At 38.3% G+C, this 288358-nt stretch overlaps 1 protein-coding gene across 1 annotated transcript; it reads right to left on the bottom strand.

The window, feature by feature from the left end:
- Positions 1–57425: 57425 nt before the first annotated feature.
- SPON1 (spondin 1) lies at positions 57426–252897 on the bottom strand (the record flags this gene model as incomplete). The annotated part of the gene is made up of 16 exons (XM_082484960.1): positions 57426–57589; positions 58444–58707; positions 60038–60202; positions 61087–61254; positions 61367–61537; positions 61871–62053; positions 62494–62569; positions 62923–63063; positions 64154–64355; positions 86598–86662; positions 181529–181677; positions 186680–186802; positions 188082–188155; positions 210869–211002; positions 245792–245898; positions 252675–252897. 16 exons carry the CDS (start codon positions 252895–252897, stop codon positions 57426–57428), a joined length of 2409 nt encoding a protein of 802 aa, XP_082341086.1.
- Positions 252898–288358: the final 35461 nt, after the last annotated feature.

Here is a 288358-nt window from a genome sequence, read left to right as displayed (position 1 = left end):
TAGAAAAACAGAGCTAACATATCAACAGTTTTGGAAAACAAAACCAGAAAGAAAATGGCATTGTTAAAGAGCAGAATAAGGGGATTGGAAGAAGCAGGTGAATCCGTGTTCAGATGGGAAATACGCAAAGGCTGATAGTCTCTGGCAGGTTAAATGCAAAAGCACAAGACGGGGGGGGAAGGGGGGGAAATAATAAAATTGAGGAACACCTTGCAGACAGAATAAAGACGAATAATGAAGCATTTTTTTCAAATACATCAGCATCAGGAAGATAGACAGTAAGGCTGATAAATGATCAAGGTGTAGAAGGAGCACTCAGAGGAAAATAAGCCCACAGCAGAAACTTAATCTTCATTTTTACTTCTGTGTTCTTCACCCAATGTAATCAGACTGTGGAAGCCTTTGCAATAAGATGACATAAATTCTGAAAGCTTACACAGCTTTCAAGAGTAGATCAAAGAAACTAATGGAAGAGGAACTTACTGAGGGCTAAATAAAAAGATGCTCTATGTCTCAAAAGTTGCTGGAGCTACACATCACAGGTTGCTGGGGGAGTGCATTGCAATGTTACATACTTTTAATACCTATTTCCCTGAGAATCCTCTTACTGCTTTGTTTTCTTCTGCATTTCCTGAGAGCACTGCAAAGCTTTACTAAGTGACTTGGCTACACCAGCATCTCAGAAGACTGGAACGGAGTCAAAAGTTGAAGTGTCAGTGATATTCAGCATGAAACAGTATACTGCACTCTTCTCACAAGCATGTCTTACAGAGCTGCTGTGGTACTGCCAGTGTGACAGCAAGTGCAGTGGATTAGAGGGATGCAACAGGAGGGTAGTAGCAACACTGGAAAGGCAGCAGTTCAGAAAAGTGGATTGGTTTCTGCCCATTTCCCCCAAAAGGATATAACATTCAGTTGTCTGTTAAGTTTGCAGAAATTTGGAAAAAAAAAAAAAAAACAGTGAATGGGTTTTGTTGGGTAAAGACCCCAGGCTGGATGGACTTCTGGTCTGGCCACGCTTATCTTCTTCTGTACCTATCAATAGGAGAGGAACAGCATTTACCTTTCACAGGTACAGTTCCCTCATTACCAGTGGGAAGAGAGGGGTTGCTAACTGCCAAGGGACTGGATCGCACATCACCAAGCCATGTATGGAAAAGCTGTGACTTCTCCTGCCATCGTCTTCGGTGCAAATTGGGTTACAGCAGTGCTGTATATGGAGCTAGAAAAAGTGATGTTAATCTATTTATTGATAAATTAGTGGAAAAATCTGGTATAAAACTTTTCCTGCAGTATTTCACATTACTTTGTCTATTAGAACTTCATATGCTTCACTCATTTTAAGACAGATTGCATATCAACTATGTGATTTCTGTTTCCAAGAATTTACCTCAATGTTAGTCATTTTGGGCTGCTGCAGAAGTTACAGAGACTGCGTAAACTGCTTTTATTCGTGACTAAAACAGTACTGCCTTTATTTCAAAAGAAGTGTTGTACTACTCAACACTAGGATTACTCTGCTTAGGATTTTTGCATACAGATCATCTGAACTAAAACTTGATACCTATTCCCTTACTCTCTGTCGCTCATTACATTTGCTTGTTACATATCTTGTGTCTTAGATGACAAGCTTTGTAGAAGGCAGGGACCAGAGCATGTTAGAGATGGTGGACACTTTTCTGCTTGTCACGTACTGTAGAGCAAAATATTTAGTGCTCTTATTTATATTTGGTAATGTACAGGGAAGAAGTGAAGACAATATTGAACTCTTAATATTGCGTTCTGTTCTCAGTCATAAACAGGCCAGGTGGTTGCTTCTTTTCATGGTCCTATAGCATCACTTGGGCTGTTCTGTGATATAATTTGAATTTTGCTTATCAGTGTGAGAGATCCTGTAAGCACCATCCTTGTGATGGGGAGACTTCAGCTTCATGATTACACAGGCATAGATACCTCAGTATGCACAGAAATTCTACCTGGATGGCAGAGGTGCTTCTGACCAGTGGATTGTCAGCAATCCCTTATAGGAAGGAAGAGATGAACACAAATAAATGAGCCAGGGAATGGAGAGGATATTTCCTTGTCTTTAGGCAGGGAAACCTTTCAGGGCAGGGATCCAAAAGCACTGTATGGACAGTTTTCTTGTGACTGGGGCTGGTTTAGCCTGAATTTTAGTTTAAGGGGTACATACTATTTTTCTATTAAGTATTATCTCCATGGAAAATGGAAAAGATATTGAGGTTGTCCTGAAAGAGATGTACAACGCTAAAGCCAAAATCTGTGGGTCAGAAGTGCAGATTTGTGACAATTATGAGAGAGACCTGAATAGGAGTTAAATGAATATCTTCAGTAACTTTCAAAATTTGCTCTAGGAAAACAAATTAACATACAAATTTTCAGAGAAACTCTTTTTGTCATCTTGTGGACTCATTTGCATTTTTCAGCTAGTTTACAGTTAATTATGGATATACTTAAATTACTATCTCAATCTGGTATTGATGGAAATCTTTTATAGGCAGAAATAAAAGACGGTTGAGGTTGATACTATGGGAGAAGCTTCATGGTTGTCCAGTTTCAACATGCATGAAGTGACTCTTAATTCACCAGCAAATCTTGCTAACCCTGGGCCATTGATTGGATGCAGAAGTTACAGGACTTTTTCTATGAAGGCTTAAACTAAGAACAAATGACTACTTTTCTTTGATAGTTAATTTTGTAGCGAGCGGTTTATGGAATTGAACTATTCAGCTTCTGGGGCATGAGGCATTTGTAGCCGATCATTTGCCACTTGTCACAGAATATTTTTAAAATTTTGAAAAATGGGAATGAAGAAAGGTGAAGGTAATACTTGATAGTTACTGAATAAGACACACTCTCCTGATCACTTTTGCCCATTGATGTAGTGATTTTTCCCCAACTTTGTGCCAGTCCAACTTAATTGATTTCAGTGGCATTGCATCAATCTTACATCAATGTAACTGCTTACAAATTTTCAAACACATTTTCAAAGGTATTCTCAATTGCCTTTTATAATTGGCTTACAATTGGGAGATAGCAATATTTAAAATGTTAATACTAAATAATTTGTTATTAGGCAGACCTTTTTTGAAGTTTATGTGTCTAGACTATCACAGGTTAAAGGCTGGGAATTGTAAGTGAAGCTCTGCTGTTGGGCATTTTTCCTGGTGTTTTCCCTGTTTGTTGTAGGAAGGGGACTAAATGAGGAAATGATACAATTTTAATTTGCTCATTTGATAGCTGCCCTCTGGTATTTGAGCTGCACAAGCAGGAGGCAACAGTTACAAGCAAACTACAGGGAATGTTTTTTTAGTTATATGCTTATACATATCTAGGACTGAAGATGAACTTTTATTACCTATTTAATTTGTTCAGGGTGTCTGACCCTATGAAATGTGTAGTGGAAATTCTTAATTCACAGCAATGTCAATGCTTAATCCAATATGAGTGTCCTGCATCACCTGCTAATGCAAAGAAATAATAATTCCCATGTTGCAAAAAGTGTATTGAAGTGCAGAAGGACCTAAGGCACAAACCCTCAAAGGTACTTAGATATCTGTGCAAGGAAGGGAATTTCCTGCATTGTATAGATCACGTCGGCCTTGGTTTGAGCTAGGACCACCGACCAGGGAGACAATAGATATTCTTCTTGCTTTGTTCAAGTTAATGCTTGAGGTTCACCGATGCACATCTGCAGCTCAATAAGTGGCTTTAGACCAGTCAATTCGTAGGTATTCACTTACTGGTAATTTCTTTCTAAAATCCTTGTCCCATATTGTCTTCTACACCTCAGTAACTGTAAATTGATACAAAAAAAAAAAAAAAAAAAGCTTGACTAAAACTATTCTTTCAACTCAGCTGTTAGTTACGGTCTCATTTGAGCTCTGGTTACTGTCTGAGTGATCATTGACAGTCCATTTCAATGCAGTGTCAAATAGATTAATATAAATCACTGCCAAAGGTGGTTGAGCCTAGCCTGCCTCAGCACAGAAATGGACTAGGGGCACTCATGAAATCAGTTCTGGTTAATGCAGTTATAGAAACTGTTCTTGCCTCTCAGCCATGAATTTCTGCAGGTCTTCCTAGTGCTTTATTCAGTCTGTAAAGATGTAAATGGGAGGGAGCTCGAGCATGTAGGATGAGGCTTCCCTCTGCCCTGGGCTCTTGGTGGCTTCCAGGCATCATCAGAGTGGCACCCTATTGACTACTAATGCGGATAGTTGCCAAATTGGTTGGCAAACTTGGGTGTAACAAAGAGTTATAAAATTAAACCTTCACTTGACTAAGTATGAATGGTGAGAAATGTCTGAGCTGGAGGTCATGAGTGACAGAACTATTCACCTATGCTAGCCGTGGATATAAATTATGCATTTTCAAATTAATATTTAATAAATGCCACTATTAAATATGAAATTCAAAACCGTAGCTAAGAAAACAGTAATTTCATCATCTTCAGGCCCATTTGAAAGTAGTACTTTGTGAATGTTTGCTGTGAAGTGAAATTAAAAAAAAAAAAAAGTTTTTCAGCAACCATAGCCTTGATACTGAATTTAAGTAGATCTAAATATCTTAGGAAGTAGTCCTCCTGTCCAGAGTGATTTATGATTCTGAAGTTCCCTGCTTGGAAGTGAGATGACTTCTGTTTTAATTATATACAGATAACTAAATAATCCTCTGTTTATTTTTATCTGTTTTGATTCTATCTTGCTTCAAATCCAATCTCAGCATTTACCTTCTTTCCATTAGCTCCTCCTTCCACACCACTGCAGAGTCCTTGTCAAGGTATGCCCATGCCACCTCAAGTGACCTGCTTTCTCCTTGGAACCCTCATCTTCTCTCCACCTGAAACTTCTCTTGGCAATTTCTCGCATGCGCTCTCAGTCTCTGCTTGGTCTTATCCCTTACCTTTACATGTTAGTTAGGCTGCTTCCAGCTCCTCTTCCTCTTGCCTAGCTATGTGGTGACTTCTGCATCAGCGCTGGGCAGGCATGAGAGAAGTTTCTGGGGAGCTTCTGCACCTACCACAGGAATCACTTCATTGCAGGCAAGGCAGGGAAAAAGCAGTGCTAACAAGTCTCCTGTAAGCTCCAGGATGACTGTATAACCCCTAGCTGCAACTTCTTCTCCCAGGGAAAAGTTGGGACCCTAGAGAATGGGGTGTCTTGCTCTGTGTAACCTGATTATGATTTAACTATATGATTGAAAGTGACAAACTGAGCATGCAGTTCTGATATGTGCAATAGCATCTGATGCTTTAATTGTTTTTGTTTGGCTTTTGTAATGTGAGGAGGGTGATCTTAAACATCTTGGAGTGCCACAGAAGTATCTTCTGTGGCTCTCTAGGTTTTCTAATGTTTTCTGGGCCGTGGGTTGTTTATGGTGGGGGAGGTCTATATAGAAGAAACTGCAGAGCATTCATTTTACTCTTAATAAGACTAATTTAATGAAGGAGAAAGGAGCTATACTTGTGACAAACACCAAAGAATTCATGTTTGATGAGAAGTTTTATCTGACAAGGGCTTTGTCAGGGGCTTTCATAAAGTTCAGGTCAGGGAAGAAAACTTTTATTTAATTGAAAGGAGGTGTACATGGAAGAACATTTAATTTTGGTGTAATTCCATCTTTTGCTAAAGTAAATCATGAAAAAGTGAAGGCAAGACATACAGTTACAGCTATATAACTGTACCAGTATGTGTCTTATTAATGAGCAACCAGAGGGACATCTTGCCTGCTGCTGAATATTTTATACTTTTAAAATGTATTATGTATTTGACTTCTTTCTCCATAAGGAATTTGACAGATGGCTGAATTTGCATCAGGGGAATACACTGATATTAAATTAGTCTAAAGATGGTACAATGACTTGGGATTTCTTTAAAGTTCCCTGTATCTCAAATGAAAAAAAAAAAAAAAAAAACACACCACCACCAATGTCTGCTGAGATGTTTGTATTTGGGTCACAAGATGTTATTCATAATCTTGCAAGTCGTTTTTCTCATTGCGCAAACCAATCTTTAGTCCTGGAGAAGTGCTACCGTGTCTGCTTTTATTGCAGTTTTGTAGGAAGAAAAGTGGCTTTTAGCAAGGGGCGTTTTCTACTTTCCTTGCCTACCAAGAACCAGCTCTGGAGACAGATTCTGGCACTTTGCTGAGCTACGATGTCCGTGCAACTTGCTGCATTGCCTTATCACTGATCTGTTTTTCAGCAGAAGCCTTATTTACTGATTCTTGACATCTACAACCACTTAAAAAAAAAGAAAAACGGATCTGAAGTAGTTAAAATCTGAGGGTGTTAACTGGAGAGAACAGTACGAAAATGACCAGAAAATGTTTCTGCTGCCTGGCTCCACTTCATTTGGGCACTCCAGTGTGTGCCCATCTCGCCTGTGAAATGTCTTACAGAAATAAGCTGTGCATTTCAAGCGCTTTGCTAGTGCAGGGCCCAAAGGGTGGCAGAGCTGAATGGATCAGCACAGGTTTGATAGCAGATGCAGAAGTCCAAAATCTAAACCCCATTTCTCAGAGCGTTTCACCCAGGTTTAAGTTAAGCTTGTGAGGAGTCGCTGACTGCTGTGAAACTGCTAGGTGTGCTTGCTGCACATAGGCTCACATTCTTCCTTTTGCATTTTAGCAAGGGCTTTATTCTGGACAATGTTTGAAAGCCAAAATGCAGGAGGTAATGCCCAGCTTTATCCCTAGGAAATGTTGTTATATGGATTTAATTTTTTCTTTATTTTTACCTTTGTGAGGAACGTAGTTACTGAAGTTGAAGAAACTAACTTTCTTGTGCTGACCTTTGTTACGGAGTTACATATACCATCCATCATGCAAATTCCAAATACATTATGCTAAGTGTTCCAGGCTAATTGACAATATTCCATTAATTTCCACTGCTGAAAGGGATCTGGAACATTTCTAATATAGTTATTTCTTCTTCCAGCTCATGCATCACAACAGCCCTCTTAGTGGTGGTTTTGGTCCATTCTCTTCCAATTTTAAGAAACATATATCACACAGTAGTAATTTATCATGTTTTTAGCTACCTGCCTAGAATGGGGAATACAGTTTAGTCTGCTCACTGCAGGATCTGGTATTGTTTCCTCCATTACCCTACACTGGTCTTTTGTCTTTCAGGTTTCTGTGTGTGATAATTATGGTAACAATGATTGTGTAATATCTGTTTATCTGAAGATACCTACCAGGTATCTGAGCATAGAGAAAATCCTCTGTAAGTAACTTCTGCTGCCTGTAAAGAGGAAAAGGAAGAATAGACTCCAAACCATTCATTCTCATTTTTGTAATTTTGAAATTTTGCTTTACCTGAAAATCACCGGCTGAGGAAAAACTGCACTGCTGAAAAGAAAATCACAGAGAAACTGCCTTGACATTTGGAAGGTAGGTCCCAAGCCTTATAAATGAGGAGGTAACTTCTCAAAAATTATGAATAGCCATAAAGGAGATCTTTGATTATTTTCTAAAATCTTTTTTTTTTTTTTTTAGTACTAATTTTTTTTTAATGCTGATTTGATGAAGACCACAAGTTAGAAATATGTGCTGGTTAAATGCATATTTTTTTTCTTCTTTGTAACAGTCCAATCAGCCACCACAATAATTGCAGATTTGTAGGTTGGTGCAATATCAGCCCTTTGAAAAAGGGTGAGAAACATTGGTTAAGATCAGATAGCATTCGGAGTAGTTAGAGAGTCTCCAAAGCAATTGAAACACGATACTATTGCTGAGAAAGTTTAAATTAATAGCAGTTTGTTAATAGAGGCCATGTGTGAGTAGTTATTGTGTAAAGTGCTGGCAGATCCCCATCAAGCAGAAAATTTGGGAAAAAATCAAAGCATATTTTCAAAGATTTCATTTTGCTAAAGCTGCTTTGTTTTGTTTTGTTTCTCTTTCTCTTTGAGATGCTAACAAAGAATACAAAATAAGTAGCAGATTCTGATTTTTTTTTTTTTTTTTTTTTTTTTTTTTTTCCCTTTCCCTAATCCTGTTGAATCGTACCTCAAGCTACAGTGGTCACGCTGAAATTAGATGAAATAATTTAAAGAATAATATACTTCTGTCAGTAAGCATGGTGAAAATGGAGTTAAGCAGTTTATTAGCAGCAGTAATAGCAGTTTGGAGTTTATTTTAGTGCATGTAACGTCTCTCTCTGAAACATCCACTATGGTAGACTGCTTGGGCCAAAGTCTATAGCTTTAATCTTAGTCCACTCTAGCACTAAACAACAAGCAAACATTGAACAGATTCTCTATTTGAATGGTGTACAAATGTCTAAATGTACCTACAGTCATCTCTATAAAGGAGGACAATTCCTTTTCTAAAAATGGACAGCCATGTTTCTCAAGGTCAAAGTAGAAGTGTTATGTTGGATAGTGCTTTCCTTGGCAGTCACAGGCCTGCCAGCAGCGTAGAGGGGAGGTACCTGAGGATGACTGTCAAGACAAATATTTTTTAATGTATTCATCATCCAAAAATTACCTATTAAGCGAAGGTGCTCGCAGGCCACTGTGAAAATGTATTTGAGTTCTGTAATGCTGCCTTCCAAAGACATTCTCATGATAAGCTTTTAGACTTTCAAAATAGTATGGAGTTTATGTAACTTCAGGTAAACAAACTGAAAACAGTATGAAGGAGACTATGGGATAACATGAAGCAAACATAATTGGCAGAGCTTTTGTGCTTTTGCTCTACAAAAGCTTTTTTTCTTTTTTTAAAAAAAAAAAAATGCTAAGGGACTGAGTCACAATCAGTAGACTAGAAAGAGAATTTAATCTCCTTTGTACTCAAGTGCATGGATCTGTTGCAATAGGTACTTCAGAAGGCTTGCGGGCTGGGGCAGAGCCAGACCCACCCGTCAGTGGCAGCAGGGGAATATCCTGGTTCCGAGAGGTCTCATCAGCGCTTCCCTTCCTCTGCAGCACTTGGGAATTCGAGTATTCCTCTCTGCTGCAAGGATTTTCTGGGGCAAAATTTCTAAATTCCTGCAGATACTTAGGTAATACTTCCTGGTCAGTGAAAATGGTAAATTCTAAGTTCAGTAGACCAGGAGTTGCTCTTAAAATCAGCAGACACCACTGGCTTAATCTCTTCAGCTGAGTACTGGTGAACTCCAGAAAGTTACCTTCCTAAGTACCAATTCTCTATAAAATAAGAATAGAATGTTAAGTGGGGAAACCCAAGATTCATCACTACGGAAAATATAATAAATACACATATATACATATATGTGTGTGTAACATAATATATGCAAAACAGAAATATGTGAAACTTTTCTCCAACAGCTAGTGCAGCAGGAGTCACCACCTGATGGTACAAACATCAAATACCCCCATAACATTCCATGATTTCTGTAGTCCATTCAGGTTGGTATCAGTCCCAGAGTATCGGGGGCACTGCTGACCTTGATGCTTCACCACAGAAGCGTGAGTGATCTTGGGCCCTAACCTGAATTACAGTAATAAAGTATCTCAGCAAGAACCTGCTGAGCCACAGTATCCGGTTCATTGCTACTTAAAAATAACTACTTTTTATCGTTTTATCGACCCTTCAGCAGGGGGGAGCCAGTGTCATATCAGAACCTGGAGCAGCATCCTCTCTTCAAGGTGTAGGTTTTGCCCCTCTTCACCTTCAATGTAGACGCACTACCTCATGGATTCAGTGTATGAGTCATCGAGTGCATCTGGCACAATTTATTTTTAGGGCAATAAAGTAACTAAAGCATCTGCTGAGCACTTTCATGACCCCTACCCAGAGCCTTTCTTGAAGGTCAGAATCTGATACTACATCGTAACTTTCAACCTCTAAACCGCCTGCGGAGTCAGGTCTTTAAAAATATGCAAATGCTGCCCAGTGTTGCTGGTAATTATTGTTGTACTTCTGGAGATGCTTGTTTCATGCCAGTGTGAGTGTATAGCCAATATTTTGAGCAAGAGTTAGCAACTGAAAGCATGTGACAAAATTTCAAATATATAATCTCCTCTCTGGAAAATGGTTCAAACTTGCAAAGCTTCGCAACACCTTTGGAATGTGGCATGTTGTCCTATTTCTGTGCTGCACTTAAGGTACCATAACCCTTTGGTGAAGCAGGAATAATAGGAGCATGTAACGCCATCTACTTTTCATTTTATTCTAAGTATAAAAGCATAAGAGTGCTTAAAACTTCTACACTAATCTCTACAGTAATTCATTCTCCTAAATGTGTTTCAGAACATGCATGCGTAAATTATTTAGGAGACTATACTCTCTTTGGCCTCAGTCTTTAAGGATAAAGCCTTAATCTTCAGATAATGTTTGTTTTATGCTTTCCTCATCAAAACCTTGTATGTTTACAAACACGCTCAAATCCACTGCGCCATTACTGTATTTGCTTGCTGTTGAGAGGCACTGTCTTCCTCTGCAGTCCTTGGGAATTCAGTCTGCCTTGTGCTCTTTGACAATGAGAAAACTCGTAAGGAAACAGCTACACCAAATCACAAACCAGCTGGTCTGCTCCCAGGGAAAGGAGGTTAAGCTCTGCTGCAGCCTTTTATAATCATGCCAGCAAAGGATGGAAGAGAGGAAACTACTTGCTACTTACTACCTCAGAGAGATTCCTAAGCCTAATATAAAGCCTCCAGGAGCAGAGCACAAACTACACCTTTTGCAAGGGGGCCAGAAAGGACTTGGTGATGTAAGCGGGGTTACAAAACCCAACATGCTTTTCTTCATATGCATTCTTCTTCTTTTACACATCTGCCTCTATCGCACAAATCCTGTAATCATTGTCATAGCCTTGCAAGCATCAGATCAAGCCATCATCCACTAAGCATTAATGTCAAAAGCAATGTAATTGTGTGCTGCCCCGTTGCCAGGCAATCCCACTACACAAACCACGATATGTGATTAGGGGCATGCGTGCTTGTTGTCCAGCTGTTATCTGGGTTTAGTAACATTTTGCAGGAGTTTTTCAGAAAAGCTTGAGATTTCACGTCAGCGGAAAGGGAATGTTAATGGTAAAAGCATTCACAGTTGTGAAAGGACAGTGTTAAAAACTGTAACCAAATAATCATACTAGGGATGTTACTATCATCAGGGCTTTCAGGGTACTGCCTCAATGGATGAAATGAATTCTCCTTCCCTTTAAGTCAGTGGCCAAATTTACTTGCTTCAGTGGGAATAGGATTAAACTCTTCGATAACAGAATTTCCCGAGGAAGGGAAGTATAGCATGGTCATGGACAAATCTAATAATTTTTCTGCTCTAATCATCTTATGCCTCAAAGAGGCACTTATACCCCAGGGGGGCTAATATTTACATAATTGTAATTTATAGGGTAAAGATTTTCCTAACGCAAAGAAACATCAAAGTGTTTGTCTTCATCAAGTTCTAGAACAATTTTGAACTTCACGTGGAAATGAAAGGTAAAGGAAAATATTTCTTTGGACCAATTAAGACAAATGGCACGCAATATTTGAGATCATGTAGGCTGTTTGAGTATTTTTAATGGAACACAATTAACATTTTGTGACGAGCACTTATCTGTGCCGTCACTGGACACAATGTACATGGCTGTGGGGGGTTTGCTTGAGTATCTGATTAAAATAATTGGTTATGTATTTGAGCAGGGTGTTTGTGCTAACTTTATAGGCAAAACAGTGCTTATGTAAAAGAGAGCTTTTCCTAGCATTTAACTTCTCTCTAAAGAATAATGTTAAGTATTGTAATTTCAGTCATTTGACCGCAGAATATATGTTCAAGTGAAATACTGATTGTTTATCAGTTACCTCCGGCTGTAATAACTCTATCTCTGCTGCTTTGTAGTATTTAAATGCAGTCTTGTTTCTCTAATGCTTTCATATGTTTTCCGTTCAAATTCTTGATCTCCTTTTAGTTAATCTCAGGTAAATTTAGTTCAAATAACCTACCAATGCAGTTCTATACTGCTTGTTGTAAAACAATCTCAAGATGCTTTAAAGACATGAATTACTTGAGCTTAAGTGATTAAGCTTCCCGCAGATGTAGGAAGTACTGTGCTTGTTCTGCAGCCACGAAAAAGCAAAAATAGAAGCTCAGGCTTAGGAAATGAAACAGGAAAGACCCTCAAATTCAAGCGCAGCGGTTTGCGTTCAGGTTTTGTTACAGCCATAGATCATGAATTTTCAAAATTTTTCAGATGTGAACAAGACCATTGAGAATGTCACAAGGACCTCGTGTTTTGTTATAATGAGGGGAAGGAAGGCTGTTGAGAACTATGTTTTATTAGGTTAGCGATGCAGTTGAAGACGGGTTAGCAGAGAGCTCATACACCACAAGCACGTGACAGGAGCGGGGAACAGCTCAAGGAGAAGTTAGGAGCGGCTTCCTTAAACACGCTCTCAGCCTGAAGTGTTTTTCCTCCTGTATGAGACTTAGGAGGTGAACTTAGCCATCCTCCAGTTTCAAGAGGAAGGCTGGGAGATTTAACACGTAAGGCTTTTTTTTTTTTTTTTTTTTTTTCCATTTGAGTAAGAGAGAGATTTGAGTGCAAGCCCCAGTTTTCTATGGATTTAATATACAATATAAAAATTGCCTAGGAGACTTGAACTTTTCATAGTGCAAATGCAAGTAGGAAAAAACCCACATACAGTGCACAATGTTTTGTTCAAATGCTTGAAATAAATTGGCTTCAACAACATTCTTACCTATTGGCGTTCCAAGTTTATCGACTATTTCAGTGTCAGAAAAGCTCATGGAAAATTATTTTTTTAGCTTGTACATTCAGATGTGACGGGTTATTTTTAAACTTGCTTTATACTGACATTTATGCTAAAGACATTACTATGGATTGATTTACACACCAACCAGGCCAAAGCCCTACCTGATCGAATCCTGAAAGGGAGAGCTTTAGTTAAAAGAGGTGCTAGACAATTTCATATTCTAAAATAATGAGAAAAATAGATAATTTTTTTCATATTTTGTGAGCAGAAAATTCTGACCCCAATTGAAGAGATTACCAGTTACAAACTGAGTCCCCAAAGCAAACCAGAACTGTCAATAAGGTGCTGTTGCCAAAAGATGACTTTTCCCAAGTTTAAGTGCCCAGCTCATTTAAGATGATAAAGTTCTGTTACTAATGGGTAATTAATGGTTAACCAGTACTGTACTCCAGGAGTTACCAGTGGGAGTAAAAAGTTCTGCACAGCGAGGGTTTTGTTATGATTTTATGTTTGTTTGTTTTTTTTCCTGTAACTCATTTAAGTTGGGTAAGTTTTATGCTGTTTGGTTGGGTTTTGTTTTTTTTTTTTACTGATTTAATCATGAGCAATTCGAAACAGATAAAAATAAAACATGAGGAATGAGAATGCAAAAATTACTAGTAAAGCTGGTGAAAGCAGCAAAGTAATGGCTCTGCTTTTACTTTGCCACTTACCCATAAAAAAGATTAGCATTTTCTAATGAGCACCTTGGACGGAAGATCATGATTCAAGGACTCGTGGTCCTTGGGACTGCATTGGATCTCCTCCCTGGGTAGATGCAGTGCCATGTGGGACCGTAAGATATCCAGATGCCAGGTTTCCTTTCTGTGGAAGAAAAGAATTTGACAAGGGTTTACAATCTGCCTCAGCTCACAAGGCTCTTTTGCTCCTGGAACCCGTAGATCCGTTGAGATTTGCTACAGAAAATTAATTGGTGTTCATGTGAAGCACTGCAGTGGTATTTCTCTTCACGTTTTAAAAGTAGCTAGGTGATCGGGATCATTTCTCAAACAGTAGATTTTTGTCTTTGTTTATTAATAGATAATAGAGAGGTGAATTTCTCTCTGCTATCTAAACATTCTGATAACGTGCTTATGCATATGTTTTGGTTTCCTTATTAATCCTCTTGGTGAAATTCCTACTTTTATCTCTTAGTAGTGGTAACAGTAATTGCCCTACCCAGTTTCATTATCTCGAAAGTTTGCAGTTAGTGGCAAGTTCTCAGTGATTCTCAATTGTGTTAGTTGAATATAATACTGTTAACGTACCTTATATATGAAACACAGAACTTGACTCTTCTTGTTGCAGTTTATTCTAGTGGAAGATTACAAATAAATACTTCTGTATTTATACAGCTATATAAAGGTTAGGCCTTTATCCATGAAGTATTGTAACCAATGGGTCTCTCTTTATTGACTAGTCAGGGTTTAAAATGACCTCTTACAATATGGCTATTTTGTTAGACATTTATTTTCACATCTTCCACTAGATTTTACTGCAACAGGAAGTTCAGGAGAATAGCATTTGGGTTTAGTGACCAAGGCTAGGGGAAAGATGATTATTTTTATGATTAAGCATGAACAGTGTGGGTATTCAGGTGCTGCTGGAGTGAGGGAGGGATCGCCTCGCTCCGATTTGTACTAGAAATACCACAGAGAGGTTTACAGGCCAGGCATGTACTGCAGTATTTCCCGTTCAGGGAGGATATTTGTAAATGTTTTGGTTGCACATACTACAGTCTCCGAGTCTAAACAAATCCTCGCGCTCGTGTTGCTCAGTCTGGCAGTCTTCTGTGGAGGCAGACTGGATTTTGCTCCTGTGCTACTCGCCACCTCTGACCCCTGCGTCGCTTTGGTACTGCTAGCTGAAACATTGACTTTTAAATAATTCCCTTCACTCTCAGAATCTTAATGTGATATTTTTGCAAAATTTTTTGTTCTTCCTCTGTATGACTGACTGAATTATGTTCAGGGGAAGTTGATAGTGGCTAGGATTAAGGAAGGAGTCCCTGGCAAAAAGCCCCTCGGATTAAGGAAGGAGTCCCTGGCAAAAAGCCCCTCGGAGATCCTCTGTTCTCCCCTGCCCTCTAGGTACACATGCTGAAATGTCCTCTCCGCTGGCTCTTAAAAATGCAATTGCCTGTATGTGAGGAGGACATAGGGGAAAAAGGCATAAAAATTATGCACAAATCACTGTTTTCTCATTGTTGAGAGAATTACTGTTTGGGGAGTTGTTTTGGTTTTGGCTTTTAGCATTTATTTTAGTAGTACGTTAATTATCACTTATAACTTTGTCTTCTGACCTATTTAACTTTCAATAATGTCTAATTAACATGCCTTTTCTAATTAAATATCGAAGTGCAACCCTTTTGACTTCAAAACCCTGTGACTGTTGTTTTTTTTTGTTTGTTTGTTTTCCTCTACCCGCTCTACTTTCTTGCTTTGTGTCCCCACATGGAGGGTGTTTTCGGCAGGCCCCCGGCGGGATGCACGGCTGCCATGGATACCAGCAACACAGGCTGTGGATGAAATTGTCAGACAGTGGAAGCAAGAGAAAGAATGGGTGAATGTCTAATCTTGTATAAGCGTAAGTTGTCATCCTGCAGCTTAGGTCAACTATGCATATATCAGCAATTAATTTTCTGCCTCTTCCAGGTGTGAGTTTGTATTTATGTGCCTTCGAATAACCTTACTTATTATTTATAGGAAGTACAATTTTGTCATGTAATGACTCCTTTTGATATTAGATTGTTTTGGAAGCTATAAAACAAGTGGTGGTTACTGAGGTTTAAGCCTGTGAATCAGCAGGAGCAGCGAGTTGGTGAATTGAAGACTTAAGGGATGACCCAGATGAACTGTGGTGTGTTTCCCTGTTCAGATGCTGAGAAATTAATTAGTAGGCATTTGAAGACATGTTTAAAATGGGAAATCAAACTCAGAGTAGTTACTTTGCTTTTAAGTGGTAACGTTGAAGTGTATGTGCTGCACATAGGAGCAGTGTGCTCCGTGGTGAAGGAACTAGCAATTCCTCAAAGCGTGAGTTGAAACAGGGGTGATAGAATTGTTGTAGAATTGTGTAATTTGCTAACTACAGCAACATGCCTAATTTCCTTTGCAAACATGCATGAGTAGGAGGGCAGCTGTGCTACAGGTGAAGGTAGCAAGAGAGAAAAGGAAGATACTTCTGAAGGAATTGTTGAGACAGGCCATTTTAGCTCTGAATGGGTTAAAATATCTTCATTGTCCTCAATCCACTTTGGAAAGAGGAAAAAAGTATTTTCAGGGTAGGGTTCATCCTATTTATTGGTGTGGTAGTCCCTTGCACACTAGGCTACTAAATAGGCTGTAATTCAGCATGCCTTTAAATGCTTTTCATTATTTCTTTCTAGGAGGTTCTGGGGTTTCAGTAGCAAGGAAGCAGATTTAATGCTGGTTTGTTGTGGGATTCAGCTTTTTCTGATGTTATGCAGGCGATTTACTTTGCATTTGTTTCAATTTATCCCTGTGTCCAGTGGGATGGACAGTATGGGGATACCCATTCATTTTTTCTATCGTGGGGTTTCGTTGCCCTTAGAAACAGGAACATGGATAAAATGTAACACGATACAATTCAGTGAATGGTTTTACCCCACTAGAAATGGTTTAACTTCCTCAGGTCCCAGTTTTTTTAAAAAGAAAGCAAGAGTGGACCTTCAATTTTCCCCTTCCCATTTTGTGCCTGAAGCAAGACTGCCAGCAAGGGGAGGCAGGGGAGAATTTGGCAGGCTCCGTACTTCTGTTCCGAGAGGGGTATGCGCCTTAGGTTTTTTGCCCATCTGGAGAACCTGTCACTAGTGAAGGTTGAAAGTGGCAGGTGCAACGCAAAGACTATGGCTCTGAGAGTCCTCAAGCACTGAAGAAATCTCTGAAGTGTGATGTAAGGTAGCTTTACGGTGTCTGTGTTGTGTCTCATTGCTCAGTGCATGTGCAGACTGAAGGATCGGGTTTTGTGAAGTATACTGTCCCATTATTCAAAAGATGTGGTTTCTAATCCTGGCTTGGCTATGAACTTTGGGTGAGCCTTTGTAACTTCATTTTTCTCTTCTGTTTCTTCTGCACAGTTAATTAGTGTGGTATGCTCCAAGGGCCAGGCACAAATTCTTGCTATCAGCACGTCCAGTGTCTAGTTCAGCGTGGCTTCGGCGCCGCGGGGGGGGGGGGGGGGGGGGGTCTCTTGGTAGAGTTGTAATGTGACTAATATTGCCAGCAGCACAGTAACGTTTTTGAAACACATTTAGCATTGTTCACGCTAGGCCCAAGTATGCATGAGAGACTTCAATAACATCTAACGTGCAATAAGGATTGCGTCACTGGAAGGTTTTTACATCTCATTGAATGGCTGCAAGGATGCTTTCAGAAGCGATAAAGCTCAGCATATGTCAGTATATTGTAAAGCAGGGGAAAAACAACGCAAGCGCTGTCTCATAGTTTTTTCATTGAATCTATTGAAATTGAGTCCAGTATCACTATAGTGACACTCTTCTGTATGCCTTCTCATCCCCTTACATACCTTTCATACAGAGATGCCTAAGGGGGAGGAAAGGAGTTTCTTTCACTTGTATGATTCTGGCACCAATTTGGTCTAAGATGCACAGGAAAAGAAGCGTGTTTTCAAAAATCTACATGGAGTAATTCTAGCTGGTAGGTGACCAAAATTGTTCAGTTTGCGCCATTTATGGCAATTAGATATACAACTGGCAAGGTAGCTGTGTGTATCATTAGCATGTGCAATTAAGCTAACCTTTGGCAATATGGTCTCCTGAGGAGGTCGCGTATGCAAGTAGCTACTTAGCAAATTAGAATATTGAACATGTGAATTAAACAGGGTGATGCTAGTCTCAAAGATTTAACTGAATCCTTTTGGTTTATTATCTTGTAACATCTATAGTGGTGTGATGTAGCGCTACACATGTATGGTGGCCTCTCAAATATCGGCAGAGAACTTATTAAAGCGCCGACTGTCACAATTTTGATACTTTTTGATAGTCTTAAGCGTTATATAAAACAGAAGATTATGTAGGGGCTATTAGTGGGGAAAAATGCATACCAGGAGGCTGTCTGAACTGGTTTACTCAACACGATTGCCTGAAATAGCAGATGATTGGACTTGATGACCCAGTTGATGTCTATGTTCAAGTAACATTAGTCCTGATGCTGTGAGCATATAAGAAATACCTGCCTACTGTCACTTACTGTTGGCAAAAAGGACCATGTTAACTACTACAGATTTTGACTTCAGTCATTTTCTGTTCACCTAGCACTTTTCTTTTTCAGGGATTGCATTGTTTGAACATCTCTGTTTTAAAATACAGAACGAGCACTTCCTGGCGGGTGTTGATTTAATATTGAGATTTTGGACTTTGCTATAAGAAATTTGTCTAAAACCTTAGAGTGGAAACCTTCACATTTGCTGGATCATGGCGAATGAACTTCATAAACTTGAGTGATGCTAGTTTGCATTGTAATTGCTGTTACACTGAAGACGACTACGTGAGTACACGCAGTTGCTTGCGTCCTGTCTTTGCCTGGCTTGTTGTTTCTCCTGTCAACCTGCATAGAAAAATAAAGACACACGCGCAACGCTTGTGGTAAATGAGATGTGCAGTCGTTTTTTGCTAGCAAACTGAAGACTGCTGGCCATATGAAAGAGCTGAAAAGCTCTTGTTTGCTGTTCAGAGCATTATCTGTGAGAAAACACACTTAGCCTCATTATATGGAAGCATTTAACAGCAGCCACAGAAAGGTAAAAGAGTTGCAGCTCGAGTCTAAGAATTTGGAAAATGTGTTGCTTGGTAAATGTGATAAATGACAAAGCTGTTTAGAAAAGGAAGAAGAATTATTCAAAGAAGATATGTCAGATCCTTGGTGATTAACTGGTAGAGCTCTAAATAACTTTTGTTTTAGAAGGGTTTCATTTTTCACGAAGGACTGTCTTATGTGAGAGTCACTATAGTATAAGGCTGAAATTGAAGGCATCGGGGGGAGGCCCTGTGTATGTTGAAGAGTTTTGCTGATGCTGAGGTGAAGAGACCATTGTAATGACATAGAAAAGAATACCTAAACACAAAAGAATACCTAAACACAATTAACAATTTGCAAAGAAATTACTGATGATACATGACAAGGCTAAACTGTGGAGCAGATCCTCACCTGATGTAAATCAGCATAGCTCCAGGAAAGTTGAAGAAGGAATACTAATTTGTGTCACAGCTGGTAGTTTATTTTGTTGAACGTGTATTTTACGTACAGGATCACATTTACTCATCTGTTCATCTCTGTACTCCAGCCAGGATTCCCTCAGTTTGATAATCCTTCATTTTTGTGTAACGTCTTAGTAACTTCTGGTGCAACGGGTTATGATGTTGTGGCTATGCAGAGGATTGTAATTTAAAGTGAGGAGCAAGCAGCTGGAACAGAAGAATTCATAGCAACGATACTGAATTTTTTACCACCTTTCATCTTAGATTCTTCATTACTTTGGTGATAGCAATAGAGAATATGGAGTGTGGGGAGTGAAGATGCTGTAATGGTGAACTGTGGTTTGTCAGTCCTCCCTCGGAATGATGCCTGCTGGCCCCATGACACCTCCTGAATGCAATGAAAGTCCAATTTCTGTATTAAGCAAAGAGTCACAGGGAATACCCATAAAATATCAACAGAATTACGCCTGAATTAATTGGTTTTGAAATCTAATGGGATTATTTCTCTTAAGACTTCTTTTTTTTTTTTTTTTTTTTTTTTTTAAATTAAATGTATTCCAAGCAAATGTCTCCAGACAGCAGTAACTGTGGGATAAAAATCTTTTTCCGTACTAACTGTTGAATAAAGAAAATGCTGTTGAAATCTCTTTAAAGGGGAGCGCTTTCAAGGTAGGCACTGGACAGGTCATAGAGATAAAATGACTGTTCTCAGACCTTTTAACACAATACAGTTAATTAGACATTTGTTCCTCTGAGGAAAACATTTTAGACAGTTCTCTGATGTCAGACTAGATTAGTAACATTTGATCTATTACAAATGTCTGAGCTCTTTTATGACTAATGCAACAATAGATGCTTCATGTCATCTTACAATGATGTTTAAAAAACAATTGACTACTAAGCAGTACTGAAAATTTAGTGGAAAGCTTTTTCTTTTTTGAGGTGATGCTACTGGGACAGGCAGAGGGCAGTACTTTAGAGCTTTTCATAGCCCAGAAGCGGACATCTCCTGGGACTACAGTTCGATCCAGAGGAGTTATTTTTGACAAATAGTTAATTAACTAAAGGATGCCTAGTTAATTAACCAAAATGATTCACAGATGTAGGTTAAATATGCAAAATTGTTCACTTTTGACATTTGCTTCATTTTTAAACTCCCAAAATCAAGTTTTGAATGTGTGAAGAGCGCTTAATTAAATGAAATGTAACTTTGGAGTCAAATCCTGCATTTCAGATGGAAAAGTGCTTTCTTTTTTGGAGAAAACAGGCATATGTTTTATTCTAGGTTGACATTTTTTTCCACATTTTGTCTTTGGCCAAAGGACTGCAAAGCATTGTTTCTGTAAAATCGTAAGTCTGGGCCTGCCTGTAATTACTCCACACCTTCTGGTTTTCGGCCACTGCGAGTCACCCCACTGCCCCACTCCCACGACCCACCGCTGCCCCACGCGCTCCCGACACCTGCCCCGCTGCTGCTCCGCTTGCCGCTTTGCTTTGCAGCTGTCGCTGCGTTTTCCACTGCTGCTGTTACGGCTGACACCGTGTCATGGGGGGAGAGGATGGTGACGGATGCAGGCGCAGCAGTGGCGACAGCGTGAGCAGCCGCTGCCACAGAGGTGATGGCAGTTTGAGTGTTTCAAATTACAGTACATAGACTGTTTCCAACGTGCTTAATCCTCTAGGTCCTTTTATTTGCTACTAGATTCTCCTGGGGGATTTTGTAAGAGCAGTAACAGTTCAAGGACTTTGTTTGCCTGTAGCGACGGGAAAACCTGTAAAACTGAACCTGAAAATACCTGCTCAGTTTATGGGCAAAGTTAACCGCTCTTTACGTGCTGAGATGAGACATTTCAGTGGCGTTCACCAGCAGCTTTCTAAGGGCAGTAATTCTGAGTGCAATGTGGTCTCTTTGGTCACATACTGAGCAATACTAAAATTAAATTTCACTTCAGAATAATGTCTGCTGCTGTTCTCCATCTTGATAAGACGGGTACAGTAAGTTCTACACAAACTGATTATCTGCCCCTCGGGCCACTCTTTTGTTTGTGCTCTGTAAGTCCTGATGCGAAGCTTTTGTTTCCCAGAGATGTTGATTGTTTTGTATTGCATCAAAAGGAGATGATGTCTGCTTCAGCTGAGATGAGGCTCAGTTTTGACATGCTTATATACAGTGTCCTCACAATAATTGCTCTTGATTTCAGGAAAAGGAAATAAAGATATATGGAGTCAGGCATCCATATGTGCAGCTGTCTGAGCATGATTCTGTAGTCTAATACTTTTTTTGGATTTTTAGTGAAAACAGATTGAACTTCTCTTTCTCATTTTGCCAGGGAAAGAAATTATGTCCTGATGAGCTTTAATTCCTTTGGGTGCTCTGGAAAGCAGTATAAAATTCTAGGTAATAGATAGCAAAGGGATACCCAGATAACACTGAGTTGTTCAAACAACTATACCACGTTACGTCACACACCCCTGGTCAGAAATTAAGTTGATGGCAGCAACGTATGGCTGAAGAGATAGAACTGACAAAATGCGCAGCAGCTTAACCAGAGGGTTATGAAAACATAATTACATACTGAATGAAGTAGTATTTTTAAAAACCATAAATGCATTTAATTCTCATTGCAAATTCCTGTATCTTCTACAACTCTTTGCCTGGCAGCACTGCGTTTGGAAAACAGCAAAAACTTGGATGGATTTTCAATCCTTGAGAATAATAACATAATTTCATTTATTGATTTGGTTTTTAAATTAAATCATGAGAAGTTGCCCGTTATGTCATCACTTGTTATGGTGTGGAGTTGGCCAGAGGATTGTCAAGCAGCCTGGTTAGAGGGTTTCTGGTGTCTGGGAGCTCGGCCAGCTGCACCGTCCCCGTCCTGCCCCTCCTGCCTGTTACTTCCAGCGTCTGGCAGAGTGAGGGGTGAGGGCAGGCTGTGCTGAATTTTCCACCAGCTGATAAACCTGGAGTAACTAGTAGCTGGTAGTCCTGCCTCATTTTGCACAAACCCTAATCCTGCTTCTCTTGAGGGAAGAATCTGCCTGTTTCTCCATTAGGAGAAATTTACATCGTTTTGTTATTAGCTTTCCTCCTCCCTTGCATTTTATGCTGAAAGGATAATAGGTTCTGTATTACGAAATCGCCTTCCATTATTTATCAAACAAACCACATCCTGGCATGACTTTGCTTTTCCCTGTAGTAAGGCTTCTGAGCCAAAACTTAATAAATATATTCTGCACAAATGCTATTACAGCCCAAGTGCTCTGTCTCACTGGAGCTCAGTGGCTGTAAAGCGTGTGCTCTGTGTGTGGACCTACATACATAACGAGTATATATAAGCTGTGTATAGGTACGCTAAGAATTTCATGAACATAACAAGTTGCTATGAATGAGTCGTGAGTGTTCAAAGGTCAGAAATACTCGGTATATGCAACTTCATGCTATAATGAGATGTGCGGCAATCCCTGCATATGACAAATACTGAATATTCATGTGGAGTGAAGAATCTGAATCATAATAAGCGCCTATTAAGCGAACACTGATATCATTGAGTGCCACTGATTTTGGCTTAAGTGAAGCATCTAAACAGTTAAGGACCTAAATATCTTGGTGGATTTGGGATTAGAAATAGAATTGCTAGGTTCTTGGATATGTTTTGAAAAAATACTTCAACATTAGGTCTAAGTATAGATAAGCTATTTTCAACTATGATGGTGGTTTTTTTTGTACTTTGAATTAAGAATTTTATATTAAAATGTCAATAATAACATGGATTAGTAACTGGCTGCAAAATGAGGTAAAATAAAAATCCAGGGTACCTTGGATTTAAGTGCTATGACGTTTAACTTTTTGACAGTGATTGTACAAGAAGGGAATCCAGAACCCAGATTCGTGACACTGACATGTAAGTCAGTCACTGCATGAACTTAAATCTCGGTGAAAGAGACACGGCAGAATAAAGTTAGGCACATCTGAAAAGCATTTTAAGATAGCAAAAGCACAGATTGGGTCTGTGGGCACCTACTTTGAATGAGCTGAGAGAGGACAGGGATAAAAATTAACTCATAGTCCTTCAATCAGAGCCACAGGAGCTCGCCTCTGTGCACTTGGAGTGTGTATTTCTGCTATCTGCTGAAGAAGGGTACCTTTGGTCTGCCTTTTAAAGAATTGGCCAGAGTGCACTCTTCTTCATAAATTGACTAAAAGTGGAGGTAGTCGAATTCCCTTTGATGTATCGGCTCGGTGGTTTGAGCTTTAGTCTAGGAAGTGAAATAGCACCAGATTCATCTGGAGATGATTCATGCCCCATCCACCACCTGCTGCAGGAGTGTGAGCAGCGAGGGATGAAGGGGGTCGGGGAAGGCCTTTTGATGCTGTGTCATTATGGCAGGCCAAATTCAAAGGATCACAAAAGGAAAAATATATCCTGTAGTATTTAGCTAAGGGCATCCCTCTGGACTGAAGAAATCCTGTGCCTCGCTGGTCTCCCGATGCCTGTTTATGTGCATCCCAAGAAATGGTCACGGGACTTCTTGGTTTCCCCAGAAGAGGGATGTGGGGAGACCACAAGTTTAGATACCTGGAGAATTTGAAATTCAAACTGGGAGTTGATTGCTGGAGGCCATTCCTTCCAGAAGCTAATGTGGGTTTCTACCGGGACCTTCACTTTCCAGCTAGATCGTGCAGCTTTATGTTGCATGATGCTTTGAAAAGCTTTAAAAGCTGATGCTGGTCTTTGAAGTTGAACCTAAAAATCTCACACTCCCAGTATGCCTTTAGAATGAAATGTTAAAGTTTCTGAGTTTGAGGCTTTATAATAAAAATGCTGTGTTGATACTTAACTAGAGTAAGGTTAAAAATGATTGCCCCTGATGACTTTTCTTTGTAGCAGGACGCACCATTAAAAGAGTGTTTGATTTCTGGCACCTTCCTCAAAATTTCTAGTAGAAAGAGACAATATGGTCAGCACTTAGTTTTCACATTAGAATCTCTTTTAAATTATTTATTGATAATTTTTTTTAATGAATCACTCCATGATTTCTTTTTTTCAGACAGGCAACTTCATAAGAGAGAAGTTTATCAATAGATTAAATTTTCTAAACCACAGTAGTGTTGCAGATTGTTGTGATATTCGGAACTATGTCTAAAGCTGAAGTCCTGCTAGTTTACTATTTCTTATTTTCTTTAAACTGATATTGTCATGTTTCTGGTTCAGGGTAGAAAAATTGAAAACATGAAACCTTAAACTGGGGATTGAATTAATTGGAACTTTTAATTCTCAATACTTTTAATTTTAGTAACACAGAAAGTACTCCAAATTCGGTCTCAGATCTTCTAATCAGAAAGGATCTATTTCTCAGTAATAGGTTGTCGAAATCTGAGTGTACTTTGGAGTACTGGGAGGATATGCACTGAAAATAATCAACTAAAATGTTTTTGGCCTTTTGAAATGTGTTTCAAAATATGTAGGGATGTTTCACGAATGTCACATATGACACTGTATGTACTGACACGTTCTGTGCTCTCTTTGCTGAGTGCTAGAACGTATATCCAGATTTCCTGCTGTAGAAGAAGAGTACCAATTGTTTGTGCCTTCGAAAGAGAGAAGGTGAGGGAAGGATAGAATCTGTCCAGTGAAAGTCAGGGTTAAATTCCAGAGTTAAGTGCAATCAGGGAGCTCAGATGTGTAGTAATATGATAATGTATAATATAATATGTGTAGTATAATAACATGTAATAATGTACACTGTTATCTTCTTCATTCTGTCATAGATTGCTTCTTTCTCTATGCTAGAGTGTCATGTCACACCTTTCCTAGATTTACTGGAAGTTTTTTTCCCCAGTAATTTGTTATTGAAGCTAATCTAACTTTAGACAACAGAATTATTCTGAAGCAAAAGGTTCTTACTTTAACATGCTGTCTCTGAGGTTCGAAGTCTCCATTTCCTGTTATTCTGGAAATAAAAATCCTCTGTCATCTGCTGAAAACAACCACCCAGTGCTACTCCATAGTGGGCACGACTTATTTCGCAGCCATGCGCAGAGCACTGTGGTGCTAGCGGGTCATGGGACTATAGGTTTGGTGGTGGTGGTGTGGTGGAGCTTGAGAGCCCTCTGGTACTGTGATTGTGACTGTGTAAAGCGTTTAGTGAGAGCAAGGATGTCCTCTGGTCAGATTAAAATCCAGTAAGCCATTTGTAGTGTAGGGGGAACCCTTGATAATGCCAAACCTGAGTTCTGGAGATAATTATTTCTGTGATGTGCCTTATTAACATTCCAATGTGTATTAAGGTCTCCTGACCACAGAGACAGGTGGGAAGAGGGAGCACACCCCTATCATGAGATGAGGCAGAAGGCAGTACTTTGATTATGGCCCAATATTTTGACAGACATTTGCTTAAAAAAAAAAAAAAAGCTTCTGCACATTTTAAAATTGGTGCTAGGCGCTGGTGAAAGGATTTCTGCACTACCTGTGGCAGAAAAGGAGGGATTGCTGGAAGATGGTGGAGGAAGGAAGTCATCTCCTGAAATTCACTGACGGTGGTGTGGGTGTCTGCTCCATCTCTTGCTGCTGCTGCTACGGCCTCATCAGGGAGGAAAGCCTTGGAATGTCCTTCTGCTTGGGAACCACAGCAGGTCAGCCCAGGGTAAATTGCAGATCCAAAGCAAGTCAGAACCTAATGCATTCAGTACCATAAAATATACTGGCGCGAATGATAATTTCAGTAAATCACTTTGTCGCTATTGATTTTTTTTCATTGGATCAATGCAGCCACATTTAATGTGAGAATGAATGAGGAGAGCTAAGAGTAATAACCTGCAGAATCTTCCAGCAGTTGAACTTGCTTTACAAGTGCCAAATTTTGATCAAAGCATATCTTTGTATGATTGGAGTGTAAGGAAGTTTTAAGATGACTTGAACAGAAGGTGATACTATTTTTGCTTGAATGTAAATACACAGTTTATTTCCTTTAAGATGAACAGAATGGTATGTTTGTGTGTGTTTTTTCTATCTCTGTGCTGGAAGACAGAATATTACATAAATGTTGGTCACAGCAAGCCTTTTTTGATCTCTGTACTGCCTTCAAATTCTGGGTGTTGGTCATGAAAATAAAAACAGCTGTAAATGTGTTAGACTTACTGCTTTGCATAGCTGTGAAGAAGACCTATCCTGAAAACCCCTCCTTGAGAAGTAATTAAAAATTGACTCACTCGCTCATCCTTTTTGAAAACATCTTTGTAGCTCATTTCCGAATTTAATGAGCCTGAGTTCAAACTGATTCAAGATTTAACAGCTACTTTTACTGCTGAGACTTGTCAGCAGCAGCCCTGGATAGACCGTTGGTCCATTCAGCAGGCAGAACTGTATAAACCCTTTCCCAGTCTGTGCAAAGGTTTCTGTTCTCTTCAAAACCATGGCAATGCAGGATGCAAGTTTGCAGCTGGACCATGCCATTGACTGTCGTTGCTGACCAGGCACATTTAGAAGCTGCTGTTTTATACTGAGTTTTGAGGTTTCCACCTTTTGCTTGCTTATGTATATCCAAGTTACTGCCTGCAATTTGTTGGAGAGCTTTCCGTGGAATTATTGCACAGGAGACAAAAAAAAAATAATAATAACAAAAAATATTAACCATTCTGCTTGTGCCTGTCTTGATAGTGTACAACCTCTTCTGGGCACTGATACTCAACGCTTTATAGATATATGAGTAGATGCATACACTTCCTAATGTTCACTCTTCCTCTCAGGTTCTCTTAGATGAAGTGATGTGTGACATGAAGCGTAAACTTCAACCACAGGGTCTTAAACTAAAAAGAAAACAGAATTCAGCAAATTGGAAAGGCAAGATTTTTCATGGTTTAGTGAAACCGATGTTGTTTTCTTTGGGGGGGGGGGAATTTCAACTTTACTGTGATATCATTGGCCTCTGTTAACATACTAAACTTTATGTAGATCAGCCCTGAGACTGATACAAGCCTAGCCTGATATGGTGATCAGCTTGTTAATTTAAGTGCCTTTGTGTCTTTAGCTGAAACACAGCCTGTAAGTAGTTGTCGACCATCATCTGAAAATTAGATTCTAGTTTGGATGCTCTTTGGATTCTGTTTTAACAACACACAGTTCACATCTCTTTGGGTTCCTGCTCTAAGCGTATGCATGGGAAGTTAGATGTGTGAAATGCAAAAAGCATCAAGTGTTATAGCCTGGGGATAATAGTCTGCAGCATCTTAAAACCAAACATGCCCCTTGTCAGTGTGGAGAAAACCCGGTTATCTTGTCATTATTTTCCTCATTGCATAGGTGAGACTGGGAAAGTATGCTGGAGACAGCAGCACAGCCTGCTTGCCTGGACATTATTCCCATTCCTGCTTACCCACCGCTGGTCGTTGCTGGAGGCAGAAGGCAGGAGTAGATGGATTTAGGATCTAATGGAGTATAGTTATTCTAATGTGCTCTTGCTCATATGATTGCAAATGTGACAGTAAACTGTAATGCCTTTTTCCTCTTCACTTCTGTATAATAAATCCTGGTTACTACTGATTTTCCCTTATAGCTCTATACTGAAATTAACTGTAAAAAAATTGAGTATATAAATCAGTATATGTAGAGCTGAAGGTTGGTAGTATTTACTCCAGTTGTCCCATTAAAAGTGTGTTTATTAGTAAAATTGTCATATTTCAAGATCTGAAATAGGCTTGAATGGGTTCTTTTTAGGTTTTTTATTTTACTTATTTTCTGCTTAATTTTAGATTTGTGGCTCAAATGGCTTAAATGCAAAGTAAAATTAGTTGATCAAAAACTAGATACGTAAAGGGGTGTGTGTGTATGTGTGTGTATATGCAATGGCCTGTGTTGTGGGTTTTCTGCTGCAGGTCTGGAAGCATCTTCACCAGTATCTTCTTAGCCTTTGCTCTGCTTCCACTCTGATGGGTGTGACTGGCGGATGTGTCTGAGGGCCTTTTGTATAAACTGGGCTGCCAGAAGCAGAGTCTGAGGGCGTTTACGGAGTCTTTTGTTCTCCTCCTTGTTCAAAGTAAACTTTGCTTGGGATCAGATTTTAATTTTATTTGTTTCAGGGGCTGAAAAATATTTTAGTTCTTTTCTTAATGAAAGAGGGTGTTTTCAAGTGTTACAGTGGTGAACGTCAAAAGCATTACAATAGCTAAACCCCAGATACTGAGACTCCATAACTTATATAGCAGTAAAACACACCGTGTGCACCAGAGTCCCTTCAGTAAACGTGTGTTTATTTTCATTCGTACCCAGCAGAACAGCCTTTCCTTGCACAGACTTAAGCAGTTCCACAGGCACCTTTGTCAAAAAATTACTGATTTTGTTTCTGACTGGAAATAAATGTTTGTCTTAAATAAATTGTAAAGTGGGTAACTGCAGGATTTCTTCCAGGCAATTGGCTTCTATTGTATATAGAAGAATCACGTGCTAATTTGTGGTTTTTATATAAACGCGTAAAGTAGGCTTGCAGCGGTCAGACAGTTTGTTTGCAATATGATTCCCACTTGCATTAAGACTCCTGCTGCTAAACTGCCAGCTGAAGGGAAAAGCTGCTGCGGTGCCTTAGGACAAGAGTCTTCAGCCAGCAGAAACAGCCTGTCTTCATTTCTTCAAAAATGCTGTTTGAAGAAAGATGGATTTATTGTTGTTGCTGGCATCGGTGTCAGACATGCATCTCACAAAATACAATTTGCACCACGCATGCGAGCAATGGCATAGGGATGAGTTAATCTCAGAAAAGAGAAGGTCGTATGATTTAAAGCTAAAAGTGAACTCACTCCATGGCCACAAGGGCTCTCTTAGCCGAAGGTGTTGCCATTGGCAGGATGAACAGGCGCTGGCGCAGCCAGATCGCCTGTTTTACTGGCAGCCTCCCCTGCCCCAGTGCATTTGTCACATCTTTCAGTCTACTGTGGGGTTTGCATTTGTGCTGCGTGCTGTGCTGATGAGGTTCCTAAAAACGCTTTGGTTAGATTCTGTAAGTTGTTTGGCAGTTTGTAATCAGGGTAACTTAAAGATTCAAATCTTTAATCAGAAGGAAAGAACCCTTCAGAAGAGGGATATTAAGTGAAGAAGAACTTTTTGGGCCATGACTTATTATCTATTTTGAGCCAAGATAATCTGACAAATTAGAACTGAAAGTTTTGGAGATTACTTCAATTTTTAGATTTTTTTTTTTTTTTTTCTTTCAGAAAGAAAATGAAACATCTGTTTTGTGCTTTGTAAGTGCACATGCAGGGTGGTCTGGGTGGTAGCAGAAAGGCTGCAAATGACATTTTCTGAGATACTATGTCTCTTGGGTGTTTTTTCCCCAGTCCAGTCCCTCATGGGTTCATTAAAAGGAGATTTCGCTGTGTGAACCTAATAGAATTTCCTGGGTCCAGTTGATACTCTGTTTATACAAATTACTCCCCCAAAATTGCGTAAATTCCAGCAAGACAATCAAGTATTTATTGTGTCTCTGCTCTCGACACCAAGTGGGCTGTTCTTAATCAAGTTTCATGTTGAATCTATTAATTTTACGATTATCTCATCAGCAAAATTTCCAATAGGCGTTGATAAAAATACTGACAATCTACATAGATCAAAGAAAAATCATATCAATGGCCTTTCTAAACTGTGTGCTGGAAAGAGCATAACTCTGTTACTGACAGATCTGATCTCCAAGCTTTACAAAATTTGCCTTATGCTGTATGAGTAATCATTTTGATTCTTTTTTTTAAATAAATGAGTCTAATAGTCACTTTTCTCCCTTAATCATCAAGGAGATTTTAGTTTAGCTTTGTTTCATGTATTATGAGCTATCGCCTTTACAAATAATGGGGAGATTTCTTCTGATTTCTGGAGCTCCTATTCCAAGGGTTCTCTTATGCTTGGTGTCCTTCTTAAATCCTGCCAAACCTCAAATGGGAAAAATGAGTATCTAAGCTATACTGAAATGGTGACCTGTTCAAGGTCAAAAAACAAACAAACAAACAAAAAAAACCCAAACCCCCAAAAAACCCCTAGGCACCATGTCACTGCTGGGTGCTCCAACCATTATTCATGATCTTCTCTTTTTCCTCAATGGAGTACAAAAAAAAAAACCCTGCTCGAACAGAAGGCAAAATCGCAAATCATCTGTTCTTCCTGAAAAATTTTTCTTGCAGTTCTCTTAGCAGAATTTGAAGAAAACTTATTTCTGAACTAAAAGCAAATTGACTGACCTGGAATGTCAATACACCTTCCAGCCACGGATGTAAATAGTGAAATTATGCAGACATTGCTCAGTATTTAGGCACTCAAATTAGTAGATGGTGGAAATGCCAGCACTAATGCCAGTTCTTGTCCTGCTTACTTTTCTGTGTTTGAAATCCTGTATAACCTTTGCCGAAACCTTTCAGAAAATTGTTTGAAGCAATCTGAGTTTAGCTTCCGCTTCCTCGGAATGCTTCATTCAGCATATATGTTTCCCTCCGCTCGTTCCAGCCTGCCGAAGCTGGTTGATTTATCACTCAGCAAGAGTCTGGAGGTATGATCCAAATCCTTTTTATTCATACGGAAGTTTCATTTCTGCTGAGCTATTAAATTGGAAGACCATTATGCAACATTTATTCATAAAGAGAAGTAATCAACCCCAAAAAGATGGCTGCTGCTTTACAGGAGTATTGCCGTTGTACTAGAGGGAACGGACTCCCTCTTTCTCCCCTTGCCCCATTAGGTGTGGGCTTAATTAAGAGTCAAGAATTCAGGATTTCTGCTCTTTGGTCATGAAGTGCCCTTTTGTAAAATGGTATTAATATTTCCCTATTCCATACGAAAAGAAGCAGACAATAGTGATCTTAAATGATCCTAAATGTATTTGCTTTTTATACTTAGTTTTGTTCCAAATCTTAGCTAGGCTAAGGTTATAATTCTTATAGCAATATATATAACTTTTATATAATATTTTTTGACAACCATTATATGATCTGATACAACATTTCAAATTTCCACAGGAAGCTTCCATTTTTTTAATTATAATATGTCCTCTGTTGCCTGGCATATGGCAGTGCAATGACATAGGGAATTTAAATGACCTGCTGGTCTACTGCTATAAAAATGAATTTTTGTGTCTGGCAGACAACTGCTTAGAGTCCCTATAACACTTAACCTTGGCTGAGGTGGTAAGGAGAGGAGCATGAAACAATACCTACACCTGGCAAGCTCTGTCTTTCTCTGTCAATCTTCTACCTCCAGTCATTGCCTTTTGCTCAGAGCTACTGCTCTTTCAGCTCCTTGGGTTTGGGGTGTTTTTGAAATCCCTTGTATCTATGACAAAAACAGCTGCTGGTTTCAGATTTCTTTCATTTCAACTGTAATGGAATGTCGTGCTGTACGGTAAGCAGTCATCCCAGAAAACCCACTGAGCCTAGGAGGTAAACTGGAATTTAAAGGTGTATTCCTGTTCCTTCAGTATATCTATAGAAAATAAAACTGCAGAATATCTGAACTGAATGTATTTCTGTTGCATGTGTATAAGGATCCAGGAACAGTGAGGACTGTAGGGATAGGTAGTTTATTGTATTATACGATCTGGTATAATTGGAAGATGTATTGAAGCAGTGGGGTTTCCTATCTTTTTGTCACATCTAAGAAAGAAAGAACAGCCTCCAAAACAAATAGACTAACGACTAGAAAGTGGGAGAAGATACTTGCACAGCAGGAGCAGGAGGCTCTAGATATTGCAATCACACCCATGCCACCTGTTATACTCTACAGTCTGCGTGCACACGTGTGTGTGCTTATGCGTAAGCAAAGTAATGCCCTCACGACAGGAGGATTATGCTCTGAGACCCTACACCTGAAAAAAAATCCTCTAAAATACCTCGAAATATGGAGAATAATGCTGCTGCGCTTTTACTGGTCTTTAAATTGAGCGTGGGTTTTTGGAAACTGTGACAATTAAGCAGATGTGTGTCCCCTGTGTATTTTTGTTATTCTAAGGCAAAGAGGTGACAGACCACCACAAGTTTAATGTGGAAGCTATCATTTTAGAGAGAATAAGATGTTTTGGCTGTCAATATATAATTTATATTTGCATCACATTTGCCAACTTTATTTCTCTTCTGTCCTTTTTGTAACATAGCTTAACAGTAATAATAAAAAGAGAACACAGGCGCATATGATACACATCTAAAAGAAGAAATTGCAACCGAAATTTAGTCTATAAAACGGACTTTATAACAGAAATTTGAGGAAAGTACAAACGTTATAGTTCTATTTTTTCACCGTAGGGCTGTCTTGTTATCGCTTTCCACAACTGCGATGAGAGTATTAGTTTTATAATAATGACCTGACTATTAGTGACATCGCCACTGAGCAACTGTATTGCCAAAGAAATAATTCCCATTATATAAAGTTGCAATAATGAATGCTTATCTTCCTTTACATTCCAAGCAGGCTGGCCTTAATTTTCCATCCCTCTTTTTTTTTTTTTAATTATGATTAATGTTGAAATATAAAATGTTTAATTGGAGAAAAAGAATATTATTAATATAATATCACCATCAGGACTAGTCATCAGATTAGGGCTAGGAGGCAAATCTGAGATGAAATCATGTTTTTATTCAAAAAAAAACTAGTGGATTTTTGAGAAACACTACTGAAAGCAGACTTTCCGTTGTACTAACTGCATGAGCTTGCTAACGTGATACGGAGGTCCCACCCTTACAAAGACAGACACATACGCACAACATCTTTCATCAGGCTGTTCTGATAACAGTCAAAGGGCAGATTATAGATCACTACAGAGGAATTAAATTTTTGTGGGGTTATAACCTTAATACTTCTTTCAGGTCTCCCAACAGCAAAGTGGGAAAAGTCTGCTTTTACATTTTATCTTCATTAGCTGGGATGTGAGCTTTGTTTTGCTAATGTTCACAGAGCAATCAAAGTCCTCAGAGATTGGTCACCTCATTAAAAACCAACCAAACAAAAAAAAAAAAAAAAAAAACAACCAACCAAACAAACAAACAACCCAACACAGCTAAAATAGCATTATTTTCTTTGTCCAGGACATGCATGGTTGCCAAAGCCTTCTCCATGTCAATGCGTACCTTTAATGTTGAGACTGATCTCGCTGGAATAGATGCAACTACCTAAGGGTTTTTCAGAGTGATTGCTAGAAAACGTTTAAAATTTTGCTAAGTCTCTTTGGCTTCAAAGTATCATAAATACTTCTGTAGGTATTTTGTAACCTTGACGTTCTTCAGGAAATATTTTAGGTCAGTGCATTTGTTCAGGTTCAAATTTTTTGTTAATGAAAAATTACTCTAATATGTTTTAATGGTACTGAGGCTATAGAAACATTAATTATTGTTTTCTGTTGAGTTAAGAAGTCTATTTAAAACTATTAACATACTTTGTATTTGTACATTTGTGCAAATATATTGCATTGCGCTGCTTTTCCCTCCAATTCTTTTCCTACCTTGTTGGTCCAGATAGTAAGATTTTAGAGAAGCGTAATTTCCTTCCAGCTATGTATTTGTGCAGTGCCTAAAGTAAAAAAAAAAAACAAAAAAAAAAAAAAAAAAAAAAAAAACAAAAAAAAACCCACACAACAAAAACAAACCCAAACAAAAAAAAAAACCCACAACCAACCTCCTGATCTTGCTTGGGGATAATATACATCATTTTTACTGAATAAAATATGAACTGGAGAGAAGGAACAACTTGGTGCTAAGCCCACAGGAGTGTGTTAAACCTAGGGAAGATGTTCAAAGAGTGCTTTTCACAGGCTTCGCAGATCTTGGTCTGCTTAGTGTGATGGGAGCCCGTTGTGTTCATCCTTTCATTTTAAGGAGGCTGATCTATGAATTGCTGCTCTCTGAAATCAGCTTCTCATTAACACCGCATGCAGACGGAGCTGCTGTTATTTACCCACTATATTGTCTTATAAACAATAATAATAAAAATTATATAGAGATTATGTAGAGATTAGATGCGGTTCCCCACAGCAATATGAATATTGACTCTGGAAAGCTCTTTCTGCCAGACCAGAAACATGCAATTTTGTTGTAGCCTCAGAGGTAAATACTGGTATTTGAACAGTGCTCAGAAGGCATAATTAAGTGGTTTAGTGGCCCTGTGCCTCACCTGGTGTAGGCTCAGCAATTACTGTTGAGTTCTGATCATGAAGAGGAAAGCTTTCTCCCCTTCAGAAAATATTTAGTGTTTAAAATGTGGGAATCCATACTGACTTATGTGATAGGTTTCCATTTGTAGGGTATTCTTTCACATAACGGAAGTTTGAGTTACAATGAAATTTTGACTGAGCTAAATTAGGTTATGTTAAATATCTGTCAAATCATGACAGGTAACGTTATGCAGGTGGAATCTAGATTTCCTAAGGTGAAAAATAAATAGTTTTCTTCTTCAAGCTAGAGGAAATGCAGAGTGGGAAGCAAAGCAGAAAGTATCAGTGAGTGAAAGGGATGTTAATGTAGGAGACAGGAGTAACATAGGAGACGGGAGTTTTATTACTGCATTACATTAAACATATGTAACAATACATTATTGTAAATGTAATTCAGTCTGGCACAGGAAAATAGAACAGACAACTTGGAAGACAGAAGAACACAAAGGTGGTCCTGATTTACATTGAAAGTTTCTGATCTTTTTGGGGTGCTTTTACCCTTCATCTGAATCCAGTTAGATACAGAAACCATGGGGGAATGAAAAGGATGGCTAAGAGAATACAGTAGAAAACGGTCAAAGGCAAGAACAGGTTAAATGTAAGAAGAGCAGGAGAGAAGATTGAGTGACGAGCTGGGCAGAGGGATTCGGGCAGGCAAACAGGCTCTTTGGTGGCTCTGTGACCTTTGGCAGATCACTTCTCTTTCCTGGGCAGCTTCAGCTACAGCTGGGGGCTTCAGACCATGAATTAACTGGCGTGGTGCAAGTCTGTTCCTCTCCTGTTATCTCAAGACTGAGGCCTGGATTTATCCCAGCTAACTTTACATACTCAATTGAGAAAAGCTAACTTAGACACCTTTTACAGAGCACTGTGCAATGAATGAGATGATCTGAATCATGCCCTGGAGCGTCCTGTCTTTCCTGGTTGAGCCTATGACTTCTGAGGTAGGAAGCTTCTGGTGCCTGGGGCTAGGTGGGATGGATGTGGGTCTGAAAGCTTTGCGCTTTCAGCAACAAGAGAGAAAATACTGGTGAGTGGAAGAGCTTTGTGCGGCCCTTATTCCCTAAGGTAGAATCAGGAATACATACATTTGGCTTGAGATGCCATGTGTACTGTGGGATCATCCTTGTGTCAAAGGTGTGTGTTTACAGCGTAGTGCCTCTGATACAGGTTCCCTTCACAGAATATGGGATCTGAAGGCAATAAATGTCCTGTTCACATGTTTGTCAGGGTATCAGCAGCTGAGGAGCATCTGAGAAAGAAGAGTTCTTTTATTTCTCTGATTGAAAGGCATGGATGTGAAAGATCTTGTACAACTACTGTATTAGCCTATCATTTTTAATCTTAAATGTCTCTGTTCTAAGCAGAGTAATAATATGCCCATATTGAGGTCAGAATCAAATTCTGACCTCATTATGCAAGATAACGTGTACGAGGAGAGAGTGATCCTAGGCAGATAATAAATACAGGAGAATTATGCTAAATAATATTGCAGAAGTGTTTTATTATTATATTATGATATATTACACATATGCTGCATAAAAAGAAAAACATTGGTTCCTCTAAGTTGTAGTGGGACCTTCTTTTGGCTGGAGCTCTGGGTGCTAGTGTGCCATGCATCTTAAAAACCAGCCCAGGAGCCATGGTGAACACTGGTTTTTGAGAGTAGGTTTTTCTCTTCAGATTAAGGGTTTCAAAAAAACAAGACTTCCTTACTCTATTGTTTCAGGGGAAAAAAATTAAAATCCTACTTTTTGTCATCTCTACTCAGCTACTCAGAAAAGTACAGAAGCTTGCATTGCTAATCTCTGTCAAACGTTATTTATTTGTAGCCCCTTCAAAAGCTTTCCAGTGGTCATTAATGCTCAGTTGTGTAGCCACATTGCATTTCAAATCGATGAGCTTTTTGTCTATGGGTGGATGGAAAAGGGTGGCTTCAGCGTGCTGCTGAAGATGTGAATGCTTTCCTTGAAGACAGTCTGACTTATTACAGGATTCGGTTAAATCCTAGTCCTAAGAGCACTCATTAGAATAAAACCACAACTTGGGCTGAGGGTGGTATTTACATTCTTTAAAAAACTTCACTTGACTGAAACTTTGCTAGATCCTAAAAAGCGTTGTGCATCCTCATGAGAGCATGATTTGCTGTAATAACTGATGCGAATACTGTTACTGCATTTAAATATTCAGTATGAAAACACTTGTGTGGGCATCGTGAAAACTTTCTGCATACATCAGACTGGTAGAAGAAACAAAATCATGTGTTTGATTTACAGAAAGAAAGAAAGAAAAACAGTTAAAAAAAAAAAAAAAAAAACCAAAAACAAAAAACCCCAAACAAAACCCCAGGCCCCAAGGCAATGATATGAGAATATTTTAACAGCCCTAGACCCTGCAGGGGATTACAACTGGGGGGCATAGTCCTTTTTTTTTCCTCCTCTGTTCAATCGCTGCTCTGCATGCATCAGTCTCCTTGTCAGATAACCTCCTTTGCAGGAAGGTAGAGCTCACTCTTCAGCCCATCTGCCTCCCAAGGTCATACACACGAAGCACCCCGAGAATCAGCTGGATAAAGGGGCTGGATGAGTGGTTGTGTGCTACAGGGGGCCATAGAGTGTGAACTGTCTTTCTCGATTTTAAAAATACCTCTGTTATATGTAATCTTGCCTGTAGTATTCGTAAGGCAAATACGTATGTATGCTGAACCCATTTGATGAGAAATGGACAGTTGTATTTCCAACAATTTTTTTTTTCCAGAACACAATATTTCCTACTGGTTTATGAGTTGAAGGATGCAGTAGCTTCCTAGTCAAGTAAAATTTTACTTCTCATGATTTTAAAATGTTGGAGAGCAGATAGAGTTATTTCTGCCTCTTATGTTTTCTATAGAAGGCATAAATTTAGCATAGTCTCAAAACCATCAGCTAGTACCTCCTGAACCTTCCTTACACAACATTACAGCATATGTTTTCAAAGCCAGTCAACCTCTGAAAATTTAGGTGACGCCAGAATTATGGATGTTCGTACCACAGCAGAGAGATTTCCACCTCCGCTTTCTCAGTTTGGCAGAAGCATTCTCTAATTTGCTTGGTGCGATGAAAGCTGCCTCATCTCTTTTTCAGTCTTCTGGAACCAATGTCTGTTAAAGACTGCAAAGCATGTTATAGGGCTTGAGATTCGGTGATGATATGGGCCTGTTCTTTTGAAATTATTTTCCATTTATGAAACTGTAATTATTGTTGTATTGGTCCGTATTTCTCTGGCACCCAGCATTTCACAAATGCTGTGACAAACAGTGATGGTGAGAGAAGCCCATTTTGGTCTTGATGAGTTCAACCTCATGAGCAGCTAGTCACATCCTGGGGGGTCTTTTAACATATAGATCATGTAATATTTGTTAGGCTGAATAAATATGGATTTATATACGTATGTATATGCATCTCAGTAGTGATAAAGGCAGCTGAAATCCCTGGCTGTTTGAAATTGCACCTTATTTCTACTAGAGATGGAGAACATAATGAAATTGTTCAGTAGATGAAGCATTAGTGAGATCTCCTTAGATAAAATGGATGGCTTTAGCTAATACTGTTCTTCTGAGATGGAAGGGAACAAGTATATCAAAAGGCACCATGTTTAATCTCATCATTTTCATGCACTAAAGGGTTTCATGAGTTAGAAGGTGAAGCTGTTTGAGTGGAAAAGATGTACATAACGGATGAATGTATCAGTCAAGTGTGTTATTTAGTTTTTTTAGAAGGCACCGTTACTGATGATCCTGACCAGAATGATGGATGCACTCAAAAGGGTTAAGCTGAAGCCACTATTATATGAGTCACTTACCAAAATCAAATTGCACTGGAAACAGGGGAAATGAGTAGAATGTGAGAATTACTGTGCACTTGAAAATATGAAAATAATCTTGCAAGCATGGTTTTCTGTAGTGCTAGAAGAGCCATTTCAGTGTTAGAGAGAAAATATAACTTCCTTTGAACAGTTGGTAAAACAAAACAAGAGTACTTGGGTGGGTTTTTTTGAAAGCTACAAAATCCACTTTTTGGATTTAGCAAATGTGAAACTTCTGCCATTATTTTTGCACCAAATTTGGCAAGTCAGTGCATCAGTCTAGCACTGCCTGCATCTGTCTTTCCCGTCGGTGATAAATATGAGGTGTCGACTAGAGGCAAAAGAGAATAAATGTGAGCCAAATAGGAGGGCAGTATGAACATGGCCACAGCTGAGCTCAGTGTATGTAACTGTGGCAGTGTACACAAACCCTGTCTGTGTGGTGATGGATGCAGATTATTAAAGCAAGCCATTAGTACTAGCTGCCACGTTTGATTAATTTAATAACACACTGAACAAAACATATGGGAGCGTATGTGAGGATACGTACTTTGGCAGAGGCTGTGTATAGATACTATGGCTCTGACAATCCGAAATCTATTAACACATTGATAGATTAAAATTATCTGTGGAGCAGGAGGAGGAATACATCAGGACCGCTCTTATAGGAGAAACAGCACCAGAATATGTATAAAGAAGCTGTGATTCAGTTTCTGTTATTTTCCAATGTTTTTCATATGCTCTTATATTGATATGAAAATAAAATCTTTGTAGGTTCATGTATTCTTTTTAGCGTAATCCTCCCTTTCTTTTCCCCTGCCTTTGCAGCATCTGACTTCTTTGCAACAGTAGACAATTTTGCTATGAGCAATGGAAAGCAAAGTAGAGGGATCCAATTCTGCCTGAATATGCCAGAAGTCATAGGTATAGAACCAGATTTTATCTAGGATTTAAGACATCAGAAGAATTACCTGCCACGCCTGATCATGTCATTTTATTGGAGAGAACTGAACTTTTTCTTCAGTGCTTCCCCACTATCTTCTTTAGGATTATACTCTCTCCATGGTGATACTGTTCTGTGAAAACAATTCTCCCTTCTGCCAACTCTTTCTAGAGAAGCATAAGCTGTGGTTCTGTTTTTAAGACACTTAAGCTTTGCACTTAAACTTCTGTTGCATTTGAAGAGTACAAGATTTATTCTTTCCTCCTTTAAAGCCCTTTCTCCTCTGATCACGTCACTGGGTGGGGTAAAAGCTCTTGTCCTGTATAAAAACTAACTTTGTTTCATTGATGACGACAAGCATTGTATTTACAGTGGTTGATTATCGCATGACATTGCTCTAGGACAGCTTAAAAATATTGCCTAATGTAAGAGTAGGCTGATGTTAGACATGCCAGGCCCGACCTGAGGAGCGGGCAGCATGCCTGAAACGCTGCCTTTTTGTTGTGGTTCCGTCGTCTAAAAGCAGAACATCTCCTCCACCTCCTTCTGCAGACTCTCACCTCTCCAGTGCTTCCTATGATGGATGAGTTTCTTCTTTCCACCTCACATTTTCTTTGGAACGATTGATTTTGTAGCATTTTACCATTAAATTATTCATATTTGTGCACAGTTTAACATGATTGTAATATATGCAGGGCCAAAATATAGACTGAACAGAGCTGGCAAAAGACAGAAATGGATGGGGTGTCTCTGTTATATAGTTCTTAGTATCAGCTAAGATGAAGTAGTGGGTTTGTTGTGAGGGAAAAGCAGAATATTGTTGCAGAGATTTCCTGTTTATTTTTTATGAAGAAGATGCAGGTTTTGCCGTGCACTTTGTAGCTCTGGGAAGTGGGACAAGGATAAACAGTTTAACCAGAGAAGAAGAAAAAATATTTCTGTTGCCTCGGAGTGACCCAAATGAAAATAGGATTTCTGAAATCACAGGGAAAAAAAGCTGTACTTGATCCACCTAGGAATTAGAGCTTGTATCAGGGTTCATAAGGTTTTACATGATTCCTCCTTTTATAATCTGGTTATGTGGTGGGTTTTTTTGTGTGTGTGAGAAAGAGTTTGATTTACAACTCATGAAAAAGCTATGTGATATTTTAATAACTTTTTTTTTTTTTTTTTTTTAAGAACACTGTAGAGCAGATGGATACTTGTGGTTTTTCCACTGGAGTCAGTGGAACTATGCCATGAATAAACTGAGACCAAAACTTTCTTTTAAGTCATTGGGATGTTAAAGCTAAGGGGCCTTTAACCTATCAAAAAAAAAAAAAAAATCAAGACTGCAACATTGACAATAAAATGTCCTGTGGGGAAAAAAAAAGTATACATATGAGAAAAGTGATATGCTCCCTTGGTCTACCTTCCATCCAAAAAAAAAAAAAAAAATCAAAATAAATAATCCTTTCCCCCCCAGAAGAAAACTGTATCTACAAATTTAAGGGTATATTATGAATACTCTTATTACTATTAGCTGTTTATTCAATTAACTGGATTAGAATCTGAATATCAATTTAAAGACTTAATTGCAAACCTCTTAAACTTTATTGCCAACTCTTGTAGGACCAGGTTTAATTCTGGAAACCTCCAGAGGCAAACAGGTGGAAGGGGGCAAACAGCAATAGGTGGGATTTTTGGCTTGACCCAGTTGCATGAATAGGAGTGGAGGCACATGAATCCAATTCAGAAAAACAGGTAATTAAGTCAACAGAGGCAATTTCTACCAGTGCTAGCTACAGAAAGATATGGGTCTGGTCTTCGTGGCTTGTATGACTATGATTTCTTAAAGTTGGTGGCCTACATGGGAGATGAAATTAAATGTGTACAAAAGGCATTGTCCAACGTCCTAAAAGCAGATGCTGCTGAGGTGGAAAGCCATCTAAGTGGAGCATTTCAAGGTATTCATCGTTCCTGAAGGCACTGATATAAGGGTAAAATACTGTATAGATGCAGCTGGATCCGTATCTCATGGAAAAAAGCAGAGGGCCCAATTCAACAAATACTTACTGTATAAGTATAATGGTTATTGATCTGAGGGGGTTCCTGTGAACCTGCCTGCTGTAGGGACAGAGCTAGTGCTAAACATCGTAAGACTGTTAGTTTTTCAGCTGTTACATAAAGTAATGGGCCATGGAAAGACTGAGAGCATTAATAATACCTGCAAAAATAATAATGACCCCTTGGGGTAGAAAGAGGAATAGAATAACCCTTCTTGTGTTTGCATGGAATGTTACTGGTGTTTGTTCTAACCGTTGGTTGTTGAAGGGTTTTCCGAATGCATATTGGCAGCATTGTTGCAGTAACTGAGAAGCAGCATTTAAACTAAGACTTGAATGGGACCTCATTTTTTCCCCCGATTTCTCTTTTGTAGCCACTAAAACTACTCATGGTATAGAAGCAGATTATGGAAAAACATATTGTTGCCTTTAAAGCTGTTAGCCCTCTGAGATCGGCAAGTCTCGGCACTTTTGTTTTTCTGTTTGTTTGTAAAATAAAACCATCGCTGTATGAAGTGTGTACCCAACATAACAAAACAAAGGATGTCTAGAAAAATGAAATCAAGTGAGGTTTGTGAGTAACAGCTCAGTTTTTGAAAACTTGAAAAATATCTGAGTCATCTTTGGTTTTGCCTGTCAAATTACTGGCACATGGAGATGTTAACGATTATATTTATTATGTGTTTGCTCTATTTTCTCCAGCCGTTTAATTTGTTTTGTCACTTCTTTGGCTTTTGTTACACTTTATCTCTTTTGTTGTTTCTTTCCAACTTTATGGCCAACTAAAACATTAGATTGTTACTGTGGAGATGTAGCACAGATGGTTCAAATCCTGGGCTCAGCGCATGGCTGGAAGGCATGTCGAGAGGGCTGAGATGAGGAAGACTCGCTCTCAGGTGACGGAGCATTTGCTAAGCTGCTCCATGGAAGCTTCTTCCTCCATCAGGCTGCATGTGGTCCCAGACCTTTTCCTCAGTCCTGGGGAGAGCAGGATGGGAAGCCGAGCCTCTTTGGCTGTGTCTTCCCCTTCTTGGATATGCTGCCTTTTCGCTTATGCCAGTACAATGTGCGATGTCTTTCCCATCCATCTACAAGAGAACTTCCTCGGTTCTCATGAGAAGAACCTCTTAATGTGAGGGGAAGGGATGGGGACTGTATTTCTGTACGGTTTACTGTCAAATGCTTGTGAATAAAGCTTGCAGGTTCAGCCCTCTGGCAGAGAAAGGTACCTGTACTTTTAGCAGATGCAAGACAAGGTCCATTCAAGGCTGCGAGGAGAACTTCACATGGGGCACTTGTGCTTCATAAAAAAAAAAAAAAAAACAAAACAACCCACATTTGTGTTCCATGATGTGGATTTAAAATAACCCAAGCAAACCCCTCACATACCTTACTTTAAAATCACGAGATTCATATTGCTTTTTGTACTGGGAAGGCTGTGTATTTTGTGAAGCAAGCTGCTGAAAGAGTCCTGTTGAGGAGGGGAGGAAAGATGTTTGGGTTTTTGCAGCAATTTTGCCTGGTGTTCTCGGTTGTTATCTACAAAATTGTGAAATTCACTTAAATCATTTTAGTCATCTCTTGGCTGCAGGAAATGTGTAATTTGGAGATATAAAGAATTACAAATTTGTTGAAGAGTTTAGTATCAGTCATGTGAATGTTATGTTTTTATATATTTTCTGCTGACTTTATTGCAGCCAGAGATGCACTTGGTTTTACAGGGCTTCCAGAGAGATGGATTACTATTTCTTTAAATATTGAAAACAAAGAATGCAGGAGGGTTTCTAAAAGAGCAAAGAAGCTCCAAGAAATGCTCTTCAAACTTATTTCCACTTTGACATGCTGAAATCTTGTTGAAGTCACTGGGTGGTTTGACTTCCATAGACTCATGCAGGAAACGTAATGAACTAGCTTATGAGCATGTTCCCAATTTTGCCTGAGAAAAAAACGAAATTACCTCGACAGCATCCACCCATTATTTTTCTTGGTAAGATTTTGAAGAAGTATTTTTCCAGTTCTGAACAGTCGAGGCCTTTATTTTAAAAGGGTGTTTTGGAGGGTGGGGTAGGCGTAGGCTTTTCTGCTCACTGCACGGCTGACCTAGCTGCAGTTATAAAATGCCAATACGTGGCACCAGCTTTTGCCAGTAAGCTGTTTGGAAAAAATTAACAGGAAATAGTCTCAAAACGCAGCTGTGCATAGCATTATAATGCCTCAGAATTTAAATACGAGATCAAAACCCTGCTCCTGTCTTTGCATTGTTCAAATGCTATTGTTATTACAGATGATGGAGTGGGTGAAGGAAACAGCTATGGGTGTTACTGTGTAAGTTCTATTTGGCATTTATGTAACTCTTATTCTGTATGTTGGGTGCTCTCTACTGTGTGTCTGTTGAAGCCATAACAAAGAGTCCTGCGATAATCTCGGTTTAAGTCTATTTGTACCGTCCGCAGTTTGTCTCTGTCCCAGTGCAGTAGCGTGTGGCCCCTCAGTTCTTGCTTTTGTTTTAAGCCAGGGTTGGTCCCCGAGCACAGTTCAATCCCACAAATAGTTGCACCGGCACAACTGGTTAGTCAAAAACAAGCAGTGGAAAAGGTACATTTCACTTTTTTTAGGCCGTTGAGCCTTTTTAGCTACCCAATGTTTCATGGTATGAAACAACAACCTGAGGGAACTATCTCATAATTATGTTAATCATTAATGATTTTCACAGTTGCATTTAATCCAAAATGAAGTCCACGCTGTGTATAAATCCTGCGTGAAGGGCAGACAGAGATCTTGAACAGCTAAGAGCTTTCTTCTGGCCTCCTATATGTAGAAGAACTGCAGCACTGGCAGTAGCCAAAAGAGATGGTTCACATACAGCAGTAAATCAATCAACAATTAGTCAGTCAATAAACTTTTGAGAAAAACACTATGGGACAAAAATATGTAGTTTCAGTAAATGGCATCACACAAATATGCACTATCCATACATTACGTGGGCTTACCAGCCAGTACTTGGTGGACTGCAGCTTAATTCAGTCTGAGCTGTAGACAATACATTCTGGACTTTTGGTGGGTTGGATAATAACACAATGGGAAAAACCTCCTTTAACAGTAAGCATATGTTCAGAGTTGTACATGTAAAAAGTATTGTGTATATCTGGAAAGCATTAAATCAGAAGCAGTCTGAAAGTGTATGATTGTCAGAGTGAGTCTGAAATGTGAACTTCCAGCAACTTTTCCTTTAAATACTGAGAGCCTTTCTCCTCTTTTTTTTTTTTTTTTCCTTTCCCTTTTAGTGATTTTTAATGCTTTCATGAATTTCAGATGAAGTCTGCTTAAGTGGTGGACAGGTGTAACTTATCAGCAGACAAATGGGGAATAGCACAATCATTAATCACAAAGCAGAAGCCCTGGGCATGGAGTCAAAGTGCATTGTCTGCCAAACAGATTTCTACAGATTACTCGATAACGATATTAAGATTGATCACACAGTACTGATCTTTTAGGTGATGTGAGCTGACCTACTTTTAAAGGGGGTTAATTTGCAATTTCACTGTAGCAAACACAGATGTTGGCTTGTGTAATGTAATTTACTAATAGGATTCAAAACATGCACAACCTTAACCCTATTTTGGGAAGAAAGTATGTGATCAATTCACTTTGTCAGTCCTCTTTTTCTACAGGGAGGAATCGTTTTTGCAGAGATCAGGTTTTCAGACATTATTATTACTACACTGAAGAAAATCATAGTAAACAAAAAAGATGTAAAGACGCATTACACTAAACAACATACCATAGAATAATGCCTGCTCCGACCTGCTCCCCAACCTAAAAAAGCAAAACAGTGGGAAGAGAAATTGCATGAAGAGCTGGTCCCACAGTTCAGCTGTGCAGCCCAACTTTTGTCTCTTGTCTGTCCTACCAGAACGCGTGGGGAGAGCTGGGCATCAAAGCACTGTAGTTTGAGGTAAACAAATCTGTGGACACCACCATGCATGCAGATAACTGCGTGGTGGCATTGTGCTTCTCTGCTGACCTGTCTGCTGTGTGTCACACCAGCCCACCTGCAGCTGTGCTGCTTTCCACAGTTGTGCTGCTTTGTAGTCATTGTGTGCTCCGGGTACAACGTTTTCTGAGTTACAGCTGAGCTGCCCAAACAAGAAGGGCAGAGCGGGTGCAGTGACAGCAGCAAGGGTCAGCCACAGGTCCAGATCACCAGACAAACATGTTGCCACAAAGCAGCTCCCAGACCAGAATGGTGCAAGAGCAGCCACAGCAAAGCTCAGGCAAGGACCCGGGGGCAAGGGCTGAGCTTGTGTGGAGCTCCCCAGCCAGCGAACCCTCGGGTACATGGAGGCCGCAGGGGAGGTTCCTCATGGCAATTAGAGCCTGTTGGTGTACATTGAGGTTCATTATAAACCCTGTTGATCCATATGTGATTCTTTGTGAAGACAGAAAGATGAGTGTCTTCCTCTCACCAACAATAAGAGAATATCCTCCCGGCCAAATCTGAAGTTTCTGCTACAGTGCGTGGTGGGTTGTAAAAATTAATCATGGGCAAAGCAGTAAAAGTTCTCTTGAACGAATTATTGAAATATCTTAACAATTCTAGCATACTTTAAATCAGAAACATGATATTGAAAACTTTAAGATTGAAGATATTTTATGTGATTAAAAACTAGATTTTTAAGAAGGAAAGTGTTAAGGAGAAGATGTTGATGTTAATTTTTAGTAGTCATAGCAAACTAGTTCTTGCTTTTGTAACATTCCACATTTTTAGAATTTGAGGGGAGGGAAGAGAGGACAGGTTTTGTTGTTTCACAAGCAAAGTTTGCTCAGCTAAGGTTTTGCTTTGTTCTAGCTTTTCTGTAGTCATATGACCAAGCACGCAGTTACTTTAACACAGTCAGTCCACGCCAGCAGGAGAAGCCCAGGGTGGACAATAGACCTAAAGGAGCAGTTTGAAAATTGGGGGTTGAGCGATCAGTTCCTTGCTGTCGTTTATGGGATCAGTTCCAAAGGGTCTGGCTTTTCCAAAACATGCAGTGAGAGATTTCAGATGCCTAAATTGTGGTTGTAGGTATGTTCTGTGGGCCGTGTGGCTAAAGTATAAGTATTACAATGCTGATGATTTTGACAGTTAAAGTTCTTTTTTGGATCTACACCAAAGGAATTTTGCTCCAAAGTACTGTCTTAATTAAAAAAAAAATCTCTCTCAAGAGATGGTGATTTTTTTTTTATTTTTTTTTAGAGCGCATGAAGAGTCTTGTGAATTGTAGCTATGTTCAGTAAGTGCCTGAAGAACTTCCCTGACTTCTCAGAGCCCCACCAGATTGCAGCCGCCCATCATCTCTTACAGGCACTGTCCGACCCGCTCGCTGTTATCTGTTGGTGCTTGAGGGGTCTGGATTTGTGCGGGTGAGCCTGATAGCATTTCATAGCTCTCTTAAAGTCAAAAACGCTGTGATGATTTATGGGAAGTTCTGCTTGCTCCTGTCCATCACCCTGCCCAGCTGTGCGCCGAGCCGCTTGCTGGAGCTTGGGTGGCTTGGGAAGAGCAAAGCCACCGTGTCTAAACCTGCTGGCATTGCTGCTGCCTGCAGCCGGGGCGGAGGAGTCTCGGACGGGGGCTCCATGCTGGTCTGCGTGCAGAGGTTACGGGTTTTCTTTCTGCACCTTTCTTTCTTTTGGAAATGGCTTCAAGAAATTAATTTCCATTAATCCCTTGAGTTCCTTCAATTCATTTTCCTGGAATTAATGAAACAAAAATAAACACCCTCTGTTTCAATTAGAGGTGTGTTCTCTCTGATCAGCTCTGTTTTCTTCTTGTGTGATTTTTCTTTTTAATTATAAATAGAAAACAAAAAGATTATTGCAGCAGGAGGAAAATAACCAAGCTGTCCCCAGTTAGAGAAGCTAGTTTTGGTCACCATAGAAATGAAAAGCTCTAAAAAAAAAAAAAAAAAAAAAAAAAAAGCATCTGCAAGCAAATTAGTTAAGGAAGGCAAACTATTAATTGTGAATGTATTTAAACATATTAAATGGACATATAGAAGATAGACATACCAAGCTCCAGATGTGTTTTTGTTTACTACTTTAGAATAAATGGTGCACTTCAGCTTCTAGCAAAACTGAAAAGGGTAAATCTATTCCCTATGTGTCCTGTGAGTCCTGTGGGCAGAGAAGAGTGCATGGAAATACAGCTCTGCTCACGAATTACTCCTTCAACAACTTTTCCCTTCTAGGAATGTTGCAGGCAGGATGCTCTGGGAGCCAGCACATACCATAAATTTTCACCTAATTGTCCATGTACAAACTGAAAAGAGACACCTCAGGGAGAAATCAAGTATTTTAAAGGAATATTAAGTTGGCTGGCAGTTATGTTTTACATTTTAAATTTTAAAATGATTAAATAGGTTTTTTTGTAGTTCATAAAATAAAAATGTTAGGAGTATTCTTTGCATATTGTGTATTCTAATCACCAATGTAAAATTCTTACGACCAACGTAAAATTCTTACCTTAATTAGTAGAGCAGCACCTACTGGACATGAGAATTACTTTGGTAACTGTTACTTGGAATAATATGCATTACTGTTGTTTGTATTGATAATTTTTTTTTCTAATTGGCAAAAATAGAAAAAAATCATAACTTCTTTGATAAAGAATTTGAAATGCTCCGTGTTGTTAGGTGACTCCCACTAAAGCATGTTTTTTCCAAAATACATCAAAATAGATAAGGCCACTGTTTTTTTGACTCCTCAGGCTGTTTTAATTTTAGAATGTACTTTAATGTGAAAAAGGAGAAAAAGCTGTTTTAAAGTAGTTAGCTCATGTGAAATTGAACAATGCATTTAAAATATTTAATTTCAGCTGCAGTGAAAATGTTCCTAAATTGGTACTTGTGTATGAAGTTTTTAAAGTTCTGTTTTACCCTCAAAAGATTAATTTTTCAGAGTTGTTTTCCCTTTTCTGATGCAGAGCCAAAAACCCCTCTATGTAATATACCCAACCACTGGCATAAGCTAATGTTTTCATTTGTTTTTCCAAGAAAAACTTAAAGGATTTTGAACCTAGGCCTCCTTGCTCTTGAAACCCATCGAACCCAAAACCTTAAAGGTGTTCTTCTGGCATCGATCTCTTTTAGGTGACGCAGCGTACAGCTTTACTGCTGCAGGTCGGGCTTATGGGAGGACAGGGAGGGGTGATGCCTGGCAGCATGATGCTGGACATGGGTTTGGATACGACTTAGAACTCGTACAAAATAAGTATTACCGATTTTCCTTTTTTTTTTTCCCCCCAATATTTATATTAAATGCTAAAAAGTACTTTGCCATTTGTTAATGACGTGTGGATCATTGCACATGACACAGTAATTCTTCTTGGATGGCTTTTTGCAAAGACAATGCTTTCTAAATGCTTTTCAAGAAGAGAAAAGCTGTCCAGTCCTGTAAGCTATGCTTTATATGAGCACAGAAGAGATTTTATGTAGGTCGGAGTACTGCGTGGCGTAGCTGCCCATTGCGCTCCAATCAACCAGGTGAAGGCTGGGGCTGCTTTTCTGTGCACAGGCTGTAATACATCATTTGGATTTCTTAACAGTTTAAAACCATTCTCACCCCAAAAGCACTTATCTTTACAGAATAGTGGTGAAGAGAATAATGCCACCACAACAGGTGCTTTACTGTCTTGAGTACAGAAAAACTTACCCGGGAAGAAAGTAGGCACCAAAGTGACTTTTGAGTCACACCGATCTCAAAACCCCATGTGTGGTTCTAACCGTGGCTTCGGCCAACACGTTTCCCTCATTGCCAGCCCTCGGGGACTCGGGGAGCCCGGCTACGGCCCCAGGCTCAGCTCGGTCACCGGCCCCCGCGCCCCAGCACGGGGGAGGCTGGCTTGAAACCTCATCTCCTTTGCCCTCCCTTGCCAGAGCAGTTGAAGCCCTAGGCTTCCGGCCTCCTGCCTCCTAGCCCCGTGATTTATTGCCTGGTCTGTAGGGTTTCTGCAACGTAGCTGCTTCTGAACACTCGTAAAAATGCTTTTTCTCTTGGGGAAGGTATGGATGCCTCGCTGGGAGAGCAGCCCGCAGGGGTCTGCGGTTTCATGGGTGGAAAAAACCTCGTTAGCTCATTCCACTACCTCCCCCTCACCCACTTCCCATCTCATTTGTTCAGTAGCGTTTCTACAGCTAATTAAGAAAGGTAGGGACAATATTAATGCGTCCTTGTGAGGTACCTGGTGTGTCTGCAGTGTGAGACTCTTGGTGTCAGCAGCCATGAGCTGGCAGACAGAGAGCAAAATGCTGACTTACACCCTGTGCAGACCCTCGCAATCAGTGATACTGTGCATAGACACTGCTGCTTAGTTGGGAGGTTATTATTATTTTTTCTAAACCCGCAGCGCTCTGTTGGCTTCCAGTGCCATCTAGTGGGCTGTGATTTTATTGCCGTAGTAGGTAGGGTTCCAGTAAAGGCATTTCAAGCCTGTACGTGTGCATTGACAGTAATATTCCTTTCTGTACACGTCTGTGTCCCTCGGGAATGATCCATTTACAGATGTTGATGCTCATTTCCAATATTTAAGGTAGAGATAAACTAGAAGTTGAAACATGTAATAAAAAGTAAACAGAACTATAAGTTTGCAAGTAGATTGTATGACAAATGCTTGTCTTTTTGTTTAATGGAGACTTCTGAGCCAGAACAAATGTTTTTCTAAATAGTATAGCTGCTTGTTTGCACTTGAAAGTACTGTTTATGTATTTGCACATCTTCTCTGTGTATCTATTTAGGTAAGTGGTATAAAAATTGTATTCCCCATTCATAACACTTTATGCATTTTGAACTTGCGAAGTAGACCACTTCCACGCTTTAAAATTATCATCTAGACCCCTTCTTTTCTTTTCTATGCACTGGTTTGGTTTCCTCACTGCTTAAGCAGCCTTAAGGCTTCTGTAATTATTAACTTCTCTTTTTTTGTGGGTTTGTTTTGTTTTTGTTTTTTTTTTTTTTTTTGTGGTTGTTTATTTTGGTTGGTTTTTTTACTTCTGACATATGTTGATAAAGTATTGTGGGAAAACAATATGTAATACCTCAAGGTTTACGGGTGAAGTGTGGGATCTGTTATCTAAATTTATTTTCAGCTGTTGGCCCAACTCCCTTGACTCTGTGCTTATACTGATACAACAAAAGTATAAACTCTAACTTCATTAGTCCTCTCTGGGGGTGTTGCTTAAGGAGGCTTTGTGGATGCACCACCGGCTACTCTTATGTATCATCCTCGCTGTACCTCCCCAGGAGCTGGGTGATGCTGCTGGGACCCCTTGTCCTGCTGGCCCGAGCACTAAGCTGTTCAGATGTAGGGATGAGCTCTGGTGCTCATCACCTCCCCAAAGCTGGATGGTCCTGCAAGAAAGTCAGCTCTGGGATGTTTCTATTCTGCTAACCCTGACCCTGACACTGGTCCTGCCCAGGGCAGTTTTACGGGGAGTATTGGCCAAGGAACTGTGGTTGAGGTACTGGTGCTTTCTGTATAGACTCCATGATAACACCTTCTCTGTGCCAGCCCCAGCCACTCCAGCCACAGGGAGGGGATGGCTTTTTGCAGCATCGTCCAGGTCTTTAGGTGGGAGAACATTGCTTAGAAAGATTCTGTGATTTAGTTATGCGTCCTGTTTGCTCTCTTTTTCTTTATATGCATGTGCATTCTCTCTTTTCAGGTAAAAGGCAGTTTAGGTAAAGCTACTTTGGTGTACATCATGCTGCTTTGGAGTCTTTTCAGCATCTGGGCCTCGGGTACGTGAGTGTTTAAGGCACTTGGTTACTTCCAGTGTGAATGGGTGAGCGTCAAGAGTGTGATTCTTCACCACATCTGAGGATTCACAGTTCTGCCTGTTATGCCTAAACCCAGAACTTCTGATACGCCCTAAAAGGCAGGTGTTGTACTGTGCTCTTGACCTTTCACTGTAGAGCATTGTCTCCTCGGTATGTCCAAGCTTCATGGAGAGGCTCTTGAATTGGCACTGTGATGGCTGTGGTGATTGGGATAGCATTGGGGCTGAGCCCACAAAGCGCACTAAGGCGGTAGCTGGCACAGGGGAGGGGACGTGCAGGGTGTTTGGGCCTTTCAAAGGCAGCGGGCGGTTTCCCAAATGCCACCATACACTCCTGATGGAGTCCCTAAGAGAAGTCTGTCTGACCTGCGCTTAGGCCTGTGCCTGCAATGCCAGCCCTGGCTCAAACGCTGCGGTGAGAGGGGTGGTGAGAAATGCTTGCTGTGTTGGAAACAACCTTTCGTCTTTGAAACTTGTATCAGATATATACTTTTAAAGGCCTGTTTCAAAATACCCTGCCATTTGCTTATGAAACAGAAGCCCATTGGGAGTTATGAGAGGCTTCATTTTCTCTTCTGATGCAGTTGTGGTAAGCAGAAAGGGAGGACTTGCTGGTCTCAGTGTTTGCAAGTTTATTACTGATGGAGGAGTAAACAATGTCCCCTAGGACTTTTATGAAGAAGATGAGAAGAATGCAGAGCTACAAGCGTTAGCATTTTAGATGCATTAAGCTATCTAGACCACATGTGAAAAATGTCATTGCCTACCGAGCAGTTAATGTGCCCATCAGTTATGGCACAAAGTGTTCTGGCTCTTGGCAACCGGAGGAGACAGAACTCAATATCATTCAGGTGGCCTGTAATTGCTTTGTTTTACGCAACACTGCATGAAGTGACTGAGTCCCAAAGTTGAAAGTGTTGCAATAAAGATCTTAAATGGATTTGCATGTGGAGCAAAGAACACTAAGTGCCTGAAACTTGGTCTCAAGAGATTTTTTTAAGCACATTTCAATTTACTGGCAAAGGTTTTTTTCCCCCTAGTAGTTAGTATACTGCTTCCTAAGTGGGAAAAAAAACAACAACCTCCATGAAAAAATTGTATACGTATACACTGGATACCATATATATAATTTTTACACACGCACTCTATAGTTTGCTTTGCAGTTAAGGCCATAGCCATGTGACAGTATGTTGTGGCATTAATAACTATATCAGAAATGGAAATGATAGTTGTCACACAGTCTGCAATGACTCGGCTTTGGATTTTTAGCTGAGCTGTGCATAATTTCAGGGGTTTGCTAGGTGGTGGTGTGTTTTTCTTTTCCCCTCACCCCAGAAATTTAGTATCTGTGGCCCTGAGAATGGTGGATACCTCTAGAAGGAGAGTTAATTGATTTACTTATATTATGACTCATGGTTGAGGAGCTGCTCTACCCATCATCTTTATGCCATGCTGGTTACGGCTTAGGTGTGTTGGCCATACAAAGAAGAGCATCCTAAGTTAGGGCAGGCATACTATCAAGCAGGTCCCAAGCAGTACTGGGATGGCTAGCATTTAAAGAGGCCATATGTTCACTGCGCTGACTTACAGGCTCTGTGACCCCTTCCAAGGAAAATCTATTCTGATACAGCTTAATGGGCCTTAAGATCATGATTGCTGTTCCAGCCATCTCGTCGGTTGGTATGCCAGAACATTGAATTGCTCCATAAATTCCCATAGCTTCACATTGTCAGTGGAGAAAGCGTTAGTTGCTTCACTTGGATACTGTAAATTATCCTTCAGAAAAGTCTGTCTCTGTCCGTTGATGTGAAGGTGCCCAGCTGACTTGTCCTGCTGAGCCAGACCGCTGGGACAGGCATTGCAGCGCCTGCTCGGCTCAAGCTGGGCAGGCTCGGTGCTCTTGGTCTTACTTGAAGACAAAGGGATTAGCAATTTTTGCTGAAAGGCCACTGTTCACCAACAAACTAAAGCAGGGATTACAGAAAGGTGAGTTAATCTGCCTTTGTGCTTCTAAAAGCAGCTACAAAAGCGAGTGATGTTCTGACGGAGTATCTGCAGGGTGGAGCGTGGCAGTAGGCACCGTCCCTTGGCAAGCAGCCCAGCACCACTGGAGCAGAGATGCTCGGTCAGAGAACAGCTCTTTGCAGGTGAGCAGTGCTCCTGAGGTGCCTCATGCTGCTGAGAAACCTGCCTCGAAACAACTGCTTGGACATACTGAGCATTTTTTCTAGAAAGACCAAACAGCTAAATGCTAATGGAGGTTTATTGGACCAGAGACTGCCTTCAATTATTGGTAAGCAACTCCTAGCTTGTCATCTCCAGGTGAGTACCTCTAGGTCCACCTCAGCCTTGTTGCGCTTCAGTTTTAGAATAGGGGTTTTTCATGAACACATTGGTCGCTTCTAGCTGGCTGCAACATGTTACTTACAGTCGCATTTCTACAGCATCAGCTTTGCTGAGTGGCTCCCCTAAATGCTGAACTTATCTGTATAATTACCAGTGATGTACTCACACTCGCAGCGTACGTAAATAGTCTTCTAGCAGCATAAAACATCTGCTGAAAGTTTCACAAAATCTCAGACTTTTTGAAAGGTCATCTTTAACAGTTTTTCCCTTTATGTATCACCAGGCTTTAAAATGTGTTCTTTTAAATAGTTTCTCTTTTATTAAAAAACCAGCAGCAACAAAACCAGCATGAGTAATACAGGGTTATCTGAGTAACCTTAAGTTACCCTGTGATTTCTAAGGAACAACACACTGGCAAAAACCTTAATGCAAATAATTTCCAAGTGGAAAGAATGACTGGCTCTAGTAGAATCCAGCTCACTCCAAGTATCGCATTAGCTTGAACAGGAGTAAAATGTAAATAAGAGGGTGACTTGACTCCTTATATTGATAAGTGTGTGGATTTTGTGGTGTACGTAATCATATTAGTTGAATAGAATCTCATACAAGTACAAATTTCATAGTAAAGGTGTCTTTATTCCAAAATAATAATAATAATAATAATAATAATGTGTTAGCCAGACAGCTACAAAACATCTACACAAGACTTTGGTAAGAAATATTCATGGTAGCTTTTTCATAATTCCACAGCAAACAAAAACAACGAAGGAAACCTAAAAATGCAATCAAACTAGATTTTGTTTAAATTGAATGCTGCACACACAGAGTCCTACTGTACATTTGTTAAGCCCCTAACTTTTCTTTTATATTATGGGTAAAGATTCTACAGTTTGTATGTTAGAAAAAAAAACAACATACACACAATGCTAAAATCTGATAGTTGACGTTTACAAAACTGAAGTGACATCTGTGCTTTCAGTTCAGCGGTATTATCCAGGAGATGAGATAGAGAGAACAGTTCTCACTTTTATTGACTGATAATCAGTGGCTATTACACTACTAGAAAGTTTACAGTAACAATGCAATACTTCTACATATTGTGTATCAGAGCTTTTTTTTTCTGAATAGAAAATCAACCTCTCATTTTTTCTTCATTTGTTTTTGTTTGTGTTTTCTTTTTTTACAAAATGTAACAAGCTTAAATATTTCTCTTGTATCAAGTTAGAAGACAGACAAGTGACTTGTAAAATGTTTCAACAGAAAAACAGTGTGAAAAGCTGAACCTAAGCAGGAATGATCACATATTTCTGACCCAGTGCAATCTATGTTGTCATCGCGTGTATTAACAAGGTGGGGGAAAACGTATTTCTGACATTCGTAACTTTAATGAGCCTAAGAGAAATGACTGGAAATCACGCTGAACAGCCTTCTAGGGGAAATAAAAAGTATATGGAGAATCGAGTTAGTAAGAAAGAACCACAGTGAAAGGAATGCCAGATTGTTTTAATGGACAATTTTGTGGGCGCATTCAGAAAGATGTTGGGTATTTACTACATACCTAAAAGTGTATTTGGACTATGTAACCTTTGGCAAAGGGAGTAATGAAAAGACAAAACAGCTTGATGAACTGGAACAAACAGGAAAATAACTTAACATTGGTTTTAATTGCTTATTTGCAGAAACAGGCACGGTTTTGCAAGATTAGCTTGAAGAAGTGGTAAGGTTTGATGAGATAACATATAGTCCATAAACTCATAGCATTTTTTTTTTCCAGTCAGGAGAAACTTTCTTCTTCTGCTCCCTCTACCTCAAGCTCTCGCAGATCCAAGCCTACGAGAACCACTCTGTCAGACATTTCAGAGTCAAAGGTTATTTTTTGAATGATTAGCCTCAGCCGGGATAGCCTCTGTCAGGCTCAGCAAGGGCGGCTCCCAGAGGGAGGTGGTGTGTGGGTGGTCTTGATTGCATACGTAGCTCAGCCCTGGCTGAGCACTTGGCATTAATCCCTCTGCCCTTTCTCTGCAACCATCTGTTTCTTCACCTGAAATACGCTCAGCTGGTCACTCCTCCAGTATCCATATCATTCCACTGGTTTTTGTTGGGTTGTTTGGCGGTTATTTTGGTCATAAAAGGATAATGTGCAAGGTGAGGTCATAAATGCATTACTTAGGGACAGTCTTGCTGCTACACTGTAATGGCAGTGCTATAGAGACATAACCTGCAGAATTTTTCAACAGGCATAAGGAGGCAAACTATCTGAATTAATATTATTAAGTGAGCCAAGCTGTGCAAAATGAAAAAATGTTTGGTTGTAGCATTAAACCTTGTTGTTTTTTTGTTTTTTTTTTCTCCTGGTTTGGTTCACTATGGGCTTGCACCCATTTCATTTAGCAGCGGTGGGACAGGCTTAACACTGCAGTTGGTTCCAGTATTTCCCTGGCCATCCCTTCATCCCAGGTCTAAAGGAAAGCTGTACAATACCTTGAGGGGGGTGGGATGTGACAGCTGTGGAAGTCCTGAGCAGCCCTTGCGGTGTTCGGTGGAGAAATGGTGATGAAGAGCCCTAGAGTGTAATGCAAGCAGCCGGTCTAGCCCGTTCAGGTACAGGGAGGTAATGAGAGGAGTCCCAGGGTAGAGATGGTGACGTTGAACAGCCTCGGTGGGTTGTGGTTCACATCAAAGGTGGACACTTAAAACCTGGGTGTCAGGTTCTCAGGATTGTAACCAAGTGTTAAGGAAGTGAGTGAATTACTTAAGGCTGGTTTAAAGAGACTAGAAAATAAATTTTTCTCCATTCATTTCTCTCAAGCTTGTTTTAAGAGTTAGCATCAACAGTCTTTATTTTCAGTGCATTGTTATTACTTACGTAGAGACATAGGTGTATGCCGCCTTTCCGGGACCAAAAGATAACCCATCACCTTCATCTCTCAACTTTAAGTTAAATTGTTAAACTTACACAACAGTATTATATTCCAATAGCAAGTGAAGCCCAAGGTCTCGCTGGTCCTACACCTGGTTACACATAGGGGTGAGAGCTAAACTCCGCAGGAGACGGTGCAAAATAGCAACAGCGGTGCGGAGGTATTTCCTAATCTCAGGCAGTTTGTTGATCACTCAGGAGGTTCAGGGAAAACATTTATCCTGGCTTATATATCTACAAGTGAGTAATTCTCACAAATTTAGTAATTTTTAGATCCTCTTATACTCTGAGTAAAGAACCATAAATTACACTGCTGTAAATATATTCTTGTGTCTGCTGTAGATATATTCTTTTGTCAACCTGTAATTAATGTTTTAAGAGGCTGTCATTGTTTCCTTTCAGAGGCTCCCTTCCCTTTGTTATAAGGCATGCATGAGAACCTGGCTCACCTTTTCTCTATCATCTTTATTATATTATTAACCTCTTTCTTTGCCTGTGATTAACATCGTCACAAAAATGAATCTAATTTTTTAGTGTCTCTCATGTGGAAGTCTTTCTATGACACAGCTGTTGTGACTCTCTGTGTTTGGACCAAAATCTATTAGTTCTGTATCCATTTTCAGAGGCTGTGGGTAGACCCAATATAAGACTACGACATCTAAATATATTATGACATTCACACATTTTCTTTGTGTGCTGTTTTGACTCTGACAATGTAGTGGGCAGACATCACTATTGAGCCGCACTAATTATTTCCTTTTTTAAGTTTTAAAGAAACAAAGACCATTTTGCATGGACCATAGTATCCATGTGAAGAAAAGTCCATAGGATAATTATTATAACTATCAGCTTAACCCAAGAGTGTAAAAAGATAAACATGCACCTTTAATATTATTGAACCAGCATTACTGAAGTTACTCCTTGGCATAGTTGTGTAATCACGTAGGCACTGCTTTGGATTTTTCAAAATCAAATTGAGAGAGAAATCCTCCCACATATGAAACATGTCACTTTAACTTAGTTATGTTAATATGCATGCATCCCATGTCTTTACAAGTAGTATTTCTATATGGCTATTCCATGTCCACAGATATGTCTGTATTTTAGTTAAACGACTCATAATGACTTACTATTTTTATGCATTAAGGGCTGGCTGGAGTACCAAAGGTTTACTCTCAGCATAAATCTGTGAGGAAATATTTATAAAATATATTTCTTGCACCAGCAAGACTAAAAAGCAAACCACACTGCAAAAATGAAAACTATTATACACTTTATATTTTTTTTGTTTTAAAAACCAAACCAAGGTTGACTTTCCATTTAGCTCAGAGCGCATCGCTCGGAAGCCTTGCGTTTTGTTAACAAGGATGAACGTTACATGCTCTCAGCTCCTTTTTGTCTTTGCAACTAGTAAACTGAGTACTTTTGGACCTCTTCTTTACCATCATGTAACGTTCTTGAATTCCACCTCCACAGAGTGTAGAACATTCTGTCCAAGCAGTCCATGGTTTCAGCCTACAAACTGAAAAAATAAGTCATTTGATTAAGTTTTTAGTATTTCAGCCTAACCTACATCTCTCAATATATGTACCAGTCTGCATGTGTGCACACTTATAGCTGTTGAATCTAAGACAGCATATTGCCTGGTTTATTACAGTAGGAATTAGGAAATCCCAGTTAAGTATAATCAAGGTGCATTTGTCAAGCACTGAGAAAATGTACTAAAAAAGAAATTTACTGTCTACATTATAAAACACAGATAAAATTAAGAAACTGTTAAATGTCAGACAAGGGTGCACCACAACTTAGCAGTAATTCATATCCAGATAATATAAACTATACCACAAGAGATTGTTTTATTGATTTGAAGCATCAGTGCTTGATAATACTGTCCCTTATTGAAAAGCAGTCCGAGCAGATCTTTCAGAGCAGTCTAAGTCTGAATCAGATTATTGAGGTGGAAATCAATTAAGTTTTGAAATGCAGCATTTGGATCCAGGAACAAAGACTTTCAAAGGTAGCCAGATGCAAAGATGATCCCCCAGGTCTGCAGAAATTGCAATCGGTCCTTTGCCAGGTCTAAATTCTAGATTTTTTTTTCACATTCCACACTTTGTAGTGAAGCAGCTAAGATATTTTCAGTGATAGGACATGAACAGATACGAGTCTTTCTCCATTGTGCCCTAAACTTAGGTCACACGTTTTTGGTGACAGGCAGACAGTGAAAGTGGCTATGCGTTACTTTATTGCAAAAACTTTCCCTAGACAGAAATGCTGAAAATGTTCTCGCAGCACGAAGTGGAGCCGCTCATAAGCTCCTGTTATGCAGAAAAGGCAAACAGACATGAGCGTACTAAATAATGGTTTCACACTCACCTGGATATTGCTCACTATCTATATTTTTTTTCGCTTGTTCACTTCTCCTTTTTTCCCGGGCCTCTTTCCAGCGCCTCTTTTCCATACCTGGGCCTCTCAGGCATTTCCTTACTCGACATTTTGTACGTTGGACGGTTTCTGGGCATGCTGTTCCTCCAAACTGTGGTTCTATTTTAATCATTCTTGTCCTGATCATATGGCCCTTTCCACATGAAGTATTGCATTCGGACCACTGGGACCACTCTGTCAGTTCACAGTCGATGGCTGCAAAGAATGAGAAATAGTACACGAAAGTCGTGAGATCTAAACATGAGGTCAGTAAGAAACACACAGATGTGCCGAATGAGTTTTTACATCCTAAATACATGAATGCAACTTAAGCTTCCAGTTTTTTCAGCAAATTTTGTGAGGCTACATGACAAAATCTTCCGAGTCCATATCTAGCAGAACTATTATTTGACACCTTCCTCAATTTGTTTTCCAAGAGTGGTGCTGGCAGATCACTAAAATTGTGAAGAACGTATAAATAATTCTCCTTTGCCTTCTTCAATTTTCCATTCTGTACACCCATATGTCTGTTTTATAATGAAAAGCTGTTAAAGATTGAGTTACATTTACAAAGAATCTGATACCTCTGAGATCTAAGCCTTGCTTTACTGGTGGTGTTATGCAAAAAGCAAGATTCACTAATACCATTATGTCTTAAAAGTTTTCATCTTGCAGCACTGCTTAAAAATTGCAGCCCCAGTGAATAATAATCAAAATGATATTTCACTTTATTTAAGAAAAGCTGAATTAGCAAATTACAGTGCAAAAGCCTTTTTAACCAATACTTTCTGTGAAAAATAAGGTAATTAGTTATAAAAGCTCATAAACCAGCTGGCAACAGGACACTAAAAGCAATCATATCTTACTCATTCTGCAGTGCCTTAGGCTATCACGCTTCACAAAGACTGCAAAGCAACTAGAAATTTGCACCACCCAAGAAGGGGGGGATTTTAGTGGAGTAAGGTAAAAAAATCAATGCAGCTGTCTCCACGCCATCCACGGGCTCATATGATACTCCAGGTTGCAAAGGGGTGTAGATCAGTAAAAAGGCTACAATAGAGTTCAGAGATGTATCAAAGATGGAGCGAGCCTCTTTTGTGCTCTTTCTGTGAGCTAAAAGAATTACACAGGTGATTTTAATCCTTCTTTCCTTCCTTCCTTCCTAGCACACATTCTGCATTTGAGTAAAAATCAGGCTTTATAATTCTGACTGATATACTATGGGGAAGTGCACAAACTGTTGCCTGAAGTTGTAGTGTGTTAAATATGCATAAACTGTATACCCAAAGCAATATTGGTTATCAGCGAAGGGTTAAGTAAGGCAAGCTGAAAATAAGACATGGTTGTATTCCAGCTCTCAATAGCTGAAAGTGAATGATAATAATACTACTCCTCCAAAAATTAAAAAAAAAAATAAAAAAAATCCACAGTTGATGACAGTCCTATCTGAGAAGTGATGCTAAAAATTGGTAATAGAGTTTTGACCCATAAACCTATGGGACACACATAATCAGCCTCCTCTTTCCGGAGTGTTTCCCACACTTACGGCATTCGGGCAGCATGCATTTTTCTGCTTGTTCCAGCTCCTCGTTGCAGTCTCCAAGCTCAGCAGCGGATTTCAGCATCCTTTGCCGGGTTCGCATTCCTTTCCCACATGTTACACTGCAGTCACTCCATTCAGACCAAGGAGAGAGTAGACAGGGGATGGTATCTAACATGAAAACAAAAAAGTAATGAATTCTTGTTATACATAAATTACGAAGGTATACATTTTGAAAATAATACAGGTGGAAAATGTGCTATGTTTTATCTGTCATCAACCAATTATACTTTGTTGTCACTTTGGACAAAATTGATCCCAAGCTGAACGATGTTGCTGAAGAAGCTCAGAAAACAGTATATTAAATTGAAAGGTTTGCTTGGTTGTAATACCTTTTCTTTGCTATCTTTTTCTGTATCTTATTCATATCTGCAAAGTCCCAGTACTTCTGGGGAATAAATAGTTTAAGAAGGTATCTTTCAATCATAACTCCTGTAAAAAAAAACCCCTGGATTTTTGCAGTGGACAGAACTGGAGGTCAAATTAATACAGTCTAAAATGTGATACTTCCACATTTTATCTACCAAAAATCTTTTTAAACTCAATTCTTTCAATCTTTGATGAAAATCTTAACACTTCTTAAGAAATTAAAAACTATATTAATGGTCACAGTAAGGGTGAGAGTGGCTTACTGCACAAAAGGAGCACCTCAATTTCTGAACTAAAAGGAGAGGGCACTGTTTTATTCTAGCCTTATGATTAAATATACCTCATATTCCATAAATTAGAGGTGCTTAGGTATGACTTGCTAATACACACATCACCATATGGCTAATATAGTCATATAATACCACTGAATAATTTTTATTGATACTCTCATCCTGATGGTGAATGTGGTATTTAATGCCCATTCCCTAAGGGATCTAATTTTAAGGAGAACGAGAAAAAGCAACATTGCTTCTGGTTTAGCTATATTTTTTGTGTGATGGAGAAATGTGTCAGAAATGATGCCTCTCTTTGTAGCAGAGGAGATAAACTCATGGATGGACACTTACGGCATTCCGGCATCATGCATTTCTCTGCCTCTGTAGTTTCTGCCTTGCACATGGATCCATCAGCGGGAGTCATCTTGATCATTCTGTGTCGTCTCTTCATGCCCGTGCCACAGCTAGCACTGCATTCATCCCACTCTCCCCATTCAGTGACAAGGCAGCTGCTAGGGGCTATTCAAAACGGACAGAGAAAATCGTTCACTAGTAGAGCTCATACCAAAAAATGGTTTAGGCGGTGCCTCTGCTATCAGCTGGATTTTACAAAGCTAAATAAAATACTTACAACATTCCTCATTTACGATACATTTCTCAGTCTCTTCAGTAGGCACTTTGCACATAGAGCCATCTTCAGGGAATTGTTTTACATATCTCTCTCTAGATCTCGTTCCCATTCCACAGGAAACACTACAGGGGGACCATGTAATCCAGTCAGACATCATGCAAGTGGAACCATCTAAAATACAGAGAACCATTTCAATTGCTAATATTAGCAGAATTGCTGATAAATCTATAGCTGCCCATTTGTGTGCAGTATCACTTTTATGCTGCCTTTCACGTTTCACTCTATTGCTTACTTTACTCCTTTCCTTTATACTTCTGCGTACTGCATGCACCGACTCAAATGAACTGCAGAATTGACCAGAGACAGCTTCAATTTGTATTCTTCAGCAATTATTCCTCTGTTCGCCATAATCCAAGTCATACAACAACCAACAGCTTTAAGAACTTTAAAGCAGAAGTAGACACTACAAGGTGTTCTTCTCTTCCACCCTGTCCTCTTGATTACCTTCATCGCTGCAGCCTGGACCCATGCATGGCTGAAAGTCCTGGGTATCTGGGCAGGGCACACTGAGGTCCAGCTGAGCTTTAAGCATTCTCTGCCTCATCCTCTTGCCCTTTTCACAGGTAGAAGAGCTGCAGGCTGACCATGGGGACCAGTTTGAATATATGCAGGTCTCCGGGGTATCATCTAAAAAGTAAGAAAAGGCAGTGAACATTAAAAATAGATTGTCCTCCATGTGCTTCTCTTTACTTGGTTGGCGATGCTTTAGATGCTAATAGGATACAGCCTTTCCTCCTGCACTCTATCTTCTCCATTTTTAACCCAGAGGAAAAAAAAAATGACTACCTGCCAACTTTCATTTTAAAAACAAAACAAAACAAAACAACCTTTTTATTTGAACCCCCAAAGGTTTCTCTTATTGTTTTTATTGTTATTGTCATCTTCCAGGTACACATCCAATTCATTTGCTGTATAAGGGAAGGCTAATAGTAGAAAATACCAGAAAAAGTGAAAACCTAAATCACTTTTTGGCTTCTGCTCCTAAGTCAGTTTTGTACTTTATCTAGAAATGACAGTGGAGGAAACAAAATATAAATTAGTACAGTACAAACTAATTTAAAATGTACCTTCTTCTTTTTCCTCTGGTGCTAGATCTGCCACAATATCATCTATGTTATCAGGTACGATATTGCATTGCTCCCCCTGCAAAGAAATTATTGTGGAGATTGGATACAGGAAACTCGTGTACACAGTGAGAGGGGCTAAAACAGTATAATGTGAGGCACTGCTGCATCTATAGCACTTTTTTCTCTTCTCGCTCCTATGTATAATTAAGAAAAAATCTCAAATTAAGCAGATGCAGTAATTATCAGAAGTAGGAGAAATAATACCTTAGGACAGTTTTAGTTCTTTTCTGCCATTGTCTTTGTTGTGGGTAGGTTGAGGAGGGTAGATTTGGGGGGAGAGGAAGGATTGTTTTTTTGGTTTACAAAGTGGATTTTTTTGCTTGCTTGAGTAATGTTATATATATATATATATATATATATATAAAATACCTTGCGTGCAATTCTCTCAATGACAACTCTGGCTACCAGCTTGATAGATCCTCCTTCTGGATCATAAAATGGACTTTGAGGATGATCTAAGCTTGTAAGTGGTCTGATTTTCTCTTGAGGCACTGTAGGTTTGTTAGGAGACTGCAATCAAAAAGAAAAAAAAAAAGTTAAAAAAGAAACTAGTAATTATTATTAATAGTACAATTCATCTCCAGAAACTAAAACTTCTCTGAAATGCTATATTGGGAAATTCCAATATGAGATGAACTTGGTACAGTTATACTTAATGGTATGGGGTTGTGGGTTGTTTCTTTCTGCTAGGCAGCACTTCCCTAACACTTTGGGATTCAACCCTGAAGCTGGGTTCACTGTAAGATGTATGCCTTGTTGTGTGGTTAGGTAACTACAGTAGTAAAAAGTTGTATTCAATATGCCTCCAGAGCTGCATTATAACTGGAGAAATTCCTTAGCTTCTAAAGAGACAAGGTCTGAATGAAAAGAACAACCAACTTCTACCATCTAAAAATACGTGTGGTATATGGAATGTGTGGAATATGTGTGGTATTTGAGGATGTGACTTACCTAATTTCAGCTGTCTATAACGGTCTGTATAGACACATAGTGTAGGTGCACTCGTCACCTGTGGAGACCTAACCAGTTCAGTAATTTGACATAACTCATTTGGTCAAAACCAGGACTTTACCTGAGGGTGATGTGAATCTCTTCCTAGACTGAAAGAGTGATGGAGACAGAGAAAATGGATGATTTGAGAGTCTCGTAGTGATGAGAAGTCCAGAATTTCAGTCCCTGCTGTAAGGAATAGTTAAGTTTTCTGTGCCAAGCAGAATAGTTGGCATTGGATTGAAACAGTAGAAAACTCAAGTTGATGTGGCTGCTGATGGCACACAGGTTTGCACCAAAGGACTTGGACACCTGAACGTTTAGTTTTGAGCAAACCAAGTCCTCCATTTAGTCAATAGGTGAATATAATAATTTTCCATGTCAGTGCAATATTATTCCATTAATAATAATGCTCAGGGAATTCAGACACAATGACTGACAGTGGCTGTAGCTAGCATCTGTCTAAAAGACTTTTAATTCAATATAAGAAAAATTTTTACTAGAGTAGTATAAATGCATATATAGCATTACCATGGATCCAATAGCTTTCATTTTTTACTGCTTTAAGGTAAAAGTGGTGTTTTGAATATATTCCAAATAGTCCACATACCTCATAGCTAACGCCACTGTCTGTGCCAGCATCCCAGGGTATTAAATCCTGAACGACTTTCTGAACCCAGCCACAGTCCTTGGTACAGAGGTCTTCGGCGGACAGGCCCACGTTCCAGTCAGGGCTGGGGCCGAGCATGGTCAGGAAGGACATCAGGTGCCGGTGACGATCAACAGAAAACTCAGCAGAGGGAGCAGCTCTCCTGCAAACGGGCCATAGGAAGACTATTAACAACTGAATTCAAATTTGCTGTTAGAGGGCAGTGAAACTGGTCCTTCAAACTGTGAAATGCTGAACGCTGGCGTGACACTGTGTCTGGTACCTGGCGATGGAGAAGCAGGACAAGGAGAGGACTCCTGCTCAGCACTCGGTATTTTTAGTCTCCGTATACCATCTGAGAAACTCCTTTGACATTGTTCAAGGAGATTTACAGTTTAATGGGTGAGAGAGATGAAGTAATTTAGAGCTGCAGCAGCATGCTTATGTCTTAGTCATATAATAATAATAATAATTAAAAAAAATCTGTCATGATACTTATAAAAATTTGAAGTAAACCAGCAGAGAAATACCCTGAGGTTTTGATTGCTGGGGTACTTTTGACACCCCCTCACCCCCCACCAATGCAAATTCCAGTGCCAAAAGAGCTTGTGTGTGTGTGTGAGAAAGCACTCATTAATGGAGTTCTAGTGCTCACGTAAGCGAGAGATGAATGGCCACTGCCTGCCCTAGACAGTTCAGCCAAGACTTTTGCAGGTGTCTGCCAGTGTATGTGAAAACACATCTATTCATGCGGCCTTTGTCTGCCCTTCCTCGGAAGAAATCATGCTGAATCACGCAGTGCTCTGTGATGCTTATGAGCAACTATCGCATTCCTATGCGAATGGGAAATAAAATCAGGCCCGAACTGGAGGTTTCTCTTCACAGATGAAAAGCTGGACCTCTTCATGGAATCATTCTCATGAGCAACAAACCAAATGTGGAGTTATTTAAGACATGATTTTGGCAATTTTGCTCTACTAATTACTGATGTCAACCCAAGCTTTCTTCAGTTACAGGACTTGGATACAGAGTGAAGTTCATTTTTTTCCCTATTTTATGCCAAAACACACTGCTTTATAAGCATCTAAACACCATGCTTATTTTTAATGTAAGGGTTTGTTTTTTTTACAGTGTTAGTCATCATCCTTTTTTGGGTTAAGTAGCTCTGTATACACAATGCACATACACTTTTCTTCTCTAGTCACGAGGAGTTTATTCTTCCTGTAAAAGTTTGCATCCCTGTGAAAATGTGGCATTTCATTTGTGTGATTTTTCTGGCTCATAGCACTCTCAGCACATTCGAAAAAACAGAACAGTCCAAAGACAATGACTTTGAGTAGTTATCATGCAGTTTCAAATGTAAGAAGTCTGAGTAACTAACTAACATTCAGAGTCCTTCTTGAGTTGCTGTAATTAAGGAAATGGGCTGATCTAAGGCATAGTCGATAACTACTACCTAGGCATAGGCATAGGCACTGATTGGGCTTAGACAATACACATCTTTGGTATTTGGGTGGGGTTTTTTTAAGTAAAATGACAAATTTCAAATGTTTCCAGTATACACTTAAGCTGGCAGGAACCTAAGCCCTTCAACAACACATCTGGCTCAAGGGTTCTAAGATTGGCCTACGGATCTCCCCGAAGGAAACTAAGTGTGAAAATGTACCCGAGCGCACCCCAAACCCGACCTTTTTCATTTCTGTATTGTTAACACACCTGATAAAATAGGAATGTAGATCATCTTTATCTCTGCATTCAATACAAGTACATATTGCCATTTTAAGGCTTTTAAATTTTAAGAAAGTGTTCCTCTGCGACGGGTTGAGCTGTTTGGTAATGCTCACAGGAAAAGCCTGAAGTTTGTAACTGATGTGAATTTCCTGTAGGAGACAAAAATGTCCCTTTTCCATCCCCTACACGTGTACATGCATAAGAACAGTGGTGAACAGGCGCTGTAAAGCAAATCCTAAACATTAGGTAAGGTATAGGTGACAACCTTAAGAGCCCCACACAGCTGGGATAGCCTGCTGAAGCAGACAGAACTTTTCCACTGTGAGCCTGATCGGGCTGCTGACAATTCCTGTCACATAGTACAGAGTGAAGCAAGGTACTAGATACTGTCTTGCATCCTAACGTTTTCAATTTTCTTTATTTTTTATTTTATTTTCTTTTGTCAGCATGATTTGGATCTCTAGCTATGGGCGTGCCATATACTGAGCAGCATAAGAAAACAGCATAAGAAAATGCTCTTTTTTTCCCCGTGCTGTTTTGTTTTGTTCTGGTTTTGCGTTTTTTAATGTTAAAAGAGCACAAACATGATTTTGCTTTACAAGTTTTTTCCCTATGTGACAATCTAGTTGCTATCACTGCTGGGAGTTGGGAGGGTGGGGGGTTAAGAAAGCCTTTGACAAGCCAACAGCAAACTCAACTTGCTGCAAGATATATTTTTGAGTGTTGAATCAATACTGTTGTGTTCTACTGGTACCTCCATAAAAGGTAATAGGGCACACGTAAGTAAGGTGGTTGTGGAGAGTTACTGGATAGAAATAGTATTGCAGAATAAAACTTGGAGGTTACTTTTGGCTTAATATTCGATTAGTATACAAGTAAAAGCAGTAGAAAAAGGCAGCCTGAACATGTACTCTTTGTCTCTACGATACTAACTAGCTCAACAAATACAACCATTGATAGGGTTGAGTTTGTATGGTTGGAATCAATGTGAATTTTACTACTGGATGCTATGTGCGCTATATTCATATAAGAAAGCTGTTGGCCTCACCCACGCAGAAAGAATTTTCCAGCAACACAAAAGCCTATTATATGAGGATAGATTTGACTGGGAAGAGCATCTATTTTTTTCACTGCAAAGTGCAGTGCAGAGAATCTCTTGCTAGCTGTTCAACTCACCAGGTTGGCTACCAAAAGTGATTCTAGCTGTGGCAGCACAAACGCAAATTATTTTTTTTCAAATAAATGAAAACAATGTATTAGATGCTTGTTATGCAGCAGCGGAGGAAAAGCGAAGAGCCTGAAACATCTTCAGAAATACTGAATTTGTGCAGTGCTTCACAGTTATCCCTGTTCTGACTTCAGTTGTGGGTAACAAATAATGTTGTGATTAAGTGGGCATATTAGAGAGAACAGAAGAACATAAAATACTAATTGTTACAATAGCTGTTCGAAATAAAATTCTAGCTCAGGTAGTCTTATATATTTTATGAGGGGAAAAAGGTCTGATAGATTTCATGGGTTATGTAACTATATGGAGTGTATGGGAGTTTGAAATAGCTTATACCTCTCCAGGTTTCTTCACAGAGCTGCATTAAGGTATAATTGTCCTAAGCCTGTTATTAGAGTCTGGCTACTAGATTCGTTTGAGTATCATAGAATCATAGAATGGTTTAGGTTGGAAAGGACCTTGAAGATCAACGAGTTCCAACTCCCTGCCATAGGCAGGGACACCTCCCACTAGACCAGGTTGCCCAAGGCCACGTCCAGCCTGGCCTTGAACACCTCCAGGGACGGGGCCTCCATGACTTCCCTGGGCAACCTGTGCCAGTGCCTTACCACCCTCAAAGTGAAAAACTTCTTCCTGATATTTAATCTAAACCTGCCCTCTTCCAGTTTAAAGCCATTCTCCCTCGTCCTATCGCTAAATGCCCGTGTAAAAAGTCCTTCCCCAGCTCTCCTTTAGGCCCCCTTTACGTACTGGAAGGCCGCAATAAGAGCATACCAGGATCTGATCTCGTTTGTGCTACGAATAATGTAGGAGCCTTTTCGGATAGGAAGGAAAAAGGCAAGAGAAGCCAGTCCACGTCTGATGACTGCTGGAGGAGGTAGGTCGTTGAGAGCACAGTGGGCCACATTGCCACTTGTTTACTGTCAGTTCTAGATGGTGCTGATGACATGAAAACACATCTTTTTAAGCTAAGAATTTAGAAAATTGTATAGATCACAAACCCTGTGATTTTTAGGGAAACAGTAAATCAATTGCCTATTATACCTCTAGTGAGCAAAAGTGACATCCTTCTTTCTTAAAGGCTTACACTACATCACATATAGACTGTTCAGGATGAACAATCTATTTATTCATCTTTACAATTTTTTGCTGTTGATACAAATAACATTGTGAGCATGGAAACATATTTCACACCTTTGAACTTCCAACTCTGCACCTCCTGCCTACCAGTGGCACCTACACAACATCTGCTTTAGTGAATAACTTTAAAATCTTAACATCCTGAAAAGTGCGCTAGCTTCAAAGAAAAGAAATGAAGAAAATGAATCTCTAAAACGGAATGGAAAATACTACTCTCCTAGAAGTCTGCAACTAACAGAACAAATTAGACGCATATTTAAATGACGTATTATTAAGAAAACCATTTAGGAAGTGATGCAAAAGAGTCAGGACCATTACATGGACAACAAAGTTTTATGAGCAGATATCAACACCTGAACATAAAAACAGAATTTCGGAGTTGCACAGAAGGAGGGGGTGAATCCTTCTGCAGTTCTGCTTAAATGCAAGGCAGGCAAGCATTTAACCTAATGAATAATTTAAACATGTGCGTGTCCCAAAAAAGCCAGGGAAAAGAAAACTACAATAAAATGTACACTGAGTCAATGAAATTTGACTGACATCCAAACAAAAGTTGAAAAGCACTTTAATGCCAAGCTCTGTGTGTCTCTGAGCACAAAATTAGAGGAGGTGACGGTTAAAGTTTGGCTATTTTGTTTCATGATGAAAGAAAAAAGAAAGCCACAACAAATTTTATCTGTTTACTTTTGGGGCTACAAAAAGGCCTGCATAACAACCTCTTACTTTGCTGTATGTATTAAAATGAGAATGTTGCCTATAACCAGCTAAGAGAGATGGATATTTAATTGCTTACACAACTAAGGCATTACATCATTACCACTGACATTAAAACCACTAATCAGAACAAATGCTGTTCTAAAATATCATTAATCTGGGTACTTTTAAAAAGCATTACAAAAGGAAGGGACTTTGTGCAGCTCATCTTTCAGACATTTTCATATTGTCATCTAATCATACCTGGATTGCTACTTCAGATAATAATATTCCTTAATATACCAGCTATACGATTTAATACCTTCAGAATGGGTATACCTTAATGATATGATTAACAAATGTGAATAGGCTTTTCTCACTGAAAAAAATTCTCAGATATCTCAAGTTAGGATTGCAGTTTCTGAAAACTGCAGATTTTTGTGTGTGTTCTTTGCAGGTTGTCACAAACCAGTTCGGTGTGGTTATCCTGCATGGTGCTGGCAACATCTGCTCCTGTTCAGAATAAATTCATGCCGCTTGTTAGACCACTCCCTGTGCATTCACAATCAAACCGTGTTTCAGGAATCATTTTGCAATATATGGCATTACTGCGTTTTTATCCAGGCCAGGCTGACTACAAAGCCAAAGGACTAACTGTACGAATTCAGGAAACCTCTCTCTTCTTCATTTCCCAGCAGCTTTGGGGCTACAAATTGTCTGCCCAGAGCAATTACAGCAATGTTTACAAAGGAGATCCTGTGGCATGTTGTAAGAGCGCTGTTGCTTTATATCTCCTTTTCACCTGGCTAATCTACAAAGCGCTGACCGTGCCCTGTTTGTCCTGAGAAAGAGTGATGAGAGATCAGCTCTTCAGCCCAGCATAAGAGCCATCGCAGCCAGATTTCTCATCCTTTCCGCTCCCGTTAACAACATCAGGTAAAAAGCACAGAATTATTTATGAGACTGTTTCAGCGATGAACGCTGGTTTGCTATCAATTTAATTTATTTGGAATGTTAGATTACAGCAAATATCTCCTTTTAACAAAAATGACTACGAGGCTATTTATTAGAATACCTAAAAAATGTAGATACTCCAAATTCCTTTCAAAGTTTTTATAATAGTATTGTTATGCATTTTAAAACCATTTATTCTGCAAGCATCAAAAGCTCGGAATGGCATTTTACATTTCCCCGGTCCCAGTGTAATAATCTCTGAAGATGTCCAACATCTCACCACCTTTATTAATATGATACACGTTCCTTTTCATTCAGCATCTATATCCATCTTAAATTACATAGGCCTTTTGGTGTCTGGGGATGTGAATTAGAGCAAATGTTTAATTATCATTACATTCATAACAATGCAAGGAGATAACAATTGGAAGTTTGAAACTCTGCATATAGATTTCTGTTCACTAGAAATTTAAATGGCAAATTGTTCCAGTTACTCAGTGAGTATTTACACAAGAATGAGGAGTTAGGATTAGTAAGTAGATATATAATTGCGTAAAAATAATGCATACATGATTACTCATGAAATTATAAAGGGAAATTATTTTGGCTCAAGGAAAGACAACAGATGGTTGGGAAATAATCATAAAACAGTAACTACCAATGGGAAGAACATGTAAAGAAAACAAAAGCAAGAGTAGAATTGGATGAGTAAGTTTGATTTAATTGGATGGCCGCTAATTTCCACGAACAATTAGCATAAAGTTCTTGCAGTGATTGTTCTTAGTTAAATCTTCTCTATGTTTTAATACTCAACTTTTTTCCTTGCCTAGTGACATTTGAATCTTAAATAGAAAGTAAATGGTAAGTGATAGAAAATGGAACTGCCATATGTGCTTGCTCTGACAAAAAAAAGATCGATACAATTTTTTTTTCTTTTCCAACAAACACATATGTTCTTCCTTACTTTTTTGAGATTGAATGATGAATTTCTTAATGTGGGTGTCAGACCATCTGCCAAACAATGAAGTTTCCCTAAGTCTCAATAATACACGTAACGCTTAATATGTTAATTCTTTTTATAAGCATGATGTAGTTTTCTGATTAGGTTTTTTTAGTCAACACTTCATAAATTTATATAACTATAAATGCAAAGACTCAGGTAAACACAATACTTTACAATAGCATGTGACTTCCTGCTAGGAGAGGTAGAAATTTGCAGCCTCGTGCTGCTCGTACACAGCCCAGCGTTACTGGGTCCTGTTTGCTGTGAAAAATAAGGGACTAAATTCTTGTCTCATTTACTTGGAGCTCTGTAGAGTCACTAAAATAGAGTTATCAAGTTGCGAGGGCAGCATATGGTGTTGGGTTTATGCATTCTTGTTAAGTTCCTAAAATATTAATAAAATGGAAATTCATATGATTAAAGGTTTTATCTTACATTAACTATCCAAATATATACACATGTATTTTAAGCTCAATCACACCCAATGTCAAATTCAGATGAATTATAAAAAATAGCAAAAATAGCAATTATTTTATATATATATTAAAATGTGTTTTGTCTGAGATTTACTTCAACTAGTTTTGGTGAAACAAATATTTCTGCTTTTTGGATAAAATTTAGAATTTATATGAAAAAAAAATCTAAAGCTCTAGGAAGATTTTCCATTTTCAATGTGAAACCATGAATTTACCACTTAGATCCAATTTTTATGTGAAAGCTTTCATTTTGAAGTCAAAGATTTTTAACAAAAGTGTTTTGATTAGCTCTGCTGATGCATAAACTGCTCATTCAACATAAATTACTCCTGCATACGGCTGTCAGGAGTTTACTGACACTTCTATGAAACTTCCGAAGTACTCCAAGTCATACCAGCAGGGATTGCCTCCTGGGTTAGGGAAAATGGTGGTCCTTAAGACAGCACATCAACAGTGTGGCGGAACGATATACCACAGGAAGGAAGGATATACCACAGGAAGTTTTCTGACTAAGACAGTTTAACCATTAGCCAAATGCGAAGCCGGAGCACTCAGAATTGGTTCGCAGCTCCAGAGAGATTTATGTATTTGCCTTCACGTTATCAAAAGTGACAACTGACTTTTTCCCTGTATATATTTTTTTTGTATATCAGATGCATTTATGCATTACTATGTCTGATTAGACTGAGGGTTAGAATTCTTCTATTTTTGACAATATTAAACTGCACTAGATTAATCCCAGCTATCTATAAAATCATAAAAGGAGAAAATAGCTGAGCTAGACACATTGTGTTGCCATAGAAACAAGCAACTCTGTCTGGCCTTCTCATTCCTCTCATTTTGTACACAAAATTTGCAAACTTTGAAAATGTTTCCTAGCACTATACTGTCCTTTTGTGGAAGGAAACTTCATTTACATCTGGATTGGCAGATATTGGCTTTTAGCCCATTTTAGGGTAGACAGCACAATGTGACAGCAGGAGATAACAGGAGAGATAAGTATTTCTGGGGAAAAAAGCACCAGAGATTTACAGAAATAAAAAGCAGAGACACATGTTCTGTAATATCACTATCAAAATAAAATGTTGTCATGCAAGAATAAAATGTATACTTTATAGAACGCTATATTTCGGGGCAGAGGGAAGGAACAGAAACCTTTGCAGGCTACCATCATGCTCTATTCCTGGGATGCACGTCATTGGACTACTTAAGTTAATCTGATGTTTAACTATAAGGCTGAAATGGTACATCCATGCTAGTAAAAGATTACACCTGAAAAGCATAGAGCCACCAGATCACGGTATTTTCATTTTTTTTATGGCTATATATCTTGGCAGGAATAGATACCATAGAATGCCGAGAAAGTTCTGCAAGAATTTATTGTTACTACCACAGCTTATAACTAAATGGATTTTATTTTTTAAAAGTCTAAACCCAGAAATATTAATTATTAAAATTACACTCCTGTTCCCTTGTGAGCAGTTGACCATGAAACCTACTTTTTTTAAAGACAAAGCATTTTCATCATCACCACATAACAAATACTCTGTGAGAAAGCATTTTTATCCATATAGGACTATGACAAGAGATCTCATCCAAAAAATTGAGTCCATAAATCTGAACAAGATATTTACTTTAATTGATGTGCTGGGGCTTCTTCTACAGATAATGTATTTTTCCTCTGACAACGGGCTTCTTTTTGCCTTTGCTATATTTCCTTTGAAAGCTTTTACTTTAAAGGAGTTAGTTGCTAAGAAAATAGGTTGGAATTTGACTATTTCTTAGTTTTAGGAATTCAACATAGTTTTTTTACTTGTAATTAATGTAAGAAAAATATCACTTATTGTGGAACCACTAAAGAATGAGTGTTTCACATCTACATCTCTCTATTTGTTATTTAAACTCGGGTCCTGATTACTTCTTGCAAGAGTGATACTGTTGGCCATGATACAGTGTGCAAACGCCAATTCATATGTACTGCTTTCCTCCACTTCTTCCTGCAGTTTCACAAAAATATCTCACTTTTAACTATTACAAATTGTTTTGCATTCCCAAAGGCTTCACTCTGAAAACCTTTTCCCCATCCGTCTGACTTCTGCATTCTAGTTTTGTTCTCACTGCATTTCACTGGCTTCCACTACGGCTTTTGCCAAAATTTTGTTCATCCGTTTATGCTTTACATGGCGTCTCAAATAAGGTCAGTTTCTGAAGAAATAAAGAGCTACCAGATGTTAACAAGTGTTCCTAGGAATGCTGAGATCGCTGTACATTCATTAAACTTGGTCAGATGTGGATGAATTTTTCAACTCATTGATTATCAAGTCGTTTTTCCAGAAGAAGGCAATACAAGACCTTCATAGTTAAACAGTTATTATAACATTTTAAACCTTTATAACATTTAAACCTCCAACTTAGCATGAAAATTTCAGTCTGAATACTTAACATGCAGTGAAATTAAACCAGTGGAAAACAAGGTATTGTAATCAGTATCCTACAAGGTGAACTATAATTGATACGTAACATTTCCCACATTTTGCACTTGTTAAAAAAAAATTAATCCATTGGTCAAAGTCACTCAGACAAGAAAATGATTGAGCATGCTATTTTTCGCTCTTCAGGCAAATCCCGAAATCACTTTCTACTATTCTGTGCCAGCACTGAAATCTAACGTGTGTAATGACACTGCGCAGCATCCCATACGAGCACAAAGGGACAAGCATATGGGTGTTTTGGTCGAGTTCAGAGGTGCACTTTTGAGGTGAATTTCCCACTGTGCTGTGGTTCATGTCCCGGTGCAATCTTCGAGCGCGGACCTGATTTCTTTCCGATCAATCTAGCCTGAAGCTCCTACCCTGTGCTTCCGCTGCTGGCAGGCAGCCACGCTCCAAGCAACCAGCACGGCAGCCACCCAAAGCCATCTCCTGTCCCCAAAATGTGTCACTTCCGCAGCACTGTTTCACTCTGCGGGTCTGCTCCTGTTGCAGTGTTTCCTACAGCTGTAGATAGCTGAGGTAGCTATTCGTTATGATGACTCTTCATGGTTATTAATACATAGACTATAGAGACTGTAATGCTTTCACCATAGAATTAAAGTAGGGGTTTAAGTTTAGACAAGACGTACCTCACACAAAATCTTTTTAAAATATTCCCAGAGCACCTACTTAAGGCAGAATATGGGCCATACAATACAACATTACAACTTTTATTCTTATAAAAGCATATCTGTATTTGGAGAGCCACTTAGGGATTTAAAAAATACTTTCAAGCATCTCAAAATTTAAATCAACTCATCTGTCAAGAGAAAAGCACATCATAATTCTTCAGCAAAAAAACTCATGTATTTTCTTTTAGGATAACAGAGATTCAGTGAGATGTCAAATATAACCACATTTCACTCATCCCACTTCATTACAGTGGCAAGCTGTGAGAATAAATTTGTAACTCAGACAGTTCACCAGCCTATTCCTTGTTTCAATTCTTCATGCTTTAGCTACCAGCAATTTTATACCCTTTTGTTTTCAGTTGTTCATGATGACTTGTTATCAATGAGACAGGCTTGTACAAATTTAATTATTTCTTTTCTGGAAGTTTTATTTTCCTGGATTCAGCTGTTACTGATTGAAAATCATGTTGATGTGAATTTGGTGCACGAGGGGTACAGTAATGGTGCTGTTATAATGGCAATGACTGGCTTGGTTTCTATGGCCGACTTCCCAACCCTGTGTTAGCCAAGTAATGTTCACACCACTGCGGTCAAAGAGCCGTTGATATTATAAACTATTATCTGCAGTTAACACCATAAGCTATTTTTCCTCCCAAGAATCCCTAAAATGGTCATTAATGTTTGCTTCAGGCAGCAATTTGACACTGTCTTAGCATGATAGTTATTTAAGTTTCATTTTTAATCAGTTATTCTTTTTGAACAGTTTGTGCTATCCGCTTTACTGTATGGACAGAGACTGTACTCTCACAAATCACATTTACATAACTACTCACATGAGGAAAGTGGAATGTATGAAATTGTCCCACATGCTAAAGGAATGGTTACACATCGATGAAATTATTTGCACCTTACCTAACTAACATTAACGGCATTACCATGCACACTGTCAGAAGAATTTATCTGTAGTATAGATATTGAAATTTTTTTTAGACAATAATCTAAAATTGAAGGAATATTAAAGTTTGTGAGTAAAGATCGTGTCCCCATGGAGCCTTACAGTACTATTTTGCTTCGCTGCACTAGTACTGCTATTAATTTTATAGTGCATTCTATATAATGATCAAATATGTAATATATTCTGCAAGGGCCATACTATTCACAATTCTGCTACTGTATTAAAGGACAGAAAATGCCTTTCAAAAATCTATTGTAACATCGAAACACGACTGGTGTCCAAAATAGCATGGGTTTTTTTTAGAATGGAACTGTGAGCTCCTCTGTGCGCTCCTTTCACACCCCAGCTCCCTAAACGCAGAGCCACCGTAGTTCCAGGATATCACAAACGCTCTGAAGTCACCCAGTTACACCCACAGTGTGACAAATAGTGGCCCATGTGACCTACATTATTTTCTCTTAATTAAAATGATATCCCAGCCCTTCATATGTCTTCACTCTTTCCTCACCAAAAGATGTAACAGCTGCTTGGCTTGATAGTACGCTGTTCTCTTACAACAAGAGTTATTTTTCTCTATTTAAAGAGACTTACAGGTAATGCAACCACATGCACATTGTACGGCGTTCAGTGGGTTAAATGCAGCTATGGAAGGATATATAAACTTGTAAAGCAAGAAAATATCTGAACCTTACTTTCTTAAAAGTACAGAGGGAGTGAAAGATAAATGCAGCATTCGACCAATTAGGAGAAAATGTCTAACAAGTATGCAGGAAAAATGAGCATTATAAGGACTATAAGACGTAGCAATAAATAATAAGCTCCCCTATTTCTATATAACCCTCTGCTGACTCTTAGTCACACTAGGTGACATTATACATGCATGATTTATTTTTCAAATCATTAGGTGGAACAGTGTTTATAAGCAATTTGTATAATCAAATGTTAATGATATACAGTGGATAGATGATTAAAGGACTATGATATGAGCTCTTCGTATCACTTCGGAGAAAATAAAAAATAAAATTTAAACTATGCCCATTACAGCTGGTTAATTTGCAGTTCTGTCTGTACTTTGACATTTGGAATGCCAGTTAACCCCAAATACAAGTATGCGTGTTCAAACATGTCTTTGTTTTAATTCTCAGATAGGTAGTCTGAGGACTTGGTTAATTAATCAACTGAATAATTTACTCATTTCTGATGTATATTTTTATAACTTCTGATATATGGACAGTGCATTGCACAGCAAGACAGGAAAGGCTGTCAGTATTCTCAATGGGATAGGAAAAGAGTCACATAACTGAAAGTGAGCAACTAATCTCAGAATTTGTTCACCTACGCATCACACAAAACAAAACTTTTGTGACTACGTAATATTTTAAAAGAACTAGAGGTAAAATTTCATTTCATATGAAATATTTTAAGTGGATGGATAGGAACTGGAATGACTGCAAAATTCAAAACTCCGACTCCTCTATAGAAATCGATTAAAGAAAATTAGTAGGTACTTTTCAATGAATTTTAGTTTGTATGCTGTGAGAAGTTTCTTGTGGTACTTGTGAATAATTTTATCAACCCTTAATAAGACAGTCTAGGAAGACGAATTCACAGAATTAACTTACAGACATTGTCAGACGTCTGGTTTCTAGGGCTCTGGGCAGTTCATTATCTTTTATCTAAAGCCTCTCTGTTATCAAAGCTGAAAGGTGCATTGATTTGAATCTTCCGCTCTCAATGCTGATGAATATAGATTTAGTAGAGAGCAGCATTTGGCTCTGACATTGGGATTCTGAGTGACACACAGCAAACGTCCGGCTCCAGAAGAAAAGCGTGAGGGAGGGTTTCTGTTGGGGTTCGGTGCATAGGCACATCCACGCTGAACCAGGCGGTGGCAGCAAGGGAATGAGACAGTCCTCTTGCTGGCACGGAGCATCCCCGGGATAACTAACGGCTCTGCAAACAGGTGGGCTAATTTTCTAATGCCGTGACTAAATGGACCATATTTTGGTTACGGGGATTTCCTAAACAATTAAACAAATACTATTGGCTCCTTAAGTCATGTACCTTCCGTCCCTGCAGAAATTGTAGCATCCCCTACAGAAAGTGAAAGCATTTCTGTAGGAAGGTCACTTAAGGTGCAATTATAGCACACAGGCGGTTTTATTTTGGTGTGTTCAAGCAGCAGTTGATGCAAGACTTGGCAGCAAGGGTGTCGGTGGGGGTTTGTGCCGAGGGCTCTGAACACGTGTTGGGGACTAACTGGGTTGGAAGGCTGCACAACTGCACCTCCTCTCCTCCTCTTGTTCCGACTGGCTCAGCTGGCTCCGACCCGTGCTGCTGTCACACATGATTTCAGCACATACCGACCCTATCTGAAATGCCTTAAAAAATGTAGTTGACATAAACTGCTTAATTATTTTAACCTTAATATTTATAATAATTAGCTGCAGTGAACCATCTCAAAATTAAAACATGATACAAGGGAATAAGCAAGTTGGCGACACTAGCTTGCTTTTACCAAAATCAGAGGCAACAAGTAAACAGAGAGAAACAAAAATCTTTTTTCCTGTCCAGTAAGATCACTGATCGAGGCCAGGAAACTACTCTGTGTGTCTTTTTCTTTTTCCTCCAACAGTCTCTGTGTTAAGCTCTCCAAAAGAAATTACGCCAAATGTAGGTAGCACAACAAGGTACTGATTTTCAATACTGCCTATGAATATTTTTTTAATAGAAGTCTATTTAAAGGAAAATGCCAGCTTTATTTATGGCCCATGTGCATGTACATTTTATCCACACATACGCAGTTTAGAAAGAAACAGCTAATTCACATAGATGAATAGGTAAATTACTTGCTGAAATTCTCCAGATAGGTCTAAAGATCAATTGCATAAATCCTAAAAAAGACTAGCTCTGAGAGATTTTCAGAAAAGCTTAAAAAGATTCCTCAAATGTATTTTATAGGACAACACAAAAGGAAATGTCTGCTTGAAATCTTCATTCTAAAACACGACTCCATTTATTATGAATGTAATGCAAATATATGTAATTTTCCTATATCCAGCACAGAGAAATTAAGCAAGTAATGGAAAATCAGATTCAACTAGATCTAAGCAAATTCGCATTTACTTTAAAAGTGTATTCTCGGGTGAACAGAAACATTGTTTCCTAAGTTGAAATCAGTAAATATCAGTCAAAAAACGAGACAAATCTCAGTGTTTTCTTTTCAAAAATTACCTAATTCATACATTCTATTTTAAGTAATGTGAAGGTGTTAAAAAAAAAAAGGCTAAAAACCTGGAAATAGAACAAAATATTTATGTTGGCCAGGAACAGTCTCTCTTCCAAGGAAGCCGAGGAACGGAAAAAGATATCGTCATTGCATAAGTGCCACAAAATAAAGGCAGTGTGATTTCTAATTAATGAGAACCTGCAACTGATCTGTACTAATTCCACACCTACCCCCTTCCCCATTTTACAAAGCTGATGAACTCACTGTTTACTAAACATTTTAGAGATTAATCTCCTTCAGAGACCTCTTCTGTCTCTCCTCCCTTTTCTTGAGGGGAAAATCCTAGTGATTGCTTGCTTTTTCTGGCTAATAAATATTTAATTATTCCATGCGAGGCTTGAGCTAGAAGAACATGATATGTGATAGTAAAGGGCTCTCACTGTGTAGGTTGGTGGTTTGAATTTTACATCGAGAGACAGGTGTCTCGTCAGGAGGAAAGAAGAACTAAGCCTAAATCTTCCAAGTTCCAGGAAGTCTTCTCCATATTGGGGGACACCCTTTATTTTGCTGACCACATGGGTGTGGGGCAAACGTAGAAGGTCTGCTTGAAGATTTCTGTCAGATCAGGCCATCACTGATAAAATAGGCAGGGCAACAACTAAATAATGGAAGTTAACATGATTTAATTGCAACCGATTGCCTAACAGAGGTCCCCTCAACCTTGTGAAAATGTCATTAGCTTTGGGAACGCTGAAAGTCGGTTAGATTTTTATGCATTTAGTAATGTTACTAATAGCTATTTAGGTATGTAAACACTTCAGCAACTGAAAGTTTTAGAATTAGGTGTTTACAGAAAATGATTGCTTAAATGCTTTCCAATGTTCTTTTGTAAACAAGTGTCTCTCTGTGAACCTCACAAAACTTGCAACATGTGAGAAGGTCAACAAAGGTTCAGCAACACATCATGTTTATGTGTATAATGTCTACGTTTCAGCTCTCTGCCATCTGATGGAACTGATTAGATAATATCGGTAATATTAATGTAGTCACAAATTGTTATTATTAAAGCTGTTTGCACTGCTGAAGACTTCTTTAAAATATGCAACTGTATACATAACCTTGGCTAGTTTTACTCAAGGATATTTATCAGTGAGACAAAACCACATTAAGGCCGTGTGAGTTGTAAAGGGTAGAATATCAGACACAATAAAATGAGATCTTTAACAATGAAGCATAAGATGAGGAGAGAGAGTTCTTTTATTACAGTTCAGAAGACAGTAAAGAGTTCCCTTTCTGACTTAAGTGGTTCTCCATCTACCAACATCTAAGTAATCATTCAATGACCTAAATGTGGAGGCTACTTTAAGAAAGAGAAGTTTTGTGGGCACAAGGATAGCAGAAGATTACAGTAAAATAAAAAAAGCAAAAAGTAAAAAAAAAAATTAAGTAAAAAAGAAATAAAACGAGAAACAAACGAATGCTAAAACCCCAAAGAGGTGAAACTCCCTACTCATCTGTGGTTCGGCTTTCGATTCCCAAGAGCACGTCAGCATGTTTTTCTCCAGCTAGTATGATCCATCAACTCAACCATATCTTAGATCAGAGCACTTTTCATTGCCCATCCCCTTTCTATAGAATATTCTTGGTTTGATTTCTGGAACAGTTTACTTTGTTGCCCAGTTTAGTCATGTTATCTGTCTTGATGCTGAAAACCATACTTGGGAGTATCCTTTAGCATTTTCTGATATCCTCCTTGCAAACCAGAAAAAACAGCCCTAGTATCTTTGTAGTCAAAGACACCAAGGGGATATAAAACTTAAAATGGAAGGGGATTGATGGGATAATTTGTAGGGCATCATGAGGTAACCATACTAATTTATAAACTGTTTGGAATAAATAGGTCTATCCATCTGAAGTATAAAGCAATAGGCCTCCTTTTCTGCTAAGCTTCACTGCCGAGTGCCTACTGGAGTGTTTTCAGGTAATCTCCAAATAAAAGGGGAAGAGCTGCTTAAATGGATGAGAAAAAGAGTAAGCTCTGCACACAGTCAAGTGGCAGAAGAAAACCACAGGACCATGACTACTCGGGCAAACAGCACGGGGAGATGAAATGGAAGCAGAAGAGACATAAGGAAGGAGAGAATAATTTTCCAAACTTCAAATAGTTCAGAATTGTAACAAAAAGAAAAATGCCTATCACTTTGATGTGCATTGGTTCTAACTAAAAATGGACTTTCTCCTAGCTAGGGCTGCAGACAGAAACTCTGGCAGGAAAGGAATGGGAAATAGGCAGCTAAGTTATGCAGGGAAGTGTGGTCTTCTTCGAATGTTTTAGACTGTGGCAGGTTTTACAACAGAAAGTTAAAGCTACTTTTTCATTTAATTTTTTTTTTTCAAAATCAATATTGCCTTTTTACGTATCAGGAAAAGCCAGAATGAACACATGAAAATACGTGGAAAGGCACACTGTCTGTACTGGTATTTAATAATTTATAAGGTCTGAGTGTTTAATAACGGAATACGTGACATACTGGAGAATAATTTCCATCCTATGTCTGATCCATGTTTGTATTTGTCAGTGTTAGGCTATATGTACATGAAAGTCCATATTCCAGTGTTGCATAGGGCTGAATGCATTCCTGGTTTACAGGAACTACAAAAAAGGGATTAGACACAAGAATCGCCATTCAAATACTGCTCCCTTTGCCTATATGAAGAAAGACCCGTATACATATACTGGACATATTTTTGAAGTGTCAGAAACTACCCAGAGAGATGTCTATTAATGTGTGATACCCGTCCAACTATTCGTTTTCAATTCCACTCTTTTTTTTTTCAGGGAGCTGAGAGTTATATGGTGAGAAGATATTCCTTGTTCTGATGCGGTACCTTGTCTTGGAGGTCCTGCCATTTTGGAAAAATCAGAGATCCACCTGTAGAATTTGCTTTCTTCTACTCCCCAACCATCACGACAAACATGCCATTTTATAAAAGAAAGATACAGGTATGGTAATGCCTTTCCCTGATGGTGAGGAATCACAGAGGACATAGTGAATGGGAAAAAACAGGCAGCTGTTAAAAATTGCAAGTGCCCTGACAACACTACGGGGTTGGATTTCACCATGTTAAAGACAATCCAACTCATGCCAAGATGTGGAATTGACAGATTCTTCCGTGTCCAACAACTGACTCTCCCCCACACCTCCCGAAAGGGTCCCATTTTTCTTCTTGTAACTGACTCTGTAACTCACATTGAAGAGTGGGACTTATTGATCAGGATTTGTGCTTATTTTCTTCTGGTGGATTATCCTGGGAAGCTCTTATTTAGATAAAAGTGCTTGCTGAATGAAAAAGGGGGGTGGTCTGGATTCGAAATAAAGGCATAATGAATACAGGAAAAAAAAAAAAAGATGTATTTAGGGTAAGAGAATTCACAGCAAGATTTTTAAAGGTAGTAGCTCCTGTGGAATTCGATACATACTATCTTGCCACCTTTATCCCCAAATTCTTCTGTCATGGCTTGATTATTTTACAGGTGCCAGATATGCAGATTTGGATACCAGTTGTACTGTCTGTATTTGCTGTATTTTATCCTCCGTACTGCAAAAGGCCAATGATTTGTAGCCGAATATGGAAGTAAAATTTGATTCTGCCCAAAACACAGCTGAGAGGAAGGGAGCAATGAGCTGTGCTCTTGTTTATACAAGTAAGATAAGAAAAACTGCTTTCATTTGACAGCATGCTGTATACTGATACCATTACACTCAAGGAAGAATGCATTCCCTGCGAGTACTTTAAAGTCAGAATTTCAGACACGCAACTTGGCAATACAAACATAAGCTACAGCAAACTGTTTCATTACTTGGTCTGGCACTCCTTCTCATGCTACTAATACTGCTTTCTCGGTTGGGCAACCATAAAACTAGTTCACAAAGATCACCCCAAACTGTCTCCTGCATGCACCAACTCAGGAGAGTTTTCTGCATTTCTGGATAAGAAACTGAATGGAGGATAATGAAAATGAGGGACAGGAAGAAAACAGAAAAAGAAAACAGTGACAAAGAGCAGGCATATACAGGAACCGAGAAGAGGAATGTTAAAAGACGATGAAGTATTAAGTCTATGGCAGGATAGAGGTTCAACAGTATTATATTGTACTGGGAGCTGGGAGATGACAATATGTTAAAGTGTATTAGCCTTAATTGTAATTAACAGAAAGTTATTCCATCCTTCCCTGCTTAGGGCTGGCAGCTTGTCTCAGCCCCTTTTCTAATTTCTTGCATCTGAACTCGTGTCTGAAGCCTCTCCCTGGGGAGGCACTTAGCGCCCACTGGATCTCCACTGAAAAGTCTCTATTTTCTTCTCCCTAAGCAGAACAAAAGCTCACAGTTATACTTCTGTTCTTACCTCTGGTGTCATGAACTATCAGATTTAGACACAGGCACTTCATGCCCACAGTCCATACAGAGCTTGAAACATTACTTAATGAGGTACGAGTGGCCTCAGGAGTCACAACCTCATCGACTGGTACTGGTAGAGTAGAAGAAAAGCCATTTCACTGCAATGATGATTCCAGGAGAGGAGCCTGGTCAAGACCATCCTCTCATGTGTGATTACAGGTGACCAGCTCACCAGCTGCTTAAGATGAGGGCAAGAATTAGCAGCTTGCCTTGCTACAATCTGTAAGGTGAGGAGCTGCTGCAGTCTCCCTCGGTGTTTTGGAGAGGACCCGTCAGCCCCAGGGGCAGGCGCAGTGCCCATCCTGGCTGGCTGCTGACCACCCTGCGTGGGCAGTGGGGCTGGTGCCCAGGGCTGTGCTGAGCCTCGCTGCGTACTCCCATCCGGTTTCTTTTCTCTCGGGTTTCCCCTAATAGGGATGGGTCTGATTGAGCTGGTGCCTGCCACGAGCAAATACCGAGCCTGTAAGTCTCCCCTCCATGACAGTGTCTGCCACCACCCTGCTGAATGTTCCTGCACTCCTGCCCCATTACCGGCGGGTTGTTACTCTTGGCTATTGCACTCACCTGGGCTGGCAGCCTGGTGCCCACGGTGCCTCATCCCCCTTTCGCCACAGATAGGTTGATACCCTTATCAGCCCTCTCACAAGCTTTGAAGGTAATTGTTCCCCTCCTCCCTCCAATTTTAAATGTAATTGCCGTAACTAACTTGGTATTGCAACTTGGATAGGGATAGCAATAAAAATCACTATATGGAAGCAGGAGGTAAACTTGAAGGGTAAGCAGGCTGAATTTGCCAACTTTTGACACTTTATGCCCTCGTAAATTGGCTCACTAGCATTATACATTTTATAATTGTTGTAAAACACATTCAGGAAGGCTTTTAGGCTCTGCTTATTATGACACATTGGAACACCACTTTGGCACCACTATCACACTGTATTATATATTGGATATATAACTAATGATTATGCAAAAGAAGGTTATTCATGACTTTTAGTCAATTCTTCATTAGTAAGATGGCTTTGTTATGCATAATAATAGACCAAATGGTTATCCTGAGGCATCATTATCCGTTACTTGCACAACTTGGATCTAAATTCCAAGAAGGACCATCCATAACAGCAAATGGGAAATTAACACAAGAAGTTAACGGCCATTGAAAATTTTGTCTTCTTTTGAAGCTTAGATCATATTTTTAAATGGAATCAAAATGAAGGACATCATGGCAAAATATGATAAAAAATTATTTAAAGAGCCAAAAATCTAACACTACCTGTAAAGTGAAGGAACATTTGTTAGGAGAACCCTTGCACAGCATTTGAAAGCACAAATACTAAGATTTATTCCTTTTGATGTTACTGAAAGGTGAGAAATACCGTATAGAAAAGGTAAGAATTAATTGGAAGAACATCTGGAGGATGTTGCAAAAGCATTTGCAGGCATGTCTGTGAAAGAATATGCCTAGAAAGTACCTGAAATTGTTCACTCCCAGCTTTTTTGTGAAGTTTCTCAGTGCTGTGTTGAACTAGTTATTACGACCAGGGGCAACATACTTTAATTAGCTTTGATTTTTGTTACCTAGTATATTCAGTGCATTTGAAAGATGATGGATTGAGACTCTGGAGCAGGAGATCCTCTCTCCATCTTTCTGTGAACAAAGTACAGACCTGCTCTCCTGTCAATGCCAAAGCCTTCCAAGCACCCAGAGCAGTCAATTCCTGGTAGTATTGTTCACTTTGATACAGAAACATCATACATAAATGTTGCTCTGGGAAAGTAACTGAAATTGGAAGGAAAAAAATAAATGGCTTGTATCAGTCAGAGACCTCACCATAGTAGAACAGAGACGTGGGCAAAAAATTTCCATTTTAAAGTGTTAATTTGGAGTGAATAGAAAGAAGGTAGCAAGGAAAATAATGCTATCCACAACTACTACATTGCAAACACTACCAAATCAAAATACTGAAAATTTCAGGAAATAAGACCATAAATAAAGAATGCCATTTCTGTCACCTTGACTGACCACTTGCATAACACCAGCCAAAAGCAGCCTAACTCACAATTCCTGTGCAGAGCCTACAACTCTGCGTCAGGTTAAAATGTATTCAAGTGATGGAAAATCCATCTCATGTGCAGGTAAGCTGCTCTGAAGGTTAGACGCACTGTTAAACCCTTTTCCCATACCTTTAGTGAGAATTTCCTTGTCAGGAATTTCCTTAGCTTCCATGCTACAGGGGATTTCATTGGGGTGGGGTTTTTTCTAGATTAAAAAGGGATCAGCTATCAGAAATCTTTTCACTATTTAAGCTGTGCTCACCTCCTAACCTTTTTTTTTTTTTTGCAGGCGGGGAGGGGATAAACTGAATAGCTTAAGTCCTAAGCTGCTTAAGAGTTTCTAAGCCTCTTACGGTATGGGATGTTTTCTAAACACTAAACTCTTTTGCAGTTTTTTTTCTGACTAAACTCCAAATATTCACATACTTTCTGAAATACAGATGACAAAACCAGACACAGTGTTCCACTAACTACTTCCCTTATACATTTTACAGAAGAAACAGGACTACCTGGTCCCTACAATCTTGCAGTAGACTAATTGCCCTGCTTCCCCGAGGACTTAATTTGACTCTCAGCTAATGGGGTGAGCCTTTGTACTGGGTTCTCATCTTTAGTCACTTCTAGTAAGTCTCATTGATTTGGGCCTAGATAATTAGTATGAACTCTGGGCAAAGCACAGACAAGTTATGCAGGAAACAACACCCTCCCCCCTCACCCCCCTCACCCTGACACCCACCCTCCCCCCAAAAAGACAAGTAAATTCAAGAGTATCCTGAAAGAAGACTTTTATCCTCTTTTCTGCTAAGTGCCAGAGACCCCAGAGTTAAGATTCTGGGAAGCTATTTAGCTGTCTCACTTGGATCATGATACTATCATAGTGTGTTTCAGATAAGCATTTTAAAGAATTAGCCCTTCAGGAGTTTTTTGTTGGTGGATTGCTGTATTGACAGTGTGTTGTCACAGTGTGTGACAAAAGATGCTAAAAAATACTACACGTAGAATAGTACAATATATTTTTGAGCAAGCATTGAATAAACATCATTGTTCAACGAAGGCAGAAACTCCATGGGATAATGCTTCTCCTGTAACAGCGATCCAAAGCATGTGAAAAATGAAGAGATGCTAAAAAGCAAAGAATGAGAGAGGCAATATTGTTGGCAAAAAAAAACCCAAAAAGATTAAAAACTCATCTATCAAAATATTTTTAGATTGTTTCTTTACAAGAGCAAATGATTATATGAGACAATGAGATTAGAGCCATCCATTAGCCTACGCCGAACACAAGGCTGCTGAGACATACTATTCCCTACTTACTTACACATTCAGAGGCTGCCAGGCCGGCCACTGCGCTTTTGCCTTGATGACTGTTAAAACCTCATCGCTCTGTGAAGAGACACAAAACGAGAAAGCCATTGGAACAATTTTACAGTGAGAGTAATATGATTTACAGCAAAAAGTAAGAGGTAAATTCTGACTATGAGAAACATACTGTGTCCTTTTTGTTGTCTGAGCACCTCGTGCCCTCAAGCTGCGCAGGTTCCTCAAGGGGCCTGTATGAACGCAGGAGGCCAGAGCAGCAAGCAAAGGTAGTCAGACCTTGGGCACAGTCTCTTTCCCTTCTGCAGGAACTGAAGTGCGGTTAAAACACCAGCAGCAGCTCACAGACCGTGCTGTTTTGCATCGTGAGCTGAAGGGAAAGCTTTCACAGTGGTGCAATGTGCTGGCAGGTATAAACAAGGAGAAGACCTTTGCACTGGGGAAATACCCCAAACCAATATGGCCAAACTGAGTTTGTTCTGGTAACTCTATCACAGAAAGACAACTGTGCTGTATCCCGGGCTGTTAGTCCACGTGTAGCAGTTTATTAGCAAAAAGTACATCTCGGGCTGTTGATTTTGTGACTCTGACAATCCTCGTGGCCTGAGGAACTTACCAGGCTAAAGCAAGCAAAGGCAGAAGAATTGCCCTCAATGTGTTACAGCTCCATGGGCCAAGAGGTGGGCAAAAACTAGAGGCTGCTGCTCTAGGCAATCTAACGCACCCTGTGAACATGTCTGATATATTATATATCACCATCGTATATGTAAGGATGTAAAGAGTCCATGGTGGATGCACTACAGTCTCCTCCAAGTAAAGCCATTGATAACACTTTCTCTTTGCTCTCCATTTACTCACGTAAAAATTACGGGGTGAAATATAACACCCACTGTGGAAGCCCACAGTGTGGCAAAGCATTGTACAAAGATTATTTCCTAAAGTCTGTAGGAATTCCTGCATCAGCATTTCTAAACTTTATATTGGTACAATAAACCCAGGACAAAGGCAGGAGGCCGTTAACAAGGCTCTGATGCTCAAAAGACATCTATCACTTTTTTAGAAGCGTTTTCTGCATCTCCCTTAGGAATCCACCGCAGTAATTCGCCTTAGAGGAAGACAAGTTCACAACTCACTCACATGATTTCTAATGCCTTTTAAAAATATTTCCCAATTAGACTAAGAAACCCACCTCATACATTACCAGTAATTGACACTTCCAACAGAGCTGACCTTTCAGTTTAGTGATAATAGTGCAATTTCCTGCTTGATAGCAAGAGTTCTGATGCCCCAGACCAGCTCTAGTCCATATACACCCCTGTTTAAAGAAAGCAATATTCACTGGTTGTTCCTATCACTCTCAATGTTTTCTGACTCCCTCTTTTTACCAAAGCAAGGTAATTACAGCGCTGATGGGCCCTCTCTGTAACACAAAAGGTTTTCAGTCTGAGGAATACATATGTGACATGACCTCTCCCTCAACCTGAGTGGATGGATAAGCCATTTCTTGAAAGTCCTTTTTAAGAATACAGACGCTTAGCCAAAGCCTATACTACATTAAACGTCCTGAGCTAATATCACTGGAAGTCTGACTCTATAAATGCAAGTAAGTATAAAAAGATTTAATCAAACTCCCATACTACTAATGTAGTTGGAAGAAAAAGAATTTTAGGATGAAAGGGAGCAATCAAACAGCACTCAGCAGAGCCATGCCAGCAGGCGGATTCAGCGGGGCAGGCCCTGGGTGAGGAGCAGCAGGCTGAGCCGCCAGCACAGCCCTCTGCCAGCCTCCCCGCTGGGCTGGGCGGCACCGTGCACGAGAGATGCATCACGTCCAGGTTCATCTACGGCAACCTTCTTCTTACCTCCATGCCTTCAAAAGTGGAAGAGGCGGCTTTCCCCCCAAAGTGATTTAAAAGGAAAATGATTAAATGAAGGTAAAAGTCTGAAGTTAAAAGACATTACTCGTCTTTCCCTGTCAATGGAATTTGCCCTAATTTTTAATTTTCCTTCTTTCAACATCCTGAGACTCTCCAGCTAGACTATCTTCATTTACTTGCCTTGAGAACACATTTGCATTCAAAATTATTAACTGTGTATTTTACGTCCCGAAGAAAGTCTGTTATAAGCATAGACGGTTGTGTTTATTAAAATAATACACTACTTATCTAATAGAAGCCAGTAATTATGTCAGTAACATCCAAATCACTCATGTCTGAAAGCACTTTAACACGTGCTATTCAAATTAGAAACACATACCAAGAGTGGATGAACTATGATTAATAGCTTAGTAGTAAGTGCAGAGGGAAGGAAATACGGAAGAGAGCATGGTGCATTCCAACATCCCCAAATTTTTAAGGGAGGTGAAAAATCAGATGCAAGAGCTGAATTCATGGCCACTTCCTGAACAGTAACCAAAATAAAAAGATGGAGAATCCAGTGTTCTGTTGGGCCTGGAATGAAAACACACATTTTTGGTACCTAGAGCTCCTAGACAATTACACAAGATCAAGTTGCAACTTGAATGAAATCATTGTTATTCCAGACTGATATTCTAATTGTGCAGTCATCTCCACCATGCAGATTTGTAATATTTCTAATTTTAAAAAAAATTTTTAAAATGTAACCCCTACACTGTTATTAATGCCAGTGTATATTTACTTCTACATGCACTCATAGACAGGTACCTCAGTAGACATTTTGTACACTAAAGAGTTTTCCTTGGACAAGTGTTTATGTTGAGAAGATAAAATCCTGGAAAACAATACAGCAAATTCTGCTTGCCACCTCCTTGGGTCTGTGGGGCTGTTGCCACGTGAGGTCCGGCTGCCAGGCTTTGTGCCAGCCCGGGGAGCCCAGCTCCACTCACCACTCGTGGTGCCACCAGCCTTCATCTCCCCAGCCTCCTGCAGGGAGCAGGTTTGGGGAGTTCCTCCAGAAAAGCGGCCACCTTTCCCTGCCTCCAGCCTCTCCAGCTGACCTCCGCATTTTTAAGGGAATGTGATAAACTTAAACAGCCCAGGCAAACAGATGTTATCCACCGCACAAATTCACAGCCTTGTAAACAATCTGAAGATAGAGAGCAATCTATAGAAACGATAGAGTACTTGGATTTGCTGGCCAATCACTTTAGCTATAATCATTGGCAGATGGTAGAAACTGAGAGGATATGAAATGCCTGAAGAGAAACCCATAAATTAATAATATACAACTAGTTGATATAACCCAACTGCCTTGAATAACCCAATTGCACAGACTTTACAGTAGAGGCATAAAACACCACATACTTTAATTTTGATGAATTTTAGTTGATATTTTCTTAGGGCTTGCTCTATTACATTTGTACCCGTTTTTCTCTCCTTTTCATAGTCCCAAAGTTTTGCTTTGATTTTTGAAGTAAACACACTCTCAAATTCACATCAAAATATAGTAAAAAGAACAAGGATGTTTCACTGTTGTATGTTGCAAGTTGTCTTATCATCATCATTTATGTATTTGGCTGGGAAGCAATGATTCCCAAGTATTGAAACTGTTAGATTTTGAAAAAGAAAACTAGATCATTTGCACACTGATGGAGTGTCAAAATGTTACAATGTCAGAACAAGTTAACGGGAAGGGCACCGATGCCCTTGTGTGGAGCTGCTGAAAATCCTTTAGGTAAAGTCTGATCCACACCTCTTCCAACAACAAAAGGAAAAAATAAAAGGGAAAAAAACTGTCAAGCCTATGTTATGCCTCTGTGCATGTGGAAGTTGTCAAGGAGCGAATTTGGGACTACCTGTCAGTCGTTACAGAGAGGCACAAAAGGAAAGCTGCTACCCTCTTTCCTTTTCACATTTAAGAGGGTTTCCTCCTTGAGTACAGATCACAGAAATGATACTTGGGAATCTGCAATTGAGTTCTTGCTCAGTTTCTTTTGGGCATATTGATATCACACAATGGAGTACAGGTATGAAATTCTCCCTTGAGGGTGGTAAGGGTGCGCGGCACCGTGCTGCTCCGCCGGTCAGCCCTGGCACAACGCATTCGCACGCGGCCAGCTCCTTATGGGATCAATATGCCCTACTCCTCGGCAACTTGCCTGCACTGGTGTGTCTGCCTCCATTTGTGTGAAAATGTGCTGATATTGATGCAGCACCTCTGCTACACCTAGAAGTAGGAAGTAGCGATTTAATAATTAAATTAGTATAAGCTCTCAGGAGTCTTTATCCCTCTGAAAAGAGTGGTTAGGCATAATCATTTACAAAACTTGGTATAAAATCTTTGTAGAGCCTACTGAAGCTTCATCTTCAATTTCAGTTATTAGTTCAATTATATTATTTCAGTTTCTAGTTGAATGACCCCTTCTCTACATGTTTAAAGCTTGCTCAAAATGTCCAGTGAAGCCAAAGTATTTTCTAGATTGACTTCAATATTTTTTGGATTGTGGCCTAAAGTAGAACACGCAAAAATAGCAAACAATTATCCTTTTCTCCAGATCCGCTTTCTACATTCGTGCTTCAAGCTGGGGTCAGGTATTTAAGCCAATAGCTGTTCCCTATGAAAGTACTGTCCTCCAGAAAGTCCTCCAAATAGCATGATTTTAAAAAGTTGATAATGTCGTTCTAATACAGACAGCCTTACTGACATTCTGAGGTTGGTAAAAATTAATAATTTTCTTTACATCCAGTTGTTCCTGCAAAGTACAAATGAAGCCACACAGAGAATAAAGTCATTAAATGGCAACAAATAGAACCCCTTGGTATGAAACCACTGCTAAATTAGATCGTTTCTCTGTGCACTTTACAAAAGATTAAAAACGTTTCCTCATCTTCAAGAAAAGAAAGTGGGACATAGCTGAAAAAGCAGCATTGAAGATAGAATTTGATTTGAAGTCTTTCTCAACCAAAGGGATTTAAAACAACTTGTTTAAAGGGTAACATCCATTAAAACATAATGAAAGCTTTCAGCAAAAGTTTAAAGTCTCATCTGAATACCTGTAGAATAAAAGAGAGATTAGTAGGATCTGGAAAGCCACGTAAACTATTTCCTGTGCTCCTGCGGCTTTTTGGTAACCAACGTGATTAGTATCTTTTTCGTACTGGAAGTTATTTTTATAAGTAATTTTTATTACTATTTTTTTATGTGTGCCAAATAACATTAAAAAATATTACTGTGCAGATCACTTAGCACTTCATGATAGTGATTTGATTTGGTTCAGCTAAACAAATGACAGTGTATTATCTGACATCAAAATCAGAGTCAGAGTCAACGAACTGTGGGAATGAAAAACACCTGTTTTGAACCAGAGCTTAATTTCACTCATTTCACACTGTCACTATTTGGCATTCATTCGATAGTTTTAGAACAGAGAATACTTAATTTCTTCCACAACATTCATCCTCATAATATCTGAATGCCTCTCTATCCACAGTGGACTTATTATCACAAGATTCTTAGAAAGTAGAAAAAGCAACATTATCCCAAATTCACAGATGATGAATCGAGTGTCTTCTGGAAATAAACCTACATATCCGAGTTTTAAGATAGCATCTCCACTGAAGGATCATCCTTTCCCTCAAAAAATATTTTTTTATTGAAGGAGAAAGAGATAAGGTGAGAATGAAAAAGTATAATGTGCAGTATGCTTTCTGTGGGGAATCAAATGCTATGAAAATGAGAATGATATAGCGCTTTGGAGGGATAGTCGGGTGCTCTTAAAAGCTGATCCATCTTCTATGATGAGTATAAATAGACCTTATTCCACCTCCATCCTATGTAGACACACAAAAATCATTTTAGGACGTGAAAAGCGTGCGTTCAGTATCCCTGACTTCTTCAGTTCATGCAAATAGTTTCAGGCTAACAAAAGCCTTCAAAACCCCAAATTTTGGCTCCTTGTTGCTACATACGCTGTATAGTTAGATGTCTTGTTGCAGAGTGATGTTAGAAGGAAACATTTAAGAGAAGATACAAACATCTGCTTGCATGCTGTGGGCAGCCAGGTAGTCTACAAGGAAACCCGAAGACTGAGCACCGAAGACAAGAGGCTGCTATAGTTATTCCTCTTGTGGGTTTAGGTACCTCACTCATTACTGAAAGGATGTGTTCACGTGGGGCTGTCAGCATGAAGCATGAAGAATTCAGCTGCAGCAATGGATGTGCCAGAATATACGTTAGAAGTCCAGAGTACAAGAAAAAAAAAAGTATTACTTTACCCCAATAAAAATGCACACTTTCGCTCCCGGTTGAGAGAAAAATAAAGACCAATTTTGTCTTTAAAGTGGTAACTAACACAAAATATCTGGTTATTTGATACTGAACACATTAACGGACATCCATGGATACTAGTTGAAATACGGCATGTTTTCTCCTGGGCGATAAAAACTGTAGACATCTTGCCTACCTCAGTTTTACAGATGTGTTTGAATAAAAAGGGGACACTGATGTAGGCACATTACTGAAACGTGTAAAAACTTTAAAAGAAAGAGGAAGTAGTTGCCTGCTTTGTGGCAATAAAAGATTTCTGGGATAAAAGGAGCTACATACAGCTTTATTTGCTGTGGAGTTCATCTTCATGTAAATATACACATTCGTTTTATAGCAACTGTGAACGTGATCTCCTGTAACGCACTCTGAACGGGCACGTTTTATTAACTCCATAAGCAATTGGCCTGCCTTGAGTCTGCCCAGGTTTCTGAGGATTTCTTGTTTATCTGGGGCACGTCAGATGTTTCCCACAGCGATTAGCATGGCCATTACAAAACCTTACTTGCACCGCTGCTATCGTGAGCTGGTGATACATCATGCAACTCATCTACTTTCCTGTGGGTGCAGCCAAAGAGGTTGCCGAAGTTGCCCCAAGCCTCAGAGCTGAGATGCAGTTCTTTTGAACATGCAGACACTCTTTGATGAAAGAAGGTGCAGAAGCTGTTTTCTTCCAGTTCATAAAAAAGAACGTTTTTTAAAAGGTTAAGCTTTTAGTCACAAATTACTTCGTTTGGAAGGGAAAAAAGCGCCCATAATTAAAGATAAAGACTTATCTCTACTATTTGATGACAGCTAAATTCTGTTTAATTCTATGACTGACTTAGATTCAGGCAGATTATACTTAAAGCCAGTAGCACAGATTTGGGGTTACTTTAAGCAACAGTAAAAATACTTTTCAGTCAGTGGAATTATACCAGGATTGTGTTTGCCTATTTTATTTTGACTTGTCTATGTTTATGACAGCGATTTTGTGGCAGCTGAGAAAACCATGCATATTACAAGATATGTAAATATGCCTGAATGGAATTCATTATTTGATCACAGTACATACAAATTCAATATTTCCCTGTACAAACAGTCATTTCTTTAATTAAAAAGACTTATTTATTTCCTTAAAAAAAAAAATAGTTAATGACATTTCAGAGAATAAAAAATCTGTGTTTTTCAGTTGACCAAATATGAAAGTTTGGGGGAATTTCCAGGTTTTTAATAAAATCCACTCAATTACAAAAGCACAATTTCACAGCTGAGGTAGATAAAGAAATACTGTTGGGGTGCAGCTGAAGACAAATGGAAGAAAAGATGAGGATTTAAATCCAATCCTGAATTGTTACTGTCTGAACAGGTCTCGTTTCAGGAGAGCAAGTAACGCAGTGCTTCAGACAGTCCCAGCTTAACTGCCATGCTGTACAGGAAAGCTTTCCTAAATTGGATACTTACCGATTTTTTATTCACTTTTACAAAGAAAAACCCCCCTGTTAGATAATCAGGCTGAGAATTTTCCCAAACTACGGATATTGTCCATATTTTCCAGAAAACATGGAAATATGTGTTAAAACTACAGTTTCAGGATGGTGACTGCACAGATGCTAACTGACAATGCACGTTTAAAAAAAAGCTTTTAGAAGGGAATTATAGGAATTGTAATTCCTGATTTTGTCAAAAATTACTAGGATGGGATGCAAAAAGAAGTATGTTCATTGTTACTCTTAGCATACATCCCAAAAGCCCTGATTCGCTTTGCTTTAAAAACCTTCTGCATTACTCGTCCCACAGGGTTTTCTTTCAATGAAGTGGTTGTTTCAGGAGGGGAATGTAGGCTGAAATTAATAACAGAACTGTTGCTAATGGCAACAGTGAAAATCATATGCTTTATTTTATTTCCATTAAGGTGCAGTTACATAATCTAGGGTGTCCCAATAAAGCAGTAATTCATTTTTGCATAGTATAAAGCTTAGCAGTGTGTGTTAACGAGCCCTAGGTATGCTCTGAGTATTTGAGCTCTCATTTTCTGTGGCTGAGCAGATTCTGCAGGAAAAGAGTCTCCCTTGTGAACTCACTTCTTGATCACGTGTTGATTTTCTACTGCACATTTTGCTTCATTCTACATAGAGTGCTTTGCTGTCTTTAGGACTACAGAAACATTTTGGGATCCTACATTACTTTGCCAAAAACAAGGGAAGATCTTTTTACTACACTTAGGACTGGCTATTTCTTAAAGTAGGGGATTAAACTAGATTTTGAAGCTGACAGTAAGTGGTGTAATTCCCACCCTCTGCTTAATAGGTTTATTCAATGCATATCCCTTTTGTCCTCCTTCTGTCTTAACTTTCCCAATTTCATCAATCCTTTAGACTAACCTAGCCTTTAAACCTATATCTAAGCGCTATAAACCTACTGTTATTTTAAACTTACAAATGATCTGGAAACGGTGAGCACACCAGAAAAGAAATGGGGAAAAAACCCCTCACACCGAAACCCAATCCAACACACCAAGGCATTCTGTGTATAGCAAAGCAGATGTATGCAACCAAAAGACAACCTGCAAGCAGCCAGACAAAGACTGCATTCACGAGATAATGATAAAAGTGTTTTAAAGCACTAGGTTCACTCGTCAGATTCACATTTGGGTAACTACAGCATTTTTTGCTCAGGATCCTTCAAATGGTTTCAAAACAGTCAGGGATGAAAGCATTGAGACTGGTTTGTGGGCATGCTACAAATAAGTGAGTTTCAACTGCTTAAATATCGGCAGGAAACCTCAGGAGAAGGCTGGGTCTGCTCTGAGGAACAGCACAGAACAATTCTGTCTTCTGGCAAATGCTGGCAGTAAGACTCCAGGTATCACGGTTATTCATCCTGCTGCTTCTCTCAGACATTAGCCAACGTAGTAGCTTGAATGGAGGGGAAATAATTATTCGGATAATAGGAAGTCATTTTAAATAAGACCAGCAAATCAGCTCAGGAGGTGAGCTTTCCTGACTTTTGATAGCATTTTGATAAATCAATGTCAGGTGGTTGGTTTTTTTTTCATTCAGAATATACAGTATAAATATTCTAAATGTGTTTTAACTGCTGCACAGAGGCAATCACAACAGCTTAATTTCCCATCAAGTAAAGATGTTGTTCCTAAACCTCCCTTTACCATTCCTCCCCCCCCCCCCCCAAAAAAAATAACCACCTCACCAAAAAACCCAATGAAAAACATAGCCTTTAAACAAATTAAGGAATTGAGGATGCTATCATGAATTATATTTCCTGTAATATGGAAAGGAGAATTCCTTTAGAGAAAGCAATTTCACATCTTTTTGTTCCCCCACACACTTTCAGCCATTGCCATGACAAACAGATGTCGCCCTTGTGGACCATTTCTCCGGCACTCGGTGGTCTCATGTTTTATGCTTTGACATTAACCTGTCTCAGAATTTAATGACCAAAACACACTAGTCTCAGGTTTTGGATAAAGTAATCTCTATCTCTGACAGGACTTACGAGAGCAGGATTTTAAGAAGAAAGTCAGAGATTTCTCCAAGGTGTGGAGATGTCGCCTTTTTTCCCCAGCAGGGGCTGCCTTTACTACCTCCTTTCCTTGCAACTCCCTTCCCTTTGAAAAGCAGCTCAGTCTACGACGTGTGACTGAGAGGACTATCTACGTAGTCCTCCACCGAGAGTGGCTCCGGCCAAATATCCCCGATTCTGCGTGTGTACTTTAATTGTGCTTCATCTTTGCCTCTGCACTCCTGTAAGTCAGGACAGACAGACAGAGAAGGGAACAGACAGCACTACCTGTCCTGAGGGCAGGACCAGCTTTTAGGGGAGTGGATAGCTTTTGTTTGTCTCAGACAAAGAACTCTTCTATCCTGTTCTCCATGGTGGATTTGTATACGTTTAGAAAAGTCTTGTTTAGGTAGGTGTTACACAGTGGCAAATCCAGGAACTGAGACTGACCCAAAAAAGGTTCCTTGCTACTTCGAGCTAGGTGACACTGTCTCCCATCTCTGATGGTTCCCTCTGGCTCCCCAACAGTTAGACAGCTGGGAAATCCTTTCTTTTTTTTTTTTTTTTTGTGAGCTATTTAGCACTAACTGCTCCCTCAGAACAGTGTGGGAGGTCAGATGAAGGTTATCTCCCTACCTGGTGCCCATACTACTTGTTACTTAAAGAGCTTCAGGTCTCTTTAACTCAGTTAATATGGCTATACTTTACATGTGCCATTGAGCAGAATTAGTATTAGAAGAGGAATTATGTAAGACTTATAGCTTTAAAACCAGTAGAAGCTGCTATTAGAATGACATCTGCAATTGATGTAATTAACGTACCAGGGAAGAGCTATTAATTCCACTGCAGAAAGTACTGTTTTGGTTTCTAGTTGCTTACTTAGAACAGCAAAAACAGAACAGAGAAATAAGAATTAAACCCTTTGGCCACAATGCCATATGTCATCCAACAGTAATCAGAGATAAATGGGTGATGCTGTCTCTGTAATAAGCCAGACATGAAGAAATGTGTTTGTCTTAAGAGCAGCTCTAAAGTACTCTGGAAGATCCCCTGGACATCAGATTGCTGAGTCTAGCGTTCATGTAGTTATTTTATGATCAGAACAGTTCTAAATTAAGGAACACAAAGAGAGGCTTGCACTCTAAAGGAAGGTATTCACCATATTGCACTGTACTTGCTTGCCACAATATTAATTCTAAAACTAAGAAAACAGTGAGAAACAACCACTGCAGTGAGGTCAGGATAAATATGAGTATTTTCATTTTAGCTGCAAAATGCCACTAACCGATAAAGACATACCTTAAAACTGTGTACCTAAGTGTACTGCTAGAAATGCTTATTGCGATGTACATCCCTTGCTATTTCCCATGGCTGTTTTGAAATTATATGAACACTGACCTATTTATATGCTTATCTCTAAAGCTTATGTGCTGAAGTTAGGTTTAAATTTTAGAGTTTAGCTGATAGTCATGTTATCATGAAATGACACAACGCATTATTATGCCATGAAACAGGCGTTTTGAATATTCCATGAAATGTTCTGAGCCAAAAAAAGCACACTTCTCATTCCAGTAGTAAAGCACATATTTCTGTTGTGATCATCTCATTTGTATTCCTTTAGGTATCTAATAAACTCTTTTCTAGTAACTCCGTAATCAGAATTGTACAGTGTTAGAATTGTGCTCAGTTCTTTTAAATCAGGGATACTGTGCGAAGATATTTATTTTCCTTCATCCCTTTTTCTTTTCTCCCTCGAGTCCCCTCTCATACCAGACTCCTGCTGGGGGATTTACAACAGAACACTGAACACAAACATCATTCCCTTCTTCTTTTGTACAAAAGTAGCAGGCCAGACTGGTCCCCACTGAAGCCCTAATTCCAGGTGTTAAGCCACTTTATTAAAATCATTTACTACCCCGTAAAATAAAATTAGGTTGTTTTCTTTTTGCTAATCTCTAAAGAGATTAGAACTGCTCCGTTATGGCAGGGCAAACTTCCAAAGAGGTTAGTAATCAGAGCAGCAAAGCATGGTAAATGCCACGTCTCATTACGAAGCCAGTGCTAGGACTCTATTCACTGGAGTAACTTTAAAGATACGTCACCCTTTGGCTAATCAGGATGAATGTTTTTAGCGCTCATGTTTCTAATGCAAAAGCATGCAAAATTCACAGGGTCGTTCCATCTTGTCTTCTCCTGACGCTGTACTGTATACTGAAAGAAACTGATGGAAATGTTCGCTTACAGCGGAATTGCCAAGTTTTTGCACTACAGTAACTACTGAAAGACTATTAAATATGCAATTACTGTGGCATTCTCTGAACTCTGATGAGCCAATTAATAGCACTTTGTATTTTCATGGCACCTTGCCTCAAGGAATTTCAAAATGCTTTTAAACAATAATTAAGTTCTAGAGCTCTGCTGTAAATCATTTGCAGCACTGTACAGACAGAGAAACTATGGCAAAGTTAGCAGACCAAATAAACCACTTACAGTTCAGAAAGTTTTTTTTCCCAAGCATGTTCACTGACTTCCAGCACTATGATGACACAACAACATGCCTTGCAAGAAATAAGACTGACATTCATACCGCCACTGGTCTTATCTGTCACTCTGAAAAAGGGACACCTGCTAATCCGCAAGTGAAGGTGGAGACACCACGCTTTCTCTACAATACTGAATGACTCGATCATCCACCTTCTGATAATCTAAGCAACTACATACAAACACAGCACCATCTACAATCTGGACTGTCAATTTGAATTCATGGTTAAAACATTAATTAATCCAGCAAGCATGATCAAGCTGTCTGTGAAATACATTAATTACAAAAACTTTGTATTAACTAACAAACTGATAATCTATGGCTCAAACCACACCTTTCACAAAACCAAAATCCATGTAAAACTCCCCCAAAAGGCATGCTATAAACCAGGCCCTTAGCGGGCATGCAGTTGGCTTTGAAGAAGAAATTTTTGCGTTTCCAGTATGTACCTGAGTGTCCTCGGGCTTATACCCGAGGACACTCGACTAAGGAAGAGGGATAAGAATTTTGAACAATTCCTTTCCCCCGATACCATCTACAAAGCCGGGAACTTTTTATGTCTCATCCTGTTCTGGAATCACTGCATTACAAACTATGCATGAAAAAAAGTATATCGCCCCTCAAAAAAAAATCAAATCTCTCAAATTACTAATTCAGCCTCCTTCTTCTCTACCCCAGTCAGAAAGGAAACGACCTTTTGCCACTCCACCCAGTCTTGACAACTGTAGTGTCAAAACTAAGTTTTCTGTGCACCAACAGACTTTGTACAGTGCTACGTGCTGTGCCCAAAACCAAACAGAAGTCATAACATTTCACAGGAACAATGCAAATGAAAAAAAGGAAGAAAATATATTATTATGCCCTAGAAAGAAACCACACAGTCAAGAAAAAGGGAAATCCAATCTCCAGTAAGAGATATTCTGATGGTCAGGAAAACCTACAAAACATTTTCAAAGCCTGGGAACTAAGATCCAGTACTCTCTGCTCATGAACAGTTCCTGCTGCCTCACGTGGTCTATCTCCTCCCCACCGCTGAGCTGTATAATTAATTAAACACAGTCAATGTCCAAACTTCAGGATTACCTTAAATTTTGACCATTTTCTCTTCCTGTAAGCTCTCCTCCCGTCAGACAAACATTTGTGGAAACTCTGGTAACAAACCCCAGTACCACTGAGCCAAGGTTTAATGCTCTTAACCACCCAGCTTCAATTTCTCCAAAACCTTCTGCTCATTTTATAGATGAAAACAAACCTCTTTCTGACACAAAGTTCTGAAAAGATCCCAATTGCTCACCAATTATTCATTTTCTGAGTCAGAGTTGTTCTATGCAACAGGCAAGAACATTTGCAAGTGCAGATATTCACAAACAATGTTACTTTATTCGCAAATAACTGAATCATACAAAAGTAATGACTGCTTTTGAAGGAAGGTACTATTTACATAAGCACGGCCAGGTGAATCTGAATTTAACACTTTATAAGATATGATCAGACTGCTGAACTAATTAAGATTTTTTTTTTCTTTCCATCTGTTTTACTTATAGTTCTTTGCACATTACCCAGTACAGAGATTTCTGAACTGTTCGGAATACGTCTCTCTCTTGCTGATCAGTATTACAGCCCTGATTGTATCGGCGTTTCTCAAACAGTCTTCTCTTAATCGCTACTTCCTATGGCTCCACAAAAACTTACAAAACCCCTTAAATATTCACAGTTTCTTTTTTCTGCTTTCAGGTCCACATTTCTGCTGATTTGTTCTGCACATTTCTTCCACAATAAATCATCCAGCATTATTGGTCCCATGTGGCTGCATGCCTTTCATTTTTGTGAACTGAAATCCAACCATCTTATTGACTGCAGCTGCTTTTAAATACACTTTGGTGTCAGCAGTGATTTACTTTTTAATTATATTATTTTATTTTAGATGAGTGGTCTTATTGTTTTCTTAATAGCTGCTTTAAAAGCAGTGCTCAAATAAATGAAACCTCAGCATTTGAGCAAGGAAAACAAGTTAATTCACAATTCCTTAGAAAAGAATTTCCTATGATAACACTCTTGATGAAAATATCGCCACGCTTCCCGAATCTTTTACATTTTAGCATGATGATTAAGGGGGCCATTTACTTGAAGCATGTTCTAGCTGAGCATTCTTGGGAGATTCCTGATAAAAAGACCAGCAGGGACAGTACAAAGATAAGATTATTTCTGTCTCTCTTCCAAAAACCTAAGAGACTGTTTTACCGGTTTTCTATTTCAGCTGCAGAGACAAGTTCCAAATCCAATGCTCACCAAAATTAAAGACTAGGGATTTGATCTTAGTAGAAGGTCCATTTTCATCCTCTGATATGTGTATGTAATTTCTGTTGTCTGCAGAAGCACATTTATGCTCTATCTGGGGCAAAATTGAGCGTATAGGTAAGCTGGTATTTCTCCAGGGAGAGATTATAATGAGTAAAAACAAAAACATCACAAGCCATTGCAAAAAGGTGCTCTCTGCAATGGAAGCGTTAAGCAAGAAAACATCCATGAATGTGGAAGGTGTGAGTTTGCCCATGTTCTGTTGAGTTGATTTTAACCAATATTTCTTGGAAAAATGTCCTGGGAAGGCAGGATACATATTGTTTCTTTGACACATGCATGAAGCTTAAGGTATTCAAAATATTTATGTAATCTTATCAAATATTCGACGCACTTTCATTACACTGAAATATGATGACCACAAACGATAAACATGTCCACTGGTTTCAGATAAGGTAATTGCTCTCAATTTCTACACCACTGGCCACTATTGATCCGGCCACTATTAATGTGGCTGAATGAAGCACAGGGAAGAGTACATTTTTGTAACGATAGTTTTAGATAGGATATGTGGAATTGAAAAGTGGCCAAAATCATAACCATGGTCCACAATTCCTTCTGATTCTATGCAGTTGCCAAAAAAAAAAAAACCCAAACAATGCAGTACATAGCTCACTTCAGAGTAGGGTGTGATTTTTTTTCTGTTTTTTCCAGTTACCTTTATCATTCTGAAGGTCTTTTGCTGTCCCTTTCAGAAATAATTTTCGAAAGAACAGAGAGGAGGGGGGAAGTGGAAGGAGCAGATGTTTTAGGCTAATGAGCAAATTAAAACAAAGCAGTTGCTGTGGGGGTCTTAACTTTTCTTTGAAGCTGGATTCAGTACTAGAAATACGTTTGGTTGCGGAAAAATATCACAGAATCACAGAATTATCAGAGTTGGAAGGGACCTCTAGAGATCATCTAGTCCAACTCCCCTGCTAAAGCAGGATTGCCCAGAGCACATTACTCAGGACTGCATCCAGGCGGGTCTTGAAAATCTCCAGGGAAGGGGACTCCACAACCTCCCTGGGCAGCCTGTGCCAGTGCTCTGTCACCTGAACTGTAAAGAAGTGTTTCCGTGTATTTGAACGGAACTTCCTGTGTTTTAACTTGTGCCCATTACCCCTCGTCCTGTCACTTGGAACCAATGAAAAGAGCCTGGCTCCATCCTCCTTCAACCCACCCTTTAGATACTTGTATGCCATAATAAGGTCTCCCCTCAGCCTTCTCTTCTCCAGGATAAAGAGTCCCAGCTCTTTCAGCCTTTCTTCATAAGGCAGATGCTCCAAGCCCTTAATCATCTTAGTTGCCCTAATATGTAACAATTGGTTGAGATAATTTTTCAAGGAGCAGTTTGCAACCTTTGTCCTCCTACACCACTGAACTCTAAAGGAGCAGGTCCAGGAAGAAGCCAAAGTGCTAAGCCCTGTGAGACCACCCCAAGAGAACATTAACAACCAGTGTCTCCATTTACCCATTAACCAGACACAACTCTGGTTGGAACTGAGTTGTGACAGTCATCTCCTTACTCTTCTGGAGATGTTCAAACTGCAGGTGCCCTCCTGCTCTCCCTGTAGCTGCGTTCAGAACAGCGACGATCTGGGTTTAAGTGTTTTCTGACTGCTTTCAAACAGCGCACAGCTCTGGACCCAAAGTAGAAAAAAGCCACAGATAAATGCTAAACACATAGCCAATTCAATTCTGGGTCTAAGCTCTTCCTTTTGGAGATAAATATTTATCTGCTGAAACTGAAAGCTTTACAAGCACTTCTGAGGATAGAATGTAACTTTTGTTATTAAAAACAAGAGGTGAAGCGTTTGTTCCTACTGCGATCTCTTGCTAGTATTAGGGCAGAGAGCTCTTACAGTATTCATTAGCTCTGCATGTTTTGTTTTTTTCATCTGTTTGCTTACCTAGGCAAAAAAGAGAAGATATATTTAGGAGCTCCATCATTCTGCAGCCCACAGAAGGCTTCATGAATGCACAGTGCCAGCATTTCAGAATCTATACCCTCTGCATACCACTTAATTCCATTATCTTTACTACAAGATTAGCTCTGAGGTGTCACAGAAATCTCTAGGGCGTAGAAATGACTTATGAATTAATTACCTGAAGCATAATCATTAAGAAAATAAATTTAAATATCACAATTTCACTTTCTATTTCATTAACATTCCGGAAAAAAAAAAAAACCACACCATTAAGCAAGTTTTCACGTCCATGTGCAAATTTTTTATGCCAGAACACATTGAAGGTGAAAAAAGAGCTTTGTGAGGATTTCAGAGAATACAGAAGTTCAGTCACATGGATTTATATTGAGCGCCATAACACCTGGTTCTATGGAGTGAGACGAACTCACCACCAAAACGTCATGGATTTTTGTTAGTAAAGACACAAAGTCAAAGACAGGAACCGTCTCTGTGTTTAGAAAGTACCTGGAGTATTTTGGGCTCTAAGCCTAATAAAATAAAATTGGATGTGTTCTGCAGCTCAGGGTGTTTGCAGCTTTCGGGTCTTTAGCTGGTCAGATGCCAGGTGACAGTCACTCACATATTTCAAGTGCAAAGAACGACCTGGCTAGATGCATGAAAGGTAGTTACATTTGCAATCATCATGGTTAAAAGAACTACAACAGATTCTTCAAGACTGTATCCCCTTCTCCCTTTTATTATGCTACAGATATTTCTGGAAATTTTGAGCAGCTTCTAAAACTATTTCATCTTGATTCATTTGGAGAGAAAAAGAAGGAAAAGGAAACAAGATTCAGAGAAGTGTTAAGGATATTGCTGACATCTGTTTCAGAAAATTTTAAAGGGAGGGAAACAGCAGATCCATTTATCTCAAAGTGAAACCTGTGAAATATATTGCTAAGGGTTTCCATGAGTCAAAAAGGACCATTCTAGAAAGAGATTGGAAAAAAGGCGTAATAATATTCAGCCTCACGACTGGAGAGCCAGTTGCAATGGGACATGCTGTCAGTTTCTACCAAAGAGAGAGAAATCTGTTAGTATAACTTCCAGATCTCACAGAAGACAAATAAATTCCCAGAAGAGGCATCTAATAGGAATCACTTGGAACACACAGTTATATCCATTTAGAAATGTATGTTTGCTTGTATTTTAACGTAAGGCCCCTTGGATGAATCTGCACTCTCTCAAGAAGCAAGAGGCCTATCTCGCTTGTAGACCCCCTGCTATTTAGTGTGTTTTTCCAAAAACTCGGGCTTTTATCCCAGGCTGTGAAACTGAAATGCTTTACAAGGAATTTGGCCTTGGAGAATCTAGTTCTTAAAATCACCACAAGCTATTGTTATTATTAAGGTGTGATTGAAGAAATTCCAAGACCGTTATTAGCTGGCAATGCTGGAAGATGGGATTTTCCATTTCAGTAGGAGATAGACTTCCTCAAAATAACTTAAGTGAAAATAATCAATTGCTTATTCATCTTTGAAGGATAATTTCTTCTGGAATACATTATAACTTAAGGACTTATTGTTAAACAAAATGCCTGGAATAATTCTCCTACCACATTCATTATACTGATTTCTGACTATATCACAGCAGGCAGCCGACGTCTGGGTGTCTGTAGAACAATCTCTTCTCGACGCTGTCAACTGATCAATTAGCATGAAACTGGTTAATACTTTTTCCAGTCTTTTCTTATCCACACATTTCTTCTTTAACATCTGCCTGATATGTGATCCATATTTTATCTCATGGCGCTAAAGGACTTATTCTCAGCAATGTATGTAGGATTTGAGAGAACTAAAATTCAGTAAGAGCTTATGTATCAAAATGTTTGACATTTCTAGGCTGTTTTATAAGTGAGGGTCCCAGCACAATGAAGAATATGATATTGTTATCCGGTAAAAATTATTCATTTATTCATTATACACACATATCTGTAGGCAAAGTTCTTGTCATAAAGTTCTCATTGTCTGATGAATGGAGAACTGACTCTTGAATTACAGCTAATCTTGTGCCGACTGATGTAGAATATAGTACTTCTAATACCTTGCCTTAAAAAGAAAATCACCACGCCAATAGCTTAAGAAATTATTTTAAAAGAACCAGATCTCTAATAATAGTGCTAACCATTAATAGTATTTAAAAGTTACTGTTATAATTATAATTGTAAAATTTACTGTTATAATTCTGCTACTTTATATATGAAACATAAAATCAGCTTTTCAATAATACATTTCAACCTGCAGTTGAAGTGCTGTAATTTCTTCTTTGTATTGGCTGTAATTCAGCCAATATATTATGTAACTTTTTATCACACAGCAATTCTAGCATATGAGTGATTTTATTATTTTGTTTGTATAAATAGGATTCTGAAACTCTCTGATTACACATAAATTGTAGTATTTTAAACAATAATGAATATAAAATGATTGGTTTATTTTCTACTGTACCTCCCATAAGCGTGGCATAAATGTCTTCATTCGAGTATTCGCCTGTCTTATTTAACGTAGCAAGTTTTTGTTACAAACTGAACTTCTATAAGTGATTGGTCCTTTTGCCATGGGAACATGGAAAACAAAGATTTGGACACAGCATGCATGAAAACTGGAAGACCTGGTCAACGAATGGTAGGTATGATTTTCAAAAAATAAAGATATTAGTTCAATGAGCACATTAATTTGGTGAACATCAAAATGATTCGCTACTACAAGCTCTAAAGATGCAGCTTGTGTATATACCCTTAAATCTGCCAGTCCTAATCTAGTTTCTAACACATCCTAAATCCACAGATAATCTGTGCATGAAGTACAAGTGCAAAGATATATTCAAACTAGACACAAGACTGATAACTGACGCTTGAAAAGAGAATCTTATCTCTCTTGATAGCATTTTTCTGGGATGACAGTCTAAGGCTGGGGAATGCCTCCTTCAGTGGGAACATGTCACCAGTGATTCAACCGACTGATTGTCTTGACCCATCTACGGTTGCACTTTCACGATGCTCAGGCTCAGACACCTTCCCAGTGCTCCCAGTGAAGGCCAGTGTTACTGACTGAGCTGTTAGAACATTACAAGAAAAAGGAAGACAACGAAGAAAGACTGCTAGATTCATATGCAATTACACTAACTGAATAAATGAGAAGCAAAGACTAAAATCAATATTCCAGTGCTCTAAGGCAGAGTGGGAACAGAAGTTTACAGGGTGCTCTATTGCTGATCAAAGACAATCGAAACATGGATTTCCAGGAGAAGTGGATTTGACCTGGGAGACTCGTATAAGCGTGAGAACTGTAGTGGTTATCAAAACAATAATTGTTAGCTGAAATTAACCCTGCTGAATTACACTACCTTCACCTGTGGAGCCTCATTTCAAGCAATCATATCAGCTTTGAATATGTGCTGTCATGCAGAATAAAATGTGACTTCTTGTTTTTTGTTTTAGATACTTTCAAGAACATTAAAAATGCTACGTCTGCTACCTTGTCTCAGCTAACAGATATCACAAAACACAATGAAAGCACACCAGTGTTGATTCACTAACAAGATGGTATTTGGTGGGTCTGTAGTGACCGGTTGTATGCCTGTTGCATGCCTGTCGCAAGAACAAGCAAGTCTTTTGTTAATGAACACACAGGGTTTTGTTAATGTTACCCAGGGCAGTGATGGAATCCCCATCCCTGCAGGTATTTAAGAGTCGTGTAGATATAGTGCTTAGGGACATGGTTTAGTGGTGGGCTTGTCAGTGTTAGGTTAATGATTGGACTAGATGATCTCACAGGTCTTTTCCAATCTAGAAGATTCTGTGATTCTGTGAACACTTTCACATCCTAAGCATTAAAATCACTGTTTTATCCTGTAATGCTGCAGTGATTAACATTAATTCATTTTCACACATGGTACAGGGTATGGGAGCAATAGTAATGCAACTTCATTTTCTTGTTTCGGTATTACTTCTTGTCTGCTGGTTCATGTGCAGTTTTACCTATCTTGCTGCTCCCCTTTTCTCCCCATATATTTTTAACATGCTGTTGTCTTTTGAGTTGATAGTTGCCTAGGGCCTGGTTTATCTCTGTCTTACATGCCTATAAAAACATAACACATCTATCCCTAGAGGCACTGGGCAGGTTTTTAAGGCACTGCTGCAGCAGCAAAAATCAATAACACTTGGTATAGCGGAAATGAATGAAGGTTGTTATATGTGAAACTGTTTAGGAATTAACAGCTTTGTAGGTATGGCAACAGAGTTCCTTCCCAATTCTCTTCCCCTGGCTTTGTTGATTGTCCAAAAGGATTTACACTGAAGGACAGGTGATGGTTTCTCTCTGTAGGATAAATTAGTTTGTGCAAATCTCTTTGTTGCCATAGCTAGGCTAGTTTAACGCTAGTTTGGGTAGTTCTGCACTATACTACAATTACTGAACTGTGGGGTAGACACATACAAGTACATTTCACTTCACAGTACTCATCATCGGGGGGCAGTTGGTCCCTGTCTATGTCGTTAAACTCCTGTTGGTTGGAGTCATCTCAGGTCATTGCACGCTCGCCACAGTGTGCCCGAAGCCACTATGCTTTCAGAGGAAGCATCTCTATGGGCCTTATTCCCGCACATTCCTTACAGTTACTGGTCAGCGGTACGATAGGTGGTTAGAAGGCCTTGCAGTCTATCTAATCCATCCACGCAGCTATTGTGCTGTTAAATACCAAAACTGTGACCGGCAGAAAGGATGAGTCATTTGCACAATAAACACAAGATTTTGCTGTCTCATCTAAAGCCACAGCCGCATGCTGCTGTCAGAAAAGAAACAAGTTCTTATCCCAGGATAAGAAACACGGAGAGAAACGGGGGGAGAAAGAGAAAGGAAGGGGAAGAAGAGACGGTATTTTGATTAAGGCAGTATGTTAAAGCACAACGTAAAGGCAATATGTTACATGTTATCCTTTTGTTAGGGCAACCAGTTATACCTTCTGAAGTGATATTCATTGCAGAATGAGAAGCCCGTTCGGAACTGTGCAAGCCACTACGTAAGTCAAGTGTTAATACCATTACAGCTGGATGGCAGTTTTTCAGTGAAAAAATCCTAATTTGCTGAGATAGAACGAGATTGTAAAAATACATATTTGCTGTGACGAAAACAAAGTTTGGGCAGCTTTCTGCTGGAAATAGGCTTGGTTTCCCACCTAGCAAGCTGCTCGGGAGCCTAGGATCGCATTTAATTTGCTGATGACTGGTACTTAGAAGCCTCACGAAGCCAGGAGCACACTGCGTATGTTTCTAAAGGGGACTCAGCTTTTTGCTCAAACCACGACTTCCAGGATTTTTTGGCTCCCTTCCATGGAGTTGAAATGAGGCTGATTCTCCCTGCTGCAGCTCCTCATGTCCAAGCGGCCTACTATGTGTGCTGCCTCTTGGCCGCAGCAGCTGCCCAGACGAGCGAGCTGGGGAATCGTAGGCTTCTTGCAACGCTGGGAGCCTGGCCTGAATTTAAGGCTCTTCCATTAACCTGGCCAATTTTCTGAGAGTTGAAGACAGCCAGCACTGTCTCACTTTTGGAAAACAAACACAAACAAAAAAAACCCCAACACAAAACAGCCAAACAGAACTAGAAAAAATATTCAAAGTTCATTGGAAAAGCAAATATTGCGCTACTGAAGAGCTATGAACAGCTTATGTGGCTTTCTTAGGCTGCACGTTTATTTTAGGCCACTCTCTGAGTTCCGTCACTGTTTTGATCGCCCACGGATGTTAGAGTGAGTCGGACTTTTTGGCTGGATAAACCGAAATACTTGATATGGTGGAAATGCTTCAGCCTTTTTATAAAATCATGTATAAGTACTTAGGAATGTCCTTCTTAAAAACACTACCATGTCTCTGTATTTCCATAGCCTATTACTGTTGACTAGGAGATTACAATGCAGAAAGACCTTTTGTCAAGAAGAAAAAGTAGTTCTGTTCCATCCTTAAGCAAATTAGCATCCTAAACTGGATTTCTAAGTACATTTTAAAGAGCAACAGCTGTTATTAAGCCACTAGATATTTTGGCTTAAAATGGACAAAGAAGTAGGCAATAGCCTCATTTACACAGGATGCAAGAGAGATGTGGGAGGTAGGATTATTACCTACATCATGCATGACTGAAAAGTAAGCTCCAATTCTGTCTCCTTGCACATCTAAACCCCATCCTGTGCAGAGACACCGTTAGAAAGAGGTGCGAGAAGAACGCACAAGAGTGGTCTTGGTTCGGATCCTCTGTAGGCGTTTTAAGAAGCATGTGGGTCTATCTTGCATGAAGAGTGCATCCTGCCAACAAATTCCCCAGCAAAACTTCATGTGTATATATCTAAGTGACACCAACTTACTTGAGCCAACCCAATTTCTGACTGAGGCTTTTGAGTATCTCCTGCTTGTCAAATGAAGTTCAATTGTTCTTGTCGTCTGCTGGTGTAAAATAATGCTTTCAGTACTTAAACCCACATATTTAATTTTCTTAATATAAGTTTGCACTAATAGGGAGCTCACATACATCTCAACAAAATTATTTATATAGTCAGCTTGTACATACCCATATGAAAGCCTATCTGAACATCTGGCCCTTTGAGTACGTACTAGTTAAATAAAAAGATATGTGTGCTGCACTTGGGAACGCAGATTTCCTACAAGTAAAAATCTTACTGAAAATAGTAGTTCATAATTTTCATTTTTTGAAAAGATTGTGATGCATCACTCTGCTATGAAAGAATAAGGCATTTTTATGCCATTGGCCCAAACACTATGGTTTGTCACGTTTAGGCACAAAACTATCGCAAGAGTAAAAATCAGATTGAATGCTGAATAGAAAATGAGTTACATTCATAGCTTCTAACAAATGTGTATATGCTTACAGATGTGTTTGTTGACAGTCTTTAAATATTTAATTCCCTCATTTGACTCCAAATCATTTTGCTATCTGAAGAAAGAGAAAAATCCTAGCTTGCAACTCTTTCAGTCTGAAGAAGAAAAATTGAACTCTCCAACTCAATACTCCCTTACTTTGACCTTTGTAAATCCACGGAAAATTCCATTTTTCACAGCTGGTCATTCACTGAGCAACAAAACACAACCTGCTCTTTGTTCTGCACTGTGACTTACAGTCACTGCTCATGAAAATGAACATTGATTACTGCTGTGCACTTTGCTCATGAACATGCTTTCACTGCTAAGCTTACCGTACCTATCATCCCTGTGTATACTAATTTATGATGTTTCAGATGGATTCAGTGAAGATGCGACTGTAAATGGGTAAATATGAGAGCTGTTCATACGTGGAGATATTCACAAATGAGATGCGCGTGCTTGAACTGAACTGTCAATTAAAACATCTTGGATGCTTTTCCCTTGGCAAAGAGTTATGCTCAGTAACATGTTTATAAACAGATTTACATAGCATTTAATATTCTATTTTTCCCAGATGACGCAGTAAACATTAAAATACATTAGTGATGAGCCATACATATAAACAAAATAAAACTCGCAATTAAAAAAGAAGTAGAAAAACAAACATAATAAAAAAAACAATAGAGCGGAAAAAATAAACCATCAGCCATATGCTGACTTAGAATATATCAGATTCGTTGGCAGTTTCTGTGACTTTGCAGAAGTCATCTGACCATACCGCAGCGGAGGGGCATTTAGGCCACCAGCCTGAGCCCTGGCAGATCTGAGACTGCAAGAGTGCAAATATCCTCCAAAGTCCCCTCTCCCACATTTACTCTCATTTTTGTGTTGAATGTGCTTTGTCTGCACATTCAGAACAAGCCCTAAAACAAACCACTGAAAGAGGAGGAAGGTTTTGAGGTTTGTTTAAATTTTATTCAACCTAAGATATGTTTTATGGTGGTTTTGTAGATTGTTTTAGTAATTTCTTCATTACTGGACATTTTTCATCAGAATTGCCAGTGACCTCAAAATCCAGTTATTGCTAAGTTTAAGTGCATAAGGCACTTGGCCACAATGATGATTGTTACAGTGTTTATTGTATTGTTACATTGTGCTATATTAGATTGTTATATTGCAGTCCCTTAATGCTTGTTACAGCATTTACAAAACACCATGATGAACTACAGTTCCTTTTTAACAGTAAAAGTACTGTAGGAAGATGCTGTGCATTAATAAGTAGCTATACAGGAGTGAGATACCACTTACAGACAATACTGTAAAAAACATTTAAATTGAAGTGATGGCAAAAATTCAGGTAGCCTTCGCAGAAAAGTTGACTCATGTGAGAGGTTTTTCCCTTTATTCTGTTCTGCAGGTGGCACCATGTTAAAATTTGTTAAAATTAAACCATTTGTTAAAATCTAGGGATTCCTATATTCTCATAAGCCCCCACATGGCTCTTTCCATTCCAAGGATGCCAGAGCTCTTTAAGCAGCTTCAAGAAGCGAAGAGGTTTGACAGTTTTTGCCTGAAGTTACTGCATATCTCTCAGGTTTTGGTAAGTAACAAACACTTCCACTAATCCACCTCAGAGACGCTGAATAGACGGTGTCGTTACCCTTGGGGATCCTGATGGCCTTTTTTTTTTCTCCTCAATTGTACTGACCTATAGAGTATATTCTAGCTACAACAAGATGAGCACAATATTTTCAAGGAGCAGATGGGTCAAGGCTTGTTTTTATCTCATATGATGCCATACCAGGAGAACACAAAGCTTCTATATGCTTTTGTATGCAACACAGCTATTTGCAGGTGGAGGAACTTTTTAATAGACCTCTTCTCAAATCAGCAGCTGAATGTACATTCAAAGGAAAATACCTATCTTCTCTACAGCATACTTTTGAAAGTGCCCTCCCTGGTTCCTTAAGCCAGAGAAGGACATGAGTCAGTTTGAAATAGCTCTCGTATAAATGTTAACTATGCTCATGTATGGCCACCCTCCCTCTTTCTGGGAACTAACGAGCATTTTCCTTTATAAACTGCAACCATGGTTGCGTCAAATGTCTCTCTTCTTGGAATAAGGCATAAAACAGAATATTCTCACTCTGATACTCTGGAGAGTGGGAGATGAAAGTGGGAGAATAAAATCAAACCAAAAAAATCCCTCCAAAAGTCTTCTACGAGGAAATCAAAGTCTCTCACCTGATATGCTTTCAGTCTGATAACTGCTTTCGTGTGTGTAAATACTCATATCTTCCACAGCTTTTGAGTTCTGAGGTACTAGCAACCTAAGACATTATGAAAAATAGGGCAGTCAAGACCAAAACTACGACGTTTTAGTGAAGGAAGATGTAGTTGAGAGTAAATTCTGAAACTGAGCTATAGAACTCAGTTCCGTGTCAGAAAATGACCTTGCTCAAACTATAGCAATATTTATAAAGGTATTTAGATGCTTTACTCCCATCGCAACAAGTTTCTAAAAAGTCATGATAATAATTTTCTATCTTGTAGAAGCCTTTTTTATCTAAGTAATCTAAGGATATTACATGCTTGGAAAATATAATCCTGAGAGGCGTATGAGTGAATGGCACATTCCTGCTGTCACACAGTTGGCAGGACTGGGTGGTACACCACATGAGTGTACCACCCCCCCCATTCAGAGGGACCTTGACAAGGCTGGAGAAATGGGCCAACAGGAACCTTATGAAATTCAACAAAGGGACACGCAAAGTCCTGCACCTGGGGAGAAACAACCCCATGCACCAGTACAGGCTCTGTGGGCTGACTGGCTGGGAAGTTGTTTTGCAGAAAAGGCCCTGAGGGTCATGGTGGCCACCAAGTTCACCGTGACCCAGAACCATGCACTTGTGAAAAGACAGCCAACAGCCTCCAGGGCTGCATTAGGCAGAGCGTTGCCAGCAGGTCAAGGGAGAGGATCCTTCCCATCTCCTCAGCACTGGTGAGACACTTCTGGGGTTGTGGGTCCAGTTCTGGGCTCTCCAGTGAAAGAGGGATGTGGACACAGCTGAGTAGGTCCAGTGAAGGTCACAAAGGTGACTAAGGGACTGCAGCATCTGTCATGCAAGGAGAGACTGAGAGAGCCAGCTGGGACTGTTTAGCCTGGAGAAGAGAAGGCTCAAGGGGGTCAAAGATGGAGCCAGGCTCTTCTCATGATGCCCAGTGACATATTTAAAAATATGAAAGGGTGTTCTGTGGTTTTGGGTTTGTTTTGGTTTGGTTTGGTTGGTTGAGGTTTTTTTGTTTGTTTGTTTGCTTGTTTTGGTTCCCTACAGGAGTGGTCAAACACTGGCACCACTTGCCTAGAAAGGTTGTAGAGTCTCTCTCTTTGGAGACTCTCAAAACCTGACTGGACATGTCTCTGGCAATCTGCTTTGATTAACCCTGCTTTGCGCAGGGGTTTGGGCTAGATGATCTCCAAGGTCCCTTCCAACCTCAACAATTCTGTGATTCTCCCATGACTCTCATTGAAGAGCCCTCCCTGTGCTTGTACTTCACATCCTGTAGGTGAGCTCTTTCGGTATACGGACACATAGAGAGATAATGGAAAACATTTCTCAGAAGTCTAGCAAATCTCATCCAGTTGTATTCAAAAGTTGAATATAAACTTGTTCTGATGAAAACCAGAGCACACTCGAAGGCTTTAAATTCACACTTCAGCAACACAATTAATTTTCTTGTCAGAGATGGAAAAAGTGATATCAGCCTAGCTGAAAAAAGGTTATAGACAGAGTTGTTGTCTTATGCTCATAATTAAATATTTCATTTACCGTTATTATCAAATGTTAACTAGAATATGTTTCTGTCAGCCTTCTCTAGGATTCCATTTAGTATGCAAAACATTTCATCCAAAAAATCTATCACCATTCTATTGAAGATAATATTTTGCCTCTTATATGACTGAAAAGCATTCTCCTGGTATTTTTTAACTCTAATGTTTCTAAATTTCCTTTTCCCACACCCCATGGATAGGCAGAATGAACTCAAAGCACAAGTAGCCTGATCATTATAATTTACAGTAGGGTTACAATAAGGCTTCTTTATACTTCTGTGACAGTACAAAGAGATCTTCATTTTGTTTCAATAATGATGTATTGAGGAACCTGCACACAACAATCTATTTTAACTTGGTTCACAAGTTGACAATATTTCTGACATACTGAAAATCTGTGAATGAACTTTGTACCCCTGGTTCTTCAGACTACCCAAATATAACAACTGGCTGGAAAAATCAGCCAAGTGTAAGCATTTTCTTAATTATTTTTAACCAGAATTAACTGTTGCTCTAACTACAGGGAGAGGTTTGCACAGAAAAACGTATATCTTCTTAACATGGAAACTTCAAACGCACAATGGCTCTTACAGGAATGAATTCCAGAAGCTCCAAGAATGACTAATGTCCACTGGGCTTTTATCTGATTTTATTTACATTGAGAAAACTAAAAGATCAAATATTTCTAGCCAACGAAATTAAATTATATAGAAATTTGTCATTTTGTGGCTCTATAAACTAGACATGAATTATAGGTACCCCGGAACAGCTGCTTCAATTAATCTAAATTTAACAATAAAAGATTTAGGCTTTGTTTTATAATCAGAGTTTTTGAGCTGACTTTTTATTGCAGTTACTTAAGAGATTTTATTTCAATGTCATATATATTGGGGCTTCTATAAAAATTATAAGTAGGGGAATATTAATTATGCCTAACAAATTACATCTCTAATGTGCCAGAAAACTCATCGAAATGAAACTAGAATTGAATTGACCTGAACCCAGGTAAATAAAATATTTGGAATTTTTCATTTTTCTTCAGTAAAATTTCTGTTATTACTCCAAATAAAACTCTGCTTGAATTGTAGTTTAATGTGAATAAATATCCTATATATATATCTCAGAAAAGCCTTGTCTTAGATTTCAAAATCAAAGAGCTATAAAGTACAATTCTGTACTGATATACAGTAACATAAAAAATGTACTTCCAAATGGGACCACAGCTGCAATACCAGAAAAAATGTATATATACATGAAATTCATATTCAGTTTTCATGTAGCCAGATGTGTTTAAAGGCCACGGTCAGAACGTCCTGTAAATTTAAATGTCTGTTAATAGAGTGGAGACGGTCAAAGCAACATATGCTTAAAGCCTAGCTCAGATTGTGAATCTCCACATAATGAAACATTATTTGAATCTCATTTGGGCCCATCCAAAAAAATTCTACTACTACATCCATCCTTTGGAGAATGTCCTATGTGGATGAAAATCTACAGACAATAGTAGGGCACTGAGTAGAGACATGGCGTAAGTCCCCCTCAGTGATGGGAAATCCTAAAAGAGAATCGAGACAGTTGTTTTGAGTATGTTGCCCAAAATATCTTAGCATACCTAGCAGATTTCTTCTGAGAAATGATAAATATGCTGTTAAAATTCCTATTAGGTTTTTTTCATGTACTTTTATCACTGCTACTAGAAAAGAGATAATTTTAAAAAATATAGCAAATGGGAAGACACTTGCAGCTGTTTCACCAAAGTGATACTGATAAAATTCCTAAGTATGAACATACTGTTTGTATTCATTACTCTTTGTGCCGGATGGTAGTTTTTAGGTTATTGCACAACTTAATGATTATAGAGTACCAATAGTTAATACATATTTTTACTCTAAACGTTTTTTCTTCCCCAATACGCAGCCATTTTCTCTACAGGCTTTACAATGTTTCCTTGGATAAGGTACCTAAGTATTCTCCATTCTTCCATTACAGAAGACCTGAGAACTCTACAGAAGGTATTTGGTTGTCAGAGGAATATGACAAGTTTTTACAACTGACCACTCATGCTATGATTAGCTGTTCTGGATTCTGATGACAGCTTAAAAACTTCCTCTAGAAAATGTTCGTATTGACAACTATATATAAACTACGTAAAAATCATTCTATTGACTTAAACTATGAAAGCTCAGAAATTCGTGTAATCTGTGTGGGGTTTTGTGTTGGTTCCTTTGTTTTGTCCTACTATTCTATGCTCAATTTTTACCTGCTTCTTAACAATGAAGTATTGATGCCCGTGGACCAAAAAACACAATAAATCCATGCTATCAATTTACCTGCAGACATAATAAACTTCTCACTAATATTCTGCCCGTAGGTGCCTATAAGACAACAGTAAGGAGGCAAAAAAGATCTTCTGTTAAACTTTTCTTTTGGTAGTGAACTCCATCTCCACTGTAGACTGATGGTGTCAGACACTGAGTTTTTCCAAGCCATCAACAAGCCACAGAACATGAAAAGGTGGCATCATTTTTCTAATACCCAGTACATCATCAGCCTGGACCTGGCAGCACCATTCAGAGCAAAGAAATAATTCATTCCCCAATGCCAAGGTAGTCTTTTTAGTCCCAGAAAGCAGAACAGAAAAGACAATGAGTTTTCACATTGTGCATACTTGACTGTTTAAAAATGAGGTGACATCAGCAGCTCATTTCAGCCTACCTTGTGAATAGTTACAATTCCCGATAGTTGCCCATTTGGCTTATGTTGAGTTGGGACCCATGAGCTTGAGTATTCTGAGGACATGACTAACTTCAGTAGTCTTACTTCCTCTCAGTAACTAACAATTATAAATCTTTATAGACAGCAATGGGCTTTAACTTGAAAAGAAGATATGATGAACTAGTGAGAACCTTGATCTTGGTCCTTGACTTTCCTTTTACTTTCTTGATAAAGTGTGTTTTTTCAATAAATATAAGTTCACACAGCTTTGCCTGTTTTATCTCGACACCATGCCAGGAACTGGTAAAAAGGTAAATCTCTATTGTTCATCACCCAGCATCTCCAGCTGTTCACTGGGAGCTCGTATGTAGTCTAAAGAGGGTGACATACTACTAAAATACTACATTCATGGGACAGGTCAGCAGGTCACAGCCAGGGTGGAGGCTGTTAATGGACAGGTTGATTCTATGCTTAATCTTTAGAAGTACCAAGCAGTTGCAGCTCCTGTTCAAGTCAAAGACAGACATTTTTATTCAATAATTAATGAGGCAAAAGATCAATTAATGTTGTAATTATCTCTCTCCTGCTTTCTCAGAATCTGTGTATGCGTCTTAATGATTTAACAGCAGAGACAGCACAGGTGGCCACGGGGCGGGGGGAAAGGGGTGACTGCGGCCATTACTCCAGAGAAATCAGAGTTGTGAAGAGAAAGAAATGTGTGGTTAGGAAAAAAGAGAGAGAATCTGGAAAGCCAGTGGGGCAAAAGGGATATAAAGCCTATTTCCAACTGAATTGGCAGAAAGTCAAGGCCTGTCAAAGCAATAACTGCAGTAAAACTGAAATTGTCAGGCACTGTTAGTCACTGTGTTCATATGCTAGTGCTACTGGAAGCATTTAAAGGAGGTGTCAACCACTGCTATTTAAAAAATCCTCCTCTACCCACCCCCACCCCACTCCAACCACAACATGATTTAAAAAAAAATCATGCTGCTCTGTTTGCACTTTTGTCCTGTGGCTGTCAAGCAGAGTTAGGAAAGAGATTGCTCAGGTTCTCGTTTTTGAAAGAGATGCAGAATGATGTTCCTCTGGCGGGATTAGATACACATATGAGAAGGGGATACTGAAGAAAAGTATTATTTAAAGGAATATATCCATTATTTTGTAGGTGGATACCTAAAGTATTTTTTAGATCATTCTTATTTTCTAGCCTTTCTGATACTGGATCATTTATTTCTAAGGTTTAGTATTCTTCCTAAACACCCCATGACCTCACTGATGAAGACGCTTCTGAAGTATGTATGGGAAAATAAAAAAAGTTTTGAGATGCCACCCATGCCTGAAGCTACCACTTACTGAGGATCACATCCCACAACCTCTACTTCAGTGGCAGTGCAAAACATGTACTATGTGTCGTCACTGTAATATCTATCTATGTATTAAAGTAGGGATAACGGTACTTTCCTAATAACAAGAGACCATGGCAAATCATTAAGAAATTGGTTTGAGAGATACTTGAATATTATAATGATAACCACTTTAGAAGATTATAAATAATACATAGTGGGTTTGATCACATTATTATTAAAATTAATAAATAAAAATTATGTATTCTCAAAATCAATACACAAAAGAATGTAGATTTGCCAACTCAGATAGCGTGCTGTGTTCTGCAGATTTCCTCCTTCTCCCAGAAATTCGAAAACATAACAGGAAATCATCAACCATGGAGCTGTATTTAGAGGGTACAGTAAGAACGTGTCCTCAGCACACAGCTATGTATAACCCTAGCAGTAATCTGGAAAAAAAATATATGGAGCCCTTGCTAAAAAATTTCATATGATGCAAAATCTGGCAACGTGGCAGAAAGTTAAGAATGGGTCAACTGTACTGCACAGATCACTTAGGTTTATAAATACATTTAAATATAATACCCAAAGTTTAGGAACAAAGCATATAGAACACCTAATCAAAGGAACAGGATCCTAGAAAACTAATTCTAGAAAAGGCTTAGGAAATTGTGGCTAATCAAGTAAGATGAACCATGAAGAACACGAATTCAGGCTTTTGCATATAAACAGCTAAATAACAAGTAGGAGAAGGGAAATTACAGTATTTTTTACCACACCATGTGGACAAATACTAGTACTGGCTTCCACACACACGAAAAAAATCAAAACAACAAAAACATGTGGGACAGAGAGGGAGAAAAGGTTTTTTAAAAATGCAAAAATATCCAGATATGGAAAACCAGACTTAGGACATTTGAATTATTACTTAATGTTAAGGAATGATTCCTGTCTTTTACACCTTAACTGTGAAAATACTTCAGATATTAACTAGTTCTCAAATCTGGTATGCAAAAAAACCCCAAGATCCAAATGGCTGAAGTTAAAAACCCCAAGTATTACCCTTGCCATTCCGAAACACCTCTCCACCTCTATTCTAGGTAAATAAATTAGAAAAGTAACTTTCTCACTTGCAGTCCTTTAGATTAGGAGCAGGCTTATGAATCAAACAAGGAACTTCTCCGTTAAGTTATGACAAAAAGAAATAGGATATTTTAGGGAATGCCAGAAACATTGATGAATTTAAGTCATCAATTTTTTAATTAGGCACTGAGACATGATGGTGCATGAATTATTATGACATACATCTCATTTGGGACATAGCTAGCTACGTAATAATAAAAAAGCGTGACAGAACATTTTTTGATAATGATAAACTATGAAAGATAAATATTAGCACATGGTTTACCTACAGGGTGATATCTAAAACAGCTGCGAAGAGCGAGATTGTCTCTACTGTGGTTCAGCAGAGCAAATGAAAAAAAAATCTGCGAGGAAAAGTATGAGAGAGGTCATGTAAATGTTTAAAAGTAAGGAGGTGAGAGGTCCTTTAAGGCAGTAACTTTTCCAAAGAAATGGCTATCAAAGCTGACATGGATTCAGCCTGCGTTACTACCTTTTGCCAAAAAAGTAGGCTCATTTAATCTACAGGATTTGTAACGTACTCAAAGGTAAAGCAAAATTTTCAGGAACATGAGCAATGAAACGCAAGCATCAGATTGTTAGAAGGTAGAAAGGACATAGAAAAATAGCCTTTTGAAGCTGCTGTAGGCATCTGTCAGGAGATACTTAGGTCTAAGTGGGCAGTCTGCAGGTTTCTGACCTGGCCTTTTGGTGTGTAAGGTCAATAAAACATTTGACTGGATATTTCTCACCCCCCTCCCCACCTGACCAGATGTCCTTGTGAGTCAGAGATGCCACTACCCTTTTCATAAAACCACTCTTCGGAGTTCAATACCATTTGCTATTTTAAGCACGTCAGGCATTTGAGCACGCTTCTTTTCCAAATCACTCCCTTCTTACACCCCACTGTCTACTTACATGACTAACACGAGTAAAGCTTAACGCGCAGAACTGATCTGACATGAATTTAGGCATGTTCATTAGCAGAGGAAAATAAACTAATACTCTTTAAACAGAAGCAAGTAAGTTAGGAGAATCCCACTCCAAACCATCATCCTGCAAGGCTTGCGGGAAAGATGGACATAAAGTTTTGTGGGAGCAGATTAGTGCAGCAATCATATACTAAGCCCTTTAACTGCGGTCGATGGATGGAAACCATCTTCTTTAAGAGTAAAGGGGCATAAAACAAAGTTTATGGTGTTCAGGTTCAAAACTGACAGAAAGAAGTGATGTGTCACCTGAAGGACATTTTAAACGTGTGGCTAGTGACAGAAGACATCGCAGGACCCGCTAAATTGTTCAAGGGGAGACAGGGCATGGGGATAATTAACTAATGAGAAACTATACGTAGGTTGGAAAGTTGTTGAGCTGAAAATACTTGGAGGCTGGGAGAGTATCAGAAGGAGGAATTACAGCTGTGCCCAGTCCTCCTGCAGCACTGGGGGCTATTTGTGACTGTTTCTGGCCATGCAGGCCAAGCCTATTGCTGGAGAGGGGACAGTGGGGACACTGCCACAGGTGGACTTTTGGTCTCACCCAGTGTAGCTGTCTTGATGTGCTCTGACCCCGCAGGCTGCGGTCCATCACTGCCACCACTCTCAACTCAACTTGTCCACTGTTTTGTAACCAAATGAGTCTTCCGGATGCTGAGACTCCAAGAACGGTCCTTCACCAAGCACTGCCAATCACAATCTTTTCAGTAGAAATGACGCGATGAAACATGCACACTTTGCAAGTAAACAGGGTGAGGGGTTTTCAGGGGCAGCTTTAGCACACACATTACGGCACAGGCAATACACGGACAAAAGTTTGAACACAGAAGGTTCCCAAACACCTTCTGTTAAAATGTCAGCAAACTCTACTGGGTATGTGGAAAGCAAGGCAGAATGCTTTTTAATTAGGTATCTTGCACATAATTCTCCATGCTTCATCCTAAAACTATATCTTGGAAAGGCTGAACTAAACTTTTCTTTCGCTCGAGGTTTTGTATACACATGAATGACAGCAGAACTTGTATCCTTTTTTCTTTTTAGTTATATATCTGCCCAGTGTCCAACACTTAAGCCTGATTCTTACGCACATCAGATATTCGGTAAGGTTGCAATAAGGCATGTTTTAAAAGAATTATGCATTTTGAATTTAATAGTAAAGAAATGGCTGCAGTTGCTGTTGATGGATGACGTACTTTATCTAGCAGCATCTTTGAAAGTGAAGACCATCTAATTGCTCCACTCTCTCCCTGTACCTTTATACTGTACCTTGGTTCTCCACTGGTAAAATGCAAAAATTGCCCTCTAGAATAAAACAGATATATTCTCTGATTTCAGAATCCTTTTAAAAGACAATACCTACTTGAAAAAATAATGTAACCATAAGAATACAGTGAAATGAAAGCAGCTGGCTATACTACTACACCCTTTTTTTTTCTTGGACAACCGTTCACTAAATTAATTACCTCACTGCTGAGCTAATTAGGTAATATTAGTACATAAATACCTCAATTAATTATCCTAAGCTAATAAAAAGACAACTGCCACCAAACGTGTTTGACACAACCGTATACATTGAATGTAAATTTTCCCATTTGCTTCCCAATCCAATTTTAATTAAAACATTATAAATATAAGTCATTCTCATAAATGAGTTTTATAGCATCACAAGCTAATCACTCCAGAAAAATAAATGAAGAGACAATAATCCCTTGCATAATTATGCTGCCAGTTAGAAAGAATGACTTTAATAAATAGCTCATCAATTTCAGAGTTTTAAAGTAAAATGTTCACCAACCAAATGAATGTACCTGCAGCCTAATTGCCTGAAAATGAGCCCAAAAAGATATGAAGAAAACATATTTTTTCATTAGCCTTGTAATTCCCCATCTCAGCAACTTCTTTGCTCTTTTCCCGGGAACCATTTTTATAGCATTAGTTATTAATGAAGACAAAGTTTGATTGTTGTCATCTCTTTCTGGGCTCCTTGATACTGTCTGGTATTTTGGTTTATTGTTTTATAAGTGAAGACTCAGTTTTTGAAGTATCACGTTGTTTTATCTAAGAACAGTGTGATATATAAGAGGAAAAACAACAGGTTTAGGCCAATACTAGTCAGTATTCAGGACTAAATATACCAGCAAAAAGCTTATAAAATTGGTAAGAGCTGATAACAAAAGCTTGATAAAAGCTCATAAAGTGGTTTTTTTTTTAATGCTTTGGCTTTTTCTAATGCATTTGCAAAGAAAAAGAGATCTTTTCTGACAGTCATAAGTTCACAGCCAAGGGCATTAAAAACTCCTCTTTCTTTTAGGAATATATTTTGAAAGTTTGTAAAAAAAAGCAAGATAAGTTTTCTTTTATTGAGATCCTACATGGATGGGTAAACTAATTTTTTCAGCATATCTGTGCACCCACCATTTAAAGAATTACACAAAAGAAAAAAAAACATGGAAGAATTAACAATAAATACTACATGATATTAAAAAAAGTAGGATTTAATCTTTTGCCAGTAGTGCTGTATTTTTCAACTTGTGACCTAGTGCTGCATTTCTCATGCAATCAAATCTTTAGAGAAATAATTCTGAACTATGCAACTCTACGTCACCAAAACACAAATTCCTAAATTTCAAACTCCTCTTTGACTCTAAGTTTGGCCTGAAAGTTTTATTCAGCTTTTGAAGAGCGTGGCCCTGTGATCAGATTGCAACACATCCCTTCTTCTCAGATCCCTGACTTTTAGTTTGAAACGTTACCACAATGTGCATTTTAAGCAAGTATATTATTTGCACGTTAAGGCTCTGAGGATGAGAAAATAGGCTTTTATGCCATGCTACCTTCTGTAGCAGAAGGTGAGGCAGACTACTGATGACAGCATTACCTTTAACCAAGACAGCAAGATTTAAATGTAAGACATCATGCTCACATTAGTACACCAAAAATAATAAACAAGGGAGATTACATGCGTCAGAGGTTACTCAGTTCATGTCATGCCTATTTATTGTCCTATGGAGTTAAGGAGGTGAGCTACTCACTACTTATGTACTAAACAAACCAAGTCCTACATCATCTCTTGATTAAGGCAACAATAACCCAAATTTTGGTTATATGTTGTAAAAAATTATCCACGGAGCTGACATTTGACCCAATTTTATTTGAAAAGTGTGTAAATAATAAATCTTCTCCAGAAGTACGCCTTTTTAACTACCTTCATTAATTTGACTGAAGTTTCAAAAAAGCAATTTTTTGAAAATAAATTGGAGGTAACTTCTAAGCAAACAGATGACACACAGACCAAACCCAATATGCCTCAGTTTTTGCAGTGACTATCTTTCAAATTCCAAAAATATTGTCTGACATGAAGACCTGTATTCGAGTTTTACACAGAGATGCCCAGTCAGTAATCTGGTAAGATTTTGGCACATCAGTTCTTTTCTTTTTCCAGTTATTAAAGGACTAAGAATGAAAAATTATCTCTTCCAAATTTTCCTTCCAAACATTGTTTTATCACTCTAAGTATTTTTAACTCTCTAAAGGAACTTTTGCTTCCTGTATCTCTTCAAAAGAGAGAGAGAACAAAAGGGAAAAGGAAGGAATGGAAGGAGAGGGGGAAAGAAAAGTAGTTACCCTTGTAGAAAGAGCGTCTCAAAAAGAGATAGGTGTTCTTACTTTCTAGGTCTCCAGAGAACAGAAAAAAATATGATTAAGACTTAAATGAACACCCTTACTCAAATTACTTGGTTAAGGATCGTTTGTCCTTGTAGAACAGAAGCAAAGAAAGAAGAACAAAAATCCCAAAGCCTCCTACATAGGTGGAAAGAAAACATCAGCTGCTGCCTTCAAAGACTCAGAGATCCATAACCAAGTGGCATGATCCAAGTACAGGGCTGCAGGCAGGCACGTGTGGCTGGACTCACCTGTCTCCTCTGCTTCTCAGAGATGTCTGGGGAGCAGGCAGGATGCTGTTCTACTGGAGATCACCTCTTCAAAATAATGGAACACTGAAGTCATGAGTGGCCTTCATACAGCTGGGGACAAGCACAGTTCTCCCCATCTGCACAGAAGTCAGGCATGACCTTGCTCTAAGTTACATGGATAAACATGTTCAACAAAGTCAAAATGGTTATGAATCCTGTTATGTTTTCTGCAGAAGTATTTCTTTCTAGTAACAGATTTCTTGTTATCAGGCTTTATTTCCCATAAGCTTATTCCTTTGCTGTTTTTCTACATTCACTTTCATTTCACTTTATGTAAACTTGTTTAGACTCTTAATATATAAAGCTGGACATGTGAGTGCCCTGAATACTGAACCTCATAGCAGGGGTGGGAAAATAGAAGGAATAAAAAGTATATGTTTATTTATCAGTACTTAAGCACAACCAAACGGACTGTATCACATCATTATTCTGATAATAGGATTTGCCATGGACCACTGCCACATTTCTTTATGAAACACGATAGTAACTGAGAAATATAGACTGTTTTCAAACTGTTGCAGACAGTGCATGCCTCTGATTTTATTCTGAGTTTATAGCATTAAAAAAATGTAGCAGGAGATAAAGGTCCCCAGTGTGTGGCAGTACCAGACTTAATGGCATGTCACTACCACTCACTTTCACTGTGATTATCTCAAACAGGCAGAGATAGGGAGCCAAACTGGGAATCCGTTTTCACTGAGCAGATATCAGTACAACATCTGCCCCATCATGTATTTATGAAAATCTCCCTGCTGTTCCAGAAATCACTTGAGCATGAAATAGCCGAGTTCCAATAAGTTAGAATTTCTGGCATAACTGATGCTACAGTAAAACACCTGCAGAAACTTGGTAAAGATTATTCTAGCATAGAGGAAGCGAGCAAAACGACTACCTTTTTTTTTTTTTTTTTTTGCTACTTCTAACATATCTTAAATATTCCCAGTAGTGTATCTGAGAAATTTAAAAACCATTTCTTAAATGATTTTACATTTTCTAGATACACACAAGTCCTGTACATATTTTTCTAAAAATCCTACACGTTCACTTAGGTAATTCAAAGTTTAAATCAAGACTGCTGCCTTATTTAATGACTGGCAAGAAAGAAAAGAAGCACCTAAAATACTTTTCCTTGCTAGATTGCCTTAAGGTCATACCCCTCTGAAAGTCAGTTCTGATAGTTTATATATCACCCCTATTTACCAGGCAGCGAGAATGCACTGGGCACTTCTAACTGAAGAGATTTAATCAGTAGGGACTACAAAGTGTACTTTTTGTCTTAATGCTTGCGTTTATACAACTAATACAAACTAAAATATTAGTCAGGTTTCTATACTGCTTAGTAGCACCAAGTAGAAAACATGATTTTCTCATTAGCATTCTTTTTTCTAAATACACGAGGTCTACAGGGATTCAAATTAAGCTTTCTCTTCGAGAAAGATAACTTTCCACAGAAAACTCATTTATTTATTTATTTATTTAACTAAAAATCATCTTCTGAACTTGATAACACTGGATTTAATAGTTTGATTGTCCTAATCCTCTAAGAAATTCAGATCAAATACAAGCGTGCTAAGTAGTTTTGACCTGAAAACGAAAGGAGGAGCCAAGGGTCCCACTCTCAGCTGTTTCTAGGAGCCAAATGTCCAACATGACTGCGGCCCGCTGCAGTCCTAGCAACATCCTGGCTCCTCCCTTGACCCTCCCTGGAGCATCTCGGGAATGGCTGAGATCCAGCAGCATCAAGGACCTGCTTTCCTCTCTGGCAGGGTTTTCTGCCAAGCACCAAACAAGTTGTTACCCTCCAGAAACAGACTCATTCACCTGCATGATGTCAGCCTTGAGGTCCCTCGCCCCACCAAGACACATTGTCTCTTTGACAAGCAAGATATTTGAAAAAGGATATCTGAGGAGGAAATGGAAACTATAAGCCCCTACCACCAACAGAGACAGGACTGGCAGAAGTCCTGTTCTTTCTGTAAGAAGTGTGTTTGGGCACATTTGTGGCTGTGCCAAGAAACAAATCCCATCTTTCTGGCAGAGCTGATTCCTGCCTTTATGAAAGCTCTGGTATGTCTGTTCCCAGCAGATGCTTATGCACAAAGCCTCTGGAGTCACCCTCAGGCTCTCGCCTGATTCAATGAAAGGAGCAGCACTGCAGCAGGACATTGATGGAGATCTCCTCCAATACTTAATACATCCTGACAAATGGAACAGTTTCCTCAGAAATGGAAGTGATCGGTTTAATGTTTCGGAGTGGTGCAGATAGTGGTTTGTGGACATGCAAAAAAGTCCAAAAATGTTGCTTATCCAATCTGGCAAATAAAGCCCTAAGAACATCCAATGTCTGAAACCTGAAGTGGGAGTAATCCAACTCTGAATCAAGATGCAAATTTCTACCAGGAAGGCTATTAAACATGACAATTACTTATATCTTATCTGGCAGGTTTTTTGCGACTTGAGGAATTTAGAGTGTGATTATACATAGTTCAAAAATGTATACTTAAATTGATGGTTTGGTAAAATTCTATGGGCTGTGCAGACAGGTATCAAACTAGAAAATAGTTTTGCTCCTTTCTGGTCACAGCCTGTGAATGAATATCAAATGTTGCATTATTTAGTCGAGTTATTTGACTTGGTAGAAACTGTGCTGTGAAGGGCTTCTTCTGGCGAGATAAGAACAACAGATGTGGAACTAGAGCCTCCTACTCCACTAGTAGATTATTTCAGCTGTATTTATTCCATGTATTCAGAACTCCCTTGCATCCAACCTTCTGTTGTCACCCACGTGCCAAAAAGCTCTAAGCCTTTTGCTCTACTGAGCTTTGGAAAAAACAGAGGCAGAATTTTGACTCCAAAAACTGTTCACTATGCAGATCCAATTTACTGACATTTCTATACCTAAATATAAAACACATTCATCAGCTATTATATGTTACATTCTATTCTAGTCTAGTCTATTATATATTAAATTATATTAGTTTTTTGAATGTGAAAGGTGGGGACTTTCTAGTCCTAAAGTTTGATTCTCACTGTCGCTCTCCCACCAAAATCATTCTCAGTGGATGGCCAGCTGAGCAGGAGATTCTCTGTTTCTCACGCAATCCAGCTTTTCCTTCTTAACATGTTTTAAGTAGCAGGATCACTTTTTACAAAGGAGACACTAGTACATCACCAGTATCTTTACAAACATTGGTATCCTCTCTGAGATGCTACCCCAGGCATTAGTCATAAAGCTGGGGAGATGACTTAGGAATTTGAGGATACAACATTTTTTCTCAAATAGCCATCTTCTCCCATTTGATGGTTCACCTTTTTCCAGCACTGCTGCCTTGGCTGAATTCCAGCTGGACCTATGCCTATCAGTGGCATTTTCTGTTTTATTCCAGTCTCCTGAGATATCCGTCACCCTAATAACAGGTTTGTCATTTAACTAAAGGTCACATATTGTAGTATTTTGTGTAACCTCTGTACACTTTACACATATTATTTGTATACACAGAAATAAAATTTTATGGCAAAACACATCATTATGATAATTTAATATGGACAAATCTAAAAATTCTAAATATAGGAAATAAATTTCCTTACATGATAGCTTGCAAATATTTGCATTGCCATCTCGTCACAAATAGGCAGCAAATACTTGGCATGCAGGCAGCAAATATCTACCTCATTTCCATTTCTATATTCCGCAATGACAATGGTGTTTCTCTACTTTGCAAATAACAACACAAACATGTAGAACATCTGGATGTTTAATGGGATGAGAGAGGTAGCGGTTTCAAATTGTTCACTAAGTGAACGCTATTCCATATGCCAGAAATACTGACAGGTCCCCTTGAAACATAATTTCAGTTATATATGTCTCTGCTCTCAGAAACTACACTGTAGATATTAGACAGCTTCACTCGGTGGGTCTGGTTCCCTGTGGTGCGTACAGTTCAATTTTCTGATTGCAGAATTAAGAGTGCGTTTTGCTTATAATTTCTGTTATTTCCATTAAAGTGATCTGAGGACACTTGTGTATATCTGTTTCTTATTAACAAGAACGCTTACAAATTTCTTGTTAGATATTGAGTGCACCCGAAAAGGGGTTTAGATCAATGAAATCAGAGCTGTAGTTTAGAAAAAATCAGATTGCTCAGTGTACTCTCCTTCATTGAAATTGGCCCAGCACCAGGTCATTTATAGCACATAGTTTAGGACCTAAAAATCTGAGGGAGGGGAAGGCGGGAGTTAAGCTAACTCAGCAGCCATTTCTTCCTAATCCGAAGCTTTTGCTCCTGCCTTCAAGAAAGGGCCATTTGAGTCCGAGCCCATTCACTCAGCAGTGAGGCAGGTCGCTCTGTGGTGCTTGCTACAAAATGCAATTCAGTACTCTACGTTTCTGGAATTGGGACCACACTTCCTCTTCAGTCTATCCAGAGCTACATTAAAAACGTATAATAAATTTAAGATTGCCATTGCCCCTCCAGTTACGCACAGGCATCGGGTAAAATACTATCACTTGCACCTCAGTAGCCCAAACAGGATTGGATGAATCCTGACAGGAGATTCCCAGAAGTGGCTGAAGAGGCTTCTGCTGTGCTAGTGGCTTTTTGCTGAGCTTGGGGAACAGGGACAGCACGGCAGTCGCTGCCCTTGGCTCCCCATGGGCTGTGGGGTTCGGGATCCCCGGGGCTGAGCACGCTGCTTTTCCCCACGGCTCCCTCCAGGGCCTGAGCAGAGCTCCTTCAAATGGCACTCAGCTCTCCTCTGCCTCCTCTCAGCTTATATATGGGCTGAATTAACTGCAGTTAAGGGGAGAACTTGTTTCTCTAGATCGGGAGGTGCCTGGAGACCTCAGTATTTCAACCATTTGAACTGGAAGCAAATTAAAGCTCAAAACTAAACTCCAGCTCAGGCTTTATGCATCATATAAATATACCTAATTGTGATATTACAAGCTTAAAAGAACAACTCTTGCCATCTTTACTCAGTTTTCAAATGACTCTTTAGTCCACCAAATTTTCCAGAAGTTTGCTTAATTAGGATAGGGTGGATGAGGGAACAGAGGCAGAAAGAATCCTATGTCAATCCCCTCTCTCATGACTATTTTTCTCACTAACTTTATTGGAAACATAACTTCCTTGTCTGTAACAGCTCTGAAAATTTGGTAACGCTGCAGGACGGGCAGTTCACAAAATGCCTGGAAACAAAGCTTCTTTTAGATTACATGGCTTTAGCTTACTTTTACGTGTAATAGGTAACACAAAAAGCAAAGAGAAAGTGCCTTTTGTATTGGCATCCTGAAACATCATGTATGCAAAGTTGTAGATTCCCTAAGACATGCCTGCAAACGTCAGTATGGACTATGTGCTTATGTGGATCTGATGATGTGACATGGGAACTGTGATGAGATAGACTATGCAAAGAAAAGCTTGTTTACGGAGCCACTGTGCTGAGACCATGCACTCAATTAACAGTGAGAGGGAAGAACCCATGTGGCTCTAGTAGTTCTCATACTTGTTTGTCAAGAAATAACAAGTCCCAGATTAATAAACCACAAGTATTGTTATGGCAAGTTTTGTCAGGAGCCCCTAATGGAACATTTGCAAATGGGCAGTCAATTCTGTGAATTAGTAATAGGACCATAATGCATTCTTCTGCTCAGGGATGTTACATTGGCGTATGTTTTATCTTGCTACCCGTGCATATTTGATCAAGGCGCAAATACAGGCATTTTGAGCCTACATACAAAATATCGTCATGCTCTGTAATAGCCCTAAGCACACCACCATCCTTTTGACACCTGTGAATCACTTTTTTGGTCCCCTCCCTCCACTGCACACAAGTGTTCTACCAGTGTTTCTTGGTTTTGAGCTTCCCTCACCCCTTTACTTCCTTTTGGACCACTTCTTAGCAAAGGCATCTGTTCAGTTGCTACTAAAAACTTGGAGAGGAGAACTGTCAAGGTTTCATATTCCCTCCTTCGTGGTACTATTTTTACCTTTCCTGTATGTGCAACCTGCTGGAGGGAAGCTGGGCTCTTCCCTCTGACTCTCCTTACCAGCTCCATTACAGCCCCCTCTGCCACAAAAGACAGCTTATAATTGTTTGTCATCTCTTAAGCTGCCTCACAAAGTAGAAGTGGGAAGCACCAAGGCTGCGCTGCGCACACATCGGCCATTTTTGTGGCAAAGAATGGTCATAATTATCCTCCTTCTATCATAGTCTCAAAGTTGAAGTGTTATCTCCTGCCTTCCTCCTCTATAATCAGTGCATTGTTTATGGACAGTTGAAGCCTCTTACAGGAAGTAAAAAAGTTGGGAAAAAAAATCCCAAATTTTCACACCAGCCATTTTTGATGGCTGCCTATAATTACACCCGCACATATTTTTCCATAGAAACAATACCGTAGCTGCTAAAAGAAGTCATGCAATTATAAATACAGGGGAAATGACAGGTGGGCTCGGAGACAAGTGGAAAGGGGTTCGTAAATTCAGGCAGAATGGCAGAGATAAGTCATAAAGCAGTCCATGAAATGGATAAGACTGGTTACGGATTAGCTGCTAATGGATTGCTGCAAATCTAGAGAAATTAATAAGGAAAATCTTCCCATGTAAAATGAAGAACATCTATGTAGACCAACCATTTGGGTGAGTTAATTACCAATGTAATTTTGTTAATTGGTACCAATGTACCAATTCTTTTATAGCACTGCCACAAAACCAAAATGCTATTTTTACATGTAGAGAATCTGCCAACTATCCTCTTCCTATCTGATGAAAGGCTATACATATGGCTTACTGAAAATCACTTGAAGGAATTTAAAAGCAGAACAATAACAAAACCGCTAGAGGGAAGGACAGGAGAAAGGCATCTGTAAACATGAGAATATAATGGAAAGAGAGCATAAGAAATCATGTAAAACTACTTGCACCCGGTTCTTTGAAAATCGTGCATGGCATAAAGCTAGTAATGGTAGCAACAGGAACAAAAAAATGAACCCTTTACAATCTTTCATTAAGAAAGAGAAAAAATGTTTGTTCTTCCTGCTATTACAGAAGGCTTATCTATGCATATGGAAAGCACCATTTCAAATTGCTGAACTGTAACACACAACCAAAATCTATTCACGTGATTGGTTTGTTGCCATTATCTCTCAGCTCTACAGGAACGCTCTTAGGGTTGTAACTCAGAGGCAGGTTGGTCTGTTTTAAATACCAACCTGAGTGAAACAAGAAAATTAGATATTTGAGAACAAGATTATTTTTGAGGAATTCAATAGAAATGCCAAGATAAACATTTTGCGATATTCACTAGTTACTGCATACTGATACATCGCAGTTAAACAATGCCATCGTTGAGCACAGTTGCTCCACTTCCTAACACCAAAGGGAAATGTTCAGATTCTCCATCCACTTTGCGAGTCTGTGATCTCCCAGGATCCATTCTCAGGCAAATAAGATTTCCGAGTCCAATTTTTTTCTCACATTGTCCTGTCTCTTTCAAAGACGGGTCTAAAGAGCTACTAAAGCTCAGGAGTATTTTCTTTAGAGATGTTACAGAAAATGGGGAGACGAGAAAGAATGAGTTGCTGAATTGATACTTTTCCTCCTGCACACTTTTGGGTTTGGTGTGAAAGGCTAAACAAGTTTTGACGGGGTTGGTTATTGTTCTTTCTTTCTGTTGCTACTGGAAGTGAACTTCGCTCCCATTCCCTGTCCCTCTGCCAGAAACCACCTCCTATTAGCAGGACGGTCACATGAAAACTGTCAGTCGGGTACTCGCTCGGGGCTCAGATGCGGGTATGACTGAGGTGGGGCTCTGGCCTACCACCAAGAAATAATCAGGTTCCCCAGACAGTATGAAATTATTTGGAACAAAGGGAAGATCGGAGCAGATACATTAGGAAGAAGTCAGGGAATCATACTAGACCCAGAAGTTATATATTTCCACAATTTCTGTAACTTGTTTGAATTCCCTAGCTAAATTTTATGTAATTTGGCTGCTATCTAATTAGAAATAAACGTAGACTGTACTTTAACTCTAGTAATTCCCTTACTGCCATTATCTCAAGTTCGCAGAGGTATTCAGTAATGTCTACCCTGGTGCCCTTTACATAAGGTTTATTTCTTTTCCAAGTAATAACACAGGCTGAGGATTCAAGGGGTGATTTAGTTAGAGCTAAATAAGACTGACTTGAATTAAAAGAGAGGGAAGAGGCTGCTTAATTTGCACTGTAATTTTTTTCTTCCTTTTGTGTTCTCATTGCTTTTCCATCTCTCCTTTAATAAGATTTCTCTGCCTCCTCCCTGGTATCTGTCTGCTTGCAAGGACCTTTACATCTATCTTTTTCTTGTCCTTCTATTTTTAGTGCACATCTGTTCCTGTTTTGACCTCAATTCTCTCTCATCTGGGGCTTCATTTTTCTATGTCTCCCTACTGCCAGATCTTCTCACAGCTGTCAGATCCCTTCTCTCCGGCAGATCCATAACCTTTCTGGTGGTGGTCAATGCCTGGACTCCCTCCCCTGACGTGCTGCCTGCTAGGAGAAGGCAGCTCTCCAGGAAGCCCCTGCTCAGCTGCACCACCTCCTTCACCCAACTCCTTACTTCCAAACACCCGCACCTTACTTCCAGACACCTCACACACAGTGTGGGCGAGTTACAAGGGTTGTAACTTGCTCTCTATTTTCTCCCTGCACTTCTTTTATATTTTTCTAATACCTTAAAACTTTCCCCAACAACTGTGAATGAAACTTGTTGGCCTTTACAAGCATGACAATAAATGCCACTTTTGCACATTTCATGGGCTGTATTTCCATTTTCTTTACATGAGTAATTACGAAATCTCTTTTTTTCCACTTCATTTCTTCCCTCTTTCGTCACGTCTTCCTTCACTGGTACAGTTACCATTTTCCTTATTTTCATTACTCCATTCTCTCCTTTGCTAGGTTTTCCTTTTCTCCCTTTCGGGTTTCTTTTTGTTTGCATGTGTGCCATTAACATTTTTGCTACCCCTCAGCTTCTTGACACCATTTTCTTTGGAGACCTCAGCCTGGGAGTCTCCACGTCAGATTAAATGGAGAGCATTAAACAGCTGTTGGAAGCGGCTGGCTGCTCTGGCTGACTGCTTAGCCGGCCCTGAGGCATCGGAGACGGGGATGCTTCACACAACGCCTGCATCAGATTCCACATCCAAACCCGTCCTGGCAGCAGAATTAGGATCATGGACAAGGAGACAGAAGAGGGTCTTTCCTGCTTTACTGGGCCACAGGAACATGTTTTCAGAGGAAAGTGTTTGCCCTCATCTCCTCAGGTGCATCTACTAATGCCTCTAGTGCTGCCCTAAATCACAGGAGTGCTGCGTAAGCATTGGCGGATGCTAACAGTCCACGATGCCTCCTGGCACTTGGCCCTACCAGCACGCTCCAGTGACTGTGAGTAAAGCAGACAAAACACTTTGCCTCCTCTCCTTGTCATTGCCGAGACCCCTAATGCTGTTGCCCAATTTGTAAAAAAAGACTAAAAAAGACAAGTGTAGAGGTCGTGCAAACAAGGATCAGCTAGCATAAATATTTTCCCTGTTTAGCTGATGTGCGCTGTACTTTTGTTCCAGTCAAGTATCCGTGCACTTTCAGTGTTATAAAACAGTGCTGTTGTAACAGAATACGTTAACATTTCAATGGGATAATATTTTTAAAAACTTAATTTTAAAAAATTACTCTGTACTAGATGCAATATTATCCAAAGGCCGCATACACTTTTAGTAAATCCAGATTAGACAGTGAACGTGTTAATGCTAGAAATGTCTGCTTCTAATTACATGTAATATTGTAGGAAAGAGATATGTGCACCGCAAACAGTGCTCAACTGAAACATTAAAAATTATTCTTCTGCTTTTCCTCCCTCTTAGAGCACGAAGAGAATCTCATTAACACCCTTAGTGTCTCGCCAAAATTCAATTCAAACACAAAGTATGCTATCAAAGGCTTGAACATCAGACAGAGAAGTAATTTGGGATGACTGAGCTATCTCTACAAATACATTAATTTAACTCTAATGGGTCCATATGAAAAATGATACCAAATGCAGTTAAAAGGATTTTACCTGCTTTTAAGAGAGAATAATAAAGTTATTAGGAATTTTATTTAACCTTAAAGCTGTCTTGCAATTGTTGAGTTTGATTGTGTAACTTGATAAATGCAGCAAATCACACAGTATTTTCTGAGTAGACTTGTGCGTGACATTTTTCTGTTCAGTGATCTTTTCTCAGTGAAGAAAGTTTCCTCTGTCTTACAGAGACAGAATCTTTCAGGATCTGCAATTTTTCAGGTTCTCTCATGTTTCACACAAGAGTGTAATTTATAGGCTTTGCATTCTTTTCCCTCTTTTTCTTTTTTTTTTCTTTTTTGTTAAGAAAATCCTATACATTAGATTTCAAGCTACCCTGATAGCATTTCCCACCAAAGTCTTTTCTTCGCTGCAGTATTCTGCATCTCTATCTTGCAGACTATAAACCAGGTTTCAGCATTGATTATCATATGCCCAGGGCTGGTGTGTCATTTCAGTAAATGCAGGATGGTAATCAGCTAAATCATAAAGAAGAAGAAAAGGAACATAAATAGCTGTTTCTTTCAAAACCCCTTTATGGATTGGAATAAAGCAGACCCTCCCACATTCAGCACAGTAAATGAATAGCTCACTATCACCCATCAACTTTTCTGTTTTTGTATAGATGCTCTATTCTGAGCACATTAAAGCACTGTTGATAAGAGCAAAGTGGTTTATTTTTTTTTAGTTTAGATTTCAAAGAAATGTTCTTAAGAAGGAAGGTATGTCGAAGGAGCAGTGCCTTATCACAGCACTCTTATTAGCATTTCTTCAAAGATACCTTCTACTTGGTCCCAGCTACAAAGACAAAATCTGCATTTGAATACAGATATTCAAAATGAAGTTGAAAATTGTCAGTCTTATGGAAAAGATGGACATAAGCCAGAAAACGGAATTGTAGCAAAAGGAAAAAGATAGTAAGTGTGCACAGATAAGCAGCTCTTGTGTGTTAGATATGAAATCAGAAAAAGAAAAAAAAAAACTGCCTACGTTTCAGAACCTTTATGCTGATCACAAAAAAATCAAATGCAAATTTCACCAATTACCACTAGTGCTAACACCAAAACGGTCCCTTACTTTAAAAAATATTGAGTCTTTCACTGTCTCTAAGTAATTACTGCCAAGATCACTGAAATATAGCTTTTAATATATCCAGACCTGTGTGCTGAGATCGTGTTCCTTCACAAAAATATATAACAAATCCAGAAAGGACAATTATGCGGTCTCTATGAGCCAATTTTTCTTCATAAATGCAGGCAATTAGACTTGAAGTCTCAGTGTCCTTATTTTATTCTACCCAGTTTAGTTGTGCCAAACGCGTATATAAAAATAAATATTAATCACAGCTTTTGAAAAAATGGTTTAGAATAGGACTTAGAAAGGGTCATGACAATGAACTCCACGGTCAAACTACGCATTACTTCTTATCCATTTTGTATTTTAAACCTTTTAATTTAATCTATTATTCATATATTCTGAGAAAAAAAAAATAAGTAGGCACTTTTGAATAACATTTATATACTATTCTTTATTTTACACTCCCCAGAGAAAAAGCATTTAAGAGGTAGTTAAGGCCAAGAGACCCTAACAGTAGCTGAAGGATAAAAAAGGACTATAAGAAACTAATTGCTACCAAAATAGATTGCAGAAAAAAATTAGGACATTCAATGCTCAGTGCTACAGCTAAATTTAAAAGAAACTGAAGTTTTGCCAGAGTTCTGTTTTTTCTTTTAGCCACATCAAGGTGTAACATAGTGAAGTTGACTGATTTTATTGACCTTCTTCAGGCCAAAGTACCAAGATGTTTTACTTGTTGCCTGTAGCTTGTACAGAAAGCTAACTCACTCACTCCTGAAAGACTTGTAAAACTTGTACTTTATTGATTTTTTTTCCACATTATGTGGATATGTAACTGCCTTAGATATTTTTTGAACAGACACCCAAATTAACAAAGTGAGGTTTGGTTTATATGACATTTTGATACTATATTAGTATCCATCCTACAAAATAGTAGAATGTATCTTAGTATCTTAGCCCTCTCTTTTGACTATAATTTCATCGAGCTGTATACAAGTCAAATGTTTTCTTGTGTGTTTCCTATGAATTTGAAGCCATAAAATGTTTGTCAGAAGATCAAATTTCTTCTCTTACCATTACCTCTCAGATTTTTATACAGTATGTATCATGACTTTGCCTCAAACAGAACACCTCTGACTGTGGTCTGTCTTTCTGGACCTCTCATAATGCTGATGCTTCCATGTTGTAATCATCTGAGATGGGTTTTCACTACAAAAATACAGTGTTTGCGTAAGCCCCATGACTTATTCCTAACATTGCTTGGGGGCTTTCTCACATATTACTCATTAACAGACTAACTAGTCAAATTAACAACAGAAAAAAAGGTGTTACATTATGTATAAACGTGACTATATCAGTGTTTATCTTTCAACGACAGCTCATACCATTTTGTTAGCATCCTTGTGACTTCTTTTGTAACCTTCCTCAGTTATAAATGACTACACCCAGGCATGATGACTTAGTGTAATTTAGACCTATCAATGCAGTCTAATCTCTCCAGGATATAATACTTAATATATTAAGGCTTCACTTAACATACTTGCAAAGAATACATGTCAGATAGCTATCTTCATCTGTCTGTAGCGAAAATCAATGCAGAAATTTGGTTCCCTCACTGTTTAACGTCTAGCAATATTCAGAGATTTCTTTTACAGAAACATATATTTACCTTCTTTTTCAACATGGTTTACTTTCTTGAAAAATTCCCTTTTTAGTCCCTCTAATTGGTTGCACATTTCGTTTGCCTCAGTTAATGTTTCCATGGACAGCCATTCTCTTTTATTTTTCTTTTTTTAAAGATTTCATTTTGATTCACTTAAACTCTTTCAAGAACTGCATGTCGTTAGTTAGCCAAATTTGTCTCTCTGGCTTTTCTCTTTCTTTCTGCCAGTGGTAAACTTAGTTCTTGTTAAGAGAAAACATTAGAGTTCAAACATATGTTTTCAAAATGACTTTGGAAGAAAACATTTCAGATAGAGTATGAAAAAATTAGATGTCACGACCAAATTTTCCAAATTTAATCTGTTGAAACATTAGCAGGAATTTAGTGAAGAATTCTAAATAGCTTTAAATAAAATCCACCACTGTAAGTTAAAAGCATCATTTCTGCCTGATATTGAAATAATAACTGAGCATGTTCATGACTTAGCAGGTCTGATTTACTAATACTGTCGCATCACAGTTTTTTCAGGTGTAGTTCTTTCAGGAGACTTGGACAAAACTGCTCACATTTCTAAAAGTCTACCAGTGAGTAATAACTAAAGTAACCTACCAAGAAGGGTAGTGAGTTCCCCATGTCTCCAAGTTAAGCCTGGACTTCTTTCCAGAAGATCAGACTTAGTCAAAAAGAAATTATGTTTTAGTCAAGCAGAAGATACTGATCTCAGTGTAAAAGCATGCGAAGGTAGTGACTTATCACAGAATCACTGAATGGTCAGGGTTGGAAGGGACCTCTGGAGATCATCTAGTCCAACCCCCCCATCAGAGCAGGGTCACCTACAGCAGGTTGCACAGGACAGCGTCCAGGCAGGTTTTGAATGTCTCCAGAGTGGGAGACTCCACAACCTCTCTGGGCAGCCTGTGCCAGTGCTCATGGACTGCTCCAGGGCTTATATAGTGGAAGGATCTATTGATACCACAAGACTCAACTCTACCATGAATCTATTATGGAATATGGACAGGCATTTTCCCCTTTTTGTTGGTCAGTTCTTTATAGGTGGATCCATTCTCCTTCTATGTTTGTCACTCAAAGTTGCCATGTAACTGGAAGTTTGCTCATGCAAGATTTGATAACATTGTCCTTGTTAGTAAACAGCTGCTGCAGAAGACTTACATTTCCTCAATCTTCCTATAAACAATCAAATCTTTAAAGATACCTCCCTTGGAGTCAGCCAATAAGGAATAAAGCATACCCTACCCTTTTTTTAGAAAAAGGTATGTACATATTTAACAGATGCTAGTTGCTCATTACATAAGTACCTGGTTAGTTTCTACTTACAATGCTGATAGAAGTCTTCTAGACTTAGATTGCAGAATTTAGACTGATGGACTTTTACCTTTTTACATTTTGAATGGAGCAACATAAGCCAAGAACAAATTAAAAATATCCCCCCTGGAGCAACAGAGATCAGAACATTTGAACAAATTTACGCATAGCAGGAAGTAAACTCTGTTAAACCTTTTGGAATCAGGCAGATAAAGCAGGCATTGTTTATATCCTGACATCCTAACTGTAATGTTTATGCACACGTTCACACATCATTATACACCACTCAATGTTAAAAAAAAAAAAAACAAACTCATCATAAAACTCAGCCCAATATCCGTATCAATTTAGGTTGTAGTCTGCAACAATTAAATATGAATGGGTCAGATTCACCCCGAATAGCACAGAATTGCACAGCAGTTAAGAAAACAAAAACAAGCCCAAACCAAAAATTTCATCTATCCAGAGACCAGGAATTCAATGACTGACAAATTCTGTGTTATGACTCAGGACCATTTATAAAGATATGTTGTTGTGATAATTAATTATCTTTGTCATATACAGCTTACACTTCCTTCTTTTAAACAGGTTGGGTTTGTTTCAAGAGGTCTTAATTCAAAATATGTAACCCTGAATGTGCTCATGAGGTAATAGACTTCATGACAAAAAAAAAAATGTAGTAAGGTTTTATTAAGGGGGAAGGCATGCAGGGCGTATAACCTTAAAATAAGCACGGTAAGGGAAGTGGCATCACTAGTAAAGTTCTCGGCCTCTACATAGCGCTGCATGGGCTGAACCTTTAGTCTGCTTATTTGCAAGTCATTAACATTATCTTCATATTTGTATTATTGCTTTTTATGAGCTGCAGGGATAAATGATAAAACTGCACTAATATAAAAGATTTTTCACAACAAACTAACTGTCATCAGTTCTTCATCCTTATATGCTGAGACTTGCTAACTCCATCAAACTTTGTACAATGCGCTCTACATGGTTGCAGAAAAACAAGAATAAAGAACAGAGGCAAAAGCCACAATTTATCTCATGACTTTTCCTTTTGTGGCTTAATATAATGGTTACCATGCTACCTTGTCAAGCTGGAGATAAATGGAACAGTTGGAAGCTAAAGCCTAAAACAGTTTCAGGTCTGGCTGTGTTACACATTAAGAAATGACTCGAAGCAGCCACGGCTCAAGGAGAACCAAGTGCTTTGAGAAAGGCCATTATTCCAGAAAAACAGTACATTGTCCCGCTATTCTTTCTTTCTTTTCTTTTTTTTTTTTTTTATTTCCTGTTGTTGTTGAAACGTTAGCATCAGTTGGCACCCTTCCTGCTTCCCATCTGCCACTGTTTCAGTAAAACATTGACCATTCTGACAAGAAAGGTGAAAAAAAAACATAAGGGTTTAAACAGAAAGTTGCATAAAAGTTCATGCGTGATTCCATCTCCTGCAGGGCTTTTTAGACTATAGCATAAGTCTCTAGAGCTAAAATGTAATAGAGAGGAAAAATATTGCAGGAAAATGAGTCCTGAAAGTTTAAAGACCACATTTTACTCATCATTCAGAGAGCAGTACTTAACCCGCTGCCTTCAGTATGAATAAAACCCAGATACTTTCAAAATAAGAAACAGGGAAAACTTGAGTACTATAGGAATACAAGTATTTTTAAAATGTATACTCCCTGGCAATATTATAATTTTGATGCCAAAGTTTTTAATTTCCAATATTTTATAATTCTAAATTTAGAGGAATCGAATATACATGGGTTTGTAAGAGAATAGCCCTTCAACATCACAAGCGTCACCCAGTTCGACTCTCAAACTTACGATTTTGACTGCAACACCATCAGTCCAGCCCATGCAGCAGGCAGACTTCATCTGGGCATTCCTGCAGTGTATCAAGGAATCTTTCTCCACAACAGGTCAGGAAAGACCTCTTCAGCTCAATGCAGAAGGGGCTCCAGAATGTAGCACCTCGTCCCAAACGCAAGACCCTAATAGCCTCTGTGCCATTCAGCCTTTCCCTGCCCCTCTCTTGCTGAGCAGATTGAGATAGCCCCACAGGCAGCACTGCTGCCAGAGCCTAAGAGGTGGAAAACAGGTTGTTGGAGGATGCTGAAGGGCTGAAGAACACTTTGAGGCTACGTTCCTCGTCAGAACCTGTCATAGGTTCCAAACTAGCAAAAGGATGAGTACTGCAATTAAATGGAAAATAAAATTTGCAATCTCAAGTCCTCCTTGTATGTAAACTTTAGACAAAAATCCCCAAACAAAAAAACCAACAAGTTTTAAATTGGAAAAAAAACCCGAAACCTAAAACCAGAATATTTCAGAAAAAGGAGGCATCATAATCAGAAATGACAGAAAATTGTCTGACTTTCAGTAACAATGCTGCTGAAATGCTGTCTTTAATCGGCAAGTACTTTGCAGCTCTCCCACTCAACTTCCTATGTCTACAATGCAATATATTTACAGATTTTGAATAGTTTTTAATGATTTCCAAAAAAAATGGGGCAGTATGTGTTAACATCGATCCAAAAGTTTAAATCATAAACAGGTGACAGAGGAAAGAAATGAAGAGAATTGATTTTCCTTTGTGTGGAAATTAACAGGTGGTAGGTAACTTGGAGCTGGCTAGTAAAATAATTTATCTGTCCTGTTAAGTAATAAAATACATTCACACTGCAGTATTAAATGTTTATATAGGTGTTTCCTTGTGCGTTAGGCGGCTATATACCTCCACTATGCAGAAAAGTTAAAAAAGAACATTAAAAGCTCTAAGAAACAAGTCACAATATTTTCCTTCTCAAATGACACAAGGTAATTTAATACCTTAAGAGCTTTCCTCACAGAAAAGACATAACATTCCATTTTTCATGATCGGTCTTATACTTTCTTATAAAGAAAGAAAAACATTCTAACTGTAAATTTTCTCAATCTGTCCTTCCCCCTTTAAAACACGAATTAATCCTGTAGAGACGCCTGTTATCTAATGGTATTGTACAGGGCATGAGAAACGTCTCGCCAAACTTAGGTATCTTAGCGATGAGCTTAAAATTAGGCAGAAAGAATACGGACTCAATTAGGAAAAATTTATCTATGTTCTTCAGTAATGCAGAAAACATTATCTAGCTTTGATTATGTCCTTCAGAAGTCTCAGAGTCTTTTTAAAAAAACCTCTCTCACCCTTAACATTTCCCTTCTACAGTCTGAAGAAATGCATTAAATAGACGTGATTACAAAGCCACTTTCCTGAGCTGCGCTAAGAGCATTTAAAGCTTAGTTTTCAAGTTACGTGAAATGGCTTCCTTCTCGCAGTAAAGAGTTTACAATATATTGTCTTTTTCCAAACCACCTGTTAAATGACTGGTTTTAAAACCAGAGGTTAATGCTAAACTAGCATAACACGGCTAGTCGCTATACTAGATAGCTCCACACCACTGCTGTAGTTATTTGCAGTATCAGCCCGAAATAGAGGCTGCCAATCTGGGCAAAAGGCAGCTGTTTTGAAAACTCCTCAAGGATAAGACCACTTCGGGTTTGACCAAGTTTTTTGGCTTGTGGCTTTGGAGGGAAAATTAAATACTTCACTGCACAGACAGTTACAGCTATTCTCGTGTAATGATACTTGGTTTTCCAGTTTTGACTGTAGCAAAGCAAAGCATATGTCTGCAGAGGACCTTTAAGCCTCTTTTGAGCTCCTGTTAAAATTTAAGTCAATTAAGTAAAATACTTTAAAAACTCTTAAGTTATTCCCACATAAGCATGCTTACATATGTAAGACCTGCTGCTTGCCTGAATGTATACAATCTCAGAAAAAAAGGAAGATACACAACGCTACTTGCAGTTGTATGTATAATAAGAGAAAAACAAAAAGAAAAGATACTATTTTAAAGACTCTGTGAATGACTGCCACCACCCAGGTAGCAGATTCGTTATGAAGAATTACTTTAAGCTGTCGGTATTTGATGAACAGCTTATCTCCTTAGAACAGTTGCCTGCATTTTTGAGTATCAGGGGCTGGTGCGTGGCCAGAGGTGCTCGCTCTGCTTTCAGATTGTGAACTGACTCCTGCTCCAGGAGCACGGGAAGAGTACATGCAGTTCGGGCGAAGGCACCTGGGAGAGGAAACTTCCACCCAAGCAGAGCTGCTGGACATTAACTCCTGTGGACAAGCTCCTTAGTTCTGCAAAAGAGCGGTTTTGTAGTCTTGCTTCGTTGACAGGTACTGCAGGCGCTCATGCATTTCATGCAAGACTAATTAACGGACTGCTCTCTCTGGTTCACCAGTATTTTACTTCTGTGCTGCTGAGCATCCCCCTGTTGAGAGTTTATTTCTCTGACTAATTTTAAGCACACAGACAACTTTTCCTGTAATTAGGCAAGAGACATATGGCTGTTAGACTGTACCTGTCACAAGTTGCCGTGTCGATTTTGAAAAGATATCAGATGAATTCTGCAGGGAGCATTCGCTGGATCTCCAGCAGCACTCGTGCTTATTGTGAGATTGCCACAGTACCGAGGACATGTGCACAGCGTGTCAGATGACATTAACAGACTGCGGTCTGTCCACCTCCCAGCAGAGCCATGCCCGGCTCCATCTGGGGAGAGCCAGCTGCTGCTCACTGCAGCACTTTGAGATACAGCAGTTTGGGCTGTCCCAGCCCCTGGCAGCTGGCCCTCCAGTGCGGGCGGCACAGACATTGTTCCCTACCTAAACCAAAAGCTGGGTTTAAAACCGACCACCTCCTGTTTGTGCCAGACCTGACCCTAGTTTCATCCAGTTTCAGAATGGAAAAGTTGAAACCTGAGAGATGCAAGAAGGTCTAAAATGCCCGCCCTATTCCTCCACTCCCCTTTTTCTTGTAATTCCTTGGTCCCAAGACAGAAAGGATGGCAAATTCAAAAAGACATATCCTGGGCTGCACCAAAAGAATTGTGGCCAGCAGGTCAAGGGAGGCGATTCTGCCCCTCTACTCTGCTCTCCTGAGACCCCACCTGGAGCACTGCATACAACTTTGGAGTACTCAGCACAAGAAGGACATGGACCTGTTGGAGCAGGTCCAGAGGACAGCCATGAAGATGATCAGAGGGATGGAGCACCTGTCCTATAAAGACAGGCTGAGACAGTTGGATTTGTTCAGCCTGGAGAAGAGAAGGCTCCGAGGGTACCTTATAGCAGCCTTTCAGTACCTAAAGGGGGCCTACAAGAAAGCTGGAGAGGGACTTTTTACAAGGGCATGTAGTGATAGGACGAGGAGTAATGGCTTTAACTGGAAGAGTGTAGATTGAGACTAGATATCAGGAAAAATTTTTTCACTATGAGGGTGGTGAGGTACTGGCACAGGTTGCCCAGAGAAGTTTTGGATGCCCCATCCCTGGAAGTGTTCAAGGTCAGGCTGGAGAGGGCTTTGAGCAACCTGGTCTAGTGGGAGGTGTCCCTGCCCAGGGCAGGGGGGTTGGAACTCGATGATCTTCAAGGTCCCTTCGAACCTAAACCATTCTATGATTCTATAACATTATTATTTCTGTAGATATTCTCAAATAAATCATAGTCTCTGCTACTTATCTGAGATTTGCTTGATAGATGTAATAGGATGATTTTTACTCTTAATGCGTATCTGTTTCTAGACAGGCAATTTGATTACCCAACGTTGGATTTCCACTGTAAAATTAAACTTGCTTTCCCATATGGCAGTAATTGCAGTACAGGATCTCAGTAGGCGTATAAAACAGAAAGTACAAGAAAGATATATAGTAGAAGCAAACTATGCCAATTCTGAAAACATTTTTACGCAAATTGAAAGCTAAAACTAGCATTTTTAACTAAACAGCATAAGTGTATTTTTAGGCTTGGGAATTGAAATAGATTTAGATATTTAATTTAGGTCTATAGGTATATAGACCAATTGTCTCTGCTTATTTTAAGAAGCTATATGTAACACAGGTTCAAAATAATGCAAGATTAGGCACATCTTAATAAATGTTAAAGGGAACATCCCTAACTTTGTGAAGATATTAGATATTCCAATAGTATTTTCTTTATTCCTTACCTTGAATCTTTGTCACTAATAGTGAATCAATACAGTAGGGCTCAAAGAATACTGGAAAGATTTAAACAAGCTGGGGGGGGAGGAAGGATTACTGCAGTTGATTTTCCTCTTTTGAAGCCTTTATGTCAAGAAATAGAAGAGGGGTTGAGAGAGTACTTATTGAATCTAGAATGATCAAAAAGTTAAGGTTTTACTAGGAAACACTAAGGGCTACATGAGCCAATATAACTTTTTTATGTGTAGTTATGATGAGAATTTATTTATATATATAAAAGAGGTCAATTTTTCATTTGCATTTCTATTGGGTGTGTTTAGAGAGGCATTTGTGCCATAAACTACTTTTTATTGCTTCTCCTTGCTGTTAACACTGCAAAGCTACTCTAGAAAATGAGACAGATTTTACTTTATCTCACATATCATCAATGCATTTGTTAGTAAAGTCTGCTACTGCTAATGTTTTGCACATGATGACCCCAAGTGATGATACTAACAGTCTGAATAAACCTCAATTCATTTTTGGGCGTGGTTCAAGTTTTCAAAGTTAGAAGTTTAGAAAAGCGTGTGTGTGCATGTGTTTCTAAGTGGCTGTAAATGTATTTGCTAATAAAAGAAGTCTTCCTGCTATACAACCTCCTTAGTTTTTTATCCGGTATCATTACCAGGTGTTTAATTTTTCAAAGGTAAAGACGAAATTTCAGGATTCTATTTTGATAATATTTTTCCATAGTGTCTCTCTCTATTGTAGTCCATAAATCTCTGGAAAATAATTCTGCATTCAAAATGATAGTCATAATCATAGACCATTGGAAAAAAAAAATCCACCATACAACTTTTCTCTAAATCTTCTCATATAGGACTTAAAGATTTAGTACTCCTTTAACTCGGTCTCTTGTCTACCACAGAAAGTTCTTGTTTTATTCAAAAATACTTTTATAACCTTACTAAATCACTATCAGTTTGCTCATTACAGACTGATGTTTCCTTGATCAACTGCAAAATGTTGCACTGAAAACGTGAATCAGAAAGTCTGCCAGACACATGAGATACTGCTTCTTAAATCAGTAAAACTGGCCCACAAGCAGATTCTGACTTTCAACTCATGAACATCATTTCTTAGTAAATACTGTATTAGGCTCTTTGTCCCCTTCAAGATGGTTGGGATAGAGACTTATCGCCTAAATAACATTACTTCAGTTTAAAAAAATGCTTTGTTTTAGAAGATCAGAACCTATTTTCTCTAACCTTAAAAAATAGCTGGTGGGAAAAGCATAATTTAAAGGAGAATACTTCTGAATTAGAAAGAAATAAAAGATTATTACAAATTTTCTCCTGCTTGTTTAAATCTTTCCAGTGTTGGGAAAAATGATCAGTAAAGCACTATGTTTTTAATTCTTTACAGTGTAAACTATTTCAGCTGTTCCCTCAGACTTGTTGCTAAGAGTTCTCCATCCAAACATTATATAAATACAACTTAATGCGCTATGAAGTAAGAAAGTAGTAAATCACAGTGTCTCCACTTTGTAATTAGGAAGCCATAAATTCCAAACAAACGAGAGGTTATTTGCTTCTCATATATGTATGTGCATATAGACACAGATACATTTCTACTGTGCTGTAAAAAATCTTGCAGCACACTGAAATCTGCCTCCATGGGGAAGCTACAATGGTCTGCTCGTTGTAAAGTCTGTGTTTATTTGGGAACCACAGAAATTCTTCTCTGGCTCTGGGAGTACTGTCTGGTTACAGTAAGCTCATTTTATATCGGCATTGTTAAATTCATTTATTGAAATAGCTCCAGGCTCTACATGTAGAACCTCCTTCCAGCCCCCCACAAAGATAAAAAACAAAAACTACACAACTACAAGTGCACAGCAAGAATGAGATGTACTTGAAACTAATAGCTAGCTAGGCAAGCAACTATTTAAAATATTAGCAAACCAGCATGTGGCCCTGACAAGGGAAAATATCTACATTCTCTCCCCTTCCCTTCCTCATTTTTTATTGTTCTTGCAGAGGAATGAAGTCAACTGAGTCAATCACAGCATTTCATCAGGATTAGGAAAAGCCTTAGTTTAACTGAGAGCTCAAGGAAGTCTCAAGCACAGGAGAGATCACTTACAAGTTTGGTGGCACATAAGGAAAAGCTGTATTTATCTGTCTGGCACCTTCCCGAGAACTTTTTTTTTTCTTTTTTTTTTAAAAAAGTAATAAATACAAACAACCTTGCAAAGTGAATTCTGAGATCTCAAGGAATCCCATTATGACTTGAAACATTGCTATAAAAGATACCGTATTTCCATTTTCCTAATAAGTTTATCTACAATACTTTAGGAAATGCAAACATAACGCATAAATTGTTTACAGTGTTCTGCAAAACATTTAAGGATTTACATATAGTAAAGGAGTAATATATATCAAATTAACTTGTAAAAGGCAAAGCATATATAGGACAAATGGAACAGCAGTGAAGAAAAATAAGCCTATTAGTACTGTACTCAGTAGTAATATCCCATTTAGAAGTACTTTAATTAACACCAGTCCTTGAATACTTGTGGTAACTGCAACAAAGGAACAGATTATTAAGAGGTGCCAATGTTTTTCACCCTAAATAAATCCTCACATGATTATTTATGGTGCTTTAATTATCAGTGAGGAGAAAACACTGCTTTTGTGTTTACTATGCCCTTAATTTGTTCATGCCTTTCCAAATATGATTTCAACAGCAATGCTGGTAATGGTTCATCCTTGAGAAAAAACACAACTACCAAGGCTAACTTACCAGAACTGACTGCTGCACCAGGCAGAGTAGGTGATGAACCGCAGTCAGATATGGAATAGAGCCAGGCTGCACAAAACATCCCGAGGGCAAAAGATCAGACAGAAACATTCCCTGGCTTCGTCCTTCAAGAATAATGCTTTTATTCTCTGTGTTGAAGTAATTAAGAAACTTTTTCACTAATAGCTTTTTCCATCTCTTTGTGACTGGCACTCTGCATAGTAAACTCCTAACAACATAAATTCCCCCAAATCTCTCATGGTTCTATTTCCTAAACATGTCTCTACAATCAAGTTTAGCAACAAGTTTTTCGTCGCAGTAAGTAGAAAATCTACGTTGATAAACTGAGTGTTGCACATCAGTTTAATTTTTACATTGCATGAGCAGATATTAATTTCCAACGCGTGCCCTGCATGTTACATCATGCTTCCTCCATAGTAAAGTTTACATAGATATCTACACATTTGCATCTTTCATAAGCCAAGCTCTAGCAATTGAACCAGAAAATGCATAATTCAACAGCTCCCCAAACTTCCCTGTTCACAGCTACATTACATATGTTTCTGCTTCAATTCAATACCACGAGGATCTTTGATAGACAAGTGTGTTACTCCTGCTAACTTACACATACGTACAGATCTTTTAGATATTTTCAGCGCTCACTTTTCTTAGGATGTTGGTATTTGCGTGATCTGTTCTTACCACTTTCAGTTCTGAATTCCCAGCTACCCTTACACTGAATCAACATTGAAACAATCTTCGCACCAAGCTGGTCTTTCCCCAGTACTAGAAGCTGTGTTACATGAAAGAAGGATCTGCTTGAACAACTTGATTCTCCTAGAAACGCACCCTCATTTCTATCCCTAGAGGGAAAGCTCAAAACTCAGTCTGCCATTACCAATGGTGCACCTGGAAGAAACCGGTTAGTGCACAGAAGCAGTGGAGTAGAGGCGGGCAGCAGAGGCAGCAAGCTCCTTTGAGTCCATGGCTGCCGCGACCCGTTTTTAGAATCATAGAATCATTAGTGAGGTTGGAAGGGACCTTTAAGATCATCAAGTCCAACCGTTAACCTACCCTGATAAAAACACCACCACTTCTAAACCATGTCCCTAAGCACCTCATCTACCCTTTTCTTAAACACCTCCAGGGATGGTGAATCCACCACCTCTCTGGGCAGCCTATTCCAATGTTTAATAACCCTTTCAGTGAAAAAATGCTTCCTAATATCCAATCTAAACCTGCCCTGACATAACTTGAACCCATTTCCTCTTGTCCTATGACTTGTCACCAGGGAGAAGAGGTCAGCTCCCATCTCTCTAAAACCTCCTTTCAGGTAGTTGTAGAGGGTGATAAGGTCTCCCCTCAGCCTCCTCTTCTGCAGGCTAAACAACCCCAGATCCCTCAGTCGTTCCTCATAAGGTTTGTCCTCCAGACCCTTCACCAGGTGTCTACTGTGTTTCCCCCCAAATAATACACGTAGCAGGGGAACAAGAAAGGAAAATATCCCATGACTCCCTCTAAAAGGCATCAGTGTCAATTCCAGCTCTCAACATCATCTCTGCTTCTAGTTTCTACACTCCTGGCCTTCTCCCCACCCAGTACCCTGATGTGTCTCTGTCCCCATTGCAGCCGCCGGCTCTCCAGAAGCCCGCTCTCCACAGGACACAGTGCAAGGCTGCTCCTTTTCCTCTCCGAGAGCTGCCTGGAGAGAGGACAGCATCCCAGCATTCGGTGGGCAGCACGTACATTGACTGGAGGTTCTGAGTTGGTGGATGGTGTTAAAGACACAGTAGGTAATTCTCTTAAGTTGAAAAGAGAAAATAGGAAACAAGGGAAACTCTTCTGAGTCTCAGTGAAAACAGAGGTGAGGGAAGTTTTCTTGATTCTTTCAGGTGCCCAGCTTATCAACACGCCAGAAGCAGCATGGTAACGAAATTCAAATTCCTGAACCAAGATCAGCAACTGGAACAGCAGCTCTAAGAAATGGGACCAATGCTCTGAGGATTTCCTCTGTGTTTAACAGAACTGCCACAACTACTCTTCTACATACTCACCTGCTCATTAAACACCGAGTGGAACGGTATTCAGTAGATCCAATTCTGCCAAGCCATCCAGACAAAACTCAGACTATTTCTATGAGATCACAGGTCAAGTCTATAATATTTTTCTTTTATTCTTTTCAGGAGGCAGAGATTATATAAAATCCATCTATTCTGTTAGCACTGTCAGACCTCTGCAATACACAGGTGCTTGATGTATGGTATTAGCTTTCCAGACGTTTTGATAGCCTGTCATTCCAATAAGCTATTGAGATTGAAAAGTGAATTGAGAAGAGAGGAGGAAAATGCCTCGACTCCTCTGACAGGCAAGAAGAATTTCACAAGTGCTCCATTCCCCTCAAGGTATCACCACATAAGCACGAGCTCTATTCCCACTCAGATGGCACTCGCTCTGTAATACTGCTGGCTGTCACAGGGACAAAGATGTGCTACCTTCTTGAGAACAGCACGAGAAAAGGCAACAAATCTTAAAGGGTCATCAAGAAAATCTGCATTAACCTCTGTGACTGTAAAACACTGCTTCTGTAGCTGGAGGTAAACTCCACAAGTTAGCGTGAAAAAATGGATTTGGACAGAACTATAGCAGCACACAGCACTTTCAAAGAGTTTCAGATCTGGGTGTTTGTGCTCAGTGATTATACCTAGTGGACTAGATGTCATTGGGAAACTTTGTTTCCTGGTGAAGCTGCGCTCTTTCATTTGAATGTTTTGAACTACACGGTTTGCTCATATAAAGTCGGACAGGACTGTTCCAAATGGATTGTCCTATTTAAAAAGAATGAGTGAATAGAAACTTTCAGAGCTCATTTGAAGATGGAAGCATCAATTGGTCATCTCTAACTGCAGCTACCAAGCAAGAGTTTTGGGTGGGCAGATGCATGCACAGAACCACACACAGAAGAAAGCCCAATGGGCCTCTGAGAAGAGAGAGCTCGCTGAAGTCTTCTGAAATGAGCAGACCTCAGAGAACCCATCACACAGAAACATCAGATTTTCTTTCTTTATTGTGATTCCTGGTAATTTATACCCTCAAGGTTTGGGCTTGAGTAGAAATTCATCATGACTGAATAAAACCACAAGATTTTTTCCACCCACAAGGATAAAACATAAGATTTTGCTTTAGACTTTTCTATTTTTGATGCAAGAGGAGTAGAGGAACACAGGCAGCAATAGGCAATGTACCCTAGATCCACTTTACATGGGATTTCAAGGTGGCATGTTTTAATGTATATCCACCCATTCTCCTCCACAGTTTTCAACTTCTCCATGTATGGATGAAACTCCACCTACTCGCTCATCTGCATTCCTCTGCATTCCTTGTGAGAGCTGCTACATGCTGCAATCAGAGCTCTCTTAGAATCTCCTCAAATAAAACACAAGTGGTTTTTTGTTTAAGGTAGGGAGAGGGAAATTTGGATGCTCCCTATCAGAGCTGATTTTAGAGACCAATCACCAGGAAAAACAACTCGTTGTAGAAAAGGTAGAGAAGAGTAGACAGTAACTTTAGGTTACATGAAGCTGCAAGGCAGGTCAAACCATGCATGGGCAGGATGACCCAGCACTCATACCTCTGCTCAGAGCCCTTGTGAATCAACCTTCTCCTTTTGTAAATGGTGAATTAACTTTTCTATTTAACTCTACTTATTTTTCCCTACTCCTGGTAGGTGTGAATTGGGGGCCAGGGGTTGCATCTACCCAAGCATTGACTATTTTATACCATTTTGGTCCCATTTGTCCTCTTTCCTTATGTTTCCTCTAAGGTAATCCTCACTAGGCACTTGTGCCAGATCTGCCTCTCTCCTAACCCTGAGCGGAGCATTAGCAATGTACTTGCTGAGATGCTGTAGGAAGACAGGTGGTGTGCTCAGGAGCAGATAGGAGGATTACTGGAAATGAAAATTAATTACTAAGATTTTGGGATGCCAAATTGACTGAGGTGAGAATGGACTAGGGAAGAGGTATGGGAATCTCACAGAATGAGCTATCAGGCTCTAGGCAGTGCAGAAGCCTCCAAAATGTCATACAGGGATACCATATTGTCATTATTATGCAAGGTTAAAATGTCTTTGTTCTGTCAAAATGTGTTAGGCACATTTGAGCTGCTTTATGCCACTGCTGCCATCTTTCTTCATAGAAATTCAGAAAAGCTTCCTTGGTGCACACAACAATAGGTTACAGTAGAAAAATAACCATTCAGTTAAGATACCTCTGATGGGATAAAGCTCTTCAACTAAGCTTCTTGCACTCAGGCTAAAGAAAAATCTTCTTTACCTCAAGGATTAGAGCTATCATTCGGGGAAAGGAAACTGTTGAAGAATCAGACATTGCTGAACAACTCATAAAACTCTCCCTGCTATGATGCTAAAATTTACTTTTCACCTAGTTACCAACAGACCAATTTGATCACTGGGCTGGGTTTTAGTTTTTAAAATAGGAAACCGTCCCTTTATTAAAATTGAAAGACCAGTAATTCTTTGAATAAAACATTAAAATTAATTTTTTTGTCCTTCTCTCTTTCATGCATTATACTAAGTGTGTAAATTTGCTTTGATGCATTTTTAATTATTTAAAAACTGCAATAGCATAGCAAGATGAAGTAAACTAGAATGTGAGATCTACCACTGCAAGATTTTCCTTCCTCAATCACATCCAATTTTCATTTTCCCTTTCCATTAAACTCTTCATGATATTAAAAAATATTACATTCTATTTGAAGAATACTGAAAACACGTTCTTCAGTTATTTTTGCTTCAGCCCTAAAATAATTTTTCACTAATACTAACATCATAAAACACCAGCTTTACAACATATTGCACATACAGAACCAAGCAGCTTTGCTATTAGAAATTCAGTTGCTCATTGTATTAGACACAAGGTTTTTCTTACGCTTGTAAAATTTTGTCAGGATTTCCTTCTTTACAATATATAAAGAAATCAATTTCTAGGTTGCCTAGTATTTTCCCTGACAGATGCTATAAAATTTCATCGATTCCATGTTTATTATTTGTTAATAACAGCACGGTTAAGTCACTGCATCACAAAAATGTAATTAATTCTAGTTAATCCAATGGTTTCAAATTCTTATGAATTACCACACCAAATATTTGACATCTTCAAGTTTTCCACCTAAATGTATTAATTCTTTTATCAGAAAGCCTGATCTATCAGTAGCATCCAACCATATTATTTCCCTAATAGTTAAGGATATTTTACACATAGTATGTTTTCTGATCAACAGATTCTTTAGCCCATAATAAGTATTCCAAAACCATAATCATTAGCAGCTTTTTCCTCCCAGCTCATTGCAATTAAAGCTTTATATTTCATTCAGTTGGTGAATTCTATGGACTGATCGTTTTAGAAATATAATTTGGTTAAGCCTTAATAGAGCTTTGATATTTTTTTCACAATTATTTAATTGACAAGATTGATTAATGAAAAATGAAGAAACACGAGATTACACGCAGCAAGAAACCGGGACAGAAATGACAATTTTTCATGCTACATCTGCAAAAGAAAGAAGAAATCCTATAAGAATTCCTATTACGCCCAATCTGACACTGTGACTTCTACATTGGTTTGACTATTTCTTGCCACGAAAATAAGAACTCATATGGCTGCAGTAATACCACATATGACTGCATTAAGATCTTCCATGAATAAATCTGCATGATTTCTATGGTCACCTCCATGCAGAAGGGAAACAAAAACAGGGAACCAAACTATTTGGCCACAATATAAAGTAGAGAAAGTAAACTTGGGTTTCTGACTTAGTACTGCTCTCCTACGTACTCTTCCACACCTCCAGTGTGTCAGATTCTTCTTGACTTTTTAGACCTACCATTCAGACCTGTTTGAAAGAAACTGAGAAAGAAAGGCAGGCTACAAATATTTATTTCCGTAAGTGATTTTGCAGGAAACACGGATAAAGGCGTGTAGCACAGCACTCAACAGGATGACAAGTAATTTTTGGCACTTGGATTAATCCAATTAAGGTCATTCAAATAAAAAAAAATATTAGACTAGAATACAGAAAGTGCCAATACTAAATAATTGTTTCGGAAAGGTATATATACATCTATAAACTGCAAGGCAAAGAAGCATTTAAAGGCAGTTGATAATCCTATTACACTAAGACAGTGCTCTCTCTCTTCTTGAGAAACATCATGACTCCTACCTTCATCAAAGCATTCACAGAAAACACACCTTTATTCTGGTAGGTAAGACAGCATGTATTTATATTCTTGGATAAAATGAAGCATGGTATTATTGCCATACGTGTGTGTGTATATATATCTCATGGGTTGTATGCCAAAAGAAGAATTTTGAAGAGTACTAGGCAATAGATATTTTATCAATTATTTCACAAAGAATAAAGATTCAGTATGACAGAACAAAATGGAACAATTCATATAAAACACAATAGATAAAACGAGGAACAAGATAGTTAATATTCCTAACATTGGGGTAGGTAAAAGAATGGAGAAGAAAATAATATCTGCTAAAGGACAAAATGTGAAAATGAATAGGAATGATACAGACCTTATGGATATTAAATGCTGCACTGAGTAACCCGGTGTTTGAATGCGTCATGGACTCTCTAAGGCACGACTAGGCTATGAAATGACTATTCTAAAACAAAGTTTTAAAGCCTGTACAAGGTGATGATGCTAGGAAAAGAAAATATTTTATACACATTCTCAAAGAATCTCCAATTCGAATGATGACAACAAAGACAGGAGGACAAGATTTTTGTTTCTTTGTTTGATCATAAATGAAGAGGAAAAGACCTGATACCAGAGGGACATAACTTTAGGCATACCTAGCATAAAGAATAAAAGACAGTAGTGAACCTGAGGATCTACATTAACTTTAATGACAAAAAGAAGGTAAATCAAGAAAGCTGAGAAAATGAGATTATGATACAGACATTAAAAAGGCCTAATTTAAATTACCATCAACATTTTAGATTTAACCATCAAAGCAAATCCTGGGCTGGTTTAAATCAGCATTACGTGAGTAATTCACTGGAGTTATATTTTTGCACTAACTGAAAATATGACCCTAAACTCAACCATCTAGAAGACAGCGCAATATAGCTACTGGAGGAACTTAAACCTTGACAAATAATTCTGATATATCTGAGAATTATAAGATGACCTGAACATGCTGACTAAAAAAATGGAAAGCTCCTGTGTGAAGCACAAAAAACATACTAAAATGCTGAGCCATGACATTAATGTCCAGTGTCCATAATTTTGCCATTCTGCGTTGTTGGAGATAAATAGCAACATTCCATAATTCTTCAGAAGGTGCAAGGAAAATTGGAAAACTTTTGTTGGTGTCCAAACTGATGAGTGGACAATTAATGAGATCAGATACTCACTAATCTCCTTTATCAGTTTTAAGGCAGTTGAGAAACCCATATGTCAATCTAACAGGCTATCTGCCATAAACCTGACAATGCTTGTTTAGTGATACAGTTAGTTTCTGTAAAGTGATTCAAGTGTTCTTACCCAGATAAATCTGAGACCCCGCCAGTTGAGTTGGGAGAGGAGTTTCCTTTAGCTCAGTCACACTTAGCAAAAGCACGGATTCCACAATGGGTATCCATCCTGAGCTGACAGACTTCTGACTGTTTTCCAACACAGAGTACACCACCAAGGACACGCTGCAAGGGCAGCGTTGCATCTGCTATGTTGGTGAAAGCTACAGTCAGAGACAGTCTCACAGTAAGGCACTCTTAGATGGTGGTATTCTCACAATGTTCACAGCCCGGGGCAAAGGAAGCTGCGCAGGAAGGACGGCAGTAACGCTGTTTCTGTATTTTAGCAAAGATCAAAATGAGATTCTACCTTCATTTGTACAGAAAAGCGAGAGCAGAGGAAGATGCTCACGTTGCTCGAGCTCTGCTTAGAAACGTGAGGTGAAAAAGCAGAGATCTTTCATTGGCACTTCAGGAAAGTTTTTTACATTGTTCTGGTAAGAAATATTAACATAATAAGTGTCTGAACGTGACTACAGCAAGGAGGCAAGCTTGAAGTTTGCTTAGTTGCTCTGCGCTAGGCACAGAGATCCTGAAAGGGAGCATCTGCGTCGTGCCTGCCTGCCCGCCCTTCTCTCAGAGGAAGAGATTCATCTGCATCTTTCCCTTCTAACCTCCCAACGATCTTCCCTAATTATCTTCTTCCAACACAATGATACTTATTTTCAGTTTCTACCCCTTGTTCACATTTGCTCAGTCGTTTTCAGATCTATAGCTGAGAGACGAACAGCACAATCACATAAACTTCTGTTTCTCAGGAAACCAATCTAAAAACAAGTATCTGTGCTTTTCATATATTTTAACCACAATGTTAGAGCTCAAGATCCATCTTAAATAAGCATAAAAACATATGGCTAAAAGAAAAGTAAACATTTAAGCCCTTTGAGAAGCTGAGATCTCATTTATGTTCACATGCCCTCACTTCTATAATTCATATTTACAAAACACAGTAGCATACGTGCTACGGAGAATATAAAATTCAGCAAATATAAGGAAGGGGCCACAGTGCACTGAAGAAATATATAACATTGGAGCCAGCAGCAGGCAAGCTGCTTTCTAGTCTTATTTTACCCTGAAATGCTTTGTGATGAACACAGGGATCAGTCTCGGGTTTAACAGCTGGAAAGGTAGTAGCTGGGATATATCACCACCAAAGACTAGGTCAGAGAGAAAAGAAGGATGTAAATTCCAGTTCTGGTAGCTGTAGCACAATAATTGGGAATATAAACATAACGTACTCAAAAATAAGTATATAAACCATTTACAGAAAGAAGATTCCAGTTCTTCTAAATCTCATTTTCCCAGTTCTTCTAAATCAATTTTAAAATCACTTTCATGAAACTGAGTATTTTAATCATGGTATTCGAACATCTTAGCCCAGTAATACAAAACGATCTTGTAATCCCATACGTACATTCTTAAAATTTGAAGGACAACTCTGATCTGGGTAGAAAGCACTCCAGAGAAAGACCTCATGGGGAAGCATCATTCCAGTGGCAGAGGAGCTGGATTCACAGTGCACATCATTTGCCTTTCTCTTCTGTTTTATGATGGTACACATGGACTTTCTTAGAGGGGAAGCCATCAAAAGTGCAGGACCAGCTTCACAATCACTCTTTCAGAGCAGAACAGAAACCCTGCTTTGATGTCCAGGGAATCTCCACTGTTCACAGACTTTTTATGGTTCAGACTTTTTCCTGGGAAACACGTTTGGAAAAATATTCAACAGCAATTAGGTCCACAGATATATGTATGTTTAGAAATTCCCTGCCGAGGAGAAAGACAAGGTAATTGGAGTACAGACAGGTTCTAGCAGCCAGACAGAATGGGGACGGATAAAGGCATGAATATTTGCTGAAGCCTTTTAAAATTAAGTAATTCCTCACACAGTAGTATTAAAGTCACCGCTGTTAGTCTGCATTGTCAGCAAACACCTTAATGACTCAGAAGGCTGCAGGCAAGCTACCTTAACTCTAAAAGCACCATTAAGCCTATTAAATTTCTTTCCATTTTATAGACACAATTTTGCATTTGAAAACAGGTACCAATGGAATTAATCCACTCAAATGTTATTAACATTTAAACAAAAATCTAATTTCACAGGAAGCCAAAGTTCTGCAGCTCAAGATCAGTGCTAGTATCGAGGCATATAGGCACTAATACTTTTCCACGGGAAAAAAAAAAAAAAAAACACTCTTCTGGCTGTAATGAGAGATGATACAGGTCTGAAAACAGGCTGACATGTTGTGCTTACAGCTCCATATGCTTAGATCCCTGTAGTGATCAGAGCTGTACACGCTGCGAGGCAGGAGTCAACCAAGGATATATCTGCATAACTATTATACACATTTTCCTTTGATGCCGAGAGAAGCAGGGCTCAGCACTGGCCTCACCTACTTGGTTGATAACGGGCAGCCAGAGTGGCACAGCTACAAGGTCAACACAAAAGCTAAACCAACTCAATGATGGTGGGGAAAACGCGTACAGAATATTTTACTGTGCAACAATTGCAGCTAAGCACAGTAACATTCTTTCAACCCAAGAAATTGAACCCAAAATCTAAACTATATAAATGTTGGAAGGTTTTTTTTATTTTATTGGCTTAAAATTGGCAGGGATTGTCAGGGCTGAAACATTCTCATGGGAGATTCAAACAAAAATCTATTGACATTTTCAAAGATCTTAATCTAAAATTTTGGCTGGCACCAGAGAAGTGTTTTTTCCGAAACAAAAGGAAATGTTTGACTAACTAAGTTTCACTTGTATTTACGAGACTCTTTTCACTCTGTTTTCTCCTGGGTTTCAAATTGTGATTTGGAAAGAATGTGTGCACTGGGAAAAGAAGGGAAGAACGGTTTACAAGGTAAGAGAAAAATGACCTTCTATTAGCTTTGATTTGGGAGCATCAACACTGTTGGCAGAGGCTGATCTTCCATAATTCAGGATATTTGCTTGTGAGAATCCTGCCTATCAAGACTCAAAATGAGTTCCCTCTGCAAAGATGGGAAATATACTGTTTACCGGTATAATTTTGGTTTTGATTAATGTGACGTAATTCTAGCAGTATGCTTCTTCCGCAGAAACAGACTTGTCCTTATCTGCCTTTCCTCACCTGTCAGAGGGAGCTCATCTTCCTCAATAGAGATTTTGTTCTAGTAGCTAAATTATTTTGGTTCCTCTTCTATCTCGTATTAACTCTTTGGATTCCCAGTATTGGTGGACATGACATTTTGCATTCATATTCTTTCTGTTGGTCATTTCAATGTAAGAAATAGATTTTCTGTCTCATCATGATAAAAATGTCAGTTTATCCAGAAATTAATTTAGAGAGAAAATAAGAATCGTTTTGAATCACTGAATTTCAAATTTTTTAAATAAAATTTTTATGTTCTTAATTTGAAATGCGTTTTTTTTTTGTTTGAAATCACTAATTGTATATATTACTTCCTCATACAGTAGTGATGCTACATTTTCAGATGTTCATTTGATAACCATATAATGTACAATGTAACAGCAAAACCATAAAAAAAAAAAAAACACACAAAAAAGCAACCTAATTTACCAAAATGAAATCTTCTGAATAACCTAGGAAAAATTAGTTTAAGACTTTTTCTGCGCATAAAATTGCAGAATTTTAAGATTTTGCTCAAATTTGTTAAAAAACACAGATGTTTTGTTTTGTTTTAACAAAACTGCTCACTTTGCACTGCAAACTCCACAGAAAGTACTGGAGAGAAGTTATGAAACAATATTGGCTTTGTGGATCTGAAGTCAAGAGATGAAAAAACAATACTGCAGGATGCACGCATTTCTTCAAATTAAATAGTACCATATTTTCATAACTCCAGCAGGGCAGGAATAGCTCAATTCAACTATATTATTTTAATTTTTTTCTCTCCAGAAAACATGACATTCTAAAAGAAGGAAGGAGAAAAGTGATTGACATGACTGTACAAGGAAGACAGGAAAATAAAAACAAACAAAAAAAAAGAAGTCAAAAAGAAAAAAACAACAACACAATTAGAGATTAAAAAAAAAAAAAAAAACAAAACAACAAAGGAAAATTAACTCTTTTGAAGGGTTGACTCCCTTCAAAGAAGGAAGCGAAGAGACGAATAAGGCAGAGATGGAGTTACAACTGCACAGGGTAGGAACTAAGGCCTCCAGCCAAGGACTCTGGGCTTTTACTGGCTTTTACTCTGCACATTCAAATTCTCAGAGGTAGCCTTAGACAGCAAGCAATAGAGTAATTTTCTGTTCCACCGAAGACTTCCACATGCCCCTGTGACAAACCACTTTATCCATGCCCAATTCTTCATATGTAAACCGGGGATAAGAGCATGTCCTGGCCTTCAATATGCGCCATAAAATAAAAGAGATCGTGAGCTGTGTCATCTTCAGATGACAGCAGTAGCAGTGATCATCACATAAATCCTGCAGGTAATATATGGATATTAAAAGAAACTAAGCAATTAAGGAGACAGGCTTGAATTCCTCTCTCCTGTGCCCAAGTCCTAAGTAATTACAATGAGAGCAAGTGCAGAACCATATCCAAGAGCTATGGTGTGCTGTGATGCAAATAAAACAATTAGGAATCAAGAAATTAATAAAGACTTCATTTGTGTCAGATCTGAAATATCTAACCAATATAACTGGCTTTAATTTGACATTTCTTTCTAGGGCATATGACAGAAATTTAATTAAATCAATACATTTCTTCTCAATGTTAACTATTCCTTTTTTTTTTTTCATGTCTATAGTTGCTTCTTGACCGTTATTAAACTCAGTAACTCAATTCAAGTAAATGTGAAAACTTAACGGAAATGCCGAAAAATAGCCAATTATGTACAAGGGATTTTTCTTTGTTTAAATAATGTTTTTATTTTAGAGGAGAAAGCTTTAACAACTTCAACTTCTAGAGCTATACATTAAGAAGAGAGATATTAGAGAATAAATAATTATGGAAATAATCTACAAATGGGTGACTAATTCATTGAAAGTTTTCTGAGAAATATTTTGTCTTGTTTGCAAAACTTTCAGGTACAATTTGTGAAACTATATCTAAGATGACCTGAACTGCTATCAGGCAAATGTTTTCATGGACATATTAGAAACTTTCTCTGAATTGTGGATTAGCAATTATAATCCTCCATGACTATGAAAGTGTTTATGGGAAAATGTCTCTTAAAAGAGGTGGGTTTTTTTCATAACTACACCTGAAGAGAGAAACATTTTAATTTACTGAGAGGACTAGCGTATATTTTTTTTTGGGTTTGTGGACTCAATGAACACGTACTTGTGAGTCAACACCCAAATACCCACATCCACAAAACTCACAGCAATGCACCATGGTTTTCATTCGAAGATCCTGCTCTGTATAAACTGAGTCCCCGGAAAAGGGAAAAGAAAGGGAACAACAGCTCTATATTTTACTTGGAAGAGAATGAAATAAGAGGGGGTCCTTGCTGCTGCACTAGGGGAAATGATACAATCTGCTTGGAAAGAGAAAGAAAATCTGAACTATTAGGCATCCACCCTCGCAAGTACAAAACTGAACATACTGATGCAAAAGCAGGAGTTTCCTTTCTACCAGCAACCAAAACAGCTGCAGAAAATTTATGATCAGTGCTTCAATCAGAAGCAGACTGTTGGATTAAGTTCTTGTAAGACCACTGTGTTCTTCAGTTTGCAGATATTGCTGTTCTCTAAGCATTTTATCTCTAAATTCATTTTATTTCGTCTATAACCAGCTTCTAATAAGAATCTCCTGCAGCTATTAGTCTATGCTTTAATGTGAAAAGGCTCAACTTACCTATTCCTTAGCAACCGGTTTACTCTGTGTATAAAGCAGCACTATTTCTAGCATCAAAACTGACTGCAGTCATCTGTGTCGTGCCTGATGATAACTTATGATTTTTTGTCATTTGCAAAATTATTTTTGCCAGCTTTGCATTTCTCAAGTGCAACATAAAGAATGCTTTTTTTCAGTATATTTCCACCCAGCCTGATCAACCTTTTTGCTTAAGAAGAGATTTTTTTGCATTTGCATTTGTTATTGAATCCTAAAACAAGCGTAAAAGGAACTCTTGAAAAAAAAAATAGCCTGCTGCATTCTTCACCATTTAAAGAGATCAGTTGAACAAAGCCACCTCAATAAGAACAGGATTAAGAGACTAGCCAGGCTGAATTATGCTTTTAACTTTAAAAGTAATCATTGCGTTTACCTCCAGAGAGCATTCTGAGATAAATGGCCGCTATTAAAGTGATGATCTCAGCAACACATGGTGGCCTTTCTCTTCTCATAAACTGTGAAGAAAATAGAATTATCCCACTGCTTGGAACCCATCTTATTTTCTCATGTCTCACAAACTGAGAGAAATTAAGGCAGTATCATCAAGTCTTAGCTATCGTATAGAGAACAGGTCAAATTCCTTTCATCCACACTCGCAGAAGGGCAAAATTGTTAAAAGGACTCTAATTCTTACAGAATCTCCTGTTTCTCCTCAAATGATGATCAAATGACTTGGCTTTTACCTTAGAAACGTTCAAAGGATCCAGGCCCTCCTATCCTTCACTGTCAGCCTCCTCCCGCATGGGGCTGTGGTATCAAGAATAACACCGTGAACGTTCCCTTCCTTGAAAATCAAAAGCACTTTACAATATTTTACAAGTGATTTACAAAAGCACGTACAATATTAACTGTCACAACAGATGCACGTTCTGCCTAACATTACAGTCAATTCACAGACTGTCTGTCACAGGTGTCAAAAGATAGACTGCAGTGCCCAGTATTGTGGGATGCAATAGCACTACCAGAGCCAAGGAATCCCGACTGCTAGCATTCTGCCTTAGGCAGTCATCAAGCCACTTTTCTGTGATCTAATAAAAAAAGGTATCAAAATATAATCTACATTTCCCATCCTATCTTACTTGTTAATATTCTCACTAACTCTTACACATCAAGTTCCCATGCAAATTTAGCTTTGAATATAGCTCTTTCAGCATCACCTCATAATTAAAGAGTTTAGTTTGAAGCAACCCTGAAAGTCATATACAGTCAAAATCACTATTCAAAGGCACCGGCCAAAATAAAAAAGACCCTTTGACTCAGCTTTTGTTTTAAACAGGAACACAATCTTCCACTTTCACAATTCAGTCTAGGGATAACACACAATGGAGGGACGTCAATATAAAAATACATATTGATGGAGATTATGAAGAATTTCTACATAGGAACTAGGAAAAGCTTTACAAATATATATGCCCTTAAATTGGTCCAAAAGTTAAATTCCCAGTTTAGTCACTGATTTATAACATATGCAAGGCACTTAACCACTCTACACTGATGAAACCTCTCTATCCAACCCATCTGAGTGTTAGGAAGTTTCTTATACTAAATATTTTTAAAGTGCTCTGAAACTATTAGATGAGCCTTCTGTGAATAGAGAATATTCCTGGACACCACTGTGGGAAAAAAGAATTCTTGTCTTAATGATGACATTAAGAAATTATGTCATCAGTTAACCAAAATGTATTTAAAAAAGAGCCAGTCCTTCCACTTGCATTTTTATACGTTTCACCAAGCTGTACTCATTTAATTTATTCTCCTAACACCATAATGAGAAGAGAGAGTACTAATGACCTCTTTTTTTCCAAAAGGTATCTAAGATTCAGGGGACATAAGTGACCATCCCAAGGAAAAAGCAATGTCAAGCACAGTGGCGACTCAGTCAGGTGCAAGGCTACTGCCTTATCCCAAACTGGCCATCTTTCTTGTCCCTTTAGTTTTAGCTCTTTCTTCTAAATCCTTTAAAAAAACTTAGGTAGCCACTAAGTCTAATGGAAAAATAGCAAGCTCATCTAAGAGGAAAACAGCACGCAGCAATCAGGCCTACTGTCTAGCTCATATACCCCCAAGAATTTACATTATTACATGCCAGCAACAGAGGGTTAGAAAAACAAGATGATCTTTGGCTACAGACATTCAGATGAGAAGGCTACTGCCCCTCTCAATCATCCTTACTCCTTTCCTCTTAGGTTGAAGTCTGACTGTGGGGGCCTCAAGCACAAAGGCAGCACTGTATTCGGTGGACAGGGCCCAATCTCTTGTGCTACTGAAAAATAAAATTTTACAGGATTTACACAAAGCTACCATGTTTTCTGTAAAGAGCAAGATTTTTTTTCCTGCTTTATCAAACAGATAACAGACCTATGGCATATAGATATGAAAAGAAATTCATTTAACTGTTATTTGTTGGGGATTTTTCTATTGCTATTTCTGTTTGTCTTTAAAGTCACCAACACACGGGAAAGGCTAGGGGTTTTAGTTAATATCTGGACAGTCAAAACATATTAAGAGTATATAGCAATTTGTATAATTTACTTGTAAATGTAACGTGTCACGGTATTTTTTTTTTTCAGCATACGCTGGCCAGAAAAATACTGGAATTGAAAGAAAACCTGATTTTCCTGAAACAGATGTGAAAAAGACATGAAGGCAGGAACGAAATAAAAACTGGCAAGGGACTTACAAGCTAGTTTATTGTATCTTCCACAGAAAAAAAAAAAAAAGATGGTGAAAAATTTTCTCATATAACATTATGGATGAATAAATGGCCTGCAACTGAATTCCTTCACTTAATTTGAAGCGCTATTTAAAGAAAATAATATATACTATATAAACTCTGGAAAGCCCTAAAATTAAGTACAGAAGAATTGACCAACTAATGGCATACAATCTGGGAGAGGTTGAAACATCGGTGCTCTTTAAGAGAAGCCCAGAAAACAATTTCAGGAAAAAGTTGATATATGTTTACTAAAATGCTTTTCAGTACAATTACAGGAAGATTAGAAGGAAAGGTGAGATGAAAAGTAAAGGCAAGACTGAACATGTAAGAGCTAAGTTCCTCGACTCTGCAAGTAAATACATAAGAAACGGCAGTGCTATTGCGCCCCATGTATGCTGGCAGAAAACATTTACAGATAAAAGTCAAAGGATCAAAGATCAAAATATCTTGATTATTTATTGTTAATTTAATTCCAGCCCTTGTCTCCAGTGAGCTGCACTGAGTCGCCTGGCCAAGGGTACTTGCTGCAGCTTTGTCAGAGCCTTCAGTTAGGAGGGGAGGCAGGGGCACAGCAACAGGCTTAGGTCAGGTAGATGTAATTGTCCAACGCCACCAAAGAGCCTGTCACCGATAGCGGGACCCACTCAAGGAGTCCAGCAGAGAGCGAGAAGAAGGGCTTCCAGGATACTGAAGGGGACACTGGAGGAGCACCTTCTGAGTAAACTGCGCTCTTCTAAAAATTATTCTACAACATTGCCGAGAGTGACACATATCCAATCATGCTGCTAAGTGGAGCACAAGTAATCAGCTAATTACCTGCTTTACGTAATAAGTGATGGACGTGTCAGTAAGAATGTTTTCAGCCAAGGAAAAACGATAAAAAGAAGGAATAACATTTCCTATAAGCATCACAGGGGCTGTGTTCCCAATTAAATGACAAGGCACACCAAACTTCAGAGAGATGTGTCAAAACACCGAGTCAAGTGGAAAAGAGCATCTCCTTCCCAGTCTAGGAAAAGGCAGCGGTGCTGAGATTAGATCGGCACCTGAACTGAACTGCAAGTACGGGGAGCTGCCCCAGCCCCGGAGGTGCAGGGGCGCTGACGAAGGTATCTGCAGCTGACAAAACTAAAGCACTACTGAAAGAAACCGGCGGCTTTGGCACCAAAGAATTGCTACCTTAAAGGCTAAATTTCTGACTTAAAAAAAAGGAAGCTTTAATCTAACTAACCAAACACAAGCTTGGTATTAAAATAAGGTATCTTACAACATCTGCTGACTACAATTTCAGTTTATAAAACCAAAATGACCATTTTCTCTAATCTTTCCATTAACTCTTTACTAAAAAATAGTTCTTTTAAAACAAATGAAATATCGTGTCATTTTGCTAATTCCCGTAAATAAAATCATAGCGTACCATTATAGCACACCAGACCGCTTGGGAAAAGAGATTTTTCCCTTGGAAGACCGTAAGTGTTACAGAATTTAAAAACATCACTAAAAAACCTATTAAAATAAAGATAAGCTAGAATAACCCAAAGCTTTTCATTACAATTCTGAATGATAGCCAAATCTTAAATTATTTCAGTAACATCAGGGCAGCCAGAAAAATGACCAAGAGCCAAGAACTGATGGAGAGATCTCACTATCAGTAACAATCAAAACTACTGAACGTTGATACTTCTCTGGTTGTCTATGAGCACTATGACTTTGGAGCAATGACAGCATTAATAATGAACTAATCAATAAAATAAATCTGACTGCAATTGCTCCTAATAAAATTAATCGGTCATCAATACCATATTTCTTTTGCAAAGTTTATCTAGTTTGGTGGATAGCAAGCATGACCGTTACTGGCAAGAACAGCTTTGCAGTTATGCTGTTGCATATATTTTATGTATTTAAAATCTGTTAGTACTCATTCATGGAAGTGTCCTCTGTGTTCCCTGATGCCCTTTGAAAATTACTTTCACCATCTGAAACATTCTTTTTTTCTCCTGTAGAAAAAAGGAGCAGTGGAGAACGGTAATGAAGGAATACAGCGAATAAGGGAAACACAGACCATTCTGCAAGCCTAAATATCCAAGAATAAAATTTCGGGTTTGTTTCATGATTGAATACCTCTTCGCAAATGCAAGTGATGCTTGCACACTGAAAATTGGATTATTTCATATCTTTACAAACTCATATTTTCCACTGTTATTTGAACAAGAAACGTACAGAATATGATCTTTGACATTTTAATTAAAACCTATTAAAATATCTATAGCAAGTAATAAAGAACAAATTGTCTCCCTAATTTTAACCTGTGTTGCAACTGTGTCATGAATTCAGATAACCATGGATAAAAATCTTTCACAGCTAAGAGCATGAGCTGAGCAAAAAATTCTGGGGCTGACACCTAATTAAGATATACTTCCCCCTGATGAAGAAAGTTCTTCATCTATTACCCTGTGTTACAGTGGTTCAGGGCTATATTTAAAAGGCCATTAAAAATGTACCTGAAGGCAAAGTTAATCTTTATATTTGACAGATAATAGCAGCTTTTTTGCAGTAAGTAGTGAAGTGAATATTTTATTTCTTTATGATCTAATGACCATTCTGTTTAATCTTAATGGAGTAAAGACGAACAAGAAAATATGCTTAGGGGATATACTAATACATCAATTATGGAGAGTGGGAAAGTACTTTAAAAAAGTAGCAGTAATCTATTGCAAATGAAGATCTCGATAAGCACTCCTAGCCACAGGGAGAGCTAAAAAAGATGCATTAAAAATCTATTCAGATTCTGCTCATTATAGATATGTTCTTCTCAGCTCTTAAGTAATGCAGCAACCACATAATTAACTTTTGAAAAGGGAAGCATTTAAAACAACTGTGTATCTATGGAACACAGTAGGCTTTCTCCTTCTTTTGTTCAGTGAAAATGAATTTTTCCATCTATTTTCCTTAACATTGTTGCAGAAGTGATGACACTGAGTGGCATTTCTTCTGCAGGTCTTGCAAAGGCATAAATGTGATTCCACAAACAAAATAGACACTAATTTTTGGCTATAAAGGAACAAGATAAGTAAAGACATATAAATAAACTGCTCCTGCGTAACTACAAACACACTATCGATCCCATATAAAAACAGGCACTCGTTACCCTGGGAATTTCACTCTGAAATGCAGACCTGAATTTTATGTAGGAAGGTTTTTTCTTTTTAAATAATTCTGATTTTCTTTTAGACCTCTGTCCTGCGAATTGACATGAGATGACACACCCCAAAAGATCTGTATGCCCCAAAACCACACATTAACTTCAAGAAGAAAGTTTACAGAATTTTCCTAGTGAAATCACTGGGACTACAACCAACCAGGGTCCCTGGCTGTGAAGATGTGAAGGACTGATTCAAGTCCCATTAAAGTAATGAAGAGCCCTTTAATTGAATCTAATGACCGTTGATACTATATGCAGTAATTTCAAGGAAAGATGCCTCTACTCAGGACAGAGCACTCTGGATTCTTATCTTCTCATAGATATGTCCTTGTGACTTTAAATTTGCCCACAAAAGCCCCAACGAGCTACTGCAGAACAGATCACCTATGAGGACTGTTACTCTGCGTTAGGATTCTTTTGTGCAGTTTTCTTCCTTTGGTTGCTGTCTTTCAGTGTGTCGGAACACTACTAAGCTAAAATGCAAGAAAGCCACCTCACCAGAACAACAGTTTCGACCTGGGGCGTTAACGCAGCATGAATCTTGTCTGTTAAACTCAAACCATTCTTTACACTCAAAAGCTGCCCCAGGCAGATGAGTCTCAAGCGTGCAAAGACGCACTGAGTTTCACATAGGCAGGTTTTTGACTGAATTAAGAAACACGAATATCATTGATATTATATGAATAATCAAGGAGTAACCTGCCTTTCACATTCTTAACATTATTGAACTGATGTAAAATTCAGAATGAACTGAGTATATTTGCCTTTAGACAATCATGTGCACACATACAAAATGTAAGTAGCAATCAGGAGCGTGTAGTGATAGGATGGGGGGTAATAGCTTCAAACTGGAAAAGGGTAGATTTAGATTAGATATTAGGAAGAACTTTTTCACTATGAGGGTGGTGAGGCATTGGAACAAATTGCCCAGGGAAGTTGTGAATGCCCCATCCCTGGTTCAAGGGCCAGGTTGGATGGGGCTTTGAGCAACCTGGTCTAGTGGGAGGTGTCCCTGCCCGTGGCGGGGGGGTTGGAACTCCATGATCTTTAAAGTCCCTTCCAACCTAAACCATTCTCTGATTCATAACGATTCTATGATCTGTAAAAATGTCCACTTCAAAAGGACGCCTACAAAAACTCAGGTCTTGAGTTTTCTGAACTCATTGCATTGCTTGTGTCTGATCAAAACCATTCTGAACATCATAGACAGCTTCAGGGTGACACCATTGCTACTGGCAGCAAAAGCACTAAAGCTCTGTTTGTGGCAGAACTATCTAAAACCCAGGTGGGAATACAGGGCTGGCAATGACAACAGACTGGCAAATGGCCATTAGATATTAACGCAGTGAAACATAGATCCTTCTAACACTGCAAGTTGTGTAACTTAAATCAAGTAAAGATTCTTAAATAAATACTGATAGATGATATTCTAGCATTTAACGCTTCAGTAGTAAAAATGATGAAGATTGTCTGTCCTCTCCTGACTCTCTCTTCCCCCTTCATCTATGAACATATACGAAAAAGATGGAGCAAAACAGAGGAAGGGAGAAAACGAACAGCAGAACTGTACAGGTGCACTAATTCTGCCCAAGCTTTTCTGTTAAAAAAAAAAAAAAAAAAAGGAGGAAATAGGAAATATCCAGTGGCAGTTGACAGATAATTTACTGACAGCTTTTATCTTATGAATAGGTGTCTACTGTGGGTATTTCTTTGCCTATATAATTCAAATGAAATATTTTTATTTGACTAATGACATAGCAAATTTGTAAAGCTTAATTTTAGGGGGTGGTTATTGAAGTGAATTTATATGGGATGTAGAAAAATTACATTTCCATTTCAAAATGAAAAGAAAAAGCTTCTGTAACTACATTTCTAAGATTGTCTGTGAGTGGGATTCAAAATCCTAATACTTAAAAAAAAAATCATGCATTTTCAATTTGCCATCAACACAAGCTGTTTCATGAGTGTTACGGCACAAAGTCTTGTCATATAGTTTAAATAAACAAGAGATTTCATTTATTTGCAGTATTGTAGCATTTTTAAGCCAAGGAGATATGAAGACATCGCAACAGACCTCTGTTGCAAATTATTTTTAAGAAATTCTGGATGCCTTTCTTAATCTAAAGACTAGCGGGGTGCGTGCATCTTGTGTTTTAAGAGAATGGAATGCTACTACTATTCATGGTTGCATATTAGTCAATGACAACGTAGCCCCTTGATAAAATGTCTCAAGAGGAAATGCTAGTGATGCTCAAGCAGAGTTTAGATAGTGGATATATCTTGTTACATATGTATGACCGCTAGCTACAGACTTTTTATGTAGTTTACAAGGATAAGAAAATTATTATCAACAGCCTTCTCATGTCTAAACATTAAGCTATATGTATTATATGGCCCTATATGTCTTTGTACATTTTTATACACACACATTCCCCTTTGTATATATTGCTTTAAAACTAACGATGACAAAGATCTATTTATTCCTTTGGTTTTATTTTCAAGTACAAAATTCGCATAGTGATGTTTTCAGCAGAATGCACTACAGCCAGTTACAGAAAACTACTTTTAGAGGCCCGTTCTCAGCTGCAAGAGAAATGAAAGCAAAAAATCATACATGTATCAAACTCTTTTCTGAAAATTGTCATGAGAAACTGAAGCTGCGAGGATTTTGATGTTTTGGAGTATGAATGTAAGGAACAAGAAAAAGCCCACTGAAAAGAGTCTGTAGATATTAATCAGTATTGTATTAGGTTCATATGTGACTAGATATATTTACAAAAGTTTAGCTAGAACGTACATGGCTGATGTTAGAAGTACAAGGGTTTGTCTTCAACCTCCTGCACAGCCCCAAAGCACAGCTACTTCCTCTTAGCAACTTGAACATAAATAATAAACCATCATTTTGTAGAGCCCAGCCTCCATGAATACAAAGCTGAATGAAGAGTACACTCATTATAGGTAAAAAATGAACAAAGTTGTAACTTCTTCCTCTGTGGGCAAAACCACCAACTGTCCATTTCCCCTCTCTTGGTGCCCCTGACCCTCTTATTAAGAGCCCTCTCTCAAACTAAAAGAGGTAGGTGCAGTTAATAGACATGTATGGAGGCTATTTCAAGGAGTTCTCTTTTCTCTGTTGATATTTATTCTTAAATAAGGTATTTTTAAAGCACTGAATGTATTCAAAGTATTCAAAAAGTCAGTTATAAAAGAAGGGGAGAGGGGCAAAAATCATTGCATCCTCAACATCTAAATTAGTATTACCAACTTACAGGAAATATAGCACAGATAATAATTTTAAGATGCATTCCATTTCTGTAAATAAAATAATTTATCTGGTTACTTAGGTAATATTTTTCCTTTCCCAAGACTGACTAGTATTGTATAAAACAAAATATTGTAAGAGGAATAAATGGACTTGTCCAAATTAGATGACTTACTATATAGGTAAGGTATACAGTGTTTAAGCACCTCATAGACCAGTCCAGGTACAGTGCTGGCCTCTTTTCACTCATAAGGAAGAAAATTTGAGGTACTCAGTGTTTATCCTGGCAAAGTATCAACTCACGTGTTGTTGTACAGGTTACTATCTCGCATAAATGTCCAAAGTATTATTTGAAAGAAATTTTTCTATAGAATGTTTTTAGTTATCAAGATACCTACTTTTGAGCCCAATATTTTATATCATCTGCTACAATATTGTCATCAAATACTGGTGAATGTCAATGCAGATAACAAATATTCCACTCTACTCTTGATTGTCTCCTTTCTAATAAATTCTGTTTAGCTTTTTTTCCTCAGAATGTTCTTGGAATAGCAGAATACAGCCCACGATGTAAGTACTGGCATTTATTTGAAGATATCACTGACAGAGGCAAGAATATAATGAATGAGTTGAGCCATGTTTAAAGAAGAGAGCTGACTGGCAGAGAATCCAATGACATCTTTTTAAAACAAATCTGGAGAATTTGTAACCAACATTTAATGACAATAACAGATATTTTCATTTGAGCCCTGTGTTAACTTGTGATTCTGTTTCAGGTTGCAGCATATATCACAGTTCCTAAATTCTTTTATATGCTGTTTTATGTCAATGCTTGACTGGTAAACTTCAAAGAAACATACAATCTGCAAGCATGGCATTCTTTCCTCAGCTAAATGCTAGTCAAGAGCATTAACCTTCCTACCACCAAAAATAAGTAGCCCTGCTTCTGGTTTTGGCTGACGTAAACTGCAACACATTAGAGTCCTTTCAGATTCAGACTGGAAAAGTAATCTAAGAAAACAAAGTTAAAAGTTGAAATAAAGACTGATGAATATCCTCCCTATTCAGTGGCTTGGGCCAGTTGATTCATTACATATTAATACATACGTAACATAATACCTGAATATGCCTATTCATTGCACATTAAATGCAATAAAGAGATTTTGATTCTGTGACCTAGATATTTAACTGGGAAGAGCTGCCTTAAAGAATGACACAAGCCAATTAACGTGAATATATTTGCATTCATATTTGGTTTTGGAAATACATATGATATTTGTACGTGGTATCTTTCTGAATGTGCTGCTGGAATTTAGGTGGAAATAAGCATTTGATATAATCACAGTAGCAGAGTTCTGAACTGAGGTTCATAAACAAACAAACCCTAAAAAGCTAATGCCAGAACTTGGCACTGTAGGTTTTTTCCCTTAGTTTTTGTTTAAGTTGAAAAATTATATGAATAATTAAGCATCTGCAAGTCAAACGAGCTAGTAGGACTGTTCAGCCTCGGCTGTTATATCATGCTGTTCCTTTGAACAATATTTACAATGCAACAAGAGAGAAAACAGGGGAAGATCCTGTGGTTCCTGACAAATGCTGCTAATGAGAGTTCAGGCACTTCTTCAGCATTTGCAGCACCTCCTTAATAGGCAGCTGAATGCCACTGGCTATGCAGCCACTGCATTTTAATCACAGGTTAAGCCACTGCAGATGAAAGCATTCAGAGAGAAGTCAACTCTTCCCTAATTTAATTTTTAGTGGTACTCTAACCCTTAAAAAACAGACTTTGCTAAAGTTCACAAGAGTTTAGGCAATGTCTCCAGGGGAGGAAGAGCCTAAGCATCTGCTTGACGTGCCCGTCAAACAATTTGACGTTATTGGTGATAGCTCTTCTACAGTTTGTGTTACTTAAAATTCTGCTTGTGTTGCTGTAAGACAGTTCCTGAGTGCCTCGGAGTTGCTCCTCAAATGCATCTGTTGTGCCTTGTTAGAATTTAGAGCTGCCATTCCAAACCAGAGTAGTTGCAAGTAATAAGAGTGATTTCTCAGACCAAAGTCTGGTGCTAGGAGTGCTAAACTTCAGCTGGCAGAGGGAGTTTGTCCGTCAGATTTACCAGCACAAGAAGAATCAAAGCATCTGAAATGTTCATGTTTTAAAATACTACAGTGGTAGACTGAAAGAAAATAGTGTGAAAGTGATTTCATTGCATCTTTCCACTGGATGAATCTGCTACAAGGTAATAATAATTTTGTGACAGCAAATCTATGATAAAATCCAACTGCAGGAAATGAAAAGGCAAGGTATTTTAAAAGACTTTAAAATTAGCAAATAGTGTCTAGCAATCCAATCACATTGTCTTGAACAGATAACATTTCCTAGTGACTTTTATGTCTGTGTACTGGAGAGCTAAAATTATTGCATATTGTCCAAACAAATGAATCTACCAGAGGCAGAAGCAACTGTTTCCCTCCTCTAACACTGCTTTACTGCAATCCAGGAAGCTATGAAAGACGCAGAGAAAATCTTTATAAGCTTTGATGGGCCTTTGAGCTATTAGAGACACTAAAAAAGGGTAGGAATTTTTGTTGGTCCCATTTCTGCAAGATTTAGCATCAGAATTCACTGAGGAAACACTAGTCTTTGAGTTAAACCTAATTTTTTTTCTTGAAGGGTCTGTCTTCTGGAAAAAGAATTCCACCTTATCTGAAGGTTTTTTATTCAAAGAGAACTTGATTATTGGATTTTACTGAAAAGTTAAATTTCGTCCTGTTTTATATTAGAAATGGAGGGTCTGTGATAATTGGAAGAAAATGGGAAGCAAGGTAAATTAAGGTAAACGAAAGGGAAACTAGCTGTTGAACTAACTGTTAAAACCTTAACTCATTGTTTGGTTATGCAAATTGTTTCATATCAATAAGCGAGTAATTATTCAGAGGGCAAAACTTCAAAGACTACCATACAAGTTAGAGGTGTGAAACCTCTCAAATTCATTAAGCAAGATGAGAGCTTGCAAACTGGAGTTTTAAAAATCAAGCTGCCTTATTTATTATCAAATGGTAATGGCTGTTAAAAGCAAAGATTTTTTTCCTTTTTTTTTCTCCCTCCCCAAATATCATCTCATCTATTGCCAGAACAATCAAAAGTCCTCAGCTGACAAGGAATGAGGGAAGACAGGAGACTGTCAGTAACTTCTGAGAAAAAGCGTTAAGAAAGAAGGCCTTAGCCAACAGCCTCCCGCAGCTTTTCCCAGCAGCACGTGGAGAGAAGCCCGGCTGACCTTACAACAGCCACTGACTCCTGGGAGCGCTGAGCAGAGTACCAGTGTCCCTGACACTGACAGAACACCACTCCTTAAAATTAATTGTCTCTTAGAACAGAAATGTTGGACTTGGAAGCCACTTTTGCTGGAGGGAAATTCCACATTTTTGAGCAGGCTGGAGATTGGTTCGTGGGCAGAGCACAGGCCAGGTGCCCGGCCTAGGCAGGGAGAGTGCTTTTGATGCTCCATTTGCATGACATGGCTACATGCACCGTGCACAAGTCAACAGGAGATTATTTTGGATGAATCATAGAATGGTTTGGGGTTGGAAGGGACCTTGAAGATCATCTAGTTCCAACCCCTCTGCCATGGGCAGGGACACTTCCCACTAGACCAGGTTGCTCAAAGCCCCATGCAGCCTGGCCTTCAATACTTCCAGGGATGGGGCATCCACAGCTTCCCTGGGCAATTTGTTCCAGTGCCTCACCACCCTCAGAGTAAAGAATTTCTTTCTAATATCAAGTCTAAATCTACCCTCTTGCAGTTTAAAACAGTTACCCCTCATCCTGCCACTCTACTCCCTGATAGAGTCCCTCCCCATCTTTCCTGTAGCCCCTTTAGGTACTGAAAGTGACTATAAGGTCTCCCCAGAGGCTTCTCTTCTCCAGGCTGAACAACGTCCTAACAGGAATCTGTTCGGTGCTGATGATTTCCAAAAGTATTTTCTAATTTTAAGTAGAAGAAGAAATGTCCTGCAATGCAACATACACCCCAGTATATTGAGACAGAATTTTTGAAACAGCAATAGCACACGCCTGTCATCTTCTCTATGGCATGACTGCACCAGTAACATTAAATCGCAAAAGTTGTTTCTTGCAAGGGAAATACCAGCCCCCACAGAACAAACTACAGTGGTTTAACAGTCTCTGGATCATGAGCATGAAAATTCTCTGTCTGATTTTCACATATCTTTAACAGCAGAAAGGACCTTCGTTCCTCTACGACAATAAGGTACCTGGCCTAGCTCTGCACATAACCAACACAAGTAGGTTAAAGATGTACCACAAATCCAAATAAGTAATGGTAGCCAGAATGTTTCAGTAAGGTTTACAGCTCTACTGAAAAACAGAATGAGTTTCCAGTAATTTTACAGCATCTTCCTCTTCTTGTTACTAAACTTTGCAAAAAGCAACTTGACAAAATTTGAAAAAGCAGTTTTAACCAAGCCACTATTTTGCTAAAGTTTTGACCCAAGGCTAAATACAATTTCAAAATTGTGTTTTGCCTGGTGTTCTAAACCAGGGAGATTACCACAATCATAAAAAGGGCATTTTGAACATTTTTGTGCAAAAAGAGGACATTTTTGAGATGTGTTCAATATGTGCCAGCCCTCACAATTTCCAAATAGAAGAACCATACAGAGAGCAACTGCAGCATACAGACTGTGCTTTAATGATTAAGAGCTTATCCATAGAACAACGATATTTTCAGAGTACTCAAATAAGCACAAATTTTCCTATTCATTTTTATTGGCTGACTGCATGAACTACTAAAAGTATGTTGAATCTTTCATGTTTTGGCCCAGGAAATAATACGCCACTTAATCACTCTTTTACAAAATCAAAGCTCTGACAAATAAATATTAAGTTCAATGGCTTTTAGACTAACTGAACTGGCTTTGTATTACTCAGAATTAGTAAAAATTATACTTATTTTCCAGTATTTACAGGAACTATTTTCACCAACAAAACAATAGTTTTTCTGACTGAAATGGAAGTGAAGCTTTTAGAAAAAAAAAAAAAAAAAAAAGACATCTACTTTTTTTTTTTTTACCTTCATATCTGAATGTTTCTTTTCTTTTTATTATCTCAAAGTGAACATTCCACATGTTTAGTTATTTTTAAAGCCAAAACAGTTGCACAAGCAATCAAAACTTTTGCAATGTAATTCCAGTTAGAGACTACAGTAACTATTGAAACCAAATACTAGCTTACTGATGGGAACATATAGTGACTATGTTGTTTATATAAGCCTACAGAAATAAAACTCACTGAAGAAATTTAAAGTTGGGGTTCTCCACACTTTCTTCAGAAGAATAAGCATTTGTAGAAACACAATTTATTTACTGTTGTGTTAGAAAAAAGTTGATTTTCTCTTCCTAGTTTTCCTTTTAAAGTGACCTCTAAGTATCTGCCTTACAAGTCACTAGTAAGATATAATAGGAAATTAAATATTATTTTTTTATATATATTTCAATAGTTGTCAGGAAAAAGGGCACCGTTTAAATGTGTCTTTTCAAGACGAATGCTGTACTTTGACCTACACTGGTATCATGCTCACAGCAATTAATCATACGGTCACAAAGAGCAAAATGGCACTGCGTTCAACATCAGCTTTATTTCTTATTAGAGAGGCATGTCTTTATTATTATCAAGTACTAAAAAAAGAATGCAATTGTGATGAACAGTTTTTGTTTGTTTGTTTTTTTAAACAAAGCAACACAAACTGTGAATCATCCCAATTACAGTTTCCAACAGAAGTTCATTAAAAGATGGAAGCCACTTTAGAAGAGGCGTTCTGAACCCTGTTGCGCGAGTTATTTGCTGGTAGATAAAGCTTCCCTTTATGACATAAATAGACAACAATTTCTTTTTGGCAGAAATTTAGCATAGTAAACAGGCATTTCAAAACTTCTAAATTACCATATGCCAGAGATTTTAAATTGTTATATAAGGTATATTTTCCAAAAGGAAAGGATGGAAAATCTACCACTTAACATTTTCAAAAGGTATAAAAGGTATTATAAATCACAACAGAGGTGTAGGCACAGAGCAATAGAGGAGTCTAACTGAGCAAACAAAAGTCTAAGTACAAATTTGCAATTAAGCAGCTTGATCTGTCCAGAATAAGATTAAATACCACATTAAAAGCATGCGGTCAGGCTGTAAGTAAAGTGGAAAGCATGCTGGGACAGTGTTTTACTGCCTCACTCTGTTAGACCAAGTTCAAAACCTACTGGAAATTTCTTTGGGTTTTGCACAGAAACCTAAAGGGCTTTTGGACTATCTGTAAGAACAGTGACTGTAATTTTCACGTTAGACTTTACGGCCACACTTATATTTTCTAAATATTCTTGTCTTTTCAAAAGAGAGAGGCTGGTGCCTCTGAAAAGCGGCTGGGAACTCAAATTCCCTCCCTGGGGACTGAGGAGGCACTGAAGGGCACTCTGTGGGTATGTTGACACCATTCAACGAAAGTTTGGTTAAGCAAAGGTAGAAATTCCAGTTGCCCAATTTCTTCTAGTTTCCACGAGTAACAATAGTAGCAGAAATATCGATTGTAGTACCTGGCAAAATAATCTAAGTTCCTGTATATGTTTTAATCTCCACCTGCAAAGGCGGCCAAGCCATCATGTTTTCACTAATTTTTTAGCTACTTTAAACAAGCACAGACTAAACTACTGCAGCAATCACTACTTTCAAGTGCAAAGCAGCCCTGTTCTCAAACATTGTTAGGGGTGTCATGGTATCCAAAGCTTAAGTGTTCAGGGAGAATTTTTAGCTGTTCTATCAAGCACAAGTGCAATTCAGTTGAACTCCCTGGTTGGTTAGTTCATTTTATCTTCTATAAGTACACGATAACAGATAACTCAAAAACCAAAATTTTGAGCCTGTATCAGTAAACACGATAATAATTTCCCTAGCACTATAACAAAAAGTAATCGATATACTGCAGATTCCTCTTTGTAATTCAAGTGATTTACCAGCTTCAGTCAGAAAAATCTAATGACCCCATTTTTCAAAGAACACAGTTCTGTGTTACAAAACAGACAACGAAATGGTAACTATTCAACAAAAATACTGAAATTACATTTCTTTAAAAAAAAAAATAAATCAATCAATCAGGATCAACCCAACAATGAAATTACTTTAATTTTGACTTCCTTTTCTTGTATTACGTAGATATATTTAAAAAAAAAATCCAAACCAGAACTATTTTGTAAAAATAAATGTTTGGAGAGAGTCATAAAAATTACTTATTTTATTCTGTAGAAAGTTTCAGATATTTCAGGTTTAATCTTCATTTAAGAAATTGTCTTCACACAAATTATCATGTGTCAAAAAATTTACAAGCATCTTACTGGAAAGCAGAACTTGCTCTTCTCAAAGGTCTGGAGGCATAGTCAGCTCCAATCTGAGGCCACTGAAGACAATGGAAAAAGTTATTCCACTTACTGACATTTCAGAGACCGTTAAACCAAACCTGTAAGAATGTCATCTATGCGTCCATAGGGAATAAGCAGAGAGTACAAACTGCATTTCCTGACGATAGCAGCAAGGTACACAATATTACTCATCCTGTTTTTTAAAATACCAAAAAAGATTGGTGGCAAAATGACTTAGTATGTATCCTAAAGTAATTAAACAAAACCAAATGATTTATCTTAAGGTGTGCGATGTTTAAATCAAAGAGGAATGACTATGTCTCTATTTTAATCTTGTTTCCCCTGCCTAAGATACGACATTTAGCATTACACACTATTCTTTTGGATTCACGTTTTAACCACCTTGTTTGTTTGTTTAAACAGAGCAATCACAATCTGAATGAAGAATTCCCCTTTCAAATTCTGTATTTGTTTCTGTCCAGGCAGTTTCTCAAATAGCAGGTTCTGGACAAACCAGAATTTCTGAAAACAAAGTGAAAGACTGAATATATTTCAGAGATGCATGAGGTCAGTGAACGTTCTTTTGCGATAATTCCTTTTCCATCCTGTCTTTGTTCATTTATAACCCCTGAAGTATAACGCATGAATTATCCTATTGTACACATCAGCCACTTGACAGATTGTTTTACTAAAAGTTTTATGTGCCGTGGCTTTCCTTCCAGGCTGCCAGGAAAAGTTTAACAAAAAGGCTGATTAGTCCCTTTAAGTTATCCCAGATAAACAAACTACAAAGCAAGTTTACAGGATCATCCATGCAAAAATATCACACAGGCCCTTTACAGTAATAACACAAATCAGAGCATTCGACAGTGCTCAGTCAAGAAGAAAAGCTGATGATGATTCAGCAGTCTATCAAATGGGGAGCAGAAATGTTCACGCTTGAGAGTCTTTAGTTAATGACGCATAATTGTTAGGACACTTCTTAACAAAGCTCTGTTTAAAGAAAGCCTTTTTTTCATTGTTTCATACACGGATGGTAAATTTTTAGTAATAACTCATAAAAATCATTAGGTAGATTTTGTTCTTTTCTTAATAAAACCTTAGCTCATGTCAATGACACAGACCCAGTTCCATAAATATGTGTCTACGTATTCACCTAAGAAACTGCACACAAAACACAGTAGACACACAGCAGATTTCCAAACCCAAGTCTGGCCTTGTCAGAAGGGCATTACCCGCTGTGGGCACACTGCAGGCGAGGGTACGGCCCCAGCCCTGCGCTGCTGCACAGAGGTCTGGGTCTGGGCACCAGAATTAAGCACAGAAATTGCCTTTCTTGTGTTTTCAGAAAGCTCAGAAGCTGCTTGGGAGAGTGATTTTAACAAATTGTATCCTCCCACACCCCCACAACAGCAGATGACAGATAGGGGAAACAAAGGTAGAATAAGAAACGGAAAAGGAGGGAAATGGAACCTGAGGTAGATTGGGAAGTGTGGGAAAGGAAACAATGCTACCAAATTGTAATTGATATTGCAAGGGAGAAAGTGCAATACAAAAAAAAGAAAAAGGGAAAAAAAGCGCCTGGATGCAATGTTGGCAAATTAGCTCCTGGCAATACTAGCTCTGCTGTCTTGGTTGTAGAACTTTACCTCAGTATCTCTCAAAAATAATAGCGCAGCTTAAACACATGTTAAAAAGGAACAAGAAGTCAATTAAACTCAATACAAATGTTATGGCATGTGCTGATACGCTGCATTGTTCTAGGAAATATCCAGTTATAACACTAGTTCATTGCTCGGATTAGACTGAACCAGGAGAATTGAGAACTATTGCAGGTTTGATGCAATCAGACGGGCCTGATATTGAAACGAACTGTGACATTCATTAATTTCACGTGCGATTTCAGCAGCCCCTGAAATTGTAGCCAGTTAGCTATTTTATGTACTCTAAAAGTCACAATCACCTCCGATTTGAGTATAAATACATCTCCTTTTTGAAAATACATGGCACATAATGACAAAGAACCCAAAATTGTGCAAGCAGAAAGAGTCATGATTTTCATTCTTTTCCATATTCCCTTCAAATTCACTGCCTCTTCCACCAAGGCTTGGTACAACCTTTCACAACTGCACATCTACTTGCGCTTCATGCCATATTCTCCCCGTGCCCCTGCTGCCTCCGGACCAGATTGAATCTCTGCGTAGTTACAATTCAGATGCCCCAAACTCTTATTTATAAAGTATTTGTGAACACTGTGTAAAAAAAACACTCTCTTTTTTTGTACAAAGATACTAATTGAGCTGATTTTCTTTATTTCGTGTGGACCTACTCGAGAAAATTTTGATTTCCCAAGTAAGCAGCAAAAATAACTTACATATGGTATAGGGAATACTCTGCTATAGTTTTAACCCATCTGGGTTTATATAGCATTGCTAGGATAAAATCTAGCCACTTCTCAGTAAAGACACAAAGGCAAGTTCTCTAGGATCAAGGCCTACTTTCTAGTCCCAGTATGCCAAAGGTTTATTATAGGATAAAGAGAATAACATACCCACCATCACATCTCCTCCTCCCCCCCCCCCCATTCAACTTGGTTTTCCCTTTCATATTCCTTGTGTATCCATTTAAAATACTAAATTATAATATGTTTTTATTTTATTTTTCTTAGTTATGCGAGTTTCTTGTCAAACCCACCAGCTGTTCTTATACCCTGATTGCATACACTTCAGCATCACAAAAGAGCAAATGACATTTAGTATGTAAAGCCTTTTGCTATACAGGTATTCTTGTGGGTGTCTTTGAGGTTGTTCTACACTGTGTATATAAATATAATTGAAACTTTTTTCGTATCTCTCTATATAACTCTGTATATAATCTAAGTGTTATCTAGGAGGCCTCAAAATACTCTCTTTAACACACAGCAGTTACCGAAAGTGAGTATGACTAATCAACAATGTCATCTTAAATACTGCTTTTAGTTTTGCTGACCTCATATTCAGAAGTATCAAATATAGGAAAGATCCACACAAATGTAGCAAAAATACTTGTAGGTACAAAGGGTTTCTCACATGCGTTCAAAATTAAGGAATGGATTATTTTCTCTGAAAACCAGATAATTACAGAAAGCATGCTTGTGATACATGAATAATGATTAATAGGGAGAGACATTTTTCTTCATTACTGAAATGTAAAGTACTATTTCCCATTCTCACGATTTTTATTTTTATTTTTTGTTAAAATTTGTACCTTATGAAAAGAACGGGCATTGAATGATTGAAACACAAATACTTCTATAAAACTCCAGCCATTCTGAAATCTTTAATTCTCAGTACATTTGAATACATTAGAAATACTGCATATCAATTAAATATTGGGTCCTGCCTCTCACGGCACGCTAAAGGCTGGCATAGCAAAGCAGGCATATGGAACGCCAAAACAAGGCCTTTGGTTCCCAGTCTGCCGACCCCTGCAGTGGGTCCCAGCTATCCCACCCGACTATTCAGCCTGGGACTAGGTCCCCTCCTCACCTGTATCACTTTCTCAATTTGGGGAGAAAGTCAGGAAAGCAGAACGAGACAGAGACTCCAGTAAACCAGATCTGTCTTTAACTTTTCTGCCTTTAACTTTTCTTACTGAATTGTATGTATAGCTCTGTTACATGTTATAATATTTACATCCTTCCTGTCTTATTACTTAGTTCAGTTTCCAGTGAGTCCTAAAATTTCGTCGAGGTAGATTTCCTAACAATATTCATCGTGTCCTCGTATATTTTATTTCATTGCTTGTTACTTGATGCAATAAAATGAAAATCATCTATAAACTATTTGAAAGATTGATTTCTGTTCAGCTGCATCAGTCCCCTGTAAGATGATACACTGTAAAAGCTCTTTTGCCCTTAAACCATAATCCTGATTCATCAAATTTTATTAGCGCAGTTGTGTAAAACTTTCCTGCTCAGCAACAAAAATCACCTGAGTCTCCTGTAAGAGCATTTCTAACTTGAATGAATCTTCAGAAAATTGCAAATAAGGTACCTACCAGAAAAAAAGAAAATAAACCAAACCCACAATATACTATAAACTAAAAATCACCGCTTCAAAAAGGAATAAGCATACTGCTTGCCATCTTCACGGTATTCCTTTAACAAATTCTAAGTGTCTTCATGATTAAGCCTGGAAAGATGAATTTTCCTTTTCTACCTGATTTATGCCTTGCATGACACATAGCTTTTTAAGTTCAGAATACTGCAACTTACCTGTCCTTTCACAGGTAAAACCTTTTGCCAGAGTAAGAATGAGTCTAGAAAGACAGGCAGATCTCCTAATCTGCTTAACCAAAAAATTAGACAGCAAAATGACATTCACAGACATTTTCAATGACAAATCAGTCACAGGCCAAGGTAGGATGTTTTTTTTAAAGTATGCACTAAATTGCACCTACTTGCTGTCGAATTTCTTCCTCCATCTTTACTGGAGACCCCAACTCTGCGACTTGTTTGACACCTTCACTAGCATATCCTCCATACTCCCAAAGGATGTAGTTCTTCGAGTGAGAACTACCAATGATCGCGGACCAGTGGTTGGTGCGTCCTTTCAGGGGGCAAAAAAAAACAAACAAAAACATCAACCATCGAGACAGCCTCAAAGCATAATTCCTACTCTTTTATGAAAGTGAAAGGTTTGAAGTGCCCAGACTTCACAAGTACCAAGCTTTTGCATGTGTTGCATGGTTAGTTCTCACTACATCAATACACCATCTCTTTACAGTAATGAGAAAAATAGCATAAAGCATAAATATAGCATAAAGTGTCAGTATTTATTGGATGTAATAACACAGGCAGAAATGGTGAGGAAGATTGTATTCCATATTTTTTCTTCACCAAAGATTTCATTTCTCCAAGAAGTTTAAGAATCCTTTAATTTCAGGTTTCCATGTAATATATTTTTGAGGATAAGACCTGCAAGGGAAGACTTCAGTGGTCACTCAAAGATTTAACAGCAATTCATTTCCTTACTGAAAAATACTGGTTTCTAACAGTCCACTAGACTTGTGTTTGAGTCGTGACAGCAGATTACCAGCAAAAGGTAGATATAAGCATGAATTATACTATCCTTAAATGTTACAGATTTTCCTTTATAGCTTTGTGCCCAAACATTATCAGGCACAGAGCTATAAAGGGCTCACAGCCAGAAACCTCCCCTAGCAGCTTCCTGCTGAAACAGAGGCAAAACAGTTGCTTTCTGTGGGCAAATGGTGTCCAGCACTTCTTCCAGGAAACTTTTGAAATAGTGGTAAAGAACTGCTCTTATTGGCACTGATATAGCTGGGTTTTCTGCTTCTGCATACTTAAATTTTACATGTACCCTCACCCCAGCTATTAGTAAGGGTTGCCTTTCATTTAGGACGGGAGCAAAGAAGTGAATTTTGGTGCTTCTATATTCACTGAGTTTTCTTGCTCAATTTTCTCACAGTGTAAGAGTTGTAGTGCTGGGCAAAAGGATTCCTGGTTCTTGTTTCTCGTCTTGTTGAACAGAAAAAGAAAAAAAAAAAGTAAAAGTTTAAAGAGAAAACGTTTGAGAAGTCTGATGGAATTGAAAAGAGAATCAAGCAGAAATAAGGAGTCACAGAAATCCCACAGTACTGGAAATAAAAATGAATTCACTAAAGTGTTAAATAACACTTTGCAAAGATATAGGTTTAAAGGAAAAGGATGAGAAAATGAACTGCTCACATAAACAGACAGTCTGGTAACAGTGCAAAGACTGTAGGAGATGAGGGAGACAGGACGACGGAATGAGACAACATTTACCATTTTTCTTTGCAATGGAAAAGGTAGAGAGTAGCAGTAAAAACAGCCGAAAACCAAAATAAATGAATGAAAAATGAATAATGAAGTAAAGAAAAGGAATGCAAATTTAAGATGTGAAAGGTGGGACAATAAAATTGAAAAGGCAGTGTAGAGAATTGATTAGATAAAGTCAGATGCAGGAACCTAATCGCAGGAGAACAGAAAATAGATTAGAAATAAAAAATGGACTCCAATGATAGGTGGAAAAAGCCAGAAAAGTGTAGCAAGCGTAATAGATGCGGGAGGTGGCCTAGCAACACAGCAAACAAAGCCTCCATACTTTCCCTAGTGCTAAACTTGGATCAAAATACACCTACTGAGCTCTAAATTATAGTAGGTTTGATGTTTTCAGAGTCCATTAAAACTGATCAGTAACTGAGCCACAAATGGACAGAAACCAAAATTAAACTCCCTCCCCACCCAGGTAATAGCTGAAGAGACTACAGTGTCAGAAGATGGTTTATTGATTGAAAATCTAGTTATTGTTCCTTAAATATACACTGGCACCTTGTCAAACCACAGAGAGATACTGTCATTCAGTTCCCGTGGTGGGACCACCAGTTTTGCCCATTCTTTCTTCCTAGCACACAGGTCTAACTACCTCACAAGTCACAGACAGCAGCTTTCCCTGAAACACAGTGAGTGACACTGAAACTTATTGAAAGAGAAGGTTCCACACAGTACAAAAGAAAAATGTATCACCACAGAGAGCAGAGTGCCTTTAAGTCTTTACTAAAAAGTGGATAATGAATGGTTCCACGTGCTCCAAAGCTTCCCACATTCCCTACCCTAAAAAGATCAAGAACATCTGATGTCTTTGCAACTGGAGCCCAGCCTGGAGCCCAGCCTCTTCCACTGAACACCTTTCCCCCAAAGATATTGGTTCTGTGGAGAAAGGAGCCGGCCGACCTGCTTGCCCAAATGAGCTGTTCAAAGTATACTACATCTACCCCAAACTTTTTACAAAATCCGTGCAACATTCACAAATATTTCACTCCTCACCTCAAACCTCCCATTTTTGATGAGAATGAAGAGATAATTCCATATAGTTTCTTAAGCTTTTTCTTTGAAATACCACAGAAGCTTCTCTACATGAAATAATCCGAGCAGTACAAGGCAGAGCTATTTTGTATCACCAGTCCAGTGTTACTATCCAATTATTAAAACAGCAAACAGAATACTGACAGCTTTCCAATGGTGTTATTTCACTTCCTTTTTGTATGACTAGTTTCTCAATTTACACACCTATACGTGTATTTTTGCATAAAGATCGAGGTGTAATCACAACATGAGAATGTATCCTCTGACATCTTTCATAGATGTGCCACATCAAATCATCATGAAGAGCATATATATTTCTGTTATCATATATGGGTGATAGCCAAAGACAATAAATGCTTTTAAGGCACAGGGCTTACATAAATACAAATCTTTCTGACTTGCAAAATGTGACAGTAAATTTAATAGCTGCCTTTGAGCCAGATTTAATAACAAATTAAATACTCAGCTTCCACTAGTCCTATTGTCAGCAGTTTTGGTAACTTGCAAAACTACCTGAAAAGCATGCTCCCTTTTTTTTGAGCCTTAGTTTGCAAATCAGTTGGGGTTTTGTTTTGTTTTGTTTCTCAATCTGTCTGAGGTTCATGAAAGTAAGACTGCTTTAAGAATTAGTTTTTGAATGCTTTCTACAGCTGGGGTACACCTCTCTCCATTCACTCTGCGGTTGTCACACTCCGAATAAGGTTGTGTTGCAGTGGTTTCATTCTGAGCAATGCTTTATAGAGTAGGCGCATCTCGTAACACCTAAACAGACAATAGACTTTGAAATTTAATGGAACAGAGGTATTTTAATTGCACTGGTATAATAAATGTAAATTTGTTCATAATCCATGCAATCTGTGAAAACCTCAAAATAATTCCCAGAATTAAAAGTTTTGCACTGTAACTTCCGGAAACATTTCTGTGTAATAGCAAAAGAAAATACTTCATCTGGGAAAAGCAGTTCTTTGGAGAAAAGCTATGCAACAGAATACATATTACTTAGGGATTTTTAAAGGAAATCAGAAGATAAGTTAAAGAAAAGACACAAAATATAAGTTTTACGGTCTGCTTTCTATTGCAGCCATGCTGATGGTATAAGAGTAGAGCAGAATTTTTTCTGCGATAGCTTGGCAAATAATCAGTGGTTTACCACAGTCCATCATGAATAGCATTTTATTTTAAGTAATTACTGCACAAATGCAACATTTTAAAGAATAATGTCGATGACTAGCTTCATTTTTAACATCAGTGATCTGAATGAGATCTTTTTCTCAACTTTCAGAAATTTCAATGTAAAATCTTATCAGCTGTTATTACTGGGCTTAATCATGCTAGTATGGTATGGTTATCTTTTCACTTTTCCAGTTTTTTAAGTAAAACATTAATATAATTCACCACTTCATAAATGGGGAGAGAGAGCAATCTGCAGAGTCCACTATTGTGGCAAACTATTGCAACTTGCTTATTTTCAGTCATGAACGCATACTTTTCATGTATGACTTGGATTTAAAAGAAAAGGACGTTTATCCCCAATATTACATCATTAAGTCACAGTAATTTCATAGTTTTCAATCATTTTCTCATGCCCTATTTCTAGCCACCAGCTGAATCCATACAAATAATGCATATAAAGTGTCACACTCCACAGATATATAAATCGTCCAATAGCCTGTAAGAGCATTCTTGCAATTGTTGGGTTTGGCTTATTTTCTCTCCCATGTATTACGCTGACAAATAATAGCTGAACAATGCTACATTCAACTTTAAATGTATGAGACACTCAACATAAGCAATATTGCTTAGGCTATTAAAACTATGAGCTGATTGACACACAAACAATATTTGAGTTATATGATGATATTCTGACACTGTGACAATACTAATTAAAAAAAAAAAATAATCAACATATAAAGCCTATATAGCAAACATCAGCCACAGAAAACATAACGAAGTTTAAAGACTACTAAAGGTGACTTACATTCTCAAATCATTTCCTAGCCTTTATTGCCACAGACTGTGGAGGCAGTAATGAAAGAACAAATGCATAATACACATTTTTGTAACTTTAGCTTTTTACAGTTACTTGGGTTATTGCAACAAGAATACTGATTCTGTATTTCAGAAACTGAAAAAACCCAGGCAGGCAAAAGTCAGAATGTGTATTTTATCTGTCTATTCAACCAATAAAGACAAAGAAAACAGAATATTCTAATATAGAGAGATAATTAATATCCTTAAGGCAGCAAGATTCAGGTCTCACCAAAACTAACTGGAATCTTTCAAAAGACTTTGAAGGAAAACATACTGGTTCAAATGTCATAGTTGTAAAATCAAAATGTGTGTTGCTCAATCTTTGTGGCCTTTTTCTTAAAATCTCATTTCCTAGCTGTACATTATAAGCCAGTCTAAGCTTACGCTACAAAAAAAAAAAAAAGTAACTTTTCACACCACGAATAAATCTTGAAAATGTGATCTCATACACACCTCAGTTCAAAATGTCAGGCAAATCAACAGATTTTTTTTTTGTAATATGTAGCATTCGCAGAAAGATCCATGGATTTTCAACACTGAACATTAGCAGTATTCCATATATGTCATAATTTCCACTGCTGAGTTGTAAATAAGTAATGTGTTACACAACAAGCTCCAACCCTCTTTGCAGTCCCTATACGGTACAACAATAGTAAAAGAATGATACTCACGTGGAAAATCTTTGGGATGTGTTTTTTCTGACCAGTTTCCATAAAAAGTTAGCCTGTACTTGGCAGTTCCACAGGCACAACAATCTAAAATTGGTTTGTCAGTCACACCTTCTGAGGCCGAGTCTGAAAAAGCAGCAAAGTACCCATTGAAAATGGTTACAATTCAAAATCAACAGATGACAGCAAAGTTGCCATAGCAAATACTCCAGTAAATAAATCTGAGTTAAACACATTTTTTTGTTTATTTTGAAGTCGGGCTACACTAGACTAAACTAGAACCCTGAAATACCTGCATCATATTTGTAAGTGGACGTAACGATTTATATCTACATTTTAAACAAGGTGGCACTACTATTTCAGTTGTCCTCAGATTCAAATCGGGTTTGTTTCTGGTCCTTATCTGATACGGACAAAACCTCAGCTGATCTCAAAACATAATAGGCTTGAAATTTCTGGACAGCCAAAGTAGCTAAATTTTCCTGTGGGATGCAATAACCAACTGCAATGCTTAGGTTTAGGAAAGGATGAAATACCCAGGATTCAATAAACTAAATGCCCTGGAGACAAATGGGTTTCACACGAAGACCAGGTAAAAAGTTGCAAGTATCACTTTTAGGGGAAGGCAAGGAAGATTGTATGAGGAAGAACATAATTCAAGATCTCAAATTTCATAGAATCATAGAAAGGTTTAGGTTGGAAAGGACCTTACAGATCATCTAGTTCCAACCCCCCGCCATAGGCAGAGACATCTCCCCCTAGACGAAGTTGCTCAAAGCCCCATCCAGCCTGGCCTTGAACACTTCCAGGGATGGGGCATCCACAACTTCTCTGGGCACCCTGTGCCAGTGTCTCACCACCCTCAGAGTAAAGAATTTCTTCCTAATACCTAATCTAAATCTCCCCTCTTTCACTTTAAAACCATTCTGCCTCATCCTATCATTCCACTCCCTGATTAAAAAGTCCCCCCACATCTTTCCTGTAGGCTCCCTTTAGGTACTGGAAGGGGCTATAACATCTCCTCAGAGTGTTTGCTTCCCCAGTCTCAACAATCCCAACTCTTTCAGCCTGTCTTCATAGGAGAGGTGCTCCAGCCCTCTGATCATCTTTGTGGCCCTCCTCTGGACTCATTCCAACAGATCCATGTCCTTCTTATGTTGGGGGCCCCAGAGCTGGACACAATACTCCAGGTGGGGTCTCATGAGAGCAGAGTAAAGGGGCAGAATCACCTCGCTTGACGTGCTGGCCACCCTTCTTTTGATGCAGCCCAGGATACAGTTGGCTTTGTACCTTTGAACCTGGATGAAACTGTTCAAGGCCTCAAAATTTTTGTTTGATATAATGAGCCAAAAGAAATATGTAGAACATGACAAGGAGGTCAGAAAGACATTTCACTTTACCTTACCTTGTTCACAAATTTTTTTGGTGAGAGAACCCTCATCTTGAAAATAAATTATGCGCTTCTGCACAATACTGGCTCTAGAAAGAAAAAAAGATATTTATTCCTTAAAGGAAGAAGAAAGTGCTTGGTAAAGCAGTGAAAGGACAGAACTGGACTGTTAAGACCTAGGCTTATTTGCCTCTTCTGGCAATACATATACACAATACAGGACTACAAATGGGATATTTTTATTTCAACTTACATTTTAATTTCATCATGTTTTACAGAATCTTGGAATGTTACTACCTTTAGAGAAGTGATCATATTCACATGGTGAGGATCTGTGCTCTTGAAATGTATGAGGAGTCAACAGGATATTCAATATTTCAATCAAATCGTGTATTAAAATACTGAAATTATGTTCAATTTCAGAAAAACAGCACAGCTAAAGCAAGCAGCTGTTTGTAGAAAATTACAGAGCATTCTGAAGAGATAAATACTTCTGATATATGATGGCAACTCAGTGCAAATATCATGTAAAACAGAAGTTACAAAAAGAGCTAGCATAAGCTAAAGACTTTAAGAGGAATTCAAAGGTTCCAAAAGACAAGCCACTTTAAAATTAATTAAAAAAAAAAATGATTCTAGCTCAAACAAAATGTAAGTTTATAAGCCGTAGTTTGGGGGGTGGGCGGGGGACAGGACAGGGAGGTTGAATCTGAAAATGATACAGGGAAAACCAGAGGTACTGTGCAAGTTTATTTTTTTACGGCTAGAATTGTACAGCTGAAATTTAGCTGATTTTTAGCTTCCCATCTAAGAGACCATAAATTGAATTTTTCAAAGATCTTCAAGTCAGCAAAAGCGCCAAGCCCAAGCTCTTCTTGCAGATTGTTATCATAACAATCATATATTAAATGTCAAAACCAATGATCAACTAGAAAATATGTTCGAATGGTTCAGGTGACCCCTTCCAGTCCTAAATAAACTTAACTAGCTTCTTTGACATTCAGTAACTATACAAATTTAATTTACAGGTAAATTTATCTTCTTTTCATAAGGAAACAGAATTTGGCTAAATTCAAAGACATTCTTTGGACAGAGAGTTTTCTGAGGATTACATGCTTTGCTCTGGAACTCTGGCACTCTTCTTTGTTTACCAGTAAGGAAGCACATTCTTCTAGGGACACTTTGTACCATCGCTTGTATTTAAAACTCTAAATAGCAAGGGCCAGATTCTTGTCTTACCTGAACTTTACAGTCAAATAATTACCTTGATCTCTCTAGAGTTATTCCTCACTTATACCAGTTGAAGTAAGAAGAAAAATAAGACTGTATACGGTTAGAAATGTTGTTGTAGTCGTGTAAACCTTGATTTGAAAATGTCCCACCTCATAAAATTAGCACAAATAAGATGCAACTTTACTGTGCTTTCTTTGCCAAAATACAAGGTCAGAGTAGTATAGGAAGGACTCTTTCGTTTCACATTCTAGAGCACCCAGGAAAATAACTGGGTTTTGTAAATCTCCTTAAGCTAGATCAAACTGGAAATGGTGCAGAAGCTACAGCTTGCTCTCATCCTTAATGGGGCTGGCAGCTTCTGAAGGAAGACGTGGTAAAGGACAATAAAGGCAACCAACCAAAGCTGTGAAAAACCAGCATGAAACAGAGAAGAGCAAGACTGACTGACTTTTACAAAAAGCAAGGGCATGATCTGCCAGCATTTGGTGAAGGGGAACTCCTCGGCCTCATCTTTATAAGGGAGTGTTTACACTAGGGGTAAATACAAGCCTGAAGCAAATAATGGAAAGTGAGTGAAACCTCGAGTTAGTTAAATCTGTCTTTTATTAACATGAAAACTGCCATAGAACATTTTAAATTATGCAGGAAGAGACTGACCAAGTACGCGAGAAGCAGAATGAAAGCTGAGGAATCTTTTCCAGGGTTTCTAACAAGAAACAAATGGAAAAAATAAAACAAAGAAAACCACCAAAACAACTACTAGCAAGAATATGAGCCCAATGGCCAGACTGTGACGGTGGTGTCCTACCTTCCAGCCTTCACATTGAGAAACGTTTTTCCAGCCTTCACATTGAAAACCAAAGGCAACTTTAAAGACCTTTTTGGATGCTACACTGCAATTGAGAGCCAATACTTTCACACAGACTCAATGGAACACATACAATTTTTGATACACCATCAATCACGTTCTTTCAAACACTGTACAATAAAACTGGAAAACAGTTATGTAGGATGATCAATAAAATGCAAAGTAACGGCAACCTGAGCTGAAATGTATATGCATCATCACAACTCACAAATTGTCAAGATGCTTTAATTTCTTATACACTGGCCAGTTACCAGCAGCCATTTCTTCCAGGATTGACAGCAAGGCTAATAGACAAGATGACTAGAGGAATGGAGCCCATGATGTCTGAGGTGAGGCTGAGAGAACTGGGTTCACTCACTCTAAAGAAGAAAGTGCAAAGGAAGGATCTTACTGCTTGCTGTCTTCAACTACCTATCAGAAAGGTACAGAAGAGTTAGAGCCAGATGCTTTGCAGAAGTGCATGGTGGTAGGACGCAAGGCCAAGCAGAGACAAGGAAAATCTTTCTCACCATGAGGATGGTCAAAGTGATCAAACACCAGAACAGGCTGCCTAGAGAGTTTGTGCAATCTCCACCCTGGAGGTATTAAAAACTTGTTCAGACGCGTCTCAGCAACATACTCAATCTACCTGATATAACAGCGCCTACTTCAAGCAGGCAGGTGGACTAAGAGACTTCCAGAGGTCCCTGCCAACCTAAATAATTCTATGATCCCGTGCTTTAAATAGGATTGTAAAGAACAGATTTTCCAAAGCTTACTCCCCCCCCCCCCCCCCCCCCCCGCTTTGAAAATTCAAATAAACAAAAAGATAGTTGTTTGATAAAGGAGCTCCCAAAACTGCAGATAACAAAGATATTACGGGTATTTAATTTGAGAAGCAGTTATTTTAGAAATAAAATGTAGAAAGATCGTCTGAAGCCTGAAGTGTACTTATAATATTCTTTTTGCTGCAGTTAGCTCGTCACTGTGAAATGTCAAGGGAACAGTTCCTTTTCTAACAACAAAAGCTTCACAGCTTTCTGAGTCATTGTCTCTTCATCTGTGTTTGAAATTATATATGGAGCAAATAATCTAAAATGGGAGTTTTGTTACTGATTCCAAGGGGAACAGGAATGGTACATCAGATGGCTGCATAAATACTAAAAGCAGGCATACAATCATACAAATACTCATACAAAAACAACATTAAATTAATTTAAAAATATTAATTGTTTTAATAATCAGCTTCGAGACTGAAGACAGACCAATTCACCTGATCAGTGTATTTGCCTAGTTATTACCACTACCTTTTGTTCCCTTATTGTTTATTTTTTTGACATCATTTTTATCCCTCTATGAAAGTTCTGATTTGGACTAAAGATTTTTCCTTCAGTTTTGAGGCTTACAAAAACAGCATAAAAATGGAATGGCTAATTTTACAGAGAGGTAAGAAAGCTTTTAAACATTCACACGAGCTATATATCTGCTTAGTCTCCATAAATCCTTCCCACCACTTCCAACATCCAGTGCTGTCAGAACTTTATGGGAAGGGAAAGAGCCAATTGCTTTCCCTACATATTAATATAGTTAAGCGCATCTTTAATTAACTTGTTTCTCTCTTTGACTGTCAACATACCATGGAATAAAAAAGAGAAAGGAAACAAATATGACTCCAAAAACCTGGTTTTTATTTTCCATTTTCTTCAAAGCGAGGCTTTTGGATTTGTGTTAAAGCTTTTCCATCACTAAATTGAGGAGCAAAACTGTATGTTACAGGTATATATACACTTAGAGGCATTTGGTTTTATTAAAAACAAAAAAAAACAACCTTCCTAAAAGTGTTACTTATTTCTGTTTTGTAGTTCTCTCAGCGAAATCAAGGAATATCTAGTAGCTCCTGAAATATTTGTTTTGGCAATACTGCAATACGACTTCAGAATGTCGTAGGTTTGATATAAGCATGTGAGAGTCGCTGTCCTGTCGCAGTTTGGTCAGACCACATCTGAGCACGAGGGGAGTGAGACCTGCCCTGAGAGGCTTCCCTGAATAAGAAGGTCCCTCTCCAGCACAGCTCCACGATGATTGTACCATTCCACTGTGAAAAGCTCTACCAAAGTCACATAAATTGCATTTGTGATATTAATAAACAGGAAATGTCATAAACCATGAAAATTCAGAGCAGCCTTGGGAATGCTCCAAGGCATACCAGAAACAGAGTTGGTTTGGACATTTTTCTTTCTTTCTTCCACAGAAACATCTGTAGAACATCTTCCTTACTCTTTTTGTCAAATCCTAGCACCAACAGAAATACTCTTATTTTAAATTGCCTCTGTGGGTGTAATGATGTGACAAAAGAAGTAAGGAAGAGGATCTATAAGAATTGTTCCTATGACATTTTTTAAGCTTACATCAAAACCATTAAGCACAATATTAGAGTTGCATTTTAATAAAACAGGTTTTGCCAGAGCTGGTAAGGATATCTTAAGTTTCACTCGGATATTGAGAAATAATCATAAACTACTGGATTGCAGATAAGAAGCTTTTTCTGCTCTATATTACTTATGAGTTAACCTCATCTTGACTTTCCAGCCATCAAAATGATTTTCTTTATTTATTCCATGCCTTACTGACTTAATTACATTATTGTAAGTTGTTTCCCACCCCAGAAAGCTTAACTATACTTAAAAGGATGTTAATTTTGTCTGCCTTTTTGCTTTTGTTATCTTTTGGAGAGAAAGAATGTCTAAACGTACCTTTTACCTTAGCACTAGAAAGTGAGGTGAAAACCACGTATTTACATCTACTGTAATTTTGTTGGTGCTAGTGGATTTCGTTATTCTAATGCGTTATTTAGGATGTTCTCATTTTTATTCCTTCTGTGTTATCTTAGAAAAAACCCAACCCTATCTTTCTGTCAAGTACTTACAAGGTCAGGAAACTCCCAGAAGTTTACCAACAACATTTGCTTCCCTTTCTAATATTTATGAGATTCGTATTAAAAATAAATTAATATTCCTCTGAAAGCATGTACAAACCTTTAGCCATTACATGCCCAGCAATTTTTACACTGGTTGGGTATTTGACAACTACATTCTTCAAAATAATTTTCACCCAGGAAACTGCTCAGTCTCACCAAAGAACAAGCTCCATCTACACCAGAATCTAATTTTGTCATCAGCCATCACTGACAAGAGTCAGTACTATTAAAAACTTGCATGAAATAATTTCTTTCTTGATGCCTAACTTAGGAGCTAACACAGATGGTGCATTTTTTGTTGTTGTTTTGTTGGTTTTGTTCATTTGTTTGTTTTTAAGTATGTTGCTAACACAGTTTGAGCAAACCAACCAGACTTGGTATTCGATGTTGGATAAAACACAGTAGTATTAATGTGAAGTTTATCAATGTTGCCATAATTCAACATTTACATCCCTGCACAGGATGAGTGCCTTTTCGCTAATAGATTAGTCAAATGAAAAACAATAAAAGCTGCTCAATTCTAAAAAATTTAGTGCATACATATATGCCAGAATATCCTTCTTCAGTTTTATTTCTCAACATTTCACCCATTCTGTCAGAAAACATAATTGAAAGAAAACCCACAGCAAGAGCAAAGTACTCTAAACTTGTCTTACAGATTTGCTCTAGCTTCAAAATCCTTTTGGTTGTCCTTCATATCATGCTCAGGTCTACCATCACACGCTTACATGGGAGCTCGTTGACTTCAGGACTGATTTGGCCATCATGTATAATACAACAAAAAGCTCTAAGGGAAAACACAATTATATATGCTGCTATCTTGTATTTGTCCTCAGAAAATCTCTCTGTTCTTTGCTTGAATGCCCACAGGACATAAATATTAAATCTAAAATCTTCAGGATAAAAACTCATACTGACAAAATCATTTCTGACATGTACGATACACCTATTACTTGCAAAAAGAAAAGAAAAAAAAAAAAAAAACAACCCCAAACCCACCAAAGGCAAAAAAAGATGAAAGAATGAGTTTGTCCGGGACTCTTGAGAAAATTTCACATTGCTTAAAGCCCATTCCTATTTGTGGGCTGTATCTTCACCAAGTATTTTGCTAGCCACCGTTTTTTTGTAGCAAGTACCATCTCCTTGAATTTCAAAACACAGCATTACAAATTATACTGTAAAGAAAGGTCCAAAAAGATCGGATAGAACTGTTGGAGGATATATTTATTTTTTTATTCTAAGTACTTTTTTTGTATAATAAACGGAACCAATCTGTCAGAGGTGAGAGCACAGTTTTTATCAAGTGATCAAATCATACTACCTGATGGCAATATTCGTTGAGCTAACTTGTGATAAGATCTGATGTGAAGCACTTGTGTATTAACTAACAAATCCTAAAATCAAAAAGAAAAATAAAAAACAACAACACCCCACCCACCCCACCCCCCAAAATAAAACTTATCAAGCATTGCTTTATTTCTGTTTAAATGGCCTATGCAACATGTACAACACTCACCCACTTGCGCGGGGAACCCAAAGACTTGATTCCTCTGGATGTTCAAGAGAAGCAAGAAAAGAATGAGCAGAAAACAAACCACATGTGCAGAGGTCACATTTCAAACCCTCAAACATGTGCTACTCTTCACCAGTCCTCAAGTTCCTTGCTGTCACTACTTGACCTCTGTTAATTTTGCCATTATTGCACAGCAAGTATGGACAGCTGTGACAGTAAAAGGCGTATTTGCCCTTTTAAAATATTGCTTTTAATCTTTATATCCTACACATATCCTCCCTCCCTCCCCTTATTGTATTAAAAAAGCAAAATAAGTAAAAGTTAAACATCAGCATAAATGCCCAGTAAATGAAACTTGAAAAAAAATCCCCAAAACTTCAGAAAAAATGTTCTAAATCTTTAATATTATTAGGGGATTAATGAAGGAAGTAAAAGAACTTGTAGATAAAACCAAAAATATTATCAGAGCTGTCATTCTCCAACTATTGTTGTGGAAGAGATGTCAACTAGCAATATATTGAAGTTACATCTTAATGAGTAAATTATTTGCTTGTACAGACAAAAAATGTATGTCAAGAACAACATCCTAATCAGGTACACCCACTTGTAAAATACTGATTACTGAGCATTCAGTAGCAGGAATCCAAATTGGAATAAAGTATTTGATGTTTACAAATCCAGAAAAATCTTCACCTCATTTCAGTTGACAGGAGCCTGAAGGTTAAAGCGCCACAATTAACAGAACAAATTAACACTCCCTGAAACTAAGCTAACTTGATTTGATATTAAAATGCTTAGTATCACTTCTTAAAAGACACCTTAATATTATGAATGTATTTGCCTAGGGAAGTTTAATTTTGATGCAGTACTTTTAGCAGATGATTTTAGTACTTGAGGTTAAGTCTGACACCTCAAATCCCCTGGAACTGGATCTGGAACCATCAGAAAGAGAGACTTGCCATTTCCTTAGTGCAGCTGACACACATTTCAGCTTTCCGGAGTAATGCCTGTCACAGCTAAATCTCTTTTACCTGGGTGTTTCTAAGAGCTTTCACTGACAGCTGAGACTGCAGCTTAGTGAACATTCAGACAACTAATGCCAGAAGACACTGGTTGTTTACGCCGAAAGGTACGAGCGCAGAGAAATGAAAGAAAAGAAAGGACCAATAAAGATAAAAGGGTTGAGATCTGTGACTTTTCCCCTTTCCTCATTCTGAAGGTTCAGAATATGGGAAGAAGGCACATTCAAATTGTATTTGAGAAATAGCTGAAAGACCACCCTGCTCATGCAACACATAATTATCAACAAATGATCAAATTAATCCATGAAATTATTCTACATCATTAAGGATAGTTCACACAACTGTTTTGGTTGCAAAAATTAGTTGCAGTAAGGATTTGTAGCAAATATTGTTGCAAAACTTTGGTACGTAGATTTTGGGAGAATGCAATGGCATTTTTCTGTTTTCCTGCTTCTGCCCTAAATATGCCAAATTCAATACAACCTTCTTGTGTCTGATTAGCTGCCCCACCAGTAGCATTCGTAACATTTTTGCTACAACAGATCAAAAAAGCACCCTGACCCCAGTAACCTATGAATACGTGAAAATATCAATACAAAAGCTGTGCTTTTCAGTCTTTGTTTGGCAATGCTTAGCAGCTGCTTGGACAATACAAAAATTAAATATTCACATGTACTGCCCCTATCACGATGCAAATAAGATGCCTCCTTTAAAGTATACTCTGCCAGGATCATTGACAGGAAGCCCAGAGCTTCCAATACTTCTGTTGCTCTGTGGACATTAATATCAACAAACCACAGAATAGCCTCAGAAACTCTCAGTAACCTTATCTCTTTATTGTGCCTTAATCAATATGGGAACAGAAGGTTAATGCCCAATCATTTACAAACAACGCCTACATGTGGGATTGAGGAAAATTTTGAAGGATTTCAGTAGAAAGTTACAGCACAAATCACCTTCGGTTCACCGGTGAAATTTCAAAGTATATTCATGGAAATGGTGCCCAGGGCATGCATGCCTTGAACCCAAATGGGACCACATACAAGGAACACTCTAAGCAGGTCATCCCAGCAAATAGACTACAGTAATCCCTGAAGTTTAAAGACAACAAAAGGTTGGGTCTGTTGAGACTTTACCTGATTGAGATTATTGTGTGAAGGGAACACGATATTGGATGTTTGACTAAGTTAGAAGAAGGTAAAGGCTGGGTGACAGAGCTATTTTTGAATAAGGATTGGTGCAGAAGAGATTTCTAAGCACAGGAATTGCCATGGGGATCAGTTGTGAATTGGGCATCTAAAGGCTCAAAGGAATAAGAATCAGGAAGCTGAACGGGATGATAAGGCAGCATCAGCATCTAAAGCAGCAGACAACCTGGGACAGATGAAGTAAACACTAATGGCTGTTACTAAAGCATGGCAGAAATGAAAGGACCAAGAAAGTAAATGGAGAAAGAACTGTTAAAGACACTACAGGTAAACAAGAAAGGAAATAGCAATGTTGAAAGGTACAGAAACAGGTGTTAGAAAATGGATCAAAAATTGTCCGAGATATGCATAGGAAGGGCAAGAACAAAGTCGAGTCATACCTCTCTGCTGCAGCAGCGGGTTGTCAGACTGTGGATGTGATTACGTATCAGTTATACACATCAGCTCCCCAAAACAGGCTGGGGTAATGAAACTTCTTGGAAGTGACCGATTCCTTCTGAAAGTGGTTTGAAGCCTTTTCTCTGAAACATTCTAAAGAAGCAGGGAGAGGGAAAAAACCTAACAGCATCAAAAAGCCTTTTGCCTCTGTGGGGCTCCTAAAGTCTTGTTGACCCAGATAAAGGTCATCATTTCATGGAGGAAATGATTACAACTATGCTTAAAGGATCAGGGATTAAGCAAAAGCTACACAGTCTGTATCTCCCTCAATCGTCAGAACAAAGAGCGCACATGAATAGAACTATTAAAGAAGCATTGTGAACAGTAGTAACTAGTAATGGAAAGGATTAAGATGATAAATTACCCTTCATATTAGCAGCTTTGAGAAGCAGGCATAGACTAGGAACTGGAATCTGGCCTGACCAAGTTTTATTTGGAACAAAAGTGCAGTTAATTGGATTCTTAACTTCATTAGAAACTCTGAGAGGGAGATGTTTTAACGTGGGTAATTGAGATACACCAAGTGCGATTAGAGATCCAAGAGGAAACAGAGCAAGGGATCAGACACTGTAGAGACAAGCAGTGGATGTGAATCGATAATGTTTTTGAGAGTGACAGCCAAGCCGTGCAATTTAAACTTCTCCAATAGTTGGTTTAGATTTTGAAACTGAGGCAAGGAGGAAAACAGATCTCCTGATCTTCAAGACAGAAACATACGGTATACCTATCCGACTGGTTTTATAGCAGGCAGTCACTTGCTCCCACCAAACATTTACACAGAAAGAGAGACAGAAAAAACACATGCTTAGAAAATTAAAAACATACAATTATCAGATACATTGATGTTGAGGGTGTTTTCAAAACTTAGATTTGCCCTGCAATCTTATGCTGCTGTTGATTGTGAAACGACTGACTGACCTACCGAAATCAATTACCAACTTCAGTTTCACTTAATCAGAAGAGAATCGCAGCCTGAATTTCCTTTGATGCATGAGTAGCCACTGGAAAAACAGAGAATTATAATGACAGCACTTAAAACTTCATTCTTGCTCAGCCAAGTGGCTCACTGATAAAGACAGTGCAGAAAACGCATATCTGAGTATCTGTGAAATTTGTCTCCTCTTCATGAGTTTAGCTTTATTTTATTTACTTGCCTGAACATATTTCATACTTTGTGAGTGGAACTGCGTGGCAGAAACACAGACTACTATAAAACTGGCAAGAATAAAGAGCTATTTGTGTTTCTTCACTATCTTGAAGACAATGCTTTGTCCGTGATTTATTCAGAGAAATAAGACAAATGCCTGTTCGTCAGTATTTGTTACCTACATGAACTCTGATGAAGATAACAATTTCTTTATGAACTATCATGAAATGGCGGTACCTCGATACAATACATGGAATCACCTCTGCAGTGTGGAACATTTTTCTATTTTGTATACGAGTTTCTTGTTTCATCATATATTTACTCCAGCAAACAACTGCAAGGCAACCGCAGCATGAGAGAGCACAGCGTTTTTTCTATGTACAGAACAAGCGTATATTCCTTTCTCAGAGAAATCTATGGGAAGAAACATTATGATACGTAATTTGTAGAACTTAAATGAGGTATTGGTACATATCAAGGGCACATCGCCAGGCTACATACACTGTCTGTGCAGTGACCGAGTGTCAAGTTCATTATCCTCCTAATGAACAGAGCTGATTCCTTCTCTAGACACAGGCCCCTAGGTCTGCAAGCCTATCCTTTCTGCAGCAAATGAAAACCCAGAAACCATTAAAGAAAGTGAGTGTGCTTTCTGGTGCATTGCAAGGCTTTACACTACACTCTGCCGAAGCAGTGAGCTGACTGAGCAACCAATCCATTTCTTCAGGAAAGCAGTGCAAAAAGCATTCAGACTGCTGCTGTTCAGATAGCAAAGATGCTTAATGAATATCCAATGAAGTAATAAAGATAGAAAAAGTGGTACCTAATTAATGCAAGGGAAAAAAAGGAATGGCCCACCCAATTATTGGTCAAATATAATATTTCAATCCTTTCACAAATTCCTTCAAAAAACTGTGAAACCAGATAAGTAGAAAGACATCAAGAATCAATTCAACAGTCAGTTTATACAAAGAAAAATTCCTTTTCTAGGTGTTTTTTTCCTTTCATAATTTCTAAAGAATTGCAATAATGCATGTAACTGGTGCTGTAAGGAAAGAAATCAGAATTGATTTTGTGGTACTTCATCTGAAAAAAAAGAATCAAGATAAATACCGTGATCAGGTTCTGAGACCCTCATTTATATAATACGTCACCCTTAGAAAGTCTCAAATTAACATATTTAAATCCACTTGAGAATTTAAATACTATTCAGTATAAGTAAGGATACCAGAATCTGATAGTTTGTTAAATCAGCCATTTGCCTTTCATACTGAAATATAGCTGTGCTTGAAATTTTAACTGCAAAACGTGCTATGAAGAGCTGTTCTAGATTTTTGCGGACGTGCGGACAGTTCAGCAAATACTGAACTCGCCCTGCTGGAAAAATTTTGCTAACGTAGATAATTTCATATAAAACAGCACACCCAGTATAGCTTCTTAAAATTAACTGCAGGTTTAGTTATATTCCCTCATAGAAACACATAGTCTTAAAATATCTGAACAGACTGTATTACAGAGGAGCAAGTGACCAGTAAGATGTGCCATCTTTATGACCAGTTTAAATTAGACTTTATAACATCTAAGAATTGCCAAAGTGTTTCAGGATCAAGACCATGCACTCCTAATTTCAACTCTCTTGTCTGGGTCTGTAGACATTTTGAATAACAGAGGATCTTGCCAAGACGTTCTAACAGCACATTTTATTAAAGCCTCCTAGTCACTGGGCACATACTGGATAAGGTCATTGGTTACTAAAATTAAAAATTAATCACGTTATGTTACTTAGCTTTTTCATTGTCTCAATTCATCATTACTGGACCCAATTTGCCCTTCACTTTTGCTGGTATGAAATGAGAATACTATTATACTACAGTAAACGACATTATGTTTGTGTGACAGCGGGCCCACTAGTGCCCTGGTTTTAATATAGAGATAAAAATCTCTTCAGCTGTAAACTGTAGAAATTTTGATCCATAAATAAAAAAAAATGTATTTTAAATATGTAGCATACAACATTAAAATAATGCCTTAAGTTCCTGACATAAGACAAATCACTTCCTTAACACGAGTTACCATGCATTGAGAAAGCTTAATCTCAGTTGATAGTTATAAAAAAACAAATTTAAAACATTCAGTGATAAAAAACGAAAACACTTTTGATGTCATCAGTAGTGACTCTGCTTTATGTTTTGAAAGGAAATCAAATTATGACTATTATGATTATTTCTATTCCTTTCCTCTCTTTGTTTCCCCTCAAAAACTGACAATGGCATTGAAGTCAAATTAAACATCTGTTTGTAAAATAAACTGGAGTGCTACTGACAGCTGCTGCTGAACGGCAAATGTTCTACAGCTGTTGGGCTCCTAAATTAACAATGATTTTCATTTACAAACAGCAAACAACAAGAAAATTATGGAGTCTTCTTTTTTTTTTCATCCCACTGCTTGGAATTTATGAAAATACAGACTCTACTAGAGACTTAGCCAGAAAGAAATCAGCGTTTACTGTTTTATTTCCCCACTTACTGGCAGAAAAGGTCAGACAAAATCAGATTTTGGTGCAAGATACTCCAGAGAACTTCCCTCCTTACATGTCTTAAATACTTTTGCATTTCATTTCTAGGTTGTATAAATAGATTTAATAATTCTTTGAGGATTTATCCTTCTCCGGAACAAATTTTGACAATAAAAAAGTACTATTGAATAAAAATATTTTCTTGATTTTTCATACATATTTTTAGATTTGTAAATACACAGATACATCAAAACTAACTAGCAGATTTTTTCCAAAATTTTATTTAAAATGTTTACATAGTAATTACATCAGAATTAGATGGTAGGATTCTTTAGACAGCAATGTTCATATGTTTAGAACAAATGAATTTGTGCTTTCATACACTTAGAACTCAGCTGGAACTCACTGAAGAGTTTCAGGTTCAGTGCAGTTATGCATACATCAATATTTTCATTAGTAACCTGAATGATGGAATAGAGAACAAGTTACTGACTGCAGACAGTATCAAGCTGCAGTTGCTTAAAATGCAAAATTGTTCATAAATCTGAGGAATCCTGAAAAATAATGTTAAACACAAAGTCCTAGTTTTAGATAAGAGTAATTATTTGCACGAAGACAGAAAGGAAAAATCCACCAGAGAAGTATTTGATAGCAGGATGAAGGAAGTCTAGTAGATCAGAAGTCGAACACAAGTAAATGCTACTCTCTCAGGAAAAACAGCCAATGCTACAGTGGAAGCCCTTTCTCTAAGACCATGTATAGTCACATAAAGCATCTGTAGGATTACAATGCCCGGTTTTGGGTACCACAATTCAAGGATATGGATCATCTGGAGAAAGTTCAGACAAGACTAATGAGAACAGATATCTAGAAGGGGAAAAGATTGAAGGAGATGGGGTTGAGCAGTCTAGAGAAAAGAAGACTGAAGGAAGGCATGGGTTGAAAACAGGGTTACAGCACCTGGGAACAAGGGGCATCAGAGGAATCATTTTAGCAAAACAGTAGAAATGACAGGTAAGTATTGGCACCACTTCCTTATGGGGACTGCCAAGGCTCCACCTTTAAGAAGAGGTCGACAGGGGCAAATCAATCATAGTTCATCCTATTGTCATGCTGCTGTCAGAAAGTGAAAGACTTCACCAAAAAGTCCCTTCTAACATAGTTTGCTATGGCTTCCCTATTCATCTTCAAGTTTTGGATAAGAAAGTAGAATTACTAGAAAGCACTATACCTGACTTGCTACTTCATATGATTTTTCCAAGCGCACAATTTAAACACGCAGTAAGTATCCTTAGAACTGCGTGGAGAATCTAGAAGGACCAAGAAGTTTGGCATGTATAATTGTTAAGAAATAAAAATGAAGGTTTTAAATACCCTATATATCTTTGCTGAGTACCAAATGAGAATACAGTTGACTTCTGCTCAGTTCTTTGTTTATGTCAACTGTCAACCTTACTGATTAATCTTAATTACAGAATTTCCCCGGCAAGTCTCTCAAAAACACAGTGATGATCAAAAAGAGAAGTGATATCAGCATCTTCTCATGAAGACTGTTTCTAATGCTTGCATTCCTACCCCACTGCACTTCAAAGGACACCATTTTTTATTTTTTTTACAAAAATACAACTATTTGTGAAAAATAATAACGATATGGACGAATGACAGTAATTGCACGTTACTTCCTTTTACCACAAAATGTGCCATAACACTGATTTTTTTTTTTTTAATATGAAAGTATCTTATACATTTTCAAGGTACAGTATGAAACAGTTAAAAATGCTACCTTTCATTATAAAGCCATAACTATATCCCCCTTACTACTAGATGAAAGACCATCATTTTCCCCTTACTCTTTCTTTTTTTACTCTTTCTTTTTTCCACAGTGTTTTTCTATTGCTTTGCACTCCTCAAGGAATAAACCCACCTTTCAGTAGCAAAACCACTAAAGCTTTGCAACGCTATGCCTTTGCAAACAAAACAGCATATGAATTGATCTAGCTAGTTTTTATAGGATTACTATATTAATTGTGTTGTAAAAAAGATTTAGAAGAACATGAAATTACAAGAAAACCCATTTACAACACTTTCCAAATTCATGTGCTCCCATTGTGAAGTTAAAGAAATATTAAATCTGTGAGAAAATGAAAGCGAAACGGGTTTTTGGTTTAAATGCAGATGTGTTTAGTCAGTAGATCCAGGGGGCTGTTCCTGTATATATTAAAATGCAAATATGCATTTTTACAATCTAATATTAGAGCTGCTATAAATATAGTAGCTGTATAGAAATACAGAAGGTTATTCTTCCTTCCTAATACAGGTAAACTCTCTGTGGCTGTAGCCTAAGATAAATCTAGGGCTCTAAGTCACATTGCAAAGTCCTATTTGGTTTGTAAAAAAAAAAAAAAAATACCTGGATGAAGAAAACATTTAAATGATGTTTAAGGAATTAGAATAGTGCAATACTAACATACAATCTTTTCTATCTTGCAGTGTTTTATAAAGTCACGGACCTCTAGTTGTTTTTGAGAAAACGGAGGCATTGAAAAATGAGTTGAGCTGCAAATGATAACCCAGTGTGAAAGACAGGAATGGACCCAAATCTACCCACTTCCAATCTCTGTCCCTCGCCATTAAAGCTGTGCATATTTCTGTTACATCAACTCCTAAAAGTGAAGAACCAGGAAAAATGAAAGCACGTCAAAATAATTGCGTATGGAAAATTAGTACATTTTCTATACTTCAAAGATTGTATTCGTCCTAAGGACTGTTAGGATGTATAGGGATATCTTAGCTTGATATCTTAGTTGTGTAGAAATACATAAAGCCTCTACATAAAATATTTTATTTAAGCTATGCACGAAGAGATATAAAGTTATACTGCTATTATCTCTATCAAAAATGAAGTTCAGAAGCTACTGCTGTTGTGTGGTAGTTGACTAGAAGACACGGATTTATATTTTTTTAAAATATTAATACAGGAATTTTGATCATTTCATGCAGAAGAGTCATTAATTCTACTGGGAAAAATCAATATAGTTATTTATAATACGAGAACTGTTATCTTCTATTATTTCATAAACTGCATATAATTGTTACTGAAAGCTCTTTCTAGGCAAAGAAGTCTGATTGTTCTCTATTTTTCCTTGGCCATTATATTTAGTCATAACGGAAAGCTTTCAGTAAACGTTTTATAACTGTGCTCAATTGCTCCAGTATTAGTACTCTAATAGGCAGGTAAAATTGTTGACACGTAAGTATCTGGACAATCGCATGGGAAGACCGAAAGGATAACTGGAAAAGCCTGAATAACAAGCTTAATATCCAATTCAAAGAAGTGGGGTGGTTTGCTGTTTGTTTTTACACTTTGGATATTTAAAGGCTTGAACTCCTTATAGCTCTTCAACTACATACAGTAGCTCATCTGCTACAAACTAATGCATCTGACTGATGCAGACCCTCTCTGTAGCTTATTGACAACTGGAACTCCTTTCTGGTAGGAGTAGATCTGCGCAACGTGTTTTTGTGATCGAGAATCATAATACCAACACTTTTAATAAGAGATATTAATTCTAAAATGCATTTCATTCCGACCATTTCAATTCAGTATTTCTGATAAACACTTTTCTTAATGCAGTGGTACTCGGTCATATATTAATTTACACACCCTAGAGCTGCTCTTGTGTTTTGTGGGTTTTGTTATCCAGGTACCCTGTGCTCTGTTTCTGGCCCAAGGACTCCCTGGTTGGATCTCATCATGAGTTTTGAGTGTACAGAAGAGATTTGGCTGCATATCAAGACAGTTTCAGTATGTATATGTAGTTATGAACTCATGGGGGCTTGTGACATTTGGTTCCTTTGCATTTGGTTCTTCTTTCAGTCTTTCCAACATCACATTTCAGTGTAGTGTTTACTCAGAGTGAGATGCCAAGTGACCTGAATGAATATAATGCTTGAAGTCACAGGAAATCAAAAAGTACATGTTCAAAAAGCTCTAGTTGGAGTTCATTTGCCGTCAGAGCTTTGAAAGCTCAAGAGCAAGAGGACTGCGAGAATCCACACAGAGGGGGGAAACCGAGTATTGTACCCAAGGCGTAGACTCATGGACTAGTATTGAAGTTGTCCTCGTGAGTATGGTAGCTTTGCTACAATAGCACAACTACCTAAAAGATTTTGTCAATACATACTTGATATACTAAATATGTCATAGTTTTTATTTGGAGGACTGCAGTCCTTTAAAACTCCTCTACTCTCTTTTGACTACATAAAACCAAAACCCAATGTAATTAAAATCATGAAGATAATTACATATGCAGAAAAAACAGTAAGTTCTACACTTTTCAAAAATTGGAGATCACTCAGAAAACATTTACAGAAACAAACAGCAGAGACATTATGACAAATACAGTGGATTTCTGCAAGTAGTAATGGTAATAAACACTATTTACAGATACCAGATTTTAATTTGTTGGTTGTTTAAGCATGATATGTATAGCAGAAATAAATAATTTGTCAGCAAGAACGTTTGTTACATTTACCATACAAGTCACATCCATTGCCTGAGAACTCAATTATTCCATGAGCCAATCAGAGAACTGTGGGTTTTTTTTCTAAATGGTACATTGAATATAACTTATCTGCATGTGGCCATCATTTACTACTTTAACAATTAATCTCAGACTCAGTGAAAATCACCAAATGCTAGAGGAAAAGATAATTACCATCTAGCAATACTTGAGTCTTCATGAGATCTACACCAGCTGACAGATTTAATCAATTTGGATATTAATAAGATTCTCCCTACCATGAAATTTTAATATGTGACAAGCTAAGACAATTTACAAAATTTTCTTCACTCTTGTTTTATATTACAGGATTCTAAAAGTACTTGCAGAAAAATATTCTGTTCTGTATTTTCCATCAGTTACACAGGCCAGACCCTTTACCTATTTGTTCAGTACCGTACTGAACTGAGACACTTTATCTTGAGGAATACAACTAGCCAGTCAAATCTAGAAATCTGGGGTTAAAAGTGGCCTAAAAGAGGTAATTCTCTATCACTCATAAGAAACTTTTAATAAAGTTTTAGTCCCTTTTTTTTTTGTCAGTGGTGTAAGTCACTAATTGAAATCTGTATTTAAGACTTTCTGTGCTAAACTAGACAAATCTCCATTAGCTTTTTTTAAAAGAATTAAGCACAGTGTCTGAATATTAGCTGTCAGATATAAAAACAAAAAAATACACGTGTGTTGTTCAACTTCTGCTGAAAAGCAGAACAGCATGACAGTCTACATGCAGAAAAAATTTGAAAAAATTTTAAAAAAATTTCAACCTCTTACACAAAATATAAAAACAGATTGGCCAAGTCAGAGTTCAAACCCCTAAAAAATTCTCCACTTCCACGTGATAATATAAATACCACCAGCATCTGCCACTGCTCAATTGTCTATATGATAATTAGTTTTTATATAACTTGCACATAGCAGAAATAATTATAAATATCTCTCAAGAAAGTTTTAACAGTATGTTCGCAAAGATGTTAGAAAGCAAATGCATTCTGAAGAGTCCAGAAACCTAGTAAATAAGCATTAGAACACAAACTTTTAATCGGAAGATGGAGGAAATTACCTGGTCCTCCCAATTTGCCACATGGCACCTTAGTGTCCCACCAATCACCAAGAAAAAGGGAAAGCAAATAGGGATAGAAAGACTAAATGTTGCATTGTGAACATGAAAACAAGTAGCCTGCACACAGCATGACAGCTTAGAATGGTCCAGCTTAGAATGGATATCTTTAACCACGGAAGGAAGACAGACATTGTTGTAAGCACTTTCCTGCTTGTGCTGGTATGTGGGTAGCTTCTGAAGCTAGCACAGATGCTAGGGCAGCCAAGTGAAGCCTTTTTGCTAAGATCCAAATGCATTCTGTTGATTTATCTTTCTATAACAACATTGTTCCACATAGCAAAACTTTCTATTAAAGTACCTAGTGCCAAGATGAGGCTGACTACACAACTTGACAGCTGATGATACATTCCATTCCCATTAGGTCATCCTAAAAATCGAGGTCCTTAAAACTGTCTTGCAGTGTCTGGGGCCATCCCCAAAGTAATATGTTGTTTCTCCATTTCATCCATAGGCAGAAATCATTTTAAGAGTTGGTACGCTGGAGTCTGTGTACCTTCCTATAACTGGATTTAGCTGCCCAGTGTTTCTAGCATATATCTGGCAAATGGAAAGAGGGCTTAAAGCTTGAGGGTGTCCCAAGCAGAGTGTAACATCTAAGCAAAGTCTTCTGTCTTGTGTCTTCACTGAGACTCAAGCATAGGCTTAAGCATTTGGACAAACAGAGCCTCAGTATTGTTTGCATCCCAGAAGTATATTCAGTACGCTGGCAGTTTCAATAAAGAGTCTGGAAGGATTTGAACTTTTAGGCTATTTCACTGTCATCACTTAGTGGGAACGAAGAGAATAGGTGAATTGCTCTGACTGAGCAATTACAGTGCAACATCATATGTTAATTCTCTCCCCCCTCCCCCCCCCCCAAGTTTTCACACAGAAAGAGCTGTTTTAGAAAGCAAACTAGTGATGATAAGTTGAATTTAAATGTATGTTTATTCCCCTAAACTTTGTGTTTTGCAGTCACACAGAAAGTTAGCATTATACACAAATGTGCTCGTGCCAAAAAATTTAGCATCCCTTACTGAACCCTGGAAATATGGATTACCCTTTGTCTGTGTCATTTTAAGTTTGTTGCAACCAAACTGATCTCGTGCACTATGCCTAGAAAGCACTGAGAAGACTACTAGGTAAATGCTGGCAATCAAGTGTTTCTATCAAAGGTATCAGGCTTGACAAACCACACCAAAAAACCCCAGCAGTTCCCAAACTTCAGTACTAGTCCAATGAAAAATTCCTGGAAGCCTCTATACTTAATTACACCATTATAAATCTAAAACCCCCCAATATTTGGCACTAAAATGGTAATAAGTTTTTATGGATCAGCTATGTTTCACTTGTAACTACATTTAACTTTTCTATATACTAAAGTTAGTAGACCAGGACACAGTGAAAAGGAAGAAGTATATCCTTATGATTCAGAACAGGCTCCAAAATGCTGCTACTCTGTTTTGGAAATTCTAAAAGAAAATGATCAGATAGTCTCCAAGGACTGAAACAGATATGTATTGATAACAAAAAACTATTTGCACTCTATCAAACACAGAAAACGGAAAAATACAGAGTGCTGTTGTGGCCTCTAAAGTTCAAGGTTTCAGAATTTTTCGATGATGAGTTTGGACTTAAAATACTTATAATAACTGCTTTTAGACTTTTTATTATATCATTAAAGCTCTCACAAATGACAGAATAATTTTGAAAATTGCACCCAACATTTCTATGCTGTTCTACTGGAGCTGACCATAAAGAAGGTTTACAAAGAATGCTGACTGTAAACTCTAATTCAGATGTGGTCAAACCTTTACATGCAAAAGAAAAAATGTAAATGTTGTTAATGCCAAAACCACATCAGTGATTGCTACGTCTCCAGTCATGGAAGACTGCACCACAGCGCAAACAAATGTCACATTATGATGTTAATTTCTGGCGTCAGCAACTGGTAATAATGGTGACTGTTTCATTCTTTCTTTGAACTGCCCTTGGGAATGGAGCAGTTACTTACCCTCTGAGGTCAATAAAGCAACCATTGGGAGCAAGCTCATATTTTTCACATAACTTTTACTGGAAAGTACCTAACAACTTCTTTTCACTTTCACCAGCACATACATACCTAACATACCTACAACACACTGTAAATAGGTGGTCACAGCACCAAAATTTTTTCCTTTCCCAGTGAACAATTCCTAAGACGTTCTTTTAGCTATCCCAAACAGATTACGGTAACTGGTACCAGTCAGCTAATCTAACTTTATATTGGCACTTCATTGTTTTGTTGGCACTACCAATGTACAGCCAGTACTCTGAGAAAGTTGTACGCCACTGATTTACTCTGTCCAGTCTTTAAAGGCAGCATCAATTTCATATTTTTGCGTGTGTAACATCAGAACTGCAGTCCTGACTGTTACATTTTTGGAGCGCCTCTTCAGTTTTCTACAATAATGTGTAAAAATCATAGTATTTTGAACATCCAGCATGATTTGACTAGCAGAGACCAGAGAGAAGAACAGTTATCAAGTTTCCTGCAGTTGGTGGTACATACCTTTGCTGACAAGACCCAGGCAGGCCCCTGAACCAACTTCAGCCCCAGATGTTTAAGTTTTAGTGATAAAAGTATAGGTCTTGGTTAATTATTTTTTTTTTTGAAATGGCAATTCTATTTAGTACAGTAATGGGACAAAAAAATATCCATCAGTTTGTGCTGTTGCATATCATTATCAGATTAAAATTTAAATCTTGTCTCTTTAGAAGGATGTATGAAACATCATCACCTTATTATTACACTACTGAAGAAGTAAATGCCTCAAGCAATATTTGTTATGCAAGAGGGAGGCAGGGAAAAGCAAATAGCGTTACTGCTAAACAGCTCAGCAACACTGAAAGAATCTTCTTGATTGCTTCTTGAAAAATTCCGTACATAAACTTTAACACACAACCTGTCTGGCCATCCAGCAAGCAGCAAGCTTCACAGTTTTGCTGCAGTCCAATGTACATTTGTCCTGAGCTTAAGAAAATATCGTACGTGTATTCTTAAACTGCTTCAGTGCACATTAAAACAGATGATCTTAAAACAAAATTATTTTACTGATATCGAGAGGCAGCAGGTGGAAGCGCACCACCAATGACTGGAGACTGTTCCACAGCCGGTGTCAGGGTTGGAGCTACATCACCCTCACAGATTCGGAAGAGGAGGGCGTTTTTCTCTTGTGTCAATCACCAAAAGAAGAAGGAAGTGAAGCACAGAGTGAGAGGAGAGCGGCCACGGACCAGTTTTGCTGGGGGCAATTTTGCAGCCCGTTCAGTAATCAGTCGTAAGCTTAATAACACATTCTCCTGAATTGGCCTGAACTATCTGCAGCACCACCTTTGTGCTAGCATGTCCTTAAAAGCCTAGAGGCGTTTTGTTTCTCTCTAAAGGCATTCCCAGCACTGATAAGACGCTGAAATACTTTAGTCCACTGCAGGGCACATCTTAGCAATTGCAAAGGCTTATCCCAGACATAGATTCAAAGCAAGCAAAGAAATCCCAATTGTCCATGCATATTTGACCAATCTGTCCTATTAAATATGACAAGCAAAATCTTAAGAGACAGGACAATGTTTCTCTGGCAGCTTCCTCTGATACTCTTCACAGTAAGAAGTGACAAGGTTTCTAACAAACAAATGAGCGGCCCTGAAGCAAAGTGCACCTACATAATGTTACCTTTCTCTGTTGCTTAAAAAGCATGAATACACATGCTTTAGAAACAAACTGTAGAAATAATAGGAAAACATCAGTAAACGATCACCAGCTCTAAAATGAAAGCATTCACCTCTAAACAAATAGATCTGTTTTTACTGATAAAGGTCTGTTTCGAAAATCCTGACTACAGAACGTTTGCATTATTCATCTCAACTAAAGTTTTTTACCCAAATCTCAACCAGATGGATGCAATTTTGATCTTAAAGATTCAGTATTTTTAGGTGAAACAAATGGCTGAGAGCCTACCAAGTTCAAATTCAATTCAAGTTACCAATTCGATGGTTACTGAAGGCTTGGAATAACTTTTGAGTACTTGGGCTTTAAGTTGCTAAATTTAACTGCACAAGTAGAACTATCCTTGGTCAAATGTGTCAAAGGGGAAAAAGGCATCTAAGGACTCCAGTAGTTCTTAATCTAATAAACGTTAGCTTTATTATTAACTGAATTTTACTTTAATGGTTAGTTTCATATGCCTTAAAATACTTACTTCAGGATTACACAGCCGGTACCCGTAGGAGGAGCCGTCCAAAACACTTGAATGCGTGTCCTCCTTCTAGGTGTGCTCTCAGTAACAGCAACAGGACAATTACTCATGAATTGTGTTTCTTCTTCATCTATGATCTAAGGGAATATAGAGAGAAGAATGTGAAAAGATAAGAGCATACATAGCCAGCGTGTCTCGAATATGTTTTGTCATGTTTTTCTTCAGTGGGATTATTTATAATACTCTCCGCTTAGCTCAGCACCACTTCAGTAAATTTATTTGTAACATGCAGATCACTCACTGAAATAAAAACAAATAACCCACAAAATAAAGACAGAAGAATAATTCAGTTGTAGGTGAACAGAAGTTAGTCCTTTCTGAGCATGGCTGAAAATCACCGTTTTTGTAGATCCCGATTAGTGGAACTTCCTGGAAATGTTAATTAACTGAAAATAATAAAAAAATGCAAATTTCAATTTGTTTAATATCATAACTGGTTAGGACAGATGGAACATGCTAGAGGAGAAGGGGTTTCAGTTTGCTTTTTAAACTGACCTTTATTTAAACAGTATCATTCTTAAGATATCAAAAGAATCTCCAGGTCAAAAGAGGTAATATGTGAATCATAATCATCTATAATCCAGAGACCATTATCTAGTCCAATCTGCATACATTTTTGCTTTTTTGATTATTTGATGTTTAACAGAAAGGTTTAAGTGGTATAAGTCAACACAAAACCAGAGATGCTGATTTGGAACTGGTGGTGTTCTAAGGATTTTATTCAAAGGTGTCTGTGACAAAATAGCTTTCTCACTACATATGTACTTCATGGATTGTACTTTAAGCCTTCTGTTCTTCAGATCTCAAAGAAAATTCATCAGAAGCTGCCAAGTTTTATTTGGAAACAGGCAATGCTGTGATATTGCAAGATTTCTCTTCAAATTTAGTCAGTGGTCCACTTTCATTCGATGAAGCCACAATTCACACTACATTAGATCAAGATTCAGGCAAAGAATAACAAACCTTACCACTTCGAGAAAGAAGCTGTATGTATGGATTTATAACAAGACTCAATTCTGAAGGAGCTTTTTCAGAATTGTGGTTCTAATAACACACACCCTTTTATCAGATTACAATTAAAAAAAAATCTTCTGGCAGTAAACATAATTTTAAACAAGTATTTTGACAAAAAAAATACTATTTTATATTCTGAAAAAGTGGCAATGTTGTAAAATCGCCAGATTTTGGTTATAGTAGAAATAAAACCATAGAATCATAGAATGGTTTAGGTTGGAAAGGACCTTGAAGAACATCGAGTTCCAACCCCCTGCCACAGGCAGGGACACCTCCCACTAGACCAGGTTGCCCAAGGCCACGTCCAGCCTGGCCTTGAACACCTCCAGGGATGGGGCCTCAACAACCTCTCTGGGCAACCTGTGCCAGTGCTTTACCACCCTTAAAGGGAAAAACTTCTTCTTAATGTTTAATCTGAACCTGCCCTCTTCCAGTTTAAAGCCATTCCCCCTCATCCTATCGCTACATGCCCGAGTAAAAAGTCCTTCCCCGGCTCTCCTGTAGGCCCCCTTTAGGTACAGGAAAGCCACAATAAGATCTCCCCGAGCCTTCTCTTCTCCAGGCTGAACAGCCCCAACTCTTTCAGCTACTCTTCATAGGAGAGGTGCTCCAGCCCTCGGATCATCCTCGTGGCTCTCCTCTGGACGTGCTCGAGCAGGTCCATGTCCTTCTTATGTTGGGGACTCCAGAGCTGGATGCAGTACTCCAGGTGGGGTCTCACGAGAGAGGAGTACAGGGGCAGAATCACCTCCTTTGACCTGCTGGCCACACTTCTTCTGATGCAGCCCAGGATACGGTTGGCCTTCTGGGCTGCGATCGCACATTGCTGGCTCGTGTTGAGCTTCTCGTCAATCAGCACACCCAGGTCCTTCTCCCCAGGGCTACTCTCCAGCCATTCCCCGCCGAGCCTGTATTTGTGCTTGGGATTGCTCCAACCCAGATGTAGGTCCTTGCACTTGGCCTTGTTGAACTGCATGAGGTTGGCTTGGGCCCACCTCTCCAGCCTGTCCAGGTCCCTCTGGACGGCATTCCTCCCCTCCAGCTTGTCTACCTTGCCAAACAGCTTGGTATCATTGGCAAACTTGCTGAGGGTGCTCTCAACCCCACTGTCCATGTCGCCGACAAAGATGTTGAACAGTACAGGACCCAGTACCGACCCCTGAGGAACACCACTCGTCACTGCTCTCCACTTGGACATCGAGCAGTTGACCGCAATTCTTTGAGTGCGACCATCCAGCCAGTTCTTTATGCACCGAGTTTTCCATTTATCAAATCCATGTCTCTTCAATTTAGATACCAGGATATCGTGTGGGACAGTGTCAAACGCTTTGCACAAGTCCAAGTAGATGACATCAGTTGGTCTTCCCTTGTCCCCTGCCACTGTAACCCCTTTGTAGAAGGCCACCAAATTTGTCAGGCATGACTTGCCCTTGGTGAAGCCATGCTGGCTGTCACCAATCACCTCCTTGTTTTCTACGTGCCTCAGCAGAGTTTCCAGGAGGATCTGCTCCATGATCTTGCCAGGCACAGAGGTGAGACTGACTGGCCTGTAGTTCCCTGGGTCTTCCTTGTTTCCCTTTTTGAAAATAGGGGTTATGTTTTCCCTTTTCCAGTTGGCAGGAACCTCACCAGATCGCCACAACTTTTCAAATATGATGGTTAGTGGCTTAGCGACTTCATCTGCCAGTTCCCTCAGGACCCACGGATGTACCTCATCAGGTCCCATGGACTTGTGCGCCTTCAGGTTCCTCAGGTGGTCTCGCACTTGATCTTCACCTACAGTGGGCAGTTCTTCATTTTTCCAATCCTCGCCTTTGCATTCTGCGTCATGGGCAGTGTGGCTGCAGTCCTTGCCAGTGAAGACTGAGGCAAAAAAGTCGTTGAGTACCTCAGCTCTGACTCTGTCCCGGGTAACCAGTTCTTGCGTTTCCTTCCGGAGAGGGCCCACAGTTTCTCTAGTCTTTCTTTTCTTGCTGACAAACTTACTGTGTGTTCTGAAACTTGTCACCATAGAACCCTCACTAGATAATTATTGTTTTGTATCAAGGAACAAGTAGAACCCAGATGAAACAATAAAGAATAGAGAAGTTTTGTTTGAGTCTAGTAATTATAGAAACTTGTTATGCATCAGTGATGCTGCTTAGAAACCCCCTTACCCTTCCCATCTTGATTTAAATATAAAGAACCACATTAATAGATATTAATAGAAATAGCCATTGAATATTGGGATATGGATATTGATAGTAATAAATCAATGAAAATCAAACCCATAATATGTATTTGATGATAAATAATTTGTGTAGTGGTAACTAGGTATGACCTAAACTAACTGTTGAACAATGTAGCTTTGATGTACCTGTCAAGAAAGTGATAAGTTGTAGGCTTGGTTAGTAAACTGAGAAAATCTTCTGGAGGTTCCAAGATTAAAGGGGGGGTGGAACACTGTGACCAAGCTGAGCATGCACAAGGATCGGGTTCAACCAGCAGACACGGCGAGGAAGACTATGGACAACCACCAGCGTACCTGAAAGCGCATGCATCATGGACATTTACATATATTAATGAGTTCTCGGAAATCATAGGAATATGTTAATTGTTCCTTGGAAATGTGATGAATATGTGTATTTTGATTGTATGTAATTTTTGTAGTGGAGCAACTCGGTACGCACACTAGATGGAGTGATCCCCTGTGCATCTGACGCTGTAATAAAGAAGTGCCTGCTTTCTAAACTTGTCTTAGAAAGTTTGTTTGTGCCGATTTACGGTAACAGCAATAACTTTAGTTTGACCAGATATGCTTAGTGAGCAGGCGTCCACATTGTCTCACCCAATGATACTGCCAGCATTCCCAAACATTTTTAGCTGAGTCAACAAACGCTTCTGGTTCTCCGTGTCAGAATAAAGGCGCACTGGCCCAGAGAAGGGCTGAGCAACTCAATTTAGCTGGTCAATAGGGTAATGGTTAATGAGTTTTAAATCTAAAGTCATTAATATTCTTCAACTTTTTTAACGCTTCGTAGAATCTGTGTAACTAAACATGATGTGTACAGCTACTGCTTTGCTAAATTTTAATTAACGTGAAGCATTGGGAAGCATGGGATCTACCGTAGGCTTAAACTGGCACTGCACAGTTTCTACTTCCACTTGATATAATTTAATGCATTTAACTCCAGCATCAAGAAATCCCTAATCTACAATTTTGTCTTGGCCATCAACTGTATTTATTCCATCTGCCTTATTCTTGCAACAATAAAATAAAGAAATAAAACTGTTTACTTATCTCTCAAAAAAGTTGTCTCAATTATTCAGGACTATATCAACTGACCTTTTATCCATATCTCACAGTAATTAATTCTCAATCAAAACATAATTTTGGTGGAAGCTTTGAGTGAAGGATGGGTGTCTTTTTACCATCTCATACAAAATAAAATACTATTGTATATTATATGAAAGCAGGATGATTCCCATTGAAAGGGGTCTCAGAAGGTTCTGAAAGTTCTTAAAAAGGATAGCTTTTCTAGAAAAACAGAAATATTGCAAATTACTGTATAAGTTACACTAGCTCCATATTCTCTTGTCATATGCTGCTGTAGTACCATAACTCACATTCTTGGATAAAAGCTTTCAAAATATGTTCAGTTCAGGTCAAGAAAGATTACTTAATTACAGGTAAGTGCAAATACTTTATCATTTACCAAATAAAAGCTCTTCAACAATGATCAATGAACCTTTCACATACATTGATTTTTCCAAATCTATTTTAGCTTGTCTGACACACGCTTCATCAATTAATCTTTCTTGAGAAGTCCAACTGAAATGAAACCATGTTTTCAAAGTATAGAGTTTCTATTTTCACTTAACAAGAACTTAGCTGCTTTCATATCCCTAAATATCATTCCTCCAACAGTCATCATTGTAGACCCATCTGTGATGCATTTGGATGTTAAGTAAATTCTTTCCTCCAGGAGAGTCCATCCTGCCTTCCCCCCCCCCCCCAATAATGAATGGAATCACAAGGAACACCAAAACCAAATCCAACAACCAATACTTAAGGAAGGAGTTGTGAACAACTGTGAGCAGTTATTACAAGTCAGATTTCTGGCTACTGCAAAACCAGAACCTGAAATATTTGTTTGAATTCTAGATAGTCTTTAGATTGGAGCACATCCATGCCCTTTTCCTGTAGCAACAAATAAACACAGAAATGCAGACATATTTTGCATTTCTATAGCTTACACAATTAATGCAACTTGGCAAGTTATGATTTTTCTCAAGGAAATACAGATGCCTATAAAGAAGTAATTTAAAAGTTCTGGTTGCATTTTAGAATACAATCCTGGAAGAAAAGGAAGTGGTTGAACCTTAAGGCTACATTACTATTTCCTGCATCACTAACCATCAAAGCAAGAAGACTTATGCAATAAGTGCCTACTGGGAAAACCTGATCATAAAAGGATTAAGGTCCTCCAAAAAGAGTTCCTTTCAAGAAAAATTAGATAGAAGCTTTCTTAATAAAGACTCCTAATGTTGACAGAATATGGTAAGAACTCCTAAACTGGTTGGAAAAGCTCAAATGCCAGTTGATCTAAGAGGATTAAAGAAAAGTTTTATTTTTATGGTTTTTATAAAAAACTCAGAAGAATTAGCCATATTCTAGGACTTCAGATAAATATAAACCCATCTCAAATATATTTGTTAAAAAGATGGGCGTTTTTCCATAGCCATTGAGGTTTTATTCTTTATAAAACGTTCTTAGGGGTGATACAGAAAGGGTTTACTACTTATACAAGAGGATTCCAAATGACACGATACTTTAGGGTTGTGGATGATATTATTGCACTCACACATAACACAGGAGAAAGCAATAGTATCCTGGCCAACTTTGGGGGTTTTTAAAAAAAAAAAAAAAGACAATATGTAATCTCTGAAAAGAATACAATCCTGATTTTTCTTCTGGAATCAAGTCAGACCACATAGGCATGAAGGAAAGAATAGGCAGGAAAAAAGCATGCAGAATAAAATATAGCATTTGCAAAATTATAGCTTCTAAACCCCAGGTTATCTGTAACGGGAAGCCTTACATTTTCTGGAATGGGCCAGAAAATTAACTACATGTTGGACAAAAATCCTAAAAACTAAAATAAACACTTGGCCAACGAATCTGAGGTCTCAGAGGGCGATTCTCTATGTGACTAATTCTTTTGAATCCACAAACACAATGCCATTAAATCTTAATGTTCCATTTACGTGTTGGTGTGGGGTGGGTTTTTTTCTATTATGATTATTGGACCAATTTATTCCTTCAGGGAAACTAGTGTAAATCCTGCAATAGAACCTGGGAGTTAAGCTGGATTTGAACGAGTGTCACAGAAAGCAGAATTTGGCTGAACTTGGGTAAATCTACAAACATTGAAGCAAGCATATTAAAAGGGAGAATTTACCAGCTCCAGGGTCAGTCTTGCATTCTTTGCATATTTCAAACATTGGCAAGGTTGAAGACGAGTTTTGGGTGTTCCTAAAAAGCAGGACTGGATGACTGCTTAGTTGTTAAACAGATGAATGAATGGTTTTCTTTTCTCAGAATTGGAATGTTTCGTGCTGAGTGACAGAGTTTGCTATCTGTTTCTGATTTCCATAAACTGCTGGTCAAATAAATGAAATCGGGCAGTTGTTCTCTCTATCATTAAATTTATATCAGTATTAAAAAGAAAAAAAAAAAGTCAAAATGCTACACAACACAAAGAAAGGAATTAGTATCGAGTACAAAAGGAGATGAAGTTACAGAAATCCTCTCCCTGGCATGTGTCCACTTCCTTAGTTTAAAGCACTGGCTAGGATCTCCAGCACCATTTCTTATTCTGTGGACACATCATCACTTTCCACCCACTGAAACAGCTGTGTTCTACTGGAACAACCAAGTTTAAAAAACAAAACAAAACAAAACAAAAAAACACCAAATATACAAAAACCCAAAAGTTCACAAGATAAGCATTTTTTTGGCAGTTTTCTTCTTTGGAAAAGTTAATATGGAGTCTAACTTCCAGAATGTTGTAAAACTATCTTCTCCTTGATGAAACTTTCCCACTATAAAATGAAACTTGTGTCTACATAATGGTAATAATTTTTGGCCTTTAGGGATTAATCTCGAACAGAGCTTATTATATGGAATGGAAAACTAATGATGTAGAGGCAGTTAAAAAACACCCTACCTCAAAGACATGCTTCACACAATCAATTTCTTTGACTAAAGGACACAGTATTTCCTTCAGACTCTGTGCTTAGAATCAAAACTGAGACTTTTTATGAAGTGTCCGTAATCAATCTTGATGCAGACTCTGATTCAAAGCTGCATAGCACCACCAAGCACTGTTGGGCTCTCGGAAAGATTTGCTGTCTTTAGCACTGCCCCAGAAGACTGGAGCTGCCTGATAACAAGCCACACCTTGGAGCACTGGAGACAAGAGTGCAAATCTATTGAAGAAAGGCATTGCTAAAATACACTTGTAGATTATCACTATGTTCTGGTAACTTCTAGCACAAACTTTACATAGATAACCTACAATGCTGTGATTGGAAATCAATTTTAGTTCTGTAATCATTACCTGAGAACAGACTTTATCAAGTAAAGATGAACCGTGTTAGACGACATGATGTTAAGTTCTGTGAAAGCAGTATCAGCACAAGTTATATGCCTCTTCTCCTACTTGCCTCTATGTGTCAATTTACCTGCTCGTTTTTCATCCCAGACACAAGGTAGTTGGAATCACGGGGGGTAGGGAAAGGACCCTTCCAGTTCTACAAAGAAGTATGATGCCAGACAGATCAAGCCCTCGATGTATATTAGCAAAAGGAGAGGAAAAAATAGAGGATTTATAAATCAGCTTCCACAAAATGGAAAAAAAAAAACAACCACCAAACAACAAAAAGCAACAAAACATTTGTGTGTGAGATGTTCTAAGAAAAAGTATTTGAATTCTGTCCAACTGTCCTTCTCTTCCTTAAAAAGAACAATTTGAATAGTGTGTTCATTGCAAAAAAGGCTGTGTTGGATGATCAAAAGGAAAAACAAGGCAGTGAGAGAATCCTCTATGACAGTCTTAACTGTTAAAGCGCCCCAAATATTTTTGCTATCAAGAATCTTATAGTCATATTGTATTGCATGTTGCTCTTCAGTCTAAACAAACCTAAGAGCTATATTACATCTATTGCAGGGCAGGCACGAGGGTCTATTCTAAGGTACAATTCAAACAAAAGGAGGAAGAAAGCAGTTCAATGTGACGAGAACCACAAGTGTTTTAACGATAAAGCACTACACTGTCAGCTTTTACACTAAGCAGCCTTTTCTGCCTGATGGGCTGTCTACAGAAAGCTTAACAAAACAACAATTTCTTCTTTACTTTATTCAATATATATGAAAAGAGAAGATGTATATTGACAAAGACAGATAACAACTTGAAAGCATTTAGTAAATGTAAAATATTATATTTCTTTTCTTGAATTTGAACCTCTCAGTTAACTTAATGTTGTAACATGTTGAATTATAAGGTTTATGCTGAAGGCTTATGCTTGTAAATTGAAAATGGCCAATTAAATAAAAGCTATCCATGAAACTCAAGAGATGAATGAACATAGATTGTTCATTCATTGTTGCGAATTGAGACAGTTTTCATCTAAGTACTCACTAAGAATGGACTTAAGGTCCAAAGTTTAATCTTTGTTTCCTATGAATTTTTCTCCTTGACTGTAACATTAACATTTCTATGAAAACAGTTGGATAAATTTATTCAAGCTACTTTCTCAGACTGTATTACTGGTATTTTTGACAGATAATGCAGCTTTTCCCACATAACATATTACTTTTTATAATTTCTAACAGAGAAACTATATTAGGCACACAAAGCTGTCATTATTCACATAGCTATAAATCTCATTGGGTTCCATGTATAACTTTCTTTAAAAAGTAGCTATTTTGACTGAGAAAAACCCTCTCATTTAACGTTTGGAAGGCTGATAGTATAATTTCCAGCATGAAAAATATCTTTTTAAATAGTATCACCTTAAGAAATCCCTTCAAAGATTCTAGTTTCTTAATGCAGCCAATACTATCCACCAATCCTCATCAGAAATAGGAAATTATTTTGAAGACTGAACTTGCTTTTTCACCTTGGCACATAAAGATTCAAAGTGCATCAGCTGGCTCTTGCCCAAGAGAGTGCCCTGGCATAAGCATCAGAGCATGCAAATTAGTCGCAGCATTAGGGACATCAGCATGAGTAAATTGTGTAAAGGAACTTCTCGTGATGTTTTGTGCTAAAGCAATGAGTCACTCTGTGCCTTGCATGACAAACGGCCTAACTTTAGTCTTCATGCTTTGTGTTCAGTCTACACAGCTCCTTTTACAACATTTGAAATGATGTATTAGGATTCTGGGCAAGATAGAAAATTCTGCTTTCAAAGAAACAGGACTTTTGGCTCAACATGATGCATAATTTAATCAAATTAGACCTAAATCTAGAGTAATGTTACTGAGGTCAGACTCTATGCTGAGCAATTCAAACACATTAACGTGTGTGTTGGGTTTTTTTTTTTCATTACATTCAGGCAGTAGTTAAAAGACTCAACTTGGTTTTCAATGAAATCTGGGTTCGTTTATGGTCTAAATAAAGTTTATATTTGGAAGCATGAAACAAGGAGATGAAAGAAAGGTAAATTTTATGAACACTTAGTCAAATGAAAATGAAGAAATATTACGTTCAAAACTTTGTTCCAAGCATTAGGAAGCAGAACTGCCCTATTGCAGCCCTAAAACAGAATAACCAGTGAGGATGATGGGGACACCGCATAAGGCTATGCTGTGGAGATCCTTTGCCGGCCCCTGAGGAATAGTCAGCATTAATCAGAGCATTCCTCTAGCTGCAGTTGGCTTCACCTGAGCCAAGGCCAACCCAAAATAGCAGCTTTAGAGAATCAAACCCAATACTTAAAAAAAAAAAAAAAAAAAAAAAAAAAAAGTGGAGCACCACCACTTAAGTTTCTCCCTGGCTCTGATGGATTTCTTGTTTTTTTTCTCCTTGTAACTGGATCAGAGTGCAAACGGTTCTTCCAAGATTACAAAACTAACATACTCGTTTCAGATAAGACTATAACCACAATAAACTTCAACAAATATACGTGCAGGATTCATTGTATAATACTTTCGCAAAGGGATTATTTCTACTCAATGTTATTGTTGTCAAACTATTTCAGTATGAACATTACTTATTTGGCAAATAAATAACCACTATTTCAATCTGATATGAAATTTTCACAGGGAAAAAACAAACAAACAAACCAACCTTTTGATAGGTGGTGTCTCAAGTGCTTTCAGCCTGGCAGAAATGTTACTCACTGAAGGCGGTGTTATATAAAAATCAACTTCACAATCACGGATTTTTAGATAACGATCACTTGAAAGCAGTATAAGCTTAAGGATTTTGTATATTTCTTCTGCAGTCACTACAGTTAGGACCTTTCACATAACACACATTTCTTTGGAAAGAGAAAAAAAACCTGTTCCCATCTCTCCTAAATATATTTGCTGCCATTTTATCTAGTTATATATAATGCAATTAACTACCTCATATTTAAAAGCCTATTTTATTCTGATTTCCTAGATGAATAAAAAACATTGGAAGGTTGTGCAAAGAAATAAATGTTTTCACAGCCTCATAAAAGAACGTAATATACAATAAGGCAATGGGGATACAACACTTGACTGGAAGTGAGACGTGACTTTTATTGCTGAGCAACCTTTCTCACATCACTTTAGCATAGTCCGTTTCCTAATTGTGAAGTGGAGATGTAGACATTGAGCTCCTTTTTCAAAACAATATATTATATGCTATATAAAACCATTGTTATTATTATCATCCTTAACAGCTTGTTATAAGTCAAAGTGGCCTCAAACTTCATGAAGAGTTCTTTGGGAGGAGATTAAATATGAGATGCCAGATCTTCAGCCTGCTCTGTCATATGCCAATAGCTCAAATTAGATAGAAAAGTGGCTTAGAGAATCAACTAGGAATTCAAGTCAGGGAAGTCCAGGGAAACCATAAAGTTGGGGTGGCCCCCGTGTACCAACCCTTTGTCTCACTTTTGTAAAAAGAAGAACCAAATTCTGTCAAAGATCTCCCAGCTTGGTGGGCTGATGCCCACAGAACCCAGGAAGCAGAACAAAAACAAATCTGGCAGAGGCCCAGTGTGACAATTGCATCTTTTACACGAGAATGCTTTTTCGGCATATCAAGGGATTGTAGCACAATTAATTTAAAATGGAAATTTAAATACTGCTAAAAAATAAGAAGCTTGCTTTTCAAAAAATGTTTATATTTTCATTTGGTTGTACACTGGGATTAGAACACAAACCTTATTTAATTTCTTATCTTGCAAAAGCTGAGAGACATTCTAGTAGAGCATGCTCTGGGACCAGCATTGAAGACTTTACTTCTGATAAGGAAAATGCAGATTCATGAATCCATTCTGAATCAGGCAGTTCACTCTCAGTGTGAGCTTTTACAAAATACGTAACCTTTAACCAGTCTCTTTTCTGATCCGTTCTACCTCACGTATATACTCACTGTACTGAGGAGAAAAACTGGCTTGACAGTCAGGTAATGAAAGCACTGACGTATCTTCAAATCTCTGCTCTGTTTATTTTGATGACTTTCCCTCCAAGTTGCAAAGCCAGTCTCTCTTCCCTGCTGGCCTAGTGAAGTGGTTCACTAGTTGTTTAAAGCAGAGGGATCCAAGAGGAAGAAACTGTGAGAAATCAATCCTGAAATAGACTGTTGCTGCGTGGAGGAACACTCTTTAGGGCTGCAAAACTCCCCGGTGCAGTCCCTGTCCTAATGACTCAGACATCTGAGCCTTCTCTCCACCCTGATTGAATGCCGTTTGTCACTTTTGATGGACCTCCTCTTCTGAATGGAAATTATGTCTGGACGAAAAGTTTTCCCAATGAAAAAAAATTGTGAATATTGAAAATATTCTATTAAAGGGCTTGATATACTGGTGCTTCTTTCTGGAGAGACAGAGACTGAAACATTTCCCCAAAGTATCGAGAATCCCTTCTAGCATTGGTTTGCCAGTTCAGGACAGAGATCCACATCTGTTCTAAGTTTTAACTTAGATCTTTTTTAAATATTCAATTAAAAACAAATACCAAAACTTCTCCTGCATTTACTTCGTCCCTCAAACAAATGCCCTTGCTAGAAAAAGAACAAAACATACTTCCAAGCTTCCTCCCCAGACTTGGCCTTGTGTGTCTTCTTGATCTAGGGCTCATCAATAATCTCTTATAACACATCTCTATCAAGAGTTTATGTTTAAGCCAGCATAAGCACTTTGGCCATGTTACCACGGCTATATATATATACAAACACACGCACAGTCATAAAAACCAATGACCAATGACCAAAAAGTCATAAAAAAAACTTCTAGTGAATAAAAGATTAATCCCTGGTTGATGCAGTGGGCCACTCATGCATGCAGAGGCACATGCATATAAAACAAACTCAAGAATACATTAAAAAATATTTTTTTCCCCACATTTTCCAGCTCTGCATGGTAAAGAACTCATTCAGATTCTTCCTGCCTCAGCACAAACCAAACATTTATAAATATGCCCTTAAAAAAAAAGTCCACGTCTTATGCTAAGCATACATTTAACGTCACTAAAAAGTCAGAGGTAGTACTCAGTACCTTGCAGGACTGCATCCAGGATAAATTAGAATTATGTTTGCGGACCTGATTGTAGAAAGCTGAAGGACCATCCAATTGCTATGAGTACATTTTTCTGCTATATTTGTAAGCTTAGCTGAAAATTAGCATTCACATTTTTGCTATATGCAAATGAAAATCTTGTCAGCACATTCTTAGTAATTTGTTAAAACTACATGAAACTTTTCATATTAGTACCAGGATTTTCCCCAATTTTTGCAGCAACTGTCTTTACTGGGTTGAGATCGTGTCTTTGCTTCTGTCGATGCACATAATTCTTTGCGCAAAAAATACCATTTATAAATGCTTGAAAGAATGTGCCTTCACTGCGACTAATAGATATTTCATTATTAAGGACCTCTAGCCACCATTCAAGTCCAGTCAATAACATATTTTAAATTCAGTGGTCTAGAACTGCTGTTCCCCATAAAAATAAGCTTTAAGCACTCAAACAGACAAGAAATGTTAATAATCAAAAAAACCTGACATTTTCACATTCTTAATGAAACAATACTTGATACTCCTTATCATCAGTAGTAGAAAGCTTAGAACAGTCAAGAAAATCTGACCTTCGTATCAGAACAAACCACATGGACTGGGTGAAAGTCATTTTCTACTAATTACTGCATTTCAGTTCTTTGGTAAGGTTGGTGCTAAATTATACTGCTGAGGTGTAACTCTTCCTTTTGAAATTAATTACAGTATTATCTTTTGATAAGATTATCATTCTTCGTATACTGTTGTCACAGCTGTACGTTGCCTATATTTAGCACCATAATGAGCAATGCAAAAGTAATGTGAGTGCCAGAGAAATATTTGCTGTGAACTCACACAGAAGACATGGACCTTATCTTCTGCTCGCACAGGCACTTCTCATTTACATTTTGGTGGCAAGGAACTCCAGGTTCATTGTCAATTCAATTTAAAACTCAGGAACTGCCATTTTTATTTCAGGAACAACATCCCAGATAAGAACACAGTTGTGAGACCAGTCGATCAATGGAAAAGGAATGTTAAATTTGAGGAGACACAAAAAACATCAGATAAGGAAGAAATTTTATAGTGGCTGGTCAAACGACATACGTAGCTCTTCTACTGAAGCCACCTTTTCATGCCTCAGGTTGATGATAACAGCCCTGCAGGATGATGATAACAGCCTGCCTTCCTCTCTTGCATTTGTCAGACCGTTAATTGTCAGCCAAAGGAACCTTTTCTAACTACGACTTTGTGGAGTAAAGTGCAACACAGGCTTCAACCTAGATTGGGCTTCTTTACTAATGTAATCAATAATATTATTACAGAGGTGACGCTTTTCTACAGTACAATATAGCATTTGATAGCAAAGTACAAAGGAAATGCCTCTTCTGCTGTTAGGTACACCAGAATTGATGAAAGTCATTTGAAATACATAGTAAAATGTGACTCTGCACATTTTACTGGATCAGCATTTCTTAGTTGCTTAGTTTGTTCAGGCTTTTCGTTTATCCTTCATTTTAGAAAATATTACATTACTCAGCATTATGAATATACTGCCAAGAATAGCTACCTCACTTGGAGCTCCTTATTTAAGTTAAGAAGGGATTTAAGGATTAGAGAAAATACATATTTTTAATAGCATTATTGTCCTGCTCGGTGTTGGAGCTTTGAAGCATCAGCAGCTCTGGCACATGTGCTTTTCGTGTTCCTCATGAATGTCTCAATGCCAAAATATACATCCCAACTAAGTTCAAGTAGATTCCACGCAAATTCCTGTAGCCTTCAGGTGACTGTGTACAGAACAATCTATTTCAGAGAGATGTAATCCACTGCTAAAACCACATTTAGAGCAAAAATATTGGTGATCTGGAACTACAGGCTTTATGCAAGTAAACTTAAGAAGGCATTTACCGCCTTAAAAAGTTCTCAAATCTTTCGCTTAAGAATTTGCATCAGCTGTCGGATCAGGAATACTGTTCGTACTGAAGAGATGCAGAAAGTCAGGAGGGGTTTGTGGCAGCACTGACAGTAGTTGTGAGCGATTATAAAGCCACCGAGTTCTTTATGTGTGTCTGAGTGTGTGCCTGCATGTTAGGCAGAGTCAAGAGATAATAATCCAGGCTATGGCTCCTCTTACTTTTGATATGATGAAGTATTAATGCACAGATTCTCAAATTCTTTCCTTCCTCAGAGGGCATCACAGACTATACAATCTATTCATGAAGAATTCCCCTGCCTGCCTCTATGTCCAAGGTTTTCTATAAAGCCTAATTTCACGTTACCTAGAGTACCTCTCTGGTAAATTAAACCTGCTTGCTGAGAGTTTCAAGAAAATCAAAAAGTTAGGCTTTCTCCCTTCCAGTATGAGAGTATTCTGCTTTAGAAAAACACACTGCAGTCAGTCAACAGTGAAGCCAGTCTGGCAAAAAGGAGAGTCTTGTGGGCAGGCTTCAGATTTCTTTTCAAGAGCTTGGTAGGCCCTCTTCAAACACTGACTAAAGTCCAAGTGGGTTAAGTGCTGTGACCAAACAAAAACCTCAGTGTCAAATATTAAAATTGCATCTGTATTAAAATGTGGTTTGGACACTTTTTCCTGAACACTTGTACAAAATGTTCATTATGGGAACAAAACAATGACATAAGTATCAGGAAGAAAAGTAATTCAAAGCTTCAAGGGTGGTGTGCATTTTGGTTGTTGTTTGGGTTGTTTGGTTTTGTTGTTTGTTTTTGGTTGGTTGGTTGGTTGGTTTTTTTTCAAAAAAGTTCTATATTCTTTTGAATATAGCAGTATATCTCATCATGGCATAAGATGTCTGTTGGAGAGTTGTACAAACTTCTTAAAGGAAATAAGCTTGCAGAAAGGGATTCTGAAAATATAGAATAACAAAGAATTTTTGGTAAAGGCTTATAACAAAATTCTTCATCGCTCTGTAAATTGAAGCACTCTAATAAATGACCTGTAAACTGAAACGGAACTCTATCAAATTGTACTTGTACATATATTAACACTATAAGGACTAACAACCTTTCCCAGGTTTAAAAAAGAAAAAATACATATATAGTGCTATCTTGGTTTCACATTAATTCCAAGCACGGTACAGCGGTAAAGAAGTGGTTTGTTCACCATAGCTCTCGCTCATTAAACCTGGCATGACAATGAGAAGCACACCTCAATGAAGAAGCTTCTTCCTGTGCAAGAGGACAACAAAATCAGTGGCATCTCCTCATGCAGACATCCCTGTCTATTTAATTTTAAAAAGCTACAAAACATTTGTAAAACGTAAAGAGCTCTAACTCTGCTGTTGCATTAGAGCCTAAAATAGTATTCCCCCCTCACATTACTACAGTAGGTCTTCATAATCCTCAGCGGGTACACTGATTCTATTTTGCTTCAAGTCATATATCTAATAAAATATTCACTTAGTTGTACTTTCGTATTAACGCGTGAACCATGAATTTTGTCAATTACTTGGCACAGAACATTTTTTTAAACTAAACTATTGGTGATTTTGATAAATCTGCTTCTGACATTATTTGGACATCCTAAGTGCATTTCCAAGAAAAACTGCATAGGGGACAGCAAATTTCAGAAGGACAGAAACACAGTAAGACTGAGGCGAGGAGGGAAGGTGTGAAACCAGATCCTGCCAAAAGGGTGCCAGACAGGAGCCCAGACACTTGCATCCTGTGCCACGGCCACTACAGCTGCTGCCACCACCACTGCCCAAGGCTGGCAGCTCTGCCCTGGTCCGATGCAAAAGGAGCAGGAGGAGCAGTAAGGAGTCTCAGGAAGAAAGCGGGACATGACCTGCCTACATCTCTTGCCTTGACATTGCCATGCTGCATGCAAAATAAAAATCTTTAGGTTTACTGCACTGTCACAGAAGAGATAAAGCTACAAGCAGATTTCAGAGCGACCCACAGTACACATACACACAGTAGACTAAGTCTTCATCTCCTGATGGTTTGGCATGTTTTATTTTGAAATATAAGCTTTCTTTATATGTGTTAACTTTATGGCTGTAAATAAACTTTCCAATTAAAAATTTGTACCCCCATCTTACCGTACGTACAGATGACAAACAATACCTTCAGAAAAAAAAACACAAGTTTATCTCAATCTCAAAGGATTTAATTCCAATGAATATGTGTTTCAAGACTGTAAAGCCGTTTCATTTGAAATTTCATTAGGGTGAGTAGCAATTCAGTATGTGCAGTCATAGACCAAGAGGGAGGTAAGTACATTTTCTTTGGGGGAAAAAAATACCCAGCATTTTGTGATATTCATTAAAAAACTAGAAAATTCATTTCCAAATCAATTTGACACGTTGCAAGGAAAATTTAAAATTGCAGATCTCTAGCACCAACCACCCTTTTTAGTAATATTCCATCACTGCAAAACAGGCAAATGTGTATGGCATCAAGAACGTGAAGAATGGAATAAATTATAACGTGAATTAAACGAGAAAAAAAAACCCTGTATATATGCTGGCTCTATTTCCAACACCTACCTTCATGCTCTTAGCAAACTCACTTCAAATACAATAGATTAAAAAAAAAAAAATCCCGTTATTTCAAAGGTACATTTTAAAATAAACTAATTTTCCAATAGACTTGGTAGTATTTTTTGCTACACTGAAATTTAGGCTTTAGAACTATCACTACTAACTACAAGTAGCAGGAAAAATATTATTTTACATGATTTCCAGTTTCAAAACATAATTTTGTCAAAATAAGTTTTTCTTCTGTAAATATGCAATTTTAGTGAAATGAAATTTTAAATAATTTGTAAAAATTTAAATGCATTCAAAACAATCCACTTTGAAATTAAATGTTTTGATTTTTCATCATCTCAAGTATCATTGCTTCAACATTTTATTTATCTATTGTAAATAATGTAATAAAAAGAATATTATACTTCAGTTTTATCTGTATATAAAGTGCTGATGACCTTCCTATTGGAAATTTCCAAGTGATTTAATTGTTTAACTAGGTAGCACTGTAGTGTATTTTGACAGGGAAAATTTTCATTTCAACAGTTTCATTTTTTTATGTTGGGCAAAGACCCCTCTGCGTAGCCCTTTTTACTGCCAGCCCTAATTGGGGGAAATAAATAGTCCTCTGTATTGTTTGGGTGTGCTTTTCGTATAGTAGCAACAGAAGAAAACAGTAACATTAATTATAGCGCCAGCAAAATTGCCTACACTTTGTGCTGCTGATCAAAACTGTCTTCAATGCACTGACAGTATTATTATTCATGTGCTACTGACAGTCAGAGAGTCACAAGATAGACACCTTCTATTTATCTGTAGATTGATATTATGCATGATTCTGAGAAATCTTGAAACCTTATTCTTTGCATTCCGCTCCCACATTATCCTGGTCAGTCAATATAAAGACAGCAATAGTTCTGAGGCAAAAGGCAGCAGCAAAGGTGTTATGCACAAAGTCTAAAGCGTTCACGTTCCTTTTGGTAAACGATCAGTTTTCCATGGAATAAAATGAGATGACGCCCTTCTAAGAGCCATCTGAAAAGACTGACAAAACTGAGGTCCTAAGCAGCTGAACTTCATCTCTATGTGCTCACAGTCCTGGTTTTCAAAGAGATAAAGATTGAGATACTTCCATGGATATGGACGCGGAAGAATAGTAACTCTACAGAGAGTTTAAACGGCAGCATACAGGAGCTGGGAACAGACGGGCACAGACACACGAGAACCACAGTGGTTTTGTGCTCATCTTGTGCGCTTCAGCATGACGGACGCTATTTATGACCATACCGAAGGGCTTAATTCACACAGGCGATTCTAGTCATAAGTGAGGTTGGAATGTAGCATGTGGGCTTACAACTGCTTTATTTACTTTACAATTCTAGCTATGTTTTAATAGATGTCAATGATGGATGAAAGGTTCTAGGTAAGGGGAGGCTCAGGTCCTTCGACACTTCCCTGGAGACTTTTAACAGAAAATGAAGACAAGCAATTAAGAAACTTTTACTGGTTTTGCTTTAAAAATTCTAAAATTGCAAAATAACATTCCCACAAGCTTATATATATATATACACGCACGTCTCAAAACTTTTTCTTAGTGGCAGACAAAATTACATGACGGTCTCATAATATGGAATATACACAGTGACACGTCTCAGTACTGAGCCCTGTGCTGTTCAGTAGCTTCATAAATTTTCTGGATGATGGGATTGAAAGCATCCTCACCAAGCTGCTAATGACACTAAACTGGGTGGTCAGGTGGAGACATCAGAGGGGAGAGACATCTTAGAGAGAGCCCTGGGCAGGATGGAAGAGTGGGCAAGCAAGAACTGTATGAAGTTTAATGAAGACCATTGCATCCTGCACCTGGGATGACATAACCAAAGAGCTCAGTACAGGCTAGGACCTATGTGGTCGGGGAGCAGGCTTGCTGAAAAGGACCTGGGGGTCCTGGTGGACAACAAGCTGAACAAGACTCAGCAGTGAGCTGCTGCTGCAGCAGCAGAGGCAAATTGGATCCTGGGCTGCATCTGCAGGGGCATTACTAGCAGAGACAGAGACATGATCATACCACTCCACTCAGCACTTGTCAGGCCCACGCTTGGAATAATGCGTCCAGTTCTGGTCCCCACAATTCAAGAAAGAAGCAGACACAGTGAAGAAGGTCTAAAGGAAGGCCGCAAAGATGATCAAAGGGCTGGAGAACCTGCCTGTGAGAAAGGGCTGAATGAGTTAGGTCTCCCCACTTCTCATCCTGGAGAATAAAAGCTGCAGCAGGGACCTCATCACAGTATTCCACTACTTAAAGGGCAGCTATAAATAGGACAGGAGCTCTGTCTTCACAAGGAGCCTCACAGAGAAGACTAGAGGCAACGGCTACAAGTTGCACTGGGAGAGGTTTCATCTTGATACAAGAAAAAAAAAAAATTACAGTGAGAACAATCAATGAGTGGAACAACCTCCCCCGGGATGTGGTAGAGTCCTCATAGCTGGAAGTTTTCAAGATACAGTTGGAGAAGGTGCTAGATAATCTCATCCAGGCTCCCTTTCTCGTGAAAGGTCGGACCAGATGATCTTGCAAGGTCCCTGCCAACCTCGGCTGTTCTGTGATTTTATGAAGTACGGAGTCAATAAATTTCTGTTTCTTATTTTTTTATATGTATTACAAAAAGGTTTTTTGCACTTCCTTGTCTTTGTTTACTATACCTAATCTGCTACAGGCAGGTTTTCCAACATTGAACAAACCTTCTTTTGATCACATGACTTTACACATACTTGGGAGAGGATCCCATAAGAAATAAGTATAATGAAAAAAATCAAGTGCAGAACCAAATACGAGTCCAGACAATACCATCTTCTCAAATTGATGAAGCGTTAGTATGTAGGAATATAAACAGCTGTCCCTTTCTTCTAGATTGCCACATGAGAACCTGAAGTGTATAACTGTAAAAGTTTTCATCTGAGAAAAGAATGTACTCAAATTCATGTAATTTCTAACCTGTCTAGGTAAACATTTGCAGAATGTAAGCATGGAAGCACTAGAAATAACACTGATTTTCACCACAGAAATTAAATATTGTCCAGCAAGTCATCTCTTGACTTGAGAAGTCTCGTGCCATCTTTCACTTCTAAAGCTGAATTCTGGCAATACAGGAAAACTACCTCAGTGGCTATGAACAACCAGTCACACCAGTGTTTTAAAGCTCAAAGTCGGCACTCTGGATCATTTCTCTTTCTGCGCTTTTACATCTTTTGCAGACTAATCTTGCAAATTTTGCACAGGTACTTGAGAAAACAATTCTATGAGGTATGCGACTGTAAAAGAACTTTAACAAAGAAGCATGAAAAAAGAAACCTAGCTCAAAAAAGGGAAAAATGATTTCTGATGGTCAGAAATTCAACCACATATAAAGGAAAAATTAATTTGCAGGAGATACCAACACTTGATAAATGACAGCTTATCTCCAGAATATGAACCATGTAATTAGAGAAGTATTAAAATGAAAGGCCAGGAATCATGTATAATAGATGAGACGTGTATTACTTCTGGGATTATTTTAACTTTTTTTTTTTTTAAATACACAATACTTTCATATTATACAGACCTCAGAGTAGGCATTACATGATCCAGTTTACTAATCCAAAATACATGTTAATGCTGCGGTTTCTGATTCTGTGCCAGCAACACGAAGAACTAAAACATAGTGTGGATCCAAGCCCATTTATTGGTTTAAGTGACTAAGCCTAGAGCACTAAGAGTATTTGGAGGGGTTTTGTCATTTTAATCCTCTAGTAGGAAGGACTTGCTTATCTTTCTAATACATACAGGCACAACAGCTACCATTACTGGAATTGTTTGTAGGGACCCCACTGTATAGACAGAATCAGACTGTGTTCCCATATTTTAAAATCCCCATGTTGTATTTTACACTTACAGTTCGAATGTTATACATTTTACAAACATTTATTATTTTATGCATGGACAGTATTTACATGCAAGAAGACAGGCAAACATCATATGCGAAGTAAGTTGCTTCAACATTTACTCTTCTGTAAAGTGGATATGATAAATCCACATGCTAGAAAAATGTTTATGGAATTTAATTTATGCAAAAACTTGGAAATCTTCAGCAGAAAGGCAATATAAAAGCACATTTGAAAGCTGTACTACATCCATAAATGTAAATGCAAATCTGGTAGTACTGACAACAGAGAATCATTAGGACAAGATTCAGTAAATTTAATTGGAAAAAAAATTTAGTCATGGTTTCTCTAAATTCATACAAGAGGTATGTATCGAGACTCACGTATCTTAACAGCAGTTAGTTAGCATTTTGCCCTGCCTTTATACGGTTACCATATTTTGAATCTTGCAATGTTCCTTCCCATATTTATGTCACTCTGGCTTATTTGGCTCAGGCATAAACTAACTTTTTTTTTTATATGATACATATGTATATAAAAATAGGAACAAAAATGGTCATACTCCAAGACCAGCTTTCACATAGGGTGTATCAGGTTTGTTATTCCCAAAGAAAAATGCCGAATCTCTTTCATAGCATTAGAGGCAAATGGGTTTAGAAGCCTAAGAACTCACTGTGATGTACACTATGTTCTTTCTGTGGAAGCTGGCAGTTGCATAACATCTGCACCACATACAAAGCTGGTTGTTTATTATGGGGTTTAATACATTTTGCAACTAATGTAATCAGATGAGCTGATGAGCATCAGATGATAAAAGAAAAAAAAACCCCACAGATGAACATACAGAGAGTTTTGTGTAGGTAGCATACAGGTCTTTTTCATCCTTTATAGAAATCTTACACAACCTCTAAGAAAAGGTGTCAAATTATTGTTTGGAACATATTGTATTTGAAGCTAAGGCTATTACATAATTCCACTGTCTAAATATATCATAACCCAGTTCTAATTCATGTAAGTACTTTGTACAACCTTTATGGATAATAAAACTAGGTTGGTGAAAGAATCTCAAAGGTAGCCAAGAAACTTTGCGTAGCCAAAAAACCCACTGGTCCTATGCACGCAGCACACACAGAAAACATTTATGATTATCTTAATAATACTGGGATTTAGCATAAGGCGTGGGCAGATTTTCTTAGCAGGTAGAAATAGTGTAGGGGGAGTAATTTACTAACTGCGGGTTCTTGCTTTATTCCTACATCTGGGATTCTCACAATATCGTGTACTGAGAGGCCAGAGCAAAAGGACCACCACCAAGAGGCTAACTGCTGCCTTAGCAACCACTGAAAACACATCCCTGAAGCTCCCAGAAAGCATTCTTCTATCAATGGTATAAAATAGGTAGCTAGTTTTCCTATGAAAGTGACCTATGGCTCAGGAGAGTTTGCAGTATTAAATATTTCTCCCTTTTCAGCATTTGTTCGCTGCTTTATGTCCAATCTCTCCCCTTCTCTATTTTCCTCCTCTTTAAAAAGCAGTAGGTTAGCTAAAATAAGTTTGTGACAAACGGGCTAAACCAAGCAACATCGGGTATAATTAAGCCTCCCATACAAGCAGAGTCAGCTTTACTCATACAATTGGAATTAGAAAAAAAAAAAAAAAAAAAAAAAGATTAAATTAGTTCCAAGAGACCAAAAGTCTGATGTGTGTCTGACAAATAAATGCCATGCCATGAATAAACACTGGCAATGCCCTATGGAACCTCTAGTACACTACTGACTGTATCAAGATATATAATCATTAAAGTTATAGAACAGTAAGTACTAAAACTACTTCTTACATACTCATTCTTTTAAATGTTTCTTTTGAAAAGAAATGCAGGTCCAAATGAGTTATGCCCACCCACAAGGAAAAAAAAAAAAAAAAAAAAGAGGCAAGAGCAACAACAGTGCCTCAGTTCACACAGATGAGAATAATTGGAGCCCAGTTCAATCTGTGCAGTAAACAGAAGCAGGATGAAGGCTTTTCAATTTACACCTACAGCCTACAAATTAGTAAGCAGTCTGGTAGGATGAGCTTGCCAGAGATTGCATAATAACCCTACCCACAGTGACAATGCAGGGAATGGGGAACAAAATGGTAGCTCTATACCAGCAGGGAATTTCCCTTTCTAATTACCGAGTGCTATGAAAAGCATTTTCAAGAGCCAAACGTTAGCTTTTGTGCGAGGGGATCAGGATTTTCTTTGCTATTCTCGATTTAATTTCATGTGAAAATGAATTTCAATAAGCTTCTGTTTAATAATCAAAAGTAACTATGCATAAAAAAATACAAAATATTGTCCAGCAAATATTGCTTGGGAGTTTATTTGGTAAAGTAAAAACATTTATAGAAAGTTCATCGGGTTAATAGCATCTTCTTGAAATGTCTTGCCTATATAGGTATTCATTATATACTCACTTGGCTACATCAACTGAAATCAAGAATACCTAAACCAGAAAATTCTGTTTTTGCAGTACATGTAGGGTACATTCATATCCTGCCCCTTATACAGCTATGAGAAAAGTAAAGTGGAACACGTGATTTGCAGTTTTTCTCACAGCAACTGAGAAGGGGGGCAAAACACAGCAGAAGAGGGGATGGTTGGAGACAAACAGTTTAAAAAACAAAATGCAACCCACCTCTGAGAAATGTAATTATTCGCAAGTAACTTTTCTACATACCAACAGTCATTGAAAGGGAACAGATTTCAACCGTGAGTGATTCTCAGCAACAAGTCCATCCACAAGCCCAAGTACTCAGAATAGGAATCAAGAATCATTTCAGAAAACAAAACTGCATAACTCTACCGGCAAATACTGCATTATTTCTAGATGTATCCTTGAATTTGTAGTGCTTGAGTAGCAAGTCAAGCTCCTGTAACAAGTCAGTCCTATAATAAGTAGCTGTGCTGATGCTATCTGGGATGGAAACATGCATATCATGGGCATGGGGAAAAAAAAAACAACCTGACTCAGGAGTGGTCTGTGGTGAGACCATATCTGCTTATGGCTGTCCTCTGGTGTCTCATTGCTAAAGACACATAAAAATGAGAGGTTGAGGAAAGGTCCTGCCTCAGCCAACGTAGAAGGCAAGAGCTCTCCTTACATTAAGGAAGGCCTCAGAACTAAAGGAGCAAGTCAGAGAAAGGGGCGGGCAGACATAACCTCATCTCCTGCTTAAAGTGAAAGCCAGAGCTCCTGGCTTTGTCTGCTGATTAAGATGACAGTCCCGCACAGGTACCAGGGCAATTCTGTCAGAGAACAATTTAGCAGATGAGAAATCATCCGTAAAAGCATGACTTACAGCAATGATGACCACAGTCAGGAAATCCACGCAGATAGAGATGCATGGGGCGGGCTGGGATCTGTGCAAGTGATTAACAGAAAGGTGACAGGAAAACATCTGATTTGTTCGGGATGAGAAGGTGTATTTTTCAGTTGTATGAGTCCTCGTATAGCATTCCAAGGACATCATTATGGATTTCCATTCATGAGTTCATAAAGTGAAATGACTAAAAACATCTATGAAGGCATATCAGGATAAAGCACCAAAAGGCACCAGAATCAGAAGATGTGGCCATTTCCCTGAATAGGTCTTGCATCATTCTGATGTAGAATAAATACGCTGTGATCAGATGACTAATGATCCTGGGTTGTTAGGTCATGAGAAAGAGCTATCACAGCAAAGAGAATAATCAATTACAACTGTTCAGGACAGCAATGGAAACTGAAACAGTATCCTTTTGCAAACATGGAGAGGTCCCTATCGTCATTAGAAAGGGAACAGTTGTAAAAGAGGAGGACTGTCAGGGTGGACTGCATCTAGGTCTGAGAAGGGTACACATGCAGTCTAGAATAAGAAAAAGCTAGATATATTGTCACTTTGGGAATGCAAAATTGCCTTCTCAAGACAAGTGGCACAGCAAGCAGTACATTTAGTCTGGTAGCAATTAATTCAGCAATAAGTCGTGATGACTACTGACTTGCCTCACTTGACTATAAAGCCTGGAGGAAGGATTTTCCCTACAACAGCCATTCATGAATGAGTAAGGCAGGTAAATTCCTGAATTTAAAAGAGTCATTCTGAAGACACTGGAGGGGAAAAAAAAAAAAGAAAGTAAGAAAGAATACCATTTAAATTTAATTGGGAGACTTTGTACTGGCATACCTGCACCTTCCTCAAAAGTCCAGAGGACTGACAGCAGGATTTTCTTAAAGTAGTAGAAAAGTCCATATAGCCTGGAGAAACTGTCAAGTTGAGCCTCAGCCTTTATCATCACCTTCACTCACACCTTTCCCCCTCCCTCCCCTGCTCCAAATCACCTGAAGGGAAAAGAAAGCACATTATGAGAAAAGACTTTCAAGTACAGGCGTAATTCTCTACTTCTATAGTCTAGTCATTGTAGCCTGGTAGCTGACAGTGCTCATTTCAAGACAAGTGTCAGAATAAGCATGTTTCCCCAGAATAACCCTTCCTTTTAAAAGCCCTGTGTCATTATGGGGGTAGCATTGTTGTCCAGATCCATAGCTATCGTAGTTAGGATTACAGGCGGTGAGAGCTGAAGAAGTCCAGATCAGTAGGGAATACCTGATAAAAGCTTTGTAACCTGATGCAAAGTGGAAGTGCAAAGAACAGACATTTGCTCTAAGGTCCCGTTGATTGGAACTGACACACCGAAGGTTTTCTGATGCTGCAGAATGGCAAGTAACTACATCAGAGGTAGTTCTTGGAGCATTAAAGAAGGATAATAGGAGCTAATGAGATAAAAGTGCTGATCTTTCTCAGTAGAGACATAAAGAATCTACAGTAATTGATGAGTGTCTTAGATGAAGCTGGTAAATAACGAGGAGACAGAAAGGGAAATCTAGGAAGCAAAGCCTTGATGGCAACATTATGAATGAAGAAAGAGATGCTGAATAGATGTTTCAATGAACACAGAGCCTTACATACATCTAGAGTTATAACCCATGACAGTTACCCTATGGTAAGTATAAAGCATCTGGCTGTTGCCAGAGGGTTAAATGTCTTTCCTAAAATTTCTGGCCCAGGTGAGTTGCCATCTGAAGAAAGATTGTGTAACACTGGAATAACAACTAGCTAGGTAGATTACCTGAGCTGGAGAAAAGGTCTATTTGAAATACATTCCTTTAGAGTCACTGAGGTGGATATGTCCTTCAAACACTGCCCAGGGGAGAAAAATATAGCTTCTACTGATCAACAAAAGAGAGCTAGTGGGGTCTGCGGTCCAAGAACCAGACTTTGGCTCCGAATGAAATAATTGCAAATGCAAAACTGGCCTTGAATCTGGAAGCAAGACCTGAACACAGAACCTTCAGAAGGTGTCAAATGTTTCCAAGTCCCAAAAGGCGTACAAGGGGACTCCCAGTGCTGATATGTCTGAAGAGCAGAATGGAGTCTCCAAGGCAGAAAGGGACAGTGCTTCCAGTGTCATTTCCTCTCTTTACTTTTTTCCACAGAGTGGAGATGATTTGTTAAGCGACAGTGCTAAATTCTAGGAAACAATTCTCTAACAGGCCTCTTCAGGAGCCTCTTAGAACCAGAAAGTCTTGCAGTTTAATACTAATCCAAGGAACAGAATAAACTAGCAGATATTCTCTTTCAACAGGAGATTTAATTAGGCAATTCTGGTATCTTACCATGACATAGTCTGGCACTGCATAGGTAGGCTGAATGCATTGGCAGGCTGCAAGGCAGGGCAGAAGTTAGACTTGAGATAACCTGACTCTGATAAACGTTGGATCTGAAAAGGAATCTGGAGTTTTAGCTAAGTCTAGACCTCAAGAGCCATGCTTCCTGGTTTGGGGTCTTTTAGGAGTTTTTTTTCGTTTGTGGTTTGGTTTTTCTTTTTTTTTTTTTGTTTGGTGGGTTTTTGGTTTTGTTTATTTGTTTGTTTTTTTAAAGCAGAACTTGAAATATCAACAGATAAAATATTTGTTTAGACATAACCTTTTCCAAAAAACATAAGGTCTTACTGTGACACAATCATCATTTCAAGTCATTCTCAAGAAAGCATTTCCCCAGTAGGCAAAAAGAAAAAAATATATATATAAAGAGAATAAATAAGATTAGGTTAAACAAGAAAGAGGACTAAGAACTATATGGCCAGAAGCTAAGCAGAGACACAGGAAGAAGGACAAAGAAAGAAAAAAAAATAAGCAGAAGAGAAACTAAAGACAAATAAACAAAGTAAGAATTTTAAGTTTTAAAAGTGATGGTAGTGACATACCAAGAAAACCCTAACAGAAGGTGCTGCAGCATATGTAAAATTAAGCTGGCTGAGGTGAAGTCAGGGTTACACAACCAGTCTCCCATCAGCATGAGCATGCCCTAGCAAAAGGGGTCTAAGGGAAAGAGGTCTCTGGTTCGAGTGCTCAGGGTATGATTATTTACAAAGGTACACATAGGCAAGTTTTTTTGATATGAAATCAATGTTTATGAACTTGTTCAGATTGATCCAAATGCCCATGTAAAAGAAAGTTTGTACACATGTCACGCCGTGGGCTGAGCGTAAAGGTACTGGGCCGTGTATGTACTAGAGACTGGGTAGTAGTATATGCGTTGGCATCTGTTCCTAACTTCAGTTATCGAAATACATTACTAGAAATACAAACACTTGTATCCAGGCAAGTCTTCAAAACCTCCAAGAGTTTTTGACTGCTCCGTCTTCTCTGGGCAATCTCTGCCACTGCCTGACTGTCCCCGTAGAGAAAAAGTTCTTCCTTATATCTAGTCTTACCCTGCCTTGTTTCAGCTTGTACCTATTGACACTCATCCTCCCAGCATCCATGGTGGAAGAGTCTGGGCCACACAAACCCCAGAGGGCTCTCACAGAAAGCCTCTTAGCTCTTTCCCTATTACACGATAAACCAGAAAGCTACATGAAAACTCAGAGTTGAGATAAGCAAGTTGTCAACAGAAGTAAAAGCCTAGGCTAAGAAACCGAAACCCATCTTCTTTCAGTAGTGAACTAAGTGACACTGCAAGCAAGTACAATTTAATATTTATTTCCTCTTTGTAAATGCATGTTAGCTAGTAATTCAAAGTTCCACTATAATAAATACATAAAAAAGCAGTATGCAGAAACTTCTTGTATTTTCTGATTTTGGCTATGCAATTTTATGGTTTCAATAATTAATTCTAAGAGACATGGCAACTATGTATACAATGAGCTGAGAGAGTTCCCAAGGTATAACAAGCCAACATTTAGTATACGTAAAAAGTGAGAAATGTTACAAAATAAAAATTTTTGCCTCGTCCATAACACAACAAACAAAATAAGTGTAAAGGAAGGGTACAAAAACCTCTACGTGGTCAGAATCCAGTTTGTTTTTTCTAACGCCTTATCAGTAGCAAATAATTGCTATCACAGAGCTGTTTCTCTTCTGCAAGTTCCTAGTCCTCATCAATTTTATTTTAAATTATTTTCTTTTACTATCTGAAGCAAGACATAACCACCTCCTGTGGCAATTTTTAACCAAAGCCTTGCCAATAAGTGGTTGAAGTTAAGGTTTCTCCAGTGTACCTGAGATTTTTGTACTTAGTCTCATTCAAGGTGTTCACTTTTTCCAATCAATGCTAGAACTGGCTGCGCTAATATTTAATCCCTGAGTATCATCATATGGAACTCGGAGTTCTAAAAAATGCGTGAAAGTTTTCATCGAGGGCAATCAATTCCACAGGAAAGGTGAACCTGAGCTTGTTTTACCATTAAAAATTATTTCTTTTTTCTCTCTAGAATAAGATATGCGATGATTCTTACAGAAAGTTCAGGAATAATCTTGCAAATGCAAAAGACCAGGAGACTCAAATTTTACAGACTCAGAATTCATCTGTACCTTCTCGGTCTCCAAATCGTATAAGTGGCATATTCTGATTCTTTCATATTTAACATACACCTGTAATTTTAGCATTGGTTCATGAATTTACTGGCTGTGTACAGCTATTTCACATTGATTTATCTCCTGCTGATAGTAGAACTGCTGATCAATATTTTTGAAAGAGAATTTTCATTTAGGGGTTGAATGCAACTGCATTCCCACCCCCCTTTTGGGGGGTACACCACCTGTCTCACTTTGAAACAGCTTTGTATTCTTTTCTGTTCTATATATGTAAAGTAGGTATATAATGTCATGGCCACATAATTATTAGGTTTAAAGCCACAAGTAAATAGGGTCCATTCTTCCCCCTCATCAAATATGACTTGAGGGTTACGTTTCCTACTTGTAATGTCTCAGCCCTCCTTCCTAAAAACCCTGAAGAATATTTAAAATTTTAATTTTAATTAGGTAGGAACATTTTCTTTTTCTAGTATGGAGAAGCTTTATTAAGAAACCTAAACTATGTGGTTTCACTATAAACTGGAAATTCATCCCCCCTGATTTGCAAACCACTGGTGATCAAAAATTTCACATCAACTCAGAGTAAAAACGCGTTATGTCCGTACACTTATAAGCAGTAAGATGAAAGACTCGTTTTCAGTGATAAGATGCTGGTAAAGGGAACATAGAGAACACACACATGAGCAAAATACTTGAAAGTTCTGAGCACTTGTTAAACAAAACTACATCATTCCATAAATCTCAGAGCAAGCCATTTACTAAGTTGCCTGTGGTGCTTATATTGGGATACAAGGTTAAAAAAACCCAATCTACGAGTAGAGTGCAACATCAAGATTACATAAGCATAGCTTAATTTTTAACATAAAAAGCTTTAAAAATAATTGCAGTCATTAATTTTTTAAAAAATATAAACAAGCTTTGCTTGTAAATACAAGAACTAATAAATCATGAGACATGGCTAAAAACCTTTTAAGACTGCTTCTTTCAAAATGTGGTATACCAACTGTTCAAAAGGATGCAAGATTCCTATAAAATGCTAGAACACAGCAATTGAGGAACTGCTTTTGTTTAAGAGCTTGTAAAATACCTTTTAATCTAAAAGCTTTGGTAAGCACATCAGTCAGCTAAACAGCATCAAAAGAAATGGTCACCATTCAGCACTGTCTTCGAAAACAAAGGCATTGTTTGTGGCTATTGTTTCAGGGTAAGCCTAGAGAAGGAGGACTTACAATAAAGGAGAACTTACCTTACTTATCTCTTTTCTACTCCAATTTTCCTTACGTGTTTTCTTCTTCAGCACAGGTCCCTAGCTTTTATAACTGCCACACTTTTCATGAAACCACTCTTGCTACTGCCATGCCTGCTTATGTTCTTACATTGGTTTTGCACTGGTGGGTCATTAAATTCAGTGACCTAAACTAAGACTTTCTTGATTCACTCCAGAGCAGAGAAAGTCAAAGGACACCTCCAGGAACACCACTAGGATGAATGCATTTAACACGTAACCATCACAAAAATAGTGACATAACATAAGAATCTAACTGACAATGCCAAAACAATAAAGAGAAGTGTCTAATTTTGAGGCTTTGTGACTCAGTTTATCATGGTACATGAGAAAAACAGGTCACATTTGACTGTTTAACTGTCAAGTATGTATTTATAAAGTCCACAAATAGCACCAACTTTTGTAGAAAATGTGAGCACTTTGAAGGATAGGATCATAGGTCGGAACTTTCTTGATAATTGAAGATGCAGTCAAGATGAAATTCAGTAAGACAAATACAAAGCTCTACACTTAGAAGGAATAAAATGCACAGACAGAAAATGAGGAATCACAACATAGGCAGCAGTACATGCAGGAAAGAATTTAGGACTTTATCGTGGACCTCCTGTACAATACTGAGATGCTCCTGCAATAAAGGCAAGTTGCATACGCTTAGAGGATTCTGCACGAAGACAAAGGAAGCAATTATGATACTCCAAAGCATTACTGTATCTAAGTTCTATATGATTTTATGCTGAGGGTCCAGATTGACTATTATGTACAATTCTGGGTGATATAAATAAGACTGAACTCAACTTGACTGCAGAAATAGCAAAACTGAAAAAAATGCCCTACTATGAAAATATGAAAAATATAATAAGAAGCAGGTGGGGAGTGTGTGTGATTGGAAAGAGAATAAGGGAAAATTCAGAATAACAGTTTCATAAGATATCAAGAAAATTCTTAATTTAGGAAGATAATCTGATATGTCAGCAATTTAACCACTATTAGTGAAGACTCAGTTTAGACATTAGTAAAAGCTCTATGAAGTTTTCCTTAGATTTTCTATAAAATATATATTGGAGTCTTTGAACAGACCACTTGGAGAGATTAATTTTTTGTTGTTGCTGAACACTTCTGCTGAACAGATTCAGAAAATATCCACCAAGAATTTTCTTGCAATATTTATTCTTCCTCAGAGATAGAGGAAGATAGATGATATGAGGTTCAGCACTAAATTTCTATTATTCTACATTATTTACCAGACTCAAGCTATTACATTGCATACATATGTTGATTAAAATGGCCTGTATAGATACTGTTCTATAGTCAATCAGTGCTTGATTGTTGCCCTCGAGTATAATTTGCCTTCAAACAATTTGCAGACTGTTGCTAAACTTTACAAAAGAGAAAGATCAGCATGACAACAGTTGGGAATGGCTTGTGTAAAGAGGCCAATGGGACACAATATCCAAAGCTTTCCGAGTGCCACACTGCACCCCTGAGTTGTACAGTTACCACTGGCATAAGTAAGAGCCGTATTATATCCCCAAACTTCTATGACTGAATTTGGCATCTTTAATTCCCCAACCATATTTAATTTAGCTATTTAACATATGTTCACGTATTTGTGGGAGACAACACAATTTGTTTATTTTAAAACCAAACTGTGCCCCGGGTGTGCTACAAGGACAAAGAAAAATAAGTTTGGCTGCATTAAATAAACAACTGTAAAATCAGATTTAAAAGTCTCGCTTTTCTCAGAGGAAACCAGATTTAGAATGGTGGAGTCCAAACCACACTTCTCTAGAGGTCTCTACTCCATGGCAAGTATAAAGGTAACCAAAAAAAACATACCTGTCCGACCAAGAATTTTAACAGCTTTGCTATTTATCAGATCAAGACCCTGCAGCTTAATGATTAATGAAGTTTGACCACACCTGCTGACTTGCAGAGTGAGACAAGAGCAAATGAGCCATGAGGAGGTTGTAAAAGGCAGAACGCAAAGGCCCTCCAGGGCGAACTCATGGCAGCCACTTACTGCACCTTCATCCTTTGCGATAGGCTGCAGCACACAACCTGCGGCAGCAGGACTGTGAACGCTGAAACCAATGTTTTTCCAGCCTGAGTGTACCGTGACCATGTCCGTGTCAGTCAGTGAGATGTTAGTCCTTATTTAACATCTCGCTACACTAGCACAGGCCCCTCTACAGTACTTTGAGGCATTACACCTATTGATCAGTTTAACAATAACTGTGCAAAACAGAAGCCACAGCCCAAATGAAACCTCGACCTGAGTACAGTTTCCCCAAAAAAGAAATTTCTTCAGGTTTTCCCCATGACAATCACTGCAACCCACGCTTTGCAATTTGAAAGTGGTGCTCACAGGCTTGAAAACATGGTGTTTTACAGTCTCTGAGGCACGGGAGGAAAGCGTATGTCTTATTTGGTCAGCTTTCGTTTCTTTCTAAGCTGGTTATACTGCAAAGTCTTGCTAATATGAAGCACTTTGCTTCATGCAGTGCATTCATGTGCTTCCTTTTGGCGATTCTTTGAACAGTAAATATGTCTCCTCACGGAGGCAGAGGCTTATGCCAGTAGTCCAGAAGTAGCATTTAGTCTTTTGCCACTATTAAGGAATTTTCACCGAGTTCTGTTCCACTGGGTAATTCATTGAATAACATATTCTCCATCTGAGCACAGGAAATACATAACTGTGAGTGACATGCAAGTTACTGTACACACAGTGTTTTCTTGCTCTGCACAGCTCTGCAGACACCATTAGGATCTTCACCTTATAATAAAAACACAGTGCAAACCCTTGAACTAAACATCTTTTTTCCTTCTCCAGTTACTAGCACCTAGCCGGATACAAGAGACACCGGTATTTCTCACTGTAACTATTCGTTGGATACTTAAATAAGAATCTGTCTCAACGCAGGCAGAAGTGACAGCCACTATCTGAATGAGCTTCAGTTAATCGTGCTAATGTGGGATGAGCACAACAAGTATTGTTTGTGCCACAGAAATACAAATTTATTTACGCATAAAATTTGAAACTCTCATCTGCCAATCAGAATACTGATTTCAGATTGCAATCCATACAATAAAGCTCATTAAAACACATTTCCCTCCCCTGAGATCCATTAAGCTTTTTTTTGGATCTATATAGAATTTCCATTTGCATCCCACTCCCTGCTGGCTTCAAAGTTTCTCTGTACTTCAGCAAAGCTTAGTGAGTTTCTCACTGTATTATAAGTTAGACATATACCTGGCCGTAAGGGCAAAACTCAGGCCAAGTCTTTCCCATTAGGCACAGCTACAGAGACATTAACAACTGAGATACAGAAAAGAATTGTGACAAGTTTCTTCTAAAATAGATGAATCTCTGCCATTTCTACTTCTTAACAGTAGCTAATGCTTTAATGCTAGCTTATTCTTAAAAAACCCAAAACAGATTTCTTCCAAATAATATTAGGAAATGTTTTAATTAAGGAAGATGGAGTTATTCCAACATCCAATAAGTTCTCATTATAGATTTTCTTACAAAATGTATGAAAACCAGAAAGAGGCCTCTAGGCAAACTCCATATGAAAACAGGGCAAATACGTATTGAGTTTGTGCACGTTTGCTATACACAAAAAACAGAAGATGCTTCAGGAAGACATGCTAGGACTAAGTTGATTTCTGTCTCCTTGTAGATCACCAAAATCAGAACTTTTAAGTATTTCCCTTAAAAACATAGAAATGCTTCTTTGAGGCAAGTGAAAACTTCTATCTATAAATCATTATTTAAATTAGTATCAATATTATTACCCATCCTGTAAATTATAATCTTTCAACAATATTTCGAAGTTTGGAAAGTCAAATAGCAAACAATACCTCATCTAAGAATCAACAAACCTACATAATTTCTACCTACTTTCATAAATACTATGTGTATTCTCAATTTCCAGAATTCCTTTCATGCAACGTGATCTTGAAATAGCTGGAAATACTATTTTGTGAATCATCGCTCTGGATTCTGATCCTTTTAATAACGATAAACAACATTTCATCCCACTGAATGTGTTCGTTAAGTAAAGTACTACTGAGCATCAATAAAACAGCAGAATCTAATTTACGACTGATAAAACAGTCATTACAGCTGTGGCAAACAATTCTCAGAGGAATAATCTACATCTGAATGGACAAAAATATCTAGGCAAAGAAATACAAAAAGCAAAATGAGAATAAAACAATTTTTATGTTCGCTTTGGATAACAATTTCAGGTGTCTTAAGCTCTAGTTCAAATTATTGATGGTCATGTTTAACTGTAAGAACATGGGATGGCAAGGGGAAGTCAGGGTACAACAGCATTGACCTCTTGAAGAGGTTGTATGGAATATAAAATATGCTATGTTGTTCTCATGTCAACATCCACAAATACTTATGTTTACTTAAGCATAGGCTGCATTCTGCTGTGCAAATAACCTCTCTCCTTGAGCCAAGCATACAGTAAGGAAGACTCCTAGAGGTACAGGCCAGGGAAAGTTCTCTCACCTGAAAAGTTCCTGCATGGTCTTCTTCTTTGTCACCTTCTTTTCCTTCCTTGAGAGCTATCAATGTGAATCCTCGAAAGTAAGCAGGAGTGGCAGCAGAAAGCGTCACTAAGATATAATAAACAGAGAAATAAGAAAATGTAATATTAATTGTGAATTCAGCCACTTGCATATCATTGCACAGTTCAACTTGAAAGATGCGCGTTTTAAGTTGGCATTAACAAAAACGAGAGCACTAACAACATGGAGCACAGTCAGCCAGAATACAAAGATGTTCAGTCCAACTTTCTGCATGAACCAAACAACACTGGCATGATGTGAAATACCTCAGCTATTTTTTTTTTTCCACACACACAGACACAACCAACCAACCAACCAACAAAAAAACCAAACAGATTGCTAATCTGCTGAGATCTACAGGAGGGTTATTTTGGTGGTGGTCAGGGGCAGGGACACACATGTTTGGGGGTTTTTGTGTTGGGTTGTTGTGGCTTTTTTTTTTTAGTGTGAAGGAACAACTCCTGAACATTTGGCTTCAGCTTTTGTCCTGCTCTGAGCACAGACAACTGTCTAGGCATTTTAGTACACAGAAAGTTTATTTAACTGTGAAGCAAGATGACCATATTGTCTGCTCCAGCGCAGCTACACTCAACACAGTACTCCAGCTGATGGAGACAGTCACTCCAGAACTATCCTTCCTCTCCCTTAATTTCACGGCAGAACAGTACCCAAAGTCAAACTCATGGCTAAAGCTGACCTCTAGAAATTGTGCTGCCAGCTCCAATTGCCAAAGCATCCCACACATCAGTAAACCACCCTTCTTCACACACCAGTGCTGACCAGGAAGGTGTCATTCGATCCACCAGCAGAGAACAAATAACGTAATGCTGACTAATCTGATTTTACCATGCTCAGCATGAGGATTACATCCCTCATTTTCTGCTACTGCAACATACCTTTGTATGATTTTTCTATTTGCTATCATCAGTACCTAAGCACCACCCAGCAACACTCGAGTTACATCAGCTGTGCCTCTTTTGAACACTATCAGAAAGATGGAATGAGGCAGAGCTTTGAGGCAGGACTTTTGGAGAAGTTTTTAAATTACTGAACCCTTTTCAACAACTTATAGGAATCCTTTTCTGAAACAGAGGTAAATTTTAGGGAAAATTTCTTGTTGAATTAAAGGAAGAGACAGAAAACTGGACTACTAATACTTTTAAGGAGCTTTTACTTTAAGCACAATGCAGACAGCGTTGCTTGTAGTGCGCTATTGTCACACTCTCAAGCCCTGACTGGCACAATAGAAACCAAAGACCACCCAGAGTTAACTGCAACTACCAATGCTGCTTCATAGAAGAGTATTCGCAAGAGTCTCCCTCTCACACAAATAGGCTGTGAGGGGTTGAAACACATTACTAAAAATGACAGATTGCCCTTAAAAGATATGGATTTCAAAATATGTCCAGAGTTCATTTGGAACATATGGAGAGCTCTTTGATCTAGCCATTCAATAGCAGAAAAGTAGAAAATAGGATCTTTGAAGATTTCTAGCATTATGCAGCTGTATTTTGGTCTAAAACCCACGGTGTTTGTACAAATATATAATTTTTCTGACTATATGTGAAAAAAGGAGGATTGGAGAGATATACAAAAGGTTAAAAACTGAAATGAAAGTGCCCCAACAAGTCCCCCAACTCTCAAGATTTTCAGCACACTCTTCATTCCATGGAACCTTATTAGGAGGTTAAACCTCAACATTTTGGGGGAGAAAGAAACTTTCACACTTTATATACAGGAACTGAGTAGTAGCATAATAGCATTAAAATTTCTGATTATGTTCCTAAGTATTCTGCCAATTCATTAATTCGTTATCTGTCCAATAATTGCTATTATTAGCGCAATTTTGCAAACTTTTGCAGCTCTATCTAAATGAAAATCCACAGCCAGCCTCTCAGTTGCAGTAACTGAGAACAGCACACTGCTGAACTCAACAAGGATGAACACATTACACTTGCATGAACGCTCATTCTTAGAAACTAATTGACATAAAGGTCTTTTATATGCAACAATTTTTTCCATATAATATATGTAATTCAAAAGTCTGAATCACTGTGAGTAAAAGGTTACACCAGAAATACTTGAACACTTATGCAAGCAGGCGGAGAATCCAGCTGTGAATTGACTCGACAGTTTTCATAATTTTCCTCACAAATTTACAGATCAAACCAAACAGCTTTCAAAATTCTAAACAAAACACCTACCTTTAAAATAGAGGACATCTGAAATGCTACAAAAGCCATCAGAAAAAAAAAAAAAAAAAAAAAAAAAAAAAAAGAGAGAAGGTAATTCCAAAGCCTGACTCATAGTTTTTGAATGCCTGGGGTTAGCGATACTCATGCTGTGGTTGCACAGTCATTTTAACCCAGAATAAATCCATGCTTCCTCCAACATGAGTGATCCTGCCCTCCCCCACCCCGCGCTGCTCACACAGCAGTCACATCCAGGCAGCTGCGCTCTCAGCTGAACTAGGGAACACATCCAGCTGAACAGGAAAATAAACCAAAAAAACCCAACCAGAGAGTTCAGCTGGGTCCAGGCCCTGAGTGACTGCTCTGTGCAGCCCCAGGAGCACTTCTGCCAGTGGTGGGGACATCCAGGTACAAGTGAGGGGCCAGGAGTGTGAAGACCCACAGGAGCAGAGTGGCATTTTAGTGTGTCTGCAACCTCAGCTCAAGAATACCAAGACAAATGTGTGCTTTGGTCACCCCCTGAGCTAGGCCAGAAGAAACACCAACACCTTAGCTGAAAACATTTCTGTCAATTCTCTGAACTACCAAGTGTGTTAAGATCACATTGCAGTGCAAGGCTTTATGTGAAGCACTCCTAAATACAGAGCCCGGTTATGGTGACGGTTCTGCAGATACTGGCTCTGGACTGATGCTTCAGCACAGAAGGCAGCGGCTCGCATTGCACAGGCAGCAGTGGGAAGCTGTCAGACTACATCTGGTTTTCACAAGAGATAGTGGCTCCTCGTTGCGTAAGAGTTGAGAGTTTTCCTTCTTGGGCTAAACTCTGCCATTTTAAAGAACAGCCAAGTATTGCTCACACTGTGTTTGCACTAATTAATGTTTACTGAACAATATGAACTTCCTGTAAAAATCAGTTCATCTCAGTGCATGTCTCAAAGTTAAAGATTTTATTTTAAAAGGAAGATTACATATCAACAATTGCTTTTGTCTGTTTCCATCCCCTCTGGCAAACCTCTAAATACCTTACAAGTTGCACTTTGGCACACATCTTCAATGCACTCCTCTTTCCCCACTGTCCCCGGCTAAAGGTGGGGTGATCAAAGCAATCGTTTCTTTGGTTTCAGGCAGAAAATCTGACTTTCCACATCCTACGCTACAGCACATCCTGTGTTGTAGGTTGCACAAGTACCAACAAATACTTTTAACATCTAGTTTTATCCATAATTTGTGAAACATGAGAAGCACTAAAATATTTACAGAATGAGGGTTGATTTATAAAGTATAAAAAATAGTGCGTGCACGTTGGAGGGAAGAAAGAAATGGAAAGAAAGAGATTCAACGTTCCTTAGAAGTCCTCAAATTAATGCAATGGAGTTAACTAAGCTTGTCCTTGAAAACTGAGAAAATGAACAGACCTACAAGTAGAAATTCCATTAAAAACAGAAACGGCATCTACATAGAAGGTATATCTAAGGACTATCCTAGTCAAATCCTCATTTTCTTCATCAGAATGACAATCTCAGGAAATTATGGAGGAAACTGTGTACATTGCAAGTTAGCCCATGAAATGGACATACTACTGCCTTTTTTAAGGAGCAATTTCGTTTTTATTTTTAATAGGATGAAACACCCAATTTTTCATGGAAATCTCATGCGGTCATTAATCTAATTCTACAGATCAATAAAGCTAGGACTGAGTACTTTCAAGGATCATTACTCCATAATACCATCTAAACTTAAGGCTTATTGGTGCCCTTATTCATTGCATTCAGCAATGGGAACTTTGACCTTCAGTGGAAGCAAAAGCAGCTACATCAAGGTCTAAGTTAATCAGCAGGTAGGAAAGGACCTCAACCCCAGGATGGTGTGGCCCACAAACCTGGTACTACGGGAAGACCTGACCAACACGTGCATTTGGCTGCCTGCTCCACAAGGGAAGAGGCAACAATACCGCAGCCTGAAAGACCAGGCAGATGAAGGCCACTTGCAGGCTACAGCATCAAGAATCCCAAATAAGACATTAGAAATCAGTCATGTCGCCTCCCCTGAGGGACACCACGAAGACCATAGCCATTGTTGCTTTGTTAGGCATTAGGGAGGAAAGGAGGATGGCTCCTCAGCCCTGCTACTATCTCATTTTTAATTGTCTGAGACAGGAGAAAGTGTCTTTATTTACTACTACCAGTGTTTGCGGACCAGAGGAGGTGCATACCCATTCAAAGAGGTTATTCAGTACTCAGGGACGTTTTCCTCTATCACAGCTCCGGAGAGGTGGAAAACCAAGGCTTCCATATGCACAGATCCACGCAGGATTTCCCCTCAGGGGAAACAGATCCTGGTTGATCTAAAGGCAAGTAACTGCAGGAAAGCCATAAAAATTTTCCCAAACACAAATGGCAGCTGTGAACTGTGGTCTTCCGATTCCTACACTGCAAGAGTGCTGCGATGTCTCCTCCAGTCATTGCAGCTTGAGGGTCTTACGTGTGCGTCACGTGAACCAATGATCGAGAGAGTCAGGAACGTAAATGGATGCCTCTATATTGTCAATTTGGTAGAATATGGCATTTGTTTGTACAGTTAATTCCTGTGTTAGCCACCTTGCACAAATACTAGTTTACTCCTGGAGCCCGCTAGGGAGTGTGCCAAGGATCCAGACTGCATTAAATCAAACAGGGGCCATGGAAACAGGCACATTTGGCTCCAATGCAATGGAGGTTGTGCAAATCTTTTGCAGTGTTGTACATACAGTAATTTACATATAAAAATCCCCACAGACCTACCGCAATCCTGCATTTTTTAATCATTAGTTGGATTTTCTCACTTTTATGTAAAACAGTAATAAAGTTCCAGTTGTACTGCAGGATTTCCTTTGAAAATGAGCTCTTGACACTGTCTGTAATGCTATTAGTTTTAACTATTGCCATAACTAACATATATGTCACCGTAACATTTACTTAAGTTCTTCCAACCATTCAGAAAGTGTCCTTAAAGGACTATCTAGATAAGCTTAAGTGCCACCTGAATAATTCAATCTTAAACACCAAAAACTTGGGCATATATTTTGGTCTGCATTTTAACTTTTTACTATTAGCTGTACTTTTCTCACTTCCAAGAACCTACAATATACTAATGTGACTTAATTAATTGAGTTCTTAATGCCAAGACCTAATATCTCCACAAAAATTAGTTCTGCTAATTCATCTGGGAGTTTCTTGCCCCCTATATTTCCATGTAATAGAAACTTCTTTGGTAGATAACTGAAAATATCCAATAATGCTTTCACAGAAGTAAATTCCAAAACTTTTTAGGAACATTCACTCTTTTCACTGTCAATGAACTCGACAGTTATCTTTATTCTGCTTAGTAGATGCATCAAACTGACATGCAACATGAAATCTTTTAGACTCAAGGTACCAATCCTAATTCCTGGAATAGTTAACCAATTTGTGGGAGATGTGCATTTCTTCACACCACAAAAAAATAAATCGATTCTTGGGGGGGGGGGGGGGGGGGGGAAATCACACAAATTTACAGGCTGGTGCCCAAAACTAGTTAATCACTGCTGCAGATGAATTTTTCAACCTTTAAGAGAAAGTGATGATTATGCTACACGCACACTTTTTTCTCCTTATCTCTAGCAAGATTCCCATGTTCATGCAATGGGAAAACATTGCTCTTTGAACTGAATCTAAGGAAGATCAGGAGAAACACTTAAAAGAAACTCTCAAAATTTGTTTTCCAAAGTGATGCCTATAAAGTACATTAGTTACAGTACCTAAAAATGTCCAAGTTCTTTTCAAAGTGCTTTTAAAATACAAAGTTAAGTCTTCCTCCAAGAAGGTTTGTTTCCAAAGGCGTTATATGGTGAGGCAGAAAAAGTGACCCCAAACTGCCTTTGCCTATTAATTAGAAAAATACACCAAAATGTGCTTTGGAAGTTAATTTCAAGGATTGCATGTGAAATGCTCAGAGGAGAACGAATGCCTCCATCTCTTATTTACAGTGGTCATTAGCACCGTCTCTGCCTCTTTCCTGTTTGAACCATCTGTTCATTTCCCCAGGAAAAAAAAAAAAAGGGGGGGGGGGGGGATAAACATAAGTGGAAAATGTGGGAAGTTGGTAGTGTGCTGCATCACTGTTTGCCCATATGCTAACTCGTTACGTTAACATTCATATTTCAGGGCAAGAACAATTAGCTCCGAGTTTCCTCTCCTTCCTGCTGAATGTTAACGCTTCTCCTATTCACTGTGTTATACTTAAAGGGATAGGAAGAAAGCCTATAGAAGTAGGTAACCGGGGGAAGAGTGTGTGTTTTGTATCACATCGACTTGTGATCTTCTGCTAGCGCTGAGCCGGCAGAGAGGATTCATAAAAGAAAGGAAATTCCTCTTAATACTGAGTTAATGTTTGGGAGTAAAGTGATACTGTGAAATCCAACTCCCTCTCGCTTGTCATGAAAGCATCCCCAATAAAGTAATGCGTGGGAGTATATTACCCTGCCTTAACCCACACAGTCACACACACACACGCCAAAAGGGATACAGAGATGACAGGCAGAGACACGTTATAGTTTCAGAGGCACTTGTCCTGACCATTATCGTTAGCAGGGGAAGTAGAGGATGGCCAACTTACCCCGGTAACTGTTTCCAGGCTTGTAAAATTCTGGATCGCCCTCCACCCTGAGGCTAAATTCATTATACCCTTCCCTCCGGGTGCCTTGGGCTCGCAGGATCCGACTGCAATATCCCTCGGATTTCGCGGCTTTCTCCAAGGTTTCGTCAGAAAAACCCTTCGCCACCAAGGGGAAAGTCAACGCCAGAAGCCGCAGGGCTAGAGGCTGCAGATGCGCTCCCATCCTCGCCGCTCCCCACAACTTTTTACGGTCGGGGCGGCGGCGGTGCCGGCGAGCGCGGCGGCGAGGGGAGCCGGGCCCGGGGGGCGGGCAGGGCAGCACGGGCAGCCCGGCCGCGGTCAGCCCCGGCCGGCAGCGGCCCCCAGCATGAGGCTGCCAGGTCGGAGGGACCGGCTCGGCGGCTGCCGGGGAGAGGGAGGGGAAAAAGCAGGGAGGGGGCAGAGAGGAGGGGAGGGGAGGGGAGGAGAGAGGGAGGGAGGGAGAGAGGGAGGGAAGTCTGATCTTGCCCAGATCCCGAAGTGAAGTGCTGTTTTGTTTCAGAGCGTGTGATTAGCAGCTCGGTAATGTTTATTTAGCCGAGCTGAATTCACAGGGTTTGGTGAAAGAGAGGAGCACTGGGGACGCTGCTGTCTCCTAGACATCCAGCGCAGCAGCGGCAAGAGCTGCTGCCGCTTGGGCTAAGCCCACAGACCTGACATTAATCACCCGCATTCCTGCCAAAGTCCATCGTTACTGTGGGGATAACAAGGCTCAAAGAATTTCCCGTTACCCCCCGACCCCCCATCTTTCTCCAGACCAGCAGACTTGGTAAACATCATCAACTAAATCAGTGCAGATGGACCGAGACAGCGGCTTGCTCTCTGCGCACTTGACAAGCAAGGAGCATAAGCTGCAGCTTCTCGGGTGTAAGCATCTCGAGTACCACAGAGGAGAGAGATGGAGAGAGGTGGATGTGCCAGAAACACGAGATTCATTTCTACATTGCCCTGCAGCTCCGCATATCAGAGTTGCGGGCTACATAAGTGTACACGCATGCACACCGCGTACACACAACAGCTGTGAACACTGTCCACCTGAGTGAACATGGGAGGTCTTCTCCAACACTTGGGAAAATCCAAACAGATGAAAACAGGAGAAAGCAGAAAGACCAGGCCTCATTATTTTGCCTTTATATAAGGCACATTGAGGCACAATGACGCTTATCTAAATCCATAAATGAATACAGCAGGACAAAAAAAGTCAACCTAGACCCCACGGGTCATTAACTCCAGAATGTTGTTCTTCTCTTATGCCTCTTCTCCCCAAATGCTGCTTCTCCCTCTTACTGCTTTGTAAGTGGAGGGGAAAGTCAGAAAGGTATGTCCTCAATCAGGACGCTGGATGTACAAGAGGGCACAAAACCCTTTCTAACCACTTTCTCCGAGACAAAACTGTAGCAGATTGATGAATACAACTGCATTTAAGCACAGCTTCCAAGCAAGTATGGGAAATAGCAAGCAGCTTGAAACCCTCAAGGTACGTACGAAGGCATTTGCTAGTATCAGATTTGTAAATTTTTAGGTTCCAAACTGACCTTTGAAAGTTGTTTAGTAACAAAAATAAAGGTGTTCCTTCTTCAAGGTCTCTGTGAGGATGCTGAACGTTTTACTTTCTGGAAGGTTACTTGCCAAGAGCTTTGCTACAGTAAGCTGGTCTATATCTTAGTCTATGTTATGTGTTTATAAAGAATGTAAAACGAGCACATCCTCAAAATACATGTTCAGTAAAGACAGTTAGTGTTAACAGTTGGACGAGATTTTAGCTTTTATTGCAAATATAGTTATTGACAATGTGCATCCACATGCTTCTGAAGAGGTGCCAGTCAAAGCTTTTGTAACTGCACTGAACAGTAGCATCCAAGTCTTAGGCTTAGGCACCTGCAAAAGTGGCCATAGTACCACCTACATTGCTTCTGCCAGACTACTTGGAGAGCCACGCCGACTGTAGAGTTTTCCACGGCTGAGAGAAGGGTTTAACTGTGAGAAGATAAAAGCACAAGTTGTTTTTTCTATTCCTGTCATCCTGTTGAAAGAGCAATCCTGATTTCCAGGGTACTCTGTCAGATCGTCTGCCTCCACTCAGCCCTCTCCCTTCACAGTTCTCCTCCCATCCAACCTGCCAGTACGAGGGCAACTTGACCCATCGTCTTCAGGGCAACCATACTGCTTTTGCTACTGAAGCTTTGAGTTTGGTTGGTTATGCAGAATATTTAGTTGCATGCTTCCGAAGACCCACATTTGTTTCGGTAATTGACTACAGCTCAGCAATGTCATAGACTCTTGGGCATCATTTGATCACTATGTTCAGCCCATTCATCTTACGAGAACAAGGTTCATTTTATCCAGGTTCTTCAGTCAAATGTATCAGTGAAGAAAAGCAAACCAATACACAACTGAAAATGACAAGACAGCTATAACTGTACTGGTATAAGATGCCTGTGAATTTGCTTCATTCTCTATACTTGACTTCTCATTTCTTTTGCTGAGATTGATTGAAAAGCAATTACCTGACTGAAGCATTCACGGTGGGAACCGCACACACTTCTGCACAATCTGCCTTTGTTCTGAGCCAGAGTTCTGGTTTATAACTCAACACTCCTCCGAGGATTTCATTTCAAGTCCCTCTTCACATTTTTTTGGTTTTTATATGGTACCAAACACATTCGAAGTTAACTAACTCATCAGCATCTATCGACGCTTTAAGCTTACAATAGATCCTATATCTTTTACTTTTTTACCCCTGAGTTGGCCTGGCCTATTACTTCTAGTTTCCGTTTTGTTTAAAAGCTAAAGCATTGGAAAGTTTCCTAGAAAGGTATAATACAGCGTGTCTTGTTAAAAGTGAATGGTTCAACTTAGCAACTGATACAGATAAATTAACTTGCACTGCCTACAGCCGTGAAATGACTAATTTGTTGTAGAGGTGGTTTAGAATATGGGCAATGTCATTAAGCATGGCCATCCTCAGGGTTTTCTATTTGTTCTACTAATTAGTGTGTGTTTGCCTAAAGCATCTAGCATGATGTATCAGTCAAAGATGCATGCAAACTGATGAATCCAACCATCCATGGCAAATTTAACAGAGAAAGCTTCGTATCTTAGAGACTGCAGCGCTGCTTTTCTTTGTGTACTTTCTGGGATGAATAAAGTTGCTGTCCATGACTATTAGGCATAACAATCATTACTGCTGTAATATCGCATCTGATGGAGCTGTAATGGTTGGAGGAAACTACCCTCGCCCCCACAAAGTGGGCTTTCCTAAAAAACAAAAGCATTCCACAAGATCTGCAGTCTTTCTTACTTTTTGCTCTTCCAATAAGGAGCTCATTTTTAAACAGCATTTTAGAAGACTGCACTAACTACTGCAGAATATCTCTGCGTTGACTGGAAGATATCATAGGTGGCGTTTCAAAATTTTTCTTTCCTTCTGCTTCTATGATTTCAAATAGCTATTTGAAGTCTTGGGAATTCTCTACAAGGCGACATGTGCAATGCAATGCTTGGCCATGCAACACCTGATTTAAGGCCCCTAGCCCTCATAGTAAACCAGCGCCTCAGGTAAATGTCTCAACTGATTGTAAGATTATTGGACCCCATAGAATAGTAAGGTCACAGGGAAGAGGCCAACAAAACTAGCCAATAAGAAACATCAAGGTGACTAGTGCCCTAAGTTTCATGGCCATCAGGTGTTTGATAACTTTACTGGGCTGTAGGACTCGCCTTCCCAAACCCAGGAGCTGGAAGCTTAAGCCCAGCTTTAATATATTATATAAATAAACATAGTAATAATAATAGGGAGATACATCTCTTTCAAAAGATGACTGGCAAGAATGATGCCTACTCTTTTACACGAGATCTGGCGATTAAAGTATTTATTTAGGATGTCAGAAAGACTTGGGTTTCAATTCCTTGCTTGGTTTGCAGGTGTTCAAATCCTTCTCTCTCGTTTCTCAGGAAGCTTCTAACCATGAAGCTCTAAGTCTTCTGGAAGCACCTTCAGTCCCCTCATGGGAATGTTAGATTTCTAAAGTTGAGCCAAAGCTCAAATGAATAGCCAAAGAGAAAGTGAAGGTGGCTCTTTCAATTAGGATGCATTTTCTGGAGACTGAGATCTAGGTGCCTTTTCTCCCTCAGAAGACATTCATTGTATTGGGATCAATAGCTATTCAGTGTTCAGGTGATCACCTAACATTGGAAGTTTGCAGTAAGTGCATCCTGAATACCGCTACCAAATTAAGTGATGTAGGTTGAGGAAAGTCCTGTAAAGATCTTTTCCTCATGAACTAAATATTTAGCTGCTCATCACTGCCAAGACAGAGGTCACTGCTGTTCGGGTGAAGGAAGAGTGCATCAGATGACTGGCAAATAATACTGCAAAACAACCTGCAATAAAACCTCTGGTGACCGGAAGAGTAAGCAGAGAATTTGAGGACTGCACTTTCAAATATGCCTATCCCGTTTTTAGACCTTTAGGTCTTACTATAGATCTAAGTATTAGTCTAATTTGCATATCTCTCTCCCACCCCCCGAGCAGTCACAGTCAATTTTCTTAAACAAGATAGAAACTTCCTCTATTGATTTAGATAGAATAACAGTCCCATTGCTAGTAAAGTTCCCCTCTATCTACAGCAGGAATAGGGCTTTTCTAATACCGATTAGTCCATGCTGCCTTTGAAGCCTGTTTAGAAAGAGATGTGGTGATATCTGTTGTCCTATAAGACAAAGGAAAGGACTTGGGAGGCACTTAAGATGATTTCTTATGGCTCTGTAGCACTGCTCTCAACTTCCATTCTCTTAGGAATCTAAGAGGTGAAGAGTAACGACAGTAAGTGTTTGCAGAGGTCTGTTCATCATTTATACTACTGTCAGTCAATACAATGCATCTCCAATATTGAAGTTCCCAGTAGCTCAATTACATTTGCCTGTTTAGTCATGCATGTCTTCAGAATATTTTCACACTGACAATACAGAGAGTTTTCATTTCTAATACATTTTACAGAAATATTTGGTTCCTGACATGATGAGAATAACATCATACATATTATTAGAGAAACACCGCAATGCTGAGAGAAAGAGAGGGGGAGAGAGAGAGAGGCTCTGTTAAGGTTCCTTTTGGGCTTAACTGGGGCAAAAACTGAATGAAGTTAGAAAACCGTGGGACAAGACGTGTGTTTGAAAGAGCACAGAGGCCACAAAAGATCTAGAAAAGTCGTGTCAACCCCTGGGTAAAACAGGCAGAATGGGATTTAAACTAAGGCTGCTCTTGAATGGATCTTTCAAGACCAAATGTTGACAGAAACTCATCTTCCACACTCCGTCTATTTTGGGGAAGAGGTTTGCTAAGGAAAGACCCAGATTTCTTGGAATATTTAAACTCAGGATTCCTTCCAATACCAAAGAGTAAATATGTTCTTAAAAAATCTCTCCCTTTATCCCACACGACTTGAGCTATCTTGGGAATCCCTGAAAACTCCCAAGAGTAGATTAAACAGAACTAGTTTCTCCAAGCCCAACGTGAGGCTTTATTTACCTCTAAGGAAATTCATTGCCCCAAATCTGGAACACCAGCAATTTCTAGGTCACATCTCCAATTACACCTGACTGTCTTCCTCACCAGTCCCTGCCTTTAGAACTTCTCTGGTGGGGGAAGAGAGGACAAGTTCCCTCGTGCTCCCCTCTAGTACTTCTGCCAGCCCCCCCCTGCTGTACCTCACCCAGACGCCCATCACTGCTCCCTTGCCATTGTTCCACCGTCACTGTGTCCATGGTCACCTTGGCCAGGACCTTTTACCACAGAAAAGTTCAGCTCAAAAAAAAAAAAAAACCAAAAAAAAAAAAAACCACACACACCACCAACCCAAACAAAATACACCACAAAAAAACACCCCAAACCTCATTAAGTTCACCTATGCTCCTTCCAAACTAAACCACACAACAATAAGCCTTCAAGGGTTTGTGTTAATTTAAAACCTTAATCCCAACCCAAAATTCAGCATCTTGGTAATTTATTCAACCACCTTTCACTGATTTTACATGTTTGCTGGTTCTCTTGCATCAGCCTTGACCTCTAACTTGATCAAATCTGGCTAAAATGCCAACGAACAATAATCAACCTGAATTCAGCTTTTCAGCATCTTTTGCTATTTAGAGCTATTCAGTATTTTCTTATCACCATCTTAGTTCTTGAATTGTTCAACAGACGTAGGTTGGCTGTAGATTGGTTACTGCTTTGACTTGCTCACCCTGCATTTTTATTCCTCTAAGACATTTGATACATGATAAAGCTGCTGTTTTTTTCAGTAGCTGAGCTCTGAAAGTTGTAAGGAGCTTCCAAGAACGGCCAGAATAAATATTCAGGGCAAACATTAATATAAATTCAATTTTGCATACAGAAGAGCTTCTTTTTTTACCAATTCCTAGGCTGGATGTTTTTCCAGGAAGAACATAAAAGACAACTTATGCAGTCAAAGAAAATGATTGGTTTATATAAGGACAAATAATTTATAAAAACATTCACCAAGCTTTACATACACCTAATATTTATTCAATCAATCCATCCTCTCTTTTAAAAAATATTTTTATAGGGATATAGTAAGTAATTAAAGCTTCAATCAACTCTGATAAGAATAGGACCTAATTACGTAAATACTTGCCCAGACTACAGTAGCAATTAAATCTTAAATGTGGAAAGAAAATGCTCCTTGAGAAGTAACACATCCTATCAACATAAAAGACCCAAGCCCAGTAATTACATCACCTTTGAAGATAAAAAACAACCCAAGACCAACAACAAACCCAACCAAATAGATAGGGGGAGGATGAAAAAAAATCTTTGGGATTTCTGGCACTGACCACAAAATCAAGATGAAAGCATAAATATAAGGCGATACCATCGGTGAACTCACTGACACATTTGCCAACCGGGACTATGAATCAAGCATACTGATGTTTGCAAAATAGAATCATCTCCCAAAGCAAGCTTTTTACAACAACCTCCTGCTACATGTTATGAATTTATTTTGTCCATGTTCTTCTGTTGAATCCAGTAGCCCTTCTTCCTTTTAAATAATATATTTACTGTAAAATGTTGGGCTTATGCATCTTTTTTTCATATATGATTAGATGGCAGCTTTATTTGAACCTCAGACTGCAGTTTACAGACTGTTGACACTTCCATTACAAGATCCATTGTCCTCAGGAATCTAAATCAGCCACTTCTATCTTCAATCCAATGCAAATTAAATATTTGGAAGTACAATGAATTCTAAGGAGGGCTTGTGGTGGTGGTGTGTGCGTGTTCATCTGACATCAGCAACGTACCGCCAAGGAGAGAGCACGGCCATGCTGAGAGTGCAGGGCTAAGAAGACACTTGCATTGCAGAATTCATTCTGCCACTGAACAGTTGGGCTGAATCTGAGCTCACTGTGTCTCTCTGTAGCTCCGTTCACTGTCAGATAGGAAAGCACAATATCTTTGTAAAGCACCGATATCTACAGATAAAAAACATAACCTAGGAATAGCTAAGGTCTATGTATTATTACTGCATGCAATGGTTAAAGCTCTACAAGTCTTAGAACATGCTTTCAAAGCTGGTTTTGGGCACTGAAAGATTTTTAGAAAGTTTTCTTTCAGCGTATTTGTGCAATTCACAGTTATGTCAAGTACTGCTAGATATTCATGAGGGTCACTAGAAGTGCAGATGGAGAACAGATAGTCACAATCCACAGAATCTCTGCAGTTGGGGATAACAGGAATTAAAAAAAAAAAAAAAACAAAACAAAACACAATAGTTCTCCAACAAAGTTTCTTAAATCTCAGACTTCCAGTTCAAACATTAAAGGAGCTTTGGGAAATCTTTCAAAGATTTACAGACCTATTTCTTTTTCATATCAAAGGAAGTTTTGTGGCTTCAATTTAGAAAGGAATCTAAACTATCTGACAGCAAATGAGTAAAAAAATACATATATGAAAAACTTCCAAATATGTATATTTATACACATGGAAAAAATCACATGTTAAAAGTTAATATTTCTTGCTTGGTAAACAGATGGAAGATCAACTAGGCAAAAGGTACTATGCTAATGACGTACTTCATTGCAAGTTCTGTGGACACATCATCCTATTTTAATTGTCATCAGCATATGAGGTTAAAATTGCAAGCTGGTAATGCAAAACAGTGTTTGTGGGAGGAGGAAATATCTTTTTCCAGAGCAGCTGGTATAGCTGAAAAAAATGGACAAGCTTTCAAACACACCAGCCCTTCCGCAGGTCTGAAAAAGAGCTATTTTCCAAAGCTAAATGCATGTTCACAACAATTTCTCAGAGTTTAATTAGCTACACATTCATTAGACTATCTCTGTGAAGAAAAGTAATTGGTACCTATGAAGTAAAGAGAATGTTAAAGGGAGGGAAGGAGGGAGGTGTCAGAAAGAGAGGAGGAGGGTGATAAGTAGGTGAAAAAGAGTTATTTTATAGCCTACAGAATAAGCAGAAGTTAGTGTGGGAGAGGAATACCAGAGTGTGCCGTAAACCAATGTCTCTACTGAGCTCCTGGGTTTTGGTGTCCCATATTGTGCTAAAATTTGCAGGCTCAATTTTGGAAAATATTATGCAAATTTACCTTGATAAAAACAGAGATGTTAAAGAGACTGTTTTCTGGCAAATGTTTGGAAATCACAGCTGGGCGTCTTGCCCATTATAGATCTCCCCAAAACAGTTCACCTGGCGTACTGGGAGAGAATGTCACTTTCTTTGAGGTGCAATCCATCAGAAACTACAAGCACAATGATGAGTAGAAATTTGCCAACAAATCAATAATTTTTTTTAGTATCAGTTTCACAAGTCATATCTTTTGCCCTGAGCAGACAATGAAGTCTGACAGTCTCCAGACTTCAGTTCTGTAAAGTGACAGAGATTCACTGGAATATTTCTAGGTGAATCAGAAGAATTACGAAGATAAATTCCAGACACTGAAATACGTACACTACTTTAACGCCACCCTCGAAAAGGCTAGAATCCAGTACCTTTATGAAGTCTATGTCTGTTTGTCTGCCTATTTGGGTTTGTTGTTTTGGGGTTTTTTTTGTTTGTTTTTTTTTTAATTAAATCACAGAAACAGCAAAGTGGAAGGGATTTCTTGAACTACCAAGTGTCCCACCTTCTCCTGTCCAAAGCAAAATATCATGTAATACCATATTTGATCAAACCCCTTAAGTCCTTATGATTTTTTCATCATTACTTTGCACTGCCAAATATGAAAATCCATTGTAGATCACAAGTGTCCAAAACTAGTGATTTTATACCAAAAAAAAGCTTAGAATTCCACAGTCACAATTGCCTTCCGAGATACCCTTGCTTGGCTGGGCTTTCTAAAGCCTCCTGTGTAAGCACTTCAAGTGCTGTGACAGGCCTGGATATTGCATTGGTCTTGTCAAGGCTAAAGAGACCCTCACAAAGACCATGGACTCTGCACCTAGACCTTACAAATGAGATCTTTCTTCACCCCAGCTGCCTTTGGGATTTGAGCTAGCAGGCGTTCACACATGTTGTGTTCTCAATATTCCCAAATGCAACTTGGATTATTATTGTCTTTTAAGATATTCTTAGAGCACTAGAAAAGTTGAAAATTGTATCAATCGAAACCAAAGACATAAGAAAGGAATAAAAAAAAAGAGAAAATAGCTCTAAAGAAGATGCATGTGATAAGGAATCTAAGTATGAGATTAAACAGAAAGACATCACACTTGGAGACAGAAGTCCAGAGAGGATAGTTCTAGATGCTGCAAATAAGAACGGCAGTATATGCTATATAAGCCATAGTGATCTCAAAAGACTGATAGTATAGAAAGGAGTTTTGCGATGATTTTCATAAATCCAAAATAGAAAAAGTACACAAGATGAAGCCCTGACGACTGAAATGCACAAGATCAAAAAAAGCACAGGAACACAAAGGTATCTGGAGACAGTAGCACAGCCTTGGAAAAGTTCCAGTCCCCACAAGAAAACTAAACACATGACTGATTACACTTTTAAATTGGCTATGCACTCAGGAACTTCAGGAGTACTTGAGGAAATCGGTCTTCATTTCTTTGACAAAAAATAATTAATGCCACAGACTGTGAATAATGCAAAGCCATAAACTTGATGAGCTGTGGTGGGAGAAGGACATATAACTAGAGAGAATTACTTGATCATTAAGTTCAGTCCCCTCTAATTTTAGATAAAAAGGTAATAGCTGCTTTTAGTCCCAAACAGCTCAGAGAATTCTATTACATCACTTAGACAAACATCAGAAGCCCAAAACAATCTCCAATATTTTGAGAGAAACTTTAAAACTGGAGTACCCTGTAGTTACTGTTGATCTGACCTGGAGCATATTTCTTACTGATCAAAATTTTTTCATCAATTTAATTCATAGCACAGAGACAAATATAATAAATTCGAGAAGCTTTAGTTTAAGATGAACGTGCCGTTTGAAATCATTGTAGTGCAAATAAGCAAGGCATATGGGGTAAGAAGGAACAGAAGTCAGTTTGTTTTATGGACCTGTGGCAGTCAGGTGCATTTGTAGTACAAAGAGCAGTTTATATTATTTTGTGACGTTTTTAAAATAAAACATTGGAAAGCACAGAGAACAGACCTCAAAGGGTCTTTTTGAAGTAGACCAAAGCAGAATCATAATTCTCAAAATTATTCCTGACCAATTCATATCCTTTTATGCAGTAAAGTGTCTACTACTTTGGAAATAGTTAAATTTTTTCTTGTGTTCGTGTTTATGGTTATTGTATCCATCTTATCCTCCTTCAACAGCACTACAGCCTTGCTAGTCATTCCCCATCTTCTACTTGTACAGTTGATTCTTCCCATCTGTCACATGCTCCATTCATCCTTACAAATTTACATTCTACTTCATATAATTTCTCCACAGGCCTACGAGTTTAACATGAGAGTAAAATCCAGCCTCACCTACAACTTATTGTTCATTCAATGTTATCACTTTCAAAGCAATTTGAGTAGGTCAGAAACATTTCAGTTGAAAAAAAAGTATTCTTGGACCACTGTTGATCAAAACCAGAACAATACTATTTCTTGAAATAGTATTATAAGTAATTATGAGTAGTGTTCAGTACAAGAGTACTGTGGAGTAACTTTTGAAAAGCACCATCAGTGGAAAATATTAATTATTAATTTACACCTCATTCACTTTAATAGACACCTTCAGAACAACAGACCATTTTATTCTTTAAAAAATTGTACGACATTATTAGTACATTGCAATATTTTTAAAAATTTCAATACAGAACAGAATTCCCCCGCCAACAAACAATTCCACCTGAATGTTTTCAGCATGACTGCAGTAAGGCTAAAAATAACAGAGGTTATGATCAATATGCTCATTTTAGAATTTAAATCAGAACAAACAATGGAAATTGGACTAAAGCAGTTATTGTGGAGACTGCACTTTGAAGAAGAATTGTTAGGAATCTGATCCAAAGTTACAAGTCAAGTAAATTTGCACTGAAATAAACTTCATAAAATAACATATGCCCAAATTACTTGAATGAAGACCTTGAAAATCCTGAACTGACTTTTTTAACTTAAATGCTCAAACTGTGATATTATTATAGGGAGCAAGTATATCTACACTTCACAATTTTATTAGTAAAATGTGTGGGGAAAAAAGCAATTTTCCTACTGCAAAGTTTAATTTGTTATCTTTTACCAGTATATAGAGGTACATAAGCGCATCTCTAATCCTATTTTCATGTCCACTTAAGTTTATTAGATCCGTTGTTGAGAACTCACGATCACCCTCTGCCTTTTACATACGCTATTAATGACTTTAATCGAGAAGCTGTAAAGTGAAGGTTTAGTATTTTGTAATAAGGAAGTCTTTATGTTCTTCCACTTAGTGAAATACAGCATGTTACTACTCAGTTCCACAGTGGACCCCATTTATGAAACATTAGTCACAATACAACTATTGACAAATGTGCTCTTTATGACTATGAATTAATCACTGGAACAATCCTATGAAACTTTATAGCAAAAAATGCACTGGGCAGGCCATAACACTTTCAACAGATATTTTTAAAAGTGTTAAGATATATAATGACATGGACAGAAGTACCTCTGTTGGTTTGTCACTAACTAAATCCCAACCAGCTTTGTGCTATATTATTGGTTTCTAATGTTTGATAATGAAAAAATATGTACAGTCTGGTTTAAGAATATAAGTTCTAGACAGACAGGCAAGAGCTTTTGAAAACTAGACAGAATTTGGAACAGAAAATGTTTTTTAGCTTGTCCTGAGAAATTATTAGAAATTTGAAGCTGTCTAAAAGAATAGCAAGAGATTTTTATAGATGTGTACACAAATGTAATGGCATCAACTGTGATTTTAAAAAAAAAAATCCTATTTCCATAGCTGCAAGTTTAACAAGGCCATAGCCTGATCTCATTGAAATAGAGAGAAAAATAATCTTCTAATGAAGCAAGGTATCTTCTTACTTGAAGATTTATTTTTTTTTTTTTAGTACCTGGACAACCCGTCCCATGGGAGAGCCTTTTGGGAGTCAAAATGCTTTCTGACTTATCTTTCCAGACACACAATTCTACTTTCCTCAAATTTCAGATGAAGGGTCAGAGCCACGTGTACTGTGTAAATTCAGTACCTTCATTTGAGCTTCTTCATATGCACTGGGAAGTGAAAAGATTGATAAAAGGACCCTGTGATTTGTTTGATTTGGTCTGTTCTACTCCAACTGAAAGTACGACGACACTCCTTTATCTTATCTATTCTCCCACTGTAACAGGAAAGCTGTCTTTAAAAAGACAACACACTGTTGAAGCAGAAATATATTATGCACAGGGAAAATCTGAATAATATTTGATGAGGGATGACATTTTTGAAAAATGATTGTGGATCATTTAGAAAAGTTTTCTTTCAAAGACATCATTCATGAGGCATTTTGTACAGCTAGGTATCTTGTATCATGGGGGACAGCTGGAGACAAAATAGGTCAGTAAGAAATGCTTTCCTGTAAGAAAATTAGACATAAAATTACAGCCTGGAGCAGAAGTTTCTTAAAAATATTCTTTTGCTGTACTGATTGCAAGAATTTATGATCACATACAAGTCCTTGCAATTTAGTTAATTTATGCAACGTATGAGGGCACATAGGAAACACTTAGAAAATAGGCTGCTGAGGTACAACTATTGAAACATACGGAGGAAGAGACAAAAACAAGCAGATTTTTCCAGAATCAGAGAAAATCAGAACTTCAACTTCTAGAAGAAAAACGAATCGAAAATAAGTAACTGCAAATTAAGAGTAACTAACTCATCTGTGTACCTAGAGTTTGTGGCCATAAGTAAACTGGGGTTCAAAAATACCTTTAAAATTCCATTTTAAAAGTCACAGCTTTTCAAAGCTTAATTACAGATGACACTTAAGGAGGTAGAACCTTAAAAAAAAAACACAAAAAAAATACAAAACAAAAAATACAAAACCCACCACCCTCACTTCTCAGTGTTTCCATTGTGTAATCTGACACAGGTAATAAATTATTCACTTGTAAAGTCTTAATGCTTTTGTGCCATCCAGACGGACCTGGACAGTCTTGAGAGCTGGGCCCATGGAAACCTCATGAAGTTCAACAAGGCCAAGTGCAAGGGTCTGCATGTGGGTCAGGGCAATCCCAAGCACAAATACAGGCTGGGCAGAGAATAGATTGAGAGCAGCCCTGAGGAGGAGGACTTGGGGGTTATGATGGATGAGAAGCTCAACATGAGCTGGCAGCACATGCTCACAGCCCAGAAAGCCAACCCCATCCCAGGCTGCATCAAAAGAAGAGTGGCCAGCAGGTCAAGCGAGGTGATTATGCCCCTCTACTCTCATGAGACCCCTCCTGGAGTACTGTGTCCAGCTCTGGGGCCCCCAACATAAGAGGGACATGGATCTGTTAGAGCAGATCCAGAGGAGGGCCATGAAAATAATCAGAGGGCTGGAGTACGTCTCCCATGAGGACAGCCTAAGAGAGTTGGGGTTGTTCAGCCTGGAGAAGACTTGACTCCAGTGAGACCTTATAGCAGCAGCTTTTCAGTACCTAAAGGGGGCCTACAGGAAAGCTGGGGAGGGATTCTTGATCAGTGAGTGTAGTAATAGGACAAGGGGTAACAGTTTTAAACTGAAAGAGGGGCGATTTAGATGAGATATTAGGAAGAAATTCTTTACTCTGACAGTGGTGAGGCACTGGAACAAATTGCCCAGAGAAGTTGTGGATGCCCCATCCCTGGAAGGGTGCAAGGCCAGGCTGGATGGGGCTTTGAGCAACCTGGTCTTGTGGAAGGTGTCCCTGTCCATGGCAGGGGGGTAGAACTAGGTGATCTGTAAGGTCCCTTCCAACTCTCACCATTCTATGATTCTATATACAACAGAATTTTACACTTCCTCTGTAAAGAAATCCTCATTTACTACAACAAGTGCATGACACCAGAGTAGCTGGTGACTAGTGTCTAAGCATTCATTTAGTTACCAACAAATTGGTAAGTTTAGTATTTAGAAATAGTTTGAATATTTTTGTTCTGTAATTTCAATTTTTTCTAAAGCCATAAATATCACATGCTGTATGATTTTATGAACACATAACATGTTAATTAACAAAGGGTGGTACTACTGCAGTTGCAAATTAACCATTTAAAAATTCAAAACCACCAGAAAATGCTCTAGAAACAACTAGAAACCCTTAAGACTTGGACAAACATGTTCCGTAAGCAGTAACTTGTTACTATGAGTCCGTGTTAAAGTCTCATGTGATTTCTGAAGAAAGCTAATAACACAGAAGTCAAGAGCTTGATGGAACATATTTATAATTGCACTATGAAGTTTTTGCCAAAGCCAAATAAAGTGTAGGCTGAACAGAGGAGAAACCAATGACAAGGTGATTAAAACAAACATACATACACAGTAGCCCTAAATATTTAGTTCCAGGACTTATTTGCAGTAACTGTGTGTTTCGGATAGTCTTTTTGGTCAGTTAGAAGCAAAATAAAGGAAGACAGTGTTGCAACCAAAACCCAACATGCTCCAGAAAGAGACAAAAGGAATACAAGATCCAGCTCCAGGGATTAGAGGTCTGGAGATAAAAGTCTCTAAGAGAAGAGTGAACACTTGTGTCAGAGTTACTTTGTGATAATTTTTAGATCATTGCAGTCTCAAAGCTGCTGTACCCCTCATAGAAAGAATACATTAAAAACACGAAATAATCTGAAAAGTATGGAGAAAGAACACCTTTAGGAGTGCCAGATGTCGCAGGGGTGGGAAGTTCAGCAACAAGAGGTGGTTCCTAAGATTACGGCCAAGCTCTCTTCATATGAATACAGGGTATCTCATTCCATTCTTGTAACTTAAGGGCTGATTTTAAGGCTTTTTCCCAAGTCGTTTGTTTGACCAGGAAGCTTGTCTGGCAATAGAAGCAAGGTAAAACATCCCTGTTGTCATTTTAACTCATTTCCACAAAAGCAGTGAATCATATAAAGCAAAGTGTAATTGGGGACATTTTTAAGGAACTGTATTTAGGAGCTTGGGTTTGTGTAGAAGTGGAAGCTAAGGAATGATCTGTGACAGCATTTATACAGCAGATATAAAACACCACCAACTCCCCCTTTAAAGCACAGACATCCTGTTGCTCTGGCTAAAGTTTGTGGTCATTGGTTACTCCTCACGTTTTTCAAGTAAAAGGTTTTAAGTCTTTGTCCAGACTGATAAGCATCTAAATTTGCAAACACAGAACTATACTTGAATTCAAATAAGTAGTCTTTAGACACAGGTCTTGGGAATCAAAATAAGGCCAGTAGAAATTCCATCTTCACTTTTTAAAAGATTCTGATGTTTCAACTGTTGCAGAATTGCATATTTTCGAGCTACAAAAGATACCGTAATGCTACTGACTGTTCCCAAAGCTAAGGGAAAGAATTTCTTTCAGAAAAGATGAAAGGTAAAGCACAGAAAACAACTATGCCTCAGTAGAGCTGGTGGAGTAAGAACAGTCTCCAAATCATCACTCCTTGTATATTATCAGCCTTCTAATTTTATGTAACTGACTGCAAGAAACAGATTAACAATAAAAAATGCAACAAGACATTTGTAGTCTGTGTTAAAGAAACCTCAGTCAGTCCTGACCTAATTAAGGTTATTTTTCAAGAGAACTTCCTCATAATGAAAATATGAACCTTTCCCTGAGATGCTGCCAGTGAAAGCTTCCTCTGGGATTAAAACTGTCTAAAGCAGAAGAGAATTAAACTAACTGGTGCCCCAAGTGTTTTGGTTTTTTGTTTGTTTTTTTTTTTTTTTTTATTAATGAATTGCATTTCTTTGTTTTACTTTCTGTTTAGGTGTTTAGATTTCTTTAGGTCTTTGCCATTGTCCCTCCCGCAAAACACATGTTCTGCCAAATGTGGATGAAGCTTTATTTTGGATTGTAGTTGTAGTTGTAATGGTAGGCAAATGCTACATTTCATAAATTAGTTCTTAAAATGATTAGTCTTATTGCAAAGAGAACTTGAATTGCACACTGAATGTTTAATGTATACCGAATGTGAAAAACAACATTGAATGTTGTAGAAACAGTAAGTCAACAGAATTTTGGAAAGGATGAGACATTTTTGTCTTTTGCACATACCTTTTGGAACACTAGTATATCTATTTCTACTAAACTACGGACTAAAAGTATTGTATGTAGCTAGGCTAAGAAGGGATTTCTTCAGCATTTTAAAGTCTCCTTTGCGCCTAGCTGAGGCAACCCGGAAAACTAACACGTGGGCTCAGAGCTGTCCATTGCTTCAGCCAAAGGCATCTCCTTTCTGGTTTGCAAAAATAATAGGTGTCTCTCCTCATCTTTGTGAGGGACAAACACAACTAAATATTCAGATAGACACCAAAAAACAAAACAAGTTAACTGTCCCATTGCACAGTATTGCACAGTTAGCTGAATGCAGGAGCTTCCAGCTCTGTCACCTCATGAGAGAGCAGCGACTGGTCTGTTCATGCCTAGTTACTCTTGTAAGAGATGGTTGAACAGTATAAAAAGCATTACGAGGCATTAGTCAAACCTTAGGGTTACGATCATGGCATCTGAAAGAGAGAGTTATCAAGGCAGACCCATCTTAAATGGTCTGACAAGTTCTTCAGCAGTAAGCAGTGCCTGACTAATCGGAGAAAGCTGAACTAGACCCAAACAAGTCTAGTCCAAGGGGAAATAGTAAATGTCATTAGATTAAGAGGAGTCTTATCTAGTCATTAAAAAAGTCTAACCTCTATCATCAGAATTTAAAAAAAAAAAAAAAAGATCTGTCTAAGTATATCCTTTGGAAGGTGTACATTAGGTGATAGATAAGTAGAAATAACACATATGCATTTGTGAGAATCTCTAATTTTGTAATTGCACATTTTTAGATGGCTTATTGTCTCATTTGATAAACAGAAGAATGATGCATACTAACTGGAGGCATAACTTTTTATCCTTCTGTTGTAATGCACAGCTTTGTACATTATTTATGGGCTCTGTCACCTTAGGCTTCTATACAAAACCAGCGCTAAATCCACAAGGTAGCTTTGGTGCCAAAAATACACAGAATCTTAAAATCCTCAGTCAATGCCACCCACCCATCAGATGCTTAAGTTTCCGTTATTAAAGATGTCTAGTTATGAGAAACAACACAGAATAATAAACAACCTTACTATCACAACAGATTCTTAAAACAGTACAATTCCAGAAGGAATTAATGCAGGAAAGCTCCTAATCAAAAAGGCTGGCACTTGTCTCCCTTTCGAGCAACGTGGAACACGTATGCCCCAAGCTTTGAACAGTTATTAGATACTAGGAATATCTCAGTTTTGGCAAAATATATTTCTGTTTAACATTGTTAAGCACATATGGCAACAGCCTTCTAACTGGTTGGTGCATATAGAGGAACTTACCATGGTTAAATCAGTCCAGTCTGGGGAGGGGGGATCACGGGCATCATCAGTTGACTAATACAGCACAATATGTTATTTTTGCACTCCTATGAATCTGTATTACACATTGGTTTTACAAAACAGCGTGAACATGGTTAAAAGTTGTCTCCACCAAGATGTTTTGCTGATAATACAAACTGTTTTTAAAATGGAAGAAAGTATTCATACTGGTATATTTACTATAAGGATGGGCTCCATATAAAAACACATATTAAAATCTGTGCATTTTGCTTTGTGCTCCTTCACTTTTCAGAAATCCTCCTAAAACATTGTATTTCCAGGCAAAGCTGGAAGATCTTGAAAGTAACACTGTTTAGAGCAGTAATGAAATCTTGATGCTCTGTTCAAAGAAATGGTAGTAGCAGCATGGTGTTTCAGGAACATTACTTGGCTCATTCAGAGTATGAATATAAATATGAAAAGTAGATATGGATGTTAAGTAGATTATGGAAGGACGCCAAGGGAGGGAAAGAGCGAGGTGCAATAAAGAACGCTTCTCTAGCTCATCTGACCCTGCAGTCTACAAAATTAACCATTCCATTGGTGTGCATATGCTTTTAAGTAATCCTAGTTTTTGTTCAGGACCATAATACCTTCAAGATCAACTCCTTTCACAGTGCAGCATTTTAGCATTTGTACTTTCAATCACAGGTAGGCAATTCAGGTAAAACAAACAAACAAACAAACAAAAAAAAATCCGGAAAAGCAATGGTTATTCAGAGGACAGATGAGTCTTTAGACAAGCTCCCTCCAGCTTCAGAGCTGACTCTTACTCCTACTGGAGTCAAAGAAAGTTATTCCAAAGATACTAATGAAATTAGTAATTTATTTTAGTTTTTAAACTTTTATCATTGCTTATTCTCCCTCCAAAGTTGCCTTAATGCAAAAGAGACACTGAGTGGCACTGGGAATTGTGCCTAGATCTACAGTGTTCATTCCAAATTTTAATGTGCTTTGGTTGACAAGGAAAGTCATGGCAATGGCTATTCTGTGTCAGTTTTTCAAATCTAGTATTACACAGCAATTTTTAGAAGTGAGATTGACGTTTTAAAAAAAAAAAAAAAAAATGCTCCTGCACACCAGAGGCAGAACACCGCTAAAAATCTGAATGGATAATGGTATTATAAGCTATCTGGATTCAAATAAACCTCAGACCAATAGATTAATACAAGTGGTAATATTGAGGAACGCTAAGCTGTGTTGATTTCCAGTTCTTGCTCATAGCACATACTGTTCCTACTTTATACATAGGTACATTAAATAGAAACTGGAATCATGGACCCAAGGACTCAAAATAGCAACCAAACATCGCATAAAAAAGTCACTTTTGGAAGTGGAAGACAGATAGACTAACTGAAGTATCTTGTGTATTTGGAATAAAGTTAACAATGTTATATATATTCACCTGTGCTCTAAAGATCAACTGAGTCATTTCATCTATAAAATCTATAAAGCAACATTTTATCAGACTTTTCTTTTTGTTATATTCTCTCAAAACACCATTTATCATCTTTAATTCTTTTATTTCTTGTCATGCATTTGTCTGAAATACTTAGATATAAATGCAGCCTGACTCCATTCCAAGACGTGTCCTTGTCCACAATTTTTGACATAGTGGAATAGGATTCTTTTATTGATCCTAAGCAAAGTAGAGCTCAGTTCGTAAAGCCAAAGACCACAAAGCTTAAGCTGGAGAAATGAGATCCTGCACTGGTACTAGGAAAAGACTAAATTATGTAGGTTTTGTTCAGATAAATGTCTTGTTAGACTGAACCATAGAACTTGACCAAGGAAAGAAATAAAAGTATAAACATGGTGGGATTTTAAGATTAAAATATATATTTTCAACAACATGCCACATTTCACTTTAAAAGGAGGAACTGTGTCTGCTATTGGAAGACTCACCCAACTCTACAAGTTTTTACTCACTGAAGTATTGCCGTAATACCTAGCAATGATTAATGTTATTATGTGAATAATGTAATATCTTACAGGTAGTAAATCTTCTACCTTATAATTACCTCCAGTTATTGGGAATTTGCGTTCTACAGTCTACTAGTTACATCCAATCAGAAAATTACAGAATCAGTGGCTTAGTTCCATTTAAACAAAAGTAGTAAACTCCTGGATCTGCAGTATTTCCCATGCACATTTCAATGAATTATACAGGTGCCAAGTATTTAAATAATTTATAACTACTCCAGTTCACTGGATTGATTACTTCAATCTTATGCCACTTTTTGAGAATTTTCTCAGAGAAAATATTTTGGGGGAGTTGTTACTCAAAGAGTTAAAGATTTCTTTATGTCATCAATCATATTACTTATAGTTTGATTGTCAAAGTATACGTGAAATTACAAGGGATTTACTACTACTTACAATACTCCTTTAATTACACTTAACTTCTAACCATTCTTCTTTCGATTAGCGAACAAGGAAGAACCTAAACCCCTACAGGGATTTTATGATTCAGTGTTTAGCATAAATTGCCCACTGATTTAGGATAACTTCTCTGACTTTCCCAATTCCTAGGCAAGGGCATTTATTCAGGAGGCAATTAAGTAATTTTGCCTCAATTGTTATCAAAGTAGTAAATACAAGAACTAAGCAGCAGCTTATTTACATACTAAAAGCTGGAGGCTGGTCTGTTGAAAAGTTTGTTAAATCTCCCAGTGCTTTCAGGAAAGCCTAGTCTGCAGCTTGAGAAATGTCTGAATCTATTTAGCACTTTAAAAGAAAAGCATAAGGAGGAAAGAAACCAAGGAAAATGTTTGGATTTCAACTTCCAGTATTTGGGTTTGCAAATAACTTATTCTACACACAGAGTACAGTTCTAGATCACAAATGATCCTAAAGCATTCAAATGCTGGATTTTGTTTAGACTTCTGAGATTAGAAGCCAAGCTTAAATTTAAACATCCAGAAAATTGAACACAATCAAAGAATTTCTAATTGCTTGAAAATTTAATTCCCCGAGGACTTCACAGCTTTAGAGATATATGCTAATTCTAATTGCATTTAACAACAACAAAAAAAAACAAACCACAACCCCCCCCAAAAACCAACTTTTAATGAAAAAATTACTCAGACTGAAAGTTTCAGCAACTAGACCTCAATAAGTATGGAGGCTTAACACCATGTGATCTTAGCTAATAATCTATCAAGTAGGATGGATTTGCGTTTTTAGGTAAATGATACAGAAGGTATTTCATGAGCAATTAGTGCTAGTGCCTGCAGTTTCTAGGAGATTTAAGAAGCACCAACACAGTTCTTTCCCCCTGCCCCGGGGTGGGGTGATGATCTTCATCATTAAGGTTTCTTCAGGGATAATTCAAGCTCCTCCAGAGAGTACTGAAAATCCATACATTCTGATTCAGATGTTTAGGACAGGAATAAATGTAATACTTCCTTAAGACTGACTTAGAAAAATTGCCCTTGTGAATTGAGGAACCGGGATAGAAAAATATGATTGAAGTATGAAAACAACAACATTTAAGCAAGTACCAGCAAGTCACACATGCACATTTCTGAGAGAATATTTGCATATTTTATTTCAATCACAACAAAGATATTTAAGCATATCACAGATAACAACCTGTTACCACTTTTTTCCTCAGCCTCATAGCCATGTCTATGGCTATTCATTATTTCACCTGACTTCATGTAATCCGATCTTCATCTGATTTCAGACTTCATTTTTAATACTTTTCTTTTATTCAAATTTAGAATGGGCCAAAAAAGAGGAATACTACCTCTCTAGAGGCTCACCAGGTTAATCAGTTAGGACCTGACAAAATACAAAAAGGATTCTCAAATTTTAAGATGTTAACTATATTGTAAAGTGGGGATGCTTCTACCAGCCTCAAATCTGTTGAAAGAGATTAAGCCCACTAATGCTACAGCTTGAGGAATTCAATGCTTCCAAAACAAGTCTTTATTTCAGGCTAGAGAATTATGTGCCAGAACCTGACAGTCTCCAGAGGCTCAAACTTTCTGTTTAACAGAGATAAAGAGTTACCTATTACACAAAAGGGAAAGGAATCCACTGTACATAAAAATATTTTAGTGATGTAACAACCAGAAATCAGTTACTTGCAGTTGGAATTTTTCCCACTGAGATGTCTTAACAAATTGTACCCATGAAATCAGATAATTAAGCAACTCAATAGGAACCATTTCAACAAATCTGCCCATAATATATTGAAAACTGAATTACAAATTCAGGTGCAATATTTGGAAATGGAATATTTTAAAGAGTCATATATACTAACATTCAAGAATAAAACTGACATTCTTATGATTTCAAATTCCCACTTATCTTTCTTTCAAATAGTTTGGCTACTATTTTTGGCTGTATTTTAAATAGCAATTAATGGCTATGACACATTTCTAAAGAGTAAACAAAAATCTGGACTAAAAAATTTCTAGAATGACAGTTTATGATCAATATAATTCGAGAGAGTTGCGAAAAATTTCCCGATCCACATCATCAAATAACAACATAAATAATTCATTCCTTTATCTTTCTAAAGGATATAAATTAAGCATAAAGCAGAACACAGTATTTTGTGTCTTCTGCACAAGACCATCAAAAAGAAGGTCAGACGACCTGTAACAGATGAGAAAAGTTCCAAGTAATGAGCAAGCAAGACCTAAAAGTATTGTTGCCAAAACTTTTTTCAGTCACCTCTTGGACTACAGCATATTATGCCTGTATTCTAGATGAGATGCTTAACAGTCTTTACCCTGAAAAATCAATCTTATCCTTATTACCTTCCTGGATCTGGAAATTTTTACTGGTGTTACTGGAAAATTCCAAGTTATCACGACAGGACTTTGTCCTGTGGTAAACATCTTGTAGCAATGGGCCGTAGAACCAAACTCTACAGCTGTAAAACACTTTGAAGAGAAATATCCTTAAGAAAATTCTCAACAGGAGTCAATTTGTTTTTGTGCACCCACAAAAGTATAAAGTTTTCCACTGGAGACAACCTATTCTCACAGATCACACAATTCAGCTTTATTGACTAGTGACAACAGGCTTGGGATGGACAGCACTTCGCCAAATCTGTTCTCCTTATTGCTGAAGCCCTCCATTAAAACCAAAGAGAACTTCCCCTATGCAAGGCCAATTCCCCAAAGGTATCTAACTCCCATTTTCAATGTATTCATTAGGTACGTAAATACCTTTGAGGATCTGAGACTTCAGGTTTCTAACTGTCACTCCACATAACACTTTACTTATTTATGTAAAAGGCTACAGCAGCTTCCTATCCCTAAAGCAAAGTCACTAAGACAGAAGCTACACATAACGTTAACAAGTTGCTATGTAAAAGTCCTCACCATCAGCTGAATTGGCAGGGAGCTGACAAGATCAGCTTTTAAATCTGTATCAAATCAAAAGAGGGTAACTTAAAAAAAGAAAAAGGAAAATATATTATTTAATAAGAACCCATAACCCAAGGTATTATTATTGTTATTTAGCTGGCTAATAAACCAGGGAGGTCTGGTAATTACATTCACATGGTTCGAACACGCAGAGTGCATTGTAATTTCTAGGTCTGAGTTGGATTGGCAATGATGTGGTTTAGTCAGTAGATGGCGCTGCTTCTTTCTAGCCCTTTCCATCAACAGAGAGGTATATGACTAGCTACACAGTCTTACATTTCCATACATTTGGGGAAAGGCAGTGTCTGTATTACTTTTTTCTTCCTACTTGGCCAAATAAGGAACAAAATGACACGCTGTCTTTCTATATCAGCACAGCTAATATAAACCTGTTTTTAAAGCCTATTTATTAGGGGATAAAAGAGAGAGTGGGAGCGACACTCTCAGACTCTGACCTTCTGCCTCTGGAAGCACAAGTTTTAAATACTTAATGGATGTCATGTTGTTTCCTATCCCCAAGCTACTTTACATAAAGAAAAAAACCTAATTCACTAACTGGAAAGACAGAAAAGTTACTCCTCCCTTTACGCGTGTGGTTTGCAGCCCTAAAAATCTCCTACCACCAGTCTTTGGATTTCATCAACTTGTCATTCAGAGAGGTGTGAATGAGAAAATGCTGCAAAAAATTCCCTTCTCCCAGAACCAAATCAGTACAGCACTGCATCGTCAGCAGGCAAGAACATGCTGAAGCACTATCTTTTGCACGACTGGCAAAACCAGCAGCACTAAGGTGTTGGTAACGCTGGCCCTATCTAATGCAGGTCAATAGCTTCCTGCCTACCCCTATTCCACCCCACTTCCCAATACAGCCTTGCATTTTCTACTCTCAACACTACTTCTGTTGCTCCATATTCCTAAGAAATTCTTGGCTTTCACCTCAAAAGACGTTTTGACTTCAGAGAGAATTTTACATAGTGTGAGCAAGGTTAACAAAAACATTCAGGTATGTAAATACACATATAAGGATGTACCACAATTAAGCCCATATTGGAATGCAGTAGTAGTCAGTTACTTAGTCCATTTATATGATTTTCATTAATTCTAGCAAATCTGAGTATATCCTCACATACTATCTGAGACCATGCTACTCCTTAGCTTGTCTATTGTCAGAAGACTTTCACTGCTAAAGTAGTAGTATGAATTACCTTGTAAAATCTTGGCATACTCTTATTTCTTTTGATATATTACTACATTTCTGATCTGCAGACATAACAGATCACAAGAATCATCTGGTGTGAAAAGTCTTGCGAGTTTTACCATTAAGCATTAGGACTGGTCTGCTGGCCTCAAGCCACATAGGAAGAAGCACAAGGTGTTCCAGACAGTTCCATGTTCTTTATGACTTTTTGATTCATTGGTGAATTTAGTCTGGATGTTCTAGTCATACTAACAGCATACAACACTTCAGACCCTTACTTCAAGTTTTCTGTGCAAAAGGCCTTGGACCTTGGCAAGAATAGTACCCAAGAGATTTCTTGGTCTTTCTGATTGAAAGGGGGGGGGGGGGGGGGGGGGGGGGGGAATAAAAAAAAAAATCTTAAGATAAGCCTCTCGCTTTGATCCGATCCTGACAGCTACAACTGAAATCTGAAAGTAGAAGCATACCAAAAAATAAAAATGAATGAAAAAAATTCTAAGTGGTCTAGAACCTCTAAAATTAGTTTATTCCCAATAGATACTTAGAAAATGTGTGATTTGATTCTCATTTTGTCCATATGTGTTCATCCAGATAATTTACTCTGAACAGTACATGCTTTCTTTGACACAGCAGATTTTTTTTACATAAGCTTTAAAGGAACAAAGTTTTACTCACATGGTTCTATTAGGTTAATGGCAATGATAAACACCAACCCCAATTATAGTCACTTTGTTATAAAAAAAATTGCAGTTGACCAGCATAGCTTATACTAAAACATAATCAGACAAATTATGCTAGTATCCCTCATTTGTTTTATTTCACATATTCCATAAGAAGGAAGCATTAACTCTAGGCAGTATGTTAAACAACTCTTATGGAAGTGTCTACAAAATAGCCTGGTGTATAAACAAAAAGGGTCAAAAAGTTATGCAGCCTAGAAAAGGAAGTGGCAAAAGAAAGATTATAGAATTTTATTCAAAGAACACCCTATAAACCAGCATAAGTGAAAAAGCACAGTTTTCCTTTCTGAAAAAGAAAATAAAACAACCCCCCCAAAAATTAGGATTTTAAAACATATTCTCCATGAAGTATTATCTGTGCCTGGAAGAAAAGTATCCAGCAAAAAGCGGACAGTAAGCGTTAGCATTTCCCTAATAACAATCTTGAGCCATTTGAAAGGTTGTCTTCCAGGGGAAAGAATGCATTTTCCAGTATTTACTTGTGTGGAAGATGCAGAAATAAGCTCTCTTAAGAGGAGGACAGAAAAAGGTATTTTTTACACAAAAGTGAGCACCTATTGAACCAGGAGAAAGCCTCTGGTTATTATACTATTCCAGTGGTTAAGAATTGAAAAAGACAGTGTTTGTAAAAGGTAATTGTCCAATTTTGATGGTATTTCAACGCTCGTCCCTTTAAAGTTTCTATCTGAGGTTGTTCTACAAGTGCTCATGTACATCCCTGTTACCATAATACTCCAGCAAGACAGCACAGTTCTTCATCTGATTGCTTTACTGCTGTAGCAACGTGTGATCAATCCCCACCTTTCATCACTATGCACACACCAGCTCTACTGGCAGTTCTCTGCTCTCTTCAAATATTTGTACAGACCTATAGGAAGCACCAGAAGTGACAAAGTCTAAATACTCATAAGCAAAAAAATAAAAAATACCTGTGACAACACATAATCTGTAAACCCTTATATTCTACGCCTTCTTCCCACACCAGCTAAAAAAACCTGCAGTAATGATTACTAATTTGAGTATAAGATTTGAATTACTTTTTCTGTGTCCCACATCACTTTATTTATCTGCCTGTTCACACTGCAGGTGTGTTCAAAGGGTATGTCCAGCACTGGCCCAAAAAATATGGCAAACAATAAGATATCGTAAGATTAAGAACTATGTTATGAATCTCTTTTTAGACGCTGATATACTGACATCCAAATGTATACCATGAATTCAGCTTTAACTGCATAGAGCTCAGATCCACATGTACACCATAAATTCAGCTTTAACTGCACAGAGCTTAGTGGGATTATATTAATCTTGAAACTTTTTCTTCTCTTCAGCCCTGCCTAAAGACCTCCGAATTTACAGCTAAATATGACAGTGGCTTGATAAAAACCTCAAAAGGCTGGGAAATGGTTCAGAAGTTGAATCAACTAATAGAGTCCGTAAGATCTGCTGACATTTGCTTATGACTAATTCACACAAGGGAGTCTCATTTACCTTTTTGGAGAGGTTGTTACTAGCAGTAAATAAGTTGACGCAGAATAATATTACAGAGCGAAAAGAATGCAGTTCAGTTCTTTTCAATTTTTATCTAGTATCTTCTCAGTGAGACCAAAAAATTGCAACAGAGAATGAAGCCCAAAATAATTAAGAGAACTGAAGGATGGGGCTTTGAGCAACGTGATCAAGTGAAAGATGTGCCTCTGCATGGCAGGGAGGTTGGACTAGATTATCTTTGAAGGTCCCTTCTGACTCAAACCATTCTACGATTCTATGACTAATATTTGAGAAAGTGATTAAAATATGTACATATGTGGAGAACAAGTCAGTGCTGCAGGTCCACCAGTACCTCTCTAGATGCACGGAAACGATAAGGCTGTAGTAATAGGCTGTAATCAATAATATAACATAAGAAAGCCATACTGGCTAAGGCTAGAGAACCCAGTATTTAACAGCAGGTACCTCAGAAAAAGCAGAACAAGAAGGAACAGATACATTGGTACTACTCCAGCATTGCATTCTCCAAACAAATTCTGGCTCAGATTTTTCTTTGAGTTTTCCTCATATGGATTTGCCCAGTCGCGTCTTGAACTCCTGTAAAATTTAGCAGCCACCACAGCACATAAAACGAGCTTCCACAGTTTAACAGCATACAAGGAAGCATTGCAAGATCTACGGAACCAAATTAAGGGCTTTTTCTTGTTGTTTAGGTGGGGTTTTGGGGGTGGGGGTGGTGTAGGTGAAATGAGAATCAATGGTAGCAAATGGCATTAGACTTTTGCTAAAGAATGTTCTGAACATCCTGCAGAGGTTTACACCTTGAATACAGACAAGAACAGGTAAAAAAGTTAAAATAATAGAAAGTCTTGGAAACAAACTATTTGCAATTGTAGATTTTAGGGGGCTTTACAAAAGTTATAAACATATGTTGTGTACTATTGCTATAACACTGTAGTAGACAAAAAAAAATTCCACTATTGACAAGATATGCACATATAGGTATTTTTCCTTCTCTTCAAATTATTATTCTGTTACATTTCTAAACAGCTTGATTTTCTCATTGCCAAAAACTGTCTCCAACTAAATTAATGATGTCATCTTTCTAAATAGGAATAAATATGGCTGACTGTAAAGGAGTTCCTGGTGGCACATAGACGTTTATAGATTCACCAACCTTTTCTGTTTCCTTTTGAAATCCATCCCTAGCTTTTCATATTCTCTGGGTACTTAAAGTACAGTATACAAAACAGAAGTGAAAAATGTCAACATTAGAATTTAGATGTGAAAGTCTGTAAGTTGCATTAAATTTCCATAAAGCTTAATGAAAAGCAGTGTTCACATACAGAAAATGCATTAATGTTCTGATTTTCATTATGTAGTTCAACAATGCAAATAATTAAGAGTCTGAGAAAAAAACAAAACAAAACAATTGCAGTTCTTCAATATACATCTACTGTTATGGCTTGCTAATGGGAAGAAAGCCATTCTAGATTATAAACTACAAATCCCAAAGCCATAACAATGAAAGTGTGGAAGACAGGGTATTACTGACCACATGACTGGGAGAAAACTGTTGCATATTGACTAGCGAGGGGAGGCGGGTTACTGCATAATGCCTGAATACTGACAAATCATGCAGTATCCAAGCATTACGTCCAACACCAATTTCTTTGCACTTTAAATTAAGTAATGTCAACTAGGTTAAATGTACATAGAAGGAAAGACTGTTCTGACATGGTCTTGAATGTTATAGAACTAGTTAAGTGAAGGAACTGTAACAAGAGCCACAGAACTAACCACAGAATAACTAATTGTAACATACACAAGAGAACATGCAAACCCCCTTAACAGCGTGAAAAGAAGTTGCAGGAAAGAAACTACGAAAGAACAATTTGCTAAAATTCATACACAAAGCTATGGCAGAAAGGAAAATTAGTTCAAACACAAGTATAAATTTAGCCCCTGAATCATTTAGAAGATCTGCACAAAGGAAACTCACAATCAGAAAGTTATGGCAGTTAAACAATAAAGCAAAAAAGTAAACAGAAAGCGAGGAATGCAGAGCTAAGTAGAAACATCATTTAATCATATCACAGGAGGGATGTGTAAACAAACTAGATGCACTGTTAGATTGTCCCAGAATGAAAACATAAACCAATATGCACAAAAAAACATTGAAGCACAACTTTCATTTTTCTGAGATCATAATTACCTTTTACATTAATTTTCTCAAGCATTTGAGATCAAACCACCCAGTTATTCAACTATTCATATGAAAGAAAATTAGTTAGCCAAAATAAGTTATTTAATAATTAAAAAACCACCACATTTTTTCCTGGCTTGCTCTTTTTACTCATATAAATAGAAAAGGTTTTAAAACTCAACTGACAGTCAACACACTTTTTCAGCCAATACCAGAACGTTGCAGATCTGTTTCTGAATTATTCAACTCATACCGTCATGGTATTTTTATGTTAAAACTGATCTGTTGATTGGGCTGCCGTGAGATTTTAGATAAAGCAAACATATTTTGCTCATCTCACCTTAGCTCTCTAATAATTTTTATAACCAGTATCCATACGATGCTGCAAATTCTTGTATCTCTTAAATTGGAGTTTCAAATTTAGCTAATCTTTGCACAAAAAGGAATAATCAACAAGGACTTAAAAAAAAATAAAAAGCATAGACTCAGAATTGTTTTGATTGGAAGAGACCTCTAAGACCATCAAGTCCACCTGTTAACCTGGAACTGCCAAGTTACCACTAAACCATATCTGTCAGCAATACATCTACAAGTCTTTTAAATACCTCCAAGGATGGCCAACTCAACCACTTCCCTGGGCAATCTGTTCCAATGCTCGATAACCATTCCAGTGAAGATTTTTCCCTAATATCCAATCTCAACCTCCCCTGGCACAACTTGATGCCATTTATTCTTGTCCTATCACTTATTACTTGGGAGAAGAGTCCAACTGCCAACTTGCTACAACCTTCTTTTGAGTAGTTAGGGAGCATTAAGATCCCCCTCAGCCTCCTTTTCTGCAGGCTGGACAACCCCAGTTCCCTCAGCTGCTCCTCACGAGACTTGTGCTCTAGAACCCTCACCAGTTTTCTTGTCCTTCTCTGAACATGCTCCAGAACCTCAGTGTCCCTCCTCTAGTGAGGGGCCCGAACAACAGAATGATAAAGAAACCATCCCTAAATAAAATCCTACCAAAACAGTACATAAGTAGTCGTGGTAGTACTCATTATAATGGTTTTGTTTTACCGTAAAATTCAGAAATGGTATTTTTTAAAAAGGATAAATATCACGTTTCCACACGTATTCCACATATATGTGGAATAACTGCAAACTTGTGCCTGTAAACAAAGCTATAAACACTTTTCATCTTGCCAACTGCAAAGATAACTTGATATTAGAAAGTAATCTTTACCAAACTTTCTGAAAATCAAATTCTCTACAATCAAGTCATATTTTTACATGTATTCTACAGGAAAATTCCATCTATGCATATTGCAAAGCAAACATACCTTTTATTATGCTAAATTATTCCAAATGAATTAATACAGCCTTCAACAGTAATGTTTATTTCCCTCCTTAACAATTTCATCATCAAAGTCTGTGAACTGCATAAAATAGAATCCGATTCTTTTAATAGACTGGAATTTACTTTTCATTGAAAGATTCCATCTCGCTTTTACTCCACAAAACCCAGTATGTCTGTTTATGAAATCTTTTGTTTTAACAGAGAAAGCCTTTGCAATAATATAGCAGTGACAGTCACCATCTTCTTCACTTGACAACACTACACAAAATACTGTAACTGTGAGTAATAAGTTTGGTAAGCTTGGCAAAATTTAAAAACAAGCAAACAAAAAAACCCCAACAGAATAACAAATCCAGAACTTTTTACAACTTCTTACAATTATTTGAGAACACATAATATTACAGTAGAGGCACTGTATCTGTGCTGCCTGGTAAGTATCGTTTCTGTTCTCCCAGAGGTTAACATTCTGGAGGGAAAAAAAACAACCTGAAACTATAAGAAAGCAGAAAGTTACCGAGGGGGAATCCAGAAGCAGGAAATCTTTGACATAACCAACCACATTATTTAGAAAATTTCAAAAGACAAAAAAAAACTGGAAGCTCAAGTTTAGAAGCTTCCAAGACTTAAATTTCCTAAGAAACTAGAGGAGTTTTGGAAACATTGGAAACCACAGAAATGTTCAAAAGACGTCTCCCAGCCTAACACTTGTACAATAGGGAAAAAAAAAGTTTATTGAAACATTTTGACTCACATAAAACACTGTATTCAGCAAATTCATACCACAACCTGATGCTGCATCCTGCACATTGATCTTGAATTAGAAGAAAATTTTAGTCACTATCAGGGCTTTTCTACATTAAAAAAAAAAAAACAAACCCAAACAAAGAACTCCTAAGTTTTTTGTCGTTTATCACTGTGAAGAATGGAAACATTCCAGTAACCTTCAAATCTTTCATGGATTTGTTTTTTCTTTTCTTTCTTACAATCTTTAATATAATAGTTATTCCAAAGCGTATAGGAAACATACAGAATTTGATTAATTCAGTATTTGCTTTTGAAGCTCTCTCAATTGATACCAATCTACTTCTGCTTCCAAAGTACTAGAGCTTGGCCAGATCTACTGCAAACTGGTAAGAGAAAAATAATAAAGGCAAAAAATTGGAGTGAGAAATGAGATATTAAGTGATTTTTTGCAAGAGACATTTGAGTTGGAAAGAGAAATTCACTACAACATGTATGCAAACGTGATTGTTACCATAAGCAAGTATTCTACATTTTTTTTTTTTTTTTTTTACATATGGAACTGCTCATTTATTTAAATTCTCATTTTCTTAAAGCTCAAGCTCTTTTGTTAGCTAGGGTCTTTGATCTTCATCTGTACAGGCCATACCACCTTTTCCTTAAGTTGGAAGATAAGCCAGTTTTCCACCTTTATGAATAAATATATCAACACCGTTTTTGCAGGATGAGATGGGTAGTTCTGTTTTCTACCCAACTTTAATTACAAGATCATTGATCTTTTAAGATAGCCTTTGAATACATATATTTTCAGCTCTTACTTTGGGTGGAGAAGCGATAAATGCTTATGTTGTTACGAAACAAAATAAATATGGGAGGATTTTACTGAAGGGGGTTTTGAGCCATTTTTTTTGTTGGTTTTGGGGTGGGTTTCTTGTTGGTTTGTTAGGGTTTTTTTTGTTTTGTTAGAGTTTTTTGGGGGAGTTTTTGGTTGCTTTTTTTAATTCTGAAAATGATTTTGCTACTGTTCTATAGTTGAATGTTCAGAATCCGGATCTTGGAATGAACAGTCAATGGCAAGACTCCTGGTGGGTTTAATGGGATCAGGATTTGGTGCTTTAAAAGAACTGGCCTCTTCTCACCCCCATGAGAAATATGTTGTTCATTATGTGGCATTAAAACTGTGGGTGGTATAATGCCTGCTCTCTCCATCATTTACTGGGTGTAAACTGTAGCTTGCCACCATACTATAACAAAACTCGCATATAGTAAAGCTTCCTGGGAAGGAGCTGCAATATGAAGGAATTAAAATTTTACACTGATGGTAATTATTTCCGCATGACAGCCTACAAAGTTACAGTAAGACTTGCCTAAACACTGAATAAGCAAATCTCTAAGAGTACAAAAAGCAACATTGCAACTAGAGGCACAGTCTTTCTGTGTTTGATGCGGAAATACCTTGCAATGCGTTTATGACTACAGCACACGTTCCACGTTTCTCTCTTTCCTGTAAGGCAGGAAATGCTATTATTCTTAATAGATGGCAAACAAAGAAACATGAAGCATTTGCACTTCCTTGTGCCACCTGAGGGTGAACAAACTACCAGGACAATTCCATGTAATTGAAGTACATTCAGGAAGCAGCACGGGACATCCTACTGACCAAGGTTAAAATTTAACAACTACTGCTTTCAGAACAGAACTAATGAACCACCTAAAGAGAACTACTTTTCAGAAGTGTAGGGGAGAGAACCAGGAGAAAGCTGTCTTGCCTGCCTTGTCGCTACAGAAACATGCCTGGAAATAAGCACTCACAGGAGATTGCGTTGATCAGCAAAAAAATTTACCTTTCTGCAATCCAAGTGACAAATAAATATTGTTGCTTTTGAAAAGCTACACTTTAGCTATAAATCAGTGTTAAATGACTTAGAAAAAATATGTTGGGTCTCTGCTTAGTGCTGATTTAGTTTTAAGAACAAAAGTTAGAGAGAGAAACAGGTCTGTGGCCACTTCCCGTTTTCAAAGGAACCTTCACATATAGGTTACATCAACATTTAGCTAAAATTATTTCTGGAAAACTTTATAAAAGCCAGATGGTCCCTCATATAGGATATATAGTTTAATCTCTGCATTTCAGCAACCTTGACAGTAAATTAAGTGTAGAAAATGCCATGAAAGAAAAAAAAGATAATGAAAATTTTATTACTTTCACATCCTCCAATTATAGGGCAACCTCATTCTTCCAATCTCTTGCTTCTAAATCTGATCCTGTTTAGATTTGAACAAACATATATTCCTTTTGGAACAAAGCCACGTGTCCATGTATGCCCTCAGTCATAAATCATAGGCAAAGCCTTAATGTTTATATGTATTGACGATGAGGGGAAACAAGTTTTCCAGGAGATACTTTAAAATATTCCAAATAATTCAGAGAGAAAACAGATTGTTTGCATAGAACAGATTGAGAAAAGGCTTTGTGTGGATGGACCATCCAAAAGGAGCCACAGAATCCAAAACTCAAATGCTTACTATGCACATAGGGATTATTTAAGATGCTTGTGTGGAGTATGCTTTATGAAGGGCTCCATCCAACAAGATATGGATAGCAAAAATTATATAGCAACTGGAGAATAGTTTCCTGTAGTTGCATTCACAATCTGTGTGGGAAGCTCAATTTTAAAGGAGAAATCTCTAAGATTTCCAAGTACTAAATGCAGGGATAACTTTAGTATTGTCAGAATTCTCCATATACACCAGAATAGTTCAACATTAGAGTTAAGACCAAACCCAAAATGTAGTCAAAACCTTGCAAATAAAGAAGAAGTTAATGATGGCAAAATGTTTAAGTAAGAGATGCTATTCATACAGGATCTTTAAGAAGATTTTTATTCAGAAGGAAATTCACAGCTCATGTAAGAGAGAAATCACTTTTCTCTTACTGTGAGCAACGCTGAACCCGGGAGAAAGAACTCCACAGATAAAGGGGCAAAAACCCCAATTGTAGTAATCCACAGCCTGCTTTACATTTCCATTTTCACACCCCTTCTTGCTTTAATTAAGTGCAAAAACATTAAGAAAGAATGAAGTGCAAAGCTGCAAGATCCCAAAGGCTCAAAATTCTGCAAAAGCATGTTGACTGGACATATTGTCGAGCATTTTTGAACATTATATGCCTTTAGCAGTATAATAATTCTTAACTCATAACTAACAACAGAAACAAGAAGAGAAAAGAGTACCTAGAAAAGTCAAGACCAGGATCATAAACTATGGGAGACATTGACTTTTCAGAGCAGCTCTCCATGCTGGAAGAGCCCAGCATCTTCATGTATGAGATTCAATGTCCAACATAAATATTTTGCTGTGAGGATCTTGCTGCCTCTTTCTGAGTGTTTCCAGCAGCAGTATCTTTCTCAGTTCAGTTGCCATCAATCAGTCAAGACTAAACGTTGGAAAAACAGAGTAGCAGCTGTGCTGAAGACCAGCAGTTGAACTCTCAGTCTTGAAGAGAATGGTCTATTCTGAAAAGCCCTCTGCCATCTAGTCTATGGCCTTGGCATGGCAAGCAGTGTAATTTCCAAGGCAAAAAAAGCTTTATTTTCTGTAGCTTGCATAAATCTTATGTAACAACCAAATCATTTCCAAGACAGAAATAAAGCATTTAGCATCTCTCTGGCTATATCTAGCTATTTCCTCTGTCACTAAGCAGCATTTTTTTTTCCCCTTCTTTCCTGCAAGGCCCCTACCACTTTCCACATGCTGTGCAAAAGAAGCCTGCTGATTTTTGGCTTCCTTTCAATGAGCACAGAGCCAGAAATTAGACAATATACTGCCAAATACTGTAGGTGTCTTCCTTTACAGCATCTAGTGTTACATCACTCTGGGTATTCTTAAAGAGATATACACAATGATCCAGAAGCATTTACATGTGAACTTTTTGCTGAGAAGGTAAAATCTACCTAAAGATGATCGTATTCAAAGCTGTTACCCTCTGATAGATTATTTCCCCCAAACGCTTAGGCCTAAGACCTCCAGCTACTTCCACAAGTCTCACCTGTAGGTATCAAACAATCATTTTATCCAGCAACACCACTGTGCCAATTCTTAGACCAGGTGAAACAGCCTCCTTCACAAAGCAGTAAGGTCACAAGAATCTTTCTTACATGCCAGTTTTGCTGCTGATTATTCTCTGAAGTATATTTGCTATCAAATTTAGCATGCAACATTTTTTTTTTTAAAAAACACAATTTTGGCAAGCATGCAAAGGATTTCATATTGGAGAGGACTAGAAAACCCAAGCAAAGAAGGAGGAAAAACTGTAGAGATACTAGGAGAGAATTCCTTGCTAGTTTTTTGGTGGATGAAGGTAAAGTTCTTTACTATAAAACACTAATTTTGTTGCCTTTCTGAACGTGAAAATATAAATCATGTATACCCCGGCAATGTTACCAATCTGTAACTATTCTATAGCTAATGGTCTGTTTCCATAGCTTGTTATTATACCTGGCCAGACAACAAATTGTTC

Source organism: Vanellus vanellus (genome assembly GCF_965231255.1).
Source record: "Vanellus vanellus genome assembly, chromosome: 6".
NCBI lineage: Eukaryota > Metazoa > Chordata > Aves > Charadriiformes > Charadriidae > Vanellus > Vanellus vanellus.
This window is presented reverse-complemented; position numbering and strand designations above follow the sequence as displayed.